Source organism: Gavia stellata, chromosome 1 (assembly GCF_030936135.1).
Source record: "Gavia stellata isolate bGavSte3 chromosome 1, bGavSte3.hap2, whole genome shotgun sequence".
In the NCBI taxonomy this organism is placed as follows: Eukaryota; Metazoa; Chordata; class Aves; order Gaviiformes; family Gaviidae; genus Gavia; species Gavia stellata.
In genome coordinates, this window is record NC_082594.1 from 115,123,745 (window position 1) to 115,412,102 (window position 288,358).

General features: G+C 37.9%; 1 protein-coding gene across 1 annotated transcript; it reads left to right on the forward strand.

Annotated features, from left to right (window-relative positions):
• Positions 1-10,519: 10,519 nt before the first annotated feature.
• Positions 10,520-239,177, forward strand: CADM2 (cell adhesion molecule 2; the record flags this gene model as incomplete). The annotated part of the gene is made up of 10 exons (XM_059820833.1): positions 10,520-10,553; positions 60,674-60,823; positions 116,390-116,542; positions 118,997-119,134; positions 125,492-125,662; positions 148,063-148,153; positions 178,765-178,943; positions 196,567-196,686; positions 237,345-237,470; positions 239,059-239,177. Coding segments are annotated over 10 exons (1,281 nt in total), but the record flags the coding sequence as incomplete, so codon positions are not given.
• Between the last annotated feature and the right edge of the window lie 49,181 nt (positions 239,178-288,358).

Below are 288,358 nucleotides of genomic sequence, written 5' to 3' on the forward strand. Positions count from 1 at the left end.
GAATTTGTGAATTTTCAGCTGTAGTTCTCATAACTATGGGAAAGTTGTAGAATAGCTGACAACTTTTACTGCATTAGTTTGTGTATTCAACACATATGTACATTTAAAACCATAGCAGGAGATTAGAACTATATACAGGAAATGAAAAGGTTTTTAATATGACTAGTCGATTGTGAATGTAATCCATATAGTCAGGTAAAATTTCAAACATGCAATGAAAGATGGTGTGAGGTCGAAAAGATCTATAATAAGGATGAAATTTATCTCTGGACAGTGCATCCTTATAAAAAAAAATTCTCATTTACATGTCTCACCCAAGCTACAAAAGTAAGTCTTGCTCAATCAGTCTTGCCATGGCAACTTTTCACCTTAACAGCAATAGTAGGCATCAAATTGGATACTGGCTGACAAAATGGAGAGGCAATGAGTCTTTTCGATTTCCAATACTGAAGTGGAGTCCTTTTTTTGTAAAGCCAGATATAAAGAAAAAGAGAGTAGTTAGCCTTATTTTTGGTAAGATTACGAATATCAGATGATAAATTACAGTCAAATATTTGAACTTTAGGTCTAGTACACAGTCTTGGGGTTTTTTTTTCTTACAGTTTACGCATGTTTCTTGAACTGTCAGCAAAACATAGAAAAAATGGCAGTAAATCACATGAAAAAAATGCAAAAGTTCTTTTTTAATATTACTTCACTAATAGCAATACGATCAAGTCGAAAAATTCACCTTAAGTTCTCCATCATCCATACTGGGTGCAGATGCAATAAATAAATCATATGGAAAGCATTGTATCTTCCTACCTTGTTTCTGAGAATAAATGACTAAGTATGTATTTGAAACTGAGTCACTTGAATGTGGTTAGTACTACTTTGGCCGAAGCTTTATTTTGTTCTTTAGGAGTCTTAACAAAACACAATGGTTGATTTGCTATTACATCTTCACCGCTTTTATCATAGAGTTAAATTATATGCTTATATTTTGATTACTGTAGAGATAACTTTAAAGATTTTTAACTTGCTTTGATAAATGAAAAATTGCTGAGAAAAACTGTTGCATTAATGTTCAGAAATGAATGTATATTTTTAATACATATAACAATATGATCCAGTTTTAGTTAAAATAACTTTCACCAAATAATTATCATCACATACAAATAGCTATTTTTGGACGTATTATATATAGTCCCTCAAGTGTGAAGGTGTTTAATGTCTCTAAATTATCCTGTAAGCCTGACTAGTTCCAAAGGAATCATTATGTTCTATAATACTGAAAGCTAGTCTCTAGAAGGTCTCAAGAGGAATGGCCACAGTGTATCAGGTCAAGACAAGGAGTAAAGTTTTCCAGCATATTTCATGACATGACAACCGCAGTGATTGCAAGTGATGATAAAAAAAATTCTGTGTAGAATTTTTAATGGCTGAATAAAATCATCACTGAAAAGTCATATCTGAAACTCCCATTCTCCAACTGAAGAAGAGCTTAGATTTAGAACATACTCACATCCATTTAAACTTATAAAAATCCTATCGATTGAGCTCTGCACTTAATTTATTATAGTAATTTTTTGATCAGTCTTGTCAGGTACCCAAGTTTGTCTTCTAATGTTTGGAAAAGCCTAAATTGATAATATTTGGGCAAAAAAAAAAAAAATCTTGTTTTTCTGTTCATTTGAATTCTTTATCCTTTAAGGTATGTGCTTGTTTCCATGTGCTTCAATTGCAGCCTCAGGGGCTCTTAATACATACTTTAACTTTATTAAGAAAGCATTTTATACAGATGATCTATTATGGATGTGATGTAACACTTTTTATACAGAGATCCCAGGGGCTGTGATATTAAAAAAAAATTAAAAAAAGAGGGGAAGTATGCGATAAAAACCAGTTGCCTTTTCAAAACCTTAGGATTTACAGTAGATGAATTAGTTGTATGTAGAGGTAACGTAAGGAGAAGCTTAGCTGTCTGTCTGCCTACCTAGCTCCTTGCTCTTGATTATAATGTTTCTGATTTCACGCTGGTGGTATAAGGGCTTGTTTTCATATACAAGAACTCTTAAAGCTTTGTGGGTTATCAGAGCTGTAGACTGTGAGTGGAAAATAAGGTATATAAGCATAGTAGACTCAGAAAATGTCTATTTGTAATAATGTGTGATCGCATATACATTAAAAAAAAAAAAAAATCAAAAACCTGACATGAGACATGAATGTCACAGGTTTCTCTGGGGTTGAGCAAAATGGACAAGGCATAGTTTGAGGTCTTTTGCATGCATTGATGTGCAGATGTGAGAAGAAACATAAGCTCACTGCTTACAGCTGCTTGTGCCCAATCACAGTTACGTGATGACAGCCAAACCTAAATGGTTTGCTAAGTGTATCCAAGTAGGATCTTTTCCTTTCTACTCCTTCTGGAGACCTGACATAAACACGGAAGTTGGGCGAGTATGTGGGTACACATTTTGCATGATGAACAATTTTGATAGTTTGTCTGAGGTGCTGAATGAATATCAAAGCTTTTCAAATGTTTGGTTTAAGTTTTGAAATAACTGTAAAAGAGATCTGAGAGCAGAACTGAGTACTTGTATCTGCCTGACATAACCACACTTACAGCCTTGTCGAGTCCCTCATTCTACTACTTTCAGAGTTGTTTTTATACATACTTCTTAAAACATTCTGTTACCTTGATAAAATGAAATATAAAAATTGTATTTCCTCTTGTTCATAAAGTAGATTATTTATTTGCAAGTGAAATTTGTATATTGTTTTATGGAGACCCAGCTTATGATGAAATTGCTTACTTTCAACTTGCATTGCTTGTGGAACTTACATGTCCAGCAGTATTACAACATGAATAAAGTTGGCGTTTTGGGACAGGCAAATCATGTTATCTGGATGCCTTTAAGAGGAGCCTTTAGGGCATGATTATACTCATCTTCTAGTTTCACTGTACAGTAATACACTGCGTTATGTGTTTCCAGCTGCTAACGTGAATCAGCTACAGCTGGAATCCTGAAGTCTAGTGATGTTTAGATTATAAGATGCTTCTGTTGATCTCCATCATGCCAGTTATAATGAGTATCAAGAACAAAATTACGATATTTATACTCTACTTTTCAGAAGGAAAATGGCGCTGCACGTTCTTCAAGATTTTGTGATTAGTATCACATAATAAAAGTCATTGCATGTGATAATCTAGTTGCAGTTTTAAAATACTTAATGTGTTTAGCAGCATATTAGGAAAGATGCTTACAGTCATTTTAGCTTTTCCATTCCCATATATGAATTGCTTCTCATTATCTGCATTCAGTAATTACTGTTTTACAAATATATATTCTATTGGGTTGGAAAGGAAATATTCTGAACACGGGAAAATATTCTATCATTACCTGGCATTGAATTCTAGAGTGATAGCGTGGGGGGAAAACCAAAACACTGGAACCTGTGCTCCTTTGTCTCATTGCCTTTCAAAATATAACTTAATAGAGTTTCTGGAGTTGCTGCGTCCTATACAGAAAAGTCTGCTTTAAAAGCAACTTCTCTAAGCATTGCTTTTTCTCACAGAGCACAGTAAACATACAATAGCTGCTGTTTTGATTTTCTGTTTGTCATTTAGTAACAGAACAGTTGACTATTATTGCCCAGGATGTATGGTCAGTTCGTAGGTTTGCTATATGCAGTAGTATATAGTAGTGTTCTGTCATTTGGGCCCGTGCATTAGCTTATGTAGTTTATGTCTGGCTTGCCTACAGGTTTTACAGTGTGTGTAGGAGGTACATCAGGTAAGATTAGTTTTGTTTTGTTTAACAACAAGTTGCTTATTTATGGGGTTTTGGGGTTTTTTGCTAATTATGGGCTGAATGTAGACACAATGAACACAACTGAAGTCCTTTATGACCTTGTTAGTCTTGGATTTGAACGTCTGCTACTGCTGTCAAGAATTACTATTCTTCAATAGAGTGGTACAGTATGTAGCTTTGAGATGGGTTTGCACATTACAGATTAACAGTTATGTTAGTATTTATTCATGGAATTGGAGGCGTGTGTTAGTATTCAAGATGACCTTAATAGGTGGGGGAAGCCAACAGAATCTTTTAAAGACAAAGGTGAAGTCCTGTATTCAGAAAGGATAAAATAAATATGTGAAACCAAAATGGTCAATAGGTAGGTGTACAACAATATCGAGAGGAGAGGACTAAGGGGTCATTGTGGGCTTGAACACAGTGTAATGCTGTTCCGTTACAGCCAAGTGCTATTTTGGATTGCACAGCCAAAGAGCTAGGTGAAGGCATTGTAAGTAATTATTCCACTTTGCACTAGTGCCACCTCAGCTGGATATCTTGCCTGATTTTAGATAAGTGTAGATATATTATTGAAAATCCAGGAAAAAAAAAGGAAAGACAATAAAGAGGAAGTTGGAAACCATGTATTAAGACAGTGGAAGAGCGTGATTGTTTAGGCACAGAAGAGAAATAACAAGTCTACAAATATGCAAAGGGTTGCATTAAAGAAGTATTCGTTCTGTTGTTATTTATACTCACAGAAGGTATGAGAAAGGTTAATTAATTGGGCTAGTCTCCTACATACGAGATGGTTAGGCTATACTTCAGGAAAACAATTTGCCATTGAGAGGACAACTGTGCCCTAAAACAGATTACCTGGAGAGCTTTTGGAGTCCCTGTCATCAAAGGTTTTAACAATATGTTAGGGAATCTGTTAGGAGAGGTCCAAACATAATTCATGCTGCTTCAAACCCTCTTCAGTTGTATCATCAAGAACTTATTTTATGTTCTAAGAGGAACCATGATTACAATTCACTACATAGATGCATAACCTCTATTATATAGCATAAATACAATATGTATTATATTTTACACATGTTTGATGTTATAGTTGCAATAAAAGAAATTAATCAAATTTTGTCATTGCTAAACCACATGCTTTTTTTGCATGCCAATTCATTTGTAGTTTTTCTCTTAAACCCTCAGGGAAAAATGTATTAAATTCTCAGAACCAAAAAGGTTCTTGTTTTTTCAAAGATCTGTCAATGAGTTTAGTAAGCGAAATATATCTCTTTCTGAGGGAAGTTACCTGATGTCATCTTAGGAATTTGTGTTGTAGATAGGATGATGCAAAGATAGAATAATAGAAGGTCACATGTTTGATTTCTATGTAATTGCATATGCATGACTGCACAGATCTTTAATGATTATACAAATAAAGAGATGAAGACTTATCTAGGAATATGTGCATTCTGGTTATATCTGCAAACACCACTAACTGATATTTTAGAAATCTCCATGAGAAGAGTGTGCAGAACTTACATATAAAAAAGAATATTCACTATAAAATGCAAAGGCATTTTAATAAGGGCAATCAAATGGGAGGTCAGAAGATGAAAAGTAAACAAATTTAGCCTTGAGGATGTATCTAGGTTTTTTAAACTGTATCCTAATCTGAAAGAACTCCTAAGGTCTCATGTTTCTCCGTAATCTGTTGGCCACTCTTCAAGACTAGGCAGCAATGCAGGAGACCCAAAATCCCACTAAGAATTTCAGGTGGTGATGGTGGTTTCTTTCTTCAGTGGCTTTTGAAAAATGGTGTTGTTGAAAAGGAGGTGGTGAAGCATGCTGCATTACAGCACATACTGGTATCCTTGCTTTGAATGGGTCTCTTAGTCTGTGAGGGCCTCATAATTTGCATTATTCTCTGGAGAAAATGATCCTGCTAAGCCTTCTGTCACACAGAGGAGCTTTTCCAGGCAGAGAGTCAGAGCTGGCATTTAGGTGACCTAAATGACCAGTGATAATCCATCAGTTTATCCGAAGGAAAAAAAATGCAGTTGTTATCATCATCATCAAATTAAAAAGAAAATTCTAAATTTAAGTAGTGTAAAAATAACTCCTTTTCTTTTGAAATTTGGAAATCTGCATTACATGTTGGGAGTGTTTGGGGAGGAGGGCGGTTGCTTTGTTCGAGGGCTTTTTTCTGTATGCTTCTTCTCTGATAATTTTTAGTATTCCATGATCACAGAAGGTTTTAAGACTGCAGTAAAAATACAGATGAATAAATATGTCCTTCCTATAGACTGCTGATATCTTAATTTTTTATTGAAGATGAGAGGACCTCTAGATTTCCTGGAACTATAGGTTACTGTATTCAGGAGAAAATCAATGAAATGTGCTTTATGAGTGTGACTTTCATCTTGTTTCTTTTCTTGAAAAGAGCTATTTAGTCATTATAACATTTAGATATTGTACTGGTTTTTCCTCTAGCTGCATCTTAGTACATGTAATAGGTGAAATGAGTACAAGGCACTGACCTCAAACCTTTCGCTTTTTCTTTTTTCTTTCTCCTTATTTTCTGAAATAAAAGGTTAGGTAAGCTGGACATCTGGGGGTAATACTTTTTCCCGGTTTTATTTTTATTGAGCTATTGAAGTAATTGGAAGGACGTGCTTTTTCCAAAGACAAAAGACAAAACCCCAAATCGAATAATAAATCACATATAAGAGAAAAATAAAATAAATGCTATATCAAATCTGTCTAAAAATGTCCACAAAATTGAACAGCATAGAGACAGCTGAGTGTGGAGAAAATATTGAACAACTTGTAGCCACCATTTATCAAAGAATGTAATTTAACAATTGTTGGCATACAAAAAGCAAGAAGTCAGAAAGATATATCACAGAAAAATAAAGCACAATATGTTATTGATATTTGAAAGCAAGGGTATATTAGGGTTTTTGAAATTTGAATCCAGCTTTTTACATTCAGGCAATGATTTTTAAAAAACATTGTTTCAGCAGCACAGCTACAGCAGAAATGCCCTAAAAACCTTAGTTCTGTGAAAATTAACTGCCATGATTCAGGACTTGGCACAGTTTTCCTCCCCTTTCCTGATCCCTCAGAGTGGGCTCCCCTGAGATCTGTGACCTTGACTTCATGCTGCTCTGTGATCCTCTCACTCCCAGACATTTCCCTAGTAGCCAACCCTTTTGTTTTGCATATGCTGTGACCAGAAGAGCCTTCAGAAAATAAAATATTGTTTAATCTTAACAGAACTAAGGGTTAATAGAAGATTTTTTTTTTTCTCAGTCTTACCTAGAAATCTATTAGCTCTGTTGTGCCTTTCAGACTGACTTTTGGGAATATGGTCTTTCTTCCCTCTTTGTCTTTCTTTCTTTCTTCTCTGGTCTTTAAAATCTTCCTTAAATTCCAGCAAAGGTCACTGTTCACACTTTTCTGTAGTATGCCTCCCTATCCAAAATCAATTTCCTAAGAAAGACAAGGCAGAGTAACTAAAGGAAAATGCCCTTGTAAATGTGTTCTGGTTTTTAAAGAAATCCATGAACATAGGGAAATACCAGAAGTCATTGCCTTTCCTTTTTATCTATTTCCTAATTGGCTTGTTAATTTAGCCAAATAAAGTAAGTGCCAGCCAAATACAGTAAATTCCAGGTTTCAGGTTACATTGTACCCGTTCATTATTACCAGCCAGTCCTAATCCACTTTAGTTGTATTACAGAAGTTTCAAATAAGTGCTCTACAAGTATACTACTTTGAGAAGTGGGAGTCTCACTGCCTTGAAGAGCTTGTCTCTTCAGTCAGCAAGCAAGGAAGTCAAGGTAGGGAAAAGGAGAATGATGTGATGTGAAATGCAGAGAAATCAACTGATTTGCTGAAGACATAAAGCGAATGTAGATCCTTTGACTATAATGTTGTTTGATGAAACCCACAGGTCTTTTGTCACTGACTTCAGTAGCATAAAAAGCTGTGTTATCTCATATCCAGTGCTCGAACGAAGAGATCAGCCTCCCTCTGCTAAATTTCAGTCTTGGTGACGCTCATTTGAAACATTTATCTATGCATGTCTACTCCTATGACTTTTCATGTAGTAATAATAAGAAGAGGTGGATGAAAATTTTCAAACATATTGGATACAGGTTGAGAATTGTCTTCTCTTTACACAGAGAGACAAGGAGAGTAAAGAGGTAAGAGAGAAAAATTCTTTCACCTTTGGAAAAAGAAATACCAACCTCAATGACAACAATAAACGGAAATTTTCTCTCATGTTAAGCATCGAAAAGATGGGTTGTTGATGGAAACAGCTCCAGCTAGTTCCCGTCAGTAGGCAGAATTATATTCTGAAAGACCATTTTCAGCTAATTTGGCTGTTGTTCAGTTTGAACTTTACGAATTGACTTGTAATTGGACCATGCTGTCAATGGAAAAACTTACAAGTATTGAACATGACATTTTTAAGAAGGTTACTGTCATCTAGTCCTCTATTAGTGGATTTGCAGAGAGTTATAATTGGTCTAACAAGCTTAGTAACCTGCCTTACTTCCAGTTATAATGTACAAACTCATTTATATCTTTTCTTTATTTACTGATACATGATAGGTAATAATTCTCTATCTAGTGCTCATGCTTCAAAATAAAGCTGTCTAATCTCAGAATGGTTGGATTCTTTTGATATACATGTATATATGTAAACATACACGTAGATTAATATGCATGTATATATGTACCCATACATATAGATTATATATAATTTACATATGCATATATGTGTATATATATTTATTCTGAACAATTAAAGTACATATATAATTTTTCAAATGCATATTTTTATATATATAGAGAGAGAGACACACACATATGTATCTTTCTATTCTGAATGATTAATGTGAGTATAAAGTCTCCTGTTGCTTTTAAATAACTGGGGGGCGGGGGAGGGGAATGTTTCCTCCAGACCTTTGTTAAGTTGGCTCGAAGTGATCATGTGTTCATGTAGATATAATTCTCAGGACTGAAAAAAAAGGGGAAGCATAAGAAAATGAACAAGTTGATGAACTCAATGCATTCATTATCAACTTATATTTGCATGAAGGAGGAACTGTTCACTTATTATAAAATTAGAACGGCACCATTAATTTTGTTTACTACGCGAGCGATTTTTAGTGCATGTAAGATTTACTGGCTGTTTTACAGGTGAATATGTCTTGTTAAACAGCCTTGTGGAAAGAGCTCTGCAGAAGCACCTGCATTTGTTGTACCTCCCCAAAGCAGAGCTGTTTTTTTGAAAAAAAAAGCTGATTTCAGACATCATGGGACTGCTTTTTTTATTTTGTTGTCACTGCCAGGAGAATGATGGCAATGCAGAATGGTGCATCAGGAAGTAAAGGAGGGATCAGTGAAGAAATTAAAAACAAAACCAAGGAAAAAAGCTAGAGAATTGACATTTTTTGGATACATTCATAAAGTTAGAAGTTTAATTTTTTCAGCAATTTCTTCATATGTGGCAACTTGGCCTTCACTGCCATGCTCTCCTTACTTGTCTTAGTAAAGACAGATTGATGAGTCACCAGACCAGACAAAAAAAAAAAAGAAAACCAACAAACAAAAAAACCCCCAACTTAAAACCTTTAAGTGTGAACAAGAGAAGCAAAGAGAGCAGAACGGGGATTTGGTCTTTCTCCTTTATTTTTTCTGTCTTTTGGTCACAACATAGCTGCCTTTGAATCCTTAATGTAGTTGTGCCTTACAAGAAGGGCCAGCAGAAGTTTTTTTTCTGAGGTACCTTTTTTCATGAAGATGCTGTTGAATTAATGCTTTTTTCAGAGTGCATACGAGAGTTTAAAGAGTTGTAGGTAGTGTCTTTTGTGTAATTTACAGCTAACGGAGTGATTCCATTTTCACTTTGGGTTCTGATTAATACTGTATATCAGCAACATTATCCATGAGCCTCCCAAAACAGAAAATAATGATTCTGTTGATGTTGGCTGTAGGGCAGATGTTAGTGGAACATTTTAAGCTCCTATCATTGTTTTTGTAACCCTGTTGTGCCTTTAGAACTAATAGCATGAAACTGTGTTGCTTTGAGAGACTCGAGGAAGGCTGTATAGTCTGCCCCTTTTTTCTCTGAGTTTGAACACCGGTCACTTTGTTAAAATATTGTCTGCTCCTTTTGCTTTACACGTTCCCTTAGGGTGCCAGAACAATCTGAAGGTATAGGCTTCAATGAAGAAAAACAATGATCATATAACACAGATTATAAATAATTGGAGTACCTGCAGTTTAACTGATATTTCTTTGCATCAGCTTCCCAGGAGAATGACGTTTCAAGAAATAGGAGCAAGGGAATGGTGTAAGATTTGGGTACTTCAGAATGTACTTTTGGCAAGGCAAATTGTGCTTTTGAAGTTTTAGAATTCACAAATGTGTATACATATGCTCTCACCTACTTGCAATTAATGGTCCATGACTTTTCTGCACTCCTTGCCATGCTTTTTGAGTGTGTTTTGTGATATATTTTCTAAATTCTCAACACAGGTCTTCTAACAGAATCATAGATCTGAACTATCTCATAGAACTGTAGTGTCTCAAACAAACAGGTCAAATAATCCTAGAAACGGTGTTTGTTAGCTTTGAATCGATAGTGATAAAATTTTCTGTATTTCTACTTGCTCAAACTTCTGTCTAATCTATCTTTGTTCTCTTCTTGTGCAATCTTTTCCTTGCTTCCAGTGGCTGCTACAAAGAACAAAGCTAGAGGTGAGTTTCTGCCTGCACTCTTCAATTTGCATTGCATGGTTCTGCAGCCCACGCATTTTCTCACAAGTTTTTTTCTGCTTCTCAAAACCAAGAAAGATATTTTTAGATCTTACGGTATAATAGATTAGGTTTTTACAATTTTGTAACTGCCCCTAAGTGCAGACTACTTTCATTGTTTATCAGTCACCACTACTCATACTGTATTTTGTTAATTGTTTTAATCTAGGAAGTTTTTAGGAAGAAGATAAAACCAAGTGCATTGTAGTTAGATTTCTGACTTGCATTATAGTAATGTAGGGATATTGACGGCATTTTAATTGAAATTAAGGCATTACATAAAAATGCTCATAAAAATGTAAATGTAATTTATATTTTTTATCTCTAGACATAGTCATAAATATCTGAACAGAGAACAATGAACATAAGTGTCTCCCCATCTTTTCACACTAGTATAAAATGATCATCACTGTTTCTGATAGCATACCAATATATACAGAGGCATACTATAATCTCTACAGAGATTTATGACTTCAGAGCAGCAAGGTGATTGTCACAAGTCAGTGTGACAAAGAAGTAAACCTTTCAGAACTAATCATGTAAGGTCAGTTGTGCCTTAAACCATTTCCTGAATTTCAATGAAGCAGTGATGTAGCAAATGTAACCTGAAGGGTGTATTTTTACTTGCATGTACATATAAATGTATGCATACACGTGTATATATACGTATGTGTGTGTATATATATATGAACATATATTTTCATATAAAATCCTGAAAAGAGATATTATACTAAAATTTGTTTAGCATTTCTGGTAGACAAAGTTGAGTTTGATTATTAAACATCAGATTTTAAGGCAAATATTTATGCTTGGTTACATACTGTTCGGAAGTTAAGAACTCTCATATTCACAGTGTTTGTTAAGTCCAATTATATACATCATCTAGCTTGAAGATGTAGAACAATAATAACACTCAAAGAAAACACAGCCAGCTGATGGTGTTTATGTATTAGAATAATTAAATCAATAATTAAAATACAGCTCAGGTTTTTTTAAACCCTTGCATGACTTTTTATAAATTTTTTTTCTTAGAAACTTTGCATGCATTGGATGTCATGAGTGAGGGGGGTGGATAAAGTCGAATTCACATATTTGTCCGCGCATGCTATGACGTTTGCTTTACTTTTTTCTGTACTGTCATGTACACAGCTGTGATGCTGTGTGACAGTGTTCAAGCATTTAAGACCTTCATAATCAGCAAAAAACCCAAACAATTTAAGACCTTCATAATCAGCAAAAAACCCAAACAAAACCAGAACATATCCATAGAAGCAAACTTTCAGCACAGATAAGCATAATCTCATCAGTATTCAGCAATTACTTCATGTACCCATATATTGCCATTCAAACAGAAACTGCCCTGGAGGCACAGGAATTATAAAATGAGTCAGAAGTACTCATGGGCCTCACTCATCTGTGAACATGAACACACCCTTATTTCAGAAGTGCACATGCATATTTTATGAACAGCTGAAACTATATATAGTAAACTGGGTTTGACACTGTGATAAGAGAAAATCTCATAATCTGTAGCTATGCATTATCTTTGGAGTTCTCTTGCTCAGTTGCACTGTGCCTTTAAGAAGTCATCAGCTTTTCCTTTGGTGTTGAACAGCCCTGTAACGAAGGTACCCAATATCCACAAGGAATTCAGTCCTGCAATAGCTCCATCTTTTACCAAAAGCATAGGACCCATCTTGTAATCTCCTGTGGTGGAAGACATAAAGTAGCTGATGTCTTACTGCTTTTCACATTGCTCTGTCTAAGCAGTAAAGAAGGATCTGTTCCTCCTTTTGAAGTATCATAAACACTTAACTGGCAAGCAGTTGTCTAATACGGCATTGAAAATGGGAACTCACAACTGAGGGAATGCTTTGCTGCAAGAGGAGTTTCTCTTTCAGCATTTGTCTCCCTGAAATCCAGCACTCTTACGACTATGCTCCTATTTATGGATCTTCATCTTTCCTTTCTGAAAGTTTGGAATTTGTGCTGCCATTTTCAGCAAGGTGAAGTTGACACTCATGCCTGCCCTGAGATCTGAGGGTTCCAGAGCTTGTTAGTAGGTGATGTTCTACGAGACCACCTGTCTTGAAATTTTCTTTGTGCTTTGTTAGCATGAGAAAACTCCTGCTGCTCTCCAACTTCTCTCCCGCTCCTTGTGGGATTGTCTATAAACAGAACAGGAGAGCCCTTGCTCTCAAACATTGCATTCAGTGCTCTTTTCTTAAGTATTTTCTTGGACTTTGTTGAAGGCTGTTTGCATTAAGTGGTGTAAAGCAGCTGTTGAACTTCTAGTTTACCCTTACTTTGTACCACTTAGTTTAGGTTGGAAGGTCATCTGGTTTGCAGGTCATCTGGATCTAGCCACCTGTGTAAATAAGGCCTACTTAGATCTAGTTGCTCAGAGCCATCCAGTCAAATTGAAGTATCTCAAGGGTCAGAGATTCCACAGCTCCTGGTTAGATTTGCGCTCTCATTGCTTTATTTTACCATTGTTTTCTTATTTCTTTTTTATACTTTCCATTACCTAGTAGAAACTGCATGAAAATTTTTGGTGGTCTCCAGAAAGGGTAAATACTTGGATTTTGCATAGAAGGAAGGATCTTACTTTGGACTACCTTGGGTGGATGCTGCCACAGGACACTTATGTTCTGGACAGAATACTTGTGATATTTCCAAGAACTCTAGTTCATCAGGATTTGAAAGAGTAAGGGGTAAAATTAAACATGAAAATAGTCATTCATAGCACTGAATTTGATGAAGCAGAAACCAAAGATGCCACCTAAAAATCTCAGACCATCTGACTGGAGTTCTTTCAGTGCATGAATATTTTAAGGACTGTTTCTTAATGCACCAGATGAGATTTGTTCAACTTGAGCTCTGTAAATTAGCATTTCCGCTATCAAAACACCAGTTTGAAGACCTCTTGACCTCTTAAGAAGGGCTGTTGTGACTTTTTGGTGACAATATTATTTCAGATATCTTCTGGCAGCAGTTAACTATGGTTTCCAGGCTCAGTGGTCTTATCAGAGCTGCTAATAGCGTGTCAATTTTCAGTCAGCAGGTGAAAGACAGAGGCGAGTGTATTCATTCAAATGTAATTAGTTGAGGAATGGAGTTCTGCGCTCCATGTTTTCAATTCTCTGATGTGCTCCGTGTCAGCTGCTATTTAAAAAGTTATTTCCAGAGCTGCCCCACTAACCTCATGAAGTTAGACACTTGACTTTATAACCCTTCAAAATTTAAATAGGAATTTCTGATAGTTTTTTTGGCATTGGGAATGAATATGACAACTCCCTGTAAAAAAACGGAGATTATGAAGGCCAACTGCTGTTGAAGGAGGAGAAAGCAAGTTCTCCAGAAAGATCTCTTATCATCTGCTTGTTGAGAAGTACAACATTCCTTCCTTTTCCTGAGACTCCTGAGGCCCACAGATTAGAAACAGTGAAATTCCCAAGAAGAGTCTTTTTGCAGAGGGGAGGATGTAACTGCCTTAACGTTGCAGGATTCGTACTATCCAATCTATATAAAAACATGGTGGATTAGTAGCTATTTCTGCAATGCTCCTTTTCCCCATTTTAGCTATGTATGAAGTTCTATTTTTAATTTTCTCAGGGAGAAGTAACATTCATACCATGGTCCCACTGCTTCTCATCACAAAGTACTACCGTACTACCCACTCAGTCTATATATACACAATACTATATTCTCTCTCCAAAACTGTTGTAAAAGCTGTATTTCTGTGGGTTCTAGGGGCTGTCCTGTTGATGCCTTCAAACTTTTTTCAGACTTAATGCTACACACTTAAGTACTGTAAATGCTTTTAACTCTATTTCACTTTCCTCACAAGTTTGATACTAACAGTACTAGTTTCTGTAGCCTGTTGGATATCCAGGAGATTTTTGAGATGCATCTTTTTCTTCACTTGTATTGCATATGTGTCCCAAAGAAATTGTCCTTATTTTTGAGTTCTATTGTAAATCACTTTTTTCTTTCAGTGCTCTGTTCTACAAATGCAGAGGTATGTTGTTTCTGCTTTGCTTTGAACGAGGAAACTGATTTTCCTTCAGAAACATAAGACTGAATTTAGCTTTAGCGACACTACTTAAAGCATACATCTCAATCTCTAATATAAATCATCATAGCAGTTTGATACACTCTCTAAATGCATCTTATCCAAGAGGCAAAGATCACTGTGGACTTTATTCACTTGATTTATTTTGTTTGTTCTCATTATGTCAATGAAATTGGTATCAGCTTATTTGAAGTTTAAGTCAGGAGGGATCGTGTGAAGAATGTTGTACAAATATACCCTGTTATTGCCTGCGTAGTTGTGCAATGACTCTCATTATCTTTTAGTTAGGGATCAGTTTGTTTCTCAAGACTTCACCAGATCTCCATCAATGATCACGTTCTACCCAGCCATCTCTTTGATTTTCTTACAGCATATGATAAAGATTATTGCATTGCTCTACATAAGTATTTGTCATCTTGGTAAGTAATAGGTTTAAGTAATCCCGGTTTTTTGACTGAAAACCAGACAAACAAGGATAAATTGTATTGACCAGAATTCCCTGTATGGAAGACCTACAGTTTAGATCCTTTTTTCAGTATATGTAATTAGCCAAGCGTATTTCTCATTCAAGGTAAAAGTACCCTGAAATCAAGCAAGTAACACAGCAGCTGTCCATGTTAGGAACAGGATGAAATAAATGTACACAAAGGAGACACAAATACTGCTATTTGTCTTATTTGCATTATTTTCACAAAGTTCTGAGCTATGCAGTTATTAACATCAGTCAGGCATTAGCTCTGCTGTCACAGAGTTTTCTCTATTGAGGGATAGATAAATCAGGGTATCATCTGTATAAAAATGACGCACTGCAACATTACGGCAAAAAATACAAACTAGTGGAAGCGTATAGATATTGAAAGTGTGAATCCAATATAGAGCCTAGGGAAACTCCATAACTCTCAGTAGTTTGAAAGAGCATTTATTTATGGTTACAAGCTTTCACCATTGAGACATGTAGAAATGAAAACCTGTCAGATTCCACCTTTAATACAAGGTCATTACAAAAAACTTGCCAAGGCTGTTGTAGTAGCATAGCATGATCTGAAGCTTGATTGAAATTTTTCAGATATTCTAGTGCTATTGAAATAAAGGAGCTCTTCTTTGTAAACTCTTCTTCTGATATTTTTATTCAAAATATAATTTCACCTTCTAAAGGTAGAATTTTCACTTTAAGGTAGTAAAAGCACTTTTGGTATTTGTAAATGATTGTACTTTGCGGGGGAGAACAACAAAGCCAATGAAGCCTTAATAACCATTCCTTTACTGTATCTTCGGTATTCCCTCCCCTGTAGTTTACTCATTGCTTCCAGTATGTAACCTCGGAGGTCCAGTGCTTTTCTCTGCTGATTAAATCATGTCCCATGGCTAAACTTGTGAGTTTGAAAGGTCTGGATTTCATTCCTAGGTCTGCTACGGTTTTCCTCTGTGATTTCTCATGGCACTTAAGGCCAGACTTTTCTCATATTCAGTGGTTCTGATGGGGAGGAAACTGGTGATGAAGAACAAAATTTGATGCTTGTCTGTGAAGAGAGTGCACAGAAAAAGAAAAAAAAAAAGGTTTGAAAATGACCATATTAAGAGTGCAGAAGGACTGTGAAAGCATACATGAAACCTATTGCTCCTCCTTGCACACTTTTGCTGTCAACACTTACAGAGGAACAGGTATTTGAGAAATGAGTTTAGGTAGGCAATTGTTACTGTTTTTCTCCAGTTCTTGTTCTATTTTGGTGAAAAGAGTATGGAATTTTCAATTTAATGGTTAGTCTCTAAACATAAAAATGTGTTGGATTTTGTTGTTGTTTTTTTTTAAATCCTCCTAAAGGCAAAAGTTCACGTTAGATCAAGATAATAGGTTATTTCATAGTTTCAGTTTTCCATCAGATAATATAAAACATTATCATTACATTAGTCTCTCAAAAAATTGTATATATCTACTTCAGCAAAATATATATGCCATTTGTGAAAAGAGATTTGAAAGAGAAAGCAGATGCCTGAGTTCTGAGGTTTTTTTTAGAAGATTCACGAAATACGTTGCTATAATTTTTTTCTTTACACACTTTAGCTGATCCTTGGAAGGAGAAAGCTGGAATCATAATGATGATAATAGTTCTTAACAAAGTTGCTGACTGCTCTTTACCCTTTGCAATTATATCTGGGAAATACTTGGCCCTAGCAAAGATCTTTCCAATACTGGGACAGCTGATATTTCTACATAATGTTGTGTCTACACAGTACAAATGCACACCATTGTAGTTCTAGCCAGAATCCTTCTGCCATTCAAGGTCCCAAGTTCTGCTGCATACCAAGGAGACTGCCAAAACATGAATTAGTTTGTCCTTTCTTAGATTGAGGGACTGTGTTAGCAGCACTGGAAACAGCAGTAATACAAGCCTGTATGTCCTCTTTACTGCTTTTAATGCATTTTATTTTGGTATGTTTTCCAGAAGAGATGTAAACAAAGCAACTATTAATAGTTTTGGTAATATAACATCCTCATTAAAATTGTAGGTCACCATGGAATAAAGCACCTCTAGCAACACAGAAACAGCAAAGGAAAGTACAAAGCCTCACTGAAAAGAGATCAGTAGGGGCAGGCTATTGCTCTTGACATGCCCTTTTCATTTGAGAGACATCTACACTGAGCCAACACGTCAGTCATTTATTGACTAAATAGTTTAACAACCAGTGTAGAAGAGTTTGAGGTGGAGTAAGATAATGTTTGTTTTCATTCTTGTGAAGTGCAACACAGTTAATGGGAGAGGGACTCTAGGGAGGATGTTCCCTTTTGAAGTGGACCCAGTTATCCTCAACTAAAGCATTTTGTCAGTTCTTATTCCCCAACTTTCAGATAGGCAACTCTTCCCTCCCAATGGTTAATACAAATTCTGATTGCTTTTTTTTCAATTTGTCTGCCCTCGTTTGGTTGTTAAGTATTTGGGACCAGACTGTCAAAAGCAGCATATTAGGAGAGCTTGTCATACCTGAATAGAACTCTGCTGGAAATTTAGTTGCTTTATTTGCTGTCTGAATGGATGTACTGTTGTAAATCTGGTCGTGGTATTGAGCATTGAGCCTTTATGGCTATCTGCAAAGAATTTTCATAGGCAGTGCATTGCATTTTGGATATGAAAATATCGTGAACACATGAGGCACAGACACATATTGCTGTGTGCTGGCTCAATGAAATCAATTATCAGATTCCAGCCAGGCAAAACACTTTGCTTCAGAGTCTAGACTTTTTATTTAAGCACAATGAAAAGGATATAGTGAGTGCCCAGGTTGTGTTCACTGTATTTTGTATGTGCTGTGGAATAGGCGGGCTTGACTTCCTAATATCTGGCAGTTGGATGGAGCTGCTGCTCTGAAGCAGGCTGTGGACTTCTCTTTGTCCCAAATATCTAAATTCCTTGACTTCTATTGAGATGAAATTTCTGATTTCTGAGAAAAGGTATTTGATGATAATACCTAAAGACTGGAGAAATTATACAGTTGGTGTACGGGTTACAGCAAACCCACAATCACTGATTTTTACTTCTCTGTTGATAGTTATAGATGCTTTTTAAAACAGAGGCTTTTCTTTCAGGCTTGGCTTTGTTCCAATATGCTTTTTTAACCAAAGAAAGTGGAGAGAAGAGTGCTTTTAAATAAAAGGAAAGACTTTTTTCTCAAATGCTCTTTTGAAAAACATAGCACTTAACACTGATTCTCCGCATTAGCTGAGTTCTCAAGATCCGCTTCTTAAATCTCTGTGTGAGATCAGATCTCCAGAGAATTTGTTATAATACTGACAGTGTTTTAATTCACTGACAGCAGTCAGTGAAACACATGGTGTTTAAATGGCTGAAGATTCACTTTTGCTGCTAATGTTTGGTGCTTTATGTTAATACTAGCTTCGTTTCTTGGTTCAGGCATAGGAACAGAAGAAAGGAAGTTAAGACTTTTCCCTGTGTGCTCCCATTGTTCTATAGAGGATCTCTAGAATTTCTTTGTAAGTAAGCATTATGCTCTGTGTTACTCTGGGATTCCTTCAAGGGCTAATAACTTCAAGGTCTTCCTCACATTTTAATTAGATTATGGACTGCATATAAGGGAACGTTAGCGGAAAACACTTGAGCAGAGTACTATGTAGGGATTTTTGTTCCTGTGCTGATCATGCAAAACTACCTCAAAAATCTGGTCTGATTAGAAACAATCACGGGATTATTCATGTGGATCTATTGACTGCAAGATCTGGTGGATCATTAGAGATGGAGAGAAATATGAAGTGTTCACTTACCATGCACCTTAGGTTGTTGATTCTGAATTAACATCTTCACTCACTACTCACCTGATTACAGAACACCAACTCCTTTTCCATTAAGCTGATAAAGTGAATTTCATCTCTTACAAAAACTAGCTAGCTACATCATATTGCCTTTATGCGGCTTCTCAGCTCAAGTAAAAGACCCAGAACTCTATTTGGCCTATTGCCAATAACTGCAAATTTCAGTAGGAACCTAAGTCATTTATGTTTTGGAAACTGTTGCTGGCTCTCGGAAAGCTAAACAGATGAACAAGTGTGTTCCTGTTCTTCACAGATTGCTGTAGCTGAAAGTATGTCAGTACCAGTACCCCAGGAAAAAGAAAATCTTAGGATTTCCTTTTTAGGAGGCAGATTCTATGAAATCAGGTCCAGAAGCTAAATACTGTAATGATAATAGATAATTTTTTTTTTTTTTTTTTTTGTGGTGAACACTTACAATGACATCTCTGAAACTAATAAAAGTTTTAGTAATAAAGAAAAAACAGTGTAAATGTTGGATCTTTCATTTTTTGCATCAGCATTCTGTTCCCTAAAGAGCTAAAAACAAACCAGAAGTCATGATTCCAACCTAACAACCTTCTAAATTTATTATGTGGTTTATAAAATATGATAAAAATCTTTAAAATGCTGTAACTTGACAAAAATCCTTCAAAGGGAAATGAGCAAGAGAATTAAGGAGTTCAAAATAAAATTAAGTGAAGATTTCAGAAGGGAGGGAAACACTGGAAAGAGGGCAATGGAAAGGAATAGTGTGTGATGGCTCCAAATGCAGCGGGCCTTTGCAGCAGTCAGCAGTAGAGGTTCAACCTGGACTTTGCAGTTCCTCTTGTGTCTTACAGCTGCTATTAGAAGTCACTGTCAGTTTGCCAAATTCTGGCTTTCCTAACTGTGCTGGTTTAGATTGGGTAAGCAAAGATAAGACTATAGACTCCTGATTTATATCAGTACCTGTACACAATACAATACATCCAACTGGTCTCCCACAGGCTCGCTTCTCATTTGTTAACTGTTGCTGAGAGTACTGAAACCCTTTTTCATTTGTGAGGGCTGGCTTTTCTATTCATATCTTTTTTCTATTATTCTTATTTCTATATACATACATAATACATGTTGTGTGTGGTGCATCTGGAGAAGTACTTAAAGTATTTGTTGTAGCTGGATTTAGAAGCAATTATACATAACCCTAAGTTTCTCAAGGTAGAAACTTCCGCTTTTCATGCCATACTTAGTAGATTCAAGATGTCTGTTTTCTGCAGTCCCTTTTTTTCTGTCCTTAGTTTTCTTTCAGAAGTATTTGTTTTCATTCATTTTGGGGGATAGTACTTATTGTATTTATTTTTCACTGATTTCTGGAAATGTAAAGGGTGTCAGCTAACGCTTCGCAAGTAGCAGCTCAGAAATGAAGGCAGAATATCAATCCCTGTGTTGATGTCCATTTACATTTTAGGAATTTACAAGTGTAAAAAACTAATGAGCTAATAATTTAACATTCTTTTCAGATAATGTTATGTACAGAAATGAATAGCATGAATAGACTTTCCTCCTATGGTTGGGCTTCTCTTACAGAATTTAATTTTTGTAATGATTATCGTAATGGACTGCCCATCCCACTCCAACAATAAATGTTCCCCAAGAGGCAGACAAGTAAAATAAATGCTTCTCCAGAGCAGACATAATAAAATTCCTATGATCTTTGGCTTTTTCTCTCTCCAGAAGCTCAGGAGAAAAAGTGGGCCTTGTAGCACTGTTGAGACATTACAAATTTCTGGTTTCTGGGACACCAGCTAGGAAGCATGTTCCAACGTCAGGGAAATGCACATAACGTGCTCTGCCGGCATTTCCCTTCCATTTACTTTCGGACAGCTTCCACCCCTGCTGTACAGTTGTATCCACCTTGCCTGCTGACCAATATAGCATGTTTTCCTGGTCCTTTCCTCCTTCTTTTCTTCGGCTTTTTTCTTTCCTTCTGGTATGTTCCAGTAACACAGGAGGCAGTTTCGTAATCTTCTATTACTCATTCTCCTATATTCAGCTACCATCTTGATTTGGTCTAAATATCTTTCAAAATATATTCAGTCATTTGTGTAGGTTAGTGGCAACTATTTATAACTTTACCTTTTTAAAAACAAATTTTACTTTCTTTAATGCTTCTGTGAAAAGAAAAGCATTATTTCCCATGACAATTCCTTAAAATAAGATGTCGTATCAGAGATTTCGGCTGGAAACTTGTCAGTCTTACCTGAAGAATGTAACATGTTTTCCAGAGGACATGAATTTGATTGACTTTTTGAGGTACAGTATTCTAGCCGTTTGGCTGCTTTTTAAAAGGAAATTGTGTGTGGTCTTGAGGAATGTGGACAGCTATAAAAGACATTCTTGATCAAATCCAGTCTCTTTTTATAGGCATCACCTATTACCTCCTCCATATATGCGTTCTGAAAAGCTGGTTTTTTTGGTTGTTCGGTTGGTTTTTTGGTGGGTTTTTTCTGTTTTGTTTGGTTTTGATTTGTTTTCCTCCTCAGCTAGTTTTATGATTAGGGAAACTGTGAACCCTTCCCTTGCAATTGTCAGGCACGCTCTTCTAATTTCTAGAAGCAGTTTATTCACATAACTTTTTCTTATGCCAAGATTATCTGTAATTGTAAACTGATCATCTTCTTCCTCCTCGTTTTTAATCTCCATGAGTAATACGCAGATAACTATCATCTCTTCTCTAAGTCTTCATTTTGGTTAGACAGCCAGGTATTTTTCAGTCTCTTCTCTTTCCAGGATGGCCTGGGCTACATTATACTTTCTGGTGTGTTGCAGTGTGAACTGGCTGCTGTTGAACAAAGTGAGCAGAATGGTCTGCAATGTTTTACCTGGGCTCACCCCATCTTTTCTATCAAGCCTTCCTGCATCTACCAGAAATACTTCAACTGGCTTGTCTTATGACTGCTCTCTTTCAAGCTGCTTCATATTGGTCGTTCATAGTCATCCAGTGATAAATGAGAAAACGTGTCTTCTTCCATCTCGGTTGTTCTCAGCTAGTCAATTTTTAATCCCCAAGTACAAGGCTTTTTTTCTCATTTCTATTACTGTAGTCCTAAAGGCTGTCCAGTACTTTCTATGAGATGTACCAGTGCTCTTCTATTTGAATGATACCTTTGAAGATTTTGTCATTAATTCATGCTGCCTGTTAATAAAATTATTATTAATATAAAAAAGAAATAATGAAGCAAAGTCCTTGAAAAAAGCACAAGCATTAATGAATTCCCTCAAGTCTCTTCTTCCTTTCAGCTCCAGCCTAACACCATCTCTCGTAAGCAAGTTCCCACATTTCCTGTGCTGGTATCTTCTGCCTAATTTACATGCTGTGTATATGGGATCTCATTCTAACACATTTAAGATTAAGCTACCAAATTTCTATTGTCTGCCAGCAATCAGATTAGACTTGACTGATCTATGTTTGTTAACTTCGTATTAATTTGCTGGTCTCAGCTGACTATACCAGAGTTTCTGATCCCTTCTTTTACCTCTTCCTGCTCATTTCCAGGGAACAAATTCACTTACCCTTGCCGATCTACATGAGATGACTTGATGGTGGATTTATTAGGTAGGGTGTTTTAGTCAAGACAACTGATATTTAGCAAGTATAATGCTGTTTAGTGGTGATAAAACCACAAGCAGTGGGATTCAAAAAATACAAATTATGTCTAATGTAATCTAAACTACAGCTATACTTCATATATAATAATTTCCTGATAGGTGGTTTTATGCATCCTTATTATTATTATAATTTTCTGCTGGGTATTTTTCATTCACTCTGTAGTTGGCTTGTTAATTTATCTGTATACTAAGTACCTATAGTAATTCTTTGTGCTACATATCCAGCAGTATTGTATTTGGCCAAGCTGTGTATCTTTAAAGGACTTTCTTGGACATTTCCTGGTTTTTGCACCTTTTTGCATAGAATTCTACAAGTGCCTAAATGTATCTTCCATAGTCTTCCAACATGCTACATATATCACAAATCCTAGTCTGTAATTTGTTACCGGTATGCTTGTTAGTCACACTCTCTGGTTTATCAGTGCATCAGTAATGGCCTTTAAAATGATTATATATTTTTCTTTTTTTTCAGGCATTCATAGCATTATTTTATGTTATAATACCTTCCTTTGGGAATTCTTAGGATTCAGGCATGCTCTCTGTTGTAGAGTTTTCACAGTGATCCGTGACAACCAGGGAGTGATTTTTCCTCTTTGAATACATGCAGTATCACTCACAACCAGGCTTGCTGCTCCTGGGGAGGCACAACTTGTTACCCTGTCAATAACTTGGTGTGGTGTCGTGGGGAGCTCAACACCTGTTCCAGCGTGCCAATAACCAGGAGAGATTAATATCTTGTCTGTCAGATCATTTACTTAGCTTATTAGAATGCAAGATTATGAGTAAAAGGGTATATTTACTTAAAAACATAGATTTTTGCATTTACGGAACAAAGTTGCGAAAGGACAAAACATAGTATAGTATTGAGATATGTTGTATATAACAGACTACACTCACGCTAGCTGCTTCAGCTAGCTTCTGTGTCTGTGTGTCTCATAGGTGGTACAGGAATCTGTTATGGTCTTGACATAGTGCTTCTCCTGCTTAGACTGTCTTTAAGATGCTTTCCCCATGCTTGGGCCAGAAAAGAGGCCAGGAGCAAAAGTTATTGGCATGTCCTGTAGCTGGTTCCAAGCTGGAAAGCCAAAGTCTTTCCTTCTGATAAAAATTATTTCATTAGATTTGCTACTGGAACAGTATTTAGCACTGCTGAGGGTACTGGGAATATCCTTCTTCCCACCTCTGAAAGTCTGTTGGTTTACACTGATATCATCAGCCTTCGTTAAAAAAAGTTATGAAACCTTATATATCACATCATGAGAGACTTTAAATGCAGTTTCTGGCTAGATTAATTAGCGCATCTTTTCCTCTATTTTTGTGTTGAATACAATACTTAAAGGGTGAAACTGGGAATAAAGAGCCTTGCTTTAGGAACACTTTGATCAACACCACTGTTGGTTTTAGGGGGTCTCCTGTGCATCCTGTTACTAAGAGGTCTTGCCATTGTTAGCACTGCATGCGTTCTGAAAATTATCTCATTGCAGCAAAATTTCTTTAGCATTGTCAGAAAGGTCTGTCTACGACACAACCAAATCTAGTTCTAAAGAACTAGAATAATTCCCAATAAAATCCCATCTGCCAACTTCTTCAAAATCAATTTGGCCCAAAGAAAAATCTTTTCTGCCATCCCTTTTTTTCATGGAGTTGCTGTTAGGACCCAGCTAACTTTTACCTTTATTTTTATCTTTCAGGAAAAACTCACGGTCTTGTGGTATTCTAACCATGATTGCTATTCCATCTTATTTCTCTCATTCCTGTAGCAGAAGGCACTTGTCTACAGTTCCTGCATTTTGCTGTCCATATTCCTTGCATTAACATGCAAATATTTTGCTTGTTTCTTACCTGTTCACTAATTGAATTAGGCACATCTTTTCACCAGCATGTCTCATGCATGTGAATGCTTTTCATATCCAGCCTTAGGACTGTTTTTCTCTTCTGTATAGACTGCTACAGTGATAAATCTGAATTTACTGTGGTGTCCATACTGCTCTCCTTCTATGTACTAAACCACCATTTGGAGATTGCAGACAATCTCCCGATGGTCTCTCATTTCATTTCTTAGTCTGAAATGCTTCCTGTTGAGCAGTTCAGCCTCAATAATAGAAAACTGTTTTGAGGCAGTCTGTCCGTTGAGAAAGAGTTGTGTTTCCAGTGAAAGCATTCAAAATTTTATTTTAATTTATCTAGTCCTGGAGGCATTTAGTGCTGTTGGTTGTCTTTGTTATATTCCTTGCTTCTCTGTATTTCCTTTACAAAGAACAGGAAGAGTTATGACCTAGATTTCTCAATCTTTGCATATCTTTTTGGTTTTGTTTTGGTTTTGTGGAGGTTTTTTTCCCCCTTTTTCCCTCTCATAGAGATTGTTTGTTATATGTAACAGTGTGTTAATTTCTACCAACAGTATGTAAATACAAAAGTGCTCAAAGAGTAAGCATAGAAAAAAAATAAGAAAGCAGTCGATTATATAGGGACATGCCACTGGTTCCTTCTGAAGTAATGCAAGAATACTGTCCTGTTAGAAACAAGAGCATAGAGTTCACGTGCTTTTGATATAATTCTCCAGATTTTCCAAGCTATTTTATTGACCAAAAATGTATAGGTCAGCATTCTGAATTGCTTCTCTGTAAGTGCATGCATTTATGAATTGCCAGCATTTTCCTTTCCCCATGAACAGGATTTAATCTCTTGCGTGAAATGGGAATTAAACAGAAGATGAATCTGTCCAAGAAAGGATCATACTATTGACAATCTTCACCATAAGGTCTGCTTGTTAGCTATAATAAAGTTTTGAAAAGTAATTTTTGTAGTGCAGAATGTTGACTATTACATGTTAAAATATATTTGGTAAACTTAGGAGAGCTGTATTTTTTTCCTCATTGTTTAATACTGTCAGGAGGGAAATTGAATAACTTTTCAAATACTTTGCTATTACTCAGTAGAAAGTGTTATAAATTGGAAAAGTTGTTTATCTCTGGTATAAGTATTATTACATTACAGCAACATAAACCAAGTTCCACATGAAAAGAGAGGAGTTTGGTTTTAACTCTGACAGACTGCATTTAATAAGAGTTTGTCAGTGTTTGTGTTAAAGGTATGTATACTTTCCCATTCTCAGCTTCAAACTTCTTCAGCTAGAGCAAACCTCTAATTCCTCCTGTAATGCACTGCAGTTGCCTACACTCTGCAGAGAATTTCATTTGAAGAAGGTTTTACAGCTTTCCCATGTAGAGAGATGAAGCATCAGGCTTGTATGGATTATATATTTGGAACTTGATCCTGTAAACAATTACTCATGTGCTTAAAGTTAAGCCTGCAATTCTCCTGAAGTCAGTGAGTCCACCTGTGTATTTAAAATTGGGGGTAAAGTAAATGTAAATATCTGGAATATCTTAGTTATTGTACCACATATCTAAGAAATAAATAGCTTCCTTGATTCTGAGCCAACTTTTGTACTGGTACATCTGTCAGCATCTTTGGGTCATAGGTTTTCTTGCACATTGCTTCCAGTGTTTCAGAAAATGCCAGTGAATTTACCTGCATGAAAGAAAAGGCGAGGGGTGGGGACCCTGAGGGGGATTGATTGTTTCTTTTTTAAATATAACCAGGCCAATTTAGGGACAATACAGAAGGATTTTGAAATGCCTCATAATTATTAGCTTGGTGACTTAGTGTTGGATTGCTAACAGAGGCTCAAAAAGCAGTTTGAGTGCCTTTGAATTGGCATCAGAATTCATACAAGGTTATCTGAACTTATTGGTGTTTGGTAAAAAGAAGCTTTGTGGTTAGAAGATGTGCTTTCCAAATAGCCATGCAATTAAAGAGTTTATTGCAAAGTTAGTTTAAGGTGGGGTTTTTTTGCTTGATTTTTTTTTTTCTTGGCTCACTAAAGAAAATCAGCTCATGCATTTTGGTGTATCTCAGTACTTGATCAGACAGCATTAGCAGAATTCATCGAAGTCTTTTCATCCCTCCAATGACCCTCAAACATTTTCCCTTCTTAACCCAAGGTTGCGTCATCTATTTACTGCAACAAACACATGTGCCTCATAAAATTACGTATTATTGCCATTTCTTGTCGAAATTGGCATTGTTAGTGACAACTGCAATCCTTGTCTCCTAGTAGGCAGCTTTATATACTGGTTGTAAGGTAAGCACAGTATGCTCTTCCTGAGAAATCTGCACTTGAATTAAGCACTCAAAACATGCCTCTAAACTGTACTCCTTTTTGTCACTTCCTTTTCTTCATTGGTCTCTCTTATACTAAATGAATTTATGGAAATATCTCTCCAGTGATTTCCTGGTTTTATCCCACTACCTTTTGTCACAGTTGGAGGCTTCTTGTCCAATTTAATAGCTAACTATTTAACCGACTCTCTTTTAATGTCTTAGAATTTCTCTAGTTTGATGTTTCTTTTCTATTTTCTCATGTTTCTTCCAAGGAAAACTGATTCTGTATCTTCCTGTTTTCCATGGGACAAGTAAAATTGTGGTATAATATATAACCCCTTCAGATTCCAGCCTGTCACCTGATCTGAGAGGATATTTATTACTATTTGTTTAGTATGTGTAACTAGTTTCTTTTAATATGCATGGGCATTAATGTAACATGAAAGATGTTAAGGAGAAAGGAGAATGTGAATCAGATGATGTGTCTTGGAAAACATGATACAGATGCCTTATGGGCTGTTTTATCTTTTGTTTTAACTTAGCATGGGAAGGTAAATGCCCAGTAAGTCGCTAGATATGAAGAAAGATTATTTTACAAGTGTTTAAATTTTTCTTTAAAGATGTTTAAGAAGATTATGGAGAAAAAATAATGTGGTATCCACCACGGACCTGGACACATGGGTGGCTAGGTCTTGTAGGTGCCAGAGTCAAGACTCCAAATACCTTTCTCCTTTCCATCTGATTGCCACTATATTGCAATCAGAGGTGAAGGTAAAATGCAGAAAGAAATAAGGGGTTTGTATTGCAGAAGACATTTGCAACAGAACTAAGTTGACCAAGCAAAGTGAGGCCCTACCTTCATCTTGGTATCACTTTTTACCCCGTATTAATGAATTTCAGTCCTGTGCAAAGTATTAGAAGATATCATACCCATTGACGTCTGCTGGAAATATAACACAGCAGAGAGGAAACAGTCCCGGAGGTTCCTTGAGTGTGTGGAAGATAAATTCCTGACACAGCTGGTAAGGGAGCCTAACAGGGGAGGTGCCCTGCCTGACCTGCTGTTTACAAACAGAGAAGGACTGGTGGAAGAAGTGATGGTCGGAGGCAATCTTGGGCTTAGCGACCATGAAATGATAGAATTCTCAATTCTTGGCCAAGTAAGGAGGGGGGGGTCAGCAATATCACTATGATGGAATTCCGGAGGGCAGACTTTGGCCTGTTCAGGGCACTGGTCAAGAGGGTCCCTTGGGAGATGGTCCTGAAGGGCAAAGGGGTCCAGGAAGGCTGGACCTTCTTCAAGAAGGAAATCTTGAAGGCGCAGGAGCAGACAGTCCCCATGTGCTGTAAGAAGAACCAGCGGGGAAGACAACCGGCCTGGCAGAACAGGGAGCTTTTGCTGGGACTCAGGAAAAAAAGGAGAGTTTATCACCTTTGGAAGAAGGGACAGGCAACTGAAGAAGAATACAAGGACCTCGTTAGGTCATGCAGAGACGGAATTAAAAAGGCAAAAGCCCAGCTAGAGCTCAATCTGGCCATGGTCATAAGGGATAACAAAAAATGCTTCTGTAAATACATTAACAACAAAAAGAGAGCCAAGGAGAATCTCCATCCTTTACTGGATGCGGGAGGGAACATTGTCACCAAGAATGAGGAAAAGGCTGATGTACTTAATGCCTTCTTTGCCTCAGTCTTTAATAGCCAGACCAGGTATCCTCAGGGTATTCAGCTCCGTGAGCTGGAAGACAAGGATGGAGAGCAAAATAAAGTCCCCATGATCCAGGAGGAAGCAGTTAATGACCTGCTATGCCACCTGGACACTCACAGGTCTATGGTGCCTGATGGCATCCACCCAAGGGTGCTGAGGGAGCTGGCAGAGGAGCTTGCCAAGCCACTCTCCATCATTTATCAACAGTCCTGGTTGACAGGGGAGGTCCCAGATGACTAGAGGCTTGCCAACGTGACACCCATCTACAAGAAGGGCTGCGAGGAGGTTCCGGGTAACTACGGGCCTGTCAGCCTGACCTCGGTGCTGGGGAAGATTATGGAGAGGTTCATCTTGAGGGTGCTCACAGGGCACGTGCAGGACAACCAAGGGATCAGGCCCAACCAGCACGGGTTCATGAAGGGCAGGTCCTGCTTGACCAACCTGATCTCCTTCTATGACCAGGTGACCCGCCTGGTGGATGAGGGAAAGGCTGTCGATGTTGTCTACCTGGACTTTAGTAAAGCCTTCGACACTGTCTCCCACAGATTTCTCCTGGAGAAGCTGACTGCTCATGGCTTAGACAGGTGTACTCTTCACTGGGTTAAAAACTGGCTGGACGGCAGAACCCAGAGAGTCGTGATGAATGGAGTCAAATCCAGTTTGTGGCCGGTCACAAGCAGAGTCCCCCAGGGCTCAGTTTTGGGACCGGTATTCTTTAATATCTTTATCGATGATCTGGATGAGGGGATTTAGTGCTCCCTCAGCAAGTTTGCAGGCGACACCAAGTTGGGCGGGAGTGTTGATCTGCTGGAGGGTAGGAAGGCTCTGCAGAGGGATCTGGACAGGCTGGATCGATGGGCCGAGGCCAATTGGATGAGGTTCAACAAGGCCAAGTGCCGGGTCCTGCACTTTGGTCACAGCAACCCCATGCAACTCTAGAGGCTTGGGGACGAGTGGCTGGAAAGTTGCCCCACAGAAAAGGACCTGGGGGTGTTGGTTGACAGCCGGCTCAATATGAGCCAGCAGTGTGCCCAGGTGGCCAAGAAGGCCAACAGCATCCTGGCCTGTATCAGAAATAGTGTGGCCAGCAGGAGTAGGGAGGTGATCGTGCCCCTGTACTCGGTACTGGTGAGGCCACACCTCGAATCCTGTGTTCAGTTTTGGGCCCCTCCCTACAAGAAGGACATTGAGGTGCTGGAGCGTGTCCAGAGAAGGGCGATGAAGCTGGTGAGGGGTCTGGAGAACAAGTCTTATGAGGAGTGGTTGAGGGAGCTGGTGTTGTTTAGCCTGGAGAAGAGGAGGCTGAGGGGAGACCTCATCGCTCTCTACCATTACCTGAAAGGGGGTTGTAGAGAGGTGGGTGTTGGTCTCTTCTCCCAAGTGACGAGTGATAGGGCAAGAGGAAATGGCCTCAAGTTGCAGCAGGGGAGGTTCAGGCTGGATATTGGGAAAAATTTCTTTACTGAGAGAGTGGTTGTGGAGTCACCCTCCCTGGAGGTATTCAAGTAACATGTAGGCATGGCACTTCGGGACATAGTTTAGTGGGCATGATGGTGTTGGGTTGATAGTTGAACTTGATGATCTTACAGGTCTTTTCCAACCTTAGTGATTCTGTGACAGAATGAACTTACTATCTGGGGGAGACAGCTCAGTGTGTAAAGTCCAGAGTGAAAAATAAAAGCTCTAAATACACAGTTTTCCCAAAGTCTTTCCACCGCATTAAAGTTCCAGTGTTTGAAACCCCACAGGTGTGATAATGGGAGGCTGCTCATGAGCTGAGCCAGCTGAATCCCTTGAACTGCTTGGCCAAATGAGTACTGATCCCCACATCTCCCTGACCAAAGAGCTTCATGCTGCTTTGGAGTGCTTTTCTCTTGAATCGTATTTCCTTGTCTCCTTGAAAGGTGACATAAGAGCTGGGTTTGCTGCAATCAGAGCTGGTAAGAGGTTTTGTTTTTAGCAAAGCAGAGCACTTGAACACTTCCACAGGACCACGCTTGACATAGGTCACTGAAATTCCAGTGTGATCTTTGCATCTGCTGGGCTAATGTCAAAGCATATTTCTTTGAGAGGCTACTGGCTTCATTTCTTTAGCCTCTCGGTTTGAGGTGAAGGTACTGGTTTCTGGAAGGTTAGTAGCTTGGCACTGGAAAATAGAATAGACTAACATTAAGAGAGAACTTGCAAGAGGAGGCATTTTAAGGACTTCCCTGCATTTTTATTAGCAGGATCCAAGTTACACAGAAGACAAGTGCATGTGACTGTGTGGATCTTTTTCACTTGTTTGTAAATACTCCGTTCTGTGCTGCTAGAAGTAGAGGAGATTGTCTGAGCCCCTTCCCTGGATTCTGGTCAAAGCCTGTGTGCCAGTGTTTCACTTCTCTACACTGTGGTTGGGAGCTGAAAGCTGTTACAGAAAACAAGACAAAAGAACAAGAGTTTGGTATAGTTGGGGCCTGTGTGAAGGGTGATGGGAGGAAGGGACTCAAGATACCCCTGAAATAAGCAGGAGAGGATTTTGAATTAAATGCTAACACAGATTTTGCATATCAATTAAACTAAACCATATTTCTAGTGCTCAGATCTTCCAGCTTCCATACTGATTTCAAATTCAGACTTTTTCCTGGGAGGCCAGGGGATGGCCTCCTACCAGGCCCTAGGGTTGGTTTTTTTTTTCCATTTTCAGTGTTGTTCTGTCACTTCTGTCATTCAAGTATTAAGGCCTTGCAGCTATAAAGGTCTCTGTAATGGTACTTGCTGGGCTGTTCATGGCAAATTATCTTACTACACATTGTTTCCCTGTTTCTCTCTGCTTTGTTCCCTTGAGTGTGTGATTTGAGCTTCTATTAGATATAAATTGTGTATCCTGGGGGAGGATAATAGAAAAACACAAAACGCCAGTCAATCTGTAAAATTTAAAGCCATGCTTAAAATGTATGGGGGAGAGGTGGGGATTCTTAGATGAGGAATGCTGTGCTGGAGGAATGAGAGATCTGGGCTGGTGTCAGGAGGATGCCAATGAAAGGATAGACAAGGCTTTCACAACTAGTGTCACTTATGATTGGAATAAGCCATTTAATCTCAAAACTCATTGAGCTTTGTGTTTCACCCATTGCTATTCACTTATCGACAGTATGGTAATGTATTCATTATGCTTTGTATTGCTGTTGAATGCATTACAATGTGAAGTCAGATTGTAGAATGAAAATTTACTAAAATGCTAGGTTTGCTTTTTCTCTAAACCAGTGTGAAATGAAGCAGAATTTTTCTGATTCTGAACTCCGTGAACTGGCCTTGTATACCTCTAGATTCATTCTTGATTGGAGGAAGAGACTGCCCAGCTGTAAGAGAGGCTTGGGCAGCTCAGGAAGCCTAGAAAATTGATCTGAAACAGAAGCTGTAGAGAAGCAGCACCTCAAACTTATTTTATTTCCCATTGATTTAAATTTTCTATCAAAAGGTAATGATCACAGTGTTTCTAGTGGGGATTGACATCTATTTTTCTAAGAATAAAGGGCAAAAATGACACTTGGATTCCAGAAGAGATGTCATTTAGCTATGTGAAAGAAAGTATCGGGGACTCTAATGACCTAGTTTCCTGTTAAATCTCTAGGCCATTGCTGAAGTTAGGAGCATAGGGAAAATGCATTTCATCTTCAAAGAATTCAAGATGAGGTTTATAACTTTCTTAAAGAGGAAAAAATGAATCCTCTCTACTGAAATGAGACAGATAAAGTTTCAGCCCAAGATGGATATTTTTCCCTGAAGATCTGAAAATTAAACCACCTGCTTTAAATGAGGAGTTTGAAAAAATGCAGTGTGCTAAACCACTGTCTTCAGTGTGAAAAGAGGGAGGAAGAAAATTATATATTTTTACTTCTGTATAGGTCTAAATAAATAAAAAAGACTTTGGAATCTGCAAATAGCACAAGGACTAAAAAATACTTTAGTATTTTAGTTGGAATCAGAACCACTTCAAGTCTTTGGGGGGAAAATTGCATTGTTTAGTAGCACTTTGTATGTCCCTGCAGTCCTATATTAAGACAAGTGGCATATGAATTGTATTTCACTATATTTTTAGTTGAATCTGATAACTTGCCTATGGATTTTTATCATTCCACTTTAGGAAATGGTAAACTGCTCACAGCCACCTGTGGCCTATCCACACATGTATCAGGTAACCAAGCAGTCTCATAATGACTGTATGGGTGGGGGGTTTAGGCTAATTTTTTGTTCCCAGTCTTCTGGAACAAGCCTGATGACTACTTCTTTGTCCTTCACATATTTCTCCACAGCAGACTGCTGTCTCCTTATGTGCTCCAGGTTTGGATGGGAAAACCTGCACTTGTTGTTCTGCTTTGGTTTTTATTCTGATTAATAAAAATCCCTGCACACACACCAACTCGTGGAGTTCAGTGAGGCTACCAGAAATACTGACTTAGGTCTCGAATCAGAAATAGTACAGCTAGGGCATAGCTATGCATCAAAGCAATCTAGGCATATTGATAGAAGCATAACAGATGGCTTCTGGATGTCACTGCCTCAGAGGGGGGAAGAGGTGATGCGTTGTGCCTCACTGGGCCATGTAGACATTCCCTGCACTTCACTAGTACTTTAAATTCTTCTGAGTTTTGAATATAAATGAACCAGTTCTGAAAATGTCCTTGTTTTGGAAGAAGCAAAAGCTTTTTTGAAAATTAACTGTTCATGATGGAGGAAGTACTCAAACTGACATGCTGATTGTTATATTCTCAAATGCCATTTCTGTTCATGAAATTTCGTGCATCGCTCCAATCAGTATTTCAAAGTTTTATGCAGCTGCATCGCTTGAAGAAGAGAGGCATGGCAAGTGGGGGAGAAGAGAAGAAAAGGAAAAAAGAAAACAAAGGGAAGGGAGGTGGAAAAGACAATAATTTTATGTGACATTTTTCAATATATCCATTTTTGTGTTAGTGGCAATTACTCTTCGCAAAATGTTGGACCTGAGCAAAAGGAAAAACGTAATATTTGGTCTCCTGCTTATTGAATGACTCACAAACGCTCATGTACATGAACTCTAGCACCTTAGCATAGTTGTGGTGTTGGAGCTTTCTGCATAATTCATCATAAAAGAACATGAGGCATTCCAACAGTCAGTGCTCATTCAGAGATGTTCTGCATTACTAGCAGCACTAGTAAATATGCCTGCTCCATACATAATTTATGGTTTTCAGCAGAGGTAGTTTTATGCTTCATAAAAGGCTAGCTTTGATCCCTTAAAATGTGTTTGTTAAACTTAGAGGTTGAGTACAAAACAAAGACTTTAAAATCTCTTTCCTGCATTGCTTGTTTCAAGAGTCTTCACTTTCACATCCCGTTAACAAGGTTGAAATTGATTCTGACCCACTTTTGGGGAAATGAGCCTTCCTATAATGGATTTTGTGTGTAAGACTTTTTATTAGCCAATTCCCTCCACACCCAACTTGAAGTAGAATGTAAATTAGTTTAGAAACCTTAGTATAGTCTATTCTATATTTCTACTTAAAGAATTTATTGTTATTTCTTGTGACCTGTAGGAGGAAAACATAGATAGACTTTGTGTTCTGTGAATCCCTCTTTTAATGCTGTGATGCAGCTAGAGACCATGTATAAATGTAAATGAATGTGTTGGATCTCATTGAAATGTGCTGGTTTTGTTTTGTGGGAAAGTTCCACATTAAAATAATCCATATTAAACAAAAATACATTCCATCTTTCAAATTCAGTAAGGTATCAGGGTAAAAAAAAAAAGTCAGTTTAAAATGTTTCCGTTTGCTAAAACTTAAATGTTTTCTTTTAGACCTTGTCTTTAGTTTGTTTAGCATTCTCTGTGAATGTGAATTTAAACAGTATCAAATGTAAAAGACTATTTTAAAACAAAATAACAATCTAAAATGCATTTCTAAATGTAAATTCACAATGTTCCTCTCCGGTGGTTCAAAGACTGTAGTCATTTTTTTCTAAACAGTATGTCATCAGAATGGGTGCATTCCTGTGAAATGTTTCAGTGCTGACATAACAGCGCTTTCTGATGGAGTTTGTTCTTTCACCTTTCTCCATGTTGATCCAATTTTCTCAGTACTGTTTCCTTTTTTTTTTTTTCATTTCCAGATATCACTATACTTCAACCTATTATCGTTCTTTGTTTTTAAAAGCCTGTGAAAAGTTTTCATGTTCCTATGTGGTGTAAGCAGGTGAGACAGTTACCTGCTCTTGGGGCTCCTGAGGGTCTGAAAATTTTGAGAAGGGGTTACTTTGTGTTGACCAATAAGTCACGTCTTTTTGTGCTCTCTACCTAGTACTGATACAGAAGAGGTTCAAAGATCGGTATTCAAGTGGATATTCTGGGTGGTGTTTTTTCCTACTATACTTTATCTGCATAAAGCAAGGTTTGGATGTCTGCTGACCTTCAGTGCCTCTTCCTATCTACACGCTGCACTTGGTATTTGCATGTGAAAGCAGGGATGGTGACTGCCTGGTGGCGCTTTGTGCTGGTGGTCTGTGCTTGGTACAGTGAGGCACCAGTCATGATGACTTCAGAGCTCTTCACTTGTAGAAGTGTGCTGAGAGTGATGTAGCGAATGCAGCAAAAGCACCGGCTTCCCTTGCACTGCCCAGCTCCGTGCTGATTTGCCTTGGCTCGGAGGAGAAGCCAGCCTCCCTTAGGGTCACCCTATGCGACAGACAGTGCACTGGCTGTTCCCACTGCTCCCTGCCCTTTGCAGAAGTTGCCAACGAGATGCCTGCTGAGGTGGAGATTATGGTTATGTTAAGTCAATTGCAATGCAACCAAGCTCTTCATCTCCCCCTGCAAAACTGAGCAAAGCACACCCGAGCTATTTCAGCAAGAAATTTTAGAATTGACTAGTGGTTTTCAGTTTTTCAGCAAATATTAAGATCTGCCCTTTGGAAACTAGGTCTCTTTTATACATGTCAAGTTAGGCATATTAAAGACCGATTAAAAATTGCTCGTTGCTGTTCAGATGTCTTGTCATAATCTTTTTCTCTCTGGCTTCCCTGCATTTCGGGCATCTGCAGGTAGTCTGCTCAAAGCAGTGATTTAAATATTCTCTCCGTTTGCAGTCCAATTCAATTGCTCCTTTTTTCTGCCCACTATACCAGCCTTCTGACTCTCACTGCATCAGATTAAATTTCTGTAGTTTCATCTGCAACACATTGTATCATTTTAGTCCCTCCTTCGTTTCTGCTGTTAAGCTTTAATGTTCTAAATGTTGGGGGGTTTTATGTAATGTGGTCTCCTGATATTTTTTAATGATAATAACTGAAGCCTACATATACACCATAAATGCAAGATAGAGAATGGGGTAGAACTAGCTCTTTGTCTTCTCTTTGACTTATCTTCTGTAGTCATTAATCTGTGGATGATCACACACCATCAAAACTTTTTCTGGCTTATTAGCAGTGTGCTTGCTTAGAGGATAGATGCAGCTTTTCTGTCTCATTTTTAATAGCACAACCACACTGGGCAGCTGTATGAGTGCTAGAAAAATTACCTTCTACTTTTTACCTCCATTAGGTATTTGAATAATTTTGGTACTATTGAGTCATCTGTAAGCATATGAGGGAGAACAAATAAAAAGTTTACTTTCCTGGCTAACTTTCTGGGCTGCCAGAGCTAGCAAATGTTCCTTGGAGTAGAGAGGGGAGGGGAAGAGTCTTAGCTTCTCATTGTAACTGTTTCACCATAGATCTTAAGATGTTGTGATACCTTTCATTAGATGTCTATGGTTTCTGTAATTTGGAAGCGAAAATTTTATTTAATCTATCTTTGGCAATAATAAGTGTATTGGCATTTATTCGTATCGGACAATTTTTCCTACTGTGTGTTCTAGGCAGCAAAAAAGAAATACCCTACCCCCACACACCTCCAGTTAAGCTTCACTTAAGACGGTGTAGCTCAAAGTTTCTTGAAGGCCAGACCACACATCTCGCTTCAAAGCCAGGAGGAGGCCCAAACAGACCTGCCATTCATGCACAGTAAGCATGTCTGTGTGTGTGATCTGTTCACAGGCAGCATATTAAGCATTTTCCAGAAGCCTTGCGTTGGCTGTATGTGAACAGAGTGGCTACGCTGCGCAGGCTCGGAGGGCTTTCTGCAAGCACTGGGTTTGCTGGACATTTTGTTCCAGTCTTTTGGAAGAGAACCTCCCATATACGAACAAATGTGATATTGCTTGGGGGGGCAAGAGGGGTTGCTGGTTTTGTTGTTTTTTTGTTTGTTTGTTTGTTTCTTTTTTTTCTTTTTTTTTTTCCTTCTTTCTTCCCTGGGATGTTGTCCTTCTATATATGAAGCCTGAAGCAACAGTGTCTGTAACAGCAGTAGTTACAGCAGTCAACAGCAACTGAGTTTTCTGTATCACTGCACCAGTTCTCAAATATAGCCCGGCATAGAGCTTTCATGCTTTTCCTGCTCTCGTAGCAGCAGCTTAATGGATTCAGTGTGGCTTTTGGAACAAAAGAATCAGAGTGCAGCAGCAGTGCAACACACAATTGTTTCTTTCACATTTTCATTTATCTATGAAGAAGAGAGTTGCTATCTCCTGCTGTCCTGTGACAAGTCTCACATTGTTTGGTGTTGTGTTTGTTTCTTTTTTATTGAAGCTCCAGCTCTTGGAATCGCTGGATTATATAGATTTTTCCATATGGCATTGCATAAAAAATGGGAAATCTTTATGCAAATCCCAAATCATAATTTCAATTGCTTGTTTTTTCTTCTTATTTTCATCCTCTCTTGGAGCAGGTTCATTTATTTTAAACAATTTTTTCTTGAGGGTGTATTTGAATGTTCTGCCTGTTGTAAAGATTAGACGAATTAAAAAAATGTTCTCTTTATGGGCCAGTGCAGGTCTAAAACAGCTGCATATAAGCGGTTCTTGCTGAAAACATAAGCAGGGTCTGGTTTTGTTTTGTTGGTTTTTTTCCCCTGCTGCCCCTAAGCGAAGCTATTAAAAGCTGTTTTTACAGAGGGCATCTTCTGAGGACCTGTATATACTTCTAGAAAGGAAAGTTTCCATGCATGGGGAATGAGATGTGCTAGCTACATTGAATTTATTATTTCAAAATAATTGCCCAGAAGCAGTGTAAATAATGTTAGAGTCTTTCAGTGGCACAGACACTGTAACAGCCTCTCGTTTGGAGACTGTAACAGTCACCTTGTTTTGTTCTGCTCAAAACATGGGACAGAATTATGTTTTAATAAAAGCTAACCAATTATTCTTGGTCTTTTAAAGCTGTAAACTTCCTTTGTGAAATGTTATTGTAAGTTGTTTCTGTGAATTTAGTGTAATGTTAAGTAAGAGAACTCTCCAGCTGGGTTTGGATTCCTCTTTTATAATCATATTGCATTGTTATTCAGCGCGTATTTGCTGTGTATCTGTTTGCATATCAGTTTCTCTTGCATACGGGAAATCACAGGAATGTGATTTGATACCGGTTTTCTCTCTTACGAGTTGATATCAGAGAAGTTCTTCCCAGTCCTCACGACCTCGGTTGCACTGATTCAGCTGTTTGCCAGCTGTTTAAACTGGATCATTTCATAGATTCAGTTCGAGGTCTGGCCAGCCTGACAGCTGATGCAGTTCAGCAGCACACAAGGCAAAGTAAGCAGAACTTGGCAAGGGAAATAAGCATCTAGAGAAAAGCAGCAGAGATCTTCTAGAGTCTGCTGCCAATGAAAGAGTAACGTAGATTTACGGATCCAAGTCTGTTGTACATGAGAAGCATACTTAACAAAAGGCTTCAAGGCTTTTGATGGCAGAAAATATAAATTGTAAATGGAAGAATATCTAAATTAGGCATGATTTAATTATGGATCAAATTAATTGAGAAGATCAAATCCTCTTTTATGCCTCTGATTTATTTACAAGTGGATTATTTTACAGTGGGCTATATTTCTCCTGACTTATGACTCGTATTGGCATTACTGTATTGATAAATCTCTTCTCATCAGTGGATATTGTTCTGGGGGAACTGAAGAATGGAAAGTCCAGCGAATGCTACTGGAAAGATTTATAAGTGCATGTAACAGACTGTAATTCCATGGTGCTCAGGAGACCTCACTCAGGCTTTTTATATATGCATGATGGTGAAAGATGTCTTCATTACTATCATTCTTACTGTTCCTTTGATTCCTTTGAGTCGAGCAGAAGGAGCAACATCCAAAAGTGAGTAAAACAGCACTTGTCATATCAATAGGTACAAGCCTATAGAATAGCTAGTTTTTCACTAAGGATTTTTAAAGATATTGTTATAGACTTTGTTGTATCTTCTTGAAATTGGCATATATAACTATTGAACTGAAGATAGTTTCAAAAAAGCGATATAATGATGTGGAAAAGGACAGCGATCCCTACCCCACAACTGCCTGGCCCAAAGGGCAGACATAGAAGATAAACACTGGTGATAGAATTTAGTTTACTTGAATCATTTAGTTGATATGAGTTTGTGTTTGTAGTTCTGTGAAAGAAGCTCAAGAAGATCAGTAAAACTGATGGGTACACTGCAAATCAGGGTATAGTGTGGAGACAGCAGTGCTTGCTGTAGGTCAGAAACAGAGAAACAGCATAAATGAGCCCTTGTAGGACTTGGTACTGTAGCAGTTAGCTACTTGCCACAGCCTGTTCTGAAGAAAAAGTACTGAGCACTGGACTACAGACTGAAAAAAAAAATAATTAAAAAAAAAAAAAATCTAAGTGTGACAGGTGCCCTGAGGCTGAGTATTGACTGAGAGAAGATTTGAATCATGGGCAAAGTCACCTTTTCTGTTGTTTCATGTGCTCTGTGCTCAGACATAGAATTTCGTGCATTCTTTTTAAACTTGTATGACTTCATCACAGAAAAACCCCACTATGTCATCAGCTTCCCTTCCCAAATGAAACAATTTTCAAATCTTTACATTCTTAGCTAACTACTTCAGAACAAAACCAGCTACTCTATAATGGCTGCAAAGGAGTCTGTGCAGCAAACATGTAGATATGTGTGGATATAAAATTTGCAGTAACGATGTTAATTAAACACGTTGTGTTCTTAGTGCTTGCTTGTTTGCTTTGTCAGTATACACGAACAAGTGCACAGTCTTGAGAATACCGAAGTCTTGATACTCGAAACAAAGGCACTTGGTGAGGGAGATGAGATACCTTCCTCTCATATATAGTCTTTCAGGCAGGGATTCTGATTGCCGAGTGGATGAATGCCAAGAAAAAGGTGCTTCATGCAAATAGAAAGAAAAAAATTAGTTGAATGTAAGCAGACAACAAGATTTCGAAATAGTCATGTTGCATTTTCTACTGTTTAGGCTTAAAAAAAACCAAGACCAGCTAGAAAAAAATTACTTATTTTACTCAGATATAGAACATACTGTGATTGAAAGTCACTAAAAAGATTATGCACATTCTGAAGATCTAAAGCCAAGAGCTGGTTGTATGCAATGTATTTTGAAAACTTACTTTAAAAATCAGAAGTTCAAAACTTCACGTTTAACTTGCATTACTCCACCTTGAAACACATGAATTCACTGTATTGCTCTTTCATTTCTTCACCTGAGAAACGCACTCTGCTGTCTGGAAGAAGTCTAGTTGTCTCAATCTGTGCAACAGATGTTAGTCATTGTGTCTCCTCCTCCCCTCTCCTGCCCTCCCCTGATACGCAAATGGTGTCTTTGGCATTTATATTTCCCTAATGTAGGTGTGTGTCTGTTTAGGCCAGTTGTGGTAACTGCTGAGATTTAAAAAAAAAAATCTCTATATTGAAGCTGATAAAGCAGTTTTATGAATTTTAGTAGATATCCTCCTCTGCCAGGTAAGGAAGTCTTTACTAAGTGGGAGATTTTTCTTTTTACAGAGGATGGGCAAGCCCCTACATTTTCAAAAATGAATTTGTAGTATATTTTAAGGCATTTTAATTCATGCTTGCTCTGTTTGCCTTTTCTTCTTATGACTAAAACCCATCAACACTCAATACTAATATAATTAACAAACACTCGGTAGAACCGACTACAAGAAGAATCACATAAATGTTGCATGCGATTGTGCAGCTCACAAATTGCCAGGCTGCTAACCTGGCACTGTACAATAATAGATGCAATTGAGAAATTCTTCTTTTCTTTGCATTTCCTAACTGCATAACAGCATTTTTGTTAGTTTTCCAAATGATTCATCCTTTAGAGTGATTAAGGAAATGGCACACCTGTGTTTGCCCCATACGTTCCTTTCATGAATGTCGCTGCTTCTTATTTCATGAGCCACAAAGGGGCGGCTGCTTATCCTCACTTGCTGAATCATTTTTCTTCTTCCTGGCTCTCTTCATAACACCCCTTAGTGAACTCGGAGTTTCATCTTTGTATGGACATGTGGGCATGGCACTGATTCAAGGTAATAACCATGTGTGGATATGTCATCTGAGCTGCTGATGCCCACACTAGCAAGATTAAAGCTTGTTCCAAAGATGCTTGTCATTCAGCAAGCAAACCTTCAACTGCACTGCACTTTTTTTCCTCATATATGGTCACTCTACAGCCACTTCGCTTGCTGGGCTTTAAAGATGTGTATGTTAGCATTCCTGCCTTTTGGTCATGAGAAAATAGCGCTGTGATTTAATCCTGAAAAAACTTGTATTTATATCAATTTATTATGTAAAATGAAAGAAATAAGGTAATGTTAATGTGACCAATAACAGAATTTTTGGCTATCCTGCATATTTGACACATGCAAACATTTTCTCAACAATGTGCAGAATGAGCGTTGTTCTCTCTTTTCTAGAAGAAACTCATTCAAGTCAACATTTTGTTAGGTACCAAATAACCTTTAGAATAATTCAGTAAATTATACAATAAAAGGCTTCAACTAAAATATTCTTACAGCCAAGTAGGAAATCTAGTCAACCATTACTGACATGGATTCACTGATCTAGAAAATTACTTTAATGCACATATCAATATACTTGCTGATTTCTTACATTTCAGTAGATTTAAAAAAAAAATTGTTCTTGTAGAGAGCCCTTGTGTTTCGCATGTTGGAAAATTCACTAAAACTTTTCTATACTAAAGCAATAATACAACTTTTGTAGCTCCTACGTTTACCTTTTTTTAATAAAAAATTATAAATTTTTAAGTAGAACTTAGCTGTAAAATATCAATGTTTATATGGAGCTGATAAATCAACTGCATTCAAAAGGCAAGAAATCAAATTAAACTGTGAATCTTATCCCAGATCCATAAGGGATTCTTTGTGCAAGAGGACATACCAAAATATGATTTTAAGGAAGACAGAAAATTTACATTGTTGCATTGACATTCCTGTTGTTGTGAGGAGTTGGAATTATTTCCTAAGAAATTTGCAGTTTTTCCTAATTGAAAATAATTGATTAATAAAGTTATTCTGTTGGCCTATTGACATGTAATAGGCTTTTTTGGTTAAAAAGAGGCAAAAGATTTCCATCCAGGTGATAATGAAGCTAATGGTAACATTTTACTGCCTCTTGCAGAAATTCAGAAGTCAGTTCTGAGTTCCTAGTTCTGCCATTGGCTTCACAATGTATACCCATCCTGTCCCTTTTTGTGCTTTCCAGGGAGTTAGAATTTAACTGACTCATGAGAGAGGATTAATGAATGCCTGTATCTAAAAATACATCTCATGAATACATAAAGTGAAGAAATTTGGAAAATGTTTTTCTGCTGATTCCTTTTGTTATACCAACTCATTACCTTTAAGAACAGTAAGGACAAGAATTTCAGACAAATACGATGTTTGGTTGAAGCTTTCTATTCATAGACCATTGGAAATCACAGACCCCATGTTAAATTCTCACAAATAAAAGGGATCCAAAGGTCACAATAAAAAAAGAAACAGACTCTAGAATAAAAACTTAGAGATTTTAAATAAAAGACTGTTCCTTCCATCTACTGTGAAAGCGAGGTCAAGTGATAATAAAAAAATTATTTTCCATATAGCTATTTTTGAGGGCAGCTAGAGAATTTGGGTATATAATTTCCTTTTAATTAATCTATTTTAAATTAAATTTTAAAAAATTAAATTGTTCTTCTACTTAAATCCCCGCAACAGTTTCCTTGAGACAGTCCGTACAATCTACTAGGGACACATGCTAAATGCAACTTGCATTTAGGCGCTTCTAAATTTGTATAGGCAGGGAAAAAGAAGTCGAATACATGAATGTATCTTTCTGATTTACATCTGTTTATTAATCTAAGGTTCAATAGCACAACAGGGTAAGTCTACGGATACCCTTAAAAAACATATTTAATGTTTGACTCTATACGAGGAGTGTGGCATTTGTAAATAACCCTCTTAGAGAGGACTGGAAAAAAATACGATCAGTATACAGCACCATGCTTAGCGAAGCCACAGCAGCTTTTTCCTGTTTCTGTTGCTACATGGCACATGTCCAGATATCTGCTGTACTAACATTTGCTCCTGGGAGGAGATGAAGAAAAAAGGGTCCATAAGGTTTCCATTGGCCTAGACAACTGAAACATCTGCTAGATTCATGAGCAGCTTGCTGGCCTAAGTCAGCAGGGAGAACTGCTGCAGATCAGCACTGCCATATCAATAGATATTTCATAGACCATAGGGAGGAAAAAAGAAAGTCAGTAGAGTAAGTGATTTTATTTCAAAGTACACCAAAGTCTTGTGTAGTTTTATATAAAGTGATATTTAAACTGCACAAAATTAGAGCCACATCTACAACTGATCAGAGTGCAAGACTCATTAGGGAAGAGGTACATGAAAAAATAGCACGATGTAATCCTGATCTTCTAATACCTGCTAATAGGAGCGAGTCACGTAGGTTTCCAGATGAAACTTGACAAAAAGCAGTCACCTGAGAAAATATTCTCTTTACTCAGAAGCTTGGACCAGAAGAAGCCTCCTCTGGCTTTCTGAAATACGTGTGTACATGGTTGTTGGAAGGGAATCGGCCATTCTGTGTCAGGCCACACAACAGAGAAAAAGAGCAATGAGGGTAGAGAACAGAGGAGAATATACATCCTCATTTGGTGTAAACTGCCTTTCATCTCTTTATTTCAAGCCTGGATTATGGTGCCTGAAAGTGTAGTCTGGCCTAAGTAATTTTGGTTTTTATCGTTTGGTGCTACTTAGGCTCAAAAGGGCTACTAGAACCATATATAGCGATCATCGTCTCTTGGAATTGCAGGTGTTATTTTATAGTGTAAACTGAAAGAGGGAAAAAATCAAATACTAAGTCAGTTTTGAAACTTGTTTTTTATTGGAACTTTCATTTGCTTAAGCAGAGCTGTGTTTCAGAGATCACCTCTGTACTACAAAAAGAGTCAAACATCAAAGAAGGTAAATATTGACATGGCGAGTAAAATCACCAGTAATGAAAACTTTGTGAACATACAGATGATCACAAGTGGAAAACCTTTTATTAATCATTCAGTCTTTTGCCCTGTGAGAATCAGAACTGCTTTCTTCAGGGAATGTTCCCAGTTGGCTGGATGTGTCTATGTATTGATCAACACAGAGTCATTAAGGGAGTGCCTTTTCAGATCAAAACCATCTGCAGGCACGATATTTCCCACCTTTAAGACAGTACTGCCTTTTAACACACACACACACACACACCCCCCTTCACAATAGTTTTTACAGTAAATATATTTTTTATTAAAGGGGTTTTATTTGAAAGTGTGTTTAATTTGTCCATATTGTGTTACACTGAGAGAACTCAAGTATCTAACTTGATCCCCATTTACCACTAGGATATTTTAATCAGGACTATTTACAACTGCAAAGCATTTCACTGAAAAACACTAGCAATCAGAGTAGATAAGTGTAAAACCACATATAGTGTCTCTGATCAAAATCTGTTTTTTTTTACCTTTACTTTTTCTTCATTTACCTTTGAAGATTGCATATGATCTGAAGCAAACTGAACAGATCACTGAAAGTGTTGAAGTCCAGGTAGCAAGGATTTACTTAATGTACCAGTGCAATGACAGGTGATTATTGTTCAGATTTGTTTCCAAACCAGAGGCAGTAAGATCAGTGTTTAGATACACTGTTCTATTCTAATTAATATACAGTCTGAAGGAGAAAGAAGTTAAATTCACAGAAAAAAGTGGGGGTTTATTGACAGATATATCACTGTTGTTCTTCATCCCCCCTCACGTTTGTGTATATATGTGTAAAAATGTAAAAGATACACATTTACTTCTATATTTTAACAAGAATAAAAGCTAGTGTGTGAGCACGTAGTAAGGCAAACCCAGAACAGTTTTCATTTTCACTTTTGCTCAACTGTTTGGTACAGTGAAAAATTCCAGCTTCTGTTTAAACACAGGTTTATAGTGTTGAGCGAGCTTTAGCCAGGGGTATTTGTAAATGAAACTAAGCAGTTCCGTGATGGTGCAGTTTGAGGATTCCTGAATACTCTTTGAGGTTACAAATGTTCAAAAAACAGCACTACTTGGAGCTGACTTGCATAGCTGCCTCTTCTGCTGTCTTTTAACATCTCTCTTGGATAAAATTTCAGAAGGTGGGGAGACAAAGATAAAAGTGGAAGGATTTTAAACCTTGATTGTGGTGTTCTCAGATGAAAAGAGTGATTGAACAGAGAACATAGATAAACAGACAAACAAAAATAACATCCTTGCCAGATGGGTTACCTGCATGTTGGACTTCATTATCTATTTTAAGGATGAAGGAAAAGTGTATTTCTGGAGAGATGCAAGAATATTTTCTTTTATGATGACTCAATAGCTGGAAAGCCTGAGAGAGCATTTTTTCCAATAGATTTGAAATGTTTCGTGATGGGAGCAATGAAGAAAGGGGTTGTGGCAAAATGAGGAGAAAAAAAAGTTAATCAAATCTACCGATTTAATTCCATTTTTTTCTTGGTTGTGTAATTCTCGGTGGAATGTTTAATTTAGAAAAATTAAAAACATAGTATTTGGATTTTTTTGAACAAAAATGGATTACTTTTAACACTTAAGGAAAAATTAATATTTCTAATGTTTTCAGTCCATCTCTACTTTTCCTCTAGCCAAAATTATTTTCTCAATTATTTCTGAATTTCTAGTAATTTCAGTCTTTCTTAAACATTACATTTTTCCAAAAAATTTACTATTTTCCAAAATATCTTCACTCAATATTAAGATTATATGCTATTATATATCCCCAGAGTATTTCAAGCCAAGATTTAAACAGGGTAGAGTTGTGGAAAAAGCTATTGTTATGCTAATGAAGTATCTGTGAGGTCAGCACAGGTTCTGCAAGCAGATCAGTTGGGTATCTGACTTGAATGAAGGGGTAATACATGTAGCCTGTGGAGAGACACTCACCTGAGCCAATGCTAAGCACTACCAAGTTGTAAGGAATCATAAGTAACATGAGTTTAGCATGTAGAATCCAGCAACGGTTGCAAATGTCCAGTGCACAGTTTGACCAGGCAGTGACAGCTGTTAACACTTAATAGCTTACACAAATTCTTAATTCACAGAAAAGGTGAAACATACAGGATTAAAGAGAAAACCTGTGGATCTGATTTAGGAAGTCTATGGAAAGGATTTATTTAGTGCTTTGGTACATTAGCTGTTGTTTGCCATGTGCTCCATATTGAAGTTCTGTATGTGAATATTTGTAATTCTCAGTTCTGGAGGAACAACTTATACAAAATGACACAGCAAACTAGTTTTCCTCCCTTCCTATTTAAAAACAAAAATAAAACAAACAAACAAACAAAAAAAAACCACCCCAAAGAAACAAAAAATCCTCAACCCCAAAGCCTGCTTTATCCTAGATGGGCTGAATCTTCACACTAATCCTAAAGGGTCCAAGTACCCGTGCAAAATTTGTCAGAACGCTTGCTCCAAGCTGATACCTCAATCTAGGATTGGGTGAGTGATTTTGTCTTCTTGTGAACATCTCTGAATACGATTGTAGTTTTCTTATTTCTTAGCTGTTTGTCTTTCAACTGTTTTTGTTGCAAGGGGAGAGAGAAATATCTGCTCATCTGGTTATCAGCCTTCTAAATGGCATTCCAGGAAGATAAAGTGCTTTTGTGACCTTTTAATAATGAACTTTCTGGACATTCTTGAGGTTACGTGTCTGTGTCACCTTTCTAGGAATACCTTCCTTGAAAGTATTAGATTCCCCCATTTATAATTGTTGCAGAATGGTAGTTGATAATTTCATATTCTTCCCCACCCCACTTATTTACATGTGAAACTGCTTCTGGATGGAGCATGCTTGAAAGAGGATTATCAATGTATTGCCATAAACTTTGGGCATTACTTCAGTGCACCTTTCATAGTATTTACTTTCTAGATACTGGAAAGATTTGTTGTTAAGAGTATTAAAATATGTATCTACAGACCCACATTGATCTCATTTTAAGGAATTTTTGGTTTTGGGCTATTTTTAATAAAAAGAACTTGTGTTAATCGTGCACTTTAAAGAGTAGGCATGGTTTGCATTACATTCAAATAAATATGTAAGCTTCTGGATGCTTATCAGTATTTTCTGGATATGTTGAGTGTACAGAACTAAAAGAAAATCTCTCACACAAAATATTCATTCAGGCCTTGTGACCATTTCCCCAAAGCAGAACCATGCTGTGCCGGGCTGGAGTACATCAGAACACTTGTGTTCTTTTTTAATTTCTTTGTTGTTGGTGGTGGTTGGTTGGGGTTTTTTGCACTTGTTGAAGTGCAGTGGACTTCAAGGAGGTAAATGGCTGGGTCATTCCATCACAGTGCCATACATCTGTGGCTTGCAATGAGTTATCACATGGACACAGAACAGAAAATGTGTGAAAAATGTTTTCTTTAGATTGCATTTCACTGCAGTCAGTTTTAGAACTGTTACAAGTACTTGCTAATGGATCATTTCTATTAATACATTGTATTCAAATTACGCAGACAGTATATTTTAAATTATATTTTGTCATTGCTAAACATCTGCATGGTAGTTGTTGTCATATACAAAGAACTCACAATGCAAGTCAGATAGCACATGTAGCTGCATGCTTTACTTTTTAGTTAACAATATAGGTAGGTCTAAGTCTTCCCATGATGTTTAGGCTCAGATAGTTTTCCTATTGTCCTGTTGCACATCAGAATGATATTGGTGTCAAAACTTTTTTGGCACACATGCTACAGTATTGCTGGCTCACTGATGAGATGCTTCATGCGGACAACCCTGGTTTTGTTACAGTCATCTTAGAAAAATCAGCAACATTATGTTCTTCTCTTCCTTTTGTAGACATTTGAGTAAACTGTTCAGATTCGTGTGCACGTAACTAGAGTCAGAACTTTTGCTTGGATTTGCTGATTATTCCTTTTACCAGGCTCTTATTCTGTGGAGACACTCCACAGTGAAGGAGAGGAGTATCCAAACCAGAGTATTTCATACTTTTAACTTATTATTTATTGTAGGTAAGCAATTAATTAGAAGATAGAAAACAGTGTTCAGGCAGAGTGCTGCCTCTGGATTATATGTTGCAGTGTGGTGGTCTATTTTTGAGGCCCCCAAATCACAGTATTAAGATAGCAGTCTGGAGAACTGATTGTGTTAACCACTCTTAATGCTGAACTAAATCACAAAACTTTGACATAGCAAATAGGACAGGGAGGTGATTCGAGACAGCCAGCATGGCTTCACCAAGGGCAAGTCCTGCCTGACCAACCTAGTGGCCTTCTATGATGGAGTGACTACATCAGTGGAGAAAGGACGAGCTACGGGTGTCATCTGTCTGGACTTCTGTAAGGCCTTTGACGTGGTCTCCCACAACATCCTTCTCTCTAAATTGGAGAGATAAGGATTGGATGGGTGGACTGTTCGGTGGATGAGGAATTGGTTGCATGGTCGCATCAAGAGGGTAGTGGTGAACGGCTCAATGTCCAGATAGAGATCAGTAACAATTGGTGTCCCTCAGGGGTCCGTATTGGGACCAATACTGTTTAATATCTTCACCAATGACATAGACAGTGAGATCGAGTGCACCCTCAACAAGTTTGCAGACAACACCAAGCTGAGTGGTGCAGTTGACACACCTGATGGACGGGAAACCAACCAGAGGGACCTGGGCAAGCTCAAGAAATGGGCCCACGTGGACCTCATGAGGTGCAATACGGCCAAGTGCAAGGTCCTGCATGTGGGTTGGGGCAACCCCCAATATCAATACAGGCTGGGGAATGAATTGATTGAGAGCAGCCCTGCCGAGAAGGATTTGGGCGTACTGGTGGATAAAAAGCTAGATGTGACCCGGCAATATGTGCTTGCAGCTCAGAAGGCCAACTGTATCATGGGCTGCATCAAAAGAATCGTGACCAGCAGGTCGAGGGAAGTGATTCTCCCCCTCTACTCTGTTCTGGTGAGACTCGACCTGGAGTACTGTGTTCAGCTCTGGAGTCCTCAGCACAGGAAAGACAGGGACCTATTGGAGCGGGCCCAGAGGAGGGCCACAAAAATGATCAGAGGTATGGAACACCTCTCCTTTGAGGACAGACTGAGAGAGTTGGGGTTGTTCAGCCTGGAGAAGAGAAGGCTCTGGGGAGACCTTATTGCAGCCTTTCAGTACTTAAAAGGGGCCTATAAGAAAGATGGAGACAAACTTTTTAGCAGGGATGAGGGTAATGGTTTTAAACTAAAAGAGGGTAGATTTAGGCTAGATACAAGGAAGAAATTTTTTACAATGAGGGTGGTAAAACACTGGAACAGGTTGCCTAGAGAAGTTATGGATGTCCCAACCCTGGAAGTGTTCAAGGTCAGGTTGGACAGGGCTCTGAGTTACCTGATGTAGTTGAAGATGTCCCTGCTCATTTTGGGGGGTGGGAGGGGGGCTTGGACTAGATGATCTTGAAAGGTCCCTTCCAACCCAAACTATTCTGACATTCTATGCAATAGAAGCAGTATAGGCTGACTGGCTACTGTTTTACCTGTATGATGTTTTTTGGGGGAAGACCTACCTTAGGGAGTGTTTTGATTGTATAGAGCTCAATGACTGTGACGACAAGGTTGAATGCTTGCGGGTAAGGATGAGATGGACGGCCGAGCCCAGAGAGTCGTGGTGAATGGAGTCAAATCCAGTTGGTGGCCGGTCACAAGCGGAGTCCCCCAGGGCTCAGTTTTGGGACTGCTCTTGTTCAATGTATTTATCAATGATCTGGATGAGGGAATTGAGTGCTTCCTCAGAAAGTTTGCAGATGACACCAAATTGGGTGGGAGTGTTGATCTGCTGGAGGGTCGGAAGGCTCTGCAGAGGGATCTGGACAGGCTGGATCGATAGGCTGAGGCCAATTGGATGAGGTTCAACAAGGCCAAGTGCCGGGTCCTGCACTTGGGTCACAACAACCCCATGCAATGCTACAGGCTTGGGGAGGAGCGGCTGGAAAGTTGCCCCACAGAAAAGGACCTGGGGGTGTTGATTGACAGCCAGCTGAAGATGAGCCAGCAGTGTGCCCAGGTGGCCAAGGTGGCCAACGGCATCCTGGCCTGTATCAGAAATGGTGTGGCCAGCAGGACTAGGGAAGTGATTGTCCCCCTGTACTCGGCCCTGGTGAGGCCGCACCTCGAATCCTGTGTTCAGTTTTGGGCCCCTCACTACAAGAAGGACATTGAGGTGCTGGAGTGTGTCCAGAGAATGGCGACAAAGCTGGTGAAGGGTCTGGAGCACAAGTCTTATGAGGAGCGGCTGAGGGAACTGGGGTTGTTTAGCCTGGAGAAGAGGAGGCTGAGGGGAGACCTCATCACTCTCTACAATTACCTTGAAAGGGGGTTGCAGAGAGGTGGGTGTTGGTCTCTTCTCCCAAGTGACGAGTGATAGGGCAAGAGGAAATGGCCTCAAGTTGCAGCAGGGGAGGTTCAGGCTGGATATTGGGAAAAATTTCTTTATTGAGAGAGTGGTGAGACACTGGAATACGCTGCCCAGGGATTTGGTGGTGTCACCATCACTGGAGGTGTTCAAGGAACGTGTGAACGTGGCATTGTGGGACATGGTTTAGTGGGCATGGTGGTGTTGGGTTGATGGTTGGACTTGATGATCTTACAGGTCTTTTCCAACCTTAGTGATTCTGTGTGAGATAGGAGCTTTATTCTCTGCAAAAGTGAATGTTTTTGAGATGGGCTAATATTGCTGGAGTATTATGTATATTTCTATTGGAAATGATCTTACCTTGTTTTTGTTGACATGCTTTACACTTTCAAATATGAATTTCACTTTGTCCTTAAACCCCCTAAATATTCTTCCATTTTGGAACAACTCAGAGCCCTTTCTTCAGTTCTATTATAAATTCATCTTTGTCCTAAACCTGCCTCTAACCAGTAGCGCACATTCATGCAAAGGCAGAGTCAAAGCCCTGGGGTCTACTGCCACTTGTGGACCTCCCAGAACCCTGTTTGGTGTGGTTGATGGTCAGTCCTTAAAAGTCTGGTAAGTCATGTGTTTACAGCTCTTTAATTTTGTTTTAAGATGACATGTCCAGAACTTCATTTTATTTGTTGGTCAGACGAGAAAATTGAACAGAGAATTAGTAATCGTAACAGAAAGTACTTTCAGTAGCACGAATGGCCAAGTACATAACTGATACGAAGTTGATAGTGCCTGATACCGACTTAAACCAATGGAGGTTCTAGACTGACTTTTATGAGAGGTGATCTACCTTACTTTTTTTGGTTGTGTTAACTGCAAGAAGTACCAGTTAGTTTGAGGAAATGCTTGAATTTGGGGTAGAAGAAAGCACATGGTATGTTCTAACTTGTAGCAAGAGGTAGATTTGATAGGGTTGTACGTGTATGTATATTTGTCTCCGCCATAGCTTCATATATTTCTTCCATTACCCTATTATCTGGATTCTGTGTAACTTTTTTTGTGCATTTTCTTCTTGGAGAAGTAAGAAAAAGCCATTATTCTCATTTTAGAGATTAGGAATGAAAATGTGGTGACAATGAGGCCCAGATCCTCAAAGAAATTAAAGTGCCCAATTCCTTATTCTTCATTGTAGAACTGGGTATCTTCCTGCTTTTAGAGAAAAAGGGCTTTAGAGTTTGTTGAGGTGCCAAGAACTGAACATAGCGATTTAAAGTGAAAAGTGACAGAAAGCTCTAAACTGTATTTGCACTCACGAGAAACAGAAAATTCAGCAGTCTGTTATCACAGTTGTGGGAGAATGAAGTTCACTTTAATTATTTTTGGGTTTGTAACTTCCATCAGGAATTTAGAGTGGTGGAAGGGAATGCCTTTTCCCCCTTTCTAAATTAGTAAGTAAAATCACTGGATACTCTTCTCCATTCACAAGCAAATAATACCATGGTGATAGTCTGAAAAGAGTAAAAAATAGCCATTTATGCAAGGTTCCTAGGAATTAGCACTGTTTGCGCATACTTTTTACTCCATTCTCTCTCTCTCACTTTTTCTTTTTTATCTTTATGGAATAATTGTACTTCAATATGCAATTTTCTCAAATTTATATCTGCAATCATTTTAACTGAAATATAGTCCGAATCAATTATATCTTGAGTTAGAATGCTGTTTTAGAAACATACACCTGAAACACAGGGACTGAAGAAAGGAACAAAGGCTTCCTCCTCTATTGTTGCTGTCTAACATAAATTCTATAGTCTGAAATCAGTGGCTGTACCAGTGTACTCTTGTCCTTTGGATTATTTTAGTAATACCTGAAACATTTTTAGAAGTCCAGCAACTTTGAGTGCACAGTTTGCAGGTAAAAGTTATTTTCTGAGTTATTTCTTATCTCTTTCCTAAAACTCTGTCATTCTGTAGAAAGTTTCTGCAGTGTTCTCATTAACTCAAATTTTCTCTGCAAGTGGTTTTGTTACTGGAGCCTGTAACAGTTACCGGAGCACATTTTTTCTTTCCTTTGTTTTCTTTTTTAAACAATGTTTCTTCAGTGAGCAAACAATTTACAGGACATTCTCTCTGGAGATCAACTCTAAAAAGTGTATGCTGTCAAGATATGGGACTAAATTATTGCGATTTGAGTCAGCAACTTAGGAAAGGCCAGTCGACCCAGTCAAAGACTATTTGTGTATCAAATTATGCTCAGGCAAATTTATCTTTCTTTGAAAATGCTGTATGAATGCAGTTTAGCATGCAGGCTACATTATCGTCTTGTCTTTTAGAATAAAGCAAAGCAGGTAGTTATGTATTGAGAGTTAAATCTTCTTTAATCTGTAGTCAGTATTTTACCACACTCTCAAGACTGTTCTTAGAAATTAAATAAAATGATAGGACCAACAACTTTTTCTGTAGTTTCCTTCTTCAAAATTTCTATATGGTATCTGTGCTGAAAAAATAGAGAAAGGGATTAATTCCTATTGAAAAGTTAGAGAAAACACTAGTTGCACAGTAATGCAGACCTCAGTTTATGCCCGCTGAAATGCAGTTCACAGTATCATTTTTCTTTAAATTAGATAAAGACAACCTAATAACACTTCATCTCCTTGGAGAGATGTTTGCATTATTTCATCTATAAATTAACAGCAAAAGACAGGAAACTGATTCAGTATATTTAGATGTTTCATCATACTGGCTTTTGTTTCTAATGTTTTAGTTCCTTTAGTAAGAAGGAAAGCCAAAATTAATGTATTCTCCCTACAGATGCAGGCTGCTATTCGAAGCATTAAGTTGCTTGCCTCCTCACCCAAATATTTACTCTGTATTTTTTTCTTTTAGGACCTGGTCCTATTGAAGTCAATATAAAAAAATCTGACCGATTGGAATACTAATTTGCTCAAGATTTTTTTTTTTCTTTCCTCTCACACAGTTTTGCAGTTTTTGCAGTTTTATGCGCTCTGATTTTGACTGACAGCATACTGTAAAGGGGTCAAATAAAAAGCCCATAGCTTTGTGGTTCCGTGCAAGACTGAAGAGGATGAATGTTTTTCTTATTTAAACTCTGCTACAGGCTTTCTGTGTGAGAATGAATAGAACTATGGGCTCTATTCTTTCCCTTGCATATGCTGATAACTTCATTTACCTCATAGGGATGCTGGGCAGCCAGGCTTGCAGAAGAAGGTGGAGCTGATGTGCCAAAAGATTGCTAACTCACGGCTTTCACCTCTTGTCCAGTCCCTCCCCTCTTTCCACACCCATTTCTTTTTATGGCTTTCTGATACACAGTGACATGAATAGGCAAAGCTTGCTGTACTGATACTGTGAAACTCTCTTAATTTATAATGTAACTGTTTCCTACAAACCCAGACCTGTACAGAAACAAAAGTAAAGAGAGGGTTATGTTTTCTCGGTGCTTACAGCCACCAAGTCACATTTATAATTACCCTGGTAAATTGATTAGACTATGTAACCTAAGCATCAAATGAAAGTTTTCAACTCATTAAAGAGCTTTCATTCTGATTGCAAGAAGTAAAAAAAAAAAAAAAACCAACACCCCAAACATAAACAAACATGAGATGAACTCACAAGATGAATGTTTCCAAACTGGACCAAATAATGATAATTATTCTGCATAGTCTTGTCTCATACTGAGATAAAAATAGGTTTTAAAATCTGTAAAAGCAGTTGAGCCATGATTTCTGGGTGAAAAAGAAAAAAAAAAGCCTTTCTTGACTGAAAACAGCTTGTGGCTAATGAGATATGAGCCTGTCAATTCTACTGGAAAGCAGCATTGGTCCTCCAGAAAGCATCGCAAAAACAACCTGTGATAGAATATACTTAACTATAGCCCCATCTAGGCAGAATAGCTGAAATAATTTTGCTAACAAAGCTCCCTAAAATGAGCAGAGGGACCAGGATACAGCATGGTGACAGTAATATCTAGATGCCACCTTCTTTTTGCAATAGCTTCTTTGCTTATTGTAATTTAACTTTGTATAACCTTGTAGTGTTTTCCAGTGAAACTTCTTGCTTCCTCTTCAGACACAAGGGAATTGTAATGTGGACCATCAGTACTTTTTTTTTCATTCTTTCTTTGTTAGTATACTCCAGACATACAGTAAAATTGTTTGGTTTGCCTCAAGGTTTGATTGCGGAACAGAACGTAATTGCATATACTGTAGTGGATATATATGAGTCTGATTGACCTGACCTGCCAGTGGAGGGTAGAGGTGTGATTGCCAACCATTTCTTCTGAAGAAAGCAAGCAAGCTGGATGGGTAGCCCTGTCTGTAGGACAGTGACGATCCAAGTCACGTTCATTATCTCAATCATACCTGTCAGTTACCTCAGTCAATAGTAAAGTAGGAAGTAAATTGCACAGAACTTATCTAAAAAGCTGTGTTCAGAAGAGTATTTATTATTTGCATGTCCTGCATTTTCTGTATGTTTATCAAAATAAAATGGCCTTTTAATACTTACTAAGTAGCATTTGAGGGGGGATTTCTCTTTGGTACAAATTAAAATTCATGTGAAAGATAGAACTTTTGTCCCCCTCCCCTGCCCCATCTTAACTTCTTAGCCCCCAATCTTATACTCCTACCTTCTGTTTCTTCAGCTAAACAGGGATAATTCCCATATTCCTGGTGTTGATCAGCCTCGTGCTTTTTTCTGCGTTCTCTAAGAGCTGACAGGCAGCAAAAGCCTGGAGTGCATGTGGGTGCATACTTTCAAGAGAGCTTTAGCCTTTGTAAGCCCAGTGTCCCATCATCATGATGTAATCCCATATGATAGTTCTTCTTCTGGTACATGTCCTAAAGCAAGTCTCAGAATCTGCCCTTAGTACAAGTACCAAATTTGGGCCACTTTTCCATACCTGCAACCTGAAAGAAGGAATTACTACTGCTATTGTATAATGTACTGCTAAGATTTCTGGATTGGAGTGTAGCATCCTGGCTGCTCATGTTCAAGGAAGAGAAGGGCTGCCAAGTTGTTCTGGGAATGGAGGGGCCACCCGGTGAGAGGCAAATAAAACATCTTGGTTTGTTCAGCTAGCATAGTGCAGATGAAAAGGTGATGGATCTGGGAAGTGCTTAATGCACTGCTCATCAGTGCAGGAAGTGCTTAGAGGTTTTCCACTGGATGTTGAAATTTAACTTATAATTAATTATTATTAAGTCATATGCTATATTCTTTATTCCTTTCTGCTCACGCATACTGACCATGTAGGAGTTTTGCTGGAGTAAAGAATAATTTAGGTCAGTATTGTTTGCTATTGCTATGAGTGCAGTTTTGTTACTGCCACCATCACATTATCAACAAGATAAATTAAGTACGATGCAAGAATTTTTGTATTTGTGACATTGGTAAGTCCAATTCAGAAATTGAAGAGATTTAGGTGGACTTAGATTCTTTACTAAAATCTGGAAGTTGTCTTAAATTTCTTGGAAATACACTCTTTTTTACTTTACTTCTTGATGGTGTCCAAAATTTGTGCATCAAATAGAAAAAAAATTCCACAAATGAAGACTTTTATGTATTTAGAATTAACTCTTTTATTACCAGGGCTTATACCCGAAGAATGAAGCTATGTTTAGGTAGGGAGAATAGAAATTATGTCAAATCATTTGTAGCATGAGTATAGAAGTGTTGGTTAACAGTATATATGCACAAACCAGAAGATACATGTGATTTGAACAACGTGTGCAACAGGGTGAAAATGTAATGATAAACAAGAACTTGCCATTGAACAGTCATGTTTCTGTGCAGTTGTCTGCTTGGGAAAAGCAGTTGTACTGTACTGCTTAGATGGTTTTCAGAGTTCGTTTTTAGAAACACCCTGGGAAACACAATTGTTGCCAGCAGTGTTTGCAGATGCCACAAAGACTGTGGATATATGAAATAATGAAGAGCACAGGTCACTGGGCTCAAAGAAACATATGTTTCAGCGCAGTGAAACATAGGGATGTACATCTAAGAGCTGCAGGAGGAGAACTGGGATGGGGGATTGTCTTTGGAGCGGTGTCTGAGAAAAGTCACTGGCATCATGGTAGTCAAACTTGGTCCCTATCTGACCCTTTGGCCAAGAGAACTCATTTAGGTGTGCAAACAAGAATACGAAGTGTTGGTAGAGAAGTGGTATCACCTTTGTATTTTTTCCTTGTGTGACTGCTACAATGGGGTTTCCAGGTCTAGGCTCCACACTTCAGAAAAAAGGTGGCAAATTGAAGAGGGCACAGAGAAGAGACACAGACTAATTAAAGGATTAGAAAAATACGGTTTCTACAGAAAGACTTAGGAGCTCAATTTATTTAGATTATCAAAGAGAAGGTTAATGGGTGATATGCTCACAGTCTCTAAGTACCTACAAAAGAAAGAGAAATTTTATAATAGAGGGCTTTTCAGAGCAGGGAAAAAGATATAACAAGAGCCAGTGCATGCTAGGTGCTGCAGTGAGACAAAGTCAGACTAGGAATAAAATCCTGTTTGCTTGTTTAAACAGTGATGACCATTGCTCTCTGAAATAAGTTACCAAAGGTGCCACTAAGTTTTGCATTACTAGACTTCTTAAGTCAAGGCAGAATGCTTTTGTTAGAGGACATTGTCTTGTTCAATCTCTGCTCCCAGAGTTAAAGAAGAAATTAAGGCAAGAATGTTTAATAATTATATTAAGAACCGTTCATACTAGAGAACCACAGTGGTAGCATCCAGTTGTTGAAATGATGATGAAAACTGTGTTTCTTTTAACATGCTGGACTCAATCTGGCCGGGTCTTTAGGCTTGCCTTCTTATTGAAGGCTCATCACCAAGTATTCTTGAATTAATAGGACCATTCACATGGATCAGAACCAGCGTACTCAACGCTGGGAGTATGAATGCTTTTTTGCAGTGGTGGTAAGTTATCCCAGGTGTGAGGGTGTTTTACAAAGCAAGTACCTCAGGGCATGATGTTGTGATTCCAGTCAGTGGCCTCCAGCTGTGGGTCTCTGTGCTGCAGCTGGAGCCTGCTGCCCCCGCAGCTCAATGATGGCACCTAGAACTGGCTGAGAACACCTTGTCTGCCTCACCAATGGCCTGGGTTCTCCATCACACTGAGCATTTGCTCAGGCTAGCAGCTTTGGTGGCATGCTTCCTGGGCACACGCTACCTACCTATTTAACAGAAAGGAGGCCTCTCCCCCAAAATACTGTCAGGCCCCCCAGGACCAGATCTAACCTTTAGTGGCATAAAACCACTTCTTTGACACTTACAAGGCTGTGTTAAATAGTACAATGTTGATGCTTTCTATAATGTTCATCAATCTGGTACAGGCTTTTACAACATTTTCCAGTCTTTCCAGCCCCAAAGTTCCTACTTCAATAACCCAGGTTGGATGCTGATACAAACAATAAAGTAAATTTCATAAATGTTTCTTTGTCTTAGTTCTCCCATCAATTACTAATAATTTTGGTCTTCATTAAGAGGTGTGCAGTATCCATTCTTTTGGTCCTGCTTTGTCTCTTTTTCTCTGTTCTGCACAGGTTCTCTTCTTTCCAGTTGTGCTAGTTTCCAGATTAAATGGCTCATTTTCTCTGTACTTCTTTCTCCGCTCCAAGCTTCCTAAGAAGCTATGTGTATTTTCTCCAGATCCACACAGCTTCTGTATTGGTAAGGGATAGGATGAATGCTGTGGTTTCACTTTTATATCCTGGATTAATTCTTGTTTCCAAAACATCAGCACGCAGTAGAGTGGGCAGAGAAAAGAAAGTTCTTCTGACCTCTTTCAGATCATGGCATCTACAGTTTCCATTTAAATGGTTGATCAGAAAAGTTTACCTACTAACCACTCTTCTGGTCAAACAAGTCTGTAACTTGACAATCATTAGCAAATGATAGACTGCATATACACTGACGCCTTCATGATAAGAACTATAATAGCAGAAAGAGAATATAGGGTAATGCTGGGGACATCTCCCAAATCATGTTAATAGGGTCCTAAATCATTACAGCAGTTCTTTATTAAACTATATTCTATTTCTAGTCTTTAATGTAAATGACAGATTTCACTGTGCTAATCTCTGGCACTAGGTTCTGTTTAATGCTTCCTGTATGCAAAAAATGTTGTAGCCTACATAGCCTCTTATCCACAACTCATACTTTAGAAGGTTATTTCTTTGGTAAGATGCCTGTAATTTAGTGGAAGTAATAACAGGCTATGTGCATTTTTCTGGATTTTTAAAATTCTAATTTAAGCGATAAGCAATTTATGCAATATCTTGAGGTTCCTTGACACATTGGAATTGAAAGAGGAGAAATGGAAGGAAATGACAAATCTTTTCTGTTTTCTTTTTTTTTCCATCCTTGTTTATGATTTTTCACTCATCAAGTATTTCTCAACGTGTGGTTTTCAAGAAGCAGGGTTTGATTAATGAAGTGTCAGATACAGAGGATGTCATGAGAATCTTGGCATTTATTGTTTGCAGCATTTAAATTAGCCACGGTGTTTTCAATATTCCTTATTTTTTATTTACTATATCTGTTACCCTGTTGATAGTAAATACCCTCTTATACTAAATATCAGTACCTAGTAAATTTTGATCCTTAGACATCTGCAGGAAGTCGATATTTATAAAAAAAATTATACCAGTTATTCAGATTTGCATTTTGATGGAAATCCTTTATTTATTTATTTACCTACTTACTTATTTTAAACGAAGACAGTGGAGAGTGTTAGACTACTAGTGGTTTCAGTGACATAGATGCTTATGTACCAGGCCTAAGGCCATCAAAATTATTTTCATAAGGAAATGGGCCCCTATCAAAACCTGGCTAGAAATACATTTTTGGCAATATCAGCAGGTCAGATAGAAGTTCAGTTGTTAACCTTTTATTTAGTAATTCCTTACTCTGGTCGTCTGAAAACCTGTGTGCTAGATAATAGACTTCTATACTATCATGCCTTCCATATAGAAGGCATGCCTCAGTTTAACTTAGCTGGGAACAACTCTGTTGAGAGCCACTAAAACAGGATGTTTCTGTGAAGGTTTTATGCTGGATTTGTGATTCCATATTGGTATAATTAGTAGATATTATATATATAATTTCCTTGATGTACTTGACATGTCTATGAGTTTGTTCATTCCTGTAGAGAGTTTTTTCAGTTCTGACACATCCCACTTGAGTGTCAATCTTGGTATTATACTTCTTATGCTAGTAGTTCTACCTACCCTTAAGTGTTTTTTGTATTAATAGAACCGGTATAAAAGGAAGGAGAGAAAGAAGGATAGATTTGATTTAGACTATTGGATTGTCTTTCTTTTGCATTGTATCCTTGAATAAATTAATATATCTCCCAGATAATGATGTGTCTTACTTATTATTGAATAACTTTTCTTTCCCCACCCATGTTAAAAATTACTTCCATGTTTTTACTGTGCTCCTTTGTTGTGATACACTTTGTCAGAATGAGTTGTACTGTTTGCAAGGTGTGTGCTGTTCTCACAATACATAAACACTTTAGTCTAACTATGCCATTGAAAATGCTTGCGATTCAGGAACCTGGGTGATACTGCTCCTGTATTGTGTAGAGGTATTTGGAAATCTTCCCGGTGCCTTTTCAGCAAGCATTTAATGTGATTCATAATGCTCTGGGATAGAATCACAGATGTGAGAGAGACCTACTACATCATCACTTCCATTTTCATATGAGATCAGGTTATATTCCCTCAACAGAAAATGCATCGAGTATTAGATTCCCACTACATCTGTTCTCCAACAACTTTCCAAACCTGGCAGGAAAAGCATTGTCCTGAGAATTCTTTAAGAAGCATAAAAAGAAACAGGGAGTCAAGGCTGCCTTGTCCCTCTATTTTAAAAATCCCATGCAGGTTTTTATGTTATTCTTTCAGTGATGTTTTCAACAGCCGTTTAACTATATTATCTGTACTGAGACATCTATGTAGGTATGTAGCACGTGAGCCCTATGCGGAGACATATCCTGGATGTATGGGTATATTCTGAGGAGATAAAATTGCAGAGTATTTCTTTCAAACTAATTAGTATGACTTACAAGGAGGAAAATGGAGGGGGAAAAAAAAAATCCCTATTTCTTAATTAATCTGTTTCTTGGATACAGAGAATATATTGTGAATATAATTTTTTTCAATTTCTTGTACTAGCTTTCTATGGTCAGAATATAGCACACTGAATTCAGATTCCATCATATGTGGGATGTTGCTGCAATAAATTCAGTTCTACAACTTAAATCCTTTCTTTTTCTCTCTTTCTCTCTTTCCTTCTCCATCCCTCCCCTCCCTCCTCAGGCAGCCAAGGGCAGTTTCCACTTACACAGAACGTCACGGTTGTTGAAGGGGGAACAGCAAATTTGACCTGCAGGGTCGATCAAAATGATAACACCTCCCTCCAGTGGTCAAATCCAGCTCAACAGACACTGTACTTCGATGACAAGAAAGGTAAATCGATTCCTGAACTCATGGTTCTGCATCATTTTTTCTAAGAAAGAAATGTTTAAAACCATTTCCCTTTAATATTTTAATTTGAAAATTTTTGCTAGGAATATATGTTTTCAGCTCTAATTATTATATACTCTTTTTTGAAGGGGGTTCACTGAAGTACTCTCTTGCATATAAAATTGTATGTTATTATTAAAGGAAAAGAATAGTATTTGAAATTCTTATTGCAAGCTAATTTGGAAAACATTATTGCAGAACATCTTGGAAGAGCATTTATGGGTGGTGAGAGGCTGGCAAGGGAAGAAGTAGTCCATAAACCTTGTGACTTGCCTTTATTAGTGTGTGCATTTGTGTGTATGCTTATGTATTTTATATATATTTTATATATATATGTATATAATCCCACTACTTGCTTCAAGTGTGCTATAGTTTTGTTTGGTTGTTAGTGCAATACGCAGTTGCTATGGTAGGTGTTCTTACTGTAACAGCTAATCAAAATGTTCATTTTTAGGGCCCTCATTTTTCCAATTATACCATGCACAGTTTTTTTTTATTTTTAGTTAAATTAGAGGGGAAAAAAGACAGGAAAATGTCCACTCCTTACAAAAAGAAGGGCATTATCACTGCAGCAGGATATATTTCTAAGACGTTTATCTTAATCTGAAATGAAAAAGCATTACATTTTATGTAACGGAATGTTAACATAAAGATTACGTTAGGTTCCATACAGAAATTAAAACTAAATTTATGAGGAATAAATTAATCACTTGGCTTCAAGAATGCAAAAGCTTTGGTGATGATTTCAGTGGTACAGAAGTTCAACAGTATTTGATACTTAATTCTACTGCCTGAATTTATTCTGAAAGGTGCTACATACTCTAGAACATATTTTAACAAGTGCAGCTACCTCTCTGTTTAAAATTGAAGAAGTGCTGTCCAGATGCTTTGCTGTATGATTACAAGACTTTAAAACACCTTGCAGGACTGAAAATGCTTTGTGGATCTATGCAATTCAATAAAAGTAGAGTCTAAAACCTGTCATTTTATACCTGCAGAAGCTACAATCAAAATATAGTTTTTTGCTATTAATATAATAGTTGAATAGAATCTCTTTATGGTGTTGAAGTGGTTCCTTTCTCTTTTATCTAATTTCCTGTAGCGTGTAATCATTTGATTTGCAATTTCTTTGAAATCATAAGTACCTTTTGAATGTACAATTGAAAATGAGAGGTTTGTAAGGTGCGAAATTTTGAGCTGTAAGTCTAGTCCTGTAACCTTTACTCATATGGACCCCTTTATTTTAGCTGTAATCATTAAGTGATTTGGAATGGGGAAATAATGTCTGCAAAAGTAAAAGCAGAGCGAACTTGCCTGTTAATAGAGCACATCAATACGCACAAAATCTATATCTTTTATAAAATAAGTGACATTTTAAAGGAGGCTGAGAAGGACATGGGAGGATTGCAAACAGATTAATTCAAACTTTGTAGCCATCTTGGTGTGAATTGAATTTTCTGTGTACTTTAGCTAAATCTGTACTTTTACAATGAATAGTTGAAGTTTGCATTACTTTTTAATATAATGAATTGAAGCAACAGAATTTGAATGGCATGCAGCATAGTAAGTACTTAGAAGCAATTTATATTCCCCACAGGAAATGTGAGGAGCTGAAGTGTATAAATTTAAAGGGCCACACTCTTTATTGAACTTTTAGCTTGTCCCAAGACTTCAAGGAATACTTGATGATTCATTTTACAGAGGGATTACTGTGCATCTGTTAGACAGAAAAATGTCTTGATGTGGTCAAGAAAAACTTTAGGTCCTTCAATCAGAGATATTTAGTCTTTCTTACGTTGTCAAAGCTTTGCATTCTGTGTGACATTTCCAGACTTGAGTACACCGAGGGGAGTGAGCAGTGCACCCAAGTCCTACATGGAAAACATTCTGCCATTTCTGAAAATGAAGTTACAGCTTTTATTGGCAATTTTTTCTGTGTGTATATGTATGTGTTCTTATAAGTAAGAAAGATATTTCCTTTACATTCTTTTGATGCTTGTGTTATTGAGCCAAAATGGAGAGAAATATTTATAGCTCTGATATCTTGGTGGTTTTCTCAGTAAATGATGGCAAGAGGAACTGTAAAGGCTTCCTCTTTTTTTTTTTTTTTTTTTCTTTTTTTTTTTTTTTTTCTTTTTCCTTTCCCACTTCTCCCAGCCAGGCATACTATTTGGCTATAAAAAGCAGCTTTCTACTAGATCCAGTCATTACATTTAATTTACTGAGAGCAGTGCCTCAGCCAGAGTCTTTTCAAACCTGTCTCTTAATGTTAGCCAAAACCAACCTTCAGATCTTACTTCTTCCTTCAGCACCATGAAAATTGCTGTTTAATAGCTGTGCTTCTCAAACCCTGAAAATTCATGAAAACTGCTGAGTAGGGGTAGGGTACACAATGGTGTAGGATTAAGTTCTGTGTAGGAAACAGAACCTTAGAAGAGGAGCACCACCAGTAGCCTTTATATCCATCAGAGCTCAGGAACTGTGGATATTGCCACGTTCAGAACTAAATCAAGTTTGGATGCCTTTAACTTTACTTCCCTTCAGTAAGTCATTTTCTATGTATGTACTTGTAAGAATGACACACAAATGAATGACAGTATGTTTCTTTTATGTCTGGAAGCATAAAAAAAATCAGGAAACCTTTCTATTGATTGCTCTATATTTTAATAACTGTGAGAGAGTCAGGTAGTAAAACAAAGGCAATCAGGTAAGTATCAAAAGAGGGTTCTAACTGCAGCAGAAGATGAGGGACATGACAGATGTCAGCATATGGCAGAACATGTGCCAAAAATGGAGTAAATTGTCCATGCAGTAAAAAGCCCTCTGCTGCTAGATTGCCCTTGGTGGGACCCCTTTCATGTTCACACTTCTTTCTCAAGCAGGTTGGTTGCCCTGTCTCGCAAAAACATTTTCTGACCAAAATCGAACTTGCCATGGGCCAGGAAAAAAGAGTCACTTGGTCAGATGGAGAGAATGTCTGTTTCCCAGTCCCATGCCTTTCAACAAGGGGTTTATTATTAGTATCCGTTTTATTCAAAATGGATGACATATACTATGACAATCACATTCATGTCATTTTACTTTCTTCTGGACTGTGATGCAATCATTGACATTGAAGTTAGGAGTCATATTCTTCCTTTTTCTGTTTTAGATATTCTAAATAAGTATGGAAATGCAATGAGCCAAATACACTAATACCAAAGCTGCACTGTTAAAATTATTCTTTTGGTTCTCCTCACGTACTGCTATGGCCACATGTTTTTAAGTATGGATTTTGCTCAGTTAGGAGGATTTTGTGGCTGGTAAAGAACACTTCCCCATGCCCCCACCCCTCCCAGCATTTTAATATTTATTTAATATTTATGAAGGAGACAAGGACTATTTTTAACTTGAGACATTTTTGGCACCTAGCCTGTACAATCTTACGGTGACATAGATAGAAAATGAGTAGAGTTTTGTTTCAGAAAAGTCAATGCTATAGGTTTAGTGATTATGAAACCACAGTTCAGAGGTTGTTTCCAGGCCCTCAACACTTGAAGTAGTTGATTTGGGGTTTGTTGTAAATTTAGGCCTAAAATGTGTTTGACTTACTGTGGTGATGGGAATTGTGGGAGGAAAGAAATCCTATTTTCCTGTAGGAAAATAAGTTATAGCTTCATTTTATTAGCTAAGCAAGGTAAAAGAGTTGCTTCCCTCCAACTCTTATTTTGACACTCTAAAATAGCTTAAAGCTGGAACTAACTTTGTCTTCATTATTATTTTAACACACAGTGGCTAAAATATGTGAAAACACAAATGTTTGATCTTGTGGATTTGGTCCTATTGATGACCTGTCTCCTTCAGCATGCTGTCTCTCTGTTGTCCTGTCGGGTACTTCTTTTTTTCTGGTTCCTCTACCTTGTAGCTTCAGGGACATTGTGTATCAATTTGATTGTTAACTCTTCCTCTTTCATTTGAATCATTAAATCTTTACCTGACAGTAAAAAATAGTCTAGTTGCATAAATGGATAAATGGCCTTAAATTTTAATAAGCTTAACAACCTTACCAAGACCCCCTTTGGTTTCCCACCCCCCAAACAGAATTTTAAAGATTGTGTCTTCCTGGAAAATACGAATTCACAGCTCACCCTGAGCAAGTTCAGAGTCTTTGGAAACAAATGCAAATTGCATGCTGCACATAAAACGAGTTTTTCCCTACACAATTTTCGATTAAAATGAATAATTGCCATAGAAACCTCCGTATCACTTTATGCACCCAAGTACCTGTAATTACATAGCTGCCTTTGGAAGAAGCACAACGTGCAACAACATAGAACTGGCAGATATGATTTTAAATTAATATAGGTTATTTTATTTTATCTTCAGTGGTGGTACTACTTAAGGATTTCAAGTGGGCAATAAACACAGAGACACATATATATGAATGCAGATGTATAACAAAAAGAGCGTAGCATGGAAACACAGAGATGGTTGATAAAGAGAAGACTGAAAAGAACCTTCATTCAGTTTGTTATAGCAGACGTCTTCTCATTTTCCCCTTCGGTAGGGAATATAGATACATATGGAGTAGGACACTGAGTTACAAAGGAGACATGTACAACTGAACGATGGCTGTTGATGTCAAAGGTGTTTAATCTCATCAATATAAAAATGTGCAATCAGACTATAGAAAGGAAGAGAAATGGTGCCTGGTGTATATCTAAGTTTTGCTCATTCAGGCAAGTGAAAGTGTAAAATACCTGCTCTTCACCTTAAAGGGAAGTTTGCAGGTCTGTTGATAGTAAAACAAGTGATGTGTTGACATTGATCATGATAAGTTTGCCGCAAACTGACACACCACATTTTGACGAGACATATGCCTGATGCTAATCATAGATGGGTACATGTCCCTTGTGCTTTCATCAAGCAGTAGCACTTTCATATCTTACTAAAACATTAGAAAGCGTATTCCAACCTCAGGATTATTCATCCCTCAGCAGCAGAATATGTTTCTTTAGATGACCTTTGATTTTTTACATGTAAGAGTACTTGGCATTTATGTAAGTCCCTATCATCTTGAAAGCTTTCAAAGATACTGGTGCACTAGGCAAGGTTTATGAGAGGGTGCTGTACTTGCAAAGCTCCCAAGAGCTTACCTGATAGGCACGATGCCTCAAGTGAGCTTGTGGAAACATGTTTGGGTATAGCAGCTGCCCATAAAGTTCTGCATTTGCTCCCTCTCAGGGGTGGCATTATTACCTTAGAACTTGCAGGTAAATTTAGAGACGTGTCTCAAATAAAAACATCATGCCTTTTTGGCATACTTAGCTGTACTATCAACTCCATGAAAACAACTGCTAACCTTTTTCTTTCTCAATATAAAGATATTTAGAGGGAGACTCTGAAATTCACAGTGCACAAGGTATGGGATTTTAATTACCATGTCACATATGTCAGTTTAGGAGGAATTATTAGTGCAGAGAACTTTGGTTCTTACTGTGACACTGTCAAAACTAAGTGGTGATAGAATTGCCATACAGAAGGCTGGCACTTTCAGGCATGAAAATCCTGTCTCTGATGTTGTAGACATACAACTCCTTACTAGTTAGCTGTATTTACCCTTTGACTTGTTTTGTGGAAGCCAGACTCCAGATATTGAATTTAAGTGTAACATCAGCTTACACCACTTTGTGGTGATTCAGCCTCAGATTCCAATCTACGTAAACAAGCAGAGGCACTTGTCAGTTGCAAAAATCATTTGACAATATTTCTGGTTGGGGAGAAATGGTGAATTTCCTTCCTGTAGGACATTTAATGATTCTAGTAAGCAGTTGAACTTAAGATGTAGGTATATATGCAGACTGACAATCCTCAGAAAGAAGGAAGAGGCTTGTACAATACAAAACTCAAAGAAGCAAAGAAAATAATGTTTCTTTTTGCAATAGAAATGGAAGTAGGAAATACATGCTTTAGATTAGTTATGCAGACAGGGAGGCAGACAGGTATATTGTTGGGGGACTGAGAGCATTAGCATTTAAGTAATGTGAAATCTAGTAGCAATGATGAATGGACTTCTGCCTCCACCTTCACACGCTCTGTTTTCTATTACATAATTGAGTAGAAATGGTATCAGACAGTAGATGATGACCAACCTTAACTCCATCCTAGGGTACACATATAAATTAGAGATTCACTGTTACTTAGAGTTTAATAGACACTTTCAATGAAATAATACCTTGTAGTAAACCTATGACGTAGCATAAAAAGCAATGGGAAAAATGCAAGGAAACTATACAGACAAATATTGAAGTATGACTTCACAGATGGAAAAGTTGGAGGGAAGGTATGCAGAGGGACAGGATTTTCTTTGTTTTGTTTTGTTTTTTTCCCCTGAGCTGAATAGCAATAGCTTGTAAATGCCTTATAACATTTGAGAGTTTTCTAGCATTTAAAGAAAAAAATTGTAGGAGATAGAAATCTGATTTTCACAGAGAGCTTTCCATGAAGATCTTTTAGAATAGTTCTTCCAAGATCTGTAGTTAAGTTTCATTTTTTATGTCGGTCAGGTCTGTTGATTTCACAATTATGCTACACGACTATCAGTAGCTGTCTGGCCAGCTTTTGTCTCTCCTTGAGGCCCATGGTGTGACGTATAGGGATAGATAACCTGGGTTAAGTCTTTCAGCTGCAATTTTGTTTCTTACTAATGGGTTCTTATGCTCACTCACTCCCCTGTGGTGGGGTGGGGGAGAGAGTCGGAAGGGCAAAACTGAGAAAAACTCATGGGTAGAGGTTAAGACAGTTTAATATGTGAAGGAAAATGAAAGGAAAAAAAAAAAAGGTGATGCAAAGGCAATCACTCAGCACCTCCCACCAGCAGACCGATGCCCAGCCAGTCCCCAAGCAATCCATACTTTGGGAAAAGTTTTATTGCTGAGCACAGTGCCATATGGTATGGAATATCCCTTTTGTCAGTTGGGGTCAGCTGTCCCGAATGTGTCCCTCCCCAGCCTCTTGCCCACCCCCAGCTTACTCGCTGAGGGTGCAGAATGAGAACCAGAGAAGGCCTCGACGCTGTGCAAGAATTGCTCGGCAATAGCCAATGCACTGGTGTGTTATCAACATTGTTTTGGTCATGAATCCAAAACACAGCACCGTATGGGTTGCTATGAAGAAAATTAAATCCATCCCAACCAGACCCAGTACAACTTACCTCTGAGCCATGGGTAGAAAACAAGCTTAAATGATTTTGGGTAGTAGTTCCTTAGTGCTCAGAGGAAAAAAAGAAGCTATCTTAGAGCTTTTAAGATCAAGAAGTGTCTCACTTGATGCTTAAAAAACAAGGTTTCAAAAACAGGTTGCCACTTTTGAAAGCCAAAATGCTTGTGTTCATGCATCTTAAAAAAGATAACATGATAAAAGACAACAGTAGTCTGTTAAAATATCTTGACAGTTATTGTCTGTATGAATATGAAAATTACATTTTAAAAGTGTATTACAATGCATTAGAATATTATTTCATTGCAATAAATTAGTAGAACTACTCCCACTTACAGCATTTATTTTTTCATTCCTTAGCAATATTAAGGGAATAAATGAGCGTATTGTAGAAATGGTTAGAAAGTGTAGGAGTTTGCATTATATTGTGCTGAAGTGTGGGTACGTGCAGAAATTAATTTTGCCATCGCTCAAGCTAAATGGAGAATGAAGCTGATACATTGGAATATGATGAAGTGAAGCAGTAGTTGTGATGACACTGCTAGGATTACTCTGTTATGGAGTTTCATGATACTCAGGCTGGTAGCTATTTTTGTTTTAAATGGCAAAGAATCTTCTAAGGAGTGAGAAATCTTTTGGAGGGGGTTGGAGGCGAGGTTAAAAAAAAATGGTGGAAAGAGAAATTTCATATACCTGGCCTATCTACACTAGTTGTTTGTGTGGATGAGCAAAACTTCCTGGGGTTTCTGAAGAAAACGGACCTATTAACGTTAAATTCTGAGCCCGTTGCTTTCTTTCAGACAACTCTTAGAGCAAATGACAGCGAGGAACAATTTGAGTGCAGAGAAGGGCAAGTGGGAGAATATGCTCACGATGATAGGCAGTAGATCCAGGAGCAGTAGAGCTCAACATTGTACATCATAAGGAACATGAAGGTAGGCAGAAAAAGACATTTTGTTTTTAATCAGGAACACGGTGAACAGTGTTCCTTAGGGAAAATGAAGGTTATTTTTTTGAAGGAACTGGGTGACAGGCAAGAGTGGCGATTGTTATATCACAGTGTATTCAGTACGGTAGAGTCAGAATACCTCTGAACAGAACTACCAGACAGATCAGAACATGAATGTTTTCTCATATAAGTGATTGTTACATCCAAGAAAACTTAACTTTGGAGAATAGAAAGAACTGACTTGGCAAAAAATAGCTGATATTTGCAGTGCTGGTGAAAATTATGCTTCTAAAAGGAAAACAGCAGCAGTGGAAAATGTTGAAGTGCAAATATTTAGAAATGGCATATCAGATTATAAAGAAATAGACAATGCTTTAAGATAAAAGCATAAAAATATTTATAATTAAAAGGGAAAGACAATCATGGAACATTCAGCTATTCCAAGGACAGAAAGATGTGATAAATTGCATGTAGAAATAAGAAGAAATCCACACCACAACTACAGTCATGACTTTGCATCTGGATGACAAAACTCTTACAAGGGCAAACCAGAAACCCCTGAAAACATGACAATATCTGCATGGCACAGTGCCATGAAGAGACATCTGAGTTAGCACTTAAGCTAGCTAAGATGTTGCTGGCAGGTCTGTCCAGCTTCCACAAGGTTTCTCCAAGCAAATTAGGTCAGCTGAAAAGAAGAACCCTTTTAGCATGACTTATAAACATGGATGTAGTTTAACACATTTAAAATCCAAGGTTCTTGAACACACCAACTAGTGATACTGGAAACAATCCATCAAAAGCTGACTTTTAAACGGAAACTGAAATTTAATGCAATACAATCACAGCAACCCTAGACTAATAGCAGGTGGTACAGTCACTGCCATTCCAGCTGCTTTTAGAAGGGTTAATGTGGAGATTAACTATCAGTCAGCAAATGCTGGAGGAATAAAAACACAGCAGGTCAAGGAGAAATGTAGGCCAGAAGAGTGATTCCACAACATATTTTTAGAGAATGACCCAATTGGATGGAAAACAACTCCAAAGGATATGACTGAAGGACAGTGAGTCCTATGTAGGAAAATAGTAAAGGAATAGGAAAAGCCCCTTCTATCAGCATGATACAGAATTCCCAGTCTGGATTAACTAGACCTTAGACAACTGGATTCCAAACCTGCCCCAGAAACCAGTTTGATAACATAGTTTTGTACCTGTGGACTTCAGCCCTCTGTCTTCTGAAATTACAGCTTCTCTGAGAAGATGGAGGCTTGCCAGATTGTGTGACCATTTCCACATTGCTCAGTCAAATAAGGTAGAGAAGTCCCAAAGCTACCTGTGATCCAAGATGGCAAGTTCCCACAATGTTGTATTAGCAGGGCTTAATAGTTTATTGGCTAGGGGAGATAAATTCTCTCTGAGTTAGAGCTAACTGGCATACAGTGAATATGAATGTCTCTGCATCATGCTTTCCTTCACTTCTGTTTTCATGCTTAGTAAGGGTGAAGACAGCGTGGGTCTTTTTTCACTGGTAGCATGGATTTCCTTTTCTTTAACCTAAAAATGGAGAAGATACTACTAAAGGCTCACTTTCAGCCGCTCTGTGTACCACAGGAAGACTTAATGGTAAAAGGCTGGACTTCTTAAAGTTTAAAGACTATAGTAAAACAGAATACCATTTTTCTTTTAAATAGTGATCCTAAAAAACTAGGCCCTTGTTGACTGGCACCAGGTGATACAAAGGAATGAAATGAGAAATACTAATATACTAATTTGATTTAGGATCAAGAGCTGCTTGTAAAAAACCCAACAAACCAAACCCCAAAACAAGCAAATTAAAAATATGTGTAATATATGTACTGAAACAAATTTGTAAAAGATACATACTAAATCTAACTGAAATTTTTAATACCTCCTATATATTAGTCACACCTTATCATGTGAATATAAATCCCACTATATCACCAAAAATAGAATACCTTATTTAAATTTCCATTGGCAGTGAGAAACAAATTAAAGACAAATTTTACCAGATCGAACATCAGATGTTATGAAGCCAATCCAAAAGCTAGATGATTAGTTTATACGAGGATCCCAGTATTAAGGTCAGGCAAGCTGAGGATTTTAATATAACCAGAGATTTAAATAAAGGCAGTAAATGTACACTTTCATAGTGCATAGACCTAAAAATTTTACTATTTTCAATTTCTGAGGTGGAAGTGAAGGATCTACCATTATTAGAAGTGCTCATCTCTCCATTCCCTCTCTGGTAGAAACTTGTTTAAGGAGCTTCCCTTCATGATTGTTTCAGCACAGAAAGTGTAACAAATCATCATGTCCTGGATCTTTAAGGATCTGTGTGCAGAAAAGTAATTGCTGATGAGCTGCTGATATGGGGTGAAAATCCTCAATAACTCAGTGAGAGACTGTGTGATGTTCTGCTGTGAGCCAAAGAAAATAAATTGAACAGAAATGAGAACTGAATCAACCTGAATGAGATTACTTTCAGAGGTATGTACTCTGGGTAAAAGGAGCTTGAGGAAACACAAAAACCAAAAAGCAATTGGGTAAATGGAGAAGAAAAAAACCTTAACAAACCAGTAGCACACAGAGAGTTCAAGGCACGTTAACAGATGTTAAAAAAAAATTAAAAAAACCACGCCTGTAACAGCTAATCTACAGTAACTGACTGATAATTATTGTTATATATATATTAATTGTCAAATATGAATCAGTTTTCAGAATGCTGCCTAAAGAATATAAAATAATTACAAGACTGGGAAGAAAAATAAAGCTTCTGAAATTTAAAATAAAACCAAGATGTAAGTTAGGTGTATGGACTCTGACAGAAGTCTTTTTTGAAAGAAAAAGACAGATGTGAATTTCCATCAGGGAGTCTGAGAAGCAAAAAAGCATTTTTTGTATGTGGCAGCTGTATTAAGACTGGGCCTGCACCCCAAATGCATTCCCAGTTCGGTGAGACATGGACAAACTGTTGGAAACCCTTATCTTTTCCTTCCTTGAACCTCAACTTAGCTTTTGAAGCAAAGGCCCATTGATCAGTCTGATCAAACATTTTAAATGTAACCTGTCACAAACTATTATATTTCTATCCGTAGCTTTATTGTCCAGTAGCAGACTAAGAGAATAATACCATGCAACTACACTGACAGCTCAAATGTATGTTAAATGGAAGCAAAACCAACTTAAATAGAATTTCTCGTTATCTAAAATAACATTTAGAGGAAAAAATGCAATGCCATCTTACTAGATCATTCTTCCTATACAGATTATCTGGTCGTGGTTTAGTTTACACTAGTGAACAAAAGCTTGGTTTATAAAAAATGCATCGCAATGTACAATCTTAGCACATAGATATCTATTTTTCTTCATACAGGGCATATTTTCTTTTCTGATATTCTTCAAATTATTTAGTCAATTTTGCAGCCTAAAAATAAAGCGGGTGTCATCTGTATTTATCCCATCTTGAATGAAATTATCATGTGTCTTGGTGCAAATCCCACCATTTCTATTTTAATACCATGGTTGTGCTGCTTACTAACAGAGAAAAACCTGTCTGAATTGAACCATGTTGAATGAATATTCCAAACTTGATTGAACTTGCATGAAACCATATGTAACATCGGTAAGTATTACACAGAACTAGTACTTACAATACTTGTTAATAATAGAAATATGTGCAGACAAGACTTAAACCTGCCTTATTCAAAGGAAGAAAAAATTCCAATGACTTGCAAAGCAATTCATAGCATATGATTGTGGGGATAGAATAGTACCCTTAAATCCTTTTTACCTCAGTTACAGATAGAATAAGTTGTATCAGCCACTAAAACAGTACAAAATGAATGGTTGCACTGTTTATACTAGAATCAAACAGTTTTGGTTTTGCTTGCTGTTTGAGCAATTGAGCGGTGAGCAAACTTAAAAATTGATATTGTATTAAAATTATATATGAATAATTCAATCTCTTAATTGTCAAAGGTTGCTAAGGAGAATCACAGAACAGTCACATTCCATTTCTTTTAACAGCATGATAGAAAGTTTTTGTACACAATTAATGCAATGATTATCTGAAAATGAGGGATGGGCTCTAGAAGTAAAGAATTGCCTCTGTTGAGTTGAACCATGGGGAATTTCTGGAAGATTTACAATTGTATTGGCTCATTGCTTAATCAGATGGCAGAAAGATGTTCTCAGTATGTATTCTTTTCTTTAATGAAAGAGGCGATTAACCCATGCCAAACACTATCTTTAAAGACTTTTTTCTCCAACTACCTAGCAAAATTTTATTTAATCCCTATTCTGGTACTCTACAGATGCACAGTATGTTCTGCTCATGTACTTGATAAAGGACATTTTTGATCATTTTTAATTTTTGAATAATAAATGTTTATCATAGTCATATCTTGTGAGAAAACCAGAAGAGGCATGAAGACAGTGTAAGGACTGTGGCAGCTGAGCTCTTGGCAAGTCTAGTAGCAACACTTTAAATGCTCCTGTCTCCAGTTGTCTGTCCTGCCCCACTGCCAGATTTTAGTTAAAGGCATCGTGAAAGCAGCAGCAGAAGGGAATTTGGTCTTTGCCCATATAGGAAAATTTGCAGCTGATTTCCTTCTGATTCTGTTCCTTTGTTCTGATTCTGTTATGGGAGTGGTAATTGCTAGTGTTGGGAATAGAGTCTGTGGATGTTTCTTAAACCACCATTGCTAATTCCATCAAAGCACTTAGGCCACAACTCTTAGACTGCTACAGATTAAGTCTCCTCTCCATTCCTCTGGTCTGCCTGGGGAACTCTTCTGACAGTTCTGATCCACTGGAAAAGTAGAAATGTCAACTTAAAAAGTCAGACTTCTATCTGCATTAGACAGAGCTTTTTTAGCAACTGACTCACACATATGGAATTTTCTCTGTGTGCAGCTAAGCCAGGATTGTGAATGGGTATCTTTTCAGACCTGTTGAAGGCTTCAGTTTCCCCTTATTAACATTAAAAAAAATTGCTTATCATTTTCTTTCTTGCAATGCACAGCACTTTGATGCTGCCTGGTCAATTTTTTTGCAATCCATATGACTGTCTTCCTGCAGATGAGCATCTGTTAGCTTGGGGCTGGGGGGAGCCATGAAAGGGAGGGCTTATTCCTTCTTTGTTTGTCACAGTGTCCAATTTCGTACTGAAATTGTTCTTGCACTAGACTGGAAGGATCACCTTAAAGCTGAGGCAAGCAGGAGCCTTGAAATCATGCAACCTGCTGTTGCTCTGAGTCAGGAGGCCGAGCGCAGTCTGTGGTGTTCTCATTAGAATACCTTTGTCAGCCTCTATTCACTAGTTCTTAGTAAAGCATTTGAGAAACTTCATGGGTTCCAGTTCCTTGTAGGTGCCAAGGATCCTCCCTATGTGTTTTGCAGGTAAATTTGTTGTTCACCAGTCGTAGTATGAATTATATTATAAACAAAATGTCAAGGCTTCAGGTGAACAATGCATGCCTGATCTTTCACCCAGTGGAGAAGTATCTGAATTAACATCTGTAAAAGGCTGTGAAAAGGGAACATCTTTCACAGTGAAGAACAGAGAGTATTTGAAAAAAAGTACCAGACTACTGTACCCTCATCTTCTGTAACAGGCATCCTTAGTCACCAGGACGTCTTGCCTTTGTTTGTCTTTCAAGTATAGCTGTGTATTCATGATCTGCAAGCTTCTTTACTGAAGCTGTTGAGCATTAATAAGGAAATCTTAATTTCTTTTTTAAAGCTATCCTACTTCAGAACTTAACTGGAGTGAGATCTGGACTTGCTATTTTGGAGGAAATAACACCATTTTAATATTCTTCTTTTCAAAATGCAACATCAAGTATCAAACTTGATTTTTTAATTTTTTTTTTAATTTTGGGGAAAGTTGTCTCGTGTAAACAAAAAACTTTTTTTTCCCCTTTTAAATAAAACGTTTATTTCAGTAGAGCTTTTTACATTTGAAATGGAAACTTATTCTAAAATGAAAATAATCCATTTCCATTCTATCATTACAATTAGTTTTTCTTTTAAAATAGAAAGTGGAAAATGAGGCATTACTACATCAATTAATTAGTTTGTTCTTCAGTAAATAATATGCTTTTGTCAACATGGTTTTTTACTAGTTTTGTTCAGAACACATCAGCCCATCTGCACAGATTACTGATAAAGCATCATTCATTTTTTCGGCTCTATTCACTGGCTTTGAATTAGAAACAAAATTTAATATCGGTTTTGGTTTTATCCTCTTACGTCACACACACATGACAGGTGTGGTATGCTGGAGCAGCCGAAAGGTCCACTTCAAGAATCGGGTTCGTATGTGTAGGAGTTGGCCTACAGCTGTGAATTTCAGTCCCTCGGGAAATAGGAGTGAGGCATGAACCACGGCATCGCAGTGCAAAACGCCACCAGAACAACCTGTTTCTTAGAACGGCTCTTCCTCACAAGAGTTACCTTCCTATCAGGGCAACATCCAGTTCTCACAGAGGGGAGATCAAGCCACTGGGTTTCAGAGCTGCGACCTCAGTTCCCTGCTCCATCACAGATCCGTTGAGGGCTAGGGCACACCGGTCTGTAGATGGTGAAAGGATAGCATTACAAGGTAATGTGTTGCTAAATAGCATTACTTTGTGTTATGAAAAGATCTGAGAGTAGTACAACTGGATCATTTCAGATTCCTTTTGTGTCATTTTCTGGTGGGATTCATTCATAGTAGAAACAGAAGCAGAAAAGATGGCTGCTGCTTCTTCACTGAGGCATCTTAAGGTTTTTTCTGCTTATTTTCAGAAAGAAAGCAGTGCCAATAGGGGCAAAGAAAGGTACAGCTTACAAGTCCTTTAACTATTTATTTCCTTGCTCATTAAAAATTAGGACCTTGGTCACATCTCTGCTCTAAAACAGGGAAGAAAAACAAGATATATCTTTGTTTTGATGCCCTGCTCTTTTGCTGAACTCTCCTACTCGTAACCTCTGAGGAAATTAAAACTATGATATAGAACATGTTGTGGCTTTGTGTAAAATAGCTCACTTTTGTAATGTTAGACTTTCAAAATCCAGATTAGTTGGAGAATTGAAGTTACCAAGGAGGTACATACTTTCACCCATTTATAGATGAAAGTGTGCTAAGCAGAAAGACATATTGTACCCAGTCTTGCAAACCGCGTCCTTGCTTCATTACTCACATTATTCTTTGTCTGACTGTATTCAAGTTAAGGTGATGTAAGAAGAGTTCATTTCAAACATATTTCTTTCTGTTCTGTCTCTGCTACTCGAGGCGGAGTTCATCACCACAAGATGATGCAGTGCCACATCAACACACAATGCCAAGGCTCCCAGTGACAGTCATAAACACTTTCCTATCATGTTATGTTTGAACCACTTCTTTTGAGAGCCTATAGAGGAATTCAGAAAAGCTAATGCAACTCAGGTCAGCTTGTGCTATTTCCCAGATTTTTAAGCCTGGATGAGCTTGGACTCATCCTCCGGATCGATGTGTCCTAAAGTGTATATGAATTCTTTTTCAAAAATGAGAGGATTTACTGTCCAAAAAATGTCAGCCTTGCTGCTGAAGAATTTAAGAGGTGCAGTTCATCTGTGTTTAACAAAATGTGCTGGCAATGATGTTGTCAATTTGTAATGAAGTAAGTTAAGGGGTCCATATACAATCTATCAGTGTATTGTAGCTGCCTGAGAGGATGGTTTTCACACTGGTCAGTAATAAAGCCATTTTGCTGAAAAAAATCACACCCCTTTTAATATAGATTATCTCTTTCAGATTGTGACAGAATCTTCCCCTTTCTCCTAAAACAGTCAAATAGCCTACATCTATGTTTATGTTCTCAAAGATGGGAGAGAGTAGCAAAGGAAAAGAGCAAATGGCAGTGATATGAGAACATCCTTATTTGATTTTATGTGCTTTGTAACAATTTTGAAGAAAGATATTCAGGCAGTCATATTTTGTAGTGAGTTCCTATTTATTTTTCTCTCTTTTAACTACCCACAATAAAGAGATTTTTTTTATGCCAAATTGATCAAGGCACAGTAGATCAGAATCGTCCTTCAAGATGTAATAGAGGCGATAAGGATTAATTTCTTATTTTAAAATGTGGAAATTACTCTCCTTGTCTGAGAGCAGTATGTCACCCAACCATCCCCCCATTACCACCATTTAACTTATGATAAAAAGGGCCTTGCATCTCACTGTACGGTCATGACATGAAGGAGACCTATTAGTAAAGATTTAATAGGCCTGGAATAGAGGGTAATAGAAATTGAATTGGTGTAATTTATGTGGTACTGGCAACAATATGATCTGAAAATCTTCAAAGGTTTTCCCTTCTGCGGTGGTTCAAAATGAGCAGGTATTTTCAAGTGATGTTCCTACAAGGTGTGTACTGTCAGTGTGGTTTTTTCAGACTTGTTCTGGAATTTTGTGAGTGTGTGTATTTAATCTGAAATGTTGGAAGAAAAATAATTTTTAGCCAGTATTCCTAGTGAATGGTAGCATATATGATTGCACCATCGGTTAACTAAAGTTCTTTTCTTCCAAATGCTCCCTCATTAATATTTGTATCTCTTGTCCAGTTCCAACCGGTTTGTGTGATTATCAAATATGTATAAATTCATGGGTATTAGGAGTAGAAAACAGTGATGTAAATTTATTCTGCTACTGCGAGAAAGGGAGGTAGAATTTTGTTCTTCTCTACTCAAAGAGGCAGAGACTAGCCAGGCAGCTGAGTTAGGAGAATGAGGCAGCTAGTCAACTCATGCAAAGCTCCAGACTGGGAGGGTAAGTCCAATTTGTTTCTTACCCAGCAGGGAAGGATGGAGAAGGAAGCTGAGAATTTTTGTAAAAGGGACAAATATATATAAGGGTATAACTACTTGGGAGTTCAGGTTTCAGTAGCTCTTTGCGGAACAACTAACTAAAAAATCATGAATAACTAGCGGTTTCGGCGTAACTTACTGTGTGTTCAAGAAATAAAATTATAAGATTGAACTCCAGGCTCAGTCCTAAGGATAAATACATACCAACAGTTGCCTAATAGACAGGTTTTGTCCGCAACAGGCCAAATCATGACCTGGCATAGCAGATACAACTCTGTCCACTTCAGTAACATTAACTTGCTGGTGTAAGGAGTTAATTTGGCCCCATGATTCTAGGTGTAATAAATTTCTGCACCAGGCTGCAGAAGTCTATAATACGCAAAGATGAAAATGTTCTCTTTACTGGAGCTTGACTGGAGCTTTACTGATCTGCTGTTGAAGTGAACACAAGCAAGTGCTCACTGCAAGCCAGTGTTTATTCCCAAGGTAAAAAGGAGTTTAAAATCTTGACTCAATATAAAGAAGACAAAATGAAGAAGAAGAAAATGAAAACTTTTGTTGAGAAATTTTAAGCAATTTATGAACAGACTAGAAAAAAATGATCCATTAAATGTCCGTGTTAATGATGTAAACTGTCTCTGCAAGTAAAATGGGCATTTTGACCATGTAAGGGTGAGCATTTTTATAAAAAAAGAAGTAGAGCTGAAAGATTGTGTGAGTAATGAGGATCTCTCCCACTGCTAAAAATTCCTTGGGGGTAAAAATTCAGTAAAGAGTAAAATCTACACCGTTAAACAGACTAACTTACTATTTTATGCTTAAAAACAATGCTGGGTTTATGAAAAAATAGAGTAATGTGATGTGGAAATCTTCCTTAGGAATGTCAGTAATACCAGATTGCAGCTCTTTGGAATTGAATAATGGGCTTCAGCAGTCATTTTTTGATGTACTGTACACCAGAGACAGGTAGGTTTTTTATTAGAAAAGGAAGTGGAACTTAAAAGCATTAAAATGAATTATGGAAAACCTTACTTCTCAGCTGAGGACATTGTCTTTGCAAGATTAAAATAAAACAAATCTGATAGATTGATTGAGATCTGTGTTACATTTGGCTATGGTATCATGTTTTGTAAGATACAATTTTATTTGTTCAGTGTGTGAATGGAAGCCTTGTAATGATGATTTAGCAGGATGATGATAATGTTGGAGGTTGACTGGGAAGAATTCCCCAAATTGGTTTTAAACCATGATGCCAGAATAAAGGTGCTGGAAGTTGAGTATTTTGGATGAGATTCACCTAACTGAGGCCCTGACTATGACCCTTCCTACAGGAGTTACAAGATGGATTTTTAGTTAAACAGCAAGCTTTTAACGTACTTTAGAATCTTTTGACAATAGTACTTATATGTTCATTTTCACTATACCCCTTGTGAACATCTATTTTTGTCTGAATTATTTTTATAAAGCTAAGGCCATGATATAAAAGATGTACAACTATGCAGGGGAAATACAAGTGCCTTACGCTCACTCCAGGCAAACCCACTTCACTATTTACCACCAAGACTATCTATAAGAAAAGAATTTCTGGCAGTTGGCCATACTTTAAATGGTGCTTGACATCAGGAGTTGAGTTTTGCATCCTAATCCTAAAACAAATGGACTCCCTAGATGTTAATTACTTGCCCGAGGCACTAAGGCAATGAGTTTCAAAGCTAGGATGAAAACACCAGGAGTCTCTGGTTTGTAAGTACCCTGTTAGACAAGGTATTCTTCTAAATGTCAAATATTGGTTTACAGAAGTAACTGATATAACAATAACAGTGCATTGTTTTTGATTGATGAGTCATATTTGTTTATACGCAAGACCTAGGAATTACTTACAAAGTTTCTGTATTAAGACCCTTTTTTTCACAGGCAGTTAAACACAGCATGTCAGTCCTTTTGTCTTTTGAGGTAATGACTTGAATCTTATTCTGTAAGTGTCACCCGGAGAATAATTATCTTTGTGTTACTATTCAAAAACAGAGTTTGGTTGATTTCTTTTAACTTGACAGCCATGTTTCTTTGGTTCAATAAATGTTATCAGGCATTCTTTGGCTGCTCCTATTGCATCAACTTTAATTAGTTTTTGATTGCTGTTAATTTCACAGCTTTTTCTCGTTAATAAATTGCATCAAAAATGCTTTAGTTTTTTGTTGCATCAAGTTTAATTAGTTTTGTGCTTTGCTTACTCTATTTTGCTTGCTCTTTTTAAGCGAACTCCCCCACAGCTTTTTCCTCTGAATATACCTCTGAGTCACTGATTCTGATGTTGATGAATAAAGGAGATGATAGAACCTCTGATCATTGAACCTGTCCCTCTCCAGTACTGTGAGAGTGTTCCTGTCTCACCAGGGTACACTAGTGAATGAGGTGCATGAGAGGAAGGTCACCATTGGGCTTTACATAATGGTGCAATTTACAGCGCATTTTTACAGTACATCAGGAGCAGAATTCTTCTATTCTGATCTAAAGAAAGACATGCTGCAAACTTTAAATGCAACATTTCTTCTAAGCAACGCAGAACAAAAGCAATGTCATCAAAATGAAAGTCTGTTTCCTTGGTAGTGTAGTATGCAAGTGAACTGCTCAGCTAGCTTGTGAAAGTGACAGGCCCATGCCATTATTCTTCAAGTATAATCAGGTGCTTTTGGGAAGGCCACGTTTTGTGGGGAAAGTGATAGGACACTTCATGAGAACCACGAATTCCCACCTAACAATCTAGTCCTAAGTAACCTAAGTTCAAATGCATAGACTTGGAATTAGACTCTTGGTGTTCTCTAGCTTTTCTGACTCACTACTTTATAGGTAAAATTTGGTTCTTTCCAAACTCCGTTTAACCCATTGTATGGTGGAAAGATGTCATTTTAATCTCACTTCTGGCATCATCTGGAAGTCTCTGTACTCCTTGTTACTCCCTTCACTTTCGCATGGTTTCACTGAAGATTTCTGTAGGACTCAGGATTTTGAGTAATGAGTGTCAGAAAGGTCCTTGAATAACATCAAGAGGTGAGATTTCAGTATGCCGCTTCTCTCTGTAGAAGAAGGTGGGGATTTCAAAGAGACAGAGGAGGCAGAAGCCATATCTGGGAAAAGAACTGAAGAATGAAGAAGGAATATAGATGGTGTCAAAGGAGCTCAGAACATCTAAAAGAACACTACAGGACAGGAAAAGAGATCATCTTAATTCACTTTCAAGTACATTAGGTCTCAGTAGCAGAATGACTTCACCGTAAGATGCCATGGAGGTAGAAACTGGCTCAGGGGAAACTGGTAGTTACAGAAAAATAATTTTATGCTTAAGACACTGGGTTAGGATTCATGAAATGTGGTTTTACTTTCTATTTCAGTCAAAGGCTTCTTATGTAACCTTTGGTAAACAAAATGGTGTATCATTTTCAAAAATACCTGGGTACTGAGAGAAGAGAGGGTACTGAGAGGAGAGACACCTAATCAGGTTAAATGTTTAAGAAGGTCTTAAGCAAGACCATAAAATAGCATTTAGTGAATTTTAGATGTCTAGAATTTAATAGAGGCACACCTTTTTTTACTTGAAAGCTCACAACATGGGTAGATTTCTACTTTTGTTCATGTCCTGAGCTACGTCAGCTAGAGCAGCTAAGCCCTACCAGTATCCAAAGCCACGTTTAAGTTTTCTGAGTAACCAGTCTCTCTCTCTCTCATAAACAAACAAGACCCTTGCAAGAGGTATTCATGTCTCACCCGTTTCTTGTTTTAATGGAGGTAATGATAGTGCTTAGCCACATTTCTGTAACATTTCCCTTGTTCAAACATTAAATCAGCATTTAAAAAAAATCCTACCTCAGTGACTTAATGTTCAATGCCATTTTCAGTCTAAAAGACTCCAAATGTACATTTTTAATTTCTCAGATAAGATTCTTGACCATCAGGTAAAAGTTTGTGAGGGCTTTGATCACTTCTTTAAGAAAAAGTATATTGTCTTTTTTCAGTAACAAGCGCTCTTTCATCTGTCCCTCATAAAAATGTGGTCCAGAGAGAATGAATGTTCAGGGTTTTTCATAAGCTTTTATGTGTTTTCAGCATGGGAGTGGGGATTAGATAGCCATTTAGGAGCCCTTACCTCTCTGGATGTCTAGGGAGACAGTCTTCAGGTGTAGTTTCCATTTTGGCAAATAAGCACTTTTGGAAATACAGCCATCAATCTTTCTCAGTTTCTGTATGCTGCCTATGGCTTGGAGGATCTAAGTTTTCCCTTTTCCTATCTCTGCTTTGCCTTATATACTTATTACACCTTTGATGGCAAGGTCTCTTCCTCTTTGTTAGTGTACAGTGACCCTAAATGAAAGATGAGGTTTTAGATGTTTGTCTAACAACCAGAGCAAGTAGTAATTGTTATTTTCCTAGCAGTGGGCTTTGAGTCTGCTTTGCTTTATTCAATTGGAAAGTATGTAATATATTGGATAACCTGTAGCAAATTTAATAATATTGGTTTGCTTCCCGATCAAGGTTCTTTCAGAGTTTTTATAGCTAGAGTCAGAAAAGATACACTTGACTCTACATACGAGACTTTACAAGTAAAATTTTTTTCTTGCAAATTTATGAGTTTCTATCATAGTCTTTCCCTTAGCAACACCACATATAAAATTATTGCCAATGTTTCAGATTGCTGACTTATTATGAAGAATATTTTTTCCTAAGACCCAATATTTAAAGTGTAGAACCGCTATTCTGGAAGTCATATTATTACCATAAAATTTAGTTAGCTTCTTGTAGCTTCCAGACTCCATGAGCATTTTGTAACAGACATCTGTCTTAGAAATGAATGGATTGTTCATGGTAGCTTTTAGTTTATTTCTAGCAACACTCCTATGAATCAAGTACGGAGGTAATCAGATGTGTGGGAGTGACCTCCGTGGTGCTTGATAGCAGTGTAGGTTATTTCAGAGTTAGCTGGCAACTAGCTGTAGGAAAAAATTGACAATAAAACTGTAAATAACAGAGTAAAAAATAAAAAAATAAAAAGCATGATATACTCTGTGTTTAAAGTTCCGTCTCAGAATTCTAATTCCAGGTTGCTAACTCCTAATGCGTCCTGATGCCACTTAGGCGTTGCTTAATGACTGTTTCTCTATTGCAGCCTTTTTGAAATGTGATCACTTTCCATCAGTAAGATTTCCAGGTTCAGTCACGGCACTTTTCATTTACTTTCTACTTTTTTCCCCTTCCTTGTTAAATGGGCTCATTGGCCCCATGACCAGACAGCATGCTGTCTTTTTCTCAGAGGGTATTTTGGCTGTGTGTTGCACAAATTCTATTTTGTTAATGAAATTGAGTAAATAATTTGTAGCAATTTTAATGAAGCAGTTTGATAAAGTTATTAATTGCAGTGCTTCCTGTGAGTTTGCAATATATGTTGAAGGTCACAGCTGCTTGCATATCAGAGATTTTTCTTCTTTGCATATATATTGGCGCAATGTTCCCTTTTTGAAAGGCACTGTAGATTTGACTATATGAAAATATTTTCCCAAGACAAAAAGAAATTTGCAGGTCACATGCAAGGAAACTAGGTTACGGGATAAACTGATGTTTGATGGAAACAAATCAATAGTTGAATGCTCAAGGTGTATGTTTTATAACTGGGATTATTTGTGGTTTTTTCCCCAAAAACCAAACAGGGTAACAAGTGGAAAGGCAGCGGCCTAGGGAGTTTTCTTGTTTGTATTTACTTGGAAGTGGCACATGCATATACAAAATTCTTTGATCGAGTGTTCTACTTTGGGCAAATATATTTCAGGTTTTAGGAATAGCTGCTTCAAGAGTACAAGTAGTTGTCTTGACCTTCAACTTACATCAAAGCAGCTCAGTGCCATACAGACAAGATAGCAGATGAAATCTAGTATGTTCCACGTATTTGGTAGCCAACACTAGGGTATGTCTAGATTGCGGTGCACCCACCCAGTGCTCTGTCAGTGTCCACATTAGCATCCCCCACTTGTTAAGATGTGAGAGTATTCCTAAAATCTAAGGCAAGCCCAAAGCACACCTCCCTACTCTTTTACAGCCATATGCCTGTATGGAACAAGTAGTCCCTGTGCTAAGGGACAGCAAGCTGCTGCTTCCTTCCTTCTCTAGGATTCATCCAAAGCTTTGTGCTTGGGGCCGGTTATGTTGAAGGTTAAATAAATCTGGATTGCAGTGCAAGCTCAGGCCTGGTTTCAGATTGCAGTACAGATATATGTCATTAATAACTGCAGTGAGTAGAAGTATAAAAAAAGAAGGTACATAGCACTTGAAGAATGGCTTGACAATTGATGTCAGAGGACCATTCTCTTCACCATCCATGCAACTGTGGTTCCTCTTCCAGTGGCAGCAGCAGTAGGTGGATAAGATTGGACATAGTTAGCCCTGTTTAACATGTCTTTCATCCCACTCTTGTTAATTGATTAATATCGTAGAATCCAGCAACATATTAGATCTAGAAGGAATCAGACTGCTATCTTGTCTGACAAGTAATGCAGAACTATAATGAGTGATACACTAAAATATATAACAATCTAAGCATTGCTTTAAAACATAGCATGGAGACGTCTTTTTGTTTCCTCAGTATCCAGTACAATTACAAAACACTGCTCCAAAAAAACTAAATAAAATAACATTCTTCACAAACACTTAAAATTGTGAACCCTGAAATACAAAACCATAACTTAAAACCTTAGCTCTATGGTACTTTTAATTCTAAAATTTTCATATTGTTTGGCCAACACTAAGTTTAAAGGATTTTGTATGAAGCTTTGCACCGAGCACTCAATTCCAACAACTCATCATTAACTAATGATAAAAGGCAGGAGGAGACTGAGTAGTGCTTACTATGTAATTTCAAATGTGCTTTTGAAAGAGCTGTCTAGTAGTTGGTGTTCTAGATTTTTGCTAGCATGCTTTTCAGATGGGTAATAACTTGAGATTAGAAATACTCAAAGAAACTGTAAATACGGTGGCAAAAATATTCGCGAAAACAAAGATGTGCTTATTTTCCTGAAGGCTCTTTCTGGGGGTTAGAGTGGCAAACTTTTTTACTTTGACCGGTCATAATGTGTGGAGTTTATTTTTCCCCCTCCACTCCTAAGCCTTTGCATTACACACATTTCTTGTACAAACAGGATCAGAAAGGTTTTCTTGGTTTTTATTTGTAATAGAAAGTTTAGCCTTTTTTATTACTTTCACTATTGACTCTTGATGTGTTCTTGTCTCTACAAATACTGCTGAAATAGCTGTTGTCATCCATTCTTTGATATGTTTTGGCTGCACAGGTGCTTTAGGGTCAAATGATAGCTCATTCAGCCAAAACTGTGGTAGCAGCAATTGCCAGCCGCAGGCCAGTTCTTGCGGTTTAGTTTTCAGGACTGCAATCTGCAATTATTTGTAGTTCTAAAACTTTCACCAAACATCAATGCTGCAGTGCTGCTCCTTGTTAAAAGAAAAAAAAAAAAAAGAAAAGAAACCAATTTATTTTTGAAAGGTCTGATGATATCCTTCCTCTAAACCAGTACAGGTTAGCAGTGCTGTGTGCTCAGGGATGCAGAGTGTAAAGGAAATGGGTAAATGCTCATATTCCACGGTGTTTCATGGGTGAGTTTGATATGGTATATCGTAGCTATGTCCATGGTCAAAAACTGAACCCAGTGACTTCCAAAATGTCAGGGTTCTGTGCTGACACGAACACCTGATATTTTCAGCTGCTGTTTATGGGATTCATTCATGGAATCTCTAGAAAGTTAGTTCACAGGAGATGACAGTTCAGTAAACTCATACATGTCTTGTGTGTTTCCTTCTTATGTTGACAAATTCCCTTTTTCATCTGGTAAGAAATTTTGCAGATTTGAATTTTAAGAGGACTTTGAATAAGATAAAAGAAACAAGAAGATTTGGATGCAAAGGGATACAAAGAGGAGCCAGAAGCAGGAAGAGGCAGCATTCATGCTTAGTTAAGTTTGCTGCATCAGTGTGGATGACAGACAATAGCAGTATCTCTCATTGAAAAGTATGCCAATTCTCATTGAAAAAGTAATGAAGTAGAGCAGGCTTTTTAAAAAAGTTCCCTTCTTCAACAGTTTCAGTATTTGGTCCTCCTAGTAAGTATCAGCAGGACCTAGACGAATTGCTTTTACTGCTGTTATTTCAAGTGAATCAAGCCTTTAAAGGTGGTCTTGGTTTTGGCTTGAAGAGTAACGTGGGCTGGTTGGATGTACTAGAATGCAGTATGCATAAAATAATCCCCAACATTTTCTACTACAAAAAAAGTTTATTAAACTTCTGATAAACCTACCCACTTCATTCTTATCTGTCCGTCCTTTTCAGTATTTTTTTTCATTGTATGTTATTTTATGTGCTGCCACAATGAAAAGTACCATCTCTGATAACAGTGATAATTAAAACAGCAACTGTTAAAAGGACAAATGTCCCACCAGCTGCTGCTGTAAGTAGATTGTGATCTTGTTAAACTCCACAAGTAAAAGCTGCAAGTAACAAGGGTTTCTGTCTCTGGAAGTGTTAATCATGGGAAGGGGTTTTTTCCTCAGTGGTTTAGAGAGGCTTACCTGTCTTTTTAACTCAACTTTAGAATATTCTTAAACTGATTGACAGTAACATTTGATTACCATTAAATATGTGATAATGAAAACTTTATGTAGGTTTATGCCTTGGGCTACATTTTAAATATCCAGATTATTGTCATATTTCCAGTCTACTCTGATGCACAGTAGCAGTGTTCAGAATTTGTTTTCTTTATTGACGTTCTTGCTGCCATTTTTCATTCTATGAATGCTTCATAAAAATGAAAGGATATCACACAATAGTTTGTTCTTTCATCTGTCAAAGACTGGTAGATGGCAAACTGTCTCAAATTTAGAAGTTGATTGGAATTGGGAATTCAGAGCATTGCTTAAATTTTACACCACACTGCAGGACTCAGTTTCAAACTTTTCCTGAGCTCACAAACTATTTCATCACAACCTTGTCCTCTTCTGCCATGGAAAACAGTTATCTGAACGTGAAAACCCTTATTGCTTTATGTTTCATTGCCATTTTAAAATCCCTGTGATTGATAACACTAGTTATTAAGTGAACCCTATAGGTCATATTAGATATTAACTTTAAATAATTTTATTTAAAAAATATACTATTTATTCATTTATTGTATGGTGTATTCATTTTAATAACTTAAATAATATCAATATTTTCAATGCATTTTACAAAATCAAGAGTTGGTGTTTATAGAAAAATAAGAGCCCCAATTGACCCTGTATGTATTTCAAAAATGTATGGTTAAATTTTAATTTTAAAATAATTCTTTGGACAGGCTCATCAGATAGTTGAAAGGGATATCCATCAAACTCAATAGGATTACGTGTTTATACCCTAGTCCTGAGAACTTAGCTTATAAAATCCTGGCCCATTTTCAATTACAGGTCTTGAATTCTGAATTTCCCTCTGTTGTCAGCTCAAATAAGGACAGAATATACTTAAGTTTATGCGCTTTTCCTGCTGAAGTAATTCTTTTTTTTTTTTTAAGAAAAAGTATCAAAAGAAACTTCATCTTTCCCCTTACAGATCACTCATTCACATATTGTACCAATAGTTTAGAGATAATAAGACTTTTCTTGTCTAGTGAATGAGTCACTGTTGTAATTTTCCAGTAAGTCATGTAAACAGAAGAATATTTTTACATTGATTGATATTTTAAGTGAATAAAAGCTTCATAATTAAATGGATCATTTTCTTTTCTTACAATATGCATTTTCTTAGGATTTGTTACTAAACCTTACTAAAGTAGATACAAGAAAGTAGTATAACTCACAAAGGATATTTGAGAAGTTTGCTACTCAAATTTGAACTTGTTATAATATTGCTTAGCTTTACTGAATGTTGTTTGTAGTTTGTTCCACTTTTGTTAAGGTATTTTGTCATAAATGCAGTGACTGCTGTCACTTTCATGATTAACATGCACTAAAAGTAGGCAAATCCATGCTACAGTGACAGAAGACTATTGCCCTGAGCCTATGAAGGATTTTGTGACTCAGTTATCACCTTTTTTTCTAGAACTTTAATATTTCAAGTTTATGTGCCCATTTTCATGTTCTTACAGTGATAAGATATCATCCAGATGAGTACATGTTTGCATGATGTGCCTAGAAAGGCTGACACAGCTGGCTTGGTCCTTATCCTCTGCCATTAAATAGTTGTCAAAACATCTGCTTCCCTGCTGACTGAGATTAAAAAGGAAGACTACTCCATAGGCTTTTCCAAAGCTTTATTCTTTGCATTGTATGAGTCACACTAATGTACCTCAGTTGAAAATACTGGCCCCTGAAGCCTCAGGAGCAATGACTATTTTTTGTAAGGACTTTAAAAAATTTTATGTTTTGTGTCAGTAAGACCTGCGTGACTCATTATGACTTTAAAAAGGAGCAGCCGTTGTATTAATGGAAATTTTTGTTGCTTCTAAATACAGATAAAATAGGAATATTTTCTATTTGTCCCTCCTCTTATTTTAGTACTCTACACCCTCATTTATCCTCTGTACAGAAATTAAGTGTGCTTCTAACATCTGGGTGTCCAAAACTTAGATACAGATACGGTTTTACAGAAAAAAAATCCAGTTGGACTATACATAGGTTCAGGTATTCTACCTTCTTAATAAATACTCAGACAGTCCAGTATTAATTTCAAATGCAAAAAGAGCTCCCCTTCCTCCTTTTCAAAGATAGCTCTGCAAATGTCTTAACCCTTCTGCCTACTTTTTAAAAAGTCCCCACAATGCTGATGAGCAGGAGAATGAAAAATAATAAGTAAACAAGCATTGCCAAAATGAAGACACCAGCTCATGTGGCACCATGACCTGGGCAAAGAAGGGCTGTTGCAGCACGTTCTGAAAGTCAGCAGTTTTGGTCAAAGGCAGGGACAACTGCAGAATTAAAAGCAAGGCATGGAAAGCATTTTCCCTTCATTTTTTGCCTGTTGGGCACTGAGCAGTTTCCAGCTCAAGCATTTCTGCTAATCCCAACCTTGCCTGGAAAGATAACACTGTATCAGCTGTCTGCATCCCAGGCAACTTAGAGCTGTGTGGCTTGAAACGGTATCTTACCTCCTGTCTGGAGATTAGCAAACAGCCAAGGAGATCCCCGAACAGTTACGTGCAGTTTTGGCAACATATTCTTCCCTTGGGGTATGAGTCAGCGTAGTATGTGTTGTAGTAATCTGGATTAGGATTTTCCAAGTAAACCAACTGCAAATTTATTCTAAATCAGCATGATACTGGTGCTTCTTTAAACTCCTTTTAAAATGTATGTCTCAAATCTTTGAAGTGTAATTTTAGAATACCTGGCATCAGTAAGAAAAGTCGGCAAACTCTATGTTGCACAAGAGTAAGTCAAAACCACCCCTTTATAATGTTTCTCCACAATCTCTTTGACCGTCAACTTCAAGAATAAAAGGCTGCTAGCCCCCTCCATGCAATGAGCAGGCACGATTCTGGTGACATTATCCAGGTGCTCCTCTAAGTGTACAGCAGTTACCTCAGTTCTGCCTGCCTGGAGCTAGAAAGACAGGAGCTACACATTCAGGCCCTGTTCCAAAGAACAGGTAAGGCACTTCACAGCAGTAGTTAAACTAAGCTAGATATTAAGGGTTTACGGAATGTCATGCATGTAAAAGGCCACTGCCCTCACTTCTCACTCACCTTCCGTAGGGAAATACAGATGTATTGATTGATAGGTGTGATGAATGAGAAGGGGGCTTTGTATGAGAGAGCACCTGAGGTAGAAACTATCTGTGTAAAATTCCCTTCTCATTGCCTCAGAGAAATAAGCCATTAAATGGTAGCCAAATGAAATTGTAATTGATAAACAGCTTAGCTGGTGAGCTGTCCTAATCTGTGTGAAACAAAGAGTGTAAGAGAGCACATGCCTTTTATTTATTTTAGAAGCCTATCTGCAGTAGTTATTCCAATTTTTGTAAAGGCTAAGGAGAAAACAATAAGTGCATATACTAATTTTTTTTTCCTTGTCACAGTTGTTAATAGCAAAAATAGGAACCAGGGTATTTATAAATACATGAGGGTATTTATAAGTACATGAAAGTCACATGTCCATACTTTGTAATTCTCAGTGCAGTAAAACTGTGTGGTTATACAGCTTGTGGGAAACAACAGTAGCAAGTCTTCCAAAGATTTTGCATCAGTGGTTTGTTATACATCCCTGGGCCTTGGGCCATACCTAGGAAAAGGTTTTGAGATAAGGAACAAACATCCAAATTACTTGCTAAAGGGAAGCTACGAAAGCAAGTGTGAGCTTCTTCATCCCAACCATCATGGTCTTCCCCAGCAAATAAGCTGTTCATTTAGAGTACTTCTGCAGAAGGGCATTTCTCACGTAGAAACTGCATATAGGGAAAATGAAAAGAGTTCATTCTGTCTTCCCACCTTGTGGAGCACTTCATACAAGAGAATGAGGAGATGCTAACATATGCATCAAGTGACACGTCTATTTCAGTTCTCCCATCTGCTTGATACGTAATACTTATCATTATATAAACCATTAGGGAAAGAGTTGAATGTATCGAGATGGACTTTCTCATCTTCTTCTTTCATTTGGCAATGTGAAGCATGAATGCTCGATGCCCAAGTGTGTCATTCATTTGACAGTTTTTGCTGACATAGAATGAATCAAGGCTGTTTCTTCACAAAAGGATTTTAGAGGGCAGCAGTTCATTCAGTGTTCTGCGATTCCAGTGTTTTCTTTAATCACATCTGAGGCTGCCCATCATTCCTGCATTTGTTTAATAGATGCTTGTAATAGCCCATCGGGGCATCTGATGAAGATTGCGGCAACCATATTCTGTATGACCTGAGGCAGCTACATGTTTCATCTGAGAGAATGACTAAGTATTGATTCTCAACCCCACCTTATTCTCATGGATTGTACTGTTAGTCTGGTGATGTCTTACTTCAAGAACCTTAGGCACAAGGAAAAGGTGTAGTATATTGAATAATATTCTTTGATGGTCTTAGGCAAACTGTGGCATAAGCTGAGGCTAGACAAAGGCAAAAACATATAGCATTATCAGACAGGCTTGGTGAGACTGAAGACTTTGCCCACACCAATTTAACATTTTGATATTCAGATAAAACATAATGAATGTCTTTCTTCACTGACAGGTACCTCCTTTCTGGTTCAAGATCGTTCATTTTTGGATATCGTTTCCTAGTATTTTATTCAGTTTCATTTTGAAAGTTACCCACAAAGCACAATCTGCCATTTTTGTACAGACACTGTTCTGTTGTCAAAATCACTTTGCTTTTAGGAAAACTTCTATTCTTACTTAGGCTAAAGATGTAGTTCATCCAAGAAAATGGTCCTTATTTTAGCTATGGTTAGCTAAAACAAAGAACTGGCATATAGATACAGATACAGTTACAGTGAGAGAGATATTATCAGCTGGTCATTTCATGCAATCTTAGTGTCATCAGCCAAAAAGACATCCATTATCACACATAATGCCTTGTATGTTGTGGACTTAGGAAAACAGACCAAAGGATCAGCTGAAAATGCATCACTTCGCCAGAGGGCCTGCTGAGCCCCTTAATCCTTACACGACTGCGGATACAAGCAAATATTTTAAGAAATTAATATGAATCAAGTGTTTATTTTTACTCTAATAGAGGAAGTCTAAATTATTTCTGATTAAATTATGCCTGATTGAGTCAATGAGAACAATCTGATATGATTGGCGCAGAACATTTCAAAGATAGTGCGTTATGATGCAAGATTTTACTTTCATATACTCAATATGTTTCAGTAAATTGAAGGTCTCATTTGTTAATAAGAGTTTTATAAATATAAAAAAAGTTGCTGGGGGTTATTTGTGGCTTTGTTACAGAGAATGCTTTTTGTCTTGTTTTTAATGCAGTAAAACTTCATGAAGAAACAAAAAGAACAATTTGACAGAACATGCTGTTTTCATGACATAATATAATTGCACAACAATCACAGATCAGGAAGAACTAATTAGATTACTAGAATAAGTATCATCAGAAATAGCAAACTTGTTAATTCTCATAACATTTTGAGAGTTACTTAAAAAAGACTAAAAAAAAAATGTTAAATATATGATGGAACTGGGATTTTGCCTCCCACAGTTATTTTGCACTCAGATGGAACTATAGATTCATAGCATTAACAAAATAATTATCATTAGAAAAACAGCTAATAGTTGAGAACCTGTAGTCAAAAAATAAAAACAAATGGTTCTGTAAACTGATTATGAAACCAATTCTTTTTCATTATTTGCTAGATTAAATATGGATTGTAGAATTGTACCTTTGAGATGGTGTTACTAAAAAAACAGAACAAAACTCCTGCTACTTTATATAAAAATATGAAATCACAGCCAGACATAACTGAATTACTTGCCACTCAATCTTCTTTTCATGTCTACATGAGGTCAGTTCCATGTACAGAAATTTTGTACATTTAAAAAATGGACAGCTTAGAACGGAAATATATTTGGAGAAGGAAGGAAAGGCAGGAGAAAAACAGGAGTGAGAAAAGCTTCATTAAAATACCTGCCACACAATGATTTACTCCTGTTCCAGTTGCCAAATAGTTAGTTGTTGGCTTTTGCAAATTCTGAAGATGAAGTGGTTTTAGGAAACCAGTTTTTTAAGTAATAGTATCTAAAGCTCCTTAAAGAGGAAATTCAGCATTAGCGCAGGCCTACCAGTTACATGCTCTTGCACAGAACGGGAGACTTGCCATCTTCCGTTGCTGTGCCATCACAATGTCCGCATCTCGTGCAGGCAGCATGGCTCTGAAAACATTGCCCCATAACACTCCTCTGTCATGCAAGAAGAAGTTTGATTAACATCTGAAACAGTGGACTTTACATTCCAGCTGGGTGGTTGGTTATTAAAGAGTATTTCCATTAATTTGTATTTTCAGTGTAAGTATTGAAATAAAAGGAAAAAGAACGTGTGAAAGTATGAGGAGAAAGAGACAGGGGAGCTGAGATATGACAGGTTATGTGTTCTTCAAATGTGTTTAATATTTAATGCAAGTGTCTCAGAAAGCATATGGAGTAATTTACTATTTAGTTCCCTTCATGTTTTCTTATCTCTTAATGTGCATGTCACTCTAGTGTGTTGAAATGGCAGTTTACAATTTATTTAAGAGGGTGTGTAAGCCATGGCCATCATTGTGTTGAGTACAACCATACGAAAGAGTTTACAAACCTTGTAATGATTAGTAAAAAGAAAAGGCTGATGAAATAATACTCAGTATAATTAGATTCTGGAAGCACAATTGAGTAATTACCTTGTTATTACAGAAAAAAGAAAAGGGGGGGAACTAAACCCAGATTAGGACTGATTCTTTCCCCCTCTAAATTCAGACATCCTCCTTAGAATGCGTGGTAGCTTCATTCCTACTGTGTATTTCAGCACACCATAACAACACAGAGACATGAAAGAAGATAAAGTGAAAACAAAAGAAATGAAAGAAGTAGAATATAATAAAAGAGACAGCATAAAAACCAGACTAGTAAAACTCTGTAAAACAAAGTGTATTTATGAAGTACAGAAAGGAAAAGAGAAAGGAAAGGAAAAGAGAATGAAAACATAAGACAGGAAAATAGTATGTGGAAAGGAATCTTGAAACAACAGAAAGAATCGTAAAATTTGTAGGGCTTGCTTTATCAAATCTGAAATGGTGTGCAAGCCACAAAAAGGAAGTAAAAGCAGCAGCATCATTATTCAAGGAGAAAGTAGCTCGAAAGCTTTTGAGCAGCGTAAATTGGATTGAAATAGAACAGGACTACACTAAGATTATTGATGAAGGATTTCATGTCACTAACTTCCTATTCAGTGAAAGTAATTCAGTCTAGTATACTTGTGAGATGTGTTTTGAAGAATATTTTTTGCAAAATCAGTGCTACCAATGCTTAATATGGACTATGCAAGTCGTGACATTAAATTCAAGAAAACAAGTTGTTTTGAGTACATCTACAAGTGCTTGAGGGTTTTTTATGTATTTATATACCCATATGACAGATTGCATGTCTACCGTGACTCCCAGTTTGGAAGATAATGTCATATTTACTATCAGTTTTCTCTCCTAAGCGTGCCCTGTCTGCCTCAGTGGCCCTACAAATTTGCATCACACACGTCTCCATCTTAGATACAAACTAGCTAGATCTTGCAAATTCTCTTTGACCATCAGTTAATCTAATTACAACTCATTAATTCGGTGCCCTTAACCTAACCTCAGTAAAAATGGTGCAGTCTTATCAGTATGTTTTTCACGTTCCTTTTGGCTCAAGAAAGGAGAACACAATCTTGGCAGTTAAATGAAGAGCTACACAGGCTCCCATAACTACCATTTCTAAGTAAGCGGCTACATGGCCTGTCTCTGCTTCTCTGTGAGCTAGGCTACCTTAGGATAAGAAAGGGAAAATCATACACAAAGCTACCTGCCATGGTGCTGATGTGACCAGGGATCCGCTACGAGTCCTTCACAATTTAAGTTTGCTGAAATACTACATTATCGTGTTTGGAGCAGGAGGTGAGTGAAGGCATCCCTTTGAGTCAAACTGTGACACGCTCGGACCAAAGGCTACCACAAGCAGGAATTGCCTCGTAATTGATTGCAGCAGGGCTTCCTGCCGATTAAGTTGCTTCTCAGTGTGAATAATAGTGACAGATGTGGTCTTGACTGAAAAAGTGTTTCACTGTAAATCTCTGGTGTCAGTTTTAGAGGGCTCTCACTGATCCTACTCTTCCACCAGATCTAATAGTGCAGAGTAAAAAGACTCCTGTGAAAACAGCACTAATTCTAGAATTGTTATAGTAGGTAACTTGCCTATGCCTGACACAAGGTTGTAAAACACAACCATGTCTGAGCTATGGTTTAGCAGCAATCAGGTCTGTCTGCTCATGTCAGGTCAATATGAGACCTGTCTACTATTTTCACGGAACAGTTTTCTTTCCCCTTTGAAAAGTAATTAAGTTTATTTGTGATGTATATTCTCTGTGCCAAACAATCTTTTATGGTGCATTGATTCTGGTAGTCTGATTAGCGAAAACATCACCTTGCAATGAAAAATAGAGAATAATTCCTGTTTTATTTTTCCGTTTATAGACTTAAGAGCCACTTTTCAGTCTATGCGATAAAAACTTATTCGAAGAACTACAACTCCCAATATGATTTGCAGAGATAATGAGCATATAAAAACTACTTAAATCTAGAATAAATATTGCCATAGATGAATGATACAGACTGATCAAATATTTAGGCAATCAACGGTCCTGTAAATCGTTACTGTGAATTCTGATGCGCTCTTGGTAGTTCTGCTGGACAAATTATTATTATCCGCTTTTTAATGGCATAGTATAGTATCTGAAGGATAAAAGGTTTCCTTAACATGAAGGTTACACCTTACTAATTACAAGAATAAAACAATTCTCTGTTTTGTTGGGAGTTTTTTTCAGCAATCAATGTGCCAGTAAAATCAGGTTCAACTCAGTAGATCGGAAAAACTTGGAAATTTCCCACAGTGACTTTCAGCATTGCTGTGTTAGGGAAATAAAAACCTAGCAAGAAGTCTTGAAAAATATGTCTCAGTCAGTAAGCAGAGATGCTGACTGCAACGTGCAGCCAAGCAAAGTACTGTGCAGAAATACCAGCATAGGTCCCTGGAGTGGTATAGCCACATCACTGGGCTTGCATTACTGCTGCTGAGCCCAGCTAATGCAGCTGGACTGGTTTCAGATACCTCTGCACTATGCCACTGTATGCATGCTAGGTCTGATACTGCTATTGTGGTACTACGTTGTCCACTGCAGAATCACCTTTTGTGGTGACTATACTGCTATTCCTTATTATAATGTATGCTTTGTGGCGCTTTGCTTTGAGACTGTTCAAAAGGTCATTAATTCAAGCAGTGACTACCAAGAAGTACATTTGCACGTAGAGGCACATGTTCATTGTGTATTATATCCTGTTTCTGCTTAACTTCTGGATACAGCTTAGCCTAGCTTTCTTTTTAGTTCAGCCTCACACAGTGGTATTCAGCTATGTTCAGTGATATTCCACATTTGCAGCGGGTGTCTTCCACGCGTATCCATAGAGGATCATGTGATGGTACATGCTTTGGCCAGATAACAAAGAAAGTCTACAGTGATCAACTGCTTCTCAGGTGATGTGCCTTCAGAGTCACTACCCTCTCATCATATTGGGGATTTCACATGCCAAGTACGCCCAAACTAAGAAGCAAGAAGCAAGCTCTTCTCTGGGACTGTGCATTTACAAGACGGTGCTGCTATGGCTGGGGAGCAGAGGATGGCTGTTCCGCAGAGTACGGCCGGGCTGCTCAGATTCGACAGCACCATGTAATCTGTGGCAGTTGCAGTACACACCTATATTCAGGCACGGACCATTGAAAAATGGAATATGAGTGTCTAGATTTTCCCCAAGGAACTCCAGGCTGTGGAAACTACTCCCAACTTTTATTAGAAAAAGTACAGATTTGCTAATCCTTAAAATATGGTAAACTGTATTTTGTCTTCCATCTTTGTATTTTGACCAGTGAGAAAATAAGCTGTAGAGCTCTGAGATGGTTGCAATGCTATGATTTTTTTTTCTACTTAGAGTCTGGTATTGCTAATTTATTTGATTTAAAATATAGGATGTTATTAATGAAACTGTAGTTTTAGGAATTGAATTAGGAATGTCATTATTTTCCTGAATATAAAGAGAAATAATGTTCTTTAGCTTTTTCCTCTGAACGCCCTATATATTATTGAACTCAGTATCTCTGTGCTGCTAGTAACTGTCATATGCATTTCTTAAATACGAGTAGAAGGTAAAAAGTTTACCTGGTTTATCAAAGACTAAGAAGAGATTGGTATAAGTTCTGAGATAAGCATCTACAATTCCTGCCTCCTAGGCATTTTGGTCATATATCTTTTTTCTCAAAGTCTTTTAGTCTAGCTAAGAGTTATTCTCTTCCCAGTACCAATATTTGTTTCAGGGTGTTGCATGTGGCTGTGTGAGTAAAATTTCCATTTTTACTATCTTAAAGATGTAAGGATGTTACTTTAGCAAAGTGCTTTAGATTTTGAGGTAGAAACTTAACTGATCCAATGTCATTTGAGACTGTTCACGACGAGGAATTTGTTAGAGAAGGAATTACATCTGAGCAGTTCTGACTGAGTGCTTCTCTTCATTGTTATTTTGGTCAAGATCACATTCTTTCGTAGTCAGAATAAAGCTACTTTGACAGGAGGCTGACATCAGGGTGTTAAGAACATAGTGCTTTCAGGCTGTCTTTCAATATTTTTAGGCTGCCCTTGAAACCATAAATTTGTTTAAATGCCTCCATTTAATTGTTTCTGAGTTTCACTACGGAGTGTGGCATGGAGAGAGGAGTAATGACATGGTATTATGGCTGTATATTTAAATGACAGTATATGTATCATGTTACCACTTTAACTATATCATACTGAAATGATACAATGTTATCAGATGATTTTTATTATACTATTAACAATAGCAAGAAGCCCTTTTTTTCCTGAACAAAAAATGCAGACAAAGTAAGGGGAGATTTTCATATTAAAATGTAATGAATGATTTCTATATAAAATTTCTAGGGATGTACTCGTAAAAGGTACTGATGTCTTTAAGAAGTCTGACAGCTATACTGCAATAGGGAGAAGCAGTTCAGCTAATGCACACTTCAGCAAATAAAAACCCCCTCTATTCCACTCATGTGTTTCATTCACATATTTTACTCTTATCCTGCCCCAAGGAAGACAAGATGGCTGAAACGTTGGCCGATTCCTGCACCTGAAATAACAATAAAATACTCTGTTATCACTGGAAGCATGTGAGTGGAGTGCAAGGCAAGGGGATGTAGAAAGAGTTACTTGCTGCTAAGTTCACTCGCTAGACAGCTTTTCTATATTACTGAAGTAATAAGACCTGATAGGGTGTGCATTTCTGAGCTTTGGGGGGATTCAGGTACTGAGAAACTTGGTGCCAAAAAGAAATAACTTCAACAGCTGGAATAATGTGCCTGTAGCACAGTGGTGCACACTGACACGTCTTATTATAAAATATATAACTGCATTGTAATGCAATTGCAATACAGGAAAGAGAGGGAAGTTTTCTGATTATCCTTCACATTATTAATTGTTGTGCCTACATTGGCCAGTGTTAAATGTACTGCCAAAGCACAACCTTAAAGCAAAATGATTTGTTGAAACTTGAAAAATATATTTATCATCAGTCAAAATCACTGGAATAAGGGCGAGGATGTTGCACTCGTTTGTAGTCAGTGAGAGCATCAGAACTGAAACTTCTGTCTCAAACACCATGGTAGCAAACACGTGAACATACAGCGTAGTGAAGTGCCTGTTCAGTTCAGCTGTTCCAGCCAAAGACTTTCTTCTTGTCCTTGTTGCTGCTGCCCCAATGCTTAGCAACTGGGAGATGACTAGAGCTGTTAAAACTCAGCTAATTTGTATTTCTGTGTCAATAAAGGAATGTTTTCCAGTCCACTGTGGAATGAGAAGTGAATCTCCACCTTTCTCAGGTACCTTGCCTTTCCCCTAATAACACTTTACAGCAAGTGTTAGACGGAAGGAAAATTCACTATCGCTGTGTGGGGTTAGAAATCATAGGCTCAGTGAGCTAGAGTGACTGTAGACAAGGTCAAATAACAAACCAGGATCCGAAACAGAAGCAGATCTTGTGGTTCTCAGGAATAGACTCAGCGCTTTCCAGGGGAGCAGGCCAGCCTCAGTGGGAAACACATATTGCTCCTTGCTATTGTGCCTCTCAGTGTTACTTTCCATATGAAAAGAAGAGTGAAATGCCCTTCTTATTGTGTGTATTTGCTTTTAGAAGAGAAGAGATCTCTTGGAAGTCTTAAAGATGTACCTCGCTAACACAGGCCTGTGCAACCCCTCCAGTGAAAGGAATGATTTGCAAGACAGTATGGCTCTGTAGGGTACCTTCTTCAATTGTATGAGGTTCTTGCATAATAAAGCAGAATAATTTGACTGGCATTGCACCCTCACATGCACACACACACATTTATTTAGGGGAAGATTTTGAAATTGTTGTCTCCTGTGTTTTTAATAACACAGACTTCCCCACTGAATTATTCTGCAGAAGTCTGAAAGATACTTGGTTCATTTCAGAGTATTTTCTAACAGCTGTTTCCTACAGAGTAATTGGGGCAATAACCAAATAAGTCACTTGTTTTCAACAACGCTTCACTATGTAAACTGTTCCTTGTTCTCTCTCTTTGTAGTTTTACATGCCTTACAAGATTTATGTGCTAAAATTAAATGGTGCTGCTTCAGTGTTGTGCTCTATAGAGACTTGTGTCATTTTCCATTTTTAGTAGTTAGGAGCTGATGTAGCAGGATGCACTTAGGCTTTATTTTCTGAGACAGCTAAAAGTAGAAATGTTTGATAATATTCCATTATTCACCATGAGAGTACCTAAGGGATTATGCAAAACTTAGTTTTGTTTTCAACTAAGTTGGAAACTTGTCCAGAAGCTGATACTGTTAATAAATTACTAGGTTACTGCAGTATAAGCAATTATAACTACTAATCATGGATTTAAAAAAGCAATGATAGCTTTAGAAAAGTTATATCAAAAGTTTGTGAAAAATCACAAACGTAATGCAGAAAAAGGCAGTAACAAATAAGCCACCCCTAAAACCATCAATATATTTTTCAGAGTGCAAACTGTATGCCTAGCACTGTGCCCATGTCTGTTCTGTCAATCACCAACCTCCTTTTATTAGTCTTAGATAGAAGATAAACAACAAGACTGACAGCTTTGTGTCCTTTGGCATTTTTGTGTCACCATCACAGAGTAAGAGGGTATTATGTCATCACTCAAGCCTGTCAGGTTCAGTTTAGTCTGCTGTTTGTCTTAACGATTGTTTTCCTCATTTTTTCCTCTAAGTTGATACACATACCCATATACATGGTATATTGTTGATGTTACCAGAATCCATTTTTCTGTCTGAGACATGTCTTCAACTTCAACCATGGAAATGTCACCCTTTTTCCCTGTACACCAAAACAGAAAAATCAGCATCTTCCTCACCTGATCGGTTCTGGTCTATACAGAACTTTTCATACCTCATACATTCAAACAACAATTGCATTAATATTACAAGTAATGAGAACTTTGAGATGTTTAAAAAAAAGCTTTGTTTAGGTAAGTTCATCATGTACACCTCTCTTGTGGAATCTGTATAGACTTTGGCACTGTGCATTGATAACTAGTGCCCAGTACCTAACTTTAATTATATCATTTATTATATGATTAAATAAAAAAGAATCTTACCCAGTACTTGGCTTTTGAAAACAGTCAGGTAGGTGTGGTGGGAGGTTGAAGAGTCAACACTTGGCTTTTGAAATGAAAACTACAGTTTTTCTTTACTAAGGAAGCAATAGACTGGTTCCATGAAAAGGCACATGTACCTATAGGAAATGTCTGCCTCAAATTACATGTTCAATCCTTCTGAGAAGTGTCTGGAGAGAGCAAGACAAATTAAGAGTGGGGTTCTCCAAAGACAGCAAGCTGAAACAGAAGGTATGTAAGCTAACCATTAGGAAATCCTAATGAGGGGGACTAGAGCCTGAACAAGCAACTTCAGGCTGAAGGGTTCTATTTTGTGCTTCTTGGGATTCTCCACTTCTCTCTAAAAGATGGCATTTAAACCAGGTCAGATCTTCTTCACACTGAAACAAAGACACAAATAGAAGAACAGAGAAGAGGCTGCTTGGTCTAGCCTGTAGCCAGTAGTTAGATGGGTAAAGAAGGGACAAGTTTTTTAACTGCCACAATCTCTAATACAAACCAACCTTCTCAGAGAATGTCCTAACCATCTGGCCACTATACTTTCTTAATGGGCGTTGCTCATGCCTTCACTTACTGAAGCTATTCCTCTGCAAATATTCACAGTAAGAAGCAGAAAAAAAAGATGACCTAGTGGGTGGGAGGCACGGGAAAATAATGTTCAAGTCTTTGCTTCAATTAATATGTAAATATATATTTATGTGTGTATAGTGTGTATTCATGCAAAGTAGGACAGTTTCAAAGGAGACATTTAATGGCAAATGCCCAAAAATCCAGTGGTGGTTGCATGCAGATGGTCAAGTGAGTTGGAAATTCTGGAGTCTGTCCCTTCTGAGCAAGGCTCTCTAACCAGAATTTTGGGGGTAACAGTGAATAGGCAGGTTTTGGAGAGTCACAGTTTGCCTACACCTCTTGTGCAAGAGGACATCTAGCAAGTAACTCTCAGGATGTCTAGTGGATAGGCTCATAGGTAAAATAAGTGGAGGAGCACCTTGTTTGTGAATTGCCCTGATGCAGACACAGGATTTACCCTCCACCCCCCAATCAGTTAAGTGACCCAGGAGAATTCAGGCAGTTGCCCTTAGGTATTTGGACATCTTGAGGGACTTCTGCTCAGCAACTCAGCTAGGTGCCTGTCATTGCATAATTGAAGGATTTCAGCGGTGCCCAAAGGTTTTCCTTAAGCACAGGGATTCATGTTTCTGATGTTTGCTATATTTTATGTGGTAAGTTCACCACAACTAGAGGTAGGTACTGTTTCTTAATAAATTGACAGAAGTATCAGAGACCAAATAACAGTGCAGAGTGTCAGTGAGCTTCCTGGGTATTGTTGTAGCTTTTTGATATGTCTGTCTCAGCTGCCAAATTTATTCCAGTAGAGATCACCTTACAAGATGACACTTGATTTACATTATCTGATTTGTTCCATAATGGGGGAAGATCAGAGTCGAGTCTTTGATTTCATTCTCACAGGGAACAATATATCTTTAATTTTAAAATGGATGATCAGTGACTACATTCATAGAATAGTTCAGGACGTCACTTTGGCAACAGCAATTCACATTGCAGAGCGGTGTAATCACCGTTCCCATCCTACTTTGTCTATCGCAGTCAGTAATGTTTCATCTAGGCTCATCTGTAGCTGTCTGTCTTGGATCTAGATAGACATGCTGGGGCCAGATCCTCAAGTGGTTCCACAGTCTTTTCTCCCCCTTCCTCTTTCTCTGAATTTAAGCAGCCTTCAAAGAACTTTATCCTCTAAAGTGCTATTGAGGGAGACAAAGGCTTTTTTTGTCCCTTTTTGGCTTTAATCCACTTAATGTTTTATGTCTGTTGGTAGAATTAGGAAGACAGATTTGCATATGAGGATTTCGTTTTGTCTTCATCCCCTGGAGATCAACCTGGTTGCAGACTCTGCTAATTATTGGTGTAAAGCTCATGATCTAGATTTTACAGTAGGAGCTTCCCTATGGTCTCCTACAGCACTTTACAGTGCCTTTGAATTACTATTAATCCATATAGCTCTGATTACCCTCCTCCACCTGGCTGCAAAATGAAATCTGCTGGTATTTTTAAATAGATAGGATTGTAGTTTTCTGTGCTTGAACTGTTTGATAGTTCTTTTTTTTTTCTTTTTCTTTTTTCTTTTGGTGGCGGTGGTGGGGGATTGTTTTGTTTTGTTTTAATCTATCACTGTTTGGTGATACTTTCCAGGATTGGAATCCTGATAACACCATGGGATTGCTGATCTGAGGAGGAAACATTTTAAATTTCTAGCTAGCAATAACATCCTTTCTCAATGAGTAAATTAACCCTAGGCGCAGAGGTAATTTGTTGGGCTTTTCAATAACCCTGAAGATCTAAGTTGCTAGAGCTTCCAAAACTCTGTTGTTGTTGTTGTTGTTGTTGTTATTTCTGACTATGATGCTGTAATTCAGTGTTGATGCAAACATTTTCTTGTGGGGCTCAAGCTTGTGGTATCCTACAAGTAGCAAAAGCAGCTGACAGCAGATCACAACCACCTAGAATGTGATCCTGGAGCATGCGAGAGCTCATCCATACGTACTCACTGCAAACATCTAGCAGGCTCCCTTCTCTCCAGCTCCTCCCTTTCTGTTGTTCTAACTGGAAACATTTTCACTGATGCAATCAAAGGCTTTTAAATTCTTTGTTGTTCTGGGAAAAGGCATGTTCTTGGGAGGGCCTAGTCAGAACAGCACTCATTTCCAGAGGAGATCACATCAATCTGTCAACATTTTAACAACACCAGGTTAAGACTTATCTCTGTGGATGGATAGTCCTTAAACAGTTGTCTTCAGTACAGTTCAGCAGAGCGCTATTTGGGATATCAGTTGTTAATTATAAGAAAACAATTTAAAAGCCAAAAAGGAGGAGAGGAATGCTTGAAAACTATTTTGGTTTTATTTTTCTGTAGTATTGTGATACAGGTAAAAGCTGTATGAATCAGAGAATCACAGAATAGCTGAGGTTGGAAGGGACCTCTGGAGGTCATGTAGTCCAAGCACCGTGTTCAAGCTGGGTCAGCCAGAGTGGGTTGCCCCAGACTGTGTCCAGTCAGGTTTTTAATATCTCCAAGGATGGAGACTCTACAACCTCTCTGGGGAACCTGTGAAGATGCCTGACCACCCTCACAGTAAAATAGTCTTTTCTATGCTTGAGTTGAATATCCCATTGCCTCTTGGCCTGTCAGTGTGCACTGCTGAGCAGTGCCTGGCTCCATCTTCTCTACTCCCCTCATCAGGTATTTATAAACATTGATGAGATCCCCCCTAAGCCTTCTCTTCTCCAGGGTGAACAGTCCCAGCACTCTTGGCCTCTCCTTATATGATAGATGTTCCAGTCCCTTTATCACCTTTGTGGCCCTTTGTTGTACTCACTCCAGTTATGTCCCTGACTCTCTTATACTGGGTGAGCCCAGAACTGGACACAGTACTTCAGGTGTGGCCTCACCAGTGCTGAGCAGAGGGGAAGGAACATCTCCTTGGACCTGCTGGCAACGTGCTTCCTAATACAGCTCAGGATGCTGATAAGTGTAAAGTAATTTAAATTTACAATTGTTACATTTTTTCAGTTCTGTTACAGAAAAGATAAAATGTACTTTGGAGTTTATATTTGGAAATATAAAGGAATAAATTAATTTTATGTACTCTTCCCTTTTAAAGAGTTACTAATCAGTATTCCTGATGTATACTTCATATGCAATTGGTTTAGCCCATTCTTATTTTCTAATTTCTTTCAGCGGCCTCCTTCTCATAGAGAAATTATCTATCACACAGAAAAAACAAAATTATTTACTACAGAAAATGGGAAAAGTGTTACTAAGAGGATGCCAACATTTTTTTTTTAATCAATAAAAGATTGATGGGGAGAAGAGGAAGAGACTAGATGGAGGAATAAGTGGAGTCAAAGACAGCTTATTCCAAGGATTGGTGACACCTACATATGTGTGCAGTCAGGAAAGATTTCAAAGAAAAAGAAGGAAGGAAGATGAAGAGTAAGAGGAATAAAGAATGAGGAATGGATAGGATCAGTGAGGCAGGACAAATATTGTCTGTTGGATGATAAACATATATTGAGTATACTAAAGGCTGTTATAGGGAAAGGAAATTAAATATAAAATGTAATTTACTAAGTTTTGGTTGAAGAATTTGGAAACACCCTGATTAAAGAAGGGCAAGAGGAGGATCTGAGAAAAGCATCAAGCTTGGCATACAGAGTTTGCAAGCAAAATGGAAAACAGAAGAAAAAAATGCTGCTTTTATTGAAAGTGGTAGTGTTAAATTATCATTGCATACCAGAGGAAGTGGATTTGATATCTGGAATTTTTCCAGAACTGTTGAGTCTAGCAGGAGTTCAGTAAGATGGGAAAGGAGATTCAGGTGTATAGACAACAGGTTTATTTTTCTAAGTACTTTTTAAAATACTGGTCTTAAATTTTGTGTCTGGAAAAGAGGAAAAAGTAGTTGAATGCTAGGCAAAAAGAGTTAAGTGAATCAGCTCTGAAGTGAAAAGAGGAGAGAGAAGGAGGAATCAAGGACACAGTATAATTAAAAATGTGATATTATAACTTGGATACCAAAAACATTCATGTATCCAGTGTTGCAGATTGTTACTGCAGCACTCTTTATTACATCTGATGCTGTGAATATATTATCATCCAAATGTGCAATTAATGTCCTTTGACGGGCACTTTGTCGACAAGCCCAAGAAAGAATACAGTAACATTCACTGCCCTGAAGGCCAAATACCTCCTTTGCTTGTGCCATGTCTCAGTCAGCTTGTGAAGCAGAATTGAAAGTCACTCTTGATCCATTATATACAATTCAGTAGTACACAGTAAGTGAAGAAATTCTTCTTAGACTGTATCTCCAATACTTAAGAGATTTACAGTCTGTTAAAAACAGCAACAAAAAGCAGTCAACATTGGAACAGCTCCTAGCAGTTTTTAAATATTCAGTGCTTCCTGTCATATGACAATCATGATATACAAATCTATCCTTCAAAAATAATAAACTGAAGACAGGTTAGTTATGGCAGTTTCTTGGTGAGTCTTCAGACTATACCAGTTCAGAAAAGTGCAGTATGAGAACCAGTATTATTAATCCTCTGTTGCAAGTGTGAAGGGTAAGTAGCATTGTCTAGTTAGGTACCTGTAAATGGTAGTTACTCTATATATTTACTTTTCAAATTAACTTCTTCAGTCCTTTACCTACTGCTACAATTTGAACTGCAGAAAGAAACAACCAGAAGAATATTTTTCCCCATCTCTTAAAAAAGGAAACGCCTGCAATAGAAGTTTAAATGAAAAAGCCAGAATGCATTCAGCTAGTTTTTGTCTAGACATATATGTTAAGCATGGACAAGTTTCTTCTGGTATACTCAAATATATCTGGTGTATGCGAATGGCCCTGAAAATGTCAGATATTGGGGATAAATGCTACCAATGGTAGCATGATTCCACGCATCTATTCCTGTCAGTATCTCCTGTTTGTTAAATAATGCATTTATTCATAGTGGAGTTTTTATTCAGTGCAGCTATCAGTACTTAGTATGCCATTGTATGTCAAATATTTTTTTTATTTTTCCAAATGATATTCCATAGTACTTGGTGAATATGCCTGGCCACCACTCCTGACTCCAAATATTGTATTGCTGCACTTGTGAGGTCACCACGTTCTTGGAATATAGCTGCACAAGAAGTGTATTTGCACAAACTAGGTGTAGCCTAGAAAAGCTAATTTTTCTCTTTCTCTCTTTTTTTTTTTTTTATTGACTATAGAGGGGAGAGACAGGCAGCCTCTTCTGAGGGACTCAGATTTGAAGCGTCCATGAGGGAGAAAATCGCTTAGGAAAAGCTAAAGAAGATTAATCTTCGTGAATAACCACCAAAGGTGTTTTTTTTTTTTGGTGGTGTTTCAGGATTGGTGACATTCCTGAATTTTGCAATATGCAGATTCTTTACCCCAAAAACATCTAGAATCACAAGATTACAGCATTAGATCACCACACATCGGAAGGGACCTCTGGAGGTCACCTGGTCCAACTTTCTTCTCTGATTATGTCCAGTTAGAGCAAGTTTCTCAGAAAATTAGAGGTCTAGAAAGTTCTGCTGCCTAATTTTGCTTTTGAATTTGGATTAAGTTCATGATTTGCTGCTTCTTCATGCTAAACAATCCCAAGTCTCTCAGCAGAGATGCTCCAATCCCTTAATTATCTGTTTCCATCACCATTTCTCAGTAATAGTTTCCTTCACAGCACATCTGCATCTGGAAAACCAAGACAAATCCTGCAAAAGAGGAAGCATCTCTGTACTTGTGGTTCAGAGGCAGATTGTCTGCTGCTAGGCTATATGAGAGACATCGTAAAACTTTAAAGGGCTCTATCATAAAAGGTGTTAAAACCACCAAAGAGCTTTCAGAGAATCCTCTCTGGAATTGCACTAGACTCATCTCAGATCTCTCCTGATACTTTGTTCCGTATTTCAATTCCCTCAATAGTGAGATCTGCGAGTCATCACTAACACCAGTAATATCTTCAGTATGGACATATACATTAGTATTTGACTGTACATTGGTACTGGAATCAATTGCTAGATTGATTGCAGATACACTCATCAATCGTTGATGATGTCTTTGCTGTTTTGTTCAGGTTCTGTAATATTTTCAAGGCAGTGACCTGTTCTTAACTGGCCTCTGGAGGAAGCTATCTTGCTGCACTGACTGCAGCAGGAGTTTAAAGAGTCTGACTTCTTAATGTAGTTAGGACGAATGAGTATTCCTACTGCATGTCTAGCCAAAGTAGCCATCTGCTACAAGAAGAATGACGTTAATTTGTGTATCTACATGAATGATCAATAAGTGCAGAAAGAACAGGGGCACTTATAGCTGTTCTCACTTAGAGAGAGATCTCTCTTAGATCATTAATAAATGAGAAAATCTCTCCAAATTCTGCTGACATAATATGTTTGAACAGAACGGCACTCTTTAGAAATTAGAAGACTGTGACTTTCCAAGAAATACGAAGCAATATCATAAACATGACTCTACCATGAGTATTAGTCATTCATGCAACTAAAAATATTTGCAGTATGATGGGATCATTAAGTTTAGCTAGTGAATGAGCAGAACAGTAACATCACCATGTACAAGGTTAGAGAAATACAGGTATAATTCAGTTCTGCAGCTTCCTCAAAACATGGCCAGCTGCAGACACATATGAAAAACATATTGCACATGGGCAGGTTTGAGGAGAAACTGGATTTCCAGCAGCGTTAGGAGTGTAATATTTGGCCGAGTTGTTCTGTGTTCCCTACCCCCTAGGATTCCTTGCATCCAAAGCTGACTAAAGCCAGTGCATGAGGGTCACCAGCAGTGACTGTAAAGGGCAGTCTCTTGAAGAGGAAAAAGTGAGTATACTGTAACTGATGTTCTTTAAAATACATAGACTGTCTTGGTAGAGCTCTGTGTTGTTTGGCTAGACAGTTTTTAATACCTAAACAAGCTTAACTCTGCCTTGGTCAGCAATCATTTAAGTACTGTTAACACAGTGATTAGTATCAACGTCAGTAGCATGAGGAAAAATTGCCTGGTCTGGTCTCCACAGAACAAACTTGGAAATCTGTGTACCTATGGTTTAGTTTGCAAGAGGATTAGTATTTATTTATCCCTTCTACTTCAATAATGTCATTATCTGGTATTTCTCACTTACAATGAACTCTCATTTAGCCTGAAACATACTGTTTTGTGTTTTCAGTATTACCCTCAAAATTATAGAAAAAAAAATTCTTTTTCTAACTTCTATTAGTATTTTCTTAGGTAGGTGTGGGCTGTTATTACAGCTCTCCATTGTATTATTTTCATTTTCGTAGTATTACTTATACAGTAGTATTCCATCAGTAGACCTTCAGAAATTACCTTCCCAACTGAGGCCCTGTTTCTATCTGTAATTTACAATATATGACACAGTATGATATATGCAGTTTTGGAATATTGTAGCATTATTTTTTCCTTTTACCATAATTGCCAGGATCAGTACAACCCAGAATAGGTTTCATTTTTTTAGAGTGGTTCTGCATTTGAACATATAGTTAAATAATTTTCTCTGTAATCCTCAGGGCTTCTTTCCTGCATTACTGCTTTCAAAATATCAATCTCCAACTTGGTATATAAGATTATAATTTCTACCAATTACTTTTATCTATTGAATCTCATTTATTTTAATTCTGTCCATTTCTAACCTTGTCAGATCATTTTGCAATTTTAATTTTTGCAGCTGCATATATGAGAAGTATAATTTTTAAAGATTTTCTAGGCTACCATGCTGTGGCACATGTCCAGTTGCATTAGTATAATAGGAAATCTTTGTAATTCCCCATTGCAGAAGGAACTAGATGAGCAGACCTTGTAAGACAACATTTCATCCTGACTAATGTGATTTTTGTTTCATTTTTAGAGGTACAGTTAAGCATTATTCCAACACGATAAAACAACAAAGCATCTTCAGAGTTCAAAATTTGTATGTTTTGGAAGGATTTGGAACTTAAATTTCTTTTGTGAAAGCGGGGCAGCCCTCAGGCCTTCTAAGACAATAAACGTTGTCCTTATGATTCTCAAAAGACAAGCAGAATGTAAGTGCATTGTCTCTAATACTAGAAATAGGCATTATAAACACCCTAAAAGGCAAGTTCTTCTCTTTTTGCATATTGCCATGTTTCTTGAATGCTCTGAAAGAGAGAAACTGAAGAGAATACAGAAAATTATTGTGAGAGAAAATGGAGCTCAGTGCAGAAAATCTGGCATGCAGGAAGGTTTTACCATATTTATTCCATTCATGAAGGGCATATAATCGTCCTGGCCTTCTTTTGTCAGTTGGCAACACCTGGAGAAACCTCGCTTAGCAGATGTGTTCAAGATTGTAAGTCGTTGTAAGTCACCTTAAACTGGTTTTGGTTTATCCAGATTGTAGGAAACAGAATTGTTGTTGTTTCACTGAAGAAATTACCTTGCTGTTCGGATTTTCCTCATGAGCATCTAAGACTGTTCTTTAAATACAGCCCACCCTGATAAATAATAGGTAATGTTGTACGGACAGGTTCTGAGTCCCCAGTTCTTTGGCCTTTTCAAGGCAGGAAGCAAGCAGAAAGACGCCTCTGTTAGTGACACTGTCAGCACCTCTTCTAATGAAGGGAGTTTGCTGTACTCCTTGACACATGCATTATCCAATGTGCAAAAAATCTGAAAAACATAAAAAGGAGAAAGCAGCTTGCTGTTGAACATTGTTCTCTAAATAAGCTAATCAAATATTTCAGCAGTATTTCTCAGCTGAAAACAATCTAGTCTTTTCTTATTAGATTGCAAGCTAGAGCATAAAGTAGAAGATGACCAAATGATTAGAGGTAGAAAAGGTATATTCCTATTGACCCTGTTATTTCTTCCTTTTGATTACCAAGTACTTTAGAAGGGTTCAAAGAGAAATAGAAGTGCACTGGAATGAAAGTAAAACTAATCTCCAGGGATTGTTTTGGTGTTCTTCCATTTCAAAAACTTTGCTTAGCAGCTTCTATGAAATTCAGTGATGCCCTGAGTTTATGAAGTAAGTACATGAATGGGTTGGAAAATTCAGTGAAGTTGAAGTATCCACAGCATTTGAGTGACACAAAACTGAGAAGGATGCTGTTTGGAATGTCTGTTTGAACTCATCTGTGTTACTAATCACTTTCCTAATGGGGGAAAAAATCATCATGTATGCATGTATGCAAATTGGCCAGAATACTGTTCCACCGCCAATTAGCCAAAGATCTGTCCACAATATTGTGACCTTCAGTTTTTGTTATTTCTGCTAATCTTGCTTAGAAATGATGTCACCTTTAACGGATTCCAACAGTACATACGTCAGCCAATCTAATAGGTTGCACAGAAACTTCTAATGTATTACCAAGTGCTCTTCCCTCCACATTAGCATTACCTGTGAAAGTAGACGCAATTTCAACATTTCTGTCCCAGTACTGAAATCTGTCATGACTCTAGACTAATTAAGAGATCATCTGTCTTTCTGACTTTTGGACTCTGTTGGAATCATGACCAGCTAGTAGTAAGAGCAAAAGTGATAGTCACAGACGCAAGGCTAGGGAGTTAATTTCCAATGAGACATAAAAATGGCCTCACCACATGCAGAAATAGAAATAGAATACATATGATTACTAAATATCCACACTGCCACCCTAGCCTTGTATCCCTCCTTGTACAACAGTAATCAAATTGCATGACTGGAAATGAAAAAGGAAGAAAAAGGATTTTCTTTCCATGTGCAAAAAATTGAGAAGTTTTAAAATATTAGTTTAGATACCATGGAAGTACCTACTAGATAGGTAGGGCATCACTAGAATAACTGCGTACCTGTTGAAAATGGGCAAACTGTTAATACAACAACAGAGGCATGACTACTTTATTTTTTTAAAGGAAATTGAAATATTTTGAAAAGGAGTATGAAGGCTGAGAAAACTAGACACAGAATAACAATAATAGTTTATTTGTTTCATTTACTCCCTTCCTGTCTTTTTTGTTTCCCTTTGGGTGGTGCTGCTCTGTGGCCTGACAAATTTTGATGCAAAGCTATTGGTGAGTGCTGTAGATCATCCCTACAGGCATCTTGGTATATTGAATTCATTAGGAACAAAGCAAAAGGCCTTCTAAAGTATATGTAAGTATATCCAGAAACAAAATATAAATCCCTTGAAATCTGTTTCAGATTTCATGATCGTACTGCATTCAGCAAGTTGGAATCTGAAAATCAGCAGGATTGTGTCAGTTTCATAAGTATTAATTTTCTCAGAGTTCAGTATGACCCCGGAGAGTGTCAGAAATCTTTCTGGTTCCAACTAATAGTTACATTATTCCCATGACAGAGGGAACAACTCTAACGTAAGGAAGAAAATTTTGTTGAGTGAATCCCAGGATAGCAACATATGTCAAGTTAGTATTGTCAAAACATCTGCAAATTACTCTGGAGGATTCGGGTTTTTTGTTGTTTGTTTTTTACCCATTCTTTAAATACATGACACCAAATGCTAGTAAGATGTAGTCATTTTACAGAAATAAGATTAGAGGTGCTGCTTTCTGGCTACTACATCTAACAGGTCCAACTGCCTTTTCTGCCCAATATGAAATGTGGATTTTTTTTTCCACGACAATGTGAATTTCTAAGTTTCTTTTCTCTCTTTGATATAATTCCTATTGCAAGATTTCACTACATGACTACATATGACGATTTGTGCAATAAATAAACTACAGCTTTTTGTGATTGCGAAAAAGGAGACCAATTTATTGCAATGGTTGTCAGTCTCAACAATTGCTAATTAATGCAGCTGAAATGCATGACTGTATCTTTTACTCATAATAATCTAAACTATGCAAATTATCAAGGTTGCTTGTTTCTGTGTCAGAGAACATTCTGAAAAGAAATCTCTTCCACGGAAAAAGAGAATGACAGGTAAAATAAATTAAGTATGTCTGCTTAGGAACAAGTATTTTATGCATAATTATTTCATACCTTGCAAATTAACTACATCATATGTGTCTGGGAATGACAGAAAACCGAAATAATGTACTTAGGGCATATTGGAATTTACTATACAATTATGTTTCTTGTTGCCTTTTATATTTTTTGTAAGTGTTTGCAACATAAGAATCCATGAAGGAGACGTCAGTGGTGGTATTCTTTGTTACTGTTTTGGCATAGGTTCATTTCCCGTAAATCAAATGCATATTCTGCTTATTTAACCTTTTTCTAGCATCTCTGTATCATGCAAAAATGAAGGTATGCAAACTATTGATAAGGTAGTGATTCAGGACTGTAGGTGAAAATCCTCAGGAAGAGGCCAAAAAGGTCTGTTGGGCTTCTAACAAAGTGAAATAGAAAAAAAGAAGAGCTTCTGGAGAAGGTTCTGAAAGAGCAGGCAGAGGTAGGAGCAAGGCTAGGAAATCGTGCAAGTCAAGTGAGGATGGAGCTTGTAGAGTCTTTAAGGACAAAGCTGTCTTTTCTGTGCTCACGTGGGCTGTCTAGTCACTACCACAATACAACTAATAAATAGTGCTCTGAAATTACCCGTGGAGTATTAATGGAGCTATTAGTATAACCTGCTTAAAAAGTGGAGGAATAAATACTGTCACCTGAGTACAATACAGCAGCTGTCTTTTAATATGAGACACTTTAAAGAGAAGCCTGGCATTTCCTGTTAACTTTCGTGGGGAGCTAGAATTATCTGCTGCTGCTTGTGTTGAACAATGCATGGACATTGGACATTTCAGTATATAGGAAATATGTTTATTAGTGTGTACCAAACTCCAAATTCATGCAGAATGTCCCCATAGGTGTTCTACATTTCTTTTCAGCTGTTACTTAAACAAGAGAGAACATTTTGTATTTTACTTTATGGTACTTTATTGACACTACTATGGTACAGCCTCGAGTTAGCTCGAACCTTGTGGTAAAATTGCCCTGTTTGGGGCAATTCTCACTTCAAAGAAAGAGCAATCAAAAAGCTTACAGAAAGCTTTTGAAGCTAGTGTCCTTTAAACGGAGAATAATAAACTAAATGAGATCACTCTTTAAACAAGTAGAACTCAGATCTGCTGAAAGAGATTGAATACAGAGTATTGTAAATAAATCTCCTTCCTTTCCACCAGTTCATTGAGGAGTATGTCTTCTCCTTCAAGGTTTTGCTTGTCAGTTGATACCTTTCAGTAGCTGGCTTCTGTTCAGGCTCCACGGGCTTCTTTGCTCCATCAGCCAAGCTTGACAAAGCTTTACTCTCTACTGCACGCAAGACCCTGATCCACTCAGTCTCCATGCCTGGAGGTCGCTAGCTGGCTAGAAGTACTCGTGGCTTCTCCAGTGCTGCAGACTGCTCATTTGCTGTCTGAAGGAGCAGTCACCCTCTCCCAGAAGGTTCCCAGGACTAGATAGTTAGGAAGCCACTTTGTCTCTGATCAAACTTCACCCTTTTAGCAAAATATACCTAACACGGAAAAAGGAAACAAACCAGTTCGGACATCTATTACAGGTATCAATTTCACAGGAGTTTGTGTCTTTCTAAACAGATGTAGATAAGGATATAGACATAGATGTAGGAATAAAGTTTGAAAATAAGATTCTAAAAAGACTCCGTGTAAGTGCTAGCCTTGTCTAAGCGCTAGCGGTAGAGTTTTCTCATTGGTTTAGTTTCAAATCTGTGTACACAAGGAAAGGTTACAGATTTTTAGGTTTGAAATTGATGGCACAGATAATTAATTGCATTTAGACTTAGCACTTATAAAAATGCTTCTGACAAACAGCTTTCCTGTGAAGGAGTATTATGTCGATGCTATTTGCAGCATTTTTTGCAAAGGCTCTGTGTTGGTATTTCCATTACAAAACTCTTTCTTTCTGTTCTTTCAATAAAAAGTCACTCCAGGCTGAAACAGGGAACATCTGATCTCAGCTCTTGATCAGTGGTTGTTTTTACCAGTTTTCCAGAAAATTGACTGAGCTGAGGTTTTTATGTTGTACAAAGGTTAAAAAAGGTGTGGAGGGGAGGAAATGAGGGAGGGGAGCAGGAGGAATGTAATCGATGCAGGTGGTTTGTATTTCAATTGGGTTTTTTCTCTACCTGTAGGATCAAAATGGTGTGCTATTGGCATCATCTGTAGACCATTTGTGCTCTAGTGGAATTCATTACAGTTCTTTTTAGTGCATGAAATTCTGCACATTGCCCCATACATAGTACAATATTTCAACAGCTACATAAATCTTTATCATGAGGCAGTGGCAACTGAAAATTATAACAAAATACAATATGATGTAAGATGATATACTGCATTATTTTTTACATAATTTCTGATTCAGGGGAGGCAAAAATCAGCAATTTCAAATTATGGGGTACTGAGGGGTTTTTTTGATTTTTTTTTTTTTTTTTTAAATCTCCTATGCTGTTCTCCAAATTATGTATATATGGGTGTGGTAATCAAACCATTCAGAAGCAGTGTGGTCATTTTGAAAATAATTTTTTTTGAAGGTCAGTAATGTGAAATAAAGTACCATTCTTGTGTCTGCTCAGTTTGCTGACTAGAATTGAAATGCTGAGAAATGAATTCTGAGTCTCCATCTACTTCCTCAAAGATAGCACCAGCTTCATTCTTGTGAGGACTTTTGGCTAGTAAAGCCGCAGTCATCAGCTTTGCCTGCTATTCTGGGTTGGTAGAAGCTTGCTTCTATGTACTTTTTGTTTTCTTGAGCTTGTTTTCCTTGGCTGTTATGTCGGCATATTGGTATATACATAGCTTTTCATTTTGTGGCTTTCATTTTGCTTGCTTGTTTGCTTTAATATTGCACCTATTTTCCATCATTATATGCATTTTATACGATATACTGCGTAATTATTTTTTTTGCTGTGACTGGCCAGAAGATGTCTCAGTTATGTTTGGAATGTGTTCATTACACACAATCTCAGTCACTTTGATATGCCTTGGAGCAGCTCATGGCATGCTTGTATGTTAGGTCTGCTGAAGCTGTCACCTTTCAACCATCAGACCCTGCAGAGACTAAGTCAAGCTTTAGCTGGTCTACCCTGAAATAACCAATAAATTCAGCTTGAGATGGTTGTAAAGAAACATGAATGGTAGCCTTAGAAGACAACAAATCCAAGTGACATTTTTGCTGAGTCTTCATTGTAGCTGCTTATTTTGGTGTAAATCTTCCTGCATCAATAGCACTTGGAGAGCCTTGCAATGGGACAGAAACATCTAGATTTAGTAGCAAAAGAACCACAGTAAAGGTCATTTTTATCATTGGAAGATATAAATGTTAGGAGAAACAAATCTAACAGCCTTTGGGGACTTTAGAAAGAGGTGAGTGAGAACAGCATTAGGGACTTGAACATCTTGGTTCTTCTCACAAATCAAAGCATACCTCTCCCATTTTACTTTTGACTATCAGAGGCTTACTATAAAAATAGACTCACTGAAGATTCAAATACTGCCAAGTCAAAGATTTGAATCTAGAGGTATAGAATATAGAGGTATACAGAAAAACTTACTGAGTTATATAGGCTTTTGTATTGTTCGCTTAGGAGAATTATGGTGTTTACTTACTTCTGATACTAGTATTTCTATGCTGTGGAAAGACTTGATTAATATATGTAGATTCCCAAAACAGCCTGACTCTAGAAAAATTGAATGTTTGGGAATGTTTTGACTGTTTTTAAATAGAAAATGTGGGTTAATCTAAATATAGGCTTTAAAATATTCACAATTTTAAAGCATTAGCTAAAGTGGCATTTTGAATTTAAGTAAATCTCCTTGCTCCTCTTCCCTCAGTGGTTTCATGCAAACAAAATTTTGTTAGGGAGGATTTTCTGATAGAAGATCAGCTTTTTAGTCATAATCAAAAAAATAAAACCACTATACTTAATTACCTAAAATTTTTAAATGTATTACATATGCATGTAGAAGTGGAACTTTCAATATATTCATAATAAGAAATACCCTTACAGCGTACAAGAAATCTGATATTCCAGTTCAATATGAGTAGTAATGGACGTAAGAAAAAACCATAGGCAAGCTACACATGCTAGATTTCTTAACTGAAAATATAATTTATTAGTAGATGAAACAGATTTTTCAATATGCACCCACATTTGTAAATATATGAAAAAAAAGTGGTTTTAGGAAGGAGTTATTTTAGGCACTGAACAAGCTGTTAGGGTGTGGAAATCAGAGTCAATGTTGGTTTTTTTCAGAGGAAGATCAAAGGTAACTAAAGTCCCTTAGTTTCTAGGTTTATATGCATTACAAGTCATTCAGTACACTATTCAGAAACTTGGTGAACTCTTGTGCTTTATTCTGTAGAGAAAAGAAACTACTATGCATAAAAACAACTGTGTCCATATCCCTGTATTCTGGAGCGTTATTTCGCTAGGCTACCTCATAGAGCCTCTTGTATAACATACCATGCTTTGTTAAAGTGCTGTTTCTTACCTTATAACATGAATTTTTGTTTTTCAGCTCTGAGGGACAACAGAATTGAGCTGGTCCGAGCTTCATGGCATGAATTGAGTATCAGTGTCAGTGATGTGTCTCTGTCAGATGAAGGGCAGTACACCTGCTCTTTATTTACTATGCCTGTCAAAACTTCCAAGGCTTTTCTTACCGTTCTCGGTAAGTATAAACAGCTGAGCATAAAGAAGCAAGTGTTAAATTTCTCAGGTTTTGGCAAATTATAAAAATGAACTTTTCTAAAGCTTGGCATAAGATACGTGTAAATGTCTGATCTTGTTTCCCTGAAGTTTATTGTTTCACATTGCTGTGCTGAAAAATAACATGCCTCTTACTATTTGGGCTGTGGCAGGATAATGAATTAGGGAGCACATAAATACCACGGTATGAGTGCTCCATAAAATGGACATAACCTCTACATCCCAAGCACCAGAAGTGTGAAGAAGGTGCATGTGTTCATCTCCTAACAATGTATTGTGTAGGGCAAAGGGGAGAAAATCAGAAAGCATGAAATCAAAATGGACTTTAGAGCTTTATCATTTTTCCTTAGCTGTGCATTTTCTTGGCTCATTCTGCTTTCTTTTTTTGTCTATAAAGTGCGTATTTTCACTGGGTTTGCTGCTTCTTTTATGCTTTATCCTCTAAATGCTCTGCTGTTTTCCCCAAAGGTTATAGATACACATAGAAAAGCAATAGATTTTGAGAGATGCCCAGGAAATAAAGTTCCTGCTTGAAGCTTTATATGATTCTATGAATGTCAGTAGCCCAATCAGCTGAAATTGCTATAGTTCATTGAAACACACCTGCGTACCTAAGAGGTTATATGACTTTAGAGATTGATTTTTATTCTTTTCTCCTTTTTCTGTCCCTGAACTTGACTCTTTCTTTTTGTTTTATTTTTATATGTAGACAAGCAGACAGTTGAATTTAATAGGACTAATGTAAGATGTTCTCTGCGCCAGTAATATTCACGTTAATCCAGCCAGGGAATTGGTTTTGTGCATAGGATATGAAATACGTCTCCCTTTCAGTCCCTGTGAGACTATTTTACAAAAATCTTCACAAGTTTGCCATTAAGGACAAAAAATACCCACTCAAAGCAGAATATTCTGGAATAACAACTGCCTACGGTTAATCTTCTTTTCTGTAGAGAGGCATCTCGTGATCTAAGCAATAGATGAGTAGATCAGTTCAACCTTTTAAACGGCAGAAAGACATAGAAAGGTGTTACAAAGACAAAAAAACATCTAGCCAATATTTATTAACCAAAGTAACTTGATCTTTCATGGTCCTTTTAGTTTTATCTTCATTTTGGGGGAGGGTTTAATAAAGATTTCCCAACATCAGCTACTTACCTTCCAAGAAAGCTGCAAGGTTTAAGATGCCTGTCTTTTCATTTTATATTTGTAGTTTTCTATTTCAAAGTAACATTTTAAACTCTTGGAACCTTTCTATCTGAGAATGGGATATTTTCCATTGAAATGTATTACATCTTTTAATCAGATAACCTATCCTTTTATGTACTAATAATCTCTTTATTGACTGCTCTGTTACGGATTAGAAGATTTAAGTGTCAAGGTATTACAGCAGACACCATTTTCTGTTCTGAAAGAGAGGAGTAGATTTATTACAGAAATGTACTATGTGATAGGTACTGCTGCTTCGTTTTTATGTACATAATCTGTCATTTTGGAAAAGAGATGTAAACAAACCAGATTGTGAAATACAGGGCAGAGGATCAATTACTGTGACTGATCCCTTTATCTAGCCACAAATATGAATGCGTCAAAGCGCTGCAGATGCAAGTTATAAAAATGACATTTTCAGAGATTTTAAAATTACGGTCATTAGTATAATTTTAAAATAAGTTATTCTTGTGTTTTTGGAAGTCAGATGGACTTTTACATGTAGTGATCATATTTTTCCCAGTTCTCTTCATAATTTTTTTTTAAATCTTCCATGGTTCATTGAAAACCAACTATTTCCAAATTTAATATTATGTGTATAGTATGTCATGATTGTACAACCTCCTCCAAAGAACTTGGATTCAGCTGAAGAATTCTCCATAGCCAATGGAATTGTTATTATACCTGTTGTTTTTTTGGTTATGTGTTCTCCAAAGATATAGTAACTCCTGTATTCATTTTCATCCTCCCTTTTCCCTGGATTTTTTTTTAAAATCTTCATAATTCATGCTTAAACATCTGTTCTGAACTTAGATCAGTTCAGCTTTTTGTTGCCAGTTACATTTTATTTTCACAGCTGTACTTCTAATATACTTTGTCATCCTGCTTGCTGTGCAGACCAGTTTAAGTCAGACTAGACCTCCATGCAGAATATATGTAGATAAGATAGTTTTTAAAATACAGTCTGTTTCCCTTAGAAAACTAGATAATTCCTGTTTTCTTTAATTCTTTAGAATCAAGTACAGTTCAGACTGACAGTTTATCTGCAATAGGAAACAGGATTCACTGACATTCAATTTTGATAGAAGTCAAGGAACTAATTACTCTGCTTCCAGAATTTAGAGTATATGAAGAAGTGAACTTTAAGTTGGTCATGTATTTATGGCAGCACCTGACACTATCAGAGGCATTTCTCTTGTTTGCTTGTTAGGTGTTCCTGAGAAGCCACAAATTACTGGATTTACCTCACCAGTTATGGAGGGAGAGAGGATGCAGCTAACTTGCAAGACGTCTGGTAGTAAACCGGCAGCTGATATCAGATGGTTCAAGAATGACAAAGAAGTTAAAGGTATTTAAAAGGACTTTGATGTAATTTTGTCCAATTGTTCAAAACTACACGTTATTTAGAGTTATATTTTTTAATTCATATTTGTAAAGTTTCTCATATTTAATCATTAAATTAATCAGTGATAGTATATAGATAAGGAATTGATTGTAAATTACTGGAATGGTCATATAACCATCTTTTTATTTTTTCTTCAGATGGTAAAAACTGATGTTTTGAATTGCTCTGAACTCTGTTCAGCATAATAAACTCAACTGTGATGCTTTGTAGAGAAACGTTTTATGCATTATTGTTATCACAGCTGTACCACTCACACGAGATACTTCATATTTTCATTTCTTTTTGCCTTTCTAATATCACATATGTCTGATTTGGTCAATTGCCAGTTTTATGTTACATTCCTCTAAGTAAAGTGACGCGGTGAGGCAAAACTGTCTGGAGGAGACAGGAGATTGCACTTGCCGTAGGGGAGCTATGGAGCCTGCTCTGCCGAGGAAGAGTCAGGATGTAGCAGTTGAGGGAATCTCAGCTGGGAAACAGGGAACCTGCAGCTGAGGCAAGGATGCTGACAGTGTGGTGTGAGGAGCAGGGAGAAGGTAGGCTTCAAAGCGGATGAGGAGAATTTCACAGGGAGTGGGGGGAGTTGGACAAAGTCTGCTGTAACTGAAAAGTCATGGGGTGACTAAAACCAAAGCTGAAAGCAATGATTTGCCTTTGAGGATGCAGTGAGATAGGGAAGAGTTGCATATAAGCTATTTATTTATTTTCTGTCTTTTCTTTCACTTTGTGTGTTCTTTACTTAAAACTTGCTTTTCTAGTCCATATTCTCATAAATATCAGGATAGTTTAAAATCCTTTTTGGTGAATGGGTGGAGAGAGATTCCTATAACAGAAGGCTTAGTCACATCTACCACAGCCAACTGAGATGCCCATTATAGAGTAGAAGAATAAAAAAGGTAAGGTATTGGTATTTATTCATGTCACCTCTATTTATTCTGCTATAAGACCAGATCAATAAATGATGCAAAATCCACCTTTTCTGTATAGCTTTTTCTAAAAAAACACAACTTTTATCTGCTTTGTCTCATATTTGTCTGACATTGTGGATTTTGTTAGCTCAATAAACTGCCTCAAGCAAAGTTACAGCATTAATTACAGAATTCATTAATCTTCCTTTAGTATTCTTTACCACAGTTCAATGTATGCAACCAGAGCTGTGATATAAAATTGGTAAAGCAGATTGCAGTTGATTGTCCAAGGAACCCAGTCCATTCTAGAAGCATCTTTAGATTTCTGATGAAAATCGGAATAGTGTTGAAGGAGGCAGAAATTTTAGGCTGGAATCATTTGAAGGGTGTTTGAACACCTCTAACAAGGATAGAACATGGGGAAACAGAGTACCATTCTTTCCAGCAACTGGGAAACTCAAGGAAATTGCTGAAAGAAAAGTAAGCACCTCATCAAACGTAATTAAAAAGAAGAATTTAACAGTACAGCTAACACACATGGCACAGCACAGATTCTGTCATGCAGAAAAGATGACAGGATGAATATATATTATATTCAAGACCTGTAAAGATTGAAAATCACTCTAAGCAATGTCAATACATTAAGGGAACCAATGATACAGTTGGCCTAACAGCAAGGCAACACATCTGAAAAGATGTTATTTTAAAAATTATATTTTAAAATCTGGTGTAATAACTTTGCCTTTCTTTCAGCTGACATTTAATTGAAGCCAAACAAGCAATTTGGTGATTTGACTCTAACTCATTTGCTCTTCTCAACAGTTCCTAATGGGATGTTTTTTAAAAAAGGGGGTGGGGAAGGGACAATGAAGATGTGTGAAAAAGAACAGTAAAGAAAAAAAAAAAAAAAACAGAAATGAGAGGAAAGTACTGAGCACATTCATTTTAGTTTCGTTTTCTAGGTCTTCTGAAGAGCGCATTGCCATTTCACAAAGGTTAGAAATAAAATAACCTAACCAGTTTGCAGTGGCATCAGCAGAAGTTACATTAGCTTTGTGCACTGTGAAAGGTGAAATGATAAATCTGAGAAAATAGATATGAAATTATATGCTAATGCAGCTGACATTAAAGGTTAGGAGTTCGTCTGTCTAGCACCAGTAAATCCAATTGTGTTACAGTGTATTATACATGGTGCAAAAGAATATAAATGATGCATTGAGTTCAGAGTTGCACCAAAGGGGAAAAAGCCGTTCTAAAATTGTAGCTCCATTGTTATTACTCAAAAAAGGAATTATCATCTGGTAAAGGAATACTGTTTGATAGAGTAAGTGTTAGTAATGAGAGAGACTGAATGTGAAGCACTGAGTACCATACCTTTTACTTTAGTGTTCTGTCTCTCACATGTGCAACAAATTAACAAAGCGATATGCAGTTTAGCATTCTGGTGACATTTCTTGAAGATTATTAAAAGCAAAAATATTGGAGAAGCTAAATACATAATTTTTGTTAAAAAATGATCTATTTTTTCAACAAAATTAGTTACATGCTATTTCAACAATATTATGTAAAAAAATTATTTTTAGGTTTCAGGAATATTTTTAATGGATTTTCTTTTATTTTTTTCCTAGCAAAATTGGGCTTCAGAAAGAAATAAGATAATATCAGTTCATTTTGTTGCAATAGATTAAGACATTTTGAATTAGTTTATGTATTTTTAGTATGCACAAAGAATTCAGAAAGGCACTGAACGTTTTGTCTTGATCAATCTCTAAAACGAAGATAAAAATTTTTTAGATAACAAGGCCATTTCATGGCAGAACTTGATTTTAAATGTAAACAAAAATTATATTTGCCTTGTAAAAACAGCAAAACTGTCTTTTTAAAAGATGAGTGTTTCTATATGGATGTTACAAGTATGTGCTTTTATAAATAGTTGACAATGAACAATGAATAGACGTTCTATGATTTCTATTTAGTATTTTCACTATCAAACATCTATACTTATGAGATATAAACTGGTATTAGTTAATACAAGAATATCTGTATGTGCACTTAGCTGATAGAGTCATAGAAGTGGTCCCATAGTTGACCCTTAGATTTCATATCACCCAACCTCTGTTCAAAGGTTAGATCAAGTTGCTGAAGGTGGTCTCCAATTCAATTTTGAAAAATCTCCAAGGATGGAGATTCCATAGTCTGTCTGGGTGGGATGTTTGAATATTTGAAAGCCCTTATTGTCGAGAATTTTCATTATATGTAGGTATTTTATGGTACATAATCAGACTTTGCCTTGGTGTAACTTGTGTTCATTGCCCCTCAACTTCTGCTGTATGCCTCTGAGAGGACTCTGGCTTTTTCTTCTCTATGACCATGCATTAGGTACTTGAAGGCAGCAGTTTGATCTGGTTTTAGTTTTCTCTTCTTCAGGTTGAACAAAGCCAACTATCTTAAGCTGTCCTTGTATATTATATGGTCCCTCCACTGACCATCTCTAAGGCTTTCAGCTGAACCCACTCAGGTTTGTCGACTTCTTTCTTGTACTGGAAAGCCCAAGTACCTGGTGCTCTAGATGCTGAACAAAGGAGAAGAATCACTTGCCTTGACTTGCTGGCTATGCTATTATTAATGCAGGGCAGTCGTTTTTTAGCTTTCAACCCTGTAAAGGCACACTGTTGACTAATGTTCAACCCGTCCTTAAGACCCCTAGTTCCTCCTCTATAAAGTGACTTTCTATCTAGTCATCCCCCAACCTGTTTCATTATAGTGATTTCCAGAGAAAGTGCCTCTGTAATGGATCTTTGGGTTTTTTACATTTTTCGAGGGGGTATTTAGGAGAGAGAGGAGTAGCAAGAAAATAAATGAAAGAATGAGCTACAGTAGACATATTTAAAAATTCTGTAAAAGCCCCAGGTAAATATTCTGAATGCTAGCATACAGTAACATACCCAGTACCTGATCTCCACTGCTCTTACATACAGGTGGGCTTACATTCAGTTAGCATATATTACAATCACACCTTCATTTTGCTGTGAAAAAACATCTAAGAAGATACAGCTGATAAAGTAGACAAGCTAAGTCTGTTGATGAGGATGTCAACAGTTTATAGAATAGTATCACCATCCATTTTACAGAGGTAATTAGCTCCAAGAGTTGAACTCTTCCAAACAATAGATTTCTAGAGAAAGGCTTCTAAACATCTGTTTAGGAAATTAACTGCTTTTGTTTTTCGAAGGGATTAAGCATCCACAACCTCTCACTGAAATTAAAGTTGTTGATGTTTTCAGGAGCTGTCTGTCCTCCACATGAAGTCAGCAAGCAAAGGGATGTGTACATTATTTATAAGCAGAAGGCTGTCTATATAGGTGCTTATTATTAAATTTGGAAACCTAACTCTGGGAACAAAATCTCATGTGTTTGCTTTAAATATTAGTGAAGACATTTGTTGTTTGATGATAATAACTCTGCTTTAGCCCTGTCAATATTTCTCTCACCTACTGATCCCTAAATATTAATAGCCACCATGGCAGAAATTGCAATCTCTTAGAGCTTAGCAACCAACAGGCAGGAAAATGCTTCTATGCAAGAAAAAAATATTTCTTAGGGAAAAATGGAAATCGTATAACTACATGGTGTCTTCATCTATCTGGAGACAACAAAAAAGACCACCTTTCTGATTTCAGAGGTATTTTTAATATAAAAATATGTAGCTTAAGCCATTTAAGATTTGCTTTTAAATCAATATTTCATGGAAATTTTATTTAGGTCATCTTCTTCTCTAATGGGATTTAATATAATTTGTAAAACTGAAAACTCTCATTTTTTCTTTTTTTAGGACACAGAGAACATATGCAATCTCAGTGTAATTTAATATATATGTTTATGTATTTATATATGTCTTTTAAAGCTTTCATTGCAACAAATCAATATAATGAGCTTACTATTTTGCTGAAATAAATTAAAATCAATAAGTATTATAAGTAGTTGGGAACCAAATAAAACAATTCTAAAGTATGTGTAAGAAGATCTCATGTTGCAGTTAAATTAAAACTTTTAAAAATAAATGCTGTCTTTTGGATCTTCAGTTCTGGTCTATCATGTATGTCCTACAACAATATTTTCTGAATTTGAACCTTAACCTTGAGCTGAGTTGAATACTTCTTAAGCATAGCTGTAGGCTCCCCACACTCTCGTATCTGGGCTGAAAACTGTCAAAGAGATTTTTAATTGAATCTGCACAAAAGCAGTAGGCCAATTTACCATGATACAAAGCAGTGAGTGGAAGGTCTCTGAAGTTTTGGGCCCCTCACTACAAAAAGGACATTGAGGTGCTGGAGCGTGTCCAGAGAAGGGCAATGAGGCTGGTGAGGGGTCTGGAACACAAGTCTTATGAGGAAGGGCTGAGGGAACTGGGGTTGTTCAGCCTGGAGAAGAGGAGGCTGAGGGGAGACCTCATCACTCTCTACAATTACCTGAAAGGAGGTTGCAGAGAGGTGGGTGTTGGTCTCTTCTCCCAAGTGACGAGTGACGGGACAAGAGGAAATGGCCTCAAGTTGCGCCAGGGGAGGTTTAGGCTGGATATTAGGAAAAATTTCTTTACTGAGAGAGTGGTGAAACACTGGAACAAGCTGCCCAGGGAAGTGGTTGAGTCACCATCACTGGAGGTGTTCGAAAACCATGTAGACGTGGCACTTTGGGACACGGTTTAGTGGGCATAGTGGTGTTGGGTTGATGGTTGGACTTGATGTTCTTACAGGTATTTTCCAACCTTAATATATTCTACGATTCTGTGATTCTGTGAAGCAATTTTATTTCGAGTCTTCTTGGGACTTGTCTGTAGAGTCCAGTAAATGCTATGACATGCTCTATTTACAGTTGTTCATCACCATTGATAGCTATACCTTGGTTTATTTTAATTCATAAATTAGTGTAATTATAGCCAAACAACAGAATAAGCAATGAATAAAGTAAGCACAGGATTAATGTGACTACATGCATGCAACCCGTAGTTCACATGGCTTCAGTAATATCCATGTATTGCATTACTACGAAAGTTTATAAGCATGGATTTAGAAAATTTACTATTTAGTGACACTGTGAATATTTAAGGGAAGTGAGGGTGGGAGGAGACCACATATTTTCTAATGAACTGCAGGGAAAGTTTATATCAACTTTGCGCCTAAACATGTAAGAGATAATAATGAAAGGAATTTCCATTTGAGTACAGTATCATGTAACCAATTTTAAACTTGATTACTTTTCTTTTGAAAAGATCAATACAGATATGAAAGACGTGTTTTTTCAACAAGTATGATAGATATTTTAGCTGTCTAATGCTGGACTACTTTTCCTAAAAACATTGGCGACAAAATTGTTTGTTTATTTTTTCTTTCAGATGTTAAATATTTAAAAGAAGAAGATGCAAATCGTAAAACATTCACAGTCAGCAGCACACTGGATTTCCTAGCAGATCGCAATGATGATGGTGCAGTTGTAAGTTGCAGAGTAGATCATGAGTCCCTAAACTCTACACCTCAGATAGCAATGCAGGTTCTAGAAATACACTGTAAGTAATACATGTTATATATGCATGCTTTTATAGTTTTGTTTTGTTTCAGAGTTTTATTGTGGGAAAATTGTAAAAGTCTCTGGTATTGTGTGAATAGATAACATTTTCTTTTAGCCAGCTTCTCTGGTTTGCATTTGGTTCGTTGGTTGGGGTTTTTTTGTTGTTGTTGTTTTTTACAAAAGTAACTCCAAAACGTTTAATGAGAGCTTTACCAGAGAAAACACGATGGCACTGAGTTCCTGGTTTGCTTTGAGAAATGGTAGAAAGGAAATGTGTTTGTCTTTTTTGTTTATCATTGTAGCAATGTGAAAGAGTTCTTAAAAATGAAGATCCTGGTAGTTCACAATTTTCCTTGGAAGTATCTAGAAACTTGAAACAAGGGTTTGAAGAAGCAAAGTTTGCAGCAGACTGCCTCAATAACTTTGAACCCTGCTAATGAAACTCTGTGTAATGCTTTTAATAACACAAGTCCAGGAGGAAAAGCCCTTTAGGATTTATTTTTAGGTCTTGTCTGTACAGGATGTTACTCTAGATAATCCAAAACATTTGTTTTGTATCTCTATATATTGGCTTATTTTTTCAAATAGGATTTCTGGAAACTTGATGATTTCCACAGTGCATTGTTTCACAGTTGAATGAACCTGCCTATGTATCTGGGTGCCCTCCTCTGAAGTCATGTTGTCCTCTGAGTCATTTTTTTTTCACTTATAAAATGTGAGACACTCAGAAGAACACCTTTTCACCATCAGATGACATTTTCATATTCACTTGCACCCACCATTCTTCAGGGTACAGCAATTTGGATTTCTGTAGAACACCTGTACTTTTGATTGCCAGCTAGCAAAAACAGGCATCTACAAAATATTGTCAGACCAGGTGAAGGGGAGAGATCTTTCATTAATCTGTTTCTAGAGTAGGTGTAATCAACCTGCTATAATGCAGACAAGCTTGTCCATAAAGCAGACAAGCTTCCAGTAACTGCAACTAGTTCCCAAGATACCATGTCAAGGACTGCTGGCATATATAACTTGTTTCTAAACAGGGATATTTCGATAAGCATCGAAGACTCATGGCACATGTAAAATGCAGTAATGGCAAAAGCACTTCATGCATAGAAGCTGACAGCATTGCTAAAAATGCCATTTGCAAAAAAGTCTGAAAATTAGGAGGATGTGGATTAGCATCCACAAGTAATATGTACTGAAAATAACTGTTTTCTGAAATGTTCTACCCATCATTTTACTGAGGAAGATCAAAGTCTTTCTTCACCAAATGGCCATTAAACACCTGCCTCCCCTAACATGTTCAAATGGCATCTGTACTAGAGAGATGAATCCTTAACAGCTTTATTTCCTTGAATTCTAAATCCCACAACCATCAGCCACTGAGCTGGCCCATGCCTTCACTTCCAAATTGCTTGCTCTTCCATCAGTGCCCTGCTCAAGATGTTGGCACTACAGGAGATGAACCAAATTAAATGGAACAGAACATACAGACACAGGACAGCTTTACGAGGTTTAAACTAAGTCACAGTGGCTGCAATGTAATATGGTTCAAGATAAAGGCCAAGTTCTGGTTTGCATAAGCATCATAAGATCATAGGGCAAAGAAGCCTTTCTGTGGCCTCTCATTTACAAAGCTTCTTAAATATTTGTTGTTTCCTTCCGATTTGCACCCTAGGTAGCAAGACACTACCTTACTAAATAGCAGAGGGGTGCATTTTCCTCTATGCCTGTTGCTTCATGTTTTGAACAAGACCCCTCTCTCTCTTCTGCAGGTTCACTGAAGTTCTCTAACAAGGACAAACTGCACCGGGCATTTACAATTACTAATGTGCTTTTTGTTACTGCCCCCTCAGACTGCCAACTTAGTAAAAGCCACAATGCACAAGTAATTATTCTGTATCATTCCTGCTTGCTCCATTAATTTTCCACCAATCAATTTAATACTCTACAGCACTAGTATATAGTCATTATACATGGAAAGATAGGTGAGAAATCTGCCAAAAGAAGCTCAGGTTTAGAAGAGAGGGTGGAAATACCATTTAAAACCATGGAGAAAGCAGTATTCTATTACAGAACAGGCTATTATTGCTCTTTTCCTTACCACCTACATCTCCATGGTCAACTGTGGTGGGTTGACCTTGGCTGGATGCAAGTGCCACCAAGCCACTCTATCACTCCCCTCCTCAGCAGGAACCAGGGGGAGAAAATAAGAAAAAAACCTCGTGGGTGAAGATAAAGGCAGCTTAATACAGCAAAAGCAAAGGCCACGCGTGGAAGTAAAGGAAAACAGAAGATTTATTCTCTACTTCCCATCAGCAGGCAATGTCCAGCCACTTCCCAGGAAGCAGGGCTTCAGTACATGTAGTGGGTGCTCTGGAAGACAAACATAAATAATGAATGCCCCCTGCCCTTCCTTCTTCTTCTCTTAGCTTTTATTGCTGAGCAGACGTCATATGATGTGGAATATCCATTTGGTCAGTTTGGGTCAGCTGTCCTGGCTATGTCCCCTCCCAAGATCTTGCCCACCCCGCAGCCTACTGGTGAGGGGGAAACATCAGAGAGACAGCCTGGATGCTGTGTGAGCACTGCTTAGCAGTAGCCAAAACACTGGTCTGTTATCAACACCCTTCTAGCTACCAATGCAAAGCACAGCACTGTGAGGGCTGCTATGGGGAAAATAAACTCCATCTCAGCCAAACCCAATCAACATACTCAGAAGTCTTACACTGGGCAAGTTGCTAAAGAAAACTATAAAAAGAGAAGGAGATTCTGGGAAAAAATGATGTGGTTCGGCAGAGAGCCTTGAAGGAAAAAGAGGTGAAGGATGCTTTACTAGAGCAATCCCAAAGACTCTGAATAGAGTGCATCACACTGAAACTGGGCCCTTTGGTTTTATTTTCCTGGTATTGCTCACCATCATCGTGGGTATTACTGCAGTCACTGGAAGCTGCTGACTTTTTTCCATCAATCCATAATACTTCAAACATATAAGAGACATCCTGTTTATATTAATGAGAGGCATGCTCACAGGACCCAATGTGAGCTGACCCAATAAATCCTCAGTGCCACCTGACAGAAGTTCAAAAATAGTGCTGACAAAACAGATGAATTATGGGACCCCATGAGAAAAGTCAGGAGAATTTGTTAATCTGATGTCCTGTAGCCTCCGAAATCACAACCAAGTAGTGTGGTATTGCTCCATAGGGCACTTGTTCTGAATGTCTCAGGGGTATTTCAGATGAGCAGAGAGCTATGGGAGAATGATAAGCAAGTACCTTAAAATGGTCAAACAGAACAGCACACATGAGCATCACTTTGGCACAGAACAGATGCACAATGATTGGGCATCACCCACTAGAACTGCACTTGTTTTTTAAACACCTTACTAAAATCTGAAGAATTTTATCTGTGGTACATGGATGCTCCTTATGAATTACCAGCATATCATCACTGGTTAAAAAGGAAGGGCAATAATAAATTGTCTAGCCATTTCTGTCCTGTATAATTATGCTGGAAAGTAAAAAAAGTCTGCTTTATTTCAAGCAACTAGCCCCTGACAATGGACAAAACATTTGTGGCCTCATCAAAACAAAAAAAGCAAAGAAAAGGAAAACAACAGAACAGTTGGAATTCTAGGATTGTGTTTGCATCCAGTGGATGATAGGTAGAGAAAAAGGAAAACAACACAATGGTTGAAATGACAGGTTTTTATTTATGCCTAGTGAAAGATAGAATAAAATTAAATCTGTCCTAGACGATGAGACTATATGAAACAGATATTTTTAATGAGTCCATGGAGAGATGTAGATAGAGGTGCTTATGAGTCCACACAGCTGCTTTTATCATCAGCTTTAATAGGAAGTAAACTTAACAAAACGAAAGCCTGTAATGCCATCATCAGCGATATCAATATGGAATATACTTTATTCCCTCTTCCCCTTACACAAATCTTAGCTTTTATTAGTGTGATAGAGCAATGAAATCAGCTTTCCCCAGTAGTATTACAGTGCATGAAATGAAGCTGAGGACTAAACTTTTAAGATAAAAAAGTTTTTATTTTCTTTTAATATATATATATGTGTATGTAATAGAAGTGATGTCCGAGTCCTTCTGCTGCTCTTTTCTTTTTTTTAATGGTTAGGTCTAGAAGCAGAGATTACCTATATTATTTATAGCTTGACCAAAAGAAGGATATCTTGAAGGAGACCATGATCAGTCCTTGTTTTCACAGGGCTTTCCAGATTAATTTTGCAGAGTTCAAATATTAAAATAATAGGGATGCTGTTGGGGTAAGCATACTGTACCCCACTCCAGACTGTGGGATAATTAGTTCCTCCAATCTTTTGTGCTTTATTTATCACTAATTTATGTTACAGTCCCACTTGTGCTTGATCCTGTTCATCTGTATGTCATGCTCTGTGCACTGCAGGGCAACCCAATTGCCCAAGTCTTTCTGTCATGCTGAAAGGTTGGGCCGTAATTTAGTTTCTGCTTGGCCAGCAGAGGCTTGTGGTAGCATGACACTGCTTGCTGAGTTTATCTTTCCTCTGACCCTTACTGTCAACAGTAAACCTAAAATAGACTTGTATCCCCCGTGGCTTTGCTCTGAAGTTTACTTGTCAGCCTAGCTGCCACTGATTATTAGGAAGTGCTTCTTCTAAGAGATAAATACAAATCTCAAAGGGATATTTCATTTCATTGTTTACCTCTGTGTTCAAACTAAACTAAGAATGCATTCTTTGTTCCTGTATTAAAGAGTCACAAGTGCAGTACTTCAATTTTGAAAGCTTCTCAGTATGATATTTATGAGATTGTATACTGTAAGTCCTCATGCACACTCCTGAAAAGACATTTTGAGGGCAAGTACAACTTCTGATCCACATCTGGGAAGTGAGTGAATTCTCCTTGTCCATCCTCAATGTCTCATACAGGTGTTCTTTCCCAGAAGCAGCATCTTCACTTTCCTCTGGGTCTTACCTGAGCAGAAGCCAGCCAACATGTTGCTTCCTACTAAACAGAGTGCCATGAAGTTACCTGGTGGTAATTACCTTATCTTAGTGAAGATTCTCTGACTACAGTAAATTACCCAGCAGACCTCAGTAAAAATTAATTGTGTAAGTCTGCCCCAGAGGCTGCTTTTGAAGCTTTAAAGTGAAATCAAATCATTTGAACTTCAAACCTAATCATCGTGATTCTAAAATGGCAGCTGTGATACAATCCATGCTAACGGACACAGTGAGATCTTGCTCAAAAGCTGACCACACTCCCAAATGACAGCACTAATAAGCTAAATATATGTTATGTAAAGAAGTGTCTAGAGAGGCAATTTTGAGTAAATCCTATATTGGCAGACACAGATGTGCAGTGAATTGTCAGTCTGACAAGTCTATAGCCATCAGCTAACGTGCTTCTACAGGCTATTCCAACGATGTCTGTGTAATAGGCTGTTTCTTCATTTGTGGGTTGTTATTAGATTCTTTTGCAATGAATGTCCGAACTTGACTTTAAAATTAGGCAACCATTCCAAGAGAGTGTTGGCTATTGTCCGGGAAATAAACTTATTGATTTTAAATTAAGTAAACAAAACGTCTCAAATGCAGCAGACTACAGATAAGCAAATCAGCAATGCACTTGTGCAGCCATGTAGAAAATAGTGTGTGTGTGTCTAACAACAGCATACTACTGTGATTTCTGATCTATTAACAAATGGAGGTTTCTCTGACAACAGGATGGGGTTAGAATTTCTGCTGGTGTAAAGCAGAGTAATTTTATCAAAGAGCTGCATTACCTGATGCTCACTAAGAGAGTTTAGCCCAATGTTTTTACTTGGCTGGTTTCAAGTTTTTGTTGGAACACAGTTTCTACAATAATACATTCTGAACAAAAATAAGTGAAAATATATGAAATATAATATACATATATGTGTGTGTGTGTGAATATGTGAAAATGTGAAAATATAAGATAGGAAATATAATATATATTATAATATACATTCATATAGTACTATGTGAAATAAGGCATTATAAAAAAAAGGCAAAAAAGGATCATGCATAGTTGACTGTTAGACCCTTTGTCTATGGAGAATGCCTAAAATACTTACAGTTGCACATCAGAACAATATTTAGAGAAAAAGAAGTCTTCCTTAAATCTTAATGTTTCATTCCAATGCATTAGTTACATTTTAAATATCTTAGGTGGCTGTTCAGGGTGACTATATTAACCATGGACTTGCTGTCTTTTTGTAGCTCAGAAAGGGCAGATGTGTGCCCATGCAAAAGCACACAGACTTGGACACCTCTTAGCTATAATGAAGTATGAGGGATGAGGGACTGTTTTCCCTGTTGCCTACATGTGGTCCTTCTGTACTGTAAATGGGTAAAATATGTGTCACACCTTCATTTTCTTTCAACTGTGTGGCTGAGGCAGACCATTTGTCTTTTTGAAGCTGTTCAACTAAGATATAAGATTTTAATTTTCTTTTAGTGTGCTGATTTTTTTTTTCTTACTTTAGTTATTTTCCCCAGCTTTTTGCTTAAAAAACTTTTTTGCTTTTGCACTTTGGCATGACTTGTCTCCTTTTTTCTGTGGCCTCAGGATTATTTTTTAAATTGTTTTATTTATTTAATTTTTTCACTTGAGGTATGTCTCCCAGAACTCCCCAGGAGTTAAGCAGTACCCATCGTTTAGGAACAAAGGCACATTGCCCTTTTTTTGGAAGTAGCTTGTACTGTGTAGGCAGAGAACATGTTTTTCCGATGTGAAGAAAATATGAGAGTCAAAAGAAATTTCCTTCATTGATGCTGATCTTTTTTGGTTTCTGATCAGTCAACAGCATTATTGGTCATTCTTATTTGCTTATAAGCATCTCTTCATTATGCTGTGTGACACCCTCAAAGACACACTGGCTAAAAGTAAAATCTGGAAATATTTGGTATTATTACACACTGCCTCAATCTTTGTATAGACAGTCTGGCAAGAGATACAACTCCAGTGGCAGGAAATGGTTTACTAACTAGGATAATAAGGTGTCACAGCCTTCCAATTTTTCATTTAACAGGGCCCCAAAATATTGAGCCAGTTCAAATAAACACAGACAGACTGTATGTTGAGTCAGGAGTGTTTGTAAGAACTGAAACTTGTTTTGGCTTTGCCATGAGAGAAAATGTTATCTAACTGCATCTTTAGTCAATAAGCTTATGCACACAATTCTCCTGCAACTTCTGATACAGTGAAAAGACCTGGATTTTCCAAGGGCATAATTCTCTAGGGCCATAAAAGAAAGAACTCACTTGAGGTTCGCACATCCAGGGCGTTGCAGTTCTTTATTCGAAATTAGCACGATTTGCTCTCTTGCTATAACCATTTTATCTTAGAATAATTTGAGTGTTTGGGAGCTGTGACACCTCAGAGAGTGGAAGGTAGCCAGTATCTCAAGATTAAGCCTTCTTTCAAGAGTAACATGATGGCACAGATGCAGCAGCACATTCTCTGTCATGGCCCATCCTGTTGCATACTGTTCATAACACATGGCAAAGAAAATTTCCCTTTGAGGAAACAGAATTGTTTTGTTCCAAACAGATATACTCCTAATGCTTTTGTTGGCTTTGATGCTTTTATTCTTCAGAGTTCTTAGACTCAGCTCTGGGAATGAGACACATTTAGGCTATGTGTTCTTTTTTTGAGGAAACAGTGTGCTGTCATCATTGTACAACTACCTAGACACAACCTTTTGGAAGTCATTAAGTCATTATCAGACCGTCATCTCTTATCAGTCCTGCTAAGCATACCTGACACAGCCAGGTGTGAATAATAGGCCACAAGAGGGAAACCCAAAACAATTGTTTTTTGAGTGATTTGTCAGGACTCTGGGTACTGTAAGAACAACCACTTTGCTTCAGACACCAGAGTGCTGGGTTCTGCTCCAGCACTGGCCTGTCCCAGGGATCTTTTTTACATGTGTCCTTTATCCTTATCAATGAAGTATACTTCCCATCCTGAGCTAATGGAAAGTAGTAGCTGGTTAGTGTAAGACGCCACCCAGCATCTTGATCACCTGGGCTTGGCTATAGCAATATTGTTTTCAGGATGTACTCCATCTCTACAGAATAGGAGGCCTGGACCTCGGGTTCTTAGATCTCAGCTTTTCAAGTGGATTTCTCTATCCGACCATCTCACAACTTAGATGGTCTCGCTGATTAAAGCCACTTTTCATTCCTGCTTAAAAAGCAAGAGGGCTATGTTTTCTGTGTGATGTGCAGACAGGACCTTGGTCTCTCACAAAACCTCCCTCTCTGATCATAGATAATCTCTGTAAGCCTAAGCAAGCAGGGATTTCCATCACTTCAGTAAAAAACTGCCAGCCATTTAAGTCCTTTAATAGCTTATGAAGAAAAGCTAGATGTTTTCTTAAATGGCTACCTGAGTCTGACAGAGAGGTACCACCTCTTGCGACTGATGCTCCCATCCTTTAGACGTCAACTATCTGAGTGGTGTTCTTGCTTTTCTCTTTCAATGAAGATGTTCTGCTGGACTGCTGTGACCTTGCGAATGAGAGAACTTCAGGATCTTCCAGTTGACTCCCTATGACATTGTGAGACAAGTTTACACTTTGTACACATTCAGGTTTCCGCCCAAGACTCACCTGTGTTGAGATACTCTTCTGGTGTTTTCCTCAAACAGGATTTTTTTATCCCTGAATCACAGTGTGAATATTTATGGAAGATATATCTCAGTGTAATTTCAATACTTCAGGAACCATTCTTTCCATTCTGTCTCCCTTAAAGGAGGGATATTTCCATATTTACCAGTGTAAGATGCAGTTAAAAATAGTAATAATAAGAATGCAAATTAAAAGATACAGCCTTCAGTACATGTACACCTCTTCATATTGAATGAAAATTAAGAAGTTTTTATATTTAATTATTTAGCTCAATAATTATGTAAACACTGTGTTAGTGAGTAAAATTATCTTGTTTAAGCTTTTTCATATTAGTGAAAGCTTGAAACAAAGGAAACATAAAGGATAGTTACTGTAAACAGTAAAGAATGATATCTGTGAACAAGAAAGTTCAGTGCCACAATTTGCATGTTTAAATAAGATCAATTAGGTTAATGATGGATGAAAATAAGAAATCCATTATTTAAATGCAAAATAATTCAAAAACTTGTGGGTCCATTTACTGCCAAACTTTCATCTTTCAAAGGGGATATTTAGTTCAAAGGGTTAATGTACAATCCTGACCTTTCCCATCTGGAGGCTTATGTTCAAATATGGTTTACAAGTGAAATATAATCTAATATAATTTATTTCTCTCTAAAATCTTTTGTAGGAAAATCCACAGAGTGGCTTGTTTATTCTGCATAAAAACTTTAAAATATGTTGTGGGCAGGTTATTCTATTTGCTTGTAGTGTGTTTAAGAGAGGGCTCAAGAAGGTTTCAAAGCACGTTTGGGAAGGAACTTTTAATAATATTAAAAATAGGATGTTCAGGAAATAAACATAAAATAAATATAATTCCATTTCAGAGGAGAAAGCCTTTAGGCATAGCAAAGAGACAACCTGTGGTAAAACCACAACAACCCCAGGCAACGCTACAGGGTTGGGGACGAGTGGCTGGAAAGCTCCCCCACAGAAAAGGACCTGGGGGTGTTGATTGACAGCCGGCTGAAGATGAGCCAGCAGTGTGCCCAGGTGGCCAAGAAGGCCAACGGCATCCTGGCCTGTATCAGAAATAGTGTGGCCAGCAGGAGTAGGGAGGTGATCGTGTCCCTGTACTCGGCGCTGGTGAGGCCGCACCTTGAATCCTGTGTTTGGTTTTGGGCCCCTCACTACAAGAAGGACATTGAGGTGCTGGAGCATGTCCAGAGAAGGGCGATGAAGCTGGTGAGGGGTCTGGAGCACAAGTCTTATGAGGAGCGGCTGAGGGAACTGGGGTTGTTCAGTCTGCAGAAGAGGAGACTGAGGGGAGACCTCATCACTCTCTACAACTACCTGAAAGGGGGTTGCAGAGAGGTGGGTGTTGGTCTCTTCTCCCAAGTGACGAGTGACGGGAGTGATGGGCCTCAAGTTGTGCCACGGGAGGTTCAGGCTGGATATTAGGAAAAATTTCTTTACTGAGAGATAGGTGACACACTGGAATAAACTGCCCAGGGAAGTGGGTGGATGTGGCATTGTGGGACATGGCTTAATGGGCATGGTGGTGGCTTTTTTTTGGTTGATGGTTGGACTTGATGATCTTACAGGTCTTTTCCAACCTTAGTGATTCTGTGATTATGTGAAAAGGACAGAAAAGACACAGGCTGTGGCTATGCTGGTAAATGGAGCACAGTGAGGTCATCCCTGAAGCTGTTCCAAATACATGTTTGAACCGCACAGTGCTTTGCCATGTGGAGATGCTAGCTTGGGTCAGTGTGGTGACGTTTCTGAATTAATGAGCACTGATGGGCTAAAATCTGTTTTCTTTCTGGAGGGGAGGCTGGGGACAGAACCTTACAGAGTTCACTGTAGGCTTTTGAGGTCGCATAGTTAATTTGGTCATGACTGGCCACGTGCCATTGTCATCAGTAGAAATCCCCACAGTGAGTCAATGAAGCCACTGGAGGGTATTCTTAGGTGGACATAAGAAAGAGAACAAGTTAGTTTGTCTACCTGAAAATACCAGAAAACTAGTGTAATGGTGTAAAAAAAGCAGTGCAGCTGATTTCCTGTAATGGTAAACCTTTCTCTATGTAAGGAGGTATGTTCCAGAAATAATGTTCTATTCCAGACAGCCCAGCAGCAGTATCCCCAAGACTGACTGACTGGCTGATTTTTGAAGCTCCTAATCTAAGTAAAAATCAGTTACTGTAAAAGTGATTAAAAAAATAATCCCTCTGCATTGTAATTGATAAGATTAATGTCTACATGGATATAATGTGAATATATTAGATGGTCTATGTTAGAGATATATAGTGGAAGGTTGAATTTACAGAAAAACAAGAAAACAAGTTTTTAAATATACTTGTTATAACTACTTTATCTCGGGTAGCACTATCAGGAAAATAAAGACTGAGTGGCTGAATGACAGTCCAGTGTCTGAGAAGTTCCACATCAGGTTCCAATTAGAGCAAGGATTTTTCGGGTACATGACTAAGATCCACTAAGCTCCATGCTGCCTTCACAGAATCACAGAATCACAGAATCACTAAGGTTGGAAAAGACCTGTCTTCTTGGAAGGAGACTGAAAATTACAGAATCTGTATAGCTCATACCCCAGGTTACAACTCTGGTCACCTTCAGCCAGTCAACCTAATGACAGAAGAACAAAGCTGTTCCAGGCCTTCCCTATAGGACAGTTTTGGGGAACTGTTTATTTTCAAAACTAAGGACTAGCAGCAGGTGAGATAGTTTGGAGGAAAATATATATGGAGACTGTTAGTAGGACCTCCCAAGGAATAGAGGTTTTACCCTTCATGAGGGTGTGGTATATGTTTATAAAAAACAAGTCAAATTTTCATGTCCCCATACTACTGCTTAGATATTTTTATATAGATTAAACTTTTATAATGCCCAATATCTGATATGAATGTCAGAGAAAGGCTTGAAGGGGTATTTGGGTATGCTGAGCATTCAGAGCTCTTATTTACTCCTTCAGGAGTTTTGGATGTGCTGTAATTCTCAAGCCATATTCAAGATGATTTAAGTCAGACATAACAGAAAACTGAAGGCCTTAAGCAAAAGAAACTGAGGATGCAGAAGATAAAGTTACATTGAAAGGTAATGTGCTAACTCAGAGTTAGGCATTTCTTGATAACGTATGTGATTTAGGCAGAAGGGTTTTTTTTCTTTTGCTTTTTTTCTTTACTCCTTTTAGGTGACATGGCAAAAATGAGATAAAATATAAATAATTTGGAGAGAACACAGTGTAAGGCAACGGAGATGTTAAATGGAACAGAGAGGTTTACATATCTGCAGAGACTGGCAAAATGGAGATTGTTTAGTCTGAAGAAGTGGCATGACAGAAATAATTAAACAAGATACAAGTTGTAAAACTAAGCTTCATAGCTTATGTTCACTGAAGAAAACAGAACTGAGTTGCCAAAGAAAATATTATTTCTAGCATATCTTTCATGTGTGTATGGGATTTAATGGATAACTAAGAAACCCGCGACCTATTCTGCAACAGCATGTAAAGGGGAATAGCCATATTTACACAGGCAGTGCTACTGGTGCTAACTATCTTCATGACGTGGCACATGTTTAGAACTGTGGTGACAGTGCCACTCTGTCTACCACTTAATTCAGTAGGACCTACCGATATATCCAACGCTATGCTCACATTTATCTCTGCCAGTTTTAAGACGAAGCACAAAGTAGGTAAGAATGATCAAAGAACACATTACATGACAAAGGAAGGGTAAGGTTTTAATGCATTTTTAAATGGAGCAGAGAGGAACTGTGGAGCTTTGGTAGTGTACCTCCATCTTCTCTTTCACCTTCCCAAAACCCCAAGCCACACATTATGCACTATCACATTCTAACTACTTTTCTTCTTTTTAGCAATTGTGGTGAACGAGTACTGTATGACTGACAGGTGAGATGTTGAAACAGGTACTACAAATATTTTTAAGAAACTACCAGATAATCATTGTTCACAGAATTAGTAACTTAGACAGTTTCCTGCCAGGTTGGTGCTTGAATTCAGGCATTCATGAATTATGGGTGGCAGGAGAGAATATTTCACTGATCGAGCTTTCTTTTCATCCACATTGGCATTTGGCTTGTTGTGTTGCATCCAGGAGAGTGTTTTTACACTCTTCTGGTACAAACTGTTATTACTTTTTTCTTCAACAAACGTCATTTTAAACTAAATTAAAAGAGACAAGATAAAGAATGATATAATACTCATCAAAGAATCTGAGATAACAAAGGGACCATATGCTGTTTCTGGCCCTCCTTGATTTTAAAGTAGTTTTTAAAGGAGTGTAAAAAGAAGATATAGGAATATGCATGCAGATATGGTGCCAAGTATTCACTTTTATCAAAGCTAAGTGTTTAAAAAATATTATAAAGCTTAATTTTACAGTATTGATGAATACATTTATTGAAATGAAATAGCATCGCCATGACACAATCATTTGATCTAGATTGTCTCACCCACCAATACTAATAATAAAATAATTTGTCAGATACATAATATTGAGTTTTTCTCTCATCTATTTAAGCAATGAGTCATTTGTTACATTCTGAAGCAGAGCATCAAACTTACTGCATCTCCCAGGGTAATTTGATGAATTTTACCAATGCAGACTTGCTTTGCGAGTGCTTATTCAAAGCAACAGGGCACAGGCAGAAGCCATCCTACTTGTCATTTACAAAAGAAGCCCAATTTTGGGGAATGCTGATTCACAGCTGTAGGATGCACGCAGCTGGTAAGTGTAAAAGCTATTAAAAATGGTGAGCACTTTCACAGAGATGATTAGAGTACTCCTCTCTCTTCTTTCAGATCTCATTTGGGATATCCAATTTGTTGTTTATTTTTGTACATACTAGAGTGGTTTGTCCTTGGAATTTACTTTAACAGTCTTTTTTTCTAAGCTTAATTACTTAGGTTTTTTTTAGAAATAGGCAAAAAATTGTGTAGGAATACAAATTTTCAAGGAGTTTTGTAATTGCTATCCGTATATGAAAATTATTATCATCTCATGGTTTCTGGAAAAAAAAGATACCTTAAACTGTCCTATGCTTATTCCAGTGCTAATTAATCTGGAAAGTAGATACATCATCATTTTCAGAGGTATCTGCTTATTTTATCTTTGTATCTGGAAATGATGGAAAGGTTCCAAGGAAATAAGAGTGAAAAAGCATGATGAAAAATGTAGAAGGCTGTGACATAAATAGATTTCACAATCATGCTTTTTTTGAAAAACCAGACAAAACCAGGTAGAAAATAAATGAATTAGTCTCTCAGGAAATACTTTAAAAATCTTATCATCTGGCAGTCATTTATTACCAGGTAGCAATAATCTTTTATTATCGGACTGTTAGATTTTTATAACATTTTTTAAAATGATAGCACCAGAACTGTTGTTGTTCACTGCCACAATAAAATATCAGAGAAATTTATGGAAGCTTTTCAATATTCAGAAGGTTTGTGGTCATAAAATAAAGCTATGAAGTAAAGACATGCTGTTGGTAGCTCATAATTTAGCTAAACCTGTAAGAAGAAAATTGTGTTGTAATGAATCAATCTAATTTGGACTCTGGTACAAAGAGGAAATGGTGGTTAGTGTTAAAAAAATTAAACAACAAGGTAAATAAATTAATTAAATTGGCAGAGTAAACCTGAGTATTATAGATCCAGGCAGGAGATGCTGCTGCACACAGTTACATGATTATGTCAGAACTTAGGGTGGTCTGGCAACAGTCAGTGGGCGATAACAGAAAGGTGGGGGGATAATACATTTCCATCCCTTTCGGTGGCAAAGGAAAATTTGCGAGATTTCCTGGGCAGTGGCAATTGCTGTCTATGCAGGCAGCTTGAGTAGTTAATAAGACTTTTGTTGCTTAGGGTCTATGAAGGTAAAACCTGGCATTCATGGGAAGCTCAGTGATCACGGTGGGAAGCATTGCTTTGTCACACAAGCATAGCTCTCTTCTTGAATGGATCCAATGGTGTGTTTCCTATTATTGGATCCAATGCAGAATTACATTGTTAAACAAAGCCTTTTCTTACTAGCAGTACTTTTAAGGCTTTTTAAATCATTATGTATAGAAGAAAACCTCTGGTCACAAAAGGTAATTAAAAACATCTAGTCATCATCCTAAAAGATTAAATAAGAAAGCAGTATCAATGTTTTTAGAAGGAGGGATCTGAATAACACTTGTAGCACATCCTGATGTATTATGAACACTCGCTTGCTCTGACAAACCCAACAAGTGATGTATTCATCCCTCCCTGTATTGGTGTCTTTCCTATTACTGTTAACATAATTTGCGCTCAAACACTAAGTCCAACAAGGATCACAGACTTCATTACAACAAACTCAGCTTCTTATTGCAGGTGGAGAGATGTTCATAACATAAACTACAGAGAGAGAATCACCTTGAAAGAAAACACATCTCAGAATCAAAGTATTCCAGTGGAGGCCTAGGGTCAAATGATGTTAATGGGCTGTTTTCAGTTATTTAGAACATGAAGAGAGAAAGGATTGTGTTTGCCCTGGTTTTGAAATAGGCACCTGATAATTTGGTTGCACAGAAACTACTCAAATGGGACGGCATTGTTTTGGAGGTTTAATGATGTTTATTGTAGTATTATATTTTACAGACGTGTACATTTTTATTCGCAACAGGCAAACATATTTGAACTGCTGTGCCTCCCTTTCTTTCTGCCCTTTTCACTAGGTCTAGCTCTTTTGGTACTAGTTTGAACTTGGAGGACTAAGTGGGACATTGTGAAAAATAAAAAAAGTACAGTATCCCTCGTGTTTTAAGAACGAGAGATTTAGACAGCATATATCACACTGATGTGTACCACGCATAGAAGAAAGAACCTCACCAATGGATTTTTCTTTTTGAACCCCAAAGACTCATAAACTAAAATAATTAAAGAGATTAGTCTTTCTCTATACTCTATACACCTTATATATATATTGAACCTTATATGTTACTGTCACCAAATGTGACAATTTTTCTGTACCAGGTCTTTTAATATCCTACAGACCAGAAAATATACTTTCTCTGATGAAGGAACAACAGTGGAAACCAAGAGAAATGTGATTTCTTCTTGACACTGTCACCCATTTCCTTAGAATGATGTGAACCAACCTTCCCGAAAGAATAAGTTGAGACCAACAGTACTTCATGTACTGATTGTTACTTAAACAGCAAATAATTCATTTTATATTCATTATTGGACTGTTTTGATAATGGCAAAAACATGGTAGCCAGGTACAAAGTGAAGATCCAAACTTTTTGCAAAATCACTGTATAGCATGCAAAACCACAAATGGATAATATTACAGGAGATTGTCGTTGAGATTTTGTACATCCCACATCTTCTGTTATGCCACTTTACTTTGAGAAGTAGGAGTTACAGAATTCATGCAACAAACATGTTTAAAAATTCAAAGACTTGACGGGGCACTGCACTTCAGATGAAATAGTAATGTGCGAACATAAATGCCCTACCTAAATATATATCTGTTACCAGTTTGGAAAAGGTCTTCCTAAATTTGGGCTGGTATTGGTGAAATATCTAGTATCCACTTCTGGCATTGTGGTTGCATTTAGAGTTTTTTTGTTTTTTTTTTTTTTTTTAATGTTTACAATTGTTTAAACATTAAAAATGTTGCCATCTTTGGCAAGTAAGAAGGATAGTCTGAGGGCACCAGCTCAAAGGCCTTTGAAAACATTTTGGTAAAATTTTCACATGTAAAGCCCAAGAATGGGTGTACCAAAGACACTTGATGCTAAGCATTGACAGAACTTTCAATTAAGCATTGTAGGAAATGTGTAGGGAATATTAAAGTTTTATGGTTTTTTCTTTTTATGAGTATCTTAATCTGGCTTTAGAAACCTTTTTTAAATGTAAGAGAGGAGAATGGTATATTCCATGTTATGTTGGCAGTGAATGTAAATAGGGATGATTTGCACACTGAGTTACTTGTAGAATTCTAATTCATAATGTGGAATGGATTAAGAATTTTCTCATACCTTTTCTTTTTTACTGTGTCAGAAAATACCAATTTATCCAAACTAGGACATAGGCAGGAAAAAAGCTTTTTCATATTCAAAGTGAAATCTATACCTGAGTGGAAGGGAGACCCTAGAATACCTGGTAGACCTCTGCTATTGCATTGGAGGTCAGCACACAAGTCCTTGCACTCTTTAAATCAAACCAAACCCTTAATCCGCAGGCTCTGAAGCGTTGAATGTTCTAATCACTGAATTACTGTCAAATAAGTATTTTGATGGATCTGATCTACTTAGTGTGAATACTTCAGTACTCAGTGGAATAAGGAACCTCTTTTTCTCAGAAATCACTACATGGGCTCTAAGAACTAGTCTTGGTGCCCTGATTAACACTACTCATAAAAATCAAATTACCTCTAAGTGAGGGAGTATAGGAATGGCTCCCTAAGACTTCGGGGTATATCAGGCCTCTAAAATGTAAAATCCTGAAGTACAGGACCTTTCTCCAGATATTAATAACACTATCACTGTAAGTGAAAAGGAGGTGTTCTTGTTCTGTTCTGCTTCCTGAAACTTTAGCCACATTGGAAGATATTTGGGGTGCTGAGTTTAAATTTCAAAGTAAATTATTGCATTTATTTTTTTAAAAGTATCTATAATTCAGCAGAGAAATTGACAATTAGGAGCCCTGACCTGGATCTCCACATCTGGTACAATATTCCTTTGTAAGTTTCTGTAGAGGAGAACCACTAAGAATTTTTCTGTTAATCTTCCTTTCACTGGAATCCCAACAAAGGCTAAGATTTGAGCAACGTAGAGATCTACCTTTTAACTAAGTGTGCAGAGAACTCTAGTGGCAAGTACTGTTTACTTTACAGCTAAACATATATATTTCTCTCTCTCAATTCTCTGGAGAAAAGACTGGTGCATGCATCTTTGAATAGGTGCATTTCCAGCACTATTTGAATCCTGATGACTATGAGATCACTAATATTTCTACTCCTGAATAGTCTACTACTTCCAATAGTCATTTCTTAAAAGTCTCAACAAAATATGTGTACCCCACCCACCCTAACAGCTGCCCAAGAAAAGAGGTGGTCTTATTTTCTGTTTCTAGGATTGTAATTACATTAACCAAAGAGGATTACATTAGGGAGAGACTATTTGATACAATAACATGATGCTATAACATTGTCATAATGTTACCCTTTTGTCTCACGACATGATTTTTCTTCTGAAATCTAGTTATTCCCACACACCTTTTGCTGATTAATGCCCTAGGATGTATAGGGGTCATAATTTGATTTAGTTACTCAACCAGTAGCTGGGAGTTCCTTGAAAAAGTATCTATAGAAGCTCTGGTAATCCAGCTTGCTAAGGACTGAAGGGACCGGGGACTTCTGAAGTTACATAGGAAAAAGAGGCCAAATTACTTTTTTACTATCTTGGGACTAAGAAGAAGCTAGTAGAGAGTAATTTTCTGATTCTGTTGGTGACCTGCTTTATGATCTTAAGCAAATTTATTTACTTTCATGAATTCAGTTTCCACTTTTATGCTGTGGTTGTCAAGGGCTTACACATATAGTTTAACATGACTTATCATATGGGAATCTTCCAGCAGCTTCCATGTGATTATTTTATATAAAGAATTTTATGTGAGGTAATTTATATGAAGAAATATAAGCCTGCATGTAACCTTATAAGGGCTTGGCTATAAAACAATGTAAATGCATAATGAACTCTTTCTTACTTCAAGCAATGTAAAAACAGAAAGTGCGTTTTAAACAAAAAGAAAACCTTTTAGCATTGGAGATCTGATAACAGCAAAGGTCTGGTGACTGATAAGAATTACCTTTATTTTGAAATAGCTTCAAAGAGATTAAATCAATCAGTAAAACAGTTCCACAAGGTATTAATGTTGGCATTAGTTATTGCTAAGAGTACAACAAAAATCATGTGCTGAAGTGCTTAATTTCTACATATATCAGATAACATTCATTACCAGAGTAAACTGAAATCAATTTTCCACATGCATTCACTGATTTTATATGTTGCTGAATAGAGATGATATTGCCTGATCAAAAATAGATAAATCTTCCTAAAGCTTTGAAATGGCTTCCCTGGTCTTATGCAATGAGATGTGCCCAAATCCTAGAAAGACAAACGAAACAGAATCAGTGGAACTTTTACCTTTGGTCTGCTGAAATAGGAAAGGATATATAAAAAAAATGCCAACCCATAGTTTTTATCTCTAACTGCTGCTAAGCTGTTATTTCCAGCAAAAGTGCAGATTCTTGGCACATCGGGGGTAGAAGATGTCTTGCTATGTGGCTAAAGACATGTTTGAGTCTCAGTTCAGACTGGTGCTAGCAATCAATTGCAGCTCATAAGTACCTCATTACTCAAGCTAAAGACTGGAGGGCCAAACAGCTATCAAGCTGTTGGAGATACATGTAAATAAATAAGTCCCCGGGTATTGAAACCAGTGTGTTTTACTGTCAAGGCTTGCTGTACTACCTACACTCACATAAACCACTGTGGGTTTTTTTAAAAACCGCATTTTCCCCATGCTTATTCTTTTTGGAATATTTATGTGCTCCATAATGTCCTTAGAGCTCAGGATAAGGGCATATTTGTAGGTATTGTAAAGAAATTTTAGTCACCAGTCCCTTCTTCATAAGAATTCTGCTTGAAATACCTATCTACATAAATAAAATATTTTATTACCATGAAATTACTGGGCCAAATCCTAAAAAAAGATGCAAATTATTAAAGTTCTGGTAAGTTTAATTGATGTAAGTTGATATACTTCTACTGACTTTAGAGGAGGAGTAACAGAAGATCTGACCCACAATAAAACCCTTGATCCTACTCAGTTTGTTTGTTTTGGTTGTAAAAGTAGAGCTTTTTTGGACATATCTGTATTACATAAAACAAGCTGATGAGCATATCTGAAAATAAATCAACCTTTCTTACTGTATTGGTGTTCTTGATATGTTTTTCTGACTTTAAACTTTGTTTTCTAGTGGTAGTGGTGTTTTCTGGAGATTAGGTGATATTCCAGTTGTTATGATTAATATTTCTGGGTGTGACAGGTTAAAGCTTACAGAATTGATAGAGTACATTTATACTTGTTGAATTCTTCTAAAATGAACAGTCCTGGCAGGAGGTAGTATTTTGTAACAGCATTTTGTGTTCTGGAAAAATATCAGTCAGCAGGGGTTTACTATCTTTGTTAAAATAACATTTATGTTAGTCTTGATGCAATTATTCTAAAGGTTTCTTCTCATTTTAAATATTGATGTGAATGTGAAAGTGGAGGACTAGTTTGTCTTAAAAGTTTTCCCCTTATAAGTGAACACTTTAATTCTGGAGAGAAATCAAACACAGCATGAAAATAAAGTGGAAACAGTAACACTGAGAATGAAATACCCAAAATAGAATATCAACTAGTTTTTTAAAAGGGACTGTTAAAAAAATACAAAAATTGTAAATTGTAAGCTTCCCTAAAAACTATATATTGAATTAATCCCTGTGTTTCCTGTTTTAAAGAAAAAAGTAGTTACTGTACAAATCAATTAGTAGGGAAAAACACAAGGGAATATATTTCCTACACTACCTTATTGTGCATTAGAGAGTGAAACATAAATATAAGTCCTCTCTTATTCTGTGTTAGTAAGCTCTATTTAGAAGTGCATGGAGAACAGAGAGCTGTCTGGGGCATAAAATAAAGTTGGGGGGAAACAGCACTGCACTGATCCATGCAAATGAAAACTTAATTTTCTGAAGTCTCCTGTTTTATGTGGGTCACTTACAGTAATGTGTAAAATGCTGATCATTTCTTAAATATTTAAACCAGTGGATTGGATGGACCTTTAATTTCTTCACCTGTGGCTATCATGATTACTTCCATCAAAGTTTAGCTCTTTTTCATATTTCTCTGGAAACCTCTTGATCTCATTGCATTAGTTGTCTCCCTCCCTCAGTTTAAATTCTTCATGTATTCACATCTGATACCAATTTATTCCTCTGGTTCAATGTATAGTCAAGAGACTAATTTATTCATCTTCAGTAGTGCCACTGAAATCACAGAAGTACGTGATGCCCTGATTTATTAAGGCACTCGAGGTCAGTACCTTAAGCATGTGCTAAAAATGAAGCAAATGCCAGCATGACCTCCAAAGGATTAGTCACCTGCATAATGTCTTGCAGGGTCCTTAAAAGTATGAATTCGTGGAACAGATTTGCTACTGGTGTAAGGTTAGTGCAGCTGTGCTGAAAGCTAAATGATGCTGACAATGCTTTCAGTGGAATTATGTCAAGTCTATGCTAAGCCTTCCCCTTTTCTTGTCTTGTGCCATGCTGATACATCATGATATGCCAAAAATAAAAATCAAAGTTAGAAAAATGCTTCCAACATTTTTAATTGTTCATGTGCCATTTAGTGTTTAACAGGACTATTAGCATCTCAATAAGAAATTATTTCATTACAGCATACCATTTTTTTCCATTTGATTTTGTAGGGTCATATTGTCATGCTCTTTCTTTCACATTTGCTTTATAATAGGATATCTGTGGTGTCACTACTACCTCACTGCTAATAAAAATAGTAATTGCAAATTGGATGAGAGAAAACTTACCCTAGATTTGCAGATTAAAGTATTTCTTGTGCCATAGATGATGATGTGTGTTTTGTATTAGGAAACTGTGGAGGAAACAAGAATTTATACTTTCCTATTGAGTCTGAAAATTTTCCTCAATATGACCATGAACTCTTTTTTCCTTTTCCTAAGGAAAAAACTGTTTTGTATAGAGATGTTTCTTTCTTTGTGGGTTATTTATTCCTTATGAGAGGTGCCCCTCTAACTCATAAAATATTTTGATTATGAGAATATATCCCTGCAAGCCAGCTGGCAAAATGTTTTAAAAGTTAAAGATCTACTGCAAATGTTTTATTCTGCATGAATTCACAGTATTTATATTCTGTAATTTTATTTTTGCAATTAAAACTATAAATTTAATTCCAATGTATAGGAATTATATTTTTAAATTTTTAGGACAGATTACGGACTTTTATATAGTGCTTTTTGCAGATATTTAAAACATTCTCTTTGTAAATTTTGTTTAAAAAAAAGAACGTTCTGTTTTAGGGGCAGCATTATTGCATTTCAGAAATAATATCCTGTAAAATGCCTGTAACAAGGTATTTTATCTGAAAGCTCATTGTAGCTTTCTTATTATGAGTTTCAAGCTACTGCAACAATAAAAGTGTTCTTATTCAAATGTATATTATTGCATTCATTCCTCTAATAGCAGCATTCCATCATATCAACCTATAAATAGACAAAGAAACAATTGCACAGAGTACTTGTTATTCATCCTCAATATTTTTTATTTCGTTGTTAGATATCAGACTTTGGAATAGTCATATGGAGTATTTGCACTGAATACAGAAAGAAAAAAGTTATTTCCTCTGAGTATACACGTGCTTTCTATCTGTGTTTCCTTGGGATATAAGAAGTTACTGGTTTAGTTCCATTGGTCATTTTTATTGCCTTCCTGAAGACAATGAAAATTGCACAAGGCTCCATATAAAAGCATCTCCAAGTGTAAATTAAATCTATGGTATAGTCTTTTGAAAGTAGAGAAGAATATACTCTTAGATAATAAATCCTATTTGTGTATATCAACAAGATGTCTATTTTTTTTCTTCCTAGATACACCTTTAGTTAAAATCATTTCTTCCAATTCATGGCCTGAAGAAGGACAATCTATAATTTTGACTTGTGAATCCAAAGGAAAACCAGTGTAAGTGATTTAACAAGTAATATGTTTTTGTTATTTTCCTTATTCTGCTGTGATTGCAATCTTCAGCTGCAGAAATCTGCTGGTTTTGTCTCATCCTGGGGTGTAAAGTAATCTCTGGTATAGAAAACCCCTTGAAGCCTGTCTTCATTAAGTGTCTATAGAAGATTGGTCTTTCACTTTGTCATCTATTTCAGTTTTCAGGAAGAATTCCAGCTGTGAGATGGTTTTTTTTCCAGTCAGGTATATCAACCTGAAAGGAGTGCAGGCTTAATCAGTCACTGTTTACATCATTGAACTGATGATAGAAGAGAAAACGTCTCATGAAAATATTCCTACATCAACTAGCCTCAGAGAAAATATATTGAACTTTCTGGATGCTTTGGCTGTCATTTACAGGGGAATTTGAAGTTTAATGATATGTGCAAGTTGGCTGCCTGTTTCTACCAGAATTTGAAAAGACGTAGCCTGCTTTAAGAATACAAATTGTTTTACTTGGAAATTAACATCTCTGCCATCAATATTTTTTAAAGGCAGATTTGCAGAGATTAACTCTTGCACAGAATCTACTATTTCAATAGACTTCACTCTTTAAAACAGTATCTTCTCAGATGAGCTGTTATATATTTACCCATAGAGATACAGAAATAATCCAATTGCTTAATCGACTTTCTTCAATATCGACCTTCTGCTCAAAAGATTAATATATAGTGTTATATGGAGTGGTGATACGCAGCTTTAGAATGGTCTTGAAAATGATAGTGCAGTAATATTTTGGTTCTAGAAAAGGTGCAGATTACATGCCAAAAAATCACGTCACTGAGGGCTGAATTTCTCCCTGGTGTAAGTTTAGTGACTTTATGGAATTGCTTAATGTAGGAACCTGAAGTCAGATTTAGGTCAAGTCAGGCATTTAAGTTCAAAAATTCTATTTTGAAAAGCTCTTCTGAGTTTAGTCTAGCATCACTTAAACTCCATAAGTACTTTTCTTTTTTATATTATATGCCTGTATCATTTTAAAGCAACTTCTCCATTCAAATCTTCACTGGGCTGAGCCACTCAGCATCTAGATCATGCTTCTACCTTCCTTGAGACCAGAACACTGCAGGTCCATCCAATTAGTCTTACGTGGTGCTCAGTGCAATTGGTCTTCTGTGTACCTGTGTACTTCCGAAGTAATATGTGCTTCTGAGATAGGTATCTCTGTAGGTAACTCACAAAAATCAGTTGCAAGCCAACTCTTGCTTTTATAATGTACATGAAGGAGAAGGAATTATCCATTTACCTAATAGCCTTTGAGCATTCCCCTAGGTATCAGGAGGTAGAGTGTGTTTCCCCATTAATTTCAAATTCAGCAGAAGATGTGCAAGTGCTTAATTTTAAGAAAGAGGTCAGCCCTGATTGTCCGGAGTGTGCTGTTATATAGATGGTATTTAGGATTTTCCCTATTTTAGTGTTTTCCTCATGACTTAACAGGCAACAGCTACATGCCAAGTGCTCTGTTTGGCTTATAAACTTCAGGCATCCTAGCCCAGGTTCTTGATTTTCACTATTCTTCTAACATTCACTGTAGGGATAAAGACTTAGAAGTAAGGTCATCATTACAAATTTTTAATTACCTTTTGGGGGGGACACAACAGTTTGGCCCTTAACATTCGGAGTTTTTCAATCATAAGAAAGTTTGGATGTTATGAGTTGATTTCTTCTTTTTGTTCTTTTTAGCTTTGTGAGACAAATAGCTGGATGGTTGGACAGATGGATGTAATCGGGGTGGGGGGGGGGGGGGTGGGGGGAGGAGAAACAGGTGTATAATGCCAACTAGGGGTTCTAGTGCTCCAATGATTTCACCTGCCTCTGAGTATTACAACAAGGAGGCATGATGCTTTTCAGTTTCTGAGTGTATGGGAATCATTTCAACTGTCTTTAAACATCTGCACAGTAGATATTTACCTCTGAGCTGTTCAGTTGGGCTTCCCTTTGCGTTCAGTGGAGAGATTTAGGCACTACTATAACATGACTGGTCTGATCTACCTTAGACAACTACAGAAGAAACAGCCAGACTGGATGATACTTCTGCTATTTTCTCTCCACTAACTACATGGATTTTAGACAGTAATTCGATCAGATACCTACCTCTATATTTTGGGATATCTAATATAGATGTCTAAATATAGACATTTATATAAAATTTTATATCTATGTTTCATTTTGGTCAGATGCATCTCGCTCTTTGTCTACAGCTTATAACCACATTTTCATAATCTTCATTGAAAACGGGCTAACAATTTTTTCACATGGCAAAGATGTCACTGTTAAAAAAGAGACAATTAATCCTCTCGAATATTAGATTTTCCTCTAGGCCCTCTAGGCTATTTGTTAGTCATTTCTGAAGGCAGTAAAAAACTATAAAAGTGGTATGTTTTAGCTTGACATACAAAATATTTTCTATTTGGTACACTAAGTATTGTAAATATTCTTTATATGTTACCAATAGGAGACATATTAAAACATACTAATTAAAATTGAGCTGCAATTGAGGTGTTTAGTGATTTATTTTTTTTTAAATAGAACTCACTTGCAACCTTAATGGATTCAAATGGAAACCTTGCATGTGGTTTTGAAAGGGCAGCCAAATAAAAACTCCACACCACAGAATTATCAAGGCAGGGCACCTGTATGTGGTAGCCTTTGAGGCACAAATATTTTGCCAATAAATGCACCTCTAATTGTCCATACCACAAGAACTGCCAACATCAGCTGCTCTGTATTGCTTCATTAGGTCAGTCTTTCACGGCACAGAGCCAGTAATAAATAGGCATCCTCCTGGGAGCAGTTTGCAGTTGCTTAGCATGAGAAACAGTAATGTCATGCTCCCAACCTACATTATGATTACCGCCTGGCTTGGAGAGAGACAGAAACTGGAGAGGTCCCCAGAGCCCAAATATGTCAGTGTCACAAGATAAGTGATGAACTGTGAGCTTTGTGGGGAGCTCAGAGCCAACCATGGTCCTTCATTGCCATTTACACACCATGGGTTAATTTCTATACGCTGTCAACTGTATGTCACAGTTACAACAGTCTCTCCTGTTTCCTGTAGGCAGCAGTGAATCATACCAGTAAATGAACACTTTCTTATAGGCACATTTTTCTTGTATCTCAGAGCAATTTTCACAAGCTTCAAAATGACATTAGAGATGAAAATGGAGAAAGAATGAAGCTGGGTTGTGGCTGTGGTGACATTCATGGTAGTTATAGCTGCTACAGAGTAGTTCTTTCCCAAAAGGGAAAAGCAGAATGAGGCTAAATCTAGAACGTACTTACCCATCTTACATCTCATCACCAAGCCCCTTCTTGCAGGGATCCTGTCCCTCAAACCATGTGCATCATGGATACCCAGATATTGTGTTTCAAAGCTACAACACAGTCCTAAGGAAAAGCCCTATCTAACTTAGGGAATGGGAGGGAAGCCTTGCTCAGATCAACATCTCTGGGAAATAAACTGCCCTCTGCATCTCCTGCCAAAACAGCATCCTCCAGAGATATAGCAGAGAGGTGAGGAACACCTGTTTACTCAGTCTGCGAACTGGAGAACTAAGGCCCTGCTAAGGTTTCGTACTTTAGGGTATAAGATTTGTCTTGACCAATCAATGGCCATTGACTGAAAAAATGCCCTCAGACACTTGGATGTGTGCAGCATCAATTGTTGTAATGTGTGAGATGGGCTGGAATTATTCCAGACTCTGAGGTTGCTAGTTGCTATGAATGGGTTTGTGTCGCCTCACGTTTCTGGTCTTGGTGCAGCGAGCAATGTTGGAACAGGAGTCCTGAGAGTGGGCTAAGGGGGAGAAGAGAAGTGAGGGGGTGGGAGAGTGGGTGGAGAGGAAGATGGAAATGTGGGTGACCAATGTTGAATGATCCAGCGAGGCAACATGAAAGGGCGTAAGAGGGGATGCACAAATTCTATAACTGTGCTGTTTATCTCTCTGCTCATCACTGTGAGGATGAGAATATCTCTGACTCTGGTCATGACCCTGTGCTGAATGCTATTATGGGAATTACATTAGAGACAGGAGCTGTTCTTCTTGGTAATCACTGTATCGCTGCTACAGAAGTGTGGTGATACCAATAAAAAGAGCAGGCCAGGATCCTGCCTGTTCTGCGATGGTTTTGCAGAGGCAGGCCATGTAGGGGATTAATAAAGTGTCACAGATCATTATAGACTCCCTCACAGCTCCCTCTAGAGTATGTGTTGTGGCTGGTGCAGCTTCAAGCAGAGGTAGGCTGCCTGAGAGGTTCTGGGGAGGTTACTACAAGAGCCATCAGACCTTGGGTTTGCCCCTAGGGGCTCTGATGGGACATGTGTCATGACACCAGTCCCCACGTGGTGGGATGACATACTGACAGCGTTGAGTCAGAATGGGAGTGGTAAGATGGTGAGGGGAGGAGGCTTCCTCATACATTGCCTTCCAAAAAACCTGCCTCTTGCTTCCATATGCAACTCTGGCTAAATTTATTGCCTCCAGGATCTAGCATCAAAGTTTGAGTATTCTCTAAAAAAATCAAGTTACACTGATGGATTTAGACTTCTGGATTTGATGATGTTCTGGTCCAGTTTGTGTAGCACTTGGGGCACCAGTTGTAAACAACAGTGGAAGGCTGGTATTTGGACTATAGTGTGCATAAAGATATGACATTTGCAATTAAAATTTTCTGTTGGTGGAAAGGAAAAAAGAGGAACTATATTCATCAGTTTACCACAGAGGCTGTTTTTTAACAGACCTTATAAACATAACTCCCTATAGAAACATAACCTATTATCTGTAATATTTTAAGGGAACTTGAGATAACATTTGTGAGGATTGTTGTCCCATTGATCGATGCCCAGTTGGTAGACCAATGTTAAGAGTTTTCTTTTAGAAAAATGCTAGTAGGTGTGTTTGTGTCAGCTTAGTCTCTTCTTATGCAGGACTCAGTTGCTGGTTTGTTCATACTATTGACAATTTTAATAATAATGATGTCCATTTTTTTAAAATTGCAGGTAAAAAAGTATTTAGCCATTTCTCTGCATAACTTAGGTCAAGACACCCTGTAGTTGACATCACTGTTCAATAGCATTCCTCTTTTGGAGATACTATTGTATAGTTTCAAACCAAATTGAAGCTAATGTCTTGTCTTTTCAATCCTTAGAGCTATTTTGTCATTTCCAATATTTTTGGCTGGATCCCTAGAAAGTTGTTAGGCTTTAACATTTTGGTAAATGAACTTGCCTAATATGTCTGTAAGGTGCCAGAGATTCTTTTTAATTTATTTCTTTTTTAGCATAATACAGTTTTACCTAGGCTTTGTTTATTTTCTAAAGGAGGAAATGTAATTGAGCTTCAGAAATCATAGACATCCTTTTTGTGAATTCATATGCAATGTCTAGATTTTTCTGAAGTCATATTGCCTGACAATATTTTGAATATTTTAAAATAAATAAAAAATAGCTGTAAAAAATGAAAAACAAAGAACAAGATTATCATTTACACTGTCGTCTGTGCTTACAAAAGATTTTAAATGCCCGTGTTTTTTCTTATTGCAAGTTGTAGCTTCTACACACTCTTGTGTCTTAACAATATAGTCTAGTGACTCAAAACTGACCCAAAAGTGAACTGAAAACCTGCCCCGTAATGAAAGAAAAGTTCAATATTTAATATTCTTAGTCAGTGCTCTCACCAAAGCATGCATGAAATATGTTGTTTTTTTTTTAAGTCAGTGTCCTTTCAGCAGAAAGGATGTAAAAATATAATGGAATAATTAGGGCACAGGAAACAAAGAGAGAGTTGGCTGTCTCCTGTGTGCTTTAGAAAAATGTCTTTCCATTCCATGCAGCTCAGGGGAATCATAGTATAGTTGGTTGACTAATGTAAAGTGAATATTTGGCCTTGTTTGAAATAAATAGGAAAGATTTTTATTTCAGGAGAACACTCATATATGTATTCTTCATTAGAATAACATTATTCATAAGGTCATGAAAAGGTTATAGAGAAAAGCACAATCAGTAATAAACACTAATGTTATATGTACCCAGTAATATATAGTCAAATAAACATTTTAATATCAGAAAAATTGATCATTGATGAGGGCACACCAAATAATCAAGCTTGCACTATAAAACTGTTGTAAACTATGTGTATGGTATCACCACAAAAAGTTCTGTCTTTTCTAGTATCTGTCTAAAGAAGACTTCCTTGAGTGAGACATTTTACAAAGGCTGATGGAAACAAATACTAAAAATAACAGAGAAATATACAACACCATTCTGTCAGTGACAGCGAGTGGCTGTTTCCTTTGAGAAGGACCTGACAGGGCTCTAGGTGAAAAGAGAAAACTTAGTGAAGAGAGTTAACTAGGATTCAGTCACCTGAAAGCAGTGGAGCCTGGACTCATACTGGCTCATGTTTAGCCTACTGTCAGCCAGGACCCTCATGTCCTTCTCAGCTTAGGTGTTGGATTTTGCATCTGTCCTTGCTGAATTTCCCTGCATCCCATAAGGGACCTGTTGGCCCGTTCCTCCAGCCTGTGAAGGCCCCTCTGAATAGTGGCCCTCCCCTCAAGTATATGCAATACAGCCAAAATTTGGTGTAAGCAACCAACTTAATGAGAGCACATTCCATCACCTCAGCCAAGTAGTTAAACAAGACAGGACCCAAGATAGCCTCCTGAAGAAGTCTGCTTGTAACCAACCACCATGTAGAGTGTCCCTTCAACCCAATGGTCCAGCCAGTTTTTCACCCATTGAGTAGTATACACATCTAGGACAACAGTGACACCCCAGTCTAGACACAAAGAATGCCATTGGAGACAGTGACTGAAGACTCGCTAGAGTCAAGGTAGACAACATACACTGTCTTCATCTACAGATTCTGTCATTTCTTCAGAGTTTTCACATGCTCGGTAGTTAGAAAATTGTAGAAACATTTATTTCATGAATTGTTTTGTCACAAGCTTAAGGATAAAATGTATTATAAAGAAAAAAGTAGAAAATCCCTTTCTTCCTCTGAATAGTTGCCTTAGTTCAAACTAATTCAAAGTGGAAGGACCTCTGAACATTTGTATACACATTTGTATTTCCTGACTTTCATTATACAATGAGAAACATCACAATACATTGCTTCCTGAAAATTGTGGCATTATGGGCAGATATAACCTTTGAAGAGGATTCCTGACTCCTTCAGTGGAATAGTAATTATGAATGGTAGCTATCAATGATCTGTATGACTCAGGTCTTATTTGATGCATGCCCTCAGAACAATTAAAATAATTTCTTCATAGGTGTTCAAATGTTTCATCCCCCTAGTATCTGAGAACTTGGCAAATATTTAAATGTTTATATTTATCACACCTGTGGACAATTAGGGTATTCAATTGCCTCAAATTTACAGCTGAGAACTGAAGCAGAAAAAAATCCTAAGATCAAAATTGACAAATAGATCACGTATATTTTATGTCTAACATTGAACACAGTCCCCATTTTCCCAAGAGTATTTGACGTGACATAGCATCACACTCAGAAGATAGCTCATCATTGGTTTGAATTGTAACGCTGAGCTTTTAGCACATCTGCAATTCTATGCTCAAGAGTCTGAAATCAGAAACTAGTGGAGAAAATAGCAGAAACCCACTTGACATTCAGCTGTTAACATTTTGGTGTAAGTAGTTTGCCAATATTGCTTTGAAACTACATCATAATGGCAGGTTTAGATTCTGAATCATTAGTCTAACGGCCAGCTTTTTGTCCATGTACAATTCTTTCTTTCCTACTTTGACATGGTACACTTCCCAGCTTCTCTAGCAGGTGAGATGGAGGTTCTGTAAGAAATTATCTCATTTTCTGCATAAATTTTATTCACTGAAGAATACTCTCTGGATTGTGCCATGAATACCTAGCAGCCTAGAAAGGAATGCTAGTATCAACTCCGCCTGTATGAATTATCATAATGAATCTGGAAAAGCATGCATGTTTCTGTGTTTATAAATCACCTTGCAGAATGAATCCACAGCCCAGGCTGGATGCTCAGGCAGTATCAATAAATATTAATGATTTGGAAAATTGGATGAATTTGTCCATATCCAGGATGAAATATTATTCTAGCAAAATACGAATATGGTATCAAAGTATTTCTCCTTTAAGCTTCATACATATTTGTTCATAAGAAATCCTGAAGTGTAAGAGTCTATTTCAAGGTTTCTCTGGAAAGGACCACCTACAACTGAAATCAAGTGGGTGAAAAGAAAGAAGGAGAATTAGATACTGGAGCTCCACTGCTTTATGTTTAGATATGGACAATCTTTGTCTTAAGCAGAAAAGTGGATGGTTTTGAATTTTTAATTTTGTTGTAACTGCATTTAACAAACTGGGACTCTCTCTGGCCTCCTTTGCCTTGATCCCAGACCTGGCATTGACCTCTAATACCTCTCAGTAACTGAAGTATCTCTTTATCTCACGTTTATGCCTTCTGAGCACTTGGAGTTTACAGTTAAGTTACCAGAGGCCCATGTCACACACAGCTGTGGGCAAGATTCTGTAAATACATTCTTGAAAAAAATGCTTACGTATATAGGACAAAGCGTTGTGTCTGTGGGTGTAGACTTGGACAAAGGTAAGAGCCTCTACTCACAGTTCTCAGCCCTGTGTTCCTCATCACTGGGGAACAGCTCTCAGGATAGCTCAGGCTCTCCTTTTCTTGTCTTTTGCCTCACTCTTTGTCCATGCCAAGTTGTCTTTCTTTGGACTTGGCTTGTTCAGCAATTAGATAGAGCCTGTCTCCTACAAATATAGTGGGTATCTCTGTCCTCTCTCTTCTGTCTCGTTCTAGTTTCTTGAAAAGTTTCTTTGTCTTTTTTTAAACAATGCTTTTTCATCTTTGTATCTTTATCCTGCTTAGGCTCTCTATATTCTTTTCTGTTTTGAGAAGTGTGAACTTCCATTTCTCCAAGAGGAACTGATTATATTTGAGTAGGTGATTAACTCAAAACCAACCTACTGTTAACTTCATCTGATGGGATATAACCCATGTTGACTAATGTTAATCACTCTGTATCCCATGGTTATTGTCAACCACATAGAAATTTCTTATTATCAGCCAGACTTGTAAGTTAAGCATCTAGTTTCTCCACCCACATAGGCAACACTGTATATATAAAGAAAGCTTTATCAGTATTAAACATTACATTTCAAGTTTTTTCAGTCAGGAAGGTAAACAGAAAGTACATCATGTGCAACACGGACTGATCACATAGCATGTGACAAAAGTTTTGTAGATTGGAATATACATAACCTAGTAACGGAGAACCTTTTCAGTATCCAAATTCTATGCCCAGTTTATTTTTAAAACAATTCTAGTGAATAGTCACTGATGCCAGCTCAAATCTGTTGAAGCCAAACTTGGAGACATTTGCAAGTACTTTGCCATCGTTGCTGTAATTACTTTCTTTGGATAGTTGACCAATTTTTAAATTATTGTCATTTTGAAGGAGTTCATCCTAATGATATCTCCCGCCTTGATTTAGTAGGCATCTGTTATATGCTATGTTGAATGAGTGCTCATTTTCAGTAAAATGTTCTAAAAGCTTATGAAGAATATCATACGTATTGTAGAAAAAATCTGCCTAGTGAAACTCTCCACAGAGGTAGTTTGTCTTTGCAAGAAAAAGCCAATTATTTTGAAGGATTATGTAAATATTCAGCTTGTAACCTTCTACACGAATATTTCATTGACATTACACCTCCACTGTGAAATTATGGTATGATGTAGTAGATAACATATTAAGAAGCAGGTAACATTTTTGCTGAGATACAGCATGTATATTTAATAGATTAAATTTCAGTTTGTGTTAAAACATCCTGACCGTCTGGGAGGTTGTATCTTCTTTTCACAGCTGGGACCTTCTATGCTTTTTTTTTTCCCCCCAGTATTTTGCAGGAAGTAGGGAAATTGGTGTTACAAGAAGTGTGACACAGAGAGAAACAGGTGGGGGCATTAATGTCTGTCTGAAAATTACACTTTACAATAAAGCTTCTACAGTGCTTAAGAACTTCCCCTTTAGTGTTCTGTAAAATGATCACATTGCCTAATAGGTTCAAGTCAATAATTGCTTTCCCTCTTTTTTAAGTGTCCCTTTTCTGCAGTGTTTACACATAAAATGGTGCAGAATGTACAGTGTGAAAAACAACTAAATGCAGCATGTTTACTGCTCATTAAATCCATTTTGCATGTGTATGCCTTTTGAAATAATTCCTTTCCTTGCTCTCCGGTGGGAACACATTCTAAAATAAAAAAGGCCCATGGAATAGACCAATAGATAAAATTGAAATACAGCATGGGTAATTCTAATTGAGTACTGGACTGGAAGTTAAAACAAAACAAAAAAATGTTTTGGGAAAGGATACAATGCTCAGTCTTTTAGATACTTCAGTTTCTATAGATCAGGGATTAGATATACTTACAGGTAAAATTACAGTAGTCTTGAATCAACCATTAGCTGTAGAACACAAGAAGACATGTTAGTATAACTCTTTCAGTGCAAATCATGCTCATGGTATTTGCTCTGTTACACAATTACAGAAACAAAATTTGTTCCCTGTGTAGCGGATGTGAGCCGGACCACCCACTGTCATGAAGAACACCAGCTCATGGCATATCTGCATTTTTACTCCACATTTATAGCAGCATAGTACCCTGAGAACATGTACATGCTGTAAGCTGGCAGGGTAAAACACCATCCTTCTGAAGGAAAAGAAGTGTGCATTTAAAGAACAGCGTAAGGAGGGCACCTTAAAATCAAATTAGGATTTCATAATTTTTTTTTTAATTTATTCTTTGTATTTGGTGTCCTTTCATTCAAAAACTTGCATCTCCTGTTCTGAAGACATAACCTCTCTTTATGAAGTTGGACACTGATTTTGGAATTGCTACATGTCCCCTATTGAGAATAGTTTGTATTGTTCCTTTCTCCACTGTTACTTTACCTTTCTTAGTTCATTATTTTCAATACAGAAATTACTTTTATTTTTCACCCTTCCCTAGCTTTCTGGGTCTATGTTAGATATATTTTTCTTAAATTACAATTATCTATTTTTTTCCCTATTTTTAAAGCAGGAAGAAGAAGGTTTCTGTGACCTGGTCTATTATACATCAATTCTGTACATTTACTATGATCTGAAGCTCTTGGTGTACAGAGCTTAAGCTCAGAGTGTAACCTTTTTTGAAATCACTGAATCGCTATGGAGGTGTAGCTATTGGCCTGTTCACCAGTCATTGCAAAGTTGAGGATCATGTATGATTAATGTGCAAATGAGGTGCAGCAAATGAACACTGGAAGAAAGGGTTTAATCGACAAACTCAAATGCAACCTTCTGCCTGATTGTCCTTCTCCAGAATTGTAAATGCTCAGTCAGTGTGCAAATTTTAAAAGAGGGTATGAATGGAATGCGTATGGGAAGATAACAATACAGTCAGGTCTGTTGGCGTACTTTTGAAATTGCTGTCTTACATGCAAAAGGCAAAGCCACAAGTGAGTTGAGGGGTTTTTTTTAAGTGAGCACTGAAGCCTGTCTCTGCGCTGTTCCTACCTAAAACTGCACTAGTATTCGTACTGCACTTGCACCAGAGACACCCATTCAGTAAATCCAGTGCTTGCTTACATCATTTTCTAAAACTATATTGGAAATTTTCCTTTCCTCATACAACTGAGACTCATAGTCCCTGTTAGCAGCAGTTCTCTTTGCTACAGGACAACCCAAGAGAACTGTTTTGAAAGGTGATGAAATTGTTCCACTGCACAGCAAAGAGATTTTGTCCCATCACTGAATAGGCAATGAGACCTGTTCACAAACCCATTGAATTTCCCAGTGTTGTGTGCATATATTATTGTTCATTTTTTCATTGTTTTTTGGAAGATGCTCTTTGCTCTCCTTTCCCTAGACTTGTTGCTGGGAAAAATCACTTGATACAGTTGTTCTCAGTTACTCTGAGAGAGTACTAGTCTGACATATATTTTGACAAATATGCTAAATGGGTGGCATATTTACAAAATATATGGTATTTGTATGGATGGATGGACATTCATATTTCTCCACACAAATAACTCTGTGGCATTAGCCCAACCAATTAAGCCAATTGCTAAGGGCTGGAAAACAAAGGTTAGAAAAATATCCAAACAACCCTATAGGTGTGAAAATATAAGCTTAACACTACTCTTCAGTGTGTGAGCATAGCCCCAGAACAAATGGAGATGACAAAGTAAGTGGGATTGTGGTTCTGACAGGCATGGCAAGAAACAGGTAAGAGAATGAATAAATTAACACCATTTATTATTAGTGTAAATTACAAATTATTCATTGTTTTAGATAGTCTTTGTCTTTCTATTGCAAGAAAAATCTCAGAGATTTCTCAGACCTAAGTTTGGCTAGTTAAAATGAAATTTTCAGATTTAAGGCTTAGTATTTAAAGTACCACTGTAAACTGTTTCCAAAACTTATATAATAAGACCTGAGGAAAGACTGAGTCTGCGATATGTAGTCGTGCACAGGAGAGTGAAGGTGGCAGGCTGGAAGGATGCAGAACCGCAAGGAGAAGAGAACTGCCAAGAAACTGCTATAGCTGGTTGCCTGGTTTGTCCCTCGTTTAAGAACCTGCTATACGCAGCTGAGGGGCTGAGCAGCCAGGCCAGGACTCTTAATGGTGGACAACCCAGTCAGGGAATGATCTAACTGGGAGACAGTGGTGAGTCTACTGGGTTTTGGCTGGTGGGGCTCTAAATAGAAAATTTCATCAGATGTGTATGCTGAGCTGCATGCATACCTGGTTTTGTGCATTATGCAGCAGAGGCTTGAGGGAAGAGTCTTGTACAAAGGAAGAACAGCAGAGATTATTCATTATCAAAATAATACAAACAAGATGACAGTATTTAGTGTTTACACATTGGAAAACAGGAAAAATGGCTACTACTTAGTAAAAGACCCTGTAACTTTCCCCTGTGCATCTCCTTCCATGCTTAACGGGAGTTGCCGCATGCCCGTCTGGGGGGGTTGACCACGGCTGGCTGCCGGACACCCACCCGGCCACTCTCGCACTTACCTTCCTCAACAGGACGTGGATTGAGATAAGGACGGGGAGATCGCTTACAAATTACTGTCACGGGCAAAACAGACTTGGCTCGGGGAAAATGAATTTAATTTATTGCCAGTTAAAGTACAGTTGGATGGTGAGAAACCAAGACAAAAACTGAAAACACCTTCCCCCTACCCCACATCTTCCTCCCAGGCTCACCTTTGTTCCTTCATCCCCAGCTCCTCTCTGCCTCTCCTTCCTCCTCACACTGCTCCAGAGTGGTCTCCTCCAGGGGCTGCGGGTGAATCCCTGCTCCTCCTCTTCCCCTCACCTCGCTGCTCACGGGGCTGTTTCTCACATTTTTCCCCTCGCCCCTCACTGCCGGGCAGCGTTCTGCCCTTCCTTACCCAGGCTTTCCCCGAGGGACCGTCATCGTGGCTGAGGGGCTCAGCCGTGCCCTGCGGTGGGCCTGTTGGAGCCGGTTGAAACCGGCTGTGTCCGGCACGGGGCAGCCCCGGCCTCTCCCTGGGGAGGCTGCCCTGTAGTTCCCCCCGCCAGCCCCTGGGCACCTGCGTCCTGTACAGCATGTCGATGAGCTTGGGGATGGGCAGCCAAATCCTTGCTGAGGGCTGCTGCACAGGCATGCGCGTGCACGATTTTTGTAACGAACTTTACGGTATGGATCCGCTTCTTAAAACATGTGGCAGGTTTCCGTCAATACGTACATGTTTTGTTTTATTACTGCTTAGAAACACTCTATTGGTCACTTTTAAGATGAAATTATAAAGATTTTAGCAAGGATTAAGAAGTGGTAGTGGGGTGGACAGTGATATCCTCGCGGTAGGAGCGGGAGATCCAGCCACCCCTGCTCAGTGCGCAGCGGTCCTCACCCCAGAGCTGGGCGAGCTGACAGGGTGCGGGGAGTGTGGCTCCTCGGGGATGGTAGGAGGGAGGTAAGTGGGAGGCAGGTCAGTGTTTCTACTTATTATCGCTATTTAATTGTGATTTTTTGGGTTTTGTTTTACTTTCTATTGCTCTCAAATATCCCTAGCCTATCTTCTTACCTCATACGTGCAATTTCTAGGATGCTCCAAATGGAGTCGGTTTGTCTCAGGGAGTGGCAGTCTGAGGGACCTCTCAGCACCATCTGCGTTCAGCTCATTCTTTAAAATGTATTTACATGCAGTTTGCACCTAGAGGCAAAAAATGAAGGCTAGACAATTATATGGTAATCAACATCAAAAAGGGGAACTATATAGAAACGAAGAATCTTGTCAAAAAGAAGCTAAAAGGGGCAGCTAAGGGAATTAAATCTTTCCAGGCTGCCTGAAGACTATGTTAGAAAAATAAAAAGAGTTTAGAACCACACCATCAATGCATATCACCTAGCAGAAACACTTGAGGAGGAGAAATTGGTAAGGCTAAACAGAAGAGAAAGCAAAGTAATAAAAATGGTGACGCCGTAATTTGAAAAGCTGAAGTTGTTTTTCAAAGGAAAGAGAAGATCCGTAGATTTTGGCAGATTAAATATGAAAATGCAGTAAGCCAAACCACCAAAATAGAAGAAAAAAAAAAAAAGAAAAAAATGTTTGAGGAGCAACTAGCAAAGGGAATTGAAAGTAATAGTTAAGCTTTCCTGAAATATATCAGAAAGTGTGCCAGTACATTTCTAGGATCAACTGAGGATCAAGGTATAAGGGGAAGCCAGTTGAATTTGCTACATCCATATTTACGGTGGAAGAAACTGGGTGTATTACAGACTGATTCCCTATTTTCTGAAGAAACTGGGTGTATTACAGACTGATTCCCTATTTTCTGAGGTGCTCACCAGCAAGATTTTGTTAAATGGACTGGGGGGAAGGTTGTGGAACAAACGGGCAAAAGGAGCAGTAACAAGCCGCAGGACCAGATGGTTTCACCCCGGCATTCAAAGGGAATTCAAGGATGAGACTGATGAATTATGAACAGTGACAGGAAACGTCATGCTTAAAACCACCTTGCTAATTCGGGACAATGGGGCTTCAGGAGAGATCCCAGAATGTGCAAGTCTGTAGAACTGACATCTGGGCTTCACAAATAGTAAAGACTATAAAAAGGACTAGAATTGGCAGACATGTGAATAAAAACAAACTTTCTGGGGGGAATCCTTTTGCAGAGGGAATATCCTATCTTATAAATATGTTGGAGTTCCTTGAAGAGCACAGAAAATATGCCTTGTGGTGGCCTATTTGATATAAAGGGGAAATATTACAGATGTTTCCAAAACTATAAATGGCGAAGAGATAGTTGTTAGGGATTGTTGGTTCATTCTCTCTTCAAATAGAAACGTTTAAGGGTAAATTAAGGTAGTAAGAACCAGTTTTGTCACAAAGCAAGGAGGTAATCTTTCATACAACAACTGGTAAACTTTGGGAATTTTTTGTCAATGGATATGGTAGATGATAAAAATTCATGATAATTCAAGGGAAAACTGCATAAGTTCATGGAAAGGAAAATCCTTAAGGTTTACAGAATATTTTTAAACTGTGCTTGGTGTCAGAAGTGCCTGAGATAGTTGTAGGTCAGAGGAGTACTTGGGGACGCAATATCTGTGCTGACCCTGTTCCCTAGACATCTGCTTATCCTGTTGGAGACAAGGCACTGGGCTAGCTGAACTTTTAGTCTGATCCAGTACAGCTGTTTCTGCGCTGTTAAGCGTTGAACGTAGACTGTTGTGGGTTGATAGGACAAGATGCTAGTGGAGCTGGATACCACTGAAAGCTTGAGGATATCTCCTTTACGGTGCTAAAATTATTACCATGAAGGTACTAATGAATAATTTTCTGTGTGAGAGAAGTTTGTGTGAACTAAAGCACTCCCCTCTGTCTGGAGATAATGACACATTTGGGAGAAGAAAAGCAAACTCCTGTAAGTAAATAATGTTTGTCTCTTTTTCCCTTTATTGTATTACTTTTCATAAGTTACTTTTAGATGTAAAAGAAATTGTCACAGACCATGGTATAGGACTTAGCTCTGAAATATAAATAATCATAAGTTCCCAGTGTATTGTTCTTAAGATTTCATTATATTATCTTGAAAGCATGAAGCATTTTATTATTTATTATGATCTAATGCAGTATGCTTCAACATCAGCTTTTTTTGACACTGGTGAGAAAATATAACTGAGGTACAAAAATTTTATGGTGTATTTCCATTCCTTTGGTGCTCCTATAACTGTTATAAATATCAACAAACATTTGGTTACTTGTTGAGAAGAACCCATGATTCAACTAAAGATCTTGGAAATGTTGTTGTTATGGCTAGTTATTAAACATGTCTTATCTGGTGAAAAGAGGATATTCTGCTGCATCTCCCAAACTTCATGGTGTTCTTACATGCACTGAAAGTCGAGAATTGCATACCTTGGTTAATGAGGGTTGGTACTGAAGACTTTGTATAGTCCTTGCTTGTCATTCAAGTTGTGGCACTGGTACTTTTATCAGCTCTGTGGGTATTGTCACTGCACCTCAAGTGCATGAAGGAATTTTGGTTTAATGAGGCTTCTCCTTGACTGTGCCTTACATCAACAGCAAATGATTTTAAATAAGTAGTATTTGGACAAGCAAGTGACTGTGAATGAGGTTTTCAACTGTTTACTTAATGGAAAAAGCAGAAGTGAATCAGCCACTCTTCATTTTCCTCTTTGATTCTTGTGCCAGCAAGCATTTGACCTTGGCTCAAAAAATGCAGCTGGTGTTTCTTAGGTGGGATTTCTCAGCTTACTGTAATAACAGAGTTTCTTATGAGTGTTGGGACACAGCTCTTACTGGAAACAGTGCAAGTTAGGCATGTGAATATCTATCAGTGTCTCAGCCTGAAATATCTAAGCAGTCTAAAATCCTGAGTCATCAAAGGAAAAAAAAAAAGCTCGTAATAATCTTTGCTCATTAATACCTTGATATACCCTTTGGCCCTCAACTGGCAGTGGGGATATCACCAACAGACATAATGTTGATTAAGGAAAAAGAGAAAAGAGAACTGAAAATGCGGTGTGACAGTAGTTACCTCCTGTTTCCTCTTTCTTGCAGTCTCCACTATTATCTCTATGTGGCACTTCAGCATAGTTTTTGTAAGCCAAGATAAATGTAGATTTTTTAATTTTTTTTTTAATCCTATAATATGAAAATGTAAAACATTTAAAATAAGTGGTGCTGCAGCTCTTTCTGCTGTTTTCTGTTATTTCTGGTAAATCAGTATTTTCCCCAGTTCTTGTTGCCCTGGCTGGGGATGCAGTATGCTTGTAAACTTGTATGAAGAAACAGTGTTATAAAAGGATCTGAAGACATGCTGTTTGAGAAAATGTTATTTTCCTCTGTTCTATGAAATGCATAGTAACTAAGGTGTGCACGTCCTATCATTATGCTTTGCTGCTGCTTTCCTATCCCCAGCAGTACTTCATTAATGTTAGGAGCATAGTTCCTGGTTAATCCCGGTAATTTCGGCAGCCATTCTGATGCATCCACTTGAGCACCCTATTATCTTAATACTGCTGACATTTGCATGTCTTTGAAATACATTTTTTTTCAGATATTGCCCATTTAATCCACTGCAGTTTCTATCGTCCTTTGTTCTTATGGTCATGCTTTACTTACGGCTGATGAAAAAGAATAATCTACTGATTTCTCAATAGCTCTTAAAGGTTAAGAAGGAATCAACAAGGTGTAAACAGCAGTATAAGAAGCCCAAAGATTTAGCTGTTTGAACATAGACTACATAATTAGAAACATATAGAACTAGAATTATAGTGAAACCAGGCCGTTAAGATTTCTATGTTTAATTAACTATTTTTCATGTGAATGAAATTCTTACATGCCATTTATCATCTCAGCTGTACTCTGACAGAAAAGAAAAAGCCCTTAGGAACAGCAATAAAATATTTAAGCAAGGTGTGACAATTATTCTTTATATTCACTTACCTGTATATAGTTTCTCCTCTCCTTCCCCCCAACCCCCACCCCGGTCTTATCTGAGAGTGTAGGTCTTAGCTTATGAGGCTGAAAGGAAAGGGATTTGTCTTTCTAATTTGCACATCAATATATGGCACCAATCCCAGGCAGAACAGGGGAAGGGCGTATATTACCAATGTGCTCCAGTACTGATCTAGAGTACTTCCAGCTCTAGAATTTAAAAGGAGCTTTCAAGACATCACTGTTTCTCTGCTTCATCTTTTACCCGTTCCCCTGACTGGAATAACGTCTCTGTAGCCCTGAATGGACCTCACTTCTTTCCCTGCGTGAGATTACCTGGCCATCAGTCTGAGGCTCGGGCTCTGCTGACTTTTCATTCTCCGGATGAAGTGGCAGCTTCACCAAGTCTGCCTTCCCCCTCTGCCTGCAGCAGTAAGGGAGATGCACTCTATGGAGAAGGTCTCTCCCCCTTCACTTTCTTGCACAATCTCCTAAAAGCGAGGCTGTCACTTGCCCTTATTTATCGGTATGTCATTAAGGATATCTTACCCATTGCCTGTGAGAGCTGTTAAACGACTGCACGGCAGATCATATACGTTGTGCATCCACCTGAACAGCTCATTGTTGTGCAATCTGTCCATATCAGGCCTTCAGTAAAGACTTCTGACAAAAAAGCAGCATCTTTGCTAGTTTATAGAAATTGGAAAACACCTTATCTAATCTGTGGTCAAGTCCAGGCCTACCCATGGATATTCCCTACAAAGTATTACCTAGTATTTTGTCCTTGAGTTAGTGTCAGTTACCTGATGGTGGTGGTCACTTCTACTGGGCCTCCATTCCCCAGAAAGTAAGGCAGAATTTATGACATAAGTTTTTTTAATGCATTTTTTTTCTTTCCTGCTGCTGTACTGGCTTACACCTCTCCTTCTGCCTTTATAGCCTCAGGAATCTTTTTGAAAGAGATGTTACGCTTCTGTGGAGGACTTTTTTTTCCTGGTTAAAATTTAAAAGAAATATAAATTATTTATAAACTAGCAACACAAAATGAACAGTATAGCCATACATACCATTGTTTTCTACAGACAGAAGATTTAAAGTGCACTTTTTATGAAAGCTGTTTGTAAGCTGCAGAGGTTATAGTGTTTTCTCTGAACTTAAGATGTTTTGAGCCTCAGACTTTAAAATACGTATAAAAAAGTCTGTTTAATAGCTGACTACTAAAAATTTTCTAAAATACTAGACATTTTGATTTGAAGTACTAAAAATGCATTAAAATATCCAGGTCTTTTTCAGAATAAATCTGAAAAAAATTAAGTCAGTCATTATTCCCTGACCACCTAATGTTGGATTTAAAAGAGGTTTATGTTTTTTGTTTGTGGTATGCATCAGTGTGCCCATATTCTTCAGTTCCCTGTTTGCTCCTAAGTGGTGGTCTGGCCTTGAAAGTTTGGAAATACTGCAGCCTCTTTCTCGCTTCTCCATTTTGTGTTTCTACATTCATAATTGATGGAAGGCAGAAATAAAGTAGTTTGGCAAATTTTGCCTCTCATGGGAGTAATTGTCTGCCCGGTGCAGAAATGTCTGAAGACTTGAGAAAGTATAAAGGAGTAGAAATGTCCAATCTGTTGTTTGGGAAGTTTTTCAGATTCAGAGAAAGCAAAACGTTGGAGAGGGGGTGAAATGAGACAGCAAAAGTTTGAAAGTAGATGGAGATGGAGATGACAAATGTGGGAGAGATTTGGGCAAAATGGAAAACCAGAAGGTGAGGTTATACAATGGACACTAGACAGACCAGGTAGCTGAAGGCACTTGCTCTTCTCTGCTATGAAAGCCTGTTAAAATTAGCACATCTGCAGTGCTCCCACTTTCTGACTGAGGAAGTAGCAGAGACAGATGACCAGGAAAAAGGGTGGAGAAAATCAACAGCCCCTTAGAAAGCATGAAATGTTTTTAATCTTAATTTGGAGCGCACAGCTCCAATGCAAGAGGCACAGATCTGCAACACCTTTTTTTTCCCCCGTTTTCTTTTTTCTTTTTTTCTTTTTAAGACTGGCCTAAAAAGTCTTCTGGCAGTGTCCCATCAGTGTGTGAATAAAAGCGGCTGTAGAATGGAAACTGTCAGCCTCTTCCTAAAAATTGTGTACATATGGGGTATAAACACCATACACACATATAATGTAAAGTGTAACCATTTCTTTGGTATTAGTCTGACTGTGCAGAAAGAATACAATTTTGAATTTAAGAGCTCAACCCACAAGTACAGCCATATCAAAATATTGGCGGGGCCTAGTAAGTATAAGGAAAATTGTGGTCAGTTTTAAGTATCAAGGGGAAAAAAGGAAGAAAAAAAAATCTGTTAGTGAAGACAATGAGATTTCAATTCCTTGAAGAAAATTAGCCACAAGATCTACCACTTAATCTGATGAAGAAAAAGTTCCATTAGAGATACCAATAACACAATAAATTGGTTTAAAAGTAGAACTGGAATGAAGAAATGAAGGATTTCTGAGGTCTTATGATGAAACTCAAACATGAGAGTGAGTACTGTTGATCAAAAGAATAAAAATAAAAGTATTTTTAAATTCTTTTTTATATATAAGTAGTAAAACTAGAGTGTCTTAAAAGAATATTATTTGGATTTATTTTCTTGTTTTAAAGCACAAACTTGGAAACGAAGTCTGAAATCATTCAGAGATTTCATCACACCAAAATAAGACTGGCAATCAGTAAGCAATTAAACATTCTTAAAACAGCTATAAAAACTGAAATACATATTGCACTTCCCTGAGAGTTAAAAATATTTTGCTACAGCTTATCCTGAAACACAGATGTCTGAACCTACACTAGGTTGAAAAGATTGGATATTTAGAATACTTCATAGATTTGCCTTTTCTAGAACTTGCGATTAGAAAATATGTTTTATATATTGGAATGATATAAAATATTATGTTTTTGCATTACTACAAAAATGATAGCTGAAGCAGGTAACTATCATATAAACCAAAGGACTGTTGTTCTTAGTGATATTGATCCTCAAAGTGGGTTTAAATATAATTCTGAGTTTAATACTTTAAGAGCAGAAGATATTCTGCATATGGTCTGTTGTTAAGTACTAACAAAAAGTATGTTGAGTGAAAGCTTAATATTCCTTTTTAAAGAATTTTTGTATAGTCACACACAGGGTTTACTCATTTCAGTCCTCTCAAGTCATTACAGTAGTGCTGGGTTAATTCTTGATTCAGACATAGACAGAGTAATTCACTGATCAATAGACAAAAAATCATGGTTCATATGCATCAGAAAGGGCTCCGCTCCAGAATGTATACTATATTTGAATGGCTAAGATTTTAATGCATTTTCATGTTTTAATGTATCATCTGAGCTGTTGTGGCATGGAAGTTCTATACTCAGGAAATAAATTATACTATATGGTGCAATACCTTTTGGAACAGCTTTTCAATATGGCATATTCAAAGGAAAATGTTCTGCAGAAATTATAATTGCTGAAAGATAGAAAAAAGTAGAAAATAGAAAGATTGCTTAAAAACACAGGCTGAATAATTTAAATAGTCAGCATGAATGATAAGCCTTAAACGATAGCAGATACCTGTCAGTCCTGATCTGTCTTTACACGCTGGCACACAGTTAAGACCTTTTGTCAATAGTTCAGGAGTTTATAGTTAATTTCCATTTAAGAGTAATCAAGCTCTTTAAGACATAAAATCTGAATTTGTTCGCTCTACAGGAGATCCATGTGATTTGTAGATGCTATGAACGGTGCAAAAAGGTTTCTAGTTTTTATGTAAATTAAAGATAATAGGGTTTCTCATGTTAATCAGAAAAAAATACATGCTTTTCAATTTATATGGTACAATTCAGCAAATACATTGATATATGGATTTGAAGTTATTAATATCAATTAGAAAAGCTGACTTTCTGAGCATCTCTGAAAACCTTCCATTATTAGAACAAGACTTATCTGTCTGTCACAATGGAAACATAGATCAGGACTTGGAAGTACATCTGCTAATGGTGCTGGCCTAAGTAATAGGGGGCTGTAAGGGAAGTAGGAGCTCTGCAGCCAGAACTGTCTTCTCTCATGCTCATTTGGCAGTCAAGCCTAACCTCGTACTGCATAGCTTCTCATAGGAGAGGAAAGGAAACTGGGCGGAGGGGGAATGTTCAATAAAGTTGAGAAATACAAAATAGGCCGTATTTCTCTTCCAGATCAAGACAGCAGTCTTGCTGAGAATTACTTTTATTTTTTCTAGTTTATTATGACCACACAGAGGAACTTTTAACAGAGGTCTCCTTCAGGACTTATTAAAAATATAAGGCAAAACAGTTTGTCTGCATTCTTTTTAGACAGATGACATTTGTAAGAGGTTAGCATGTTATTTTTACGGCACACAATGGTAATTTCACTGCAAGGTGAGTTTAATAACTCTAAGACAAAAAGGACACCCCGTCTGATGGAGAAGAAGAGAGCAGATAAGATGTTTAGATAAAAGTGTTAAAAGAAATGAACAACATTAGGAGCAGCACTGCTGAAACTGGCAAAATAAAACATGTAACCTGAATGATTATAGTATTTTCTCAGAAATCTTTAAAACAAGAACAGTTTTTAAGAAGATGCATTTTTAGGTAAGTGTTTTCCTGACTCTGAGTAGTTAGAGGTACTTGGAGCGATAAATGGCATTAGCAACCAGCTGTGCACAGTTTGATTTCATGTCTCGCTGCATTTATTCTGAGTTGGCTGTTTGCATGCTCTGGTATAGGGGACATAAGAAATCACTTAAATAACTAATTGTGTTATCACATACTGCAGTGATGGGTTCCTATGTATTCCTGTTGAGAAAATCTGCTGACTTGACCTCAGTTTTGATGTATTGCACAATATCACGACAAAGCTTTTTCTGACTTTGACCCATCAGCCATATTGCACATTTGTGAGCTCTCTAATTTTGCATTTCCTTCAAAGCTGAAGGGCTGGCACTGCTGGCACAACCAAACTAACCCTGACAAAACACTGCTTCTCCAACACACACACAGTGACTATTGATAAAGAATTATAATTCTCTGAACTATTTTTTTCACTTCTAATGTGGGTCATGGGAAGACAGTGGATCACTCACATCAGTGAGCCCACCAATTTGATGTCTTCTTTTCCCTCCCACATTAAACTTACCTTAGGGAGGATGGTACTTTGCGAACAAGCTTAGGGAACTCCCCCACATCTGCCTTCATGTGGCAATGGATTTCGAGTTTAAATCAAACTCTGGACTACATCCCTGTGGCATCTCCCTCACAAAGTTGGGTTGGGTTTTTTTGAGACAATCATTTTGCCCATCTCAAACCTCCCTGGTGCTTACAATAGTAGAATACAAGGGATATTTCTGATGCAATTCACTGATAAGGTATCTTCTGATTTCACGTAAACTCTCTTGTTCATGTCTCATGGCTATGAGAAAGCCAATCTCCAAAATGTTATTCACAACAGTTTTTTTATACTTCTTTGGGAAGATTGTGAATAATACTGGAATTAGGTAAGAAACCTCATATATATGTATGTATATGTATAACTATACATATATAGATAGATAGATTTTGCACTTTTCAGGATATTTGAATGATATTGCCTTGCCTCCTTGAGAATGACTAACATAAAGGAAACAGTTAAGGGGGGGCGGGGGGGACCCACAATAAATGCTTAAAAGGCAAAGTGAAAAACTGCAGGTAAATAGTTGGAAAGAAGTTAACATTATAATGGGTTAGTGATCAACTGGGAAAAAGCTATCCAGACAGAGACCAGTATTACACAGCTGTGTTAAGGGCTGAAAGCCTAGGTCAAAGGGAGTCCTAGACTGTAAAGATATTAAAGGGTAAAGGGGAATGAGTTATCAGCCTTATGAGAGGGAGATACAGAAGGAAAGAGAATTATGTCAGAAAGAGAAGAGTCAGGTAGAGGTGGGTGTTAACTGACCTGAAAGGAACCTTAAATATGGTTGCAAGGAAAGATTGGGGTGTAGATGGGGGAAATATGAATATGAAAAATTACTCTTTTACCCCTTAGCGATCTATACTTTGTATCTTTGGGTAAAAGAATAAATAAATACCTTTGCTTTGAAAAGACTCTTCTTGAGCCACTTTAATCACTTCCTGTCACAGGCTGCTGAGGGATAAGGACTTTTGGCTGCAAATTTAGTCTATCATATCAACATGGTTAGCAACTGTAATCCAGTGAGCCAATCTAACGGTGAGAGGACTGTCTGATTTATCCAAAGCAAGCTACTGGCAGGGAGGCCTGTCACCCAAGTGCATTTGTGATGGACAAAAGAAAGGTTTTATCTGTATCCAGGACAGAAGATAAGGGATGAAGGGTTGTGGGGTTTTTTTTTGTTTTGGTTTGTTTGTTTTCTTCCCTTTTCTGTGTTTTGGTGTTCCTTTTTTTTCTGTAAATGATTAATACTAACACCATTTGAAATTCTGGTCACCTCTTTAAGTTTACCATATAAGCAACTTTTTCAAAGGCATAACACACTGCAACTGTCTTCAACAGGTACTTAGGATATTCTTGACTAATTCTTCTGGGGAGAAGAACACTCTATGAAGGTTACTCAAGTTTGCAGAACTACAAAATCACAAAGTTTTCTTATCCCATAAAATAAAAACCATCTATCCAAGCCTTTTATGAAAGGCTAGTGACTGTGGATATTGATGTTTTTGATAGATGAAATGCTCCCAAACCAGCTCATCCCAATATGACTCATCAGGCTGAGACTTTATATAAACAAGAAGTTCCCTCAGGATTTAAACTTTCTACTGGATGATTAACTGACAAAGCTAAAAATCCAGATTCTCAATACAGAGAAATTCTGTAACTTTCAAATTAATGAAGCAGTCATTCCCTTAGATTACTTTTAACATTGCACCAGGATTTCAACAAAAAATGCTCTGATAAATATAGTGATACCTTTTCCATTACTCATTTGAGCATTTCCACTACACTATGTTTTTACAGGCTTCAGAGAATACAAGTGTGCCCCTGTTTGGAGAAGTAAAAGGCAATGTTCAGGAGGGCCATATTCAAAATAATTAATTTACTTGTCTCATTGGTGTTCTACAAATCCTCCTTCTATCTTTCTTATTTTTACCCACTTTGGCTACTAAATTTTGACAGGCTGCTTAGATACCTAGATATATGATAATACCCTCAGTGAGACTGAGTGTAAAAAGCCAGCACTGTTTTTTTGTTGTTGTTGTTTGGGGGTTTTATTGAGTGTGGTCTTATGGAAATTAAAAGGTTAGCCTGTGCTAGTATTATGGGCCAGGGAGTTATCTGAGTGTTGTTTACTACGGTCTCAATGAATAACACTTTGTACGTGACCTTTCTGTACACAAAAATCAGAAAAGGGCAACAAAAATGAATAGAGCCAAGAACTTTCAAGTGAGAATGGATTGCATTGCTTAAATTTGCTTTGTTCAGAAAGAAGAGGTGATACAATATATCTATATATCATTTTTAAATGAAGGCTAAGTTAAGATAAATATAGTGGTTAGATATAAAGATATCGCTAGAAAGGAGGATTATAGGAAAGCACTGAAACATCACACTCCTTTGGTTAAGGATGGAGAAAGGTATGGAAAATTAATGAACTTGTTTTAAAATACTACTGTGTAACTTTTAAAGGCCTAGATTATCATAAATATTTACATGGACTTAAATATTAACTGTTGATTTTCATGTTACATAAGCACTTGCTGAAAAGGTAAGTCTGTGCCTAAGTGTACTTTTCTAATCAAATCTGACTGGATTTTAAAACTTTTTTTTCCCCAGCACATTCCAGTTCACCCTTAGCTTTCTCTCTGACTTATTTTGGAAGAACAGGTTTCTTAGCCTCAGGATTAGAAAATAATTTTGCTTTATTTACAAATTATTTGTTTAGTAACTTGCAAGAAAACTCCTGTTTCACAGTATAAAACATGAATCATCCTGGAACACGATACCAGTTTTTTGATATCCTCATTGATGTCCCATTTGAGTTCGTCTGGGAAGGAATACCAAATTCTGTTGCTTTTTATGTCAAGTTTTGAGGCTAACATGAAGACAGTTAACAAAATCATTTATTTGTACCAAAAACCAGTTCCCTTTTGCAAGTCAGTTACTGAAAGCTTCTGGGCCTTTCTACTAGAATTAAACATAAGCTATATCAAAATCTAAGCCCATTTAGCAGTTCTTCAGTGAGAGTATAGAGTTCAAATTTCTTTTGGGGGGCTAGCAGAAAAGTCATTGGTCATAATTAAGGATTTTTACTACGCTTCTGATTAGTATCTCTGGCTTCTTTCAGTTGAACGCAGTCCTGTTAGTGCCACTGTGGGCAGCTGCGTGCAAAGCCAAATCAGTAAAAGCCGTACATGCTAGCCAAAGAAATAGCATGGGCTGTCACAGTTGAGCTGTGTCTTTGAAAGAATTTCTGCAGTACAGCATGCTTAATTTGTTTTTTTTGTTTTAAAAGGTGTCACACTGAGAGCAAATTAGAATAGGTAAGCCAGAAGCAGAGCTGTGTTTTGGGGAAGAAAACAGCATCTTGGTGCTTCAGCTCTGCTACCTCCCTCAATCCCATGAAGGGTCTCAGTGGTAGCACAGCTCATTGCCACTTAACGGCATCCACATGGGAGGGATTAAACCAGGGATATAGAAAAGCACTTCTCACCCAAGATGGGGAAAAAATAAGGGAGGACAGAGTTGTTCTTTGGGTGCTGCATTGGTACCAGCAAGCTGCATGCTCCTGTTAGGACAGAGCAGGTCAGTGAGCTTGTTTGTGCCATGAAATATGTGAAGGTAGTAACCTGCAATTGCATTAGTGGCCACAGTGCTCATTCCGACTTTATAGCTATTGTGCTCCAAGAAAGATGTTTTCAGGATTGTCTGAGATAAATGGGGATTAAACTGGTAAGCATGATTCAACTTGAAGTAAGCACAAATGCAAGGCACAAGGATACCCTGTTTGTTCCAGTCCACACAGTGTTATGGCAAATCTTTAACATGTGAAGAAAAGCTGAAATTCTGCAATATTGGAGATGTATGCAATGGATAAAAATGTGCAGTGTTAGGAGTGTATATATTTGTGGGTGTTTTAGCGTGTCAAACCTCAATATCCCCCAGTTTAGCCAGAAGCCTTTCAAAATGTTGGGTAAGAGAAAGAACCTCTGTCTGGATCTGCACTTGTGAACATGTTTCAATAGGATAAACTATGGGAAATTCATAGTTCTCCATGCCTTGTGTCACAGAAGGAAAGCTTCTCCATCAGTGTTTCAGCTGCATTTGTGCTTTGGACAATGAAGGTGCTAAAGCAATTATCAAGGAATAGCTGATATGCTCTAAATTTACAGTTCCTTTACCTTTTCTTCTTGTGATTTTTTTTCCCCCTGCCAATAATCTCAGAAGGTATCAAATTCAAACAAACAGAGAAAGAGGGAGAGAGGCCTGCTTCTAACAAGGTTATAATATGCAGAAGCGTTACTTATCATATCCTGCAATATTCACTGCCACTGCTAGGAGATCAGTATAACACAGATAAAAGTAAATATGTTTTTGCACAGTGGGTAGGGAACTTCCAGAATTCATTGGCACAGGAGGCTGGGTTGACAGACAGTATAAACAGATTCAAAAAGAGATTAGAGACATTCATAGGTAACAGGTCTAAATACTAAGTAGATACAGAAGAGAGCAAGAGATGTGCCCTCCAACATCACTGATGGAATGATTGTGGATGCTGGCAGAGTACAGGGGGAATGGACCACAGAAAATGGCCACGCTTGCATGCTTTCCTTAAACAGCCGCTTCCCTTGTCACTGTCTGCAGCAGTATGCTGGCCTGGGTGCATGAGAATCTCATGTTCGTAACTCACTTCTGCCTAAGTAACGAATTGTTTAGATCGGCGTGTCTCAAAGCTTCCTAGCAGTGCAGGCAAAGTTTAATTTTGTGGCTGTGGCAGAATTGCTGCTTTAGGCATCATCTTCACTGAGAACGGTGAGACGGGGTAAGAGCTGTGCCCAGTCACCATGATGTGTTGACTGTGGATCAGCTGCTCAGGAATTGCTCTGCGGCTGCCTCTAAGCCAGTACAGGATGGCTTAATATTAACTGTTTATTAGCAGCTTCCCCAACACCCAGAGTATGTAGATCTGCCTCTCTCTAAGCCGTGATTTTTCTGCCACCATCATTTTGCAACCATAGCTAACCACTCTGTACAAGACTGGAGTTGGTATATTACAATGTGACAAAGGTCCCTGAATAATTTATATCTAAGGCTCCATTTCGTAGTTATTTGTTATCCTATGGGTTTTCCCTAGGATATGACATCTAATTTCAATTTAAAACGTAAGTTCCATAAATTACCACTGCACAGAAGTTGCTTTAATATGCCATTTATGAAGGTAATGGTGCACATTGTAGCAGAAATGTTTCAGAGTTTCCACTTCTGGGATTACAGATTCACAGTAAGCTGGTAAATGGGGAACAATGAGGAGTTTGCTAGAAAATTGAACAAATCCACTTTAACATATCAAAGCAAATCTCACCTTAATGTTGTGAACTCTGTACGGCAATGTTTCTGCAATAACATGGACATCTAGATTCCCTGCTCTCATTAAGTAGAAAGGAAGTGTGTATATTGTGTGTCATGTGTATTTAGATATCAGTTCCTGAAAATGCACTTAGGAAGAGTATTAAGACATATTTACAGTAAGGTATAAATAAGACCCATTACACCAACAGTTCTTAATCCTTGGTTTAAAATTATGTGAATCTTGTTCATTCCCTGAGTATATGATTTTCTAAAAAAATCAGAACTTCAGAGAACAGCCGGTCTAGGTAACAAGTTCAACAATGATTTATCAAGGTGTCATCCAAATATTACCAAAATGTATATAAATCTCTGTTATCTTTCAAGAGAAACGTAAGTTATAGTATTTTTACTTTTTAAAGTAATATAAATTATATAGCAGTAAGTGCATTTCAGAAGAATTCACTTTGTTTACATGTCTTGCCTAACTTAAAAGAAAATCATGTCACTGCAGTCATTAGGACTATTTTTCTGTGCATGAGGCCACATTTTAGCAAAACATTTCTCCTTAGGTATTTAGGTTTAATTCTTATTCTTAACATTTATTATATTTAATAGGCTTTAAACACCTGCTTAAATGAATGAAATTAGGTATTTCTTGAGTAAGACTAGCAACTAATTTTGCATCTGCTGATTTTATAACAGCGTTTTATATTTTGTTTTATGACCTAGTCATACAAGTGCATACTTCGATAGGAAAATATAATGTAACATTCTCCTACCAAATAAATGTGCAAATCTAGAACTGCTTCTGACTGAAATTACTTGGGTAGTGTACCCAAAAGAAAGGGATTGATATTTGGGTTATAGTGTACAAAGCTACCAGATACAAGTAATGTAGCAGTGAATCCCCAGGCTGTATGTATCTTGCTTTAGTGACTAGTATCTAAGGACCTGACATGCTCCATCTGTGAGATAGTCAGGATTCAGTAAGCCAGCTTTTCATTCCCAGTCACGGACTTGTCTTTTTGGTGATTTCTCTCATGTAAATTTGAAAGTAGGTCTTGTTACATGTAAGTAAAAACTGCGTACCAGTAATAAATACATCTTGCTGTCCATTAGGCAAATCTCATGAACTGTGGAGCTTCTTGAGAGTCTTTGGGAAAGAGCTAGGTATCACTTGCCAGTGGGAGGGTATATGGGAATCTGCAAGATGGTCAGCTCCTTTCTCTGCTGTGCCCTTAGCTTGCCTAGGGAGTTATTGCTGTCAGTGCTTTGCCTTTGGCCTGTTTGATGCACAAGGGGAAAGGTTTCACAAAAGAAGAAAATCCAGGATTTTAAGTCAAATCTTATATTGCTTGTGATAACATGCGTAACAAGCAATTATTTGAGGGAAGGATGTAGAAAGGGAGGAAAAAGAGATGACACAATGCAGCAACAGAAACAAATTTAGATTGTGTGTAAGATGTGCTACTTTGAGACTGATATGCCTGGTTCAGGAAAAACACTCAGCGCATGCAAGTGCACTTGTGAATGTGAATAGCCTAAATAATTTTAGAATCCATTTACAGACCACTTACATCTACCTCAGCCTGTGTGCATGATTTCTGACACCTGTCAGTCACACAGGACCATATTGCTCATCACACGAACAGAAAGCTGTTTTCACTTAGCTTGCTAAGCATCTTGCCGAACTGTGGGCCTTAAACCTCGCAAGAACTACTTTTTAATTTAGGGAAGATCTTGGCCTGTTCCAGTACTATTCTGTTTCCTTTTTTGTTTCTCTTCTTTTCCCTGGTTGTTCTTTTGCTTTCTTTAATAGTTCCCATCCAGGATGGTGAGGTTGTAATAGTGATAGTTCATTATATCCAGTAACTCAAATGATCGTTGAATATTCTTTGATGGCAGGTTACTGTTCATAAGTTTCTGATGCTCCTGTTTCTGATGTGTATGTTGCATTTACATGCTTCATGTATCTGACTAAATGCATTGCTTTTGATCCAACAGGCCAGAACCAGTACTGTGGACAAAGGATGGCGGAGAACTGCCAGATCCAGAGAGAATGGTTGTCAACGGCAGGGTCCTAAGCATCAGTTTCCTAAACAAAACAGACAATGGCACATACCGATGTGAAGCAAAAAATCCTATTGGCCGAAACAGCACAGAATATGTCCTGATAGTACATGGTAAGTGCTTATCGTTAGTTTTTTGGTGCATGTTATGCATATGTAGTGTTTCAAGAAAATACAATCAGTTGTTTATGATCATTACTGAAAGAACAGCAAGAAAAAGCTGGAAGTGTAATTGCACTTTTATTGATGCTATCATCTAGTTGTGGGGAGTACGTTTACTTCCTTTTATTGGCATGACTCTCTTCATACAGTTTAAACAAAATATATTCACTTATGTTGTGAACTTTTTGCAAAGTAAGCACCTGTAAAAATGTTTTGCAGTATGTCAGTACTGTTTTATAAATACTTGCTTCAGGCACACACTGTTCAGATAAAGCTGGTTACAAAAGGATGTGTGAAGGGAAATATGGAAATACCAGACAGAGGGGTGTTTGAGGTTTTTTGGTTTGTTTTTTATAGACCACCAAAGACAGGATATCAGATACTTCACACAAGTTATAGCCTGCTACTGAGAAAATTGAGCTTATACAAGTTAGTGGCCTATCGTTACAGTCAATCCTCAGAAATATGTCATGTCCCAAATATATGTTACTTCTTCTAATAAAATTGAAAAATAGGAAGATTCACATTAAATTACAATTGATTTGTTTTCCTTAATTAATTAGGCAATGATATGTGTCACATGAAAAAGAATAACTGGCTTTTACATTAATCATGAAATAGATTAATATAATTCAGGTATAGGAGAAACTATAATACAAAGTTAGCATTTGCCTTTAATACAGCTTTGCAATATGGATCTAGCAGTCTCGAAACATAATGTTCTCTTACAACAAATATGTATGTCGTAATGCCTGAAAAACTAAGAGTTCTGTAATTTGAATTTTAACCTAAGTGAATACAGAGGCAAAAGCTCCACTGTAGTTCATGATGGTACTTTTTTTCCCTCCAGTTTTTTAAAAAATGCAACTTCTTATAAAAATGACAAAATAAAATTAAACTAATACAAATTATAGTCTGTAAATAGACATGGGAACTATATAAATTTTATTTGCTCATGATGAATTCAGGTATAACAAATACATGTTTCTTTGGTGTTTGCAAGCACTCAAAAACATTTTTCACTAAAGGTTTAACCTGCCTTTAGGTATTTGGTAGAAAACTTTTAATAAGTGCTACTTTCAGCTTTCAGTAATGAGATATTTTTTGGTGCTGTTGATGAAATGTCATTTGTCAAAAGAACCCCATAGATTACTTTTCATTTTTCTTAAAGTTCACCATTAGTTTATGTAGGATTAGTGGCACAAGTAAGGAGGAGGTCTTTGCATGAGGAACACAGAGCCTGTACTGCTGCGTGAGTATTTCTGTATTAAAGACAAACAGAAAAACTAAACCCTCTAACCTCTACTTACATTGATTACTACAAAAAAAAGAAAAAGAAAAAATGTCTTTTACATCCCGGAGGTTGTGTTGTATTGGTTGTTGGCTGCAGGCACAAGGTGCACTGCCTTTGATGAGGTAATGGCTTCTGCGCTTACCAAATGTTGAAACTTCTGTCGTTTATGTTTTCTGCCCAATTTATTTATGTGATTATTTCTGAAAACATGGCCTTTCATAATGGTAGATTTTTCAGTCAGTGGTGACTTTACAATATACCTCTATCAAAGAATATTTCACAATCTCCTATGTGTCTTTCGCATAGTGGCATGCCCCCTGTTCATCTGATTATCTTGCAACAGCTTCATGGCAGTCTGTAAAATCATTCATTATCAGGAAGGCATTCTGTTGTGTTTGGCAGCACATTAGGCATGTTATAAGGTTTAGCTTGCACATTGCTGACCTTTTCTGTTATGAGTACCAGAGTTTTCCTAATTGCATTTCTGCAATTCCAGTGTTAGAACTAGAGAAGGTAAATGTCAGGTGCTTCCAAGGTTTCTGAAACAATGAGAGTAGTGTGACAGAGTTTGTGATGATGTTTAGTGCTTAACAACTTACTGTGTTTCAGAGTTCTTAAGTTTATTTTAAGTACAGAAGAGACAGACACAATTATTTTATCAAGTGTAACACAATCAGTTGTATAGATCAACTCAGACAGTATCTTATCCCTTCTTTAGCTCATTGCATTCACGAATGTCTCCAGTGAAACATAATCCTCCCAAAATTATACAATACTTCCTCTCTCTCGCTGGGGGCTAGCAAAACTACTTTTTATCATTTTCTGAGATGCATTCTTCCATTTAATAGAGGATTATTTATTTTTTTTCTATATCTTCCTAAATATATCTGGGAGCATCCTTTGATTTCTCATCCCTTCCCCTGTGCCTAATGTGTTGACGTAATTTTTTTCTGTCCTACTCCTTTGTTAGAGTTGATTTATCATGATGCCTTCTTACCTTGAATGTCAGGTTTCTAATACAAGTACATGACAGATAAGAGGAGGAGGTATGTTCACAAAGATGTTCGGAGAGGAGAGGGGAGGAATCCGCATGAGGAGAGAATCTCTTCACAAGGGATTCTTTTAAATTGCGGGTCAAGGAAGTAAAGTCTAAGAAAAGTGACCTACCAGATCTGTAAGGAGTAAGGCGTAAGTGCCCTGAGTGCTAGTAGCCACTGCCTTAATGGAGCTTCTGGAACTCCAGTTAGGAAGCTCTTGAGCCCAGAGGATTTGCAGTGATGGAGACAAAGAGTGATAATCACATGTCCAAGTTTAGAGAGATACTATGGCTGATTCAGTTTTTCCAGGAAGGTTGTGTGAGAAGGCAGGGGACATCAGTGGAAGGTATCCTCTGCAGAGGCAGGGGAGTGTAACCTGATTTAGACCTTTTCTTTTTTTATTCATACTGTGATTTCCTATACTTTTTTTCCTTTTTTCACTTCTACTTCATCAGATTTTCTGTCTTTCTGTTTGTTAAGGTTGTAAAAGTTTCATCTGGCTTCTATTCCTTTTCCCCCCTATGAAATCCCCCTCTCAGTGAGACTCAATTTACTAATTCTCTGAATTTCTGAAGTTATCTTCCTAACTCTGAAGAGATTTAGACAGCTTTAGTGTAGAGAGAAGCTTGCCTAAAAATGGAAGGTGTAGTTTATCACAATTAGAGATTAAGGGTAAGCAAAGTATTTATACATATTAATTAGACAAATGAAACAAAGAGTGTCTCATGCCTTTAACTGGACCAACCTAGGCACAAAATCATACAGAAAAGTAGTATTTTTTCCACTGTAAATGATGATGAGGTAATATTGTTTTGATGTTAAGTGATGACAGTGGAAATAAATATTGTTATAAGCAGATGAATGGCAATCTGTCTAATATAATTAGTATCTGATAACATAAAAAGTCTTTTTAGATTTCTAGTGTAATTAAAGAAATCAGACTTCAGAGAAATTGAATATATTTGAATCAGGTAAAAGGCATGGGCTATTAAATATGCTCATACTGCTTTGCTGAATCAATACAGCTGCTACTTTCATTTTTCTTAGCTTTTATTATTATATAATAAATGTCAAGAAAACACTTCATGAAGCAGGAAGGTGGGCGCAAAGTCAGAGTTTATAGGCAGCAGTACAAAGGTAAGACGTAGTTTGCTCAAACATTTGTCTCATGTCGTAACAAAGGCACAAGCTAATGCCTGTAGCTGTTGTCATTTCTGTATTCTAATTGGCAAGCTTAGTGCTTTAGAAGTACACATTCTGGCTAGATATATTATATCCTTTCTTTGGTAATGGGCCCCAGGCAATTTTCATTCTCTTCCAATTTATTAAGAATTTTTGTTTACCTTTGTCCAAATACTAGCCATTAATCATCAGTAAGCAGAGCTAACTGTCAGACTCATGATGCTTAACCCAAAACCATAGATTCTACTTGCAAAGCTTAGGTAATAACTGAATTGATTTAGCTGGAGTTGAGAAAGGAGGTGGTCCATCATCATCAAACTGAAGACACAGCTCTTACGTATGTAGCAGTAGTTTATAACCTCTGGATGTCACTGCTGGCAACTTAGTTCAACATCATAGTGAGTGGGTGACAGAAGTCCACATCATTGGGAAATCTTAATAGAAACAGCAGCATTTGATCATTTGCAGACCTATTTGAAATAAAGTACCTTGGTGAAATACCCTGATTTGCCAATCTAAAGACACGCATTCAATTAATTGAAATATTCAGAGCTATAATGTGTCATGTATCAATTATCTATCAAAGCAATATGGAAATTGACATGAATCAGCAGCTGTGGATGGTCAAAGCAGTTCTTACTGCCACAATTATGCATACAGTAGAAAGCGATTGAGCCAGTAACTCAGTATCTCTGGAGAATAAAAAGTGGCATAACATATTCCCTTGACTTCAGCCTCTCAATTATTTTGTATTTTTTTCTTGGACAAGCTATTTTTTGCAAATAAAGGCAACTGAAAGACCGAGTTACATCCTCGTTAATATTTCGAAATGTACTTTCAAACAGAAGATCTCCTACAATGTGTAAAACCAAAGGTCCCACCGCACGTTTCCTTTGGATTATAATGTATTATCTTCCACCTGCTTGTCCAGTCCCATTTCAAAACATTTATCATCTTAGCTTTCACAATAACCTGTGGCAACAAATTTCTGAATTGAATTATGTGCTTCGAGGGAAAAGTATTCTCTTTTGGTTGTTTAAGCCTGCTGCTTCATCTCTGTACTTCTCAACTTTCCAATCTATTGGGTCTCTTTTGCTGTTTGTGCTGTAAGTATGGAAAATCTCGCTGTGATGTGTGTTCACATTTGCATTCTGACAGCATTGTTTCATTCCTCTTACCATTGCTGCCACAGTTTCTTTCAAATCCCAGTACATCTGTTATAAATCCTCCCACTTAGGCCAGTGGCTTGTATCCTCTTCTAAGTCCCACAGCTGTTGTTATCTCTATAATGTTCTCATTTTCACCTTCATTTTGACATTTTGCAGTCTAATCGCTGCATTGCAGTTAAAATCACTTTTATTTTCATGCTGCTTCCCTTCAATCGATTCTCAAATATTTCCATCTCACTCTTAATTTCTCACTAATTATCATCTTATACTCTGCATTTCCTGGATTCCTGTCCCTTGTATCCAGTCTCCTTCTTTCATGGTCTCTTTTTCACCTTTTTCTTAATTTTTGGTCTAGTAGTAAATCTCTGTGATTGACTGTTCTCCACATCTGGAACAGCACTATGCCAAATTTACACCAGACACCTTGGTTTATTAACTCCTGCCTCTAAATACATTTATAGAAGCTCACCTTCTGTGGCCACCCATAATTCCAGGACTGTGCACTTTTATTTCTATACAAGTTTCTTGGAAAGGTCAAGAAAATAACATTCCAAATGACAGTAATGCTTTTGGGGAATCTGTTTGACACTTATACATTTTTACATTAAAATACTGTTTTCGATGAAAGAAAACTTTTAAAATAAAGTGATTTTGTTAGATAGCATGTGGAAGATTTTAATTTTTTTTTTTTCCTACTGGAGTACTCATTGAAATTATTGATTTCAGAGTATTTCAGTTGAATTAAATCTGAATTTGTCCTGGTTTTACTTTTTTTTTTTTTTTTCCTCCTGGGGGATGCAGCAAAAGCTCTCTCCAGGTCCAATCTTTAACAACATATTCTAACACATATAGCTCATTCCTATTTGAATAGAAGTTGTACTTATTCTAAAAGCCTGTAGATTTGGATAATGTCTTTAATAACACACAACACTTGAAAATATTTAATTTTCTATGTACATATATAATTGGCTAATGTGATAGTTCTTGATTTGGATTCCCTGTGTGATTTCTGAAAAGGAAAAGATTGCATGTTAGTTTTGAATTCTAATGAGTTTTTTTCTCCATGCACAATAATTGCATGAAGTTAATATTTTGAATGCTTGTATATGGGTAGAGCATCTACAATAAAGTACCTCTTGAACTAGATACACTAAATATATTGCTGTTGTGGTTTCAAAAAGAACTGTTTTCCTAAATGTATTCCTAAAATAGTGCTGTTGAGTTTATTATCACTCTGATTTGCTGTAGTAGCACAGCTTGCTCACTAATTTTCTGGACTTCAAGCTTTGCTATAGCTTACCACTAACATTCTTGAACTTTACTTCCATCGAGCTTTTTTCGTTGAGGGGTCAGACTAGACTGTAAAATTATCATGTCTACGAACATCATATGCATCTTCATGAAGAAAATATAACCGTTAATAGAGTAATTTCACTTGAGACTGATGACAAAGTTAAAGTCTATCAGTTGCTAATGATCTTCTGTTTCCATCTAGATCATTTATTATTCACAAAAGTCAAACCATAACGAAATTATTAAAGCGACTTAGTAATTTTCTAAATTGAAATCTTTCCTGCACCATTAGGTGCGACGTGGAATGCAGATAAGGGTGTCCTGTCTCTATCTTTCTCATACGGTGCTTCTATAACTTACCTTTCTTTTCAGAACAGGTTGCTCAGTTTTTCACTCAATTCAAGAAAGGAAAATGATACACTATATAGTGATATTGCTTAAAATGTCAACTGGTGATGCTAGCCTGATGATCCATCAGTACCATGCTTTGTTCCAACTGAGATTACAAACCTTGGGAAGGTAGCACAAATCACTCGTTCTGAGCAAATGTAGATAGATATAAATGCTTTGGGGAGATTGCAAACAGCATCCTGAGTCTGAGCGGGGTAGGGAAAGCTTCTGTAAAAATTACATAACTTTCTTAGAGAGCTTTGAGAAGTTCTGTATCTAAGGTCTCTGGTCACGTGTGAAGATGAGCATAGAGGCTCAGAGAGAAGTAGACACGAATTTGCTCATCTCAAACCCTTAATATTTCTAACATTCATAATTTGATGTTAATAATTATTAGTTCTGATTATTCTATTTTTGCTATTTGTAATTTTAATAATTAATAACTTGTGAACTTTTTTTGGAGTTTATCTTAGCCTGAATTTCTATATTGTATAAAGGGAAAAATAATCAATAAAATACTTCTTAGAGTATTCTATTAATATTTTACCTACAGCAAGTAAGTTTTTTTCCCCCGCTTGTTTTCAGTATTCTTCCAACTAAAAAGTGGATCAAACTGACAAAAATTTTAAATTTCCCTGAACAAAATTTAAAAATCTTCATAAGATCTTTCTTCACAGCATAAAGTCTAAACTTGTGGTGGGACCCAAAGCATCTTTAGCCCCTCCTCCAAAAGGGAACCTCTAAGCTGCAACCACAAACTATTTTTTCTAGGTCTTACTGCTTGAAATCTTGACACAATATAACAGAATTCTCTTTGCCTGTAATTAAAGTCACATTTTTTATTGCTAAATCGTATCATAGCCTTTCTGCATTGGATCTTCCTCTGTCTTGCTATGCCTTACTGAGAATGGCTTTGACTTTGTCTCAAGGATTCGGAACTGTTTTGACAGCTTTCAGGAAAGCTCATTGCATTGATCCTTCTGTATCACTCCCATGGAAAGGGGAAGAGACAGCAAAAAGTAGCCAGGAGGCTGTATCTCACAGGGTATATCTCAAAACCATTCTCAGGTTGCAGGGAGAAAAAAAAACAACACAAACCCCATTGCTAGCAAGTATGACTATGAATCTACCAGAGTTGATGAAGTTGGTTGGAACAGCCAGTGCCATATGGGGATGTCCCACAACACCCTGACTTCCTTTACAAGGCGGTGGTTCCTCACTAGCACAAAGCAAGCTGTAACCCCTTTTGAAGAAGCTTACCTGGTAGGTGCCTGTGAACAGGTCTCCAGATATCTGCTACAACTGATGGAGCCCATCTTATGGTGTAAAGTGATGTGTTATTTATGAGAAGAGTGATCCAAGCAATTTTCAGTGAGGATTACTTTTCTTTTGTTAGAAGGCCTAAACACAGAAAAATTAAAGTTTTTATTTCTTTTTTCTTTATCTACTTTATACTCTGCCATGCATTTTCTTTACTTTTGCTTCACTGATATCCACACAGCTTGTTTACTTCCCAGATATGCCCTTGAAGAAAAAAATTGCTTTTGCTTGGTAACTTCATGCCTGAGGAGGGTATATCTTTCAGCTGAAACTACCCAAATTAATCCTCATGGCAAGTGAAGAAAAAATAAACCAATGGAGAGGAGGAAGGACAGAAAAAAAGTTTGGCAGGGTAAAACTGTCAGAGTGGGTAAACTATTTTATTCTTGAGGTATTGCTGTGGGTCATTGCATTAGTGGATTTGTTTTTCCCTCTGTCTTTTTTGGTTTTTTTGTATTTTCTGTGTGTTTCCTAATCCTTGATTGGTAGGAGGAAGGGAGGAGTTGTAGGAGGCTGACATGTTGAAGTGCTAGTTTGCTGCTTGATTGAGAGGAGCTCTGGATGGCTTTCGTCATTCACAATCACGAATTGAAATCTCTTTGCACTGCTTTGTATATCATCTTAAAATAAATTAGCAGCTATAACCAAGCATTCTTTATAACAAATACCGCAGTATTTCATTGGTGAACTTTCTTCTTTGACGGCTTAGTAGTTAATGTACAAAATGTCTGCCTGCCTGAAGGGAAGCTGGATAATTTTAATAAGATTAAGTCTTGACTATATTGCATGTGCCCCACCATTCATAGTAGTGTGTTATACAAAGCCAAAGAGTCATGGGGGGAGTTCAACTACACATATGGAACTCTTTTAAGTAAAAAAAGACAGAGCATAAAAGATTGACAGCTAGAAAGATAGGGCCTTGTTTTCTCAGGTAATGTGCTATGGTGATAAAAATGTGAGAATTAAGTGTTTTGGTGCAAAGAAGCGCAATAAACTATGTTTTAGATTGCAAAGATGCCATTAACATGCCCAAGGTGATTTTCAATGGGATACAGCTATCCCACTGTAATAAAGCATTTCAGATTAGTGTTCGACCCCTTTGATTTTATTTTGAAATAAAGTAATTTAAAAGAAATAACATTATCTGTTATCTCTTTTTACTAACCTTAAAATTATTGTGGTGAGTTTTGACTTGTTTAAGCTATTTCAATGATTTGTCCTGAATTTCTCAAAGAAATAAAAGCAGCAACCATAATGAAATAGAGATCAGCAATCTGTTTACCTCCACTTAGTTTCAACACTTGACTCCTTAATAGGGAAATTTTAGAAAATTCTCCTTCGCCTCTCTCTTCTTCCTAGTGCAGTTCTGGATGAGGTTTTTGAAATTTTTTGCACAGGAAAAGTGAACTGTCATTCTGAGAAAGCTGTCATCTTTGTTCAAGGCTGCTGGTGTCTGAATTTGTATTGTACATTAGCTTTTCCTTATAGGTTTTCAAGGGCCAGCTGCTGATACTTTATTTCATTTAATTTTGAATACTCCTATTTTATGGCTTGGAGAAACAAGGAAATATGGCTTGTCTGTTTACTTAAAAAGTATAAAAATGAACATCACAGCCTTAATGTGATTTTTAAGCAGTGGCAATGGGCCTAGAACACCATATTAATAATGATAGAATGCTGCACTTCTGGGGCAAATTGTTCTGGCTTTATTTGTACAAGACGTTTGGTGGCTTTTGTGGTAACATTTTGTCTTGAATGCAGTAAAATTGGCACTTGAGGTATAAGGACAGCTGCTTTTTTAAATACAATTTTAAGAGGTTTTGTTTTCTTTTGTGGTTGTAATTGTTTTGGTTTTTTAATAGAAGATTAAAATGGGACTTGGGAGATCTGTTCTGAACTCCCCTGTCAGGCTCAGAGACATATAAGACATTCCACTTAATTCTTCTGTGTTCATTTCCTCAGCTGTGAAATGGGAATAATGTTACCTCCTTTTCCCTAATATGTGGTCTATACTGTCTAAATAATGATCTTGCAGAACCTCAAGGTGGAGATCCATTCTTTACTGCATATATATTTCTTAATGTCGAGTTGTGAACAAAATCAAGACATATATAGATGCCTTTTTATAAGTAAAGCTACTTCATTTGAGACTGCAGTATCAAACAATGCTCTAAAATTTTACCTTTTTGTTTAAAGTGTTAAATTACAAAACTCTTTTTCGTAGCCTGTTGTGTGCTCTGCAAATTTTACTTAATTTCTTTCAGGCAAGTTGCATAAGCTTCAGTGATTTTACTCAGTGCAGTATTTGTAACTATTTTAATTAGAAAGATAGGCTTTTATGCAAGATAGAAGGACTCCCTTAAAAAAAAAGGCTTTATTAATATTACTACTATTGAATGGGAAAGGGGTTTTTTTAACTACTAGCAAAACTTCCAGTAACTTTGGGAAAATATAGGTACATATTGTATTCATATAACTCCAGAACATGGAATATTAATCTTTCTGTTGAATACTTATTTTGATTTGTCCTTAGAGGTACATCTTACACTGATAACAATTAATAAAGTAAAACTTAGAGCACTTGAAAACAGATTCTTCACTATTAAAGAATTTGCCTACTTCAGAATTTAGATTTTCCTTATACTAAGATAATCTTCAATATCTAATCATCAGGACAAGTTATTGTCTTAGCAATTTTATCCTTTTATGTTCTCTGTATGTCACCTGGTTTTAGCACAATTAGAAATTAAGAAATACCGCATTACAACCTATTTGTTTTCTCCAGTACAAATGTTGCAATTCATATAATCTGCCTCACCAAAACAGAACAGCAATAGGTAAATGTATTGTGAGATACTACATTATGTCACCTTTTATACTTCTGCTTCAGTGAGAGCAAGAATGGTGAGCTTTTTAAATGGCTAGACTGGTGACAAACAATGAGTCTGATGGACAATGAAATGGGAGCGTGTTCCAGCATCTCAGGGTCTTCATTGCAAACTTCTCTTTCTGTTTCAAGGGAGCTGCAGCTAGAGTGCTTTTGCTGATCACAAATTCAGCGGAGTGGTGTGGGGAGCAAAATGATCCCTAAAGTAAGCACGGAGGATTTCAAAGGTCAAACCCTGCATTTTGAAAGTTATCAGCCACTACTGCAATACTTAAATGTTCATGTTAGATGCTTCCCTGTGAAATGCTTGATTCAGGTTTCCTGTGGTCCCTATGTGCAACTCCACCAGTAGTGTGTGCAACAGTCTACTCTAGTCTCCAGGTGACAAAGCCATATTTGTAGCAACATCTGTGCTGTGGAGAAAGGTCATGTTTTTCTAGCCAGAAAAAAAAATGAAAAATGTCCTTTTTTGTGTGTTTACTGCTACTCCGAATTTTAGCAAGTACTCATAAGCTTTATAAAGCACATAGATCCAGGGCCTACTAAATCCCCAATTCTGTTCTGTGCAAGGGGAGAGGTTCAAGAGGAAGGGTGGGGGCTACCCCCGCTCAACATGCTCTTCTTGTCAGTCCCCACGGAAGGTGGTAGAGGTGGATTTTATCTAAATATCCCTCCCCAGCTGTCTGACCCAGGGCCCCACAGCACTGTGTGAGAGCTGGCTTGAGCCTGGGCAGCAGCACCTGCAGGGGGAGGGAAGTCGCAGAGCTGGTCACTGCTCTCAGCCCTGAGAACTTGTCCCCCCTTACCGTGCCCTTCCTACCACATTAAGGCACTTTCTTCACATTGCTTCTTTCTTGTCACCTGCCTGAGAGCCACAGCTCCTTGTTTTCTGACAGCTAGCACACCTGTCCTGAGTCCAACCTGGCTTTACTGGTGGAAAATCAGCCTTTCACACACCCATAGTCTTTGTGAGTCCGGCTGTTGCTCTGGTGCACAAAATAAATGAGATATTCAATAGAGGAGTTGTTTCAAGACAATTACGGGCAGTTAACTTTTTCTTCATATTTCAATGTCAAATGAGGTGGCATAATCAGACATAACTTGCTTTACACCTTGTTTTTTCATATTCATCACATTTTTTATTTTGTCATAAGCAATTCTGGTCAGAGCATGTGTTGTAAAATGTGCCATGGTGTGATATCAGGTCCTTGTTTTAAAGGATGAACTTTTAAGTGATTTGGGATGACACCATGCTGCCAACACTAAGCACTAATATTGAAATGGGCTTTGTTCTTTGAAGTTATATTCTTAACTTTCTAAGGATAGAATTTGGGCCAGGGTTGTGTAGATACCAATTTTTTGCTTGGCTCTTTGAAAACAGAAAGAGACATTGTCTTTTTTGCTGTAGTTTTGTAATACTTCATCCTCCTTCATTTGCTACTGAAACCTATGGCTTTCAAAATAGGAAAAAAAACCCCACCAAGCTATCAAACTTGCTATAAGAAGAGAGAACTATTGTTCTACCCAGTTCCTAACTTAGGAAAAAAGAGCAATGAAATCAAAATCCTAGTATCTCTTATCACTTGATTTTTTTTCCTCTGTCCTGACTCTGCAACCAAACTGTTTTTAATCAAACTTTAATGAGCTGTCCCACATCTTCTAACATTTAATATCATCTACAGGCCCATGAAACATCTTAGAATCATGGGACTATGTGAATTTATTTTCTTTTCTTTCTAAGCTGCCTAGCCATTTTAGCCTGGCTGTATGTCTTGCATTATGAACTCATCCACCGGAAGTCTCTAATGGTTTTAACTAGGAATCTAGATCTACATGGAGCTTTTGTTAAAAGGCTTTGGATATTTTTTAATGACATCTGATTTGCTAGCAAAAATGTTAAGCACATAATTGCCATTTTAGAGTTTCATAAATCTGAATCAATTAGTAAAAAGAACCCCTTGACCTCATGTCCGTGAGCCTTCATGATCATTCAGTCTAAGAGCTAAGGAGCTATTGGCACATGATATTCAAGCTGAATGATCCTTTTGTTCAATCCCGTTTTCTTGAAGCAAGGCTAAATGCAGCTCCCTTTGAATTTAAAACCTTGCTAAATTATTTAGTACTACATACCACAGACTGATTAAATTTTGCACAGAGTAGTGAGATTGTTTCCCAGGTAGGTCATCACTCAGTTCAGTTTACCACTTAAAATTTCTTTCATTCTCAGTCAAAATACAGCAAGGGCCATCCATCATTATCACTTTGTCCTTTAATTTTTCTGTCAGCCTTTGTCAAGCTTGAAACAAAAGCCTTTACATTTTTATCAACTGCAGCTATTGTTGTCTGAATTGTGCTCAGTCATTTCAGAATATCCGTTGTGTTTTTACCAAGCAAGTCAAATATTTTCAATAGGTCAAATCTATCTTTCACATAAGCCCGCTAAACCAAACAGAACCATTTCTCATTTCTTTGGAAATGGAGAGTAAAAATGCTTAGGGCCAAATCGGCAGTGAGAGTAAATTGTCCAGGCTCCCTGCACTTAAATGGATGAATGTCTTCTGCCTTAGTAAGAAGAATGTGGCATCAATTCAGGAAAGAAGGAGAGGCGAACAGGAAATTTTGATCAGGCAGGGCTTGACAGTGTTTTGAGCCGATCTTGTACAACACTCTTCTGCCACTCATAAACAGACTACATCTATGCCTTTGCTAAAGAGCAGCCTCCACACCAAGCCAAGCGTTGCATCCTCCTCCTTTTTCCCCTGACCGCTGGCAATCAGCCATCAGATTACCTTCTGTCCACCTTCACCTTGCCAGTGCTCCTGTAGCTTGATGGCATGCTAACAGACAGTAGTGGCCATGAAGAACACCTTTCTAAAACCTTCCCCATACTTTTCTCTGCATCCACTCACCTGTGACATTACGTCAGGTCCTCACTGAAACGAGAGTTCTTGGCTGACCATTTGCGGCTCAGCTCAAACCGCCCTGTGCCACTTGAGAGAGGTTAGGAGCCCGTCTCTTTTATTGAAAATCCGATTCAGGTCTTACCTGTATAACCTGTGGGAACATAGGTGAAAAACAGTTGGGACTGGAGTCAGTAACGACCCTTGGCATGAAGTCTAACCCATTTCTATTTCCAACAGTTTTTATGGAAACAACTAGTTCTCTGTGAATTTTTTGTATTACAGAGGTAGCAAGGTGATGAAATAAATACCAACTTAAATACATTATTGAATTTTTGACTGAGTATCTGTCTGTCAACAAACACTCTATCTTCTTTGGTTCCCCACCTGCAAAATATAGCTATTTTCTGCTTCACAGGAGGCTAAGGATTAATACCTTAGTATTATTGAAATAGTAATCTGATGCATTGATTTGGGTATGGCTACTTGAATTAAAAAGTTCCACTCTACAATGTCTCTTGGCCATAATAATCCTTGGTATTTAGTGGTGTGAGAGTCATAAACAAAAATTTGTTTTCAGCTGAACATTGTGTGCAAGTAGGTTCAGAAATTGCAATGCCAGAAAATGGAACTAAATTTCACTCCAACACAGGTTTCTTGGGCAGAAATCTGCAAATCCATTCTGTTAAGATCCTTCTTGATGGAGAGCTCAAGAGGACAAATCTATGTAGTCCCTTTGACAGCGTGTTTCCAAGCAGCTGCCAACAGGGACCTCTGGATAACATAGCGTGTGCCTTGCCGGTAGTATAAGATAGGTGTGCCCTGCAGTAAAACTAATGACCAAAAAGTCCTACAGGACTAGAAACAGGTCAAATTTCAATTCCCTTTTTGGGCATGCAAATGAAACAGCACACTCTCTTTAAAACACAGTGATTCATACGCCTTAAACAGAAGCCTGTGCTATTACCAGTTTATGCTTGCAGTCTGCCTGATTTTTGCGAACTACCAAACCCGCGTAGCTCCTCCACCTGCAATATATGATGAGAGAATGAGGGGCACTGGACATTACTTCTCTTTTTTTCTGAAGTGCATATGCTGCATTCTCTTATGCAAAAGCATTTTCAAGGAAAAGACAAGTAAAATTTTTGCAAGAATCCATAAATCTTCTTGGAAGGACTGATAAGGAGCCTTTCTGTCAGACTCAGTAGGACTGGGAGGCCGTGTACACATAAGTCTTTTGAATGTGGGGCTCGGGTGCTTTTCAGAATGCTAATCTATGCCTGGATTTGGGCTGTCCAAAATAGGGCTTAAGGATGGGATATGGTCCAAGAATTCCAAAATGTGTTGTCTGGAGATCTGTGAGCTATTCTGTTACTTTACACATACATTCCTGTTGCACACTGTTCTGTCATAAAAGACGTGATTCTGCTGGGCAGAGCCTCAAACCAAAGCAGGTAGGCATTTCTAGAGTCCAGAGCAGGCTTAGATTTCATTGCTTGAGCAATGCAGTGCTCTTCAGGCTACTGATTCCTGGTTGCTCTCTTGTACTGTAGTCTTTGAGAGCAAGTAATTGTAATGCTGTGAGCAAAGCAGACCAACCGCAGTCATTTGCATGGTGAATTTCACCTTACTCGGCTAAGAAAGAAACAAAATCAATGCTATTGCTTCTATTTATATTCCTTTTGAAAACATATGTTTTTCTTTGAGGCTTCTGATGAGCTGCCATTTTGATGTTTGCCATCAGAGTTTGTGACTTTGATCAGGAAACTAATTTCTGCACAAGTTTTCATTATTCTTGATCTGATCAGAATAGATGAATCTATCACATCTGAATTAAAACACTGATATATACTAGTTCTTGTTAACTAGTCTGTTTCCTAGGTAGCCTTTCTTTTAAAACAAGAAATCTTGTTGGAAGTACTTCAATCAGAAGAGAAACCAAAAAGCAATGAACTTCTAAATTCACCAGTGACTCATTTAAGCTATTATGTGGTAAAATAGGTAGACAGTGTGTTCACAGAATGGAAAGCACTGTCATAAAACCATAACTGTATTTGCAAGTTGCAGTTAACTTGTCATTGCGTAGTCTTAAGTAAATGGCATATTTAAGAAAGATAATTAATGGAACCATAAGTCACACTAATTAGGTTTTATGTACAAGACTGATTTGTAAAGCTTTCCTAAATAAACAAGGCTTTGCTCTCTTTATGAAGTAGGTGGGGTTTTTCTCTTTGATTTCATTTTTAGCAGATACTTATCAGGGAAGGAGTTTTCCTTTATGAGAAGCAATTGCATAGATCAGTACATTTGACATGTATCTTTTTAACATGTTAATTTATTTCTAATGCTTGTTATACTCAGTTCTGTTTAATTATTGTGGTACTCACACTCCAAGTAATGTTACCATTTTTTCTGGTGATTAATGTGGCTATACTGTGAGGTTTTTTTAAAAGCCTGTTTTAATTTTTCTGGCTTGGGAATATTTTGTACTGAGAAACAGATTAAATATTGGTGTGCAACAGATGAAAAAGGATTCTCATGCCATTTTCTGATGCCTTTGAAAGTGGAAAATCCCACAAGTATAGATTCCAGAGAGAATAGTGCTGGTGTTTATCAAAACCAGAGGAATACAGAAAATTGTAGGTGACTCATAGAAGTTAACTGACAAGGAGACTTTTGAAGTGGCAAAATAATCTGTCATCCAGTATAACGTAAGCAGGCTAATTTGAAGTCTTAAGAGAGTAATTATGCAATGCTGAACTCAAGGACCCTGTGTCTGAAATGTGTTCTGTAGGGCCCGGTACTGTAAAGCTCTGAGCTACTTCAGCTTCCATTGATTTCAGTCAGAATTGATGGTACTCAGAAACCAATTGCATTTCTTTCCACAGCAAGGGAAGACAGATCGTGGCTCAGATTTTTACTCTTTTATTGCATTGAATAACACCCTTCAGAAATATTTTCACCGAAATCAGTGTGGAATGGGTTACTCACCATCAACTGCTGAGAAACTAGTCCTTTCCTTTTAAACCTGCGGTATAAATAATCTGCAAAACATCAGATGCTTTTTATGTCCTTATAGAAGTGCTTTTCTCTAGTCCTCTTCAGGGCTTTTGTTTGTTCTTTAAAACCTGCAATCACCTTATAAGCAAAGTGATACTGGTCTTTATTGCTTTTGGCAGTGTAATCAAAGTATTTTCTATCTGTACATCTGGTTATGTTCTGCCCTGTACTGGAGCATTTTGCAACAGACATTGTTGGTTCCTCTGCAGCGAAGCAGCGGCACATCTAAGCCTGGCATACCTGCACTTACTTGATCAAAAGCTGAAGGGTTTTGTAGGGTACTGTCATCAGGTCTATGCATTTTTTCTGACTTGCATACCTAGGACTTTTAATACTAATATTATTAGCATTTCTGATTTTTAGTTCTAAGCTGTTTTAGAGAAATACTGATGTGTGTATTAACAATAAATTTTAAGTGTTAAGGATGACTGAAAGATGACTGTGCCTGCTAATTAGGGTAAAGATTTTGAAATATACTCTGCTCTGGATCTTAGCAGACAACTGTGTCTTAAACAAATGTGTGGGAAGAAGAAAAGCAATCCGGAAAAAGCAGCTTTTATAGTTAGTAGCATTTTCTCCCCTTTTCCTTCCATTGAGTCTGTCTGAAAGTGGGTGTTTTAACATACAGCCATTTCTCGTTAACATGTGTGTGTTTATTTTAGCATGATGGTGTTGTTTTTTTCATCTCCCACTCTGACACAGCATGTTTCATCTGTATATGGTTTCTACTATATGAGACATTTAAAATGGCTCAGTGAAGAAATGGATTCTTGTCACTTAAACAGTCACTCTCCAGATCTGTGGAAACGTGGTCATTTTAACAGTGTTTTAAATTCCGTATGCTCGAAGATTGACTATAAAAATTGAGAGTGATATAATGTCAAGAATTTAAAGGTACTGTGTTGTACCTGTAATAATTTATGTTAATCATGTTTTAATTTAGTCATTTTCGACATACTTGTATTTACAAATTAAACCACTATTATGGTTCTCCTTTGTTTGCATGATATGATTTTATTTTATATTTTTTTTCCACTCACCAGATGTTTTCAACACTTTGCTTCCCACTACTGTCATCCCCTCCCTTACCACTGCAACAGTCACAACCACTGTAGCCTTAACAACCAGCACAACCACATCGGCAACAGCCATCAGCACCAGAGGTACAGTATGCTTCTTTGTTATGGCCTGAAAAAACACATTATAAATAGGAAATTGTAGGTTTTATTTTTAAGAAGGATAGAAATTGCTAAAGAGAGGGTTCAAACACTTTAGTTCAATATATATTTAATAGAATAATCCACAGGATGGTACATGGTTAAGAAAGATTTCATATGACCTTGAATATTTTCATTGCTCTAGCAGTGTGTATGTGAACTTTGACAGGATGCTTAAATTATTTGTATACATTTGCATTTAATTTTTTTTAAGGTTAGTAAATTAACTTTAATGTAAACTGCAAGCAAGCTATTTTTAAATAAACATGACCTTTTAAGACTGGTTATTTTGGGTGCTAATGTTTAAAGCAAGATAGGTGTCTCGGCATTGAAATTACTGTTGATGCAATCTTGCTTGATAACAAAGAGGCATCACATTACATCACCCTTCTTAGTCTTTTACAATTTAAAGTCTTCCTAACTTAGGGGTGTCTTTATCTTATCAGAACTAGAGTAAATGAGCTGAAATTTCTCTCTCCTCTCCCCAGCCCCCATCCTGTTGGGTTTTTGTCTGTTATAGCTTTTTAAATGTTTCTAGTAATGCTTTGCTTTGTTATGAGCAAAATATAAAGCTTAATTTTACTGTTGTATTCAGTGACTGATCAGATAACTGTTCAATAGTGAAGATGTGTGTGTAAGTTTTCGCAGATTATCATCTTCTGGGTAGCTAGTAACCTCTCACTGTGAGTGAAATGGCAGAAGGTTCCTATGTGGTCTGTTGAAGGCTTTCATTGTGCAAGGAGAGAGGAAATAATATTAATTCACACTGCAAGTATTCACATGATGAGGTATAATTATGCCAGGAAAGTTAAGACAGAGTTATGAAATCTTTTCTTTCTGGAAGCATTGTTACAAATCAGTTGTAGTGACCTGCCTAACTTGCAAGAATAAGCTGACCTAAATGCAAGTCTGTTGTGTAAAGATTGTGATAGTATCAGATCACCCAACTTCTTCCTCCACAGGGCACTGGTATTTTAATATTGTGGCCTTCATGTAATAAACTCACATCAAACCTGAAATAACATTTTTAAGCTTTAATATTACTTATAGTGTGAAAAAAAATTGGTGTTTTAGTGAAAAAGAGGAAGAGTGTTACAGTAGTCCTTTCTCTCCAGAAAAACAGGATAGGCCATAGAAAGCAGCCTAGTGCTCATGGGTCTGAGTAGTTGCAAGAGGAATATTTCCTGCAAAGGAACAGAATCACAGGAATGATCATGTCTTTATAAAAGAGTGTTTTGAGGCAAGCAGTGAAGTTTCCCAGATTTTGAGGGCTCGGATACTGGAAGGACAAAGTGCTTGGTGTGCCATGTTGGTGTTTGCTGTCCTTAATGAATTGTTTTCTTCTTCTTGTTATGTGATCATAACTAAACTATGTCACTGTTGTGATTGTATATTTAGTGTACTGATGTTATTAAGACATTGTGTTAGTTCCTAAGTATGGTTTAGGACCTCATTTTCCTTTACTCTGAAGTGTTCATTTTCACCATTTGTGTGCCTGGCATCAAGAGAAAGATTTGGAAAAGAAGAACCCTCTTCTAAGCTTCAGCTCTAACACGTATGAGGATGCAGGCAATTTGATGCTACAGTAACAAAGAGGTACTGCTTTAAGAGAAGGTAAAAGAAGGAAATCTGGGTGAAGGTGATCAATCACTAAAACATGAGCACCTACTTTTCCCAGAGAAAGAAGTGAATGCAGCAAAATGGCTGAGAACATGAGACCACTTCAACCTCAAGTGACTGGTAGATATGGTCTCTTGGGCAGATAATCTAAGAGACAAAGGAGTGTGGGAAGACCATTTCTTGAAAAGCTTGTATTGAAAGGAACATTACAGTCTATCCCAATGCAGAGGAAAAACAGGACACATGTAGTAGACTAATGGAGTTGTCTATCTAACAGTCTAAGGAATCAAAAACCAAAAATATGTGAAAACAAGAGAAGATTACTATAAGCATAAGTCACAGAGTATATCAGTGTGGAAGAAACAGGAAACCAGGCATAAAATCAGAAACACCCAGATGCAAAAGTAATTGCAACTAGCAAGGTGTGAGAAATTTAATAAAACAAAAGGGTTTAGAAATACATTAGATGAAAGACAAAAATAAAGACATGTGGTGATCCTATTCATGAATGATTAGGACAATGCTGAAGTAATTGGTGTTTTATCCAGCAATGGATGACAACTGGAGTGTTGTTTCTAACAGGGGTGTCACACTGAAAGATGACCACAAATAAAGACAGTTCAAAGAACAAGGGCAGGAAGTTTGAAGATATGCTCTGTGAGAAAGCTGAAGGCACCAGTTTGTTTGGTTTTTGCTTTCAAAAAAGAAAAGTCAGTATGACTCTGATGAAGAGTTATTTTCCAAGTTCAATGGGGAAAACAAATCCACTGAATTAGTGGCAAAGGCATTTAGTGGGGAAACTTCCTAAATGCATGGGACGCAGTGACACAGTGTAGCTGTTGAAGTTCTACAACTTCCTTCATCCTTGTTTTCTTTAAAAATGCTTGATTCCCATGGCAGAGGGTAATGGACAAGATGCTCTGCTTAGGTCTTCCTCTCCTGTCTTTCTTGGACCTATAAACAAATAATGTTCACAAACTTACAGTGAATGTTGTGAAGGCAGAGTTCTGCCATCCTGAAATACTAGACTGAACCTTATCTAGATTGTCAGAGCACCTACACACCAGAGGTACAAACGGCATAAGGGTCAGATTTCTCTAGTATCTGTTTCTGGCTGAGCAAAAAGTACCATATAAACATATTTTCCTTTGACACTTCTGCTTCTTATTCCAATACAATTTTTGATGTAAAGGAGTATATGAGGACATAAAGTTGAGAAGGTAATCATATATTTTCAGCCTTCAAAACAAAGTTTTTTGTTGTCTTTTGGCTTCCAGGTATGTTGGAAGCAGCTTTTCTCTTTATCTTACTTTATCGGATCTTGTTTAAGCATGCCTTAAAGAAACAGAAGTTTGCCCCACATCATAGTGTAGTACATAGTAATTAATAATATCTTTGAACTGGATTTCCAACAGCTGATATAATAATCTTGCTGCATGGATTTCACTAATTCTATTCTAAAATTATGACTTGATACTTATGAATCACCTCGGGTAAATTTTACAAGACATTCCTCTATTCTGCATGACTTTTACATAGTCCACCTTGAGGATATGTTACTCCACATCCAGTCACAGGAAACGTCTTTACAGGAATATGATACAGGATATAAAAAGCCCAGAGAGTCTGTAAATCTAAGGCATTTTACATTATGATGATTGTACCTCATCATTACCAAAAGCCTGAATTGATGGGGAAAAAAAATTCTCCAAACCATCACCAGTTAATTCTGGAACTGTGTGACCCATCTCTGTCTTAATTTGCATGGCATTTAGTAAACAACATGAAAAAAAAGCTACTGATCCAGTTGGATGACAGCATGATAATTCATAAACATCCTGTTTAGTCAAACTTTTCACTTTCTCAGACAAATGTAGGCTTGCTTTTGTGCTCAGTCCTTCAGGAATTAATTATTCTTTTACTGGTACATTACCTACTAACTCAAAAAAATTTAAACACAATTTGATGCCAGTGAAGAATATTGCCTTTTATATATTTGTCAAGGGTATCTTAAAGCCTAATAACCATGATGAGGAATGTAGAACAAAATGGGAATAAAATGTGTGAGAAGGAACAATTCTAGAGGACTACGGGAAGAATAATTATACACTGTATGAGTAGTTTCCAGATTTATGTAATGTTATTTATGAAAGCTGTGCATGTCCATGCTAGTGTTCGCTTTTGTGACTGGGAAGAAGCACAAGAGGATTGTGAATTTGCCCCCAGTAGTGAAACAAGGGATGCCTCCCTTGGTGAAATTCTTTGTTAGCATAAAGTTAATTTGGATGGTTCTGTGCCAAATTTTCAAAGTCCTGTAGGTGGAGAGGGAGTGTGATTAACACTCTAGGAGAAGCCACCTCAAGTCAGAACAGCTCTGTGTTTCTAGATTCTCAGAGGAGAAAAGCTTGTGCACACAAATGGACATAAAACCCTACCACAGGGTGGCATTATGTTAATCACACACACACCCCACCCTGCGATTTTTTTAATTTAAATCCTTTCCTGTCAGGGGAAAAAAAAAGTCAAAGAGGTTATAAAACTTAGTAATTTTGACTTATTATTGAAGATTGAAATCTCACCACCACCCCCCAAATAGGTACAAAATTAACTTTGCAAGAACACCCCAAACTAAAAAGATAGATCCATTCAGTTCAATTGCACATATCAGGGTGATTCAGTTTCAGCTGAGTCACTTGTATAATGACTGTGCCAGAATGTTCAAAGCTTTATATAGCAACAGCTAAAAACATCTCCAAAAGTCATTGCGTATAGCAGAGATACGATGCTGTTCCCAGGCAGCTGCACTACAAAGTTCAAGAGTTTATTTAGTAGTCAGGGTGACCACAGAGCCAATGAATGTACACATTTATATATGAATGAAATCCCTGCTTTATTATAATCCACTTTGCTTTTACTGGTTTTGGCTCTGGTATAAAGGAAAGATTTCTTAAAGGAGATCTGTGGAGCTAAATTTAGAAGAAGAGTTTACAGTGGATTAAGGAAGGGTTTAAGGATGTGATAATTTTGTAAACTATTGTGAATTTAATTTAAGTGTGAATATTTATAATTAATAGCATAAATTTCAACGATCTTAGCTAGAAAATTACATTATTTTCTTTTTCTCCCATTTTTACCTTGAAGTCTATATAAGGGGAAAAAAAAGACTAGAATACCTGTTTCATTATAGGCCATTTAAATGCAGGAACTGCTTGGACAGTATTTGTAGTCCGCAGGTTTTTTCGTATCAAAAAAATGTTAAGCATTGACAGTTCTTTCCTTGTGATTTCATTCTTCTTTCACATATTCTGATTAATATAACTTGGCACTTTCAGATATTGACAGAGAAAGAAACAACAAAGCAAGGGAAAAGTATAGAATATGTGAGGGACAAGGGAGATAAGGGTAGACTTGTATCTTAAATATAGCTATGTATGCTTACTTGCATTCAACTCTGATAATAAAAAAAATATCATTGTCTAATGTTAAAAGCAGTTTTGTATGATAGCATGCTAAAAGCTAGTTGTTTTATATAATACTGTATAGCTGTAGCATTAACATAAAATCTAATTTGTGTCTGGTTTTGCTCAAACCAGGTAAGAAAATGACAACTTTACTGTTTTTATTTATTCTTTCTCATCTTCCCTTCCCTTATAATAATGTCCTCCTACTGGTTTATCCAACTTCTAGATTTCCCAGGAGGCCAAACAATTTGAGGTTCAAACCAACAGTTCTTTACATTATTTTTTTCCCATCAGACATTCAAGTAAGCTTTTAGCACCCATCTTGCAAGAACTGCCATCTCGTGATTTTATAATGACTTCTTTCATTGCCTTTATTTTTCATTCTGCTTGTTTCCCAGCTCTTTAGAAGGTGTGCTAATAAATCATGATAAACCTAAGTTAGACCATGATGAAATCCCAAACCTATTTTACAAGCCTCTTTCCCTAAGTCTTGAAATGTCCAGGGCTGTCTCTGGTCAGAGCTATCTGTTACCCAGGTGAAACATCTGCAAGCTACAGCTCAGTAGTAGGTGGGAAACCTTCCCTAGCCCGCATCTGCAACCAAGTGATAGAGAGGCCAGGAATAGAATGTGCCCTTCCATTCCTTGGCACTTGCATGGGCTAAACAGAGGAGACCAGGAAGAGAAATGGTGCCAGTTTCCCAAGGTCCACTACTAGCTAACAGGTGCAGAGGGGAGATGCAGGAGTGTGACACTGTCTGCCTCCTTTTCTGTGTGCTCTCTGCCACCAAGGGCTCCAACATTGGAAGAAAAACTCCCCAACTCTGTTTGTGTATAGCCTCAGCTCATCAGTAGCCATGTGGCTCCTTGGGCCAAATCCTAGGCTTCTGTACAACTGGGAGGACAAACCCAAAGCAGAGATGCAATGTACCTGGAGAGAAAACAGCATGATGATGGGAAGATTTGAGAGTTGTTTTAGGATCAAGCAGTTGAAATTTTTATATCGAAATATACATGTTGTGGTGAGATTCAAATGTGGTGTTTATGGAAATATGAGGAAATTGGAACCCAGATTTTTTTAAAAAATTGATTAGGCAGTCCTGTGTTCCTCTCTTCTCCTGTGGTACTTGCAGGATGCACAAGAACTATGCCATGCACAAGGGGAATCCAGAATACTTTTGCCCAACATGAGCAAGGAAGGTGAATTGTTATTAGTTCTGTCCGTTTCTTTGTAGATCCCGCAGTGTTTCTTCCGACTCCTTCAGTACATACAGCTCATTTGTTTTCACTTGCTGTTTAAGTTGCATGACTCCTGCTAATTTCTAGACTTTCTGGAAAGAGAGAAAAACAATAGAATTAAAACAGAAAAAAAAAATAAAAGCTCTATAGTGTTGATGCTTAAGTCTATTTTGCCAGCTTTTTCTCATTAAATTATTCTCCTAATGTGTACCTGCCCAATCCTTATGTGTCTGTGCCTTCTCTGGCTCCTCATGCTTTGAACAGGACTTGGAGTTTCTAAAGTTCTACAAGTACATTTTCAAGAGGCTTAGTAGTTCACAGTGCCCATTTTAGGGGAAACAGAGTATTTGTTCATTTCCCCAAGCAACATTTAATTAGGGTTTCATCCCACTAGCCAGGCTTGGTGGTACAATTAATGCTACGAATTCGCAAAGCTCAGAAAATTTACATCAACAGAGGAGATTGTAGCATCAAGTCTAACTCAAAGAACCTTTGGTTTTTAGGTCTGATTGATACACAGCCAGGAAAAGCCTTCTTATAATATCATGAAAGTGGCTTTTGAGAATGTTAGTGCAGTGGATCATGCACACAGATTTGATAGAAGCAAAAAAGCTAAAATTAGGAGTCCTCAGGTGTTCCTCTTATGCTTTAGCCTCATGGTATAAGGTATATCCCTGTAGCAACCAACAAAAAAAACCTCCAAACAACAAAAAAACCCCACAAAACAAAAAAAATCCCACAAAACAAAAAAGTTTCTTACTTTACTAGCTAGATTCATACAGATTTCTAAGAATGTCCGCAAAGAATCAGAATCATGACAAACAGTACATGCTCACATGCATGGTGATCACAGACCAAAAACATGCTAGCTCCAAGCAAGAGGCTGTACAAACATAGTATGAAAATAACCTATATTTTTTGAAATTAAAGCTAGGAATTATGGATATTGTTGCATCCACAGAAGATATCTTCCTGTGGTTTAGAGGAAATAGGACAACAGGGCAGTAAGTAGCATCAGATTGTGGTTATGAAAGGAAGTACTTTTCCATGCAGTGTGAAACTAAATCTGAAACTGCATTATCACCACATGCTAAAAAAATTGAAATATCCTGATGTTTATATTGTGAGAAGACCAAAATGAAAAAGCAAGTGTTTCTGTGTGGAATTTCCAGTTCTCAAATACTTTTAAAAGATGCTTTATAGTTGTAATATCAGTCCAAGAGTAATCCTCGACTCAACATGCACAGCACTAAAGCAGTCTAGCCACAAACAAAAATTCTGCCAACATGACCCACATCATGCTAGTTACCTCGATTGCCAAGAAATGTACTTGGGCTTTTCAATTTTTATCTTTCACAAGCTAAAGCAAAGAAATATGCAATTTAGAAAATTGCAGTTTTCTCTGCTTAACAGCTATTATGATGTAAGATGAAGGCTGTCGTCATTATTATGTGTTATTTGGTCGTATTATTCATGAAATGAGGCTGTTGCATTCTGGAACAAATAAAGATAGATTTCATACTCTGAGTAGTTTGCCATGTAAATGAACATCATAAACGAGACATAGATTACAACACAGGCATGCTGAATACATTAAATGAAAGGAGATACCATAATATCATACATTAGGAACCTGCTCTCTGTGTCTGGAACAAATATTTCTAGTGCTAACAAATCCATCCAGCTGTCAGCTTGCAGTAATGAAGTATGCAACTTAAAAAGTACACAATGATTTCTAGCCTTGATGGATTATCACTTAACCCAAAATGCAATGCTGTACAGATAAGTATCACAATTGGTTGATGGTCTGATAAAGATTCCATTATATAGCTGAGCTCCAGAGAGGCTTCAGCAATGCATCAGGAATTCAAACATTCCTAACCTGAGCTCTGATCAGACTGAGTTTTTTCCTACTGCATTTGAATTATGCAGTCTAACAGTCTCTATTGTAAACTAGCAGTATAAGAGATTTTCCAAATTAAGAGTCCCTTCTACTGGAAGCATGCTCACTGCCTGCAAAGAAAGTCCTTTGCTTTGAATTCATCCTGAGACTTTCCCTCAGGTGCCACAGACTGGAGGGTCTTAACAGTCCTTCTGCCCAGCCTCCACATGTAACTAGCAAGGAAACACCAGCCTTTCAAAAAAGTACATGGGAAGGACTGAAGTCATCAAGTATCACCACCTCTATGTAAAGTGTAACATCAAAGTCAATGTATACTGAAGACTGTAACCATACTGACCATTTTCATCTGACCTCTAGTTGAGTGGTGACCTCAGTCATAACGTTTCCTACATTTTATTAATGTGTAGTCATTTTCAACATTCAGATGTAAACAAGACGTGAAACCTGTATTATTCATACTAACTTCATACTCCAGTCATCTTTGATAATCTTCTGACTTTCAAGATAATAATAAAAAAAATATTAGATGTTCATACCTGCTGCTTTAAAAGCCAGAATTCCACTGATTTCAAGAGACTTTGGGGATCAACTATTTACAGCTATACAAGCAGTTTGGCTTGCAAATAAGTTAAATGAGTTTATGCCATCTAGCTGACACATAGTTTTGAGGTTTGGATGAATCTGGATTTTCCAGTCCAAACAGAGGCAGACTATTTTTAGTGTATTGTCAGTGTTCCCTGCAGTGCCCCATAGGCTTGGGAATGACCTGCAGATATGTGAAGAATCTCCTTGACAGAACAGGCTGTAATATCCTTTCTTCTATGTAATACCTTACATATAGATAAGCTCATTAATTTTCAGTGGGACTCTATGTAGTTTAGTATGTTATTCGTAGATAAAATCTGTGATCTGCTAAGTCCAGAGGGACCCACTGGGTCAGTTAGCCTAAACTCTTGTATAGATTCCACTCTCACAGATTTATGATGAGGAATGGAAACCTTTATTTTATTAAAGAGCATCCACCAGAACATGTGTAGACTTAATTCAGGACCTAAGGAAATGGGAAATCCAAGATTTCCCTTGGTGTTTCTCTTTGGCAGTTAACTATCTCATTGTTACAAGCTTGAGCCTTGCTTCTCAGTTAAATTTCTCTGAGTTAACAACCATGCATTGGTTCTTGTTAAACCTTTCTCCAGTAAAAAGGCATCTCATTCCATATGTATTTTCTTCTCAAAAGTGATTATTAGTTGTGTAAAGAAGACTCTGTAAATATGCTTCAAAATTTATTGTTGGACTTCATTTGAAAGAATTGCATCTATGATCTTTAGGATCTTATTAAGACTTTTGGTTGATTTGGTATGTTCTAAAGGCGTCATCAAGCATATCTTCAATGATGAGTTTTAAGGGAAATATAATGCATTTCTTATAACAAGGAGAAAGATTAGGCAAACTGTTTCTGTTTAAAATGTTTAATTGTTGCTCTATTTATATCAAATCACAAGGCTAACATAGTCTTATTTTATTTAGAGAGATATTTAAGGTATTTAAAGATAGTACCAGTGAAAACCAAGATCTTCTTTTCTGATGTTACTGCGTAAGGCAGACTTTGGCAAGTTCTGTGCTGTCAGGATACTGATAAAGTGCTTCACTGCTAAAAGCAAAAGTATACAACTAAGTATCATTACAGTTAACAACAAGGACAGCTAAAGCAACTGTTCCAATGCCATGTGGGATGTTAAAAAAAGACAGAAGCAGTGCCGACAAGGTCTAAAAATGAGGAACAGAAAGAAAAAGAGAGAAAAATGCTTATAGTTTCAAATTTATTGCTAACACCTTTAACAAAAAATGCACGTCTTTCTCACTAACTAGTGAACTAAAGTCATCAACTGTGCCTTTGAAGCTGAAAAGATTACTCTCTCTGCCCTTGGTTTCTCTGACACTCCACTTGAAACACAGTTAATAACTTCCAGTGTGAGCCTCACAAAATACAGAATTGATACTAATTATATTAAGTTTTTTGGATGAAAGATGACCTTGATAAAACTCAAAGCTACAGCATTCCCCAGAACAATAAAATAAAAGCAAAATCTACAAAGAGTGACTTTGGAGGTGATTTAATCTGACTTATTAATTTTTGTATATGAGGTTATTCAGATAGTGAATACAAAAAAGGGTGTGTTAAGGTAATATTTTAGCATTTTTCAGAGCATTGAAATCAATTGCATAGCCATCCCCCTTTTTTGCTGCATTAGTTATTTGGGGTGTCCGTTCTGTGTTGACTTCGGATACTGCGCCATGGAGAAAACTGGGTGCTGTGGTGCTTGGAGAGGCTGGCTGGTCTACGCGCCTCACGGGAGTAGCTCCTTCAGGAGCCAACAGAAGCATCAGCACGGCTTAGTACTTGGCCTGGATCTCCTCTGTATGGGATGTTGTACTTTATGTGGGTTATTTTCAATGCATGGTGTACACAGTGATGAACGGGCTGAGTAACAGCACGACACAGATGTGTTTGTACAGCGGAATGCCGACCATGTGCCTTGCACATTTCAGCTCACCGTGCCAAAATGCTGAAGGTGCAGGGCCTGCTGTGGCAATGGTGTGTGCCTCAGCTCCACTGTGCTTCTGACAGTAGGGTTAAAATGTGTTTCCTTGTTACAACTAAGAGAGGGAGAGAGACTAGAATTACAGAGAGCATTTCTGTAGTTCTATTACTTTGAGACTCTAAACCAAAAATCCTTAAAGGCTAATATTTTGCTGCAGTGTGGACATCACACCAGGTGCAGAAAAGCAGAGAGTCAATAAAGCTGAAGTGAAAAAAGGTGAAAAAATGGAATACCAAAGTTTTAAAAGATTAGCTTAAGACACACCTTAGAGGAAAGAAATGGAAGAGAAGTCTGGTTTGAAGTGTATGGTATCGTAAATGGCTGTACCTAATCACAGCTGAGTTCGGTTTTTTCGTCATAAAAATTGAGAAAGAGAGAGAATTATAAACTCATATACTCTGAGAAATGCAGGGTGGAAAACCTTATTCAATAACACTTGACTCACTGTTTGGCTGAGTATAAAAGACTGAACGGGGAAAGCACAAATGGAAGTGACTGAAAAAAATGAAATTCAGAACTAACACAAGGAAGTACTTTTCACTCAAAGAGAAATACAATTTTTCAATAGCCTACTGAGCCAAGTTTGGAATTGGAGGCACTGGGGTCATTAAAGAAGAAGGGATATACTATTCTGGAGGAACTGTGTTAACCAAGATGACTTACAATGGGCTGAATGCCCTTTTCCTTTTCCCCAAATTTATGTTCTTTTGGAAAAACTTTGATTACAAGTCATCCTGCTGTGATTTAGATAGCATGAATTTGAAAAGAATGTATCAAATCCTTTCAATCAAGATGCTTGGGTTTCTTTCCAGCCTGAATTCTTGCAAGCCTGTAATAGAAAACCATCAGTCAAGGGAAAGAAGTATCAGGAGTAGCAATTTACGTTAATATACAATTTCCTTTTCCAGCATAAAGGGTAAGAGACAAGGTTCCTGGGCAACAAAGGCCGGAATATAAATCTTTATGGGAATATATTACAGGTAGTCAAAAAAAAAAAAAAAAAAAGAAAAATCCCCAAGACTGACAATTTAAGGAAGCCATTCTATTTATTTTATATATTTCTTTTCTCATGGCTCACAAGTCTCTACTGTATACACACCAGGTCATGAACTGCGTTCAGCACCCTACAGACAAGAAACAACTTTCATTTTAATGAATTCAAAGTGCCCGATCTGTCTTTAGCATTGACTTTGGACCAGGTCCCTGGACATACTTGACAGAAGCTCGCTTTTATGACTATATCAATTCGTTAGAGAATGGGGATGTTGTAGAAGGTTAGTATGTAAAGCCTTTCCACTTTTTTTTTTTTTTTGTGGTGTCATTTTCAATACAGACCTAAGAGGAACATTTGTAATGTTTAGGTTTGAGTTTGATTCAAGTACTGCTGCCAGTGCAGGAGTTCATTCTGTTCCAGGGCTGAATTGCATTCTTGGGCACACTTTGAGATTCTTTGGCACAGTTACTGCCATCAATCCTGAACTTGTTTATCCCCTAGAATGCAGTTTTGTTAGTGTGAGTGCTGGGTTCCTATTGTACACGGACATCCATATGTCAGATATCTTTTTTTTTTTTTTAAATAAGCTGTGTGTTTTACAAAACAATAGCAGCCCTGGCTTATTTAAGTTTTTTAAGGTTGTTAATTTCAGAGCCCTATCCTTCCAGTTCATCTCTGAAGCATCTGTTCCCAATATTTCTAGAATTAGTAACGCTAAGAAGAAATTAGTCTTTTATTACAATCAGGTTGGCTCTCCTCCACTACAAGACCTTGTGCCAAGTAATTTTTGAGAGGTTTTATAGATTCCTAGTCCCTATGGGACTGTTTTGTTGTTATTGTTATCATAAGTCCCTGTATTATAGTATGACTGTGTGGAAGTGTGCTAACTGTGTTTGTGTGATTGAAATGTCCACTTTTTTTACTTCCTGGTGCTTTTGAGTGGTATTCAGTAATTCTTACCAAATCATTTCTGTGGAAAAATTTGCTGCAAATTGCTACTATGACACTCAGAGATTTTAGTTTCGATTTGCAGTGCAGAATGTGCTTCTCTATATTTAATATGAAATATGAGTGAACTGTAGGACCTTTACATAATTCTAAATCCTTCTCAACCAAATAAACAGACAAGAGAATAATTCAAACACAAGAGAAATTCACAGTAGTGTGTGGCTGCCTTCAGCCCCATAATAAAATAGATGGGTTTTATGCAGTGCGAAACATCTTACTCTTGGTATATTTGCAGTATTATGGAGAAATTAAGAACATCAGGGAAGTTCAAGGGCAAGAAACTTTTTCTTCTCTTTTTATAGGCAATGCTTGCATGCACTTGTGCATACTAACAGAATAAATAGTGTTTATAGTAAGAACAACACATGGGTCAGTATAAAACACTTTTTCTAGTGTGTCTGTTTTATAAAAAAAGTGATGAACTGTTAAGCTGTCTGTTCTGAAAACAGAACACAATGAGCAGATTCTAGGGCTTTGGATGTTAACACTGCTCAAATACTTTCAGGATTTTTTTTTTTACTTTTTTTTACTGTTGAAAATACATCTGAGTTATCTTATGTTACAGTCTACTAACCCTGTTTATAATGTCCCAGTTTCTAGTCTGTCTGAACAACTTTCAAAATCCTAACATACTAAACCATTTTGTGAAGAATTCTCTGAATCTATGGTGGATGCATGGCGGCATTTGAACTTAGTTCTGTATTCAAGCACAAGCCGAAATCACATTTTTTATTTCAATATAAATGAAAATTAAACATGCTCAACAGCTATCAAGTGCTTTTAACAGAGATCATATACAATACAGTCTTCAGTCCCTTGGGGATCATCTGATTAGGGTTTTGTAGGATTGGACATACCTTAAATCCTTCTCTCTCTTTCTACTTGAGGGCTACAGAATGGTGCTGCTAATTCTTTGTGATTTCACAAACTTTAGTGGAGAATCCAGAGTAAACTTTTAATGACTGTTTAAAATCACAGGTGTCTAAAATTGAATGGGTCTGTCACTGGCCAAACAGATGGTTGAGGAAGGCAATAGGAGAAACGAAGCTGGAGAAATGAGAGAATATTAAAATCTTCTGTACATAGTAACCTCTCCAAGTTCCCTATTGATTATCTACAGTTGTCCATTTCAGCCTTATATTTCTCTATCACATTTTTTGTTATTATCACATGCTTTTTATTTCTATCACTTTTATTATTGACTACCTGATTTTAAAAAGGAAGTAATTTACTTGTGGAAGTATTTTAGTTATGCCGATATTTAAATTGTTCTATTCATTCATAGTCTTAGGATTGGCATTAATTTATCAAATTGAGGAGCAGCTAAGGACTTTGGGTTTGTCTAGTTTGAAGAAAAGGAGGCTGAAGGGGCGACCTCATTGCTCTCTACAGCTTCCGGAGGAGGAGAAGTGGAGAGGGAGGTGCTGATCTCTTCTTCCTGGGATCCAGTCACAGGACATGTGGGAATGGTTCAAAGCTGGGCCAGGGGTGGTTCAGACTTCACATTAGGAAACATTTCATTACTGAGAGGGTGGTCAAACACTGGAACAGGCTTCCTAGAGGGAGAGGTGGTTGATGCCCCATCACCGTCAGTGTTCAAGAGGCATTTGGACAATGCCCTTAATAACATGTTTTAACTATTTGTCAGCCCTGAAGCAGTCAGGCAGTTGGACTACATGATCGTTGTAGGTCCCTTCCACCTCAACTGTTCTGTTCTGTTCTGTTCTAATCTATTCATCCTTAAGATTTATATGATGGTAGCCACAGCAGATACCTGGTGTTGCACTACAACTCATAAACCTCCAGTTGAGAGAGGTTCCTGAAAAGATCTAAGTTTTGCATTTAATATCACACACTAAAATCGAGTTCATCTTTCCTTCCAAATAAATGATAATCAAAGGATTCAAGTTATGAAAGAATATAATATAATTTTAAAAAAAGACACACAAACATTTAGAAGTGTTACAGTCATAGGTTTCCCCATCTGTTGCTGGATTCCTTCAATATATGGCTATTTAATGCTTCAAAAAGCCATTAGTTCTCCATGTAAGGGTTGGAAGATGATCATTTATACTGTGTTCAATAGACTAACACTGGAAAAGTGCAGTTATTTTAGCCATATTGCAATATTAACAGTATGCTGAAAGGAAGTCTTCTGGTAAGGGGAGAAATGAAAATGGCAGTCAAATGTTCTCAGAGTTAGTCTTGGTCAGCTGAGAATTCCAAAGATCAGCTTTATTAGTCCTGAACATCAACTAAAACCTAACTTCTAATTCAGATCTTGGTCAAAAATAACTGTGGATGATTTATTTATTAGTGAATGTAGTAAATGTGTTGGAATTTTCCAAGATGATTAGCATGAGAATGGGCGCTTTTTCTTTTCTGTCAAAAAAGCCTGTTCTTTATTTAATTTTTAATTAATTCACCCTTGTCAATAAATTTATTCTTTCCATCAACATCTTATATTTTAAGATCTCAGTTTTATCCTCTGATATTTCATTAGCATTAATTACTCTTTTTCTATTGCCTGTATCTTAGTGAAAGAAAAATACAGATAAAAACATAAAAATAAAAGTATGTAGCAGTGAAAAAAGTGGGGGTTTGTGGCAATAAGTGCCATAAAATATATGATGATCACTAACTGTTTCAGGAATGTGAATGAATCCAGACTGTATTCGACAACTATTCTTTCAGCAATCAAAACCAAAATGATGTATCAGCAGCAGAGCTGTGCTGCATTGGAAGCACTACTTACATACATAGTAGGGCAAAAGCATTAGAAAGAATGGAACCTGCCATCTAACAGTGTGTTATTCAATCTAAACTTTATAGATGCTATCTTTTTGTTGGGCCTGTATTGAAATCTTATGAACTTTTCATCAATTTTACATGACATTAAACATACATCATAATTACATGTTAATTGAGTTAGTTTGTGACTGCATAATCACGCAGTATGTTGTTAACATGAGCACTTTGATAGGTGCCTTACTATGCTCTGTGATTTCTTGTCTTCTGGACAAATGTCATTAATCAGGTTGTAGATACCAGCCTGATCCTGCAAAAGGTTACCTGCACACTTTGTGCGTTATGAGCAATCCCATGGAAATAAGGGAAGCTCCATCTGTCAAATGCATGTGTGTCTTTGGGAGATTAGGACCATGTTTAACATTAGGGCTAAACCCATTCTTTGAGCTTCATTTAAGAAAGCTTATTTGGAAGGTTGTGTAACAGGCACTGCGACATAATCATGCTCAAATATTCCATTAATTTGATTTTTTTTTCCACTTATTCGTTGCATACTGAGACAAGTAGAACAAAAATGAGGTTTTTTGTTTGCTCTTTTTTCTTGGCAGTCAGTCTGTGTTATTATAGATAAATAATTTTCATGATAAGGTTAAAGCATTTATATTGTTATGCACTTATCAAGCGTTTACTCTGTTTGCTTATTTTATGTAACACTTCACAACTTTGATAAGCTGTGAATATTAAGATAAGACCAGGTTTCTGTCTGAAGTGTCCACAGAACCTGCTTCAAAGAAAGAAAAAGTAATGGGACTTCAAATTTGTACTTGCTTTCAAAATATATATCTGAACATCTGCAGTACCATAGTAGATAATGCTAAATATTACTGCTTCTAGACAGCCATAGTACAACTGTATTTTTATGACAGAAATTTAAAATAAATTAAAACTATGTACTGATATGCTGAACAGTCCCCATTCCCATTTCACAGATCTTTTATGTAGTGGGAGTATTTAACAAAAATACATGATTACCTGGCAATTCACATAACCTTTAAAATCACGTTTATGATAAAATTATGAAATATTCATAATTTGCAGTGTTGGAGTATTTATAGAAGTCTACCAGAGATTATGCATATTTTTCCTTCACATGCTAAGGGGATAATACCCCCCCTACGCCTCCTGCCCAGTAGTGCTATTTTCACAAGCCACTTGTAAAATAACTTGAGATATTTCAAGACTGTGAATAGTACAGAAGTCTTTCATTTGTTATCTGAAGTGGTATTAATTATTTCACTACCAAGAAACAAGTCATAGGGCTCTATTGTGTCATTGACACAGTCATTTGACCCCACAGCACTTTTGCTCTTCACCGGGGAGAGAAGGGACAACTGCCAAGGAGACAGAGGAGGAGGAAGAGCTGGATTACACTGTGCAGGGAGAGGCCACTAAACAAAAAGATGTGACTGTTATGGACATGTGACATTTAGCTAACTTAAAAATTTTCTAGAATCTCAATGCACAGTTGCAGAAGCAATCTAATGAAAATATTAAAAGTAATATATGCAAGTGATGCATTGGTTCTAGAAAACCAATTCAACTATACGCACTTGAACAGTGAATATGAGGTCTGGATGAGCTGCTGCTAATACTTTGTAAAGAGATTTTGGATCATTGCAGCTGGCTCTTTCAAAACAAGTCAGGATTCAGTGATGATACAGAAAAGCAGGTAAAATGGTGGCACCAGCAGGAGAGGAGTAGAAACCCAAAAAGAAATCATTGATAGGTCACTGCATAAATCTATGGTGCCCCTTAAATAGTGCACCTTATGGTGTGCCTTACATGCATAATACTGCACCTCTGCATCACAAATACTTCATGAAGTTCTGGTTATCTGGTATCAAAAAGATATAATAGAAATGAGAAAAAAAAAATGTGAGAAGGACAGCTGGTGTTTGAAAAGGGTGTCTGTACTAACAGAGATTAAACAGACTAGTACTCTTCAGCTTCGAAAAGAGGTAACTGGAAAGAGAGGTGGTAGCAGTTAAATCAAATTAGAAATTACATGAAAAAAGTGGATTATGTGAATACAGTCACCAGTGCAGAAAGTTTCTAGACTCTGGAGTCAGAAAATGGGTGAGTGAACAAGGGGAACTTTATGTATCTCATTTTTCATCTGTTTGTAAACGAAATTGGACTAGGTGGTGGTGTTTTCCAATCTAGAACAGACATTCCTATGTTCTAAGATTTTTCTGCACAGAAAAAAAATTGCAAATCTCATATTGGTCATCATGTAAATGAATTAAAACTTATCAACCTCAAATCATAGCTTTAATTATTATTAAAAATAATAAAATTGTTAAATCAAAATGGGTTTTTATAACTGTGAGGTTATTGATTAAGATGAATGTAGACTTCAAGGCTATTTTTCTTGCAATGTTAAGAAAAGTAAATTTGAATATATTAATTTAATAACCACATATAAAAATACTAAAAAATCACAAGATGACTAAATCACAACCATAATATCCCTCTATCTTAATCCAATTTAGTAAAACTAAATCTCCTAACAATATAATTTACTATTATAGCCTTATTGATGTACAAACAATGTAAATATACTGCTATCCATACCGGAGTTCACTTACCACAGCAAACATAGGTAAAAATCATTTGAAAGAAATCTTAGGAAATCATGTACTCATAACAGTAAAGTACTTTGTGCTTTCCTGAAGGATGCTTTTGAATAAAGTGTGTTTTCTTTTACTGTTACAGAATTTGCAAGTTTTTCCCCTAAATTTAAAATTTTATTTGTAAGTAAACCCAATAAATGTCTAATGGTCATGAAGGAGGCAGAGATGCTTGCAAGTGCAGCTTAATTCCCCCATTATTGCCATAAATAATAGTGATGTAACACATCTTAACAAAATGAATTGCAAATTTAGACTCTTTATTGCCAAGTCCCACAGTTCCAATGAAATTATAAAATCATAAAAACCAAGTTATGAGTTTTCCTCCTTCCCGATAATGCAAATACAAATTACAGATGGAAAAGTCATTTACTCATCCTACTATATAATTTACTTTATCAGAAAAAAAGAGATAACACAGAGAATGCTCATCTGATGTGACTCTTACTGCTATAAGGGAAAAAATAATGTTTCTCCATGGCCAGCTACTGTGTGAGTTCAGTGGTAAAATGACTATCAAAGTAATTGGCAATCACACTACTATAAAGCTACAAGTCTCAAATACCATGTACATGTAAAGAAATATTATATGGGTGGCTTAAGGTTGTAATAGCAGTAATAGTTCTGCAATTAACCAAAGTAGTAGGGGAAACCTAAGGACCATATGTTATAAAAATGATAGGAATAGGGAATGTAAAGCATATAGAGGGGTAATACAAATTTAGATTTTATAACCACAGATAAAAATACTAAAAATTTCAAGATGATTAAATCACAACTGTAGTAACGCCCTACCTTAAACCAATGTAGTTAAACTAAATCTTCTAGCAATATAATTTGCTGTTAAAACCTTACTGATGTACAAACCATGTAAATATGCTGCTATCCATATCAGAGTTCATTTACCACAGCAAACATAGGTAAAACATTTAGTTCAATTCTTACGAAATCAGAGTAAGCTGGTGATCATTACACAACTCTAAATTTGAGTGTAGTACCAATAAGAGCAGATTTATATGACCATGAAGTACATTGTGAATAATTTATACATATGTGTTGTCTCTCCTGCCAAAAATCCCCAGGTTTCAATATTCAGAAGTCACAAAATCCAAGAATGAAGCCGTAAAAATAGGGATCTTATATAGTGGATTAAAGAAAATAATTAATATGGTGGAGGGTTGTGTTTGGTGGTTTTTTTTTTTTTTCCCTTTGGGAAAAAGAGCTATGTAATTAGAGACTTTTCATTGGCCTTTTTTCTTCTGAAAATCATGCTGATTTTCATGTTCAGGAGCACTCCTAGGAAGATCATGCAGCAAAGGTGATGCTATTCAGACCTGAGGTGCATCAATAAAGCTCTTATAGCTTATTGTCTTGAGTAAGCACTGGAAAGCGGCACCCAGCTGAAGCTGTGTTCTGGTTCTTTCCACAGAAAGCAAGGAGAGGCATGCCGCTCTCTAGGTCCCAAGCTGTACCCCTGCTGTAGACCATCTGTGAAGATGCTGCAGTTCTTGTCACTTACTAGCATGCCTTTTTCAACTCCTGCTTTTACTGAAACGCTGGGTGTGAAAATTTAGCTGATAAGAGGATACCTATCCTGGTCAGTCCACCCTACTCCCTCTGATACAGAAGCAGGAGAAAGCAATTAATTCACACCCAGTCATATTTTAGCCCAGTGACTTTTAGCCCTGAAAATTTGAAAGTGTTTGGATTTTACTCTCCTTTGTCAATACTCAGCTGTTTATGAGGGAGAGAAGAATCACTGGAAACAACTAGAGAGGCGTCAACGGGTAGAAGTTAATGATCTGTATAGACATTTTCGTCCAAATGATCTGGTTTTACATACCCTGAGCACGCTCCATGCTACTACACATCAGTGAAGGCTGTCAAATAACAGTAGCTTACAGCGCTCAAGCCCCATGAGTCTAACCTAGAAATATTGTGCATGTTACATTGAATACGTGAGGGAATATTCAGGTTTAGATTGTTTGGGGGAGTTAGGGTGGGTGGGTGAGGAAGGCATAGAGTTGATTCCTGGCCCATCCATTAAGTATGTCCTAATTACATCTTCTTTCGCTAAAGAAAAAAACAAACTGATTCCACAGCTTAATACAGTGCTGTAACTGGAGTAATACTTAAGATGCTTGGAGTATGTTAATGAATATATAGCTAACATATAACAGCACTTCTATTCCACTAGATGATGTAGAAAAGACTCTGCCCCTGTGAGTATGTTCAGGCAATTGAACTGAGCATACGCTCTCAAGGCCTACTTTTGTTTGCAATAGGGATGTTAAAGTTTCATTTCAGCAGTCTCTTGCCTACTTCAGGCAAAAATTGGAATCCTGGCTTGGTCCCAACAACTTGAAAAGAATCTGATGCCTATACAAATATACATAATGGCAGTCTTAATCATTAGGAATTATGTTATTTTTCTGTTTCTCCAGTAATGTTTCATAATGAATCAAAATGAGCTAGATGGTTTGCTAGTAGTTTGAATACTAATTAAATGGAGACCTTCAGCAGTTTGTGACCATTTCTAATGCTTCTAATTTCTGTTTGTTTATATTTCTGTTTATCAGTGAGGCTTGTGTTGTACAAAACCCCAGCATAACAGAGGAATCTTAATTTCTCGCTCTTTCTTTCCTTTTTTTAGCAAGTCAAGCTTCCAAATCTACAGTAAAGTCTTCCTGCTCAGACATCAGTGCAACTCAGACTATGCCAACAGGGTTTTCATCTCCCTGAAGTAGGGATTCAGAATATTAAGCAGTTCAGAGTAGGATTTACAAGGATTTTACCTGCCTAGTGGCCCCATCATTTTCTCACTTCTTTTCTTCAGTTTTGCTTCAATGGACAGAAAATGAGATTCTTTGAAAACAAAAGGAATTTAGCAACAGCAAAGCAAGCAACTAATTGGGGAAAAAAAAGGAAAAAAAGGGAAAAACATCCTAAAGTATGTATTGTTTATCCATCTGGTTCTTGCTAATCATACATCAGTGAATAGAGCACTGGCTAGTATTCTGGCTTGAAATCTGGTTTTGCTAGTTGAAGTTTGCTGCTGACTTAGCAGGGGCTGAGTTTCACCGTTCTAGCTATTCCCATCCTTACTCTTCTCGAAGAGGATGTCATTTCATGTCTCTCATTTCATCTGCATTGGTTTTGATAACAATTAAATACTTGGGACCCAGCAGTTCTGTGCACCAGCAGGCTGTGTTTTGCACACCAAGGAAACAGGAGCATTTCCTAAAGCTCAGTCTCTCCTTTAGTGGTGTTCACGTAGAAAATCAAAGATGCACAGGGATATACAAGCACGTATTTTATTTCTCTGTTGATATGCGTCTGTTTTTGAAAGCCGTAAGAATAGAAATGGGCAATAGTGCAATCCAGGGAAAGACGTATCTTATTTCCTATCAGTATTTAAACAATCCCTTACAGTTTCTTTTAAATGGTGTGTAAAGAGACAGCATTTGGAGGAAGCAAGCACAAGACCAGTTTATAACACTAATTCTATTTTCCCTGAATAATAGAGAGAACTATATATGTAAAATAAAACTGGTACTCCTACTCCTGCTACTAATAATAACAGCAATAACTAAGAGAAGGGCATGCTCATTTTAATTCATTATTCTTTTAAGGAACCTCTGAAAATCTGCCTTTCCTTTCCCTGTCCCTACCACATAGAAAGAATAAATGTATCCAGTACTTTTTCTTGGTCCTGGTAACTCTTTCTGCTGAATTTTAGAGCATTCTGGCATGTAGGAATTACCACAAATCGGAGAAGATGGCTGCATCTCTATGATTCAGCATTGCTTATGAACAAAAGTGAATGAAATGGGAAAAATGGAAGGAAAGAGGTTTGTGTTCATGGGGCAGATTATTTTCTTCCTTTCCCAGTCTTTCCAGTCTCTCTGTTTCTTTAAAATCTCCTAAAATATTTTATGTTCTTGTATCAAAGATGTTAACAAGCACATAATGCTGTGAAGAGAAGCATGGCTTTGCTTTTTCCAAAATTTCCACAACCAGCATAACATCTCTTTCATGATAATTGATTTTCAAGTTTGTTTAAAATGTTTCATGAGGTGTAACCTATTGAAATGAGTCATCTAGTTTTTAGGGTGTTCTGGGAATAAAAGGTTCCTGTACAATTTAGGTGTAAAAACAATATTAAAATGTTAGCACTAGAATAACTCTCCTAAACATGTTGAAAACGAATTTTGATTTTTTGATTTGAAAGAACAGTTCAACTCACCATCAATTACACTCAGAGCTCATTATGTTTGTGCTGTTATAATTATCAGTCCTTTTATGTCTTAGGTCTTTTTTGTAGCTCTTTGGAAGAATGTTTTGATTTTGATGCACAGCTGCTTGTTTCACACAGGTTCTACCTCAAAAAGGAACATCTGATATCAAAATGCTGTTGTCAACTATGAAAAGCAATCACAGCCACCATTTTTTATGTTTTCTCAAAAGGCACATATGAGACATTTCAAAGTGTTGTATTGGAGTGTTTCACAACATTCATTTTGTTCTCTTTAAGCAACCCCCTGAACTGGTACTTTTGATGTGTCATGGATCCCATACACATTGTTGCTTCTTTAAAGGACAATACTCTGAAGTTCTTACACTGTGTGGTATTTTACTCCTCAAGTAATCCTATCCATACTGCTGTTGGCATATGAAGAGGTGGAATAATTTGAAGTCAGATTCTGAGAACTGGGAGTTAAAAGGAGAGGGTTGGCTGGTGTAGTTCTTCATGGATGTAATGGAAAACCAAAGCATTTGTTTTGTTTGGGCAAGTTTTGTTTCCAGCGTACTTCAGGAAAAGGCAAGTCAACTTCTTTTCTCTGCATCTGTTCTGTGAAATGACAGATATCTCTTCTGGCAAAAAAGTCTTGCAGTAATTTGTCTGACTATCACCAGACAGGTAAATAAAGCTTGAAAAGCAGATGTTTCGAAGAACAAATTTAAGCAACACTAGACAATGTGATACAGAAATAGTGTGGCCAGCAGGAGTAGGGAAGTGATCGTGCCCCTGGACTCGGCGCTGGTGAGGCCGCACCTCGATCACTGTGTTCAGTTTTGGGCCCCTCCCTACAAGAAGGACATTGAGGTGCTGGAGCGTGTCCAGAGAAGGGCGACGAAGCTGGTGAGGGGTCTGGAGCACAAGTCTTATGAGGAGTGGTTGAGGGAACTGGGGTTGTTCAGTCTGGAGAAGAGGAGGCTGAGGGGAGACCTCATCACTCTCTACAATTACCTGAAAGGGGGTTGCAGAGAGGTGGGTGTTGGCCTCTTCTCCCAAGTGACTAGCAACAGGACAAGAGGAAATGGCCTCAAGTTGCGCCAGGGGAGGTTTAGGCTGGATATTAGGAAAAATTTCTTTACTGAGAGAGTGGTGAAACACTGGAATAAGCTGCCCAGGGAGGTGGTGGAGTCACCATCACTGGAGTTGTTTAAGGAACATTTGGACGTGGTATTGTGGGACATGGTTTAGTGGGCATGGTGGTGTTGCATTGATGTTTGGACTTGTTCATCTTACAGGTCTTTTCCAACCTTAGTGATTCTGTGATTCTGTGATTCTGTGATTCTGTGATACATTTAACTGTGCTGCTTAGCTTCTACAGATTTTCTTTTAATAACTAGAAAATAAATTCTGTAAAAAAAGCAGTGCTTAAAAGAAAACTTTCCAAGAAGATTTCATATACACTTTTCTTCTGTGTTCCCATAAAAATGTCAACAGTATAGAAAATTAGTCAATGAACTATAAATTCTTGTCATAAGATGCTAAAATGGAATTGTTTAAACTGAATAGTTGTGAACCTAAATTAGTAATGTACCCTATCAACTAACTGTAACTGTGCTTAAAAACTTTATGTTTTAATCAACTGCTGTGTCAGAAGTACACACCTCTGAAGAGATGCAAGATGGAGAAAAAAGGAGAGAGATTGTAACTGAGTGTCTGTATTCTATTGAATATACAGTCAGGAGTCAAACTAAGCATTACAGAAAGTAGCAGAACATGTTAGTGACACCATGTCCTTCATATATGATGTATTCAAATACAGTGTTCCAGTTCATTCATAGATGAAGTGTTGTTGAGGAACTACCCAGCTGAAAGTAGTTTATATCTTGTTAGGAATGCTGGGACATCTTGATCATGCCCAAGGCCAAATCATACCATTGCTGGTCAGGATACACTTGCTCATGCATGAAAGTGAGGTGAGACAAGAGATGTGTCACTGCAACCATCTTCTAAGTTATTTGCCCAGGAGGAATTTGCCTTTCTAGGGACACCTAATTAACAGAGAATGAGGCCAAAGAACAGGCAATATGATACTCAGTGCATGACGTTATGCAGTCAGCTATAGAAGAGGAGGTCAATGCTGAATTAGTCATTTCAAGCTGTTCTTTGGGTACAATAACTCACGTGTTCACTCTACTTATGCTCCAAGCCAGTTCCATTCAAAAGTGGTGTTTTCTTAAATTAAGGTCACAAAACCCTACCTCTCAGATAACATGATTACCGGCTTCTGGGGACTTGACTTCATTTCTGTCTCATAGTGCGAAGGTGGTCATGGCCATGCATGTAATTTTGTTGTGGTGATGTCCTTATGATTTTCAGGGGGTTTCACCCTCTTTCATGCATGCCAGAATTGTATTTATTTTAATATTCCCTGTTAATCTCCACACCCCTAGTGAGACATAATGATTCTGCTCCTCTTCATGTTGCATCTTGAATGAAAGTGTCTGTGGCTAGTACAATTTGATTTGAATTCAGTGTTTTCAATTGTGTGTTTAACATTCTTGAGGTAAAACAAATCAATTGGGCCCTCAGGCAACTTAGGACTAGGGACACCCACCTACTTTGTGAATTTAAAACAACTTTATGGGGCAGCCAGGTACACAGATGATCAGCTCAGCCAAAACAGTGCTGCCTCTAGGCATGCACAGTACAGCATATTAGTTATCGAAGGATGTGTTCGTCAGGGGTACATTTGTCTCACTGTCCTTTAAAAGGCTTAAGCCATGCTTTTGTGAACACACTTCATGACTTTTGCTCAAAATTGACCTAAGATGTATTAAAGATATTTAAATATGCATTTGGTTCTCATCCTGAGTACACAGTAACATTGAAAAGAAAAAAATGCAAGATGTCTCATGGAACCTAGTTTTGGGACAAGGAAAACTTCTTAATTTCCAAAGCAATAGCAGGAAGTAACAACAACACACAATAGCAAGGCAATTACAGGATTTATGCAGGTGCTTGTAGCACTGGGGAAGTAATTTTAAATGACAGTTTTGCTGAAGCTGTATGAGCATCTTTCATAAAAAAGTAACAGAGAAGAAGGTTGGTGCTAGAGCTGTGGAAGGCAGGAGACCCAGAAAACTGTGTGGAAGCACACTCCTAAATATAGTTGGGATACTATATCATCAGCAGATTTTCTGAGAAATTTCCCTCTCCTTGAAGTCAAATTACCGAACAGGAAGGGATTGAGGGGAGCAGGAGGAAGAGATAGATGGCTGATGCACTCCAGAATGTTTTCCCACAGAATTTGGGGGTGGAGGGAAATTTCAGATCAGAATTTTTGCAGCAGAATTTTATCTGCCCGGGTTTGTGGAGAAGATTTGGACCATATAGTTAGTTGTCAGATTGTTAGATGAGGGCTTCCATGTGGTAGTCTCATCAGAGCCCCTGCCGTGTTTGGGGCCTACAGTGTACTTTGAAAGATGCGTGCCCACTGTTATTACATGGAGATAAGCTGCAGCATATTTTTATCTGCAAAATGTTTTGTGCATTGAATATCAAGTCTGACAGGCAGAGAAGCAATTTCTGTGGTTGCTGGTTCTTACTGCCTGCTATTACAAAGAAACAACACCATCCAGAGTTTTGCTTGCATGACAATTTCTCTCGTGAGTAAAGAGATACAAGAGATTTCAAATGAGTTGACCTTGCTGTAAATAAACCTAGCTATACCTGAGGAAAACAGAATTACACTAGTTTTGTCAAGCTGGCCATAAAACTGAAATCCTCAGACTGAAAATACAGCAATTGCCACAGAATGCTGAAATGTCAGCTCATTTCTTTGCAAATCTAACCTCTCAGTAATTGTAAACGTAATTTGATGGAAAGTCCATTGGAACAATTTGCGGATCTTTGACATTCTTATTATGTATAATACTTTGTAAAACATTATCTGAAATAATCTAGTATGGAATTTTTTTTTTTCAGAATGGCTGCTGTGAGCCTGTTTTTTGACAAAGAAAAAAATATATTTCAAGAAGAAATAAATTAGTAGAGGAAGACAAGGCCTTTTATATCACATAGAGTTTTCCTCTGCCAACACACAGCTGCTTTCTGTGGTATAATTTCTAAGGTTTTATGTGAACTCCTGCTTCCTGATTCAAGTGTGTCCATTACTAGAAGGCAGCAGAAAAGTAATTTGAGATCCTGTTGAATTTTTGACAGTATGGATATAATAGTGAAGGTAACAATGTAAGACAACTCAGAAAGAACAATACATCTTAAAGCAATATTAGGATCTTAGCATCCATTTGCTGGATGCTGGTTTATTATTAACTCTGTTCATTTTAAGATGCAGAAATCTGGAAAAGCTCTTTATCTATTTTTTTCCATGTATTCTTCATTTTGGTGGCTTATGACCCATTTGCTAGAATTGTAGAATAATATGAGTTGTAAGGGACCTCTGGAGATATCTGGTCCAAGCCCAGCTTAGAGCAGGGCCACCGTACATCAGGTTGCTCAGGGCCTCATTCAGGTGAGTTTTACATATGTCCAAGGATGGAGAACCCACAGCATCTCTGGGTAACTTGTTCCAGTGTTTGACCATCCTTGTGGTGAAAAAGAATTTCTTAATATCTAGTTCAAATTTGCAATGTTCCAGCTTGTGTCCATTGCCTCTCATCTCGCTCACCTCCTTCCCATGTAGTAGCTGAAGATAGCAATAATGTTTCCTCCCTTAGCTTTCTTTTCTTAAGACTGAAAAAATGTAGTTCTGTTAGCATCTCCTCATACATTACATGCTCCAGCACCCAACCACCTTGTTTACCCTTACTGAGTGCAGGCAGCCACTAACTAGCTGACCTCTGGGGGTATGAATTTGCTGCTCTCTTTTATTTTTGTGTATCATTCACCAGGATTGTCATGCTTAACATATGTGAAATATATTATATTATGGCTTATATCTGCAGAGCCGTAGTTACTTTTGGAACAATACTAGCTTATAGTACCATGAAGATTTAACCGCTTATATCGTATGGCAGCAATGAAAGGCACAAATGTCCCTTGAAATAGCTAACATGTTCATGTGCTTGAACAATTACTAAAGTTATTAAGAGAAATCACTGTACCTGTACACACATTATTTTAAAACAGTAACATTTTATGGGTCTTTTATTGTGATTGTTGTGATTGCTTTTGTTGCTCAGTTGTCACAAAAATGGTAGGATTAACTTGTAACACCATTCACTGAAACCTTGACAGCTAGATGCAGGTTTGCTTGCTTCAAGTTCCAAAATGTATTGTTGCATTTGACTGATATATAGATAAAGGAACTAAGCTTTAAATGCTCCCCTGAGATTTTTGGAAGTTAGTGTAACTAAATTTAAAGAAGTTTTAATCATAATTTTCTAAATTTAATGTAATGCATAGATTATTAGCACTTATGAGACAGTAGACATTACTGGGATGAAAAAGAAAACTGAAGCCAGGAGACTATAGCTGTTCATTTTTTAAACATTAATTCTCTGCTACCTTCTTGTATCAGCTGACATACAGCTTAAATATTTCTATTCTTAAAATGGAACAATTTTTCCTGTTAAATGCAAGTTTATTTACGAACCCAAGAGTTCATGTCGACCTGTTTAACAATGTTTAACAATATCCCTAATACTTCTCTGTTTGTTTCCATAATCTGGAAGCAGATTCATCCTATTTCTGGCTTATTCCCATATTTCTGTATATTTTTATCTTCATCAATTACTTGGTGTGAATTACTTCTAGTAACGTAGCTGTGTAAGGCTATCTTGTTCAGTCTCATCTCTCAGAAATAAAGGCATTCAACTATTAATTTCTTCATTATGCAAACACGTAATAATAGATGCTCAGTTTCCTTTTATCCAAAGAACAAAAAATATATCCAATAAAAGCTTAGTAAAAATTAAACCCAGACAAGTTCATTGCAAATGTTTTTAAATACTATTACATAGAATATTGTTTGTAAGGTCAGATGAAATACCTGCCTTACCCCTACTACCGCAGTATCTCAAAATCATTCATTGTTCTATGAGTCACTCTATGAGTCAAGATCATTCATGGTTCATGAGTCTCAATTTATTTTAGGGGAACTGAGGCACAGATAAAGAAAACACTTTGCCAAAGCATGCACCCCGGTGTTTGTTGCACGGCAAAGATTTAAACCTGATTTTCCATGCTTATCCCTGGAAAAACTAACCTTCCTCTCAAGGGGTGTCACCAGCCTGCTGTCCTGGAGGGACACCTCACCAACCTCTAGGCCTTACACGTGGCTGTGAGCAGACTAAGTCATCGCTAAGCAGAGCAAGCGTACATTTTTATGATTTTACGGGACTGCAAGGTGTGAAAAAACCCTTTCCACCATAAGTACTGAAATAGATTTTGCAGGAACAGGCCACATGCTGCCTCCTTGGCCCCAGTGACAAGAGCAGCGCTTTGATGAGAGGCTGCTACCAGCAAGGGGGAACTCTCTGATTATGCACTGCCCAGCACCGCGGGCTCACGGCTGCTTCTGGCTCCAGACCTAGACATGCTAGTGTCAGAGAGAAGCTGTCGCAATGGGCTCTGAATTCATGAGTCTCACCTCTGCAGGAGAAGCAGCTTGCTAAAGCTTTCCAGAGGGCAAGGAAGGCTAAAAACACTGCTTTGCACAGTTAAAGGAACCCTAGCTCCTTCTTTAGTTTATCTGTGTCTCCTTTGGTAGCCACTGTCTTGTAAACTGAAGCTGGGATCTAACACTCTAGTTCTAACTCAACAAAAGCACTTAATCTTGTTTTAAGTCCCACTTGTTGCATACTTACTTTTTTTACTGAATTAAGGTCTGTAATACCGGAAAGCTTGAAATATCCACATTTGGCTTCATATGCTCAACCTTTCAGAAACAATCTCTGTTTTCACCTGAATGTAGTATCTACTAGCTTCATGTTGGGCATGATGTTGTTATAGATGTTAGTGAGATAGTTATCACTAAAATTTTGCTCACTAACAGAAGCTTCTGCATCAAACAGAATGTCACAATGATCAGAATCACATTTTTGGAGTGCATCTTCATTTTTAATCAGTTTAAGCATACAGAATACTTCAGAGAGAAACATCATGTCCCTTACATGGCTATAATGTAACGGGAACAGACTTACTAGGAAGGAAGGGAAGAAGGAAAGAGATAAAGAAAAGTTGCTTGGCAGTGGCATTTGGAAGAGTCGTGTTAATTCCAGCTTAGTTTGGAATGTTGTTATTTGCTTTCAGATCTTGTGTTTATGCTTTCCTAAAAAGAGGACTAAGTTTTAGAGGCCTTTTAAGAGGAAGCATCATTTAATGAACCACTTCAATTAAGTAAGAGTGGATGCCAAGTGATGTAGGCTAATGAGACAATTTAGGGTGAAGGGATTATATTGAAAATCTCATGCCATTAAAACAGAATAAGAACTGAATAGGGAAAAGAAGGGAAAGTTACTTGTTGGAGTGATCAAATAGGAGATGAGCAGAATATTTCTAGAGCAAAAAATGCCATGAGATGTTTCCTAGGCTCATGAATGCTTCCAAGAACTTTTTCCAGACTAATGACTAGAAGGAAATCAATTTTAACCACTGCAGTACAAAGACGCTGTCCTTTTAAGAGCTGTAGAGCAACAAGGGCTTTCTGCTGGGCTTTACAACAAGAATTTAAAGGGCCAAAGCTCTCCTTGCTGAGCAGCACCTTGATTTATGCAGAGTGTCCTGGTACATTCTCTGGGCAGAATGAATGTTCAACAAGAAGTGCAAATGTGGTCCAGTAGACCAGAAATATCCATAGTTTGGCTAGGGGAGGAGACTTGTCTTTTTTTAAAAATAAGCACTGGTATTTTCAGTTCTGAATTAATTTTGTTGTTGTTCTGTGAGTTGTAAACCTCAAGGAGCTGTAAATCATAAGGAAGAAGAGCCCTTCTAACCACAATTAGTTGAATATACCACACACTTTTTTCCCCAGACTTTCTTTCTTACCATAAGTTTTTTAAAAGGCCTTCGGTAATGTAGTAAATTTTGACTCTCCACATATTGCAACCACCACTGCAAGGAGAGGTGTAAAGTAAATGGAGAAATGCCAGCATCATTTTCTGGTTTTTCCTTGAAATTTCTGTTGGTTCTTTTTCAGGTAGCTGGTTGGGATTTTTCTTTAACGAAAGGCCCTGAAGCTCTGAATTGCTGTTCAGAGACAGGCCTGCATTTTTGCAGCAGATAGAGTATAATTTGAAACTATTGACGTATTTTGCAGGACTTTTCTGATTTTTAAAGTTGTCCTGAAGAACTGTTCCAGCACAGCACTTACACTTAATTCCCCAGCGTTAGATTTTTTACAGCTTTCCAGCATGAGGAACAGGCTCAGGCTACTATTAAATTGGGTTTGCCATCTTCAAATAGTGTGAGCACAATCGACATTTAGTAAAATAAACATGGCCCCATTATTTCTTAATGCCTTGCTTAACAACTTTAAGATTAGACCGCGTCTCCTATACTCCCAGTAGGCAGCACTTAAACAGTGAGTAATATTTCTGTCTGCCGTAGTCAAGTAATCCCAAATGTAAGTAATTTACAGGATGGCATTAGGGACTGTTACAAGAGACATATTGTAATATGTCACTGAAAATCAGCCTGCCTCTGCATGTTTGATCAACAGCCAGATGGAGGCTTTTATCACATTTATTTAATCTGAAATATACATAGTAATTACAGCGGACCTCTGATTTTTTCAGTCCTCATTGCTGTCTCAAGAGAAGGTAGGAAATGAATCTGTCAGTTGCAAACTGGTGTGGATGTGACCTCCCTGGTAGAATCTGGATGTATTGCTGACAATAGAGATCATGAGTGCTGCTGGAAATGAATGCATGCTGCCAAGTTAAAAAAAATAGGGCCATAAACGAAAAACTATGTAGCTTTATTTTTTTATGAACACAAAAAGTCTTTAGGAAAGCAAAGACCGACCTTATTCTTAGCAAATCCATTACCGATCAATGGCATTAAGAGCAAACAGTCTCTTACTAATAGCTGGATAGTATTTAACTTTAAGGCATCTGAAAACAACAGTCTTAATCTTCCCAGAGGAGAATTTGGTTAAGATATTGAATTCCATCAAGCATGTCATTATTAAATGGGGAAGATATTGTTGTTTCCATTAGTACAGAGTTGGCATAAAGAATGGATAGCATTTAATTAAACCATAGGCAAAAATTCAACAGTTTAAGGTAGTTTTATTGCTTGGACAGAAACTTCACTAATGGATATTGCCATTGTCTCAAATAATTTACATAAGATTTTATGCCCTAATTAAAAGAGCTATAAAAGATGCCTCACATATTAACAAGGGTTCTGACCTTCCTATCAATAATTTACTCTTCTGTTACGCTGTGCATGACAAAAAACTGTCTCTGCTAAAGTCTCTCACACCTCTGTTTCTGAGATGAGCTGAGTCAGTCAACAGTGTCTTTTGGATCAGTTACGGTAACCACAGGTATGCCTGGCTAATCTTCTAGAGATATATTGACAGACAAAATGTGCTATTAACTGCCAAAGAGGAAATTCTGTTACAATTACTCATACTGAGTAGTCCCACAACAGATTAAATTGCTATTCAGCAAGAATTAGGTGTCAGATTCTGGCTGTAAGTGGCTGGTTTACTGTGGTTTTTTGATGTCATTATAGGCTTATAATTATTCTAATCTGATTTGGTAAGAAAAAATTAGTATAACAAGCATAAAGAATTCATTTGAACAACAGGTTTTCTTCCACCACAGAGTAAGTTTTAATTAGACCTGTTCTTCAATTAAATTAAAGCTGCCCTTCTTGGGTTTAAAACTCTCATGAACGTATTCAGTACAACTTACCTTGTGCAACTGTGAATCTGTTCATGCCTCTCTGATCCTTATACAACCATACATGTTCTTAGCTAACTTTATATCTGTGGCTCTGCTTTCCTCATGAGAAAGCCTTCTCTTCCCTAGCTTCTGCCACTGAGAACAGCTTTGTCTCTATCTCTACATTTCACTGAACCTCTCCATTTGTCTCATACCATTTCTCAACTGAAAGCATGTCTGTCTTGCACTGCTTACTTGAGGTAGTATTATTCAAGCTCTGCAGTGGTACTGATTAGCTGTGAGAAGCAATCTGCGAGGGAGTTTGTATAACAAATAGCCTAAAAACAAAGTGGCAAAAAAGTAACAGGGGAAATAGTTATACTACTTTTTAGTAGGCTTAAGCTACTGGAACTTCCTTAAGGCTAGCAGAATAACTTTCTTAAATGCTTTGAGTGATTAGTCTCTTAGCAATCTCACCATAGTTCATGATGTGTAGTTGTGGTGATCTTGTGTTGCTTTCTCATGGTATCTGAAAGATAAGACAGCCAGAGACTATCTGAGTGCTGGCCCCAGCCCCTGTGATGGCAGGCAGCAATAGATGCCTATGCTCAGAAAACTCTTCTGAGCACATGGTCCACCCTCCCTTCACAGACAAGCATGTTCATATTCTCTCTAGAGAACCAAAGTCTGTAGGAAGTGACCAAAAGCTGCAACTATAAGGTACTACAAGGAAGGGAGCAGAAGAGTACATTGGCATCTCGTCTCTGTGTTAATTAGAGAATGGTTTGTACAGATAATTAACTTCTGATTACAGGAAAAGGAGTTGTGCACGCACACACACACCTACTCCAGCTGGTGCCTGTCCTTTTTTTGATGAAGAAAACAAGAGGAGCAGGGATCTTCCTATATTTATTGATGGAAAGTCATCAGAGGAAAGATGACACTTACGAAATGTGTTTTTTCTCACAAAGTAGCAAAGTAGGAAGTAAGTCATGCATCTTGATTTTCTAGGTAGGGATGGGTTCTTCCTTTTTTTTTTTTTTTTCCTTTTAAGTATCTAATAGGCTGAAGTTTCGAAACTTCAATCTCCTTTCTTTTGCTTTCTGCAATGGAGGCACTGAGCATTCTGGAACTTCACAAGAAGATGAAAATCAAAATGCTGGAAGCAGAGTTAAGGCATCACCTGCCTGTTGCTGCAGCCCACAGTCGACTCATTCAGGGAGAGAAACTTAAAAGGGAAATTCTAGAGTCATCTGTGCCAGTTGTCTCTTTCCCTAGAGCCTCCTGTTTCAGTAGTCAGAAGTTATAGCTGGACAGGCTGCAAATATTTCTTCAAACCCTGAATTGACCTAATTATCCTCTACAAAATATAGGATGAAAGCAAAAATTTGCAGATTTTAGTTCTTTTTTCCTAAGACAAAGTCTGAAACAATTAATGAGTTTATTGACAGACAAAAATATAATATTGTCAATAAGAAAAGTTTTTTATGTGATCTAATTAGAGGAACTGTTCCCTTCAGGAAACTAGAGCTTTTAAAGCAGCATTAAGAAAAAAAAAAGAAAAGAAAAAAATTCTTAAAAAAAAACCTGTGTCAGTGACACAAGGCACAAAATCTGGAACGAGGCTCTAAGGACCCTGAAAAATTTTGTTAAACTTTTTGTCTTGACATTGTAGGTATACAGCGTTCTCATTAGCATTGAAAAAAATACATTTACAAAATAAATAGGTATGGATAATGCTTTTATTTACCTTTGACAAGGCCCACCTACTTACAAATACACATCAGAAGACATTTGGTTTTTTCTCTCCACTGAAAGAAGTCTTCGATTCACGCGAACAACATGAACTCTTCAAAAGGAGCTATAGGTTCAGCTGCTGAAACATTAGTGTGGGACTTTTATCCTTCTGGAATGTGGGCTCTTCTTAATAGGAATGTATATATAATTCAGTACCGTGAAAAAAACCACTTAGAGACAAAATGGGCCAAATGTGCTACTGCAGTAACATGGGAAGAAAAGGCTATCAATTTATTAGAAGGTTTACAAGTAAACTTTTTTCCTGCCTGTCTTCTCTATGGTTGATGATGTTCTACTATTAAAATAGCAGTTTATATACGCTGTATATTAGTATACTGTTTTGTTCTTCTTTGCTTCAGGCACTGAAGGAAAAAGAAGCTTGTCACATATTTTAAGTTCAGAATTGGTTAATAACAAAACACATTTTCAATGAATTTCACAACCAGCCCCTTTGGGCAGCTACTCTTTGCAATTTAAATGAAGGTGCAGAAACTTTCTTTTCCCCCTTAATACTTTCACAAGTTTTACATACATGTATTTTAGTGGTATAGCAGTATATTACAAAATGAGATTAAAAGTACCTGTTTCTGCACTCCAGGCCAGGCAAGGGAAATTGAACTCTGGGGTGCCCAAATTAAGATGCTAAAATGGGTAAATTCTGCTTGCCAGCATTTATCACAGACAGCACTACTGCCGCTTTTCCTAAAGCAAATACTTTGTCAGCTATCACTTCAGTCCTACCTCCTATCCATATTGTGAGTAAATTCCTATTTTAGTCTTTTTTCCTACTGATGTTAGACAAATCATTGAGTTTTTTAGGTTTTTTTTAATTTTTAATTTTTTTCCAAAGCTTACATTTGTGGGACAGTTAAAAATTATATGGACCCTACGGCCAAATCTGTTGAATGATACTAACCTAAACACGTTTTAAAAAACTAGTTTGTTCCATAAGCTGCAGAAAGAAATCTTCCCTGGTTTCCAATGAGATTGTGCCTCATGGTTGACTGCCTTTTTAACTGAATTATACAAATACTGCAGTATGAACTGACCCGTTGTGAGACAAGAAGGAAGAGAAGCAGTAAAAGTGGGTATGGGGGGAAGGGCAAAAAGGTGAGGTGGGAAGGGCTCGGATGTTATAAATGCCACCTTACCACGTAAAAAGCTTCAAGCAGGATCTATGCCATATTAGACACCAAAGTGCTTGCAATGGAGAGAAACCGCTAATGAAAAATTGATTCTTGGGCACAGATTTTGTCTAAAGCTTTTGTCTCTGTTAGGGTTTTTCTGAAGGCATCCTTCCTATAGGTTCTCTGATATCTAATAAGGTCTGAGCTCCTGCATCAACCTGTCCTCTCAAGCTAGTTACAGTAAAATAATATTCTTGAGATCTTTACTGTCTCTTGAAACTCGTAATGGTTCTAACATGGTTCTAAAGCAATTTGGACAGAGTGAAAGAGCATGATCACACAAGCTATCTCTCCTTAGGAAATTAAGCTGAAATGCAGAGAAATTTCAATTGGTAATATTTCTAATTTAACTTACATTCACTGGAGGACTTCATAAAACCCAAAACTACTTGCTTTCCATAGTTTTTGCAGTTTGGTCTCCTCTAGCTAAGGCACTTAAAAGTAGTGCAGGTTTAGATGTCTCATGAGTTGTGGTTCCTTGCTAGATTTCCTCCCGAAATGGTCACTGGCTCCCACCACTCATTTTCACCCTGCCCTCATCTGCAATAATTCAACAGCCCTTCAAATATGACAGAACAATTTATTTAATTTTTGTGCTTTTTAGGTTTCCCCACCCTAAAATGCACATTGCTTTACTGATCTGATTTTGAGCCAGGCCCTTCAAACAATTGCTTTTGCAAAAGTATGAAGGATTGGAAAGCTGTACTGGGGGTGATAACAAGTCCCTGAATGTGGGGAAAGAAGCAGGAGTCACTTGAAGAGATTTTTCTGCCACATAAATTGTAACTTGGAGCCATCCCCCAGGATCCCTTGCTGGAGCGGTCCTACTTTGCCTCAGCAATAGATTATTCATTAAATCAGTAAAAGTGACTGTAGGCTTGTGATTTCAGTACTTCTCTGAGAAATGGGACATCCCTGTTCTTTTTCCAGCCTTAAGGAAGAGTAATTTATGAATAATATATCTGCTTAATATGTCTTCATTTTGTGAACACTGTTTAAGCTCCACAGCAAATTAGGACCTTTACTTCCAATTTTTCTTTTAGTAGAAATGGTCAAGACAAATTATTATTTTGGCTGCCTCAAACATGGGTACATCTCATCTCAGAGTGATTTTTTAAAACTTCAGCACCTGAGCCAAATATACATGTCAATAAAGTTCTGCAATAAAGGGAGCTACTTGAGCATGTATTCCCCAAAATGTGCCATTTCAGCATTGACAAATGTGCTTGTTCTCCCTTTGCTCAGGAAAGGGTTATCTGACTCTTCCCTGCAGCCTGCTCAGTCAAGTCAACTATGCATAAATAAGAAGGAAACTTATGCAGGAAGAAAATGAAATTAGATGAATAATTAACATGTACTTTATGCAAAAGGATGAAAAACTATTCCAAAATTTCTCTGCTTAACTAATGTGTGAATTCATATAAAAATATTCTACACTGAAACTTTGTCAGCAGGTCATAAAAAGCACATATCTACTTATTTAATAGGTCTAAGATTTATCTGATATGTTTCATTTCTTAATGAATGATACATTTTTTTCCTCTTAGTCATTTTAAGAGTGTTATTTTTGTAGGTTTGTGGACAAATAATAATGGGCAAATCCCAGAAGCTGAAAATGGATGCAACTTGACAGCATCAGCAATCAGAATCTTGAAGAGGCTTCCTAAATTTAGGACAAAAACAAATAAAAAAGACTTATGAGCTTTTGTGTCATTATCTTGCTATAAGATTACCTTAGTCTCATCAAAGGATGAAATAAACAGAAAAAGAACTGATCTTTGAAGAAGATCTAGTCTGATTACAAAATTTTAATTTCACTGTTTCAGGCCATGACTACTGTAGCTGCCTGTGCTCATGCAGTAAAAAACAGTCTATATTTAAAACAGGAACAGACTAATCTAATTTTTTTTTTTTTATGGAAACAACTGGATTATAAGTATTTATTGCACAGTTGCATACTTAAGATTTCATTTGTTGGAGTTATGTGTGTGGCAGGGTAGGGTTTACCCGGTAAAGCCCATGACGCTTATAATGGGAATCTAAAAATAAACTGAATACTGTTCTATTTTTTGGAGAGCAAACTGCGGAGTGGTCAGTGCCCAAATACACACTTAGCACTTTCAGGAACTTTAACAGGAGTTGCTAATGCAAATGTCCAGAACGCTTGGATAATTATACATGTTCACTGTATAAATACCTAAAATACAAAATCGCGTAGTTTCCAAACCCCTGTATTTCTATCTTTCGGATACTGTTCAGGCACATTTTGACATAGTAATTATTTATATGATGATAGATAGCCCCAGATCTATAATTCACTCATGGGGCTTAGGTCATTTCATGAAAGGCAAAAGTATAGTGCATTCCTCTGTATGCATAATGTAGAGCATATTTATATTTAATGCTAACATCATTTTTCTATGAGGAGAATATTTCTATGAGGTGCACTTCCTGTTCAGAATATTGTTTATGTTGTACAGATTTTCATTTTGAGATGAAAGAATGCTTGTTTCCCAAGAAATGTTTGCCACTTTTGAGGATCTTTCTTTATTTCCTTCCCTTTCATCCCTTCCTTCCTCTCCTTCCTTTCCTTTTTTCTTTTTAACAAATAAATTGTTCAGTGGTAATATAATGGTAATAGGTCACATACAAGTTTTTTCGTGGACAAACTTGTCTAGCAATACTTATCAATATAGTCTGGCTTTGATACCAAGTTTAAGACATTACAGAAGAAATACAGTACTACCTTTGCATTCCAGTAAATTCCTAAATTAATTTTAAAGTTAAATATTTCAACCTATAGCAGCAGTAGAATCTCATTAATCCACACTAATAGGTGGGAACCTTATATTTATGTTGGCTTTAGGTGACTTCATGTAGTCACATCAGGTATGTCAGAGCAGGAGTGAGTAGCTATATATAGGAAATCACCTGAGGATGAAAACACAGAGGCATATTCATCTCAATGTATTGTGAGGATTTTTGTCTATAATGTTTATTAAAGCTCACAGAGGAGATACGTTGTAAATCTGGGTATTGAGCTAAGGCTGTACACTGCAATCAGCTTTTCCAAAAATGCCTCTAGATAAAGTGCCCTGGATTATACTCTGCATCAGGAAGTATATTATCCCTTAAAATACCTCCTTTCATTCTTTAATTTTACTGCTAGTATACTAGCAGGAGTTAGCTTTCAGTGGGAAAATACATCTCCTGCAGGTCACACACAGCACTTGGGGACGTTGCTGCTCCTTAGTGCCCAAATGGGTGCTGCCTTTTTGCTGCATGGAGGAGGTTTACAGCAATGTTGCAACAGTCACCACAGGAGGAGAAATTTGCTAGATGGCTCAAGCAGGCTGACAATCCTGCAGCAAGCTGTCACCTTCCATTTTCTCAAGCAAGCAGTCACCTCCTCCTTACTGCCCTCAGAAAACAGAGCCTCTGCAAGGTGTGGGAAAGGATGGCTGTGTGCTCCAAGCTCTTGCTTTGGGGAGGCAAGACTTCAGGTGTCTTGCTTTTCTCCGCGAGGCTGCTGGCGTACAGGACTCGGTGTCATTTTTAATCACCGAAATAGAACCCATGTCCCCTTGGACTGATTCTGCATACTCAGTGTAATGCCACCAACAGTAGCACCATGCCAGGATGTTCATGGAGACAGAGGAGGGGGCAGGCACAGCTGACTTTATAAGGTGTTTCTAGTTTTTTTGAGGCTAACACCTACTATTTGCCATCATGTCCACAGAAGTGCTGTGACCAGCTTCCCCAAAATCCTCTTAGCAGCCAGAAGAGAAAGTTGTGGGAGCTCAGAAAGCCAGCAATAGGTGACAAAGCCATGCCTTATGGGTTCAGTGACTGTTAAGAGCAGAACTGTAACTGTAACAGTGGCCATACAACTCTGTGCTCCAGCAAACCTGAAAGTGTAGTTTCAGTATGCCTGACAGTTTACAAAAGGAGGGGAAAACATGATTCTTTTATTTCATCTGTATAATGTTATATTTATGTACACCTGCGTGTATGTAAGATATATCTATGCATCTTACTGTTACACAATGATCCTGGTCAGCAGAATGTAATTATGGTACCGTGGAATCACACCTCATTGGCATTATCAGAAGCCCTTCTATCATCTTTACAGACTTGCCCTCTTTTCTGTGTAAATATTTTTCCTGCCTTTCCCTTTTGCAAAGCAAAGAAGTTGTTTGCAAACTTTGTAGAATATAAACAGTTCCTACAAGGGAAATGACTTTGAAGCAGTGAAAGTAGACTGATTGCAACGTACAGTACATGCTAATAGCATTTTCAGAGAATTACTATTACTTTGTAGCAGAGGCATTTTCATCAAAATAGAAATCTTACCATGATCCTTAGATTGAATTTTTACCTTCTTTTGCATATTTCAGGTGAGTCAACAGTCACAGGTTGCTGGTTCATTGTTCAAAAGCTCCAAAGAATTCCTCACCCCTAAATAGTTCCATTTCCCATGATTGCCTCTTTGCAACTTTTGTGAAGCACCATGCAACAGAACAGGCAAATGACCAGCACAGAAAGCTTGAATCTGGCAGTATTCCTAGCACTCTGCACAGAGTTAGGAAAAAGAACCTGCTAATAAATTGTTATATCTATTACAGCTTGTTCACGTTGGGTGTTAATCAAGTATTCATAGTAAATTCACAAACTGATGCTTGAGACTGAATGATGATATTTGAGGTTGCCTGATACCTTTATCTGACCGAATTCATGCAGACTCAGCCATGTGCAGAGGAACTTGGCATGGCTGCACTTTATCTGCCTTTTTATTTCTGGTGCAATAGGATAGGAATGAGAGGAAGAGAATATATAAGGGTTCCCCACTGAGAATCAGTTCTATAAATTATGTATTATGCAGACACTATTCTGCTGATGCTATCTGATCCCCAATTCTCAGTTCCTTGGTTTTCCTTCTATAAATAGCTATGGCCAGGTTTTCAGTTGTAAAATGATGAGGACAAAACCAGAAACCTTTCCCATTTAATAACCTCTGCCAAAGAAGAGTAAGGTAATATTTTTCATAACTGTTATGTCCTCAGGGCTTTAACAATTTGGGAATACAAGCAGCACTGTGTTGTTGATAAGATACTGGTAGTAAAAGTGGGAATAACCATGCTGAATATTAAAGAGGAAAATGCCCTATTTTCAGGATGATCGGTATAAAACTTGGTATTGTGAATTTTCCTGTCAAGTTTTGTCTGTGTAGGACCACGTTTGCTTTTTGTTTCTCCCTCTAGATCCAAATGCTTTGGCTGGACAGACCGGACCTGACCATGCTCTTATAGGAGGAATAGTGGCTGTAGTTGTCTTTGTAACACTATGTTCTATAATTCTCCTTGGTCGATACCTGGCAAGACATAAAGGTAGGACAGATTTAGTGGAAGTTCAGTCACTTTTGGAAGCATGGCATGATTTCAGCTGGGACTGCAGTTCACTTTCACCTTCCCCCATCTGCTAAATGATTTGGACAAGAAAGCTTAGTTCACAGTCCAGTCGCAAGTGAAGTCCCTGTGAATTCTACCCAGTTTTCCAGTGGACTGGCTACGGCAAAGGACATCTAGTTACATGCCCAAGGGCATCTCATAAGTCAGTGATTTAGAGAGACTAAGAGGTAAGATTGCCCCTTGGTTTTGGCCCTTAGTTCTAGACACTTAATTACATGATCTCATAGTTTTAACTAGTGTATCAATTCAGCAGAATATATATATGTTGATTGAACAAGATTTTTCATTTTAATAAATTGTGCTAATGCTTTAAGTATGTATTTAAAAGATAATATTAGAAGCCAGTGGTGAGTTTTCAGATCAGTGACTCTTTTACCAATAATCCCACTGGAATAAGGGGTTCATTCCTGGGCCAAGCTTTACTTTATTCAGAGATTTCACCTTAAGAATTCTGCTCCCTTCATTTTCGGTCCCCACCGCCATGAGAGATAACAGGCATGGAGTGATGCTGACTTCTGACTAAGCTTCTCTATGATCCTATTTTGACCTAGTTAATGCCAAAATCATTTCTTGATATTTAACCTCTGAATGGCTTGTAGGCCTATTGTTAAAACTCTGTTGATTCCCTACCCACCCCCAGCCCCCGCCCAGAAAAAAGAAAAGTGAAGAGAGGATTAGTGTTGGTATTAACTCATTAAATCTCATTTTAGATAGGATAATCATATGGCTAGCAGACATAAGCTGATAAAAAAATCTTTTTAATTTGATTGGACTGTGAGGGGGAAAACCAAGATTTTTTTAATGAACCAGTGAAAGTGTGTCTCTTTTGTTTTAATTTCCTGAATGAAGAGTTACACATCTTATGCCAACATAAATAATGCTTTTCACAAAGGGAAAGTTGACTATTGTACACAATTCTTTTTATTCATATCCTGAGCATAAAAGTATCTGTGATAGTATAATGTGAGTGCATTCAGTTAACAAAACTACCTCAATTTTGTAATTCTTGAAATGACTATGATACAATTCTGTAAAATTAAAGTATAGATGTGATCAAGAAAAAATAGAAATATAAAAATAATCAGTGGCCATTTAAAAAAAATAAGCATTTATGAATATCTAAGTCTTCAAAATTGGTTTGGTTTTTATGGGTAACTGTTCCATGAAATAACCAAGATTTTGTCACTTATTCTATAATTGCAAAATAGATTGCATATTACTGCAGTTAAATAAAGTAGATTTTTATTAAAGGATTTCCTTAATTTATTGTGGGTATACTTGAATTTGTGTATGTGCGTTATCAGTATTAATGCTATAACTATTTCTTACACAAATTAGAAAGTTGAGTATACCTGTATGATGTATGCTAAAATTGTGTAAAAATATTTGTCCATTCATAAAGCAATTGGAGCGTTGTTTGAAATGTACTTCCTATAATGCAGCATAAAGCTAGAAAAACCCTTAATCTTTCTTTTTTTTTTCTTTTCTGTTGTACTGATCCCTATAGGAACATATTTAACAAATGAAGCAAAAGGAGCTGAAGATGCACCTGATGCGGACACAGCCATTATCAATGCAGAAGGCAGCCAAGTCAATGCAGAGGAGAAAAAAGAGTATTTCATTTAGATGCAGAGCTAGAATCTTGGAGTTTTACTTATCAGGCTGACTGCTGGAGAAAACTGGCTATCATTTCACAGAATTCATTTCTGCCATCTTCTGCTATCTTTATTAACTCGCATACCTGCTATATGTAGCCAGTTTATGCCAACAATCAGCTGTTGACATCATCATTCTATAATTACAATATCATGCGTAAAGCAGGACATTTCTTATTGCCTAAAATTCATATCCACTGCTCTCTTAACATACAGTGCTTGAATATACAGCCTTAACAATGTTAATCATCATCTTAATCCAAGTTTTCTACATTTTTAAATGTTATGCAGCTTTCTTTTTCAGTTCTCTTTTATCATGTCCCTACTACTGTGTTATAGAACAATATTCATAACAAATACTATTAGGTAAGGACCTAATTTACTTACATAAAATGTTAAGTCTAAGATTAGAGGTTTACAAAGAATGTTTTATACATGTCTATCTATAATTCAAAAAACAACTTGTTTTTGAAGCATATGCCCTAGGAAACATAAACTGAAACCTTTTTAGTATAGTTTCTTGTATGCTTGGATTTGGTGGAAAAAAAAATATCAGTCCACTGAATTATTTGTTTTGTTTCACTTTGTTTTGTTATGTTTTAAATGGTACCTTGACAACAGTGCCATGTTTCAGTGGTAAAAACATGCTGAATAGCTATACAGATTCTGCAAAGTTAGATAATAGTGCTTCATTTGAAAAAAATTTGTCCTGCCCTTTTACTGCTTTTTGGGATCGCAAAGGTTAGAGAACTTTCTGAGTAATTTCTGTTTTTATAATTTATTTGCTTCACATGAACTCACCTGCCTACTCAAATTTGAAGTGTTCATGGGGCACAACTGCAAGGCATTTTAGTATCTGTATATAGTGCATATAATAAATTCAATTAAACATTATTTGATACATATTTAACTTTTTTGGCAGTAGCTAAGTCAGTCACAAGTAAGCATTTTCTAATGTCCATTATATCCCTTTAGATATGACTCAAATCAATATTCTGAGTAGATAACATGTATTAGTATTTTCCGTCTGTATGTCCTAGCACTGTTCAGCAGCAAACTTTTCTAGTTCTTGTTAATTTTTTCTTTGTTATACAATGGAAGCACAATGTTATATGGAAAGGTAGTTTTAAGCTAACAACCAGTGCACAGCCTCAGGTTTTAAATTACAACCACATTTGATTACTATCCTTAAAAAATACTGTTGAGTTGCTAAAATTCTCAATTTTTAATTTGGCAGTTCCAGAGCTGCTTCTCTATGTTGGTTTGCCAAAAAAAAGAAAAAAGGAAAAAAAAAAAGAAAAAAATAGAAGTGTTAAAACAAAAGATATATGTTTTGTGTATACAGTATATGGACTAATTCTTTATATTAAATTCCTGTCTATGCATTTTGTGAGGTACAAACTTATGTCACCGTGAATGATAGAGAATTCCTGCCATGCTTTTAGCTCCACAGTGAAAGTCTCTGTTTGGATTATTTCTGAAATTTTTTGTGTAATTGACAGCTGAAAATTCACATGCTCTTAAATATAACAACAAAACACTGTAAGCCCATTGGCTTATGTCCTCTTCCAATGAAATAAAAAGGTTGCTGTAACAGCTCTTGGAAATGTTTCTACACTGGAGAACGCACGTTAGTCTAGCCGGAGCTTGTCTTGCTCTTAAGTTTTGCACCTTTGACAAAAGGGTATTTCTCTCTGATTGCTGTACTTGTGAAGCCTAAAAGCATGATGGTCTGCTGTAAAGGACTTTCTCCTGGGATTTTATTTTTTTGTGGGGAAGGGAGAGTTTGGAATATTACATCATGTAGTATGGTAAAATGGAAGATAAAGGTGCTGTGTCAGATTATTTATCAGAAGAGTATAAACCTTTTAAGGACAATATTAGAGTATTTTAATTGTTTTTGTTGAAACATTTATCTTGTTAATTTCTAAGAAAAAAGGGTGACGTCAATCAAAGCAGCACTTTTTTTCAAAATATACAGACATAAATAATATGATGTGGTTGAGTGTTAACATAATAAATCATATACAGTATGACATTTTAAAGAAATAAGTCTGCATTGATGTGATTGCATGCTTGTTTTTACAGTTCACTCCATACCCATCTGTGGAAAAATGCAATAATATGTTAATATAATATGGTAGTTTGAGAGAACCAGGTAGGTGCTACTAGACACATTGAAAACTAGTATAGGTTTACGAGATATTCATGTCTTTCAAAACATACACATGTAAAAGGCTGGCAAAGGAAGTAATTCAGTTTAATACCAAAAATATGGGTTCTTGTCACAACAGTAAGTTACATTAGCTACAGCACAGTATCACATACAACAAGGTTTTATTTCAGGTCCTGGGGCCCAGTTCAGCTAAGCATTTAAGCACATGCTCAGCTTCAGGCATTGGAGAAGTTCCATCAGACTCTAAGGCACTATTCATATGCTTAAAAATAAGTGCTTCCCTGGATGAGGTCCTTATTTGCTCAAGTGGAATTCCCCAGCAGCGTGGTGTTTACACCTTTTTTCATTCTTCCTAACTCCAGCTTGCTTAAATAGTATGGTTGTTACTTGAACCATTACCCAACCAAGGTCAGGTAGGACCTTCAAAAGCAGGCTTGCCCTTGGGGTAACTATTTCAAACCATTTTCTCCAGTGGTGTAGAAACAGCATTTAAACTTTGCAAAAAGATACATAAATCGTACTGTTAAAATAGGTTATTTCATTGGTTTTCAATTAAAACTTCTCACATGTGCTCCCGTTTTAATGCAGTTGATCTTCCATTATCTTGCACCTGGTGATGTCCCTTGCATCTGTGCAAAGCAGGCATGAAAACCCCCACACTGGGCATTCTACCTGGATAGCACTTTGCAGGCCTGTCTGGTCTTCACAGGTTTAAACTACTACACCAGGCGTAAAGAGGAATCCCTCTTTTTTGTAAGCAGAACCATGGCTCAACACTAATGACATTCAGTAGGCTAAAAGCCAGTCATCCGTCGCCTTTGTCCAAGATCCCATTCTGAAATACCGCTTTTATTCTGGTGTGAGGTATCCAGCGAATGTGTAAAGTGGAGGCTCTGAATGGGAACCACCCTCTAAAATGTATGTGATATCCTCTCACACACACACTTGCAGAGTAGTTTTCTCAAGACCAGGTAGCTAGTTTCTGCCAGTGTACTGTTTACAGTGTTGATTTCTGATTATTTTTAAACTTTTTGATGTAGATTTTTTTTTTAATGCTTCAAGAACATTCTCATGATTTGAACAAGAAAGCGGTGCATCAGAAGACAAGGGGTGCATCCTCCCACTCTTTAAGTGTCATCTGACAAACCAAGAAACAGTTTAAGGAACCTGATGTTTAACTTGAGGCTCAGAATTTAAGCTAGAACACTTTAAAAAGTTTCCACATTACTTACGGATGGTTCGTCTTGCACTGAGACTCCCTCTATAAAGGAATACATGAAGAAAACCAACTTTTCTAAATAAGACATGAAAGTTAACGTCTTGTGTATTTTCATTACAGTATAATATATATATATAACTATTTCAATGAAAAGAAAGGACAGAATCATCTGTAATTATGTAATTCATGATTGTAACAGCACTGAAGTTACCATGTACGCACATGTACAGTAGCTATTTCGACAGTTACAGTGTAGTTACATGTAATTCCCTGTAACATAGCAGTTATAGTGTAATTTAGTGCCACTTATTGTAAAGTGTTACCAAAAGGAAAGTGGAGTTCTTACCTTTACAATTCCATTCAAATTAAAGGTAAGTTTATTAAATTAGCACCATAAATCTGATATTGCATTTCTTAATTAAGGAGGTGATTTAAAACTTCATGTTCACACTGCAGCTTCCCCCACCGCTTACCCAGACTCCTCCAAGTGTCTAATCTCTACACTCCTAGGAACTGGTAGTCTGTGATGAACATACCAAAAATCCAGCTACTTCAACTTTAATTAAGTGTCTAATAGAGAAGAACAAACAACAACAAAAATAACGAGTAATGCTTTTTATTAAGTGGCACAAAGTACACACTAAAAACTATGCAAAAATATAGGTAAATACAGTGTAAGTATCTTGTACTTGCTGTGTATGGGTATTGGAAAACCGTGTAATTATAATATGCATTTTGATTATTTCAAACAGGGGGATGACCCCTAACAGACAAGGAAAAACTGGAAGGTACATATACAAGCAGTAGATATCCTAATGCAATATGTGTAATTCCTCTACTTGCAATGATGATTAATTTATAAAAATGCTTATACCACTCCTCATTCTCACTAGCTTTGCTTTCCATTTCTTTGAGGCCCATTAAATATCACTGAAACACCTTTCGGCAAAGTAAGACACTGACTCCGCTAACGGCTTTGCTGCCAGCACTCTGTATGTCTAGCAACACTGTTCTGTAATCTATTTCTGGCTCAACAGCACAAGTTTCCTCTTTTTTTCTGTCCTCAAGGGACCCTAGTATGTTAAGATGCTGAAATATGCTGCCATATGCCCTGGTATTTTTAGCGTAAACAACAGAGAAAGAGAAAGAGCAAGCAGAAATCTTCTGACCCCTATTTTGCTGAATCACCTCACCTGGAATTTCCACTACTTGCTCAGTAACGCCAGGTAATCTTAAATTGTAAGTACAAAATGCTTCCATCAAAGTACAGAGGATGCCTTTAATGATAAAGCTAACATTTTGTAAACGTGTTTGTATTACTGATCTTTTTACTTCTCGCTACTTTTCCATCATACCCTTCCAGAAGGAATGCACCGAAAGACAGATAACATAGAATAGCAAAAGAAGAAAAGAATATTGTAAACCTTCTTCTGGTTGCCATTGCTATAACCCTACTTTGTGTCCTGTGTAACAGGCAAATAGATGTATTTAGCAACTGCCACTAGCATCATTCCATACTATACTATTCCTAGAATATGACATCTACCTCTTGGTCTAAATACTAGCTATGAGATATTTGTATACATTTTAAATACTACCAAATCTTTGTTGTAGTCTTGAAATGAGATCACTGGGGGTTTTTTTTTCTGTTAAAAATAGAAAAAAAAATATTGCCTGGGTTCATAATTCTTGTCCTGTTCTTTACTAATTTTGGGGTAGTTTGAGCTTTTAACAGGGCATAAGGACACAGCCTCAGCTGGCATAAATCAGCTTCACTCTGTTGCCTTAAATGTGGGCCAATTTACACTGGCTGGGGATTCATCCCAAACAGCTTAAAAATAAACAGCTGTAACATATCAATATTTAGTCAGCACTAGGTAATGATGTGCAATCCAACCACAACACAGTTTTTTCCAGTAAGGTGTGCAGGTTTGAAGAGAAACTTTTAAAAGCACATGCAAGCTTTTGAATTGAATTAAATATGCAATACCAATACTGTTGAGATATTCTGACATGTCTCTTTCTTACTTATTTAGACAGAATATTGCCAGGGCATGTTTACATTAAAAACACTCGATGCGTGGGGGACAGGGAAGGACTATTGCAAATAATAAGAGAAAATCAAATGGATAGAGCAGCCTTTGATGTCAACAGAGTAGAGTAGAAACTCTTACCGAGTGGGACTTCCTACATGGTTTTTCAGAGTGGACCTAGTACCTCTAAAGCAAATGGGAGTTTTCTACTTGGCATTAACAGAAGCTAGCACAGTTCCTTCTTGCTATCAATGAATCTAACCCAGCACTCTGCACTTGTTTTAACTCAGGAGGATATAAGGGTACAAACATGGTTTAACAGCACACTTCTGTATCACTCCACATCCTCAGGATGCTCCAAGCTTTGTGCGCTTCCAGCAGCCCTTAAGGGAATTCTTCCAGCATCTATGAATCATTTCATTGCCAAGCCATGTTCATTTTCTTCAGCAATGTTTAATGTACTCACAATCAGACAAAAGACGTTGTGGAACCAATATGATGACTCTACAGTACTAGGGGTTTCCAGAGCCTCTCAGTAGATGACAAAAAAAAATTCTTCACGGCTTCTGTGTTTACTATAGATCTGCCCTCCATGTTCTGTGTCTTAAGTCATTTATTCTCTGCTGGGCTAAAAGCAGCAGTCTAATTGGAAAGGAGGTAGGAAAAAAAAATCTCTCCTTTAAAAGGAGCAGTCTGTGTTACTATTAAAGAAAAGTTCAAGGATTTTTATTTCTTCTTTTTTTTTAAGAATTCAGGTGCAAAGCCAAGCCTGTTGGGGTCAGCACTTTAGCACTTTTCCTGTGTTCAGGGTCAAGCCAGCAGTGTTTCATGTGTGAGCTCTGATCTCACATTTCAGCACAAACTACAGACAGCCTTACCCTGCCCTTACGTGTAGTGCTGAAAATCACTGATGCTATTTTCTTCTAAACATACTCATTTTCTTAGTCTTATTCTACAATGAAATCATTGAAGAGTTTTCATAATAGGTTCAAAAGGAGGGGTTTTAAAGTAATAACTTGTAAAGAAAATAATAATGTACATCAACTGTTTATGTTGATTATGAAGAAAAGGAAAACCTTTAATTGCTGGACTGAATTCTTTATCACTTCCTCTTTCCTTTCTATGCATATTGATTACTGTTAGTAAATATGCAGTTTCACGTGTTGTCCTTTTTCAGTGAAAGCAGATTTGCTTATACCCCTACATAGCTTCCATAGAAATATGCAAATCTGACCTACAATCATCTGCTTCTGCCTAAACAGTGAGCCAAGAGAGTGAAGTCATGGATTACGGGGTTCATATATGTCCTGCTTCCACAAAAGTTGGGTACAATACGCCTATTGATTTCAAAAGAACAAGGCTCAAGTCCTTAATGCACATGTTTGAGTTGCTATTTAGCTCTTTTCCAACAGAATTATAAAGCAATCCTTGTGCATCCTTTACTTTTAGCCTAGATGTTTTATAACTACAAAAAACCTTCAGTTCAGCAGGAAGTTTCCTAGAATAAATAATAAGGCATAATTTGTGAAAGGACTATAACAACTTCATCTATTCAGAGTCAGTGTAAGTGTATTCTCCTAGGAACTCCAGTGTACTCTGCTCTTACACTGGCAGTTTATGGCCTTGGGAAGGGTATATTTCAATGGTTCAGAAATACAACCCCTAACCTGGAAACAAAATCCATGGGAATTAAACATATTGCACTGATGACGAGACACATTTACTTCATTTAATTTCCTCATTAATAACTTTAAGCAGACAAAATGCATATTGTAACATTAGGTACATGACACTTGCATGTTGCTATGCCTATATACTTACAAAGTATTCAATGTGTACTTAGTGGCGCTTAAAAAATGTCATGTACAATTCTTCTAAACATTCTTACAGGGTTCCCATTTGCACTTCATCTTTCAGAAAAGTCTTGTCAGAAAATTGTCTGATGAATATTATTGAAAAAAAATAAAATTTCAATTTTAGTTATCTGTTGGACATTTCTGAATTGTCTATTCATTTAATATATTTCCTGGTGTTTGCCAGTTTGGCAGTGGAGTTGATTTAGACCAGTGGCTGTACACACAGACTGTTCATGGTGCAGATTTTGCTGTTTCTAGTAGAATTGTTATAATCATATACTTCTCTAATTATTATTTCTGAGATTTTAAACAGTTATCCAAGAAAATAACCTGTGAGACACTGGTATTTTACAGATAATTACATATTCTATTATTTTATTTTATGTGTATGTACTATTTACTGTGTATTGCTTTATAGTTTCTTCTGACTGACAAAGTAACAACTTTTGGATGCTGTCCTCACTGTAGCAGAAATTCATCCTTATGAAGAGGTCAAGTGCTGAAAAAGCATTTAAGCCTGTGGGACTTAAATGGTGGCTTAGCCCTCTTGAAGGAGTTAGAGAATTCATGCAAGGTTTTCTACACCACTTATCATGCTTGAGTTGATGTTATAAAGGGCAAGAAGGCCACTGGTCTCAAAGGGGGAGAGACAAATGTCACAGGGAAGAGGAAATTCTGAGAGGGTCTGTGTTTATGAAAAAGAAACAAGTCCCAGACACAGAGAGAGACACTAATAGAGTTTGCCGCCTCCATGCAGAAAATATCCCGGTGCTGTTACGCACCTCTGATGGCAGAGCTTTCCTATGACCTAAACTAAGCACGCACTTGACAAGTGTACAGCCCTGTTGGATTCAGCAGATTTGTTCTTATCTTTATTCTCCTCACTAAACCAAAATATGTCCCCTTAAGCAATTTTTAATGTGCAGTAACATACTTTTTAAATACAGCAACAATGCCGTTTTCCATATGATCCTCAAAATCATATGCCCATGATTTAGGGCAAAGCATGCTGGAAATCTACAGTGTACCTAAGGAAAATGACACAGTCCAGCAAATGACACAATCCACACTGGATTTATATTTTTCTGCATTCAAGTTGTAATACTTGTAGTACTGTCCTGTTTTCCTTCATCAGCCAAAAGTTTCCCCAAAGGTAATTGCACTTTGCTCTGTGCCTTTCCCTGGCAGAGAGTAGATTCTTACAGTGATCACCCTAGATCACCCTAACCACATGATTCCTTTTAAAGAAAAGAGTCCTAAATCTATAAATGCTGGTAAGGGATCTCTTTCATCAACAGCCAACAAAATACTTGCCCTCCTCCCCACCTTCTATAGTAATGAAAGACAAGAGTCCCTTTTTGTCTGGGTTTTTGGTTTGATTTGGTTGGGTTTGTTTGGTTTGGGTCGGTTGGGCTTTTCTTTTTTTTTTGCAATGGGAGTACTGTAAGGGGAAAAAACATGATTTTTTTTAAACTGTAAAGGCTTCTTGAAATTTCATTGAATACTGAGAATAATTTCATTGAATACAGAGTCTCTGTACCAGACTGTCACAACACTATACACTGATGTGAAAGAGAGTCTACTTACCCCTTTTAATAGTCATCCGGCACCTATATGAAGATATACACACTTTTTCAAAAGTAGTGTTATAGAGCAACACTTGTCAAGCTCTGTTGGTAAGTGTAAAGTAAAGGTAAGTGCAATTAGTGAAATTCAGAGACAATCAAGTGGGGATAATGAAGATGATTCCTTGCTTGACAAAAGAGTCATAGCACATTGCCTTCTGGTTCTGCTTCAAGCATTTGGCAACATCCTGAGCCATGGGAGGGCACTTTTGATTAGCTCTGGGCTACTTACTTGCCCTAGCTCTTGCTCCTGCTGAGTTGTAGCAATAGCTTTTCTGCTGCTCAAGGCTAAGAGGCTAGGGCCTTATTGATTCTGCAAGCTGCATGCAGGAAGAAAAGAAGACAGAGAGTGTTTTTAAGTGAGCCGGAAAGATTGTTTAGAAAGAGGCCTCTTCTTTGTTCTGTGGCAACTTACAGGAAATCAGCACTAACGTCAGCTGGTAAGGATAGTAACCATCCCTGCTTGGTGGATTGTGGGGGAGTACATCCTCTGGGTTGTGCCAACTGGCTGGATGAAAGAGGGAGGGAGCGGAGAGAGGAGGCAAAGCTGTGCATATGCCAGAAGCATGGGAGACAGGTTCGTACCTCTCTACATGGAGGACGAAAGCGGAGCCTGTTACTCTTCTTTTCCATCTGTATTCACTTGTGGAGCTTCAGCTGAAAGGGGTGCAAAAAGAAATTGGTCCAACCAGCAGAATCACAGAGCTACTGAACAGGGAGAAACATTCTCCAAAACACTGATGCCAACACTTGGCAAACAGTCAGTGCTTCCCATTTCAAGGGCTTTAAGTTGATTGAACTTATAGAGAGGTGGGAATTTGTAAGATACAAAGAAAGGAAGAAGAAGAAACAAGCAAATCAGAATTTGGACCTTGACAGATGAAGCTGGATAGGAAGTACAAGTAATTGAAATGGAAAAAATACCTTTTGCAAGGGCTTTTAGTTCTGTATCAGAGCATTAGCCAGCTCAGTCTCAGGACAAAGAAAATATTTCATGTAATTCTGTAATTTTTCCAGTGCATTTTCACTCTTTCTGGAGCATCCAGTGCTAACCTCAGAGGCAAAAGTGCATATACCATGATGTGATCCAGTTAAAGTACATCATTATATTGCACTCACTAACGTAGTATGAGATTACCCTCCAGAACAGCAGTAAGAAACATGACTAAGAGCTGTCGTATTTATTTTCTCATCCACTCCCCGTGGAGGAGTGTGTGTGCAATGAAGCATTGTGGTTTATTTATTTATTTATCTATCTATTTTCATATTTCCCCTATGTTTATGTAAGAAGTTTAGATTAAAAGAGCATTTTGTACTTGTAGAAGAAACCAATACGGTCTGTGATGGTCTCTTCTTCCTGTGAGATTCAATGCTCCAGTTTTAGAAAATTCTCCCTGTAAAACCTTCAGTGGGATAGAGGAATAAAGTTAGTGGTGATGGTCTGCATTTATGAGCTCTAGGAAGCCTTTCACCTACACTTAAATCTGGTCTTTAAAATAAAGTCCAAGACCTTGAATTAAATTCCAAAAACTGTAAGAAGCCAATGTAGGCTGCGGGGAGCAGGCTGAGCTTGTTACTAAGAAGATGCATCCAAGTTTTGCAGGCCTTTGAGGCTGCGTGAGGACATTTTTCATGGCCAGCTATATTGCACGGCTGTAGCTGACCTGGGAGGTGACGTAGATGAATTGCTGCCACCACCTTCAAATTCATTTATTGCCTAAAGGTGATAAAAAGCAATGGTCATGGCTGCTGCTGTAGATAGGGTAGCAGTACTCCTGTTGGGAGGGTAGCAATGCCGCTGTGTTAGTTTGGGTCCTGGTTTTGGCATTCCCCAGAGGCAGACTGACCCCTAAAAGTTACTTACCTGGATACAATTGAGATTGGTGCCCTCTTCATGCAGCTAGCTCATAACTGCAGCGCATCGGACCAGCCAGCCTCCTGTCTGCATAGGGAAGCTGAGGTAGGAGAGGATTAATCCCGTGGGACTGGTCAGCTGCAAGATGGAGGTAAGGTTTCCCATAACGACTCCGTGGGTGCCTCATGCCAGAAAAGCCGATGTCAGTAGCTTCCCGTTTTACAGGAACCCTTGTGCAGCACACGAAAACCTCTCTGAGAGCTATGTCATTTCACGGAGTAGAAGGGAAGTGGGTCGCTAGGTCGTTACAGAGAGTCTCATTTACACATCATAAGCTTCTCCTCTGGCAGGTAGTTTAGCGACTGTAAGAAGTCTGTTCATATTTAATATCACAGGTTACTGAAACATGAATGCAGGGTGTTCTTCCGGTTCTGTATGAAATTAGCGGTGGGCTATAATTTAGGGTTTTCATTTTTCAGGTTGTATGAGCTCATAAACACACAGGCACAGATGCACAGAAACATACACACACATAAGCACCAAGCACCAAGCTTTGTAGATATCTTCTACTTGCTCTACTACTCCAACCTCATGATTTTATATCTACCATAGTCTTTCAGGAAACAGCTTTCTCTGTTTCATGCTTGTTTTCTACCTGTACAGCTGCCTGTGATGCTTTGTGTGGCATAGGTAAGCTAACTCTAGGTTTATTCATTGAGCAGCAACTTTGGTTGAAGGTTTTTCACCAGGAGGCATATTCAGGCTTTCTAAAGGAGGCCCTAAGATATAAAAAGGGGGGTGGGGGAAAACATTTTGGATTTTCCTACTATACTCAGTACAGCTAGGCTGTATTCACTGAAGTAGGAGAGAGATTTAACATCGGTCCCTGAAGCTGCCATCACTGCACCCAGGATGGGAAGGAAGCTGTTGGTTGTGTCGCTGCTTTTGGCTCTGCTTCAGCTTGGCAGAGTGTGTGTGTCAGCAGGAGTACCAGATCAGGGCATTATTTGACCACCAAATCACATACTTTTCTCCGCCAACATCATTCTTTATTTCTTTCAGAGTGGGAGGGAAATAGTGTGGCTTGTTTCAATGCCCCTGGGGCCTTGAATCTATGTTTTCATTCAGGAAATGAATCATGATGATCCTGCCTTGCTGTAGGGCAAAACCAGACAATATGGTATTTCCCTTTAATGCACAAAGCTAACAAATAGCTGATCCTGTAAGGAACTGGGAATAGGGGGAAGAGAATTACATAGGCTGGGTGGGGTGGAGAAGAATAAGAAATACAACAAAAATGAGAAAAAGAAAAGTGTTGGCAGGAAGAAATGCTGCAATACCTCGCCCAGCAGTGGGAATCTCACAATTAAAGAAGGAGGACGTAGCTAAAGATTCAGATAAGACTACAAAAACGGTGAAGGGCTCAGGGAGGGAATGAAAGACATTTCAAAGCAAAGGCAGAGAGAGGAAGAGGCCTCTGAAAGAAGATGATGGCAGACTGACAGTGTCACTCGGGGCTGCTGATATGCCTTAAAGTCCCCAGAGCTGGGACTGAGGAGGCATCACGTCAGGTTCCCGACAGAAAGAACTTCCACTGTCACTCACAGACGGCCTTCGAACTGATCAAAGGGTACTGCTAAAAACACGCACTGAACTCAGGAGTCCAAGAAAGAGCAGGGCACCTACAGGCAACACCTTCAGCATAAAATACGTAGTAGACAATAAAGCAGAAGGCAATTGCTTGAGGTTCCTGTAGCGGCAAGAGACCCGCTCCCCATAACTAATGGGAAATGATAACATTGTCTAAAGCATTCCCTATTCTTTTGGGGTAAAAGTATACTAACAACTTCAATTTGAAGGAGCATATTTGATAGAAATATTTACATCTGCCTTACTCCCCTCTTTAACCGTACGGGAGACATAAGGAACTCGGCAGCAATTGCTTTAGGCCAATGCTCTGCTTCAGCTATCACAAGAAAATGGCAAGTGCAGTCATAGCCTTTGTCACCAGCTGCCACCCACTTACTTGGGCCCTTGCCAAAAAGACAGACAGACGGTTACTCTCTGACAATGGCAGAGGCATTCTCACTTCTTAACAGCTAAAAGGAACATTAAAACCCCTCTATTAAATTCATACTGAAAGAGGCTAAACCTTGGTGCACTATTAATATGCTCAAGAGACAAAACTTGGAAATCTCTCACCTTCTTATATACCTCGGGCAGGAATTTCCTTTGCAGAAGTAATCTCCTTTATAGCAAGGCAATGAGATTTGTACAATTAACCAAAAGAAAGGAGTGAAGACCATTGTCAGAGTTTCATGAGCCACAGAGTTCATTGTACAAGTCATGAAATTCTCTTGCAAATGGAAAGGAAGTATTCTGTAGAAACTGGGATCATTATATACGAAGATAAAGGAAAGCCCTTGCTGCCTTATATCCCTAATGAGTGAGCTAATTTATGGTTTGATTTAGTTTTTCTAATAACCAACAATGATTTGGCAGACATCACATATGAAACAGAGTTTCATAGACATCACAAGGTGAAACAGAGAACCACAGAAGTAAGACTGAATTGTACCAAAGCTAGCTCAGTTTAAAATCAGCCTAACTCCCTAGACTTCTGTGAAATTACTTCTGATTCATCTGGATGTGAGTAAGCATAGAACCCAATTACTGCCTTTGCGAACAGCTGAATGTAGTGTCATCCTGGGGCAAGGAACAAAGAAAGGTTTAGTTCAGGCTTTTTTTTTTCTTTTTCCTTTTCTTTTTTTTCCCCTTTGAATGACCTCTTATGTCAAAGTTCTCATCAGGCAGCATCAAAGATGTCCAAAAAAATGCATGAAGTGTTACAGTCCTGCTGACTCTGCCCCATACCTCGTCTAGCCTCGGAAAAACTCAGTAGCATGTGAATGCACTGACCTCTTCCAAGAAGCAGAGACAGCTATACAGCTTGTTTCTGAACTAATGCATAGAAATTGGGAGTGGGAGGATATTGGGAAGGATAAGTGTCTGGCACAGGCATATACTGGTAGTGTACTGTCCATGTTTCAAGTTAGAAAATGTGCAATTACAGCTGGACAGAGGAAAAAAAACAACTTGAAAATAATGGAGGGAGTGGGTATTTGCTTGTTTGTTTTTTTTCTCTGAAGGCCTATATATTTACTGGAAGTCATGGGAAAGCAGGCTTTTTTTGTGATAGACTACAGGAGGATTTGGCAAATATGACAGAGGAAAACCATGAACAGATATTCCTAAGAAGTAGCTATGCAAGTGAATTGTGGGCCTGCAGGGAAAGGTCTGTGAATTAAATGTCCTCATAAAATTCACCGGGCAGAGCTGCGTTCAGTAGCTGTGCTAAGCTCCAAGAAACGCAAATGACTGATTTCTAGAGAATGCAGAGCCCGTTACAGTGTGACTAACCCACATCCCCTTGCTCCTTGCTGGCCAAACAGCCACTCTAATGCTCAGTTTGCTGTGAAAAACTAACTCCTTTGCTGGTACAGAGCTGGCACCAAGAACCCACTAAATCGTGTACGATGGGACTGATCTAACAGCTTCATCTGGCTGGGACAGGATTACAGCAGCATTTCCCTGGTGGAGAAACCAGGCTTTAAACTGAAAGCACAAGTGTCTCTGTAAGACTCCTATGTGAAAGGTCCCTTTGCAAATCATCTCTCACCAGGAGACTTTCCCTTTCCCATGAATTGATAAAAAATACTAATAAAAGCATAAAAAAAAAATCTTGAGGTCATCCCTTAGCTTCTTGATATTACTTATTCTTTCCTATTTATTTGTACCAGGTAACATTCTTTAGGAAAGATCTGATATTCAAAACAATAAGAAAACTGGTAAGAAAGAAGGATTTAAATGGTATGCAAAGTTTTGCTTTTCTTTTTTGTTTCTTTGTTTTTTAAACACAAATACAATCTGGAAGTACCTGGGTTTCTTATCGCTTCCTACTGTAATGAATTAGAAAGTCTATTCACACAGACGAACCGCATATTGCAAAACAGCATCTCAGATGGGAGTTGAGCTGTGATGAATGAGGCCAAGGATTGCCTCGCTTACTAATGTGCCTGTGCCTCTCGTTAACCAAAAGTCCCATAGCAGCATGGAAAGAGAATACGGATCTATACCTGATCTGATCTCTAAATGTATTTGAGGTATATAAACTGATACCTCTAAATATATTTATTCAAATCCCTAGGCGTCTTTGAAAAATCCTTTTGTCTCTGACTCTGTCTATGTGTGCAAATACATTTTGTCATCAACATGTTGCGGGGGGAAGACTTACTTTAGGGGGTGTTTTCTTCCCCAAAGCCCTTTAACTGACAGGAGCAAAATCAGTATCAGGATACCTAGGTTTTACTGTTTTCTGGTTTTTTGAGCAAGGCTGGTATCCATTCCATGTTTTCCATCTATGAAATGGAGGTAATACTTAAGGCACTTTTTTAAAGTACTTTAAAGATTGTCATGTTAAAAATTAACTTCTGCCTCTTACTAATATGTTAGTTTAATACCTATTATAAATCCCATTAGGTTTGCACTTGTGTTAGGTGGTATCAGGAAAGCAAATGTCTTGAAATACACTGATGTAGAAAGAAACTGAATTCATCAGGATCTACTGAATTTGCTAATAATCCCAATTCAGACACCTGACAGAGTTGGAACTGCAGAACCTAGTCTGGAAATAAGCAGGTATCTCTGAATCCTGACACTGGCAAAAGTGTGTCCTCCACAGGACAACTCGTCTCTCGCTGTAATGTCTACTACCTCTTCAGCAATGTAAAGCAAAACAACTTTGGAAACAGATGGGCTGTGTGACAGTCAGATGTGTCAATATCTTGACTCAAGAGAATAGGAGGTCATAATTAATGTTTTGCTTTAGCACAGGAGTTTTAAGAGCATAGATATTGTTCCTGGTCTTTGTTTCAAATAGAAATCAATAACTTAAAGGGAACTGACAGTAGTGACAGGTATTGAAGTGGCAAAAACTACTGGAGACTTTTCTAACTTTTGCTGCTTTTATAGAAGGTTTGGATAGTCTCAATATAGTGTCATGAAGCCCTCTGTCCATCCAAGAAAGACAAAGTAATGTGTGAGTTAACTAATAATCATATTAATGATTTTAAGATAATGCCTGATACTAATGTACAACCTAATTGCACACAGTAGAGTTCCTGTACAGACCAATTTATCTGTTTTTTCACTTTAGCTGTTCCTTGCTTGATTTAGAAACAGTCAAATTATTTTTCCTACTCTGTCTGTGTCTCTGATACGGACTAAACAATAAGTATTACTAGAAGACACAGGAGTATAAAAATACATCTTTATCGGAGCTACTGCCGAGTTAGAAACCTTGCATCAACACTTCTATCAATCTCTTAGACTTTAAAACTAGTGCTTCAGCTTGTATGGTTAGTTCAAAAGATTGCAAATGCAAAGTTTACAGAAGTGTATGACAGTGATATATTTGCCAGTAGCAAATTAGTCCAAGTGAGTTGTAAAGCTTGCACTGACATATATAATTCTTAGCAGGTTTCAAACTGTCTCCTCCAGGCTATGATTAATTTCATTAGATATTCTTAAAGTTAAGAAAAAAAGGAAGAGTAATAAGGTAGTCTGTCAATCACAAGTTCTAGAACACAAAAAAAATCTCAGATTAAGTAATCTTTCCACACTGTGGATTTGATTCTCATCTCACTGAGATGAGAATGGTTCTGCTGCACTCATAACCCATACATTTAAGTGGGCTTTGAGCAACCTGGTCTAGTGGAAGGTGTCCCTGCCCATGGCAGGGGGGGTTGGAACTAGGTGGTCCCTTCCAACCCAAACCATTCTATGAAGATTTAATTTTAGCACCAAGCACTGAAATTACAGTCTGCTGTATTTATCTCAAAAGATCTCCTCCAAAATAGAGATTATGTAACAACATGTTTTAAATTTACCTGTTCCCAAATAGTATGAAATACCATATAAATGGTAAAATTATGTGCCCATAGTAAAATGCCACTACATAGTTAATATGCAAAACTATGCATATTGTGCAATAAGGAGTATTTATGCCGTAAGTGAAAGATTACAACAGTAATTTACAGCTAGAATTCTGCATTGTTATGGTCAAGTTATGAAGCAAATTGATACATTCATCACAAAGACAGATCTTATGTGGGAAGGCAACTTCCAGCCTAAGTACCTAATAATGGAAAACATCATTAAGAAGGCCCCATTGGTTAATGACAATGTGACTTTTGTTAATCCTTGATGATTAACAATATGTTTTTTTCCCCTGATGATTCCATCACAGATTTGAATTCCCAAAAGAAGCTTGACCTACTGATAGCAGTGGTATTTTTTAAAGTGGGAGGAATTCACAGATTGGGCACCATTTCTCTTCTCTGGTAACACCCAGTCCTCGCTTCCCTCCATACGGGCTTTGCCCATCACTTGCTCCTTTGGCTGATTGGCTTCTCTGAGCGGCGTGCATGCCTTTGCCTTTGCCTTTTGCCTTTGCCATGGTGTTGGCTGGCACCTGGCTGGCACCGAGCTCAGCTGTTGCCCTTTTCACTGACTCTTGAGCAGGTATGGGAGAGCAGGTGTGGGAGAGTGGGAAAGGGGAGGAGAACCAGCTGCTTATTTATTCCTTCTGCTCGCAGCCCACTCCTCTTCAAATGCTGTTCGTTACAGCTTTCTACAACGTGAAGAGGCTGATCTCTCTCCTGAGTCTTTTTTGCTTTTACATCATTACTGGACCTTTGGGTGTTTGGTTTTTTTTTGCTTGCAGTTTCTTTTTACTTTCTGCCTTCTTGACTAATGGGCTTTTGCCCCACTTCCAGCTCTCTGTGATAGCACATCTGAAGACAGACAACAGCAGCTGAGCAGCATGGCAGTGAGTATAAATAACCTGCGTTCAGTGCAGCATCCAAATTTTCTCAGAGATTACTGCTTTTATTTTCACAAGAGGCCTGTGATAAAGGGTGAGTAGTGGTTTCATGTCCCAGAGAGGAATCTGAACATGAAGAGGTGGACTGGTAAAGGGGTTTAAGGATTAAAGTCATGTGTTTTCATATCTAACCTTTAGTGCCTACCAGAGCAGAGTCCAGAGCTCTGTGTTAAATCTATGTGGATAGATCTGGGTTCTCAGGACATGGATCCTCAGCCCACTGAAAACAGAGGCATTTAAAATTAATGTGGAGTGTTAGACAGCAGGAGATGCTTACAAAAGGGATACGTCTGAACTTCCACCCCTCTCTGGAGCTTTGCCAAATTAGCTGAGCCTATAATAAATCAGCCATTCATTTGGGCTCAGTACTGGAACCTTTTACCTGAACCTCTTCCAGAAATCAGGTCAAACAGCAGATTTACCAGGAAGGGTAATGGGGTTGCATGGTCCCCAGCGTCAGCGTTTTCAGTTCTGGCATGAGCGCTCTCCTGTAAAGTGATATGGCTGTAGAGACACCCATGTTTGCTTCAGGGTTTCTTTGTCACCACTGCCAACTCTGGGAAAAATAAGATTACAACTTTACTGGGTCAATGATGATGAGAATAACTCTTGAGGTTAACAGCTAGGGACCTAACCCATTCTTCTGTAAAGTCAAATCACCTGAAAAAGGAGGGGGAAAACATGCTCCTCTTCCCCGCCCTGCTTTTGGTTTAGCTATGTGGTAACTGCACAGGTGCTGGAAGATGTGGGCTTGAATTGCCCCAGGTGGAGTTGCCTTCTCCCAGATCTGAAGCAAAATGAGATCTCCTCCACAGCAGGTGACTTCTTTACCCATTTAGACCTACATAAGATGTGAAGGCACTGTTGCCACAGTTTTCTGTCTGATTTTTGAGACAAAATGAGATCTGCCACTGGTTCTCCACCTCAGCAAAACGTACAAAGCACAAGGCCATCCATTCTCTTGGCACTGGATGGCCGTCTCAGTGGTGAATAGCTTAAGGGTGACCAGAGCACTTCTCACACGGGAAACACACCAGCCTGCCGAGAAGGGGGTTTTATACCCGCAGCTCAGGCAGCTGCAGTTTTCCGCTTGGCACTGCTCGCTTAGGAGTTACCACTAGTGCCATCATCAGGCAGCTTAGGGGCTGGCTCAGGAAAGGGGGACTATACTTTATACAACCATTTGCACCCCCATTCAAACCTTTCTCATGACGGTAGATCCTTTTCAGTCATCCATGGATGTTGTCACATGGTTAACAACAGAAACTAATATATGTAGTCATTCCTCTAATTTCTGTGTAGGATTATAGCGCAGTGGAAAAATAAGAGCTAATAGAAATGCTTGAGCAGGCGAAGGGGAGTTGGGCTTTTTGCCACTTTCTCACTATAGCTCCTCCAATGCCTCTCACTTCTGATTTGCAATAACCCCTGCTACTCCCATCACACGAATCTTGATCAGAGTCTGTCAGTCATGGTTTCAATGTGCCAGATGTGATGTTATGTTATGCCAAATGTGGCCTGAACCGAGTGCTAGCGTGACTCACTATCAAGCCATTTTCTCCTGTGAGCCAAACAAGATTTAATAAAGAAAAGAAAAAAGGGGGGGGGGGGAAGGTGATTTTAGACATGACTGGTTTGTATGTTGGTCAGGTCTGTTGGCTGAGCTCCCTACACGTTAAAAAGCAGTATATTTACTAGCCTTTGTTTTTAGACAAGTGAACAGTGGTGGCCTCAAATAATATGGGTGGAAAATAGCTTGAAAAGAGGATTTTTTTTTTTTTTGTAAAAGCACATGGATTTTTGGGGTTGTCTGGAGCAATTTCACAGAAACAAGAGCAGATTAAAGGAGGTAATGACATGTTTGTAATTCCATTCCTAAGGCTCACAGTGTCCTTGCCTCTGTCTAGTTTTCAGCCTGGAGATAAATCAAGGGCTTCAATTTCCAAATCTGTCATAGAAGCTTCACAAATAAAAATGCTGACAAAAAATATCTGCTTTTAAATGGCTACTTGCAAGCACTGACAACTAGCAGTCTATACATCTTTCACCTTACAGGGGAGAGAAGCAGCGTGTGTTGCCAGGAAAAATGAAGAGGAGAAAGGCAGTGCTCCTAAAGTTAAAGTAATCTAAAAGTATGACAACAATAAACCATTTGCAGTCATGTTTTGAATGCTAGATGAAAATAGATTTCTGGTGGTGTATTAACAAAGCTTCACAGCTGCCTGACATGGAAAAAAAAAATGGATGTGGAGTTAGAATGTGAAGTAGAGAGACTATGTGGACAAGCAAAATCCTTCCCACCCCCAAGTGCCCTCGCAGCTGCTGTGGCTGCTCCACATGTGCTCCGCCGTGCCCACAGAGAGAGCTTGTGCGCGACTGGGGGAGGAGTGGGAAACAGGCACCATGAAAACCAGCGCAGATTATGCTGGTTAATGCTGAAAAATTTGCTGTATCTGTTAGCTGCAGGCTCTAGCTTTTGCAGGATATGAATTCCAATTAAAAGGCAGAGCTGGAGCAGTTGACAGTAATAGGTAAACTAGGCCAGTTACTTTGCCGAAACTAGGGGTGACAGAGCTGAAAGGGCAGCCAGGAGTGCTTCAGCTGGCAGCACTGCGGAGTCCCTGAACTCCCAGAAACCCTGGCCATGGCCCCATGCGGTGTCCCCCCACAGGGACTGGTGTCTCGTGGTTATACCTATAGCCTCCTTGGTCTGTGGGACTGAATTTTGTCTGAAGATTGTAGAGCCGTCTTGTGTTCTTGAATCCCCCCCCTATAGCCTAGCTGCCATTAGAGGCAGAATAGCGTGAGTCAGGCCCCCCACGCTATGCCCAGGTTACTTGGCTTCGTGAAAGATTTGACCTGTTTCAGCCTAAAGCCAGAGGATAACTCAGGACTGTGCGGGGCTCTGATCTGAGTGCAAGGTCTGAAGCAATGTAGTAGAATAAATGCACCCACCCGCTCTTCCCAGAAGAGCTCTCATTCTTTATTCCCTGCTAACGTGTGTACTTAACACCTTCCAGTCCGCTTGTCTCCTTAAGGCTTCTGCCTGGGAAATCCTGAAGGGAGACAACCAGCAGTTCCCAGATCCAGGGAATGAAGGGTATGTGCTCTAGGCAGTTGAAGTGCCCTAGGTAAATTTATTGCGTGCACAGGCACAACATCCTTATGGCATACGGCCCCTAGGATTTGCCTATGTAGATGCTGTGGGCAGGATCTGAGATGGCTGCAATCCCTGCTCCAGCAGGAACCATAATCACATCCTACACAGTGGACCAATGGCCACAGTCTGCTTGGACCTGATTTTTAATGCGGGAAAAGAGAACATGTCAAGGAAAACCTGTATGTGTTGCAGCCCTACAGATCAGAAAGGACAGGGTATAAAAGATAGAGGACCATGTTGTCTAACTAAAATACGGATTATTTAAAATGCGTGAAAACTACCTGTGGGACATAATAGCTTTCTAGAGCAGGGAACTAACATACCGCTACCTTCTATTAACGGGGATAGAAAACCTGCTCAAGACTGTGATTTCCTTCATCAATGCAGTCTTTGTCAGCTGGTTGGATTCAAAACCAGCCTGGAGAAGGTGGGTGCTCTCATTTTGCTCTTCACAACTTATGCTTCAAGGTCAAGCAAGCCCTGTGAACCTCACTAGTCTAATTTTGCTTTTAGTTCTATCGCAATTGTAAAATGATTAGGGAAAGTTTTTACTTCAACTAGAGGACTTGCCACCTCAGAGCCATTGAGAGGCAGGGCTCAGTAAGTAGCTAACGCTGAGGTTTTTATTTCGGGGAAACTTTTAGAAAAAGAATACTTTATTCTGTAGCTCTGTAAAGTAGCCTGTGAATAAGGGCAAAAAGGGTTAGTATTTTTAGGACATGTTATATGTTCAAAGGGCTGTGCACAGTGTTAATGCACAGCCATTAACAAATTGATCTTCAGCCCCTGTGTGCTGTTAAGTAGGAAAGTTTTACAGATGGGAAGACTGAGACAAAACGTCTTGCTCGAGGCTGCCTGGTGACAGAGCTGGCTTCAGAAGTCAGCATCTCCCGTCTCCCTGTGTTGTTCCTCCAGACAGCACTGCTGAGCAGCAAAAAACCAAATCAGAGACACCTTTCTGCGAGGCTTAAAAAGAATGACCATGAAATAAATATAACAGTTAAAGCAAAAGGCAGTCCAAACAGTCCCGCTGCATTTTGAGTGCCAGGATCTGCAGAGCAAAGCCGCTGATATTTTGGTAAAACTAACACCAAAGACATTAAGTTTTATTATCAATATCAGATCATTGCCCATCTCGGTAATCACTGGACGCTGTGTTTGTTAAAAGAACGTTTGAGAACTGCTAGGCTGTTATTATATATAATTGCTCTTTACAATGACTGGATATCTCTAGTGAAAATGAATCAGTGATCTCCACTGTAGCAGAATCTATTAAATAATTGGAGAGCATGGCTAGGATCTTTGATGTTGAAAGGAAGAAATTTAATAAGCAGTCTCATCAGGCTTTCTAACATAACAGAAGAAAAAGGGCTGCAGGCAGGAACATACCGACACTACAGGTCAGTGAAGCTTTATGGATTTGTGTGCCTTAGAGAGGAGGCAAAACCTAGCTGTACAGGACTGTTGAACCATTAGATACCTCAGGGGGTGTCAGAGTATTGTTGTGTAGCCTTCTAAAAATATAAATGGTAGGGCCAGACATCAAATGTTTCTCTTCTGCCCAGATTTTGAGAATATCGTGTGTCCTGAGGAGATGTCAGAACCATGCTTCAGCTGTTTTGCTACTTGACACTGGCACATTGTCCTTAGAAGATTAATTTTCACATTTATTAACCCATTTCTACCTCATAGACTCACATCTTTCCATCAAAGAAGTGCCTGTTTGTCTTTGAATTAATAGCTTAGATGTATATAGTGGCCTTCATTACAAAAAAGCATTCAGCTCTGTCTGCTAGATGGAAGACAGCTGGCAGGTACTTAGTACATTGCCCTGGGAGGAGAGTGCTTGGCTGAAGAAAGCACACAAAAAAATCCTTATTCTCTTCTAACAAGAGGTATCCTGGGACCTTTAATGTGACCATGGGACTGGCTTTTACTGGCTCCTCTGAAAAAACTGCATACAATACTCCTCATGATGTACTCTTTATCTGGAAAGCTGAAGGAGGAAAAGGGATCATGGGGCTTTGGGGATCAAATTATACCTCCCTAATGTTCATACTAACTTTTGTGCTGGCATTAGGCTGTAGAAAGGGTATTTGAAGAAACAGTTGAGAAGATTGGGTTAGTGATTTCCTCTGTGAAGATGTATAGCAAAAGACAGCAAAGCACACCAGCTGCAGATTTAGTTATTGTGTCTGCAAAGTACTGGGGGCAGTCGGTCCACGATGCTGGGACAGTGTCAGAGTGGACTGCCCCCATAACTGTGCTGTGGCCAGTTCCTATATTCCACCTAATTTATCCCACTCGCCTTGAGGAATGAGTCAGCCAAATTGAGGGAAACTGGCCATGAGAAAGCACAAGCACCCTGCCCGTGGTGACTTCTCAAAGTGTCTTGGGCAGAAAACTAACCTCGTTTGTGGTGCTGACCAGTGCTCAGGGTGAGTGACGAAGCAGTGAGAAAGATGGTTGTTGCCAGGGTTTGCGCGTAAGAGGGTGGCATGCTGGAGAAGCTGGAAGGACCTTGGTCTCAATCCCAAACCCCTCTAGCCCTCGGACATGCTTGGGTGAAAGGAATAAAATGGGGTCACCTCATTCCCTTCATAGACAGACGTTCAAATCCTTCTGATTGCTATTTGTGAAGCTACTGTCTGTTCTTTTGCTCAATACAGCATTGAAAATCCTCTGAACAGCATTATGTGCTACCCAGATCTATTACGCAATGTTTGCAGCATGTTTCAAAGAGTACGCGTTACTGTTGTTCCATATTAGTCCATCTCACATCCGTTATCTATTTGTTTCAGAAGTCATAAATACAGAGCTAATTTTAAGTATAAAATTTGCAGTTTTAAGGTTTTAATTAGTAATCTTATTCAAAGGGTTCTCACCTTTAGCGAGACACATTTACTGTATAACATGATGACCTAAGCAGTTCAAGGGCCATATGAATATAAAATATCTTTTTTCACTTTGTATTAAACTGTGGGAGGAAAAAGTCTAAAAGAGAGACAGATTTATAGTATATAAGTTAATGCTTTTTCAGAAGTCTCAAACGAAGTTGGATTGCTGTGAAACCATTTCTCTCATAAAATCTTTTCTTCCTTGTCCACCTTTTTCAAGCTTAAGCAAATTAAATGGCAAAGTCATACACAGATCAAGAAGAATGTTAAACCATAACTTTCTTGACTCGTTTTCTCTTTTAGGATCAGTAACTTTTCATCTCAGATGTAGTGTCTTGATTAGCTTTTTTCTTACCTCTATGCTACGCTACAGTATTTCTGTTAAAATTGCTTTGCAGATTCATAACCCTTCAATACAGCAAGGAGCTGAAGCCTCCATGTTGTAGAAATGAAGCTTTGCTTAGAGTACATGATTAAAAAGGGCGGACGAGTGCAGGAAAGCAAGCTAATCCCAAGGGCATATTGAGCTTCAAATATTCATCCATGTTTTGGATGCTTCTTAAAGCGTCCCTTATAGGTGTTGGGCTCTGTAGGAAAATGATAATGAGATTGTATTTTTTGGCCCAGCTTCCAATATATCCCAGTATTTCTGCACTTGAGGTTTACCGGTGCATGCTCAGCCACAGCAGGGCAGGTAATCTTTGTTAGAGCACAGCTGTGGAGAGGTTTGGGATTCAGAGTTTGCAGTTCTTGAGAGTTGAGGCTTTAAATCGTTTCTCCTGTGAGGCAGAGTATGAGCTGAACACAGAGCTGGAAATTGGGGTGTACATGTTCTGCTTGTCTGGCAATGGGCTGCTGGTGTGTTGTGCTGTCCAGTTGCTTTGAGACGGCTGTCCTTGCCGCTATGCATAGTGTTCTGGTTACTCCAATTATATTTTTCTTTTTTCTTTTCTTTTAATTGCTTCTGCTGTGCCTTTTAATTGAAAGAAATGATGGTCTTTAGTTTCTAATTTGTACTTAGGTGTGTATTTTTCTTTTGATGCCAAACAATGGATTCTTTCTTCTGAATTCCAATTTACGAAAACTATAAACCAGATCTCGGTTCCCATTTTACCTGTGCCACCTCAGTGCTATGCAATGCTCATAGCTCTCTGGCCTGGGGTCCTCCCAGGGTGAGAGACCAACTCCCAGCAGCACTGATGTGGGGGCTTCAGGCCCACTTCCCTGCAAGTCCCTGCAGGAGGCACCCGGTTAAAACCAGGGCAAAGGAAAAAGACTCTCACTTGTGCACCACAGAGCTCTGCGGTGCTTCCACCAGGATACGTTGGGAGCCATGTGGTTGTTGCTGCTTACAACAAGCCTGAACGTCTCCATGTTGTAATGACGAGAACACTGCAGTATGATTAAAAGCTGCTTTTGCTCCTGTGCCTCAGCTGAATGTAGCTGTTTTGCTACAAAAGCAGACCAAGGTCCTTGTGATACCCTGGCTTATGGAAACAATAAGCCAGTGTAAAATGGCTTTTCCATCCTTGAAATAGAAAATCACTAAGCAAAAAATATTTGAATAGTTTCTTGGAGGTACCTTCTCCAAAACCTATGCTTTCTGTATTTCAGATATGCTTTTTATCTCATCAGTACTTCAGTGCAAAGACCATCAAGGTTTTAAATTGGCTCATTTTATGTTTATGAATACTTTTTATATTTAAAAAAATTGTCAGTTAGAAAGCTTACTGGTATATACTGATACTTCAAAAGCAGTAGAGAAAGATGTATGTTTCAGACAGTCAGGACTCCTGGAGTGAGTTGGCTTAATATTTTGACAGGGAGAAGTTCCATTAACTTCATATAATTAGCACCAAAGAAAGGTTTTTCTTTATTTATTAAAAAGCTTAACACCTTATTGCATTAAACATCAAGATTGAATTTTATCTTTTCTTTTTTTTTGTCTGAAGACATCCATTTTATATTTAGTCTTGAATGTGTAGTCCTTGCCATACTCTGCTGTTGTAAAGTTAATATGCAGCCCCCATTTATCACAGAACATCTTGTTTTCCACAGTCTTGGTTCAGTTGCCACACTTAGATCCTTTGCTGTTGGGACTTTATGATTATCATTTTTACTTTTCAGTTTATTGTATAATTTTAAGGACATTATCATATATGTGAGATTCATAATTAAAAGTCACCGGATTTTTTTTATGTTAGCTTACAAAAATGGAAGTAAATTAAAGAAGATTCACAACTCTGTCAAGATAGCATTCTGAAAATTAACAACACAAGCTGACCTTGATTTACTTTCCAAATGCCATGTAACCAGCCCTATGCCAGTGATATAGTCCATTGGAGCGGAAAACATGGAACTGGAATATTAATGTGCTCAGCTGATTTCTGGTTCATGGATAGAGTAACCTCAGCTATTCTAGCTGCCATAAAGCGGTCCCATAGCTCCCACAAATTAAGCAGTCAGGGTGGGAAGCGCTTGGCCCTTTGAATGATTCAAGATAAAAGAAAGTAGAGAAGCAACTTTAAGCCCCAAGCAATTTAGAATCTGATTTTAGAAGAATATGATACACAGGATAAGAGTAAAATTGTAAGATAAGGTGTGATACTGACAGCATTTAGAGCACTACTGTCAATCTTAGTGAAATGTAGGTTATATGGAGGGATTTGAAGGAAGAGAATGAGAGTGCTTTGCTGACAAGAGAGAAAGACTTTTAATTTTTTTTTAAGCATGAGAACTTTGCTTTGAAGAGGGTAGCAAGTTTAGAGAAGGAATAGACAGAAAAAAGGAAGACGTTTGAATGGTGGTATTATGCTGATGCTAAAATCTGTAGTGTTTAAGAAATAATGAGCCTAATGACATATGCGAAAATTCTTTTGAAAAGTATTGCAGGGAAACCTGACAATGTATTTTTCATGGTTAGCCGTTTCTAAACCCTACTCTCTGCCCCAGAGTTTCCTTTCCTTGGTTATAGAATTAGCTATTGCCCTGAATGTGTTTGGAGTTTAAATAATATTTGTTCATTATTTTCTGTGTTTAAAAAGGAAAGGAATAAGGAAAAAGTAAAGGAATTCTTGGAAATCATTTTAGATTTGTATTTTCAAACTACTTAAACACAGGACTGCATAGAAGTGGCACGCTCTTACCCATCTACTTCATTGAATTACTCTATTTGCTTGTTTTGCTGATTAAACTTAAATTCTCTTAGGGTGGGCCTGTAAATTAAGTAACAAGATAGAAAACTACATTTTTATCATATTCTTGTATCAGAACACTGAGCAGTTCTTCACTTGCTTCTTTGTTTAAAAAGTCTCTTCCTCAGTTGCACTTACTTGTGTTTACAGTGATCCTCAGATGTGTTACCTGCAACAATGCAGAAAATAGCAGTAGCACAAGTGAGCTAGAAATATTTCTAACCTGGTTAAGTTGGACAGGGAATCCTTATGAGAGAAGGGTGGAGTGCTGGAAAGTCAACTTTACAAGCTGCAGTCAGTCCTAGGCAGCTGCGTAGACACTTTGTCTCATTGTGTCTTGCCAGTAGATAATGCCTGGCCCTTTCACCATTTGCTCAGGGAGAAACTTACTCTTGCTGCTGCGTTGTCTCCTCCAGACCAAGTTTTATACATTTGGGTGCTGATTCATGCTATAAAACACTAATGAAATGTTTTCAGTTGGTAGGCATCTCTGAAAGCTGAGAGCGAGTTAAGTGAGCAACAGCCACACGTAAACTGCGAGAGTTTAGGACTCGGTGTCCTGCTGAGGATTTCTGTCTGTGCATCAGAGTGCTCTCTGTAAACCCGCTTGGCTGTTTCTGGTAGACTGGTATAATGAAAAGTGAGGCCAAAGCTTTGCTGCTCAAGTTAAACGTGTGCTGCTGTTCTGTGCTCCTAAGACAATCATTATATCTTAATGGCATATAACAGCCAGAACTATTTTCAGTTGTTCAGCTGTTTCCTGATAAGGGTTAGAGGACTGCAGAGCAAGCCCAGGCAGTAGTAAACCTCTAAGGAATACAAATAACTTAATCAAGGCAGTTTCCTGCCTGCCGAATGTAGTGGCTAGTGTGGAACAAAGGACTAGCATGAAAGACTTGGATTCTTCCCAGACAGTTGCTCCTTTAGGGGAAAATGGGATGCAAATGGGGGACAATGAGAGCATCCTGTTACTTTTGCAGGGATATGAAAGTTCACCACCAAAAAGAACTATCAAGCCAAAAAGTGGGAGCCCAGCTTGTTTTGAAGATCTAAATTTCATAGACTTGAAAGCAAGGGATGTTTTGCAGCTTTCTTACAGTGATTTCTGTTAACATGTCTTACTGATTACTCTGACCTAATAGCTACCTAATACTCCGTCCTTCAATCCACCTGTGCAGAGGCATGTGAACACTAAGTTTTTACTCAGTCTTCAGCTGTTGTTCCTTATTAATTTCTCCTTGTGATTTGATACTGAAAAGATCAGTCTACTTTTGTTAATTTCTACTTTTAAGAAGATTCTCTGTTTTTGAGCCTGGGCATTTTAGATATGGGTGAAACTTCCCTATGCAGGAATAAGCTTGAAAAGCAGTCGAAAGTTCTCTTGCCTCCTAGATCAAGAGAGATGTAACAACACAGCAAAGAAAAAAAAAGTTTGTGTAAAACTTCCCAGTTTTTCTGACCTTAGAAAAGAGAACAGGTCAATTAATATAGATCAAAATTTTTGTAATGCATGCATGACAATCTAATTACTTGAACAAATACTTTGGAAATTTTTTATAGAAACCCACAGAAATTTTTTTAAATAGTTAATTATTTTTATTTAATAGCTACTATTTTTAAGTGGCATGATTTGAAGTTCTTTCCTAGTCCTAAATGTCTGCTTAGATACTTAGTCCCAGTTTTGCCCCTGACTGCGAGGGATAGTCCACTCGGACCTTGACACTAGAAAAACATTGGCTTTAAGAATTTATTTTTGTTCAAATTTATCAGTTACTACTTTGTATTAAGAGTATATAATGCTTTTCTGTATCTGGTCTTTCTAATCTGTAAATTTTCCCCTTTCCTTTATCTTCTTCTGACTCAAATTCATTTCATTCTTCTGAGACTAACTTCTCTTGGCAATGCTGACTGAGCTTGCAGTTTCCTCCTAATAAATTGGCCTAGCTACCTAATTAATCTTCACTTTGTCTGCAAGGGGTGCTATCTCCTAGCAATGACTTGAATTTCCAGTATTTTTTTTTCTTCACAAAGAAACTGAGGGCTAAATCAAATAAGTAACTGATATACCTGAAAATTAAGCATATTGTCCTCCCCTCAGCTCTGAATTTATAGTCTATAGCCCTGTGGTGGGTGCCTGGGTAGGTGAATAGGCAGGGTTGCCGCCTTCTAAGCAGGGTGCACAGAGCCAGCTGTGCATCTTAGACCTGGTTAAAATTGCCATGCTGGACATGCATCTGCCTTTTACTAGCAAATGGAAACCTCAGAAGATGTGATCAGCCCTTATGTCCCAGCTCTTCTTGCCACATACACACCTGAGGGAGCAAGCATGATGACTTGTATGCAAACCACCAAGTCCCACTTCCTAAAACCTTTAGTTTACAGCTCTTGACTAAGACTGGTCTTACTTTTAACAGGCGTCTTCTGGAAGAGGTGTGGAGGAGGTGAATGGTATCACTCCCTACTATCTAGTAACTTAGCATATATTGTCATCCTCTGTCTGAGGGAAAGAAAGCGGATGACTACCCTTTACCTGAATGTTGCTTTAGGAGCAACTCTTCCTTTCGAATTCCTTTCCACATACCTCCAAAATCCATTGGGACAGGAAAAAAAAAGCCCTGTCACTGTGGGAAAGTGCTTCCTGGAAGTGGAAAGACCTAGGTTCCTGGTCAACAGCTGTTTGCCATTTGATGTGTATTACATGACATATAGAACTCTTTTGAGAAAATATTGAAAAGCACAAATTACCCATTGTCTTCCTCTCCCTTGACTACAGACTGCAGATGGGCTTACCCATGCATGCACATGCATGTAAGCTCATTCCTTAACAGCATTACAGGACAGAGTACTGTTTATTTGTAATTTTTTCCCCTTTGACTCCAAGTATTGTATTCCAACTGGTGTCTCAGTTTCAGCAAACTCCTAGTCAAGAGCCTCATGATTAGGACCCTTTTTTGGGAAGAAACAGGGTTTTGTTTTGTTTTTTTCTTTTTGAAAGGAAGGTATGGAAGCATTTTTTTTGTGAGTGTTTTAGCCACTAGTCTCGTGTATCTCTCCCTGTCCCTCCTCCCCCCCCTTTTTTTTTAGGAAAGAAAATGGAGACTATGACTCCCACACACACCTTAAGGCTTATTACCAACATAGACAAAACTGAGTATTGCCCACTCCAAAAGAGGAAGATGGCTGTTGTCTCATATTTTCATGTTCCAACATTTCTTTTTGCCCCTTAACCACCACTAACCTCCTGGTGTTGAGGAGGAACTTGCAGACTTTGTTTTTCCTATCACACGTGTGTCCTTGTGTGAAGTGTCTTCAGTCCAGACTGGTGTTTGCCAGTTAGTTAGGACACTTTCTTGGGACTGCATCACTCCCTCACCTTTTTCACAATGACCCATCCTCATGGTTCTCTCCATGCCCAGCACCTGCTGTGCTTATTTTCTATGCACCAGTAGCAGGCGGAGTCTGGGTGATTGCCTTTGCCCCAGGTGGTGGCAGGATGGGTGTGCAAAACCATGTCAGAGAATGGAAGGAGAGCTTTCTATCTGCAGAGGAAAATGGGGCAGAGCCAGTCTGGGCATTTCGGACTGTGGCTGCTTACTTCAGAGCAGAGGAGCTTGCTCAGCTGCTTGGCAAGGGGCATCCTCCAAAGGAGTTGTTGCTTTGTCTGTATTTTAATTTATGTGCCAAATTAGCGCCTGGGCAGTTTAAAAAGTATGATTCTTAGGTAATATAGAGGGCTGCAAGTTTAGGTGATTTCTGAGGGCTGAATTTCAGGACTGCAATTTGAGATCTTCAAGGATGACTTTTTACTTTCATTTGACTCATAAGGGTTTTTTCTCTCTCTCAGTAATTACTATATGTATTTATAGTTCATGCTTTGAATGATATATCTGATCTCACAAACTATTTTTTTTATGCCTATAAAGATTGTTCCTCTACACAACCCAACTTTTTTTTTAGTTCTTGAAGCTTCATACATTCATGACATTTTGAGGATAGCATTTTAAGTGCTGATTATTAAAAAAAAATAAATATATATATAACCAAAAAACCACTCCCCAGGCCTATGGTAAAACAGATTTGAAGTCTTAATAAGAAGTATTACCTTTTTAACTTCTTTTTGAAGTTTAACTAGTTTTATTTTATAGGAGTGAAAGGAAGATCAGGGATTTATTGAGTAAATGTGCTGCTAAGCTCCTACAGCTTAAGAGTATATCTGATGTTTACTGTGTTGACCAATTTGTTCTGGCAGCTCTAATTCCCAGGTTGTAAGGTATTTTGGCTTTACCCTTTGGAGAAAAAGCTAGGGCATAAAGGCTTACTTCTTACGTATGGTCAGTAAATATCAATTAAACTTATTCTTGAGCATTTTTGACATTTGTTGTACACCGTTGACAACTAGATTGGCATGAAAGACTATAATAACTCCTGAGCAGCTGTTAAATTCCATTGTATCAACTAAACAGACGCTGACTGATAGACTCTAGCTGGCTTTGAAGAAGCCATCAAAGGCCATTGGGTCAAAAATGGTCTTTTAAGAAGGGGCCTAAGTATAAATTCACAACACCTTGAGAGGAAAATTAAATAGCCTCAGGGCTATTCGGATTCTATTTCAAAACTTAAAATGCTTTTCAGAGTGTAAACCCGTAGAGATGGAGCTCAGGCTTAATATGTGTCTGTAAAGCACCAAACATATCTACAAGTGAGTAATTATCATGCACCCTGATGACATATGAGTGTACACACTACATCTACAGCTCTGAATAAGAAGGACTAGTCCCTCATCCCAAGGCCATATGGTATCCACCAGTTCCAGTCCAGACTGCATGATCAGATTAGCCAAATCTGCACTTAGGTGGTCCATGAATCTGGGATTCCTCTGGGTCCCCAAGACTGCCTTATTGCAAGACAGTTTGTGTGGTTTTCTCAGTTTGAAACGTCTTGTATCACATTAAAGATTTTGTAGCACCCTAGAAGAGTGGTTTTCCTTTGTCATGAACCTTCCGGGTTAGTAATAAATAACTGTGTAGAGTAAAGAATCCAGATCCTGTGAAGTCACATCTATATCACCTCTGGAGTGAGCTACATCTCTAGATGGACTCGGGTGCTGTAATGGAGAGTTATAGTTGAAATTGTCAAAACGGCTGGGAAACAGTCAGTCTGGATGACCAGGGTCCAGTGCCTGAACTTGTTTCCTGGTCCTTTTTTAGTGAATGATGGAGCCACAGCTACGTGTCTCTTCGTGCCACCCCTCCTGCCTGTACAGCAGCAGCAGCAATAAACTTCTCTTCAGAATTCTGCATTATCACAGAATTATTTTTTTTGTTTGTTTCTCTAAATTAGTGAGTGTCTGCTGTCATATTCTCTCCACATCTGGCCTATTGCATTTTGAGCCAGCTAATAAAATCCCCATTCAGGGCTCTCTTGGGAAGGTGTAGGAAGGAAACAGGTGTCTGTGACAGATAGTGCTTTGTGTGCTTCTGAAAGGTGCTAAGCATTACAGAGGTACAAGTCTTGTATGAAAAAAAATCACGAATTAGATGCAAAATTTTCCCTAAATGCAGATGGCAAAAAGAATTTTGCTTTTGTGTGTCGCAATAGTCCTTTAGATATATAAAACAAGCCAGTGGTGGGCCTCTTGGAAAACTGGCAGCAGGGCTCTGTGGCAATCATTGTCATAACACCAGGAACCTCATGCCAGTGAAGCAGTTGCAGACCTAAAGGCATAGTATAGTGTATTTATGTATCAGATGCCTCCCCACCCAGACAAAATTAGGAATTCCTCTTTCTGCCTCATTACCTGTCACTTTTGTCTGTCCTGGGATCAGCTGAGCGGACAAGTGTGTATGTGAGGGTGGTGAAGAGGTACCTGCTGCAGGTGCCATTTAAATTATTTCAGTTGTCTTTAATTCAGATGCTTGAATTGGGCTTTGTTTCCCTCTGCTACTTGTGATTTGTACTGGCTATAGACAATGCACTTTCCATGCCTAACTGTTCTTCTGAAAAGGAACTTCTTGTTCAAGGCTGGAAGAAGAATTGTCCAAAAGATCATAGTTGTTTACTCCCAGGTAAATTGCTGTGACTTAGTAGAAAAAAGTTGGTAAGATTAATAGTCTTAATTACCCACCCTAATTAATAACCACGGGGAAGTTTTCCCTAGCTTCTTGCACAAATTGTATTTTCAAAGTACAGAAGATCCCCCCCCCCCATAATGCTAATTGGTTATGAGTTTATGCATCTAGAGTTGCTCATCCTTGGACCTATAATGAGGTTGCATCTGTGTGTTGGTAAAAAGTGGAGCAAGCACTTCCTTTTTTTAGTAGATCCACATAAAGCTGATGAATGGTGAGTGATTTGCTTATGAAAAATATCCTGAAGTATGACAACTGCCAAGCAAAACTTTCTCAAGTCCTATGGAGAAATCTGAGGAGCAATGAATACATGCTTTTGTTTATGACAATGTATTAAAAAAGGAAGCTGCTGAATACTGAGAACAATTTTCTACTGAAGATATACAGAGAAAGCTGACAAATGCCAAATGGATTTTTCTGTAATAATGAGATGAGGAGAAAGCTAACAGCTACAGCATAGATGGGTTGCCCTATGCTTATTAAAATTTATAGAGGAGAAACTAATTGTTCACTTGTGGAAACTCAGTAAATGGGCCAAAGATATTTGCATGATTATGAATACTCTTGAGCATGTGGTGTTAGTATATGTTGCTTGGGTAGTCTAAGTATCTTGCCTAGCTGATCATTTGCCAAAAGAAGGGATGCAACTGTTTTTGCTCTTGGTTATGCAGCGATATTCTATGAACACCTCACAAAAAAGCCATTTTATTAGGAGATACTACTTGCTGCTTGGCTGAGTTAGAGCAGTATGAAAGCACAATAACGTTACAGAGTTCCAAGCTGAATTGCAGCAAAACAGCTGATTTTTATTGGATTTATGCAGCTTTGTTTAACTGATACTGTTAAAGAGAGCTTGGTGGGGGCGGGAGGCATAGAACAAGATTTTCCAGAAATGGTTAGAACTCTTTGTCGCTGTGGTTTTGACACCAAAAAATCCTGCATGAATCTCTGGTATTAAAGGCACTGCAGTCTATAGCAGAAATGTGTCAGACGAGAAACAAGGATTGCTAAAGATGAAAGGGCACAGTAGGAAGTTGAGTCCTGCCTGTAGTGCCCCTCCTTGCCTTCATCCCTCGTAGCAGACTAGATTTGATTTCCCTGGTCCATGGCAGATCTGTGACTTCAGGGAAGGCATTAAGTGATTTAAGAGTTGAGGCTTATCCTTTTCTGGGTAACACTTCTTAATTCTGGGTTTTCTGCTAGAAGTCTTTTATCTTTTGGTTGCTCACAACCTATTTGGGACTATGAGGGAGGATATAGTTTTTATTTGCTCACTCTTTACTTTGTATTTTGGGAAGAGGCTGGCGTGGGAGGCAGGTGCCTGGTGCTAGCTCTTGCCTGGTTGCAGCGCCTTGTGTTGCCAGGATGGTTTTTGGAGGGAGGGTGGGAAGCTGTTTCACCCTAATGAGCAGCAGGACTGCCTGGAGGCAGATGGACAATGTAGGGGGCAGAGCAAGAGGTGGCCAGAGGAAGAAAGCGGAGTAAGGCAAGGAGATTGCTTAGGGGAGCAGAAGCACAGTTGTGCTAACAGCCCAGCCTAAAAGGATGCAGTGTGCAGGAGAAGTCAAGAATAAAATGATTTGGTAACCAGTCTCTCACTGGCAGATCTGAGCTGTTAGACCTAGCTTTTGCTCTGATAAAACTTTGGGTTAGCGCTTGTTTTTAAGAAGAGGCATTCATACTTCAAAACTCTGGTTAACTGAGGATAGCAGCACAGAAGCATTTAAACTTTCAGACATAGAAGATACACTTTTTTGTTGTTTTTTTTTTTAATTTCTCTCAATGCATTTGTGATACTTGATTAATTTTTTTGTTTCAGTTAAAGCAAATGGCCAGCACGTGGATTCCTCCATAGTTCAGCAACACCTTTCAGGCTGTTTTCCAAATTATTCCAGCCATGCAGAGGACTTTAGGAGAGAAAAGGAGAGTGGGAAATGCCATAAAATTATCTTCTAAAATCAAAGGCGAATCTTGTCTCTTGGTTTCTGTGGGAGCTCTTCTTGCTAACTCAGGATGATCCTGTTCCAGAGCAAAGGATCTCCACCACCTACTTTCACCCAGGGCTTGTATCCTCTTTATTTCAGATAGCTAATCATGCTGTGCAGCCAGGAAAGGAATGTGTCTTGTGTTGTGGCTCAGCTGTCTGATGATACAGCAGCGTCTACCATTCAGATGTAAAATCTGCAAGAACAATGGTTATAATAGTGTTTGATCACAATTTGGTCATAAAAAATGAATTGTATAATGAAAACAAGTAGATCACAGCTCTGCTTTTCAGACCGAGACTCAGCGGCTTTTAAATGTGCATTGGCTTGACATATGTATCTGCCTTTCTTTTTTGTCTTGCTAAAAACTAGATCATTTATATAAGGCACAGCCCATCCCTCTCTCTGCCATCATAATGCAGATTTTCAAAGTCCCCCTAATATGTATTCCAGGAGGGTCATATGTTGCAACTGCAGTCTTCTGTAGTCACCAGTCCACCCTCCTGATGATGTGCTTTGGCTACACCATAGGCTAATTCATGAAGAGGGCTTGTAATCAGAGCCAGCTTTCTCTGAAGCCTTGAGTTAGGGAGGAGAGGGGTCTGTGTCCCTCACTGGGAGAGAAAGGTGCCTCGGTGGAGTGTCTGGGGGTGGTGATGGCCTCGTGTCACTGCACTGCCCAGACCTGTTTAGAGCAGCACCTGCTATAGTCTTTGGAGGCTCCAAGATTGTGTTTCCAGTGTGCAAGAGCTGTAGTTGAAACAGACATTTCTCCTAGCACACTCCAGACTGCACGTCTAGCCTCTTCTGTCCTACCACCTTCCTGCTGCAGCATGACAGCCCTGAGTTAACATGTAAGAATGTATACTAGGGTGACCTCTTAAAAGAAGAAAACCAGCGTGCAGCTTGCCATCCTGCAAAATCACATGCCACCTAACAGTCCCCAGGGGCATCATCCTTCTCTAAAAGCACCCATTTCACTTCTTGGTTCCCTTTTGTGTGTGCTGAAAAGGGCATTTCTGTGCAGAGTTTTTATGCATAATTCAATTTCCAATTTTGGTTTAGAAGCTGCCTTAAAATCTGAAGGCAAAAAAGTTTCTTTTGCTTTGCCCCACCTGTGAGGAGAATTTGAATTTCTTCTAGAAGAAACTGCATCCACTGGATTGGGGTCACTCCTACCTTATTATTCTCCCATCCATGCCTGTGCGAAAGCACATAGAGAACTGCATTAGGAGAAGCCTGTAATCCAAGTCCCATCACAGAAATCCTCAGCAAGTCAATCTCATTCTAGGCAGCTCCTGGTATTTGACCATTTATTTCCTTTGTTCTTCCTCCTGAAATAACACATAATGGATGCACCTGTCCAGTCATGCAGAGAAAATGAGGGCACTGCATGTAAGTTAAGTAATGACTCTCTAGCCCTAAATGTTTTCCCCAGCACTTTGGTCCCCAGCATGTAGTGGTACATATTTTTTGTCTCTCTCTTTTGAAGCAAGACTCAATTTAATTCTCTCTGAAGTGTCAACTGCTGTGATTGCTTTATTACACAGTCTTATGTCACTCATAGCTTATCAGATTTTAAATTACCATATAAATCTACATAGTTAGACAATATAAGAAACATCACTTTAAATGTATCTAATCTCATTTTCAAAGTTAGATAAGAAACAATCAACACTTTAGAATTAAAGTGATACCCCTAAGCTAAAAAAGGGAACCTAACAAAATTATCTACACTAATCATCATCAACTATAATAATACTTGCAAAACAAAAAACACTGGTGTAATTAATTGTAACACCTAGGGGTGAAAAGAACCAGACAAAAAAAAAAATTCAGATTACACATTGCTAATTCTACAACATGGTAATATGAGGGTTTGCTAATTATATATGCTAATATTCTTAAGTTTTAGCAGAATAATTGTAGTATACAGCGTGTGTTGTTATGTGGTAGGCACGGTATAACCTCTGTGAATTTGAACTCCCTGAGTGGAGAAAACAAAAATTAAGCTAGCAACAGTGCTTGGCTGGAAATCTGTATACAGTTACCTTGCGGTCAGTGAAAAGAAAGCCTGCTGCAAGTACAGACCTGGGAGTAATGCTTTATTAATATATGGGAGGAAGACAGTTTGGAAGAAACTTTTGCCTGCTTTGGGAGGGGAGCTTTGGCAGGAGTTGAAGTGGGAATACTGTACCAAAGAAACAAATCAGGAAGGCTCGTCTTGAATTTTATTAGTTGTTTGAAAGCAAGCTCTCAAAAGTCCCATTACTGAGAAAGCATTCAGTCCGATTCCTTAGGCAAGAAAGGAAAACTGAGATAAACAGGCCTGAGGCAAGAGTGGCCAAGATGTCATACAGTAAACATGACTTGGGCTGTGTAGACCTCGGTCTTAGAAGTCGAGTGTCTGAGGACTAGGAGGTACACCAACAGAAGACGTGGTCACCTAGTGAAAGCTTGACCTCCTGTGATCTGAGCAGCGTGTTTCACAGGCCGAGCTTCTGCGGCTGCAGCCGCCCGATGGCATTGGCATTCTGCTGCCTTATGCGCTCGCTCATAACTGCGGCGCTTGGGGAGCGTTTCTAGCTGCTTTTCTATTAACTCCTGTTCTGAACACCCAGTGAGGAGATTGCAGTGCTTCCTCAGCTGTTTTCATGCTTTTGCTCAGGTTGATTCTGATCGTTAAATATTCAGTGTGTGTCCTGGGCTGCAAGACTTCCTTTTGTTAAAAGGACTGTTCGACTACGTGAATAAGAATTGACATGAGTAATTGAAGCTTAAAATAATGTCACTTGGCTCAATACATATGAAATGAAATATAAGCAGACTGAAAGGAATGGGACTTCTGAGGAGAGCTGGTAGTGCTGCCCATCAACTGGATGGATGGCTTTGTGCTTGAAAAGCCTGTCTTCACCTGCATATAACTTCTGACTTTAGGAGTCATACTGAAGTTTTCTAAGACCTGCATCTGCTTTAGAGTGATTAATGTGTGGGTGTGTGTTTGCATTTAAAAGTTTCAGATGATATATGTTCTTCCTAAATGGAAAACCACAGGATTTTCCTCTGGGTGAGTTAAATACGAGCACCTCACTGAGAAGCTACAGAGCCCCTGTGATAAGAGGAAGAAACTTGCTGGGTTTACTCGGGGGAAATAGCCAAATTCCATGGCTGATGGTCTAGAAAAGATCAGTTTGTGGTCAGATGGCTGCCTCTTGAGCCCCAGGAGCTGAAGCTGCAGGAGGCGGTGCCCGGGCTGACTGCTGCCCTCGCCGAGCCAGGCTGGGCAGTTGGCATGCGGAGGCTCAGGCATCGAGCAGAGAACCCCGGCGTGTCTTTTAGTGGTCCCTGGGTGTGGGCAGGGAGAGAACAGTCTCCCCACTTGAGAGGGGAGCTGGAAATGGGAATGCCTGGACCTTGAGGGATTGCCTCAGGCTCAGGTGACTAGAGATGCTGCGCTAGGCAAAAGCAGCTTGCTCTTCCCTTCTCTCGCCTCTGCCTCCTGCAGCGTGCCCCCACCATGCCACAGCGGACGTGAAATGCCACACAGCCGCTGCCCGCAGGTAGGGAGGGAAGGGGATGGCCGGTCATGCCTGACAGAAGCCAGCAGCCCTCGCCTCTCTGCTTTCCTCCACTGGCACCTGCAAAGCCCATGGGCAAACCTTTCTCCATGCCCTGCCGGCTGCTGTCAGGGAGGGCAGGAGAGATCCCTGCCTCCATCCCTGCTGCCAAAGCCCGTGTGCGGCTGGGGGCGTCAGCAGGCTTCGATGCAGTGCGGGCTCTGCTTGAGCAAATGACATTGCCAAACAACTCTGGAAAAAATGCCCATAAGGGTGGCATGGTCAAACTTCCAAAGATAACTAGGAAAACCCCCATCTTTTCTTATTGTTGCAGTGTGAGAGACAAAGTCCTCAGTGGCTCTAAACTCATTTGGCTCTGTTTTATTGGAGCTGTGCTGGTTTATCTGATCAGATGAACTCATGCAAATGTAGATGATGTCCAAGATTCAAATCACTAGGCTTGTAAACAATTGGAAAGCACAGGTACTTATAGTGGGGAACACTTAAATATTTTTACTTGCAAGAACTGAGAACCTCTGCTTTGCATTTTGGCCATTTGTTTTGTTCCTGGTTTCCCAGCACTTCCAAGTCAGGTCTCTATCTGTTCGCTTTTCATGTTAAGATGCATTTCATAAAGACAAGCACAGATATCATAAAATCTTATAGAGCAGAATTCTAAGTAGTCTTATACTGTACTGTTTTCTAAAATAAGGAGAGCCTTTAATTTTTTTTCCTTATTTTTCCTTTACTCCCCTCCCCTTCCTTATAGTGCAAATTCTGTGTATAACTTACTGTTTTACAAAAATAATTGTGGCTGACTCCATCAATTCTTTCACTTATGATTATGCCCTGTGTTTGAACATGCAAACCTACTACGAAGTGAACAGGAAGCTGGGCACTTTTTACTTTGATGCTAGTTCTGCTTTTTGGAAGACTTACAGAACATGAACTCAATCTGTCTAACATGCAAAATTCAGTGCAATATAGGTATAAATTTGTATAAAATTTCTACTGAAACCTAGTAGAGCTTATGAACTGCAAACTGGTCAGCCCAGTCTCTTTTCTTTAAATATCAAAGTTGATTAAACATTTTCAGATGAGAAGTAAAAGACAGGTATACACTGTCTAATAGAAACGTTAAGTTATAAAAGTGATGGTGTCAACAGAACAAAACAGGATAAGACCCTATTTTCAAATAAGTATCTGGCATGTCTACCATTTGGCACCTGATAAGTGTTTCATTCACATCTTGTTCACTATCTCTCCAGTTGTCATGGGTCATCAGATTTTTTGTTGTTGGTTTTGGGGTTTTTTTGCCCCTTTCTGACTGGTTCAGATGATCAGCCTCAGAATTTGAGAGGAAAAAAACCTGGGAAATATATTGCTCTAGTTGCTTCTATTCTGTATTATGACAGATTTTCTTTCTGATATTCATTTTCCTCCTGACACCTTATCAGATTACTGCAACTTATTTTTAGGCTGGGAAATTGAATGAAAAGCTGAAGCTGGTGTATGAAGTAGGCCTGCTTTATTGATAGCAGATGGAAGAGGCACTTGCTCCGCTGTAAATAATGTAAGTTGCCTCCACTGCAAAGCCCCTTTCTAGCCTGTCAGTCCCCAGCCCGTACCGCTGCCTGGGGTTATTCTGTCCCAGGTGCAGAAGTTTCCTTGTGTCCTTGTTGAGCCTCCTGAGTTTTCCTGTTGGCCCTTTCTCCCACCTTGTCAGGGTTGCAGCCTTGCACTTTGCTGCCAGCTGATGCCATCCACAAACTGCCTGAGGGGTCAGTCCCCCCTGTCATCCAGCTCACAGGTGATGATATTTAACACTATCAAACCCTAAGATATGCTAGTCATTAAAAAAAAAAGTTATGACTGGCAATTAGGGTTCAAACTGTTGACCCTGAAAGTCCAGCCAGTCTAGCCACCTCATAGACCACCCATTCAGTCCCAGTCACTGTAACTTATCTGCTAGGTGATACTGGTGAAAGTCTTTAGAAACTGAAAGTAAATGACATTCTCTGCGGTCCCCTGGATCACAGAGACAGTCATTTCATCATAGTTGGTAATCACGCTGCTCAAGTGCAATTTTGTAAATCTGTGCTGACTGTTCCCGATCACCTTCCTGTCCTTCACATGCATAGAAGTGTCTTTCATGAGGACTTCTCAAATAAATAATTTTCCCAGGGACTTAAGGGTGCCTTAGTGGCTCACAGTTCCCTGGATCCTAGTCCTGTTGTTCTGATTTTTTTTTTTTAAGATGGCAGTAACATTGGCCTTTTTCTAGTCATTGGGGACCATGCAAGTCAGCACAGCCTTTTGAAGACTGTAGAGAGTGGCCTTATAGTGATATCGGCCAGCGTGCTTTGGTACGCTTTGTCCTGTTCCACGGACGGGTATACGCTTGGCTTGCTCAAGCATCCCATAACTTGATTCTCCTCTGTCTGGTAGTTCCTGTTTACCCCATCTGAGACTGACCTCCTCAGCAAAGACTGGTGCAAAGAAGGCATTAAGTACCCTGGCCTTTTCCATGTTTTTCTTATATAGGCCAACTCCCTCCCCATTCGGCAGCAAGCTCACATTTTCCTACATCTTGATTTTGCTACTGAGGTACCTATAGACTCCCTCCTGTTGCCCTGCTCAATTCTCAGATGTTTCAGCTCCAGCAAAGTTTTGCCCATCCTGAATCCAACTTTGCACATGAGTGATCTCTCTCTCGTAGCCTCTGCCTGCTCCCACCTTCCCCATGCTTGCTTTTCACCTCTGGACTCCCTCAGGATTTCCCAATTCTGCCAGGGTGTGCCTGCTCCACTTTGCCAGGGGCATCCTGTCAGTCCCCATCACTCTTCGAAGAGGGTCCTGTTGTCACAGAAGGCCAAATCCTGTCGCAAATACCAGCAGCAGAGCCAGCCCTTGAAGGCAGTGGAGAAGTCAGCGCAGCAGCCTGAATATTGTCAAGAAGTTGGCAAAGATCTGAGGACAGCAGAAGGGTCCTTGCAAACTGACTCTGAAAGCAAGTCCATGGAGACCCTTTCTGGCAAAAACTGCTCAAAGACTGGTAATATCTGAGCAAAGAAACTCTGTCCCATTGCTTGTCTCTATTTTATTGATTAGGCAGGGAACTTCTTGTGCTTTGTATGAAACACGCAAGACTTAAAAACCCACAGCAATCAAACCCCAACTTCAGCAAGGTTTTTCTCCTCAAGCCTCCTCCTGACCTTCATGGGTCTGAATGAGTAATACTTTAATTTTCCTTCCTCACTGTTCCTGATGCACCTTCCCCCCTGCCTTTTTTTTTAGCTGGTGTTAGATCTCTGCTCTTTTAAAAACATAGAAATATGTAGCAACAGCATTAGGAGTTCAGGAAGTAAGAGTGAGATCAGTCCTTAGATTATTGTTGTTCTGTGATGCTCAGGTGAAGTGGGACTAAAGTAGTTTTATATCAGCATTCATCAGCATCCCCAGCAGGGAAGATGACTGGGTTGCTTTTGTTAATGTGCTCTTGCTGTTCTCAGTTACTAAAACATCTGTTAGGGGTCATTGACATTTGGGCGCAAACTAGGGCAGTTCCCAACAACTCTCAACAAGGAAAGGAGAGCAAATGAAAGTAATATTATCTCAGGTCAGGCTGATAAATAGGTGCTCATAACCCTATTGTTGGTTTTTTCCCCTTATTTCTTCATTCTGTTTTGGAAAATCTCATGTAGGTAGTGCAACATTATTTTTAAGAGGCAAAAATGAATATAACTGTGATATAATTCTTACCCAACTGAGGCAATAACAAAAATAAGCATTCAGTGTAAGTTTGGGTATTTTTTTGTTTTTCTGGGGTGGGTTTTGGTTGGTTTTTTGGTGTGGGGTTTTTTCTTCATTTTTCTAGACTGTATGACTTAATTTCATATCTTTTAAACCTAAAAATGTAACTTTTGGAATCATAACAATACACTTAACTGCACAGATGTTTTTACACAAACTGGGACTACCAGCCTCAATTGTAAATACAAGAATAGGGAACCTCCAAAATGTCTTTTTAATCAAGAATGAATTTCAAACTACAGAAGACTTTTTTCCACCTTGTCTTATTTATTTGGAGTTGGGTTTGGGTTTTTTCATTATAGTGTTTAACATAATATATAGTATGGAAAAATATATTTTGACAAGTTTATTTTTGTGGAGTTATGGGTTAAGGAACTCCTGTTTCTAGGTTTTTCATCCAGGTACAAATATTACCAGGTACAATGTTGCCATTTTTCCTGCAGTATATATTGTTTTAGCTATACTTGATTTCTACATTGACTTTTATTGAACAGTTTTTCTAATTGTGCAGAGTCTTTTCAGATTAGTGTGTGTATGCTCATGTTAGACAAAGTTCAGACCATCTCCAGTATGGCCAAAGCATCTGGGATTTTGCTTGTGGAATTCTGTGCCTGACTGCGTTACAAGTTTTGCAGGAAAAAATGCAAATAACCTTGTTACTGTTGTTACATGTTTTCCCCTCTTTTTTTTTTTTTCCTACTTCAGAAAGGATATTCTGATTCTTGATATTTACATTGTTAAAAGCCAAATAATTTGATTTTTGTTTGGCATCATGAAAAAAAAGTTGTTCCCTTTTTTATTTATAGTCAGTTTATCATATCTTGTTTTTTTCTTTATTAGCAGTTTGAAACATGGTTGGTCTTTTAGCACATCCATTGTCTCACTGACTTCAAGCAAAGTGCCAGCAATGGGGTTCTTATGTTGACTCTAGCCAACTGTGACATATAGATTGTTTTTAAAGATTATATGCCATGGCTGTGCAAAAAGCAAAAATGTTTTTATGCTTTTACCTTAACATCTGTTCCTAGAGGTTGATGGACAAATCCTTACTATCGTTACCTTGGCTACATGTTTGGGTTTCGCTTGTTATTCTGAAGACAGAATTGCTGAGAGAGGGACCAAAATAGCCACTTCCACGGAAATGAGGAAATGGTGTCTTTCCTCAAAGAGTACTGTACACCAATAGATCTTAAAAAACTGTTATGAGGTCCAGGCCTCAATGCTGATAAGCTGGCAAACTGTTGCCCTCTGTCATATATTTTTTTTTGTGTGTGTTGAAGATCACTGAGAAGATTCTGCCTGGACAAAGATGGCATCTTTTGAATTCCTTTAATTTCACTGCCCCTGTAAATGCATGAAAAGACCTGCTGGAGAATGACATGTTTTGTTAACTTTGCTGTTAGGGGACAAAACTAAAATGTTTTGCTAATTCCTTTAGATTTGTGGATAGCTTGTGGATGACTTTTTTACACTGTTTGTGTGCATGTAAGTGCTAGTGAAGATCTTGCGTTAACTGAATTGGAAGACTGCTTTTCTGATAGCTCTTACTGTGTATTCTTATCTTTGTGGGAGACTACAAAAGCACAGTGAGCAAGGCTTACTTTTCACCCTCTCTCCCAAAATCCTCTCTCAAGGTGTTACAGCAGAATACATCTCTCTTGCTAGAGATGTATATGCTGTAGGAGCATTCAGGAGCAGACATGGAATGAGTGCATGCCAAGTTGTTGTCGTAGTTAGGCTAGTAGAATGAATTAAATAGTGTCCAGATGAGTGTTTGGATAAAAGATTATTAACTAGCCAAAAGTTAATCTGTGAGGACTGTGGTAGTGCTTTGGGCAACTCCTGAGGCTTGCAACCAGAGGAGACAATTCCTGGAATAGAGCCAAAACACACTGGTCTTCATTTCCACATGTCTGCCCAAAGTCTTGTGGGTGTTTAGAAAAGCAAAGAGTGAGTAACAAAAAGTGCAAAAGACAGAAAGCCAGAATGACTTGCCATTAAGACGGTGTTTGCAATGTTCCAAATTTGTCTTAATAAATTCTGGTCTCACATTTTTTCTCTGTGTTACTGGATACGATGTTCACAGGGTCTTCCAGGTATATCAATAAACCTTTTTGTTTAGATTAATTCAGTCCTCTTGGCTTCAAATTCAGTAGCCTAACATTTCCTTTTGAATTGTCATATTCCTACCCAAAAGAAAACGCCAGACTCTAGTACTTCTGCAGCGTGTAGGTCTTCCAGGTGAGGCTTTCATCTTTCCTGTCAGCATTAATGCGATTGGAGTGCTCTTTCCCAGCATGGAAAGGTGAATGGAAATTTAAGCATATATCTTTACTGATTAAGAACAGGAGATCCTGCATGCTAAATGTACCAATTTTTCCACTTTTGCCTTGTAAGATGACAACTGCCATGTTTGCTCTCCAAGCTAATTTTGAATAATAAGCCTTCATGCCTTTATTACTTGAAGGTTAAATGTTAATGTACTCTGTATGGGACTGTAACTTGAAGTCATTTCTAAGCTTGAATACAAGATCCAGACCTGTTGCTTACTATGCATTGATCTGCTGACATCTAAAGACTTATCAAGAATTATGTCAACTATTTTGATTTTAAGGTTTAAGCTAAGCCTCTAAGATTTTATTTTAATGCAATTTTATGTCTCCCTTCGTATTAAAAGTTGCAGAAAAGAGGAAAATCTCGATGGACCTGTGACATGACAAACAATATCAGTTTTTCAGGAGCCATTATCATTTCTCATGTCATTGCAAACAAATAAGGAACCTTTAATCCAAGGACAAACATCATGTAACACTTTTATCTGTCATCTCAATATACATTTTCATATTTAAAAGTATCATGAAGCATTATCAAGCTATTGCACTGCATACTAAAAATATTGTGAAAAAGTTATTACAGTATACATTAACTGTCTGTGAAGACTCATTACTTTGGTTCTAGTTAATATTTCTAATTGCAGTTGATTGTTGATTTACAGGCTTTCTCTCTTTTTTTTTTTTTAAGGAAATCTGTCTGTTTACTCACCAAACCTCCATAAATATATTTCTAAAACCTAATATGACCAGGTAACATGTAACAGTGAATGTTCTGTTAATACAGCTGATAATAAATTTCATCCAGAAAAAAAATATAAATTTGAGACAGAAGTCTTAATCACAGATTGAACAAATAAGGAAAAAAGAGTAAATATTCCTTTTAGAAGAGATATGAGATTATTACTGCATTTCACATTTGCTTTCATTTATTGTGCACATAAGCAAAACAAAATTGCTTATGATTTTCAAAATAAGGCAGAGATACATGCCCATTCGATAATCTCTTTAGTTACTTCTGGCATCTCAATAACAACCTCAAACTCATTGCTTGTTGAAATATATAGGGTTTCTTTATATTAAATAGTAGTCTGATGCAAGAACTAAAAGAACATGTCTGTTCATCTCAGTTCAAGAAAGTATCAATGGAATTGGTCTAAAAGTTCAGCAAACAAGAGCTACATCTTAGGGGTAGCCTGAAATAAATACTGTATGACTAAGAAGGTCCAGACAGTTCTCTGAATCATTGCTCATCCTTTTTGTTTGGAGGGGGCAAGAATTTACTGCTATCCTAATGTAGTAAATTGCGAACTTTTTCCAACTCTTGTTTGCTCAGCTGCTTTCATCAATGTGTTGGAGAGGGGAAGCAAAAGGGACAGTCAGCAAGTAGTCTTTTCTCTTCTTAAACATGGTGATAAGCCAGATAGCTCAAGGATGATTTCCCTTGTGTGATTGTACAACCTGAGACAGAATTGAGTCTGACTAAAAGCTGTTCCTAAGAACAGAAATTATTTACTGTGTTTTATTACCTCTTTATTCCAAAAATAAGCAGAGCTGAGAATGCACAGTGGATTATTTTTTTCCTACTAATTTTATGTTTGTTTTCTTTTTTTTCCCAGATAGAAAGAAAATACCCTTATGCAACTGCTTAGTCTGTAGGAAAAAGAGTATAAAGATGTCCATCATAGTACTTTCAACATTTTCAAGTCACTGCTTCAACCACGTAAATTCCTATCCATTGCATGATTGCAGCTGACTAGCTAGTGTTAAAGTGTTGTAGGACCTTAGTGCAGATAACATCTACTTTCACATAAATGACTTTGTATCAGTGGAGTGATTTTTGACTGAAATGCTTAGATAGTAAGTAGGATGTATCATACACAGTCAGTAGGTAAAGAGCCCTGGACCACTGGTGCATTCCACAAGTTTATTTTTCACTATCTTCTTTATGAAAGCTATGTTTTGGCTCTTCCTACTTCTTTTTTTATGTCATGGCCTTTAGTTTGTTCCTACTGAGTCTCCCAAATGTTGTCTTTTTCCTCCTGTAATAACTTCTTAAACAAAAACAAAAGGGGGGGGAGGGGGGAGGTGAGGAAAGGCCTTCGACTCTCCAAAACATTTTCATGATCTGTTTGTGTGCCCTGTCTCATTTTCTTCTTCCAGATCTCATCCTTTGTCTTGAAGACCCTTATTCTTATCCATGTTTTCCCCTTATTCTCATTCAGTCCATCCTGCTCTCTTTATTTTGAAAGTCTTGATGCTCTTTCCACTTACTGTCTTTTCCCTGACCTCAATCTCTTCTTCACCTTTTCTTTCCCTCCGGATTTCCCTTTTGCTCCTCGCAGATTTGTTGCCCCTGTTCCCATGCGGATGATGACCTGATGTGGGTGTCTGCAGGCACCAGCCCCCACACTGGGTGCATGAGTGCAGTGGCAGAGGAAGAGGAGAGAGGGAGCAGAGACCTGCTGGCAAAGGGCTTTCTCTGCAGCTGCCTCCCAGTGCTTGAGCTGTAGCTCAGGTGGGAAAAAAGAGTGGCTCAGTTATCCCGCAGACTCTGTTTCCCTCCTATATCCCTTCTTTTCTCTTCACAGCCAGCTGGAGATGGGAGTAGGTATTCTTACCCCTGAAGCAGAAAAGGGTGTGTGGGCAGAGGAAAGAGTATTGTTCCTCAACCTGACTCCCCCCTGTAAAGTTTAGCTCTTAATATATTTTTCTATAATAACTAGTGTGCCATTCTTGGGGAGGAGGAGAACTCTGAAAGCATTTTTTTAACTTCCCTGGGGCAGGGTTTGTCTTCTATTGTTCCTATACAGCAATGTGAATATGTGATGCAACGTGGGGAATAACATTTCAAATAAACGTAAAAATTATTTCCCTTTGTTAGATTCTTGGCTGAGAACTGGCTGGCTGAGGAGAATGAGCCACTCTTTCACTTATAAGTGGATGCCTCCAGCTGCACAGGAAAGCAATCTGTGCTATACTAATTCTGTGGAAAGATAAAGGGCCTCACTCTTCAAGAGCTTTTATGATTACTTAAAAAGGGTTTTGCAATCTGAAAAAAAAAAAAAACCAAACAACAAAAAAGGCAAACAAAAAACCCCAAAACAGGAAAAGATTAAATAAATCTGAAAGGAATGCAAACAGAAGGAAAATAAGAGTTAAGTTTTCCTTGTTGCCAAACTCTACAATGTGTAGATAGAGTAGGTATCTGTAACATGGGATTTTGTTCCCTGCTGTCCCCACCCCTGAAAAAGTAGAGAGTTACTCTCTACTTAAAGTAAACTAAATTCTAATTAGCCACTGAGAGTTTTGCTGTTGACTTCCATTGTACCTGAGTGTCACTCAGTGTGCTTCAACACAGGAGCAGACCTTCCAGAGCTCTGGGGAGGAACCAAGGGGAATAGAGGTTTTATAAATTTAGAGGAAAATATAGAAGAGAGAAAAAGACCACATAGCTTCTAGGCAATGGCAGGACCCATACTTATGGGGGGTGCCCAATCTGGAGCAGAGTCAGAGGACCGGTGCCCAGATCTTCCCAGCTCCATCACCTTGGGAACCTCCCTGCTGGAAAGTTGGATCAGGAGGATTTAGCCTCTTCCAGGTGGTATTTTTCAGGTGTTCTGATAGAGCCAAGAACCACAACCCTATGCTGGGCAAGGTGGATGCCAAGTTCTAATGAAAAACAAGGTTTCCTTGGCAGTGTTTTTCTGAGTGATGATGAGTTGGGACATGAAGGTAGGGGGTCAGGTGTCTCACCTGGGCCCATGAGCCCCAGCATAAGGCAGCATGCCTTGCCCTGGTGGGGCTGGGAATCTGCCCCTACAGAGGTGGTGGCTTTGAATCTGCTATGTTTGCAGGGACTTGGTGGGCACTGAGGCTCCTGCTGAGTTCTGAGTGGGGTTGCTTCACGCTGAAAAGCCATGAAATAAAAAGCATAATTTGCCATAGTCTGTACGGCACTACTTCAAGCACTCTGTACAGAGAAAGAGATACAGCAGCGGAGCCAAGTGCTGTATCTGCTAAAAGCCAGGTTGCTGTAGAAATCTGTGCCCTGTGGTTGTCTCAGACTGCCCTCCAATAAATCAAATCTGGCACTTTTTTTGTAAGAGTTGAATTTTGCTTTGGGAAGGATGAGCTTTTTGCCTCTGTTGTTTTAAAACATCTTGTAGCATGTGATCCTTTGAGCGAAGGAGGAGGAAGAGCCAGGACATCATACAAACCTCAGTCCTGAGTCTGAGAGTAATGACATTAAATAAATCCTAGATTCCTTAAAATGGTAAATGGATGTGAGAATGCTTGGTCTGAAATTACATGCCTAAATGTATGGTCCCATCTTGGTGAAAATGGAAGTAGCCAGCTGAATAAAACCTCCTGTTTCATA